This window comes from Trachinotus anak, unplaced genomic scaffold (assembly GCF_046630095.1).
Source record: "Trachinotus anak isolate AG129_WGS33_773 ecotype Australia unplaced genomic scaffold, CSIRO_AGI_Tana_v1 ptg000011l, whole genome shotgun sequence".
Taxonomy (NCBI): domain Eukaryota; kingdom Metazoa; phylum Chordata; class Actinopteri; order Carangiformes; family Carangidae; genus Trachinotus; species Trachinotus anak.
In genome coordinates, this window is record NW_027273862.1 from 28488607 (window position 1) to 28754924 (window position 266318).

Genomic DNA, 266318 nt, shown 5'->3' on the forward strand with positions numbered 1-266318 from the left:
TCTCTCCCTCTCTCTCTCTCTCCCTCTCTCTCTCTCTCTCCACCTGAGCGCCACATTCCTGCGGTGAACACGCCTCTCTCCTCCAATCACAGCCCGGCACAGACAACACAACGTTTCCTTCACAAATCATTAAGGTCGAGAGTTTCTGCGGGAACTAAACTACAAAAATCAAACACATGAAATCATAACTGTAAAGGAACAAGGCAGCCTTCTGTTCAGGAGTGGAAAGGGACAAAGTAGGTCACTGAAAAGCATGAAAATGATGTGAATCATGTCCTAAGGTCTGTCAGGCGCCAGATATTAACCCATTTCAACTTACTGGAGATTTTGGACAGTTGCCCCCTCTGTCCACAATTTCCCCCCATTCTCTATGAATTGTGAATTTATCCTGTTGCCATCTATTACCCAGAGAGCACAAGGCAGATGATCCACAGATGATCCAGAGACAAGCCACTTCTCTTACGCTTCCTGAGTCCAGGTTTGTCACCTATTTTGTGGTTAACTGATTAAACACAAATATAATTGGAAATATGTCAAATCTAAGTATAATATCAGGTGATAATATGAAGGTTTGAAACTGGATATTGACACTGAGCCCCTCTAAAAGAAAAAGGGTAAATTAGGTAAAACATGTGGAGCTGCCCCCCTAATCAATGTACCAAAAACTCAGGGTCACACGGTGATCAGGGGGCTTTTCCGGGCCCCTGGGGACCTCATTCATGGTTAATCCAGCCTGACACACTCATGCTTTATCCACACAGGTGTTTTCACTCATGTGCTGGATCAGACTTTGGTTCACTACAGTGTAAACGTGCTTCATTAACATGTAAATCACTGTAGTTGCACCTGTTCAGGGGAGATAACTCAGACTATTGGTGTGCTGGGTTCAGTGACTTCACGTATTTCCCAGCATTAGTTTGTCAAACTTTACCCAGAGGTTCACTAAAAGCCCCTGTGTTGATGTACAGAGCCTTTAATATTATACAACTGACACTTACACTTATTTGCAAGTTGTCCATTTGTTTTTTAATGTCCTTTAATATCACTATATAACTGCATCTCAGACATATTCAAATAGAGTTGGATGTGTCCAAGTCTATAGTGACTTTTCATATTTCAAGTATTTTTTTTTCCCTCAAGCTCCCAAAGATTCATGAACCTTCGTGCTTCCACTTCCACTGTAGAGGTTACAGTGACCTTATTTTATCATTTGGTGCATTTTAATCCATATACCAATAATCATATCACTCATATTAATGTGCTTGGTGTCTACGCTGCTGTGCATTCACCGCTTCAGTGAACATGACAGCAGCAATTAGAGAACATGATTAGAGCAAGATTTTGTTTTCTGTGATTTATCATATGTATCTTGATTTCAGTCTTTAAGTTAAATACAAGTAAATAATCTGAAAAATTAAAAACACGAGTATTTACACAGAAATAAAAAAGAGAAATGCCCCCCCCCCCCCCCAGCTTCCTCCTGCTCTGTTTCACCATCTGACTGCTTCAGGGAGACAAACCTCATCTTCATCTACATGTCAAGACACCTTTCTGTGATGATCTCTTCATACCAGCGATCCTCTTCCACAGGGACGTCTAAAGTGTGTAACTGTATCCCTCGGGCATTTCCTTTGTCTCTCGCTGAACTTTATATTTGAAGTACCACATCCCCATTTAGCAGGTTTTGTTTTACAGTCGCAGCCATTTCTGTGACGCATGAGGCAGTAACACGCAGGTCATCTCCAGTTTCCTACAGTGCTTGTCCAGCACTACAAATGGGATGACTTAGTTATGGTGGAGCAACCACATCGACCTCTCTGTGAACTCAGAGCACTGTCTCCACCTCAGTCACTCACAGTCCCTTTAAGCTCAGCCAAGGCCGAGACAATTCATCTGTGCCGTGCTAAGGCTTCGGCACGCGACCTTCAACTATCATCTGGAGCCGAGCAGACATAACAGAGGAAGCAGGACGGCGTTAGTTTCTCCACACGGAGCTGCAGTGACGTTAAAGCTGTCTGATCTGGCTCAGTTTCCACTACTACTTGTTGGCTTGTTCTTGTTTTGCAGGGTCATGTATTCAGTGTAAATATTATTCTGAGTCACACCGCTCACCAGTACACAGGATGTGATGCTGCAGTCATTTGACGCCCATTGCAGATGCCAAAGGGGTGATTTACAAACCTGCAAATGTTGACTTGCAAACAACGCGAGCCCACAGTGTCATAAATTCACAGGAGCATCAGACAGGAAGCAGCAATCAGCAGCTGCTTGTCTAAATATTACAGAGCCAGTGTGCAGGTTTGTCACTTGTCTGTTCTACTCAATAACACGTCATTTCATTTCCTTTCCTTTAACCATTGGGGAAGGGGATTAGAATATAATATGGTTGCTTCATGTATTAAACCAAGTTTTTAACAGGTAAGGCTGGAAATGCTCCATATTGTTGTTATTTCAAAAAATACAATAAAAAGAAAAATATATTAAACTATTTCCTTTTTTTTTTTTATCCAGCCTGTCTGTTGCACTCAGCACCGAGTCAGCTGGTTCACACTGAAGACATACACTAAAAGCTTTTTTAAAAGCTTCAGTCATTTTCTACAACAGCTGCTCACTGTAGTTTTGACCACATTGTGCATTTGTTGGGGACTAAAAGGAAAGGGAAAAAAGGGGATTTCTGCACTAAAAAGTCAACTGTACGTGTACTGAGGTATTTTGTTTCGTTCAGTAGATTCATATTGTGGGTCTGGGGCCTTTAGACTTTAGGTCTTGTTATATTCTTCTGCTTTCAATATCTTTTTTATCATCATCAAGGTGAAAGGAAATGTAGGGACAGACAAATCTGAGTGTAGATTTTTATGACACTGAAGTCCATGTAGTGAAACAAGGTGTTACAGATTTCTACAGGCGGTGGCTCCTCTGTACCTGTGTGTATAATGATTAGATAAGTGCTCTGAGGTCTCTGTGCTTGTTCCAGCATGTAGACAGATTTTCCTACACCCTCCCTATAGTTCCTCCATCATTACTGAACACACTTCACTGTTAAGTGCTCTGTGTGTGTGTGTTTACTGAGAGACAGACAGTCATGTATTTGCAGTAATCATCACATTCATACATGTGCGCTCTCTCTTTCTGTGTGTGTCAGTGTGCATTTCGCAGCCTACAGCCTGCTGCTCTGTAATAAGAGGCTTCCGAACCGAGGAGGCACTTTACCGCTCCTCAAAGACATTTGGGGGGGGCGGGGTGGGGGGGTAAAGTTGGAGCACTGCATCCCCTATCCACCCCCCCCCCACCCCCCTCCCCCTTTCAGGTTTTTACTGAGCTTGGCAGCCTGCCAGCACGAATGGAGAAACTTGATGGCTGGACTGGGTTTCACGCAGCAGCTCTGATGAAAGGCTGCCGGCGCTGGTGTGAGGAGTCCTATACATTACATGTGGCCTCAGCTGCAGCCAGGAAGTTACCTGAGCTTCAGCTTGTAAGACGCGTTGTGTGTGAACATAAACAGAACTAAGCGTGGCAGCACCCAGAGTGGTTTCTAAACTGTTCACGTTGAAATCACAGACGTTTAGTTGTTTGTTGTTGACCTCACATCACACCTTCATGTACTGAGCTGTGTGTTCATCTGCTTTACTGCATCTCACAGACACACAGTCAACACTCTGGAAGAAACCCTTTAAACATGGGGGTTAAAAACAAACATGACAAAAGCTTAGAGATTTAAAGGTTACACACTGACTACATCCACCACAGTCTTTCATTGTTCCTCAGGATGATGTGTAGTCACAAGGTGAAACATCTGGATATTTGACATTTGTGTTGATTTTCTTAAGGAATTTCTCAGGTGTTTGGCTCACATTTAGGCAGCAGCACCAAATGATTTTAGGGACATTTTTTCCAGTATTATAATATATCATATTATTTCAATGCCAATATTGAAATTCTGATTTAAGATGCTATTATTATTATTATTATTATTATTATTATTATTATAAACTAAACTCCAGGCAGGTGTGTACGGCCTGCATGGATTGAGGTTTGTTCTGAACATACTGTACATCACTAACTTACCTGCTTTATGAAGAAACATGATAACATGATGCAGTTGTTTGTTGCTGAGGTCAACACAGGGTTCCTCAGCTTCTAAAAGAGACGGAAATATGAGCTCATGTTCAGTAGCTTACGTTAGCAGCCATTTTTAAATGAGCATGACATTAAAAAAGTTTGTTATTGGTACAAAGTGACATTAATTTATTTATACACAACAACAATGAATCAAACATTTCCTCACCGGGACAGAATGTGCAGTTTTTGTAGAGTTTCACGTGATAATAATGATACACTGTGTTGAAAGTTTAACTGGAAGATTTGGACCAGCGACTCTTCAACAGCTGTCAGTCAACACTAACGAGCTGGTTAGTAGTGGACTGATCAGCTGGAAGGTTTCTGCTGGTCACTGTTGGTCTTAAAGACACAGTTCATTCATTATATTTCCTAACACAGTGATGGCACAGAGGCGTTTCTCTTCTAGACTGAACCATCTTTAAAGGATCAAACACTGGGATCCAAAGGCCGTGTTATCCAGCAGCTGCACCTCACTACACCTGACAGAATCATTCACGAACACTGATAATAACGTGTTTTATCGCCCTAACATAAAATGGTAGCACTTGCAATTAAAATTTTTTATTTTTTTTTAAAGATGTTCAATAGTTGAGCCCCACATCACAGGTTACCTGGGAGTCTGCGCACCTCAGCCCGAGCCACCAGCTTAACATGTGTCATTTGAGTCAAGTTGTTTAATTTATCTTCAGCTATAAAGTCTTCTCAGACACAGTGGAAAAATAAATGTTTTGGTGTCACAGAGCTGTGGAAAATCCACATAAACAGAACAGAACGAGTGAGTGGTTCTGATCAGAGGCTCTCAGCAGACCGTTCATAACAGTACAGTGTTTGACACGGCAGAGTCTCACATTATATTATTAACCCTCTCCTCTTGTTTGACATAAAGTTGTATATACTAGTACAGATTAAAATTGTATAAACTTCAGCGTGTAAGTGGGTTTTTACTGTCCACACCCATCACACGGTGGAGGCAGGTCAGTTTACACTTGGTGCAGAAACGACGGAGCCCAACAGCACATGAAGCTTTAATCTCTGTGTACAATGAATTTATGTCTGTTTTGCACATGTAAACTGTGTAAATACTTCATTGTTTAAATTCTACAGTTTTGTGTTTTTCCTTCACACATCACTGTGTTTGCACATTCAGATCCTAATGTGGACGATAATCAAGAATTTTGCTTGTGCAACCTTAGCAGAGTTATGCCATTTGGCTTTCTGCATGTTTACTCAGCAGGCTGCAGCCGTGTCTGAAACAAGACAACATGCAGGTCTGGGCAAAACAGACAGGTAATTAAAATTTGGATGAGTGTCATCAAGCAGTGGGGGGAAAAATACTTATCAGGAGTTGAATTAAATTAACACGAGAGGATGTGGATGCTTCTACAACAAATGAAGAAGCTGACAAATTAATTCTGACAGACTGAAGTCATTTCATTTTATTCATGTGGTTCATCTTAAAAAAGATGAGGGACAAAAGAAGATAAAGGTACAAATTATGAAAATTCTGATGGTCTGCAAATGCAACATATTGGCACCATCCCAACATGCATCATGGGTGGTAAGTGAGGTGAAGTGGAGGTGGAGTATATGTGCCTGCTGGATGACGTGACAGGCCTTTCATTTTTGAGAGCCTTAAAGTCTTCGGGAGACCCTGCAGGCACTTCCTGCTTTCATCTCGGGCTGTCGTCCGTCACCGGGGCAACACATCGCCCTACACATGGCTGTGATGTTATGACATGTTCTGGATGTGGCGCTGGCTTAATGGCTGTAGCAGGATTATGTAGTGAGCAGGCACTCTCCGAGGCCGTGATGTATGGGGTTCATAAAGTTCATAAAATAAAGGAGGTGGAACAAAGACAACAACAACTTTGATTTACTGCTGGCAGGAAGGTGGGAGAGAATTACACCTTCAGGTCAACAGCTCTCAAAAACAATGCTCCTTCACAGACCCTGAGCGTGAAGTCAGGTTTCTTCCTCAGAACTTGAGTAAGTCGTGAAGCCACGTGTTGTCCAAGCTCATCATAAGCTATTCATTGCATGCAACCACCGTGGTAATTTTACCAACTGCTTTCCCACAGGAGAAAATAACACACACAAAAAGCCACTTGAATCCTCTAGTAAATACCATGCACTACATTTACTGGACTGTTTGAATACCGTAAAACAGGATGAACATCTGCAAAACAAGTTTATGTACAGAAAGCAAACAGTCGCATGTTGCTCTCAAGTGGCCGGAAGAATAAACCAGCAACACTGTGCAAAAAGATTTCAGCGTCAATGTGTGCAGAGGTGGCAGATGTGAAGAACGTTTGGGAGCCGCTGCAATCTCAGAAATTAAAAAAAAAAATCCAATTTCTACAGTCTAAAAAAAAAAGTGTATTGTTGCTTTTTTCCTAGAGGTACTTTCAATATTTCACAGAGCAGATTTGGTATCGTGAAAACCTCAAAACAGTGGTTCCTGCTGTGTTAGCACGTTCACTATGAGGATATTCACCACAAAGAGATTCCCTGTGAAGAACACTTAGGATGAGGTCAACCACTGGGAAAACAACCAGGATGAGGACAATACGGGGAAAGTCAAAGTGAGGACATCCCACATGAACCAGAGTTTTAAGCTGGGCCTCGTATTGAGTGAGATAACAGCACCTTGACAGTTTCAAGGGAAATTGTTGTCTTGCAAATCACGGTGACATCATGCTGCACCATGTTCAACAACATACAGTAAAAAAAAACTCCTGTGACATTTTGTGTTTGTAGGTTGCACATTCATTGTCAGAATCAGTCAACATTGTCTTTAATCAGACTTTGCTCAAACTGAACCGTCAACATCTCTGGTATATTTGAGGATACTTACACACTGAGGCATCTGGGTGGGAAACATCTGCTGCCTCTGTCCACATGTGTCCAGTGACGCTCATGCTTCAGTGCAGAAGGCCTCCTGTCCTGCACACACACACACACACACACACACACACACACACACACACACACACACACACACACACACACACACACACACACACACAGATAAACACAATTCAGTTTGGGCTGAGGTTGCATAGATGCAGTGAAGAAGTTGTGTTTATGTCAGTGCTACAGTAGTCCACGAAACATCTCAGTACAAACACCAACAGGCCACTAAACACAGCTGCAGGAGTCAAGGACATTGCCACTGTGTGTGTTGGTGTGTGTGTGTGTTGGTGTGTGTGTGTGTTAAATAACTTCTAATTTACCAAACAATCCATAAATGAATGAATCACAAACACATAGTAAACAAAGTCACCCTGACTCACTCATTGCTCAGATGCTCCCACTGAGCAGAAATGTGGTTGGAGCTTGTTAGCTGAGAAAAACACAGGCATGTAAACAAAAAGCCAAAAGCAGCACCGATCACATGCAAGCCTCCATTCACAGGGCAGAAAGCAGAGCTGCTGCTGCTGCTGCTGCTGCTGCTGCTGCTGCTGGGAACAGGGCTTATTTGAGCCGGTTCAGGTCTGGTCCTGCTCCTGTTGACACTATTTCAGTCACTCACAACACACAACAGCCATCTGAGTCCCCACCTGCTAAAAATACAAATCCCAAGAATCCACACGGTTTGGTACCTGAGGAGCTTTTTAGATTTTACAGTGATTGGACGAGACCCATCTCTTGGATTTTTCTCTACTGACTGTCACTTCAGTTAGTAGCCAGATGAAAATGACTGTTACCAACAGTCTTTATCAGCTGTAGCTAGCAGGCAAACTAATGTTAGCTCCATGAGTTTGAGTGAAAATTTGTGTCTTGCTGCCTTTTCAATGTCCAGATGATTCATTTTAAAATGTGGAGCCTGGAACAGGGGTATGGAACATGCACATGATGACTACATACAGCACTGTGCCAAACGTTTTAGGCACTTTAGATGTTTTGATTCTTATCCATCACACAATCCCATCAGGGAGACATCCGACTGGTCCCAGATTCTTCTGACTTTGAGCCCAAACTTACAGCCATAATCATAAAGAACCATCTTCAGAGACAAGACGAACGAGGAGTCCTGCAGCAGATGGTCTGGCCCCCACAGAGCTGAGATCTCAGCATCATAGAGTCAGACTGGGATCACATGAAGAGACAGAAGACACTGAGACAGACTCAATCCACAGAACAACTGTGGCAGCTTCTCTACAATGTTTTCTCACTTTACTTCACTTTTAATGCTTGAAATTCTTTGCACTGTACTTTAAATGACACCAAGACTGAAGCTAAAGCTTTGACGACGAACAGCATCCTCACCACTTCATCCACACAGAAGACATTAGGATTAAGGACAGGTCTTGTATTCTTGTATATATTATACTATATATAGTATAATTAGTTCTAGTCCTATGAATGCGTTTAGATCAGGATCAGGATATATATTGTCGTCCTTTCAGTAAAGTTTGTCTTGGGCTCACATTTGCTGCTGCACAAAACCTTACCTGACAAACATACATAGCACCATCCATACTACAAATACATTACTCTTCATACATCTCATACATCAAAGTGCTTCGGTGCCTCGGTGCAGAAGTAAAAAAGACCATATGACCAACAAATCAAATACAAGCAGTTGTAGATAAAAGAATGTAAACAGTCACACAGAATAATGAAACCAGCAAAACAGTCACCACCAGGAGTGATTTTCAAAAACATGGCAAATTAAACTGTTTTCATATTTGCATCTCTTCTCACTCACACACAAATATGCCTGATGCCTGACGAGCATTAAATCACCTCGATTTTAGCGTCTCAAACTGTGAAAAAAAAGCAGCTTTGTTGTGAGTCTCTTATTCTGCTCTGAATAAGCATTTGGTGCATCAGAGAGCGCGGGCCGCTCCCTCACTTTCATGCCATGCCAGCACTTTCTGAAATCTGCCCAGTCCTTAAACGAAAACGGGACAAAGTGTTCAAAACACATCGCACTCTCCTCTTTTATCACTATTACAACCACCTGATGAAATCCAATCTGGAGACATTCTCTGTCAAAGCTGATGGTTTTTCTCTGTGGGGTCTGGGTGGAATTAGCTGCCAAACGGCACAGAGAGAGCAGGACTTGCTGAGCCACATACACATCAGCAGAACATGGTCAAAACAGTCAGAGCAGTGAAAGTCAGGGATGCTTTTTCTTTTTTATATACATGACTGACCAGGAGCTGACTGTAGGCTTTGGTCTCCTTAACTGGGAATTGTGTATCTTCCTCCAACACAACAGACATCAATGCAGAAGATCAGAAGAGTAAGAAAAAGGAAATTAAACCGTAGCTTTAAATTAACAATGGTTTACTGGTTATTCATTGACCCTGAATTATTATGTTTTCCTTATGGTAACTTTGCTATAATAACAGTCCACAGAGACACAGCGTCTCTGCACAGCCGAGGCAGCGACAGGACCCCCCCCCCTCAAGACCGAGGCTGCTCATCCCTTCATGGAACATCTGGAGTTTCACTGCATGTACAAAAACATGAATAAATAAAACTACAAATATAAACTTCATACTTATCTAAAAATTACAAGATTTCAACAAGTGGACAAAAAACAACACTTTAGCATTAGCTAGCATTATACTGGGAGGCAGCTGGCTTGACCCCAGGGGGCCCTGCACCCAGCCATCAAGATGGACGACTGACTCACTCCTCCACTTTCAAGAGGCTGTCGTTGCTGCTGTGATAAATATGGAAGTGAAGCTAATAAGAGTTAAGAGTTGAACCATATATTTTATGATGTTTAAACGTATTTATTTTCTTTTACCAAACTTCTCTCATGTGCAATAAGCATACAATTTCTATCCTGTCCATTTAGCTCAACAATATGTGCCATTTTTATATTAAATATTTGAACTGCATTGCAACACAAATTTAAGTTTTAAGACAAGATAAGACAAAATTTATCCTACGTGGGGAAATCTGTATTGTTGCAGCTGCAGCAGGATATAAACAAGGGCAGGTAACAAGTAGAGTTAAATTACATCCAGAAAGAAAACTTACATCAGAAACTATATCTACATTATAAATGTGTTTACATGAGGTCTAATATTACACATTGTTTACAAGAATAGTATTGCATATCGTTTTCATGAAGTGTGGTAATGCACATACAGTATGTCGAGCATCTTCTTCCTGGAGCAGCTCGTTCTGCACCGTCTGCAGCTCCTCTTCCTTCCCTCAGAAATCCTCTTCTCATTCTGCAGAGTTTTTAGATCTGGAGTGACCCCGGCCTTTTTGTCAGGAAACAACCGTGTTGTGTTGTTGGGTGAGTTGTTCTCTACACAGTGTGTGAGACAGTTAATGCCAGTGCCTCATTAGACCCATCAGACAGCAGTGTTACCAGAGTCCCTGATGTAAGAAAATCCCTTCACAGAGTTTATTCATGACTGTAGAATAAATCACTGGCAAAACTGTGAGATGCAGTTTAAAGCCCCAGTTTTCACCTGTTTTAAAATCAGTTTACAGTGATTTTATCCTCACACCCCAAATATAGTTTGGACAGGTCCGACAGGTCCAAGGTGGGGTTTGTTCTTTACAGACTTCAATAAGTTAAATAGAATAGGAGCAGTTTTCTGCTACACAGTTAGCTGCCAGCAGCTTAACGGACTTCATTAATTACTTTCAGTCAGCAGCTCAGGTCAGTGCTTCTCCAGGTTCCCACCAGCTGGACGGTACACACACACAAACATCATCCTGGGAGGAATTTCAGGCTGGCATCCTGACCTGCCCAGGCTCACTTAGTGGACCGACTCCAGCTCTGACTCACTGTGATTATCTGTTCAGCCCCCTCACTCTGTGCGGCTGTGTGTGTTCTTGTTTTGGGAACTTATTCCCAGATTGCATTCTACATATGAGCTCTGGCTGTTTTCCAGGAGCCCACGCTGTCCATCTGCCAGACTATACTGCCCTCACACTGATGTATGTACCATTTGGGTGTATGTGTGAATGACTGCAAAAGACTGCGCTTCCAACCTGCTGAGCACCAAATGTCAGATTTATAAATTCAGTGTTTAACAAACGAGAAGCAGTTTTGGTTGAAACAACGATTTCATAGTAAAATTTTACCACATATAGTTAAAGGTCTTCAGGTCTCCCTTAAAACATTCCTCACATACCTGCATGATCAGGGGAACAGTTTTTGTTTGCTGTAATTGTCCTTCCTGTCCATGTGACACGGGACAAAATCTTTGTTCCACTTCACCTGAAGCTAAAATGAGGCGTCCACAGTCTGAGCTAATCAAAACAAGTGGGTTTCTATCAAAGACAGTTTTAGTCTTTTTCTTATTGTCCCCCCACTGCTGTTCACAAGGAATCACTGTTTGGGGAAATGAAGTGGATTGAGAACGGTGGGTGGGACGAAAACCACCTTCAATTGTGACCATCTGACTCTGATTTGGGTCTTGGCAAATAAACAGAGTGTTGCTGCCATCAATTTCACCTGAGAGGACGTACTGCTGGCTTTTGACTGAGCTGGAAACAGCTGGGTAACACGTAGTAGCATGTTTATAAAGTCTTCTTTAAAGGATTGGGATCAGTGATCTTGGAACAGTGGTTCCCAGTCTGGCCCACTGTAAGAAGGCCAACAAATCATTTGCAAAACAGTATAATTTTGGTGAAAAGATCTAATTATGTATATAAAATAAATTAATAAAAATGTTTCTAAGTCTTTAAAAACCTTTCTGATCACATCCATGGTCAAAACTGGAGCATCAAAACAGATGCATGTTAGCAACAGGAAGAATTAAAGGGAGTCAGGAGACAGATGGTGAATCTTCAAGTGATCTCCCCCCGTCAAACAACTCCTCCCGCCTTCAGTTCAATCCTGAATGTTCAATTTTTATCACTAAAATAAAACTGCTTCCGTATTGTTACTGGTTCGGGGATGAGCCTCCAACATTTCTGAGATATTTCAAGTGGGCCATGAGTTAGAAAAGGTTGGGAACCAGTGACATAGAAGAAAGAAAGTCAACATATTTCTACAAGATGTTGCTTTATAAAAACTGTCGCCAAGCGCTTGTTCTTTGTGGGAACTGTTGGGTTTTTCTCTGTAACAAAGTAAGGTCTTGACCTGACCCTGTGCCTTGAGATAATGTATATTATGATTTGGCGCTATACAAATAAAACTGAATTGAATCTGATACATGACTTATACCATAGAGCCACACTTAACAGTGAGAATCTACATTTTCCACTGATGAATGTGGACAGAGAGTAAATAAACTAATTACAGATGACATGAGGGAGAAGATTACTTCATGTGTTGAACATCATTAGATTCAGCATCACCTCTGGCTCGTGGTCGGCCTCTTCCTAAACTGATGGTCTATTAACTTGTATAAAGAATGAAACAGATGGAAAGGTTTACAGAGCTAAACACAAAATAAATCATGGAAAAAGCTGCATATGTTTTTTTCCACAATATTTTGTGGGTTGTGTGAATCTGAACTACACCACACTGCTGCCATCTACTGGCAGAAATATTTACCACCTCCTCTGACATTTGAAGACAACATAAGCTTCAGACTTCTTCATACACAGTATAGTTTTATTGTTTATATTAAATCAGAAAGATAAGCACTATAACATACGTTACAAACTAAGAAAATTTTATATCTTGGGGGAAAAAAAACACCTGACATTACAAAACAAACAAAAAAAAAAAGTAGTAACACTAGTGGACAAAAACATTCTTTAAATAACAGAACTGTACATTTTAATATGCAACTAAAAAAAGTAAGACACCAAAAAACAAAACAAAAAAAAAACAAAACAAAACAAATGAAACAGTGAGACTACTTGACAGAAAACAATCATGGGCAGTTAGTACCAAACAGAGCTAAAGCTAAAGGGAAGTGACTACAAGCTGATACAAGTTACTGCTGGAATATGAAAAGTCAAAATACAACAAAGTAAGGCAGCAGAAGGCAGGCAGGCGTTTAGACAGCAGGAAACAGGCCGGGACAGAGGAGGGAATAAACAAACCAAAAACCAAAAAATAATTAAAATACAGAGTGGCTCCATCACTCACCCACTGTCTGACAGAGTTAACAGAGCAGATACAAATGTCTAACAGCTGAAACTGCATAAAAACTCTTATAAAACCACCTCATGATAACCCCACACCCCTCTTCATTTTGTATTTGACAGATAATCACACTGAATCTCTGAAAGAACCCTCAGTCCACGCAGTGCAGGTACGACACCTTCCAACTGATGAGTAAAAAAAGACAACAAAAAAGAAAACACAAACAGTGCCATGCAGCTTTTGCCTGCAATCCACAACGTTCCTTTAAATCATTCACTGCAAACGCTCTTGTTCTGACTGTAGATCAGTTCCACACACACTGTGGACAGTGGACACATGTAATATTGTGATTTATAGCAAATTTGATCCCGCACATTGTGTACACTGCATAATGTACAAGTTGCACCTGTTCAACAGGTTTCACTTAGTAATTGAAAAAAAAAAGTTGCATAGCTAAAGGAGCAACGTCAGAAGATTGCTCTTAATCTTTGTTTCTAAGCAATATTAAAAATAGCTCTTTGACTTTATTCAAACAGACACTAGGGGGCACTCAATGCCCTAAATGGCCCAGTTATTACATAATTAAGTGTAAAGACAAGCTCATGGTCGAACCCCGAAAATAAACGTCATCAGTTTTCTCACATCACCTCAAAGCAAACACCTGGTGCTGGTGTTTTGAAATGTGTGTGCGATGGCTACACATATTTAGTTTTTCTTATTAATGGCTTCATTCAACTTCTTTGGGTTATCAGGTAAAAAAAAAAAAAACAAAAAAACACTCTTACCTGGTATAAAACTACTAGTCTACACAATGTGAACCAATTAGTGCAAAAAAAAGGTTAAGTGCAATGTTACATGATGTCCGATGTCCACAGATCACAGTCTGCTCTCTGAGTGAGTCAATCTGACTGCTCAGCCACAGAGGGGGGGTCGGGGTGGGGGGGTGGAGGGTTTACTGTGCTGCTGTAACACAGGGACAGGAAGCCGGATGCAAACAGATATTTGGGACATAATCGATCCACAGTAGCACAGCGCATGCCCTTATTCACAAGATTTAAAGTACAGTACAAGCGCCATTACAAGTCGGTACAAAATGTAAAATTAAACATACAATGTACATAGAAATATTTTTAAAAACAAAAAAAAAAAACATGTCAAAAATGCGAAGTTCCTTTCTTAAAGTAGATTTTTGACACTGTCCCAGTGCTGTCAAAGTTCTGCCAGAGGAAATCACAGCTGACTCTTCTGTGACAGAGGAGGAGGGTGGGGGGGGCCTCCATCCAGATCGCACGGAAAAATATAGCATTTATTTAATACATCTCAGAATTGTATTTCTTAATTAGAAATTCTGAAAAAAATCTATACTCTTTAGTAATATTTACTTATTAAAATCTCATCTTTGTAAACAGTTTGCCCTTTTTGTTTCTAGTTTGAAAACACACTCTAATCAGACTGAAATTGAGGCTTGCATATGTACGTGTACATATATATATATATATATATATATATATATATATATATTTATAAATCAGTGGCAAACATTTTAAAAATAATCTGATACCATAGAAATACATTTTAAAACAAAACTCAAATTCCTTTAGTCTTCATTTCTACCATGATTGCTTGAGAGCCTGAAGCAGCTGCAACAGCTGGATGTTACTTCACCTGAAGAAAAGAGGGCTGCCAGATGTTTCACCTACGACACGTCCCTGCTCAGCTGTGAGCAGGACCCGCAGCTCTGGGCTCCCATTCACTTATATATTGGAGCTGTAAAGAAACATAAATCGTGTGTTGGCATTTGTGCTGCTGTTCAGCACTGCAATGGGGTTGCTACGGTGTGTAACCATGGTGATGAGGTTGCTATGGCTTCAGGGGGGCTGCGAGCTGGTGATGAGAGAAAAGGAAGCGGAAGGACTCGGGCTCCTCGCTGTATCGTCTCACATGTTTGTCCAAGTCTTTTTGGTTGGGGGGCAGACGCAGACTCTCGGAGCTGGACCTGCGGATCTGCTCCCAGTGCTGATTTTAAACCCTAGACCACATCGCTCCACCTCATTTAAAATAACGACTGAGAAAAACAAGCTGCGTGAGGGTAACTTTGCATGAAGCGGGTGTAAACAGTGTTTGTTCACAAGTCTCCTCTTTAAAAAGTGTGCATGACTGTGTGCGCCGCGTTCACGTCTTTCACATTTAATGAATCTTAGTGGCAGTGGGTGCATGCACAGTGGCCCGACAGAGATTGGTAGCATGCATATTCAGATCTGTACACTCTATACACTGCAAATCTGTGTGTGTGTGTGTGTGTGTGTGTGTGTTCTTCCTTGAAACCTGTGACAACCTTTACATTCAGAGTCTGTCACTGCGAAAAGTATCCTCCACAGAGGGGTCCGGTAGCACCATGTCGGGATCACTGAGCATGCTCAGACCATCCAGGCTAAGGGGCTCGATGCGCAGCTCGTCCTCCAATGGGAAGCCTCCCTCTGAGTCGAAACACTCCGGCACCGTGGAGAGCGCGCTGCTGATGTCCTTTGACAGACTGGGGTTGGAGTCATCTGGGAGAGAGAAACAGATGATGGTGGGTGAATGTTTCCTCCCGTCTGGAAAAACACTTTCTCTTGCTACAGTTAACAGTCTCACTGCCCTCACCACTGAACACATCCGGCACACTCCTCCGTTTATGACTGCTGCGTTCAAGCTTCAGCCATAATTAGAGCTAAATATCAGAACTTGCAGCTGGAGCCTGAGGTCAAGTCAACATCTTTCATGAGGGTTCGTTCATTTTCCTCCTGTGGGAAATCTTAACTTTGATTCCCTAGAAACCAGCTGCTCTGCAGACACTTTGATTTTAGCCTCAGGAACAAATCACTAACCTGGGAGTGTTTGTGAGTGTGAACACTCAATATTCAAGAAATTCAAGGAAGTTTGGTTTTGATGCAACACTTGCAGTACAAGAACTTTCGTGGACTGACGTGTAGGGGAGGGCATTCTGGCTAAAAGATCCTCTGACAATCTTTTTGGGTAGAATCAAAATCCATGATCTGATTCACAATCTGCATCCTGTTTCCTGTTCTCTGGTTTTATTGTGAAAGTCCTGACTGGAAGTTGTGATTCGTATCATATAAGATCGTCCACGATATCATCAGATCCACCACCCCTTCCGACGCGCCCCGGCTTGTAGCCTTCATCAGGGTCATCATTCATTGCTCTAACCAACCTCTCCAGCAGCCACCTAACTCTTACAAACAATATTTCAGGACTGTGTGTCTTTTGGGATTTTTCTGCCCCAGGTGACTAAAAATCAATCAATAATTGTGGTGTGAGTGTCTGTGTGTGTTGTGTTGTTTATACTACAACTTGAGTTGTTTTCTCACCAGGCCCTCCATAGATCAGCTGTTTTCCCATAGAGACACCACAGCAGCCCATCAGCCTGTCAGACTCACCGGTGAGTATGATGTTGGGCAGTCCTCCGCTGCAGTTGGAGTACAGCATGTTGGACCTCATGTGCATTGGGTCCTGCAGGTTGCTGTGGCTGCCGCCCAATCCTGAGAGAGCAGCCTGAGAGTAGTAGAGCGAGGAAGAGGAGGAGGAAGGGTCGAAGCAAGAACCCCCTGCTGTGGAGCTCATTGTGTTTTCCAACAGACCGAACTGGTCCAACTAGACGGCAGATGGTGGAGAGAAGAGACACACGAGAATCAGTCGTCGTATTCGTCCTGGCAGCCACTTGATGAGATGTGTTTGAGTGGTTCACAGTGTTTTCTCATTACACCGACAGTACAGTGAAAACCATAGTGACACTACAACAGACTACAACGACATGAAAATCCATTGATAAGATTTGGATGTATCCTGCCGATGAACTGACCTTGCATTGCACAAACACAACCTTCTCGTGGGGTAATGAACTGATACCACAGAGACATGTGTCCTGAAGAGCTGCACAAAATCCTCATAATTTCTTGAATAAAGAAATTATATTGTTTTAAGTTATTTGTGTAAATAATTTATGTCTGTGCAACAAGCAGACTCAGCTCTAAGTCAGGGTCCTCAGCCAATGTGTCAGAGATTGTTTTGCAGCTGTGATTGTCGCCGTTACAAATGTTTATACTGAAGTATTATTAAAATTACTTTGCATGTTCACGTCCATATTGTCTGCGTTTGTTGACCTTCACATCTGTACTGATAAGAAAAAACAGGCCAACAAGTCTTTATCCTTGTTGCAACAGTCTGACCTTGCTGACATGGTTCTGTGGAGATGAACTCTAACTAAAGATACACACTATGTGCTTAAACATACACTGTCTGTCTGTGTGTGTGTGTGTGTGTGTGTGTGTGTGTGTCAACCAGTACCTGATAGGGGAGGGTCTTGCTCTGGCGATTGGAGAACTGAGGCTCCATGAAGGGGTCGTTAAAGAGTGTTGCCATGTTGTTGTGCTGTCAGGAAGACAAAGAGTCCCAAAACATCAGACGTCATCATCAGACAACAAACAGTCTGTGAGTTTAATTATGACGTGTGATGTAAATGAATTACTTTCTAATGGTGGTTCAGTGAGGTGCAGTAGACCTGGATTTATTCAGAGTTGGGCAATGATTGAACTATTACGACGACCTGAACTATGATAAAAATCACATTATAATTATTAAGGGTTTCTAGGACTGAAATGATTAGTTGATTAGTCAATAGACAGAAAATTCTTCTGCAGAAATCAGGATAATCCATCACTTCTTTAAATAATGTGTTTATGTTTTTCAAAAGTGAGGATTTGCTGCTTTTCTCAGTTTAATAATAGTGAGCTGAATATTTTCATGTAAAGGACTGTTGGCCAGACGGAAGAGGCGTCACCTTGAACTCTGGGAAATTCTGATGGACATTTTTCATTATTCAAAAAAAATCAATAACAAAATTAATTGATTCATGAAAATTGTTTGTATCAGAGGTATTACTAACCTTTATGTTTATAGTTACACAAACAACATTTGCAGAATATTTCTATCTGCTGTTTAGGTCTATTTACCATAAAAAACAAACTACAGAGGAACTGTAACTGCTCAACTCAGTGTGTGTTGGTTGAATCTAATCTCCTGCACTAAATCCTGCAGGAAGACAAAAATAACATTACAAACAATGCACATGCACAGAGCACCACAATCACTGCTGAGCAAAAAATCAGAGTCTTTGTGTGTCCATGCGCACACACACATACACACACACACACACACACACAAGGACAAAGGCGGCCTTCATAGCACTCACTTGGCTCGCGTTGAAGTCCAGCGGGATGCTCTGAAGAGGGGAGACAGGCTGTTGTTGCTGTTGCTGCTGCTGCTGCTGCTGTTGTTGTTGTTGTTGTTGTTGTTGTTGTTGTGACTGCTGCTGGTGTTGCTGTTGGCGTTGTCGGCCCTGGTCCACTGCATGCTGGGATTGTTGGTAGAGTGGGTAGGGTGGGGGCGGCTCCCTTGGCATGTGGCTGGTATCCAAAGCAACTCCCTACGCAGGACAGAGGAAGCCAGCAGGAGTCACTACAGAGTGACTACAAGTTTAATTCAGACTTGAGGTTTATTTATTCTGATTGTCGTGTCATTACTCAGCTACACATTCCCCATCAAAAACAGGGGTAAAAACAACTGCACCAGTATTTTGCAATGGCAGGAATTTTTACTGGTGGGTTGGATTCTACTTCATATAATTGCACCTTTTCTCTTGTTGCAAAAGCGTCTCGGTGCTACATTAAGTATTTCTGACGGCCAAGTGTTAGTTTACAAAATGCAATGACACTGAAGAGCCCAACAAATCAGTTCAACACAACACACCCACAACTGTATTAGCTTTGTTAACCTCCACAAGAAACTGAACTACAGACTGAACAGTCCCTCCTGTCGTCAGGGGACCACGACTCCTTCAGTGTGAGGTGTGTGTACCTGTGTGATGGGGGACAGCGAAGGGGACATGGTGGGAGACAACTGCTTGGCCAGACCCCTGCGCTGCTCAGCGCCTGGAGACAGGGTGAGGGGGCTGATGGGAGCGGGCCGTCGCCGGGGGGAGTTGCTGGACATAAGCAGGGAGGAGTTGATGGAGGGATTGCTGAAAGAGGAGGAGAGTCCTGCAGGGACGGTGAAGACACGGGCAGACTGATCAGTTTCAAACAGCATAAGGGCGTAAATGTTCATTTACAATGAAATTAATAAGGCAGCGATGAATCCAAAGCAGATATGGGCCCATAGAGACCAAGGAGAACATGTGGAAGTTATGATGTAGTATGCACTTGATTTTCCAGCATGCTCTCCAGTCTTAAACCCAAAACACTAGACTTTTGTGTGATTGGAGGGAGAGAGAGATGGAGAGCAGAGGAAAGGAAAATGAGAGGACAGAGAGAAAGCAGAGGAAAAGAAAAGAGCTGATTGTAGCGAGCCAAGACAGGGTCAAAGTTCCTCTGTCACTTTGGTGCTCGGCCAAGCTGAACTGTGTTCGACATGGAAGCCCAACCACACATCCTACTCACAAAGTACAGAGAGGAAAGACTGAGACAGAGCAGCGGCGGGTGTGATCCGATCAGGCAGCAGAGTTCAGAGTGAGGAAGTTGGAGACAGAGAGATCATTCAGAGAGCTGCCCATAATGCATGATCGCTCGGCTGCCAGAGAAAGAAACCTGGAAGCTGCTCAGAAACACTGGAGCAGCGGTTCCCAACTTTAAGCTGGAACAAACCTTCAGGTTATTAAACCTATAAAAACCAGAATCCCAAAGATGAAGATTCACTTCCACTGACAGATTTTTTTTTTAGTCTTGACAGTGAATAAATCCTAAATCCTAAAATCCTACATCCAGCAAGAAGAAATAACAGGACCATTCATCAAAATGTGTCTGACTAGTGTCCAGCATGAGACAATCTTTGAAAAGAGTGAAGTCACCAAACCTGGATAAAATGGTGGACTGATGAAGTGGATAGTTCAATAATTTTAACTCAAAACATAAAGCATTAAATGAAACAGTTCGCTCTCAAATTTGATCCAGTTTCTCTTTTTTGGGATCATTTTTAATTTAATAACAACTTAAATATATTTTGTGAAGGAAAAGCAGTAAACAAACATCAACAAAGCTTTGGAACTATAGATGTCTTTTCTCTTGTGTCTTTACTGGCCCTCTCTGTGTGTAGAAAGAGGGATCACAAGTCAAAAAACCATACACAAACAAACACAAGCACAAAGCTGTACTCCACCCACCCTGCGAGTTGCCGATGCCTAAGTGCATCATGGCGGCCGGCAGGTTTCCGGTGCTGCTGCCTCCACTGAGGTTGGGATACCCTCCGTTGTCCTCAGGGTCCAGCGGGGTGGAGAGCGGGGAGGGGAAGTGCAGGTTGCTGAGGTCGGGCAGGGAGCCTCCGGTGTTTAATGAGCCCTGGTAGTGGGACAGACCGGGGTTCTGCTCCGGAGACGGGAATATACTGCAGAGGAGGTGGACAGAAAACACTCACAATCTACTTGAATTCATTTGAATATTGTGCATAATTAAAGGCAGGGCCACTCAATGTGCTGCCACTGCCATTTCAAATTGACAAGATGCTTCTTTGACTCCCATCCACTTGTTCTAGACGCTTCTTTTTTCCACCCACTCTTCATTTCCTCTATTATTTCTCCAATTTCCATTTCTGCTCATATGCCGCATTAACAGCATATGAGCAGCAACTGTGACTCATTGTTGTCTGTCCCCACACGCACACACTGGCACAACAAATGCTTGCCTCCACAAACATACAAACAGTGTTTTTCTATCAGTCGGGAAAAGAGAAAGCGTGAAACAAAGCAGCGCATTTATCACTGTTCAATCACTGATTTTCCTGAGGGGTTTTCTCTGAGTCTTAAATCTCTTGCAGCTCCTCAGGAGACTGTAAGACTTTCTGATTAATGAAAATATGAACTGTAAATCACGTCTATCCTGTATCAACTACTGGAAACATGATAAAGGAAAACTGAACTGCCAGTAAAAACGGAGACGTCCGCTTGCCTCTACATCATGACGCAACAGCGGAGGTGGTTTGCAGTGGGAAAACAATAGTCTCAGTAAACTGTCGTTGAACAATGCCAATGGAATCATACCTCTGTTCCTCTCAGTTAAAAGGTTAGAGGTGTAAAGAGGAACCCAGACATCCTGTTTGACGTGATGGGAATGTGTGGCATTTCATTTCTAGGATTTCATTGTTTGTGTTGACCGACTGCAGCAGTTACTGCCTGTGGAAAACAGCCGTGTCCTATTCTAAATCACAGAATCTGATATGGGCTTCAAAATGTGTTGTGTGACGTTATGTTAATGTTACAACGATATGGGTACAATGGAAGAGGAAGGAAAGGTTTATTTACGAATAATGGACTTACTTGATTCCAGGCACTTCACAGGATTTAGGCCTCGACGCCAGAGACTGGACCTGAAACAGAAACACAAAATTACAACTGTGCTAGAAATTGATGCATATCCCAAACAAAAAAAAACAAAAAACAAAAAAAAAAAAAAACTTGAACATTTATTTTAGCTCTGTCCCTCAACCAGATAATAATTGTAATCAGACCAGAGCCACTGCTCTGTTTCCACCAAAATTAAAATTAAAAACATTTCTGGAAGGTAACATGAACAAACAGTGTAAAACACACATGTCCAAGGGGACTTTCATAAGTACTGGATCAAAAAACCAAAAAAATCAAACTGGGCCAAGAGTCAGAAAAACAGATCCTTACACTGTGCTAATGGCTCCCAGCAATTTAAATAAAGCAATGTTTTGATCTACAGGGATTTTTATCACACACTGATGGAATCTAGACACTGCCTGACTCTTGCCTCTGGAAGGAAACATGAGGCAAGAGATTTCTGTGACACTAAAAACTCCATCTGCTGTAACTGAACGGTGGTGAAAACAACAATTTCTTATTTCGACATTGACAAAGAAACTGTAATTAATCTGGTCCTGTGTATCAGATCAATGTATTTTTATCTGTAATAAGCCTGAAATCACCTGATGCCCACTACAAAGTGGAAAGCTCCACATTAACAGAGATACTGTGCTGCTGCATGATTGGCTCATTCTGATTGGGTGCTTCACCTGGGAACTGAAGTAAAATCTGGATCCAAAAGACACTGATTGTGAAGAATGAAAATGAGCGCTGAGTGTGACAGTTCATCATTTAACCTCATGTACTGTGAAACTGATCCTGTGTCCAGAACAACTAATGAGGAATCGACAGGAGACTTTTTCCTTTGTGCCTTTTCTCTTCTAGTTTGACAACATCTATGATTTCCTCCATCCTGATTTGGATGCCATGTTTGTTGTTGACATTCCTGATCTTATAAATCTGCCTCTGGCTCATCCTGTCCAGTCACCTTTCTACCACCACACAGGAGAGACCGGTTCATGACGCGTCACGACTCAGGCACGACAGGAATCTAAGGTGTCACGATTACCTAATCTGTAACTTGGAGGTTTTCACTGTAAGCAGAGGTCTCACCTTCTTGGCCTCCCACAGCTGCTTGGGGAGGGGCTTACTGACACCTATTAGACTCTCCTCGTTAGCCAGGCTGGGGAAGGAGAAGACTGCAGAGAGGAAGGCACACTTTAATCAAATATGTGTTCTACGGATGATGTAATGGACACCATCTCTTGATTACTGAGGAAAAAGGCAACTCACCATCTCCAGAGCCATCCACCTCTGCCTCATTCACACTAGCTGCATGCCAGCCTCCACAGAAACAAACACAAAAATAGAGAAGGGGGGGTGGGGGTGATAGATGAAGAAATAAAGAAAGACATAAAAACAAAAACAGAGGAACATTAGAGGATGTTCAGTATTAACCAGCTGTTTGAATTATTCCGACATGTCTGGAACAATAATCAGTCCCTGTGACAGGAACAGGCTCGATGGAATACACTCCGCAATTACTGTGCAGTTTCATAAACACAACAGCTGGGCATCTGGCATCATGTTATTAGTCACAGAGATGAGGGAAAGGGGGGGAGAGAAGTTGGGTGGGGGGGAGTCACAGACTGATGAGGACTAAAGAGAAGGCCATTGTTTTTCTCGTGCCACAAAGAGCCTCTTTCTCTTCCTCTTCACTGCAGATCGATGCCAGATACACGAGCCTTTGTCTTCTCCTCCTTTTAACTTTTCTCTATTCTGTGTCTAACACACGTGTTAAGCAACAACACTTCCTGTGCACTCTGTTGCTTATTAGGAAAAAAATGTGTTGTTTCTCCGCCATGTCCCTGTCAAGTCTCCCCATCGTTCACTTGAGCTCAGCGTCTCTTACATTAGCCTTTGATCAGCTGCCCACCCATTCCTTCCTCCTTCCATGCTATCATTTCTCTCTGAGGCCCATTCATTTTGAGAGGCAGTTGTTCAGCTGCTAGAACAGATGGACAATGAGGCGATACAACAGCCGAGCATCATTTCCTTTCCCCTTCAAAGGTGTCTCCTTGCTGTTGCTCAAGGAGGCAAAACTAGGACAGGAACAGGACAACTAGGATGAAAAAGACTGGCTTGTGTCCCTGGCTGGATCACTTACACTGTGCAATGCACTCAGTTTGTGTGTTGTGAATGTTCAGGATTAAGAAAACACTATCACTGTCTAGAGCATACCAGCAGTCAGAGGCCTGTCAGCTGCAGAGGAACTGTTAGATCTCCTCTGACTGGTGCTGCTCCTTAACACTGACAACAACTGGCAGAAAAAAAGGACACCAAAAAAGACTGTAGCTGAACTCCTCTGCTCCCAAGAGCTTCCTCCCCGGCACTGTGACTCATAGCTGTAATTCCTTGTTAGATGCTTCTTTAATCAGCGAGGGCTTAACACCACTCAAAACCAGCTGAAACCTTGAGGTGTCAATGAGGCCCTGGGGCTTCACAGCTCCCTGCGCTGCTGAGGCAGCAGCAGTGAGGTGATGAAGAACCACGGCTCGTTCCCCAACACGAACCTGTTTGGTGTCATAGCCTCTTTTAGAGGAAAGGATATACAACCTGTGCAGCTATGTGCACTATGCGCTGGTGGACTATATACAGCAGGTTATGCAAGAAGACAGTAGTGTATGTGACAATCCACAGGAGGCCGAGCTCATCTCTGGGCAAATGTAATCACCTCCTCACATGTACAGTTCACTATAACGGCCTGATTCTAGGCCTGGAAGCTTTGCACTGAAGGAGATGCTGCACCACGGTAGAGCTGACACATCAATTAAAAGCTGATTAATGGAGAGAAATTTAATCAGCAAATATTTTGAGAACTGATTAATCATTGAGGTAAGAACCCTCCAGCTTTGTCTTCTTCAGTGGTAGTACGATGAATATCTTTAGGTTTATCTGTTGTTCTGACAGAACAGGACATCTGATAACACCAGCATGGGAACCTGATGATAAGTCTTCTGTAGATCAACACAATTAATTGGGAAAATGAGTCTGTGGAGCAGTCCATCAGACGATTATTACATTTGATGCTATTCATGAGAAAACAGATTTCAGACCGTTCTCGTAAACTGGCTTATCCCTCTTTATTGTTTAAAAATGGATGGTTGACTTTTATTGATAAGAATTATCATGGTAACTAATATCTTCTCATGCACGTAGCCTACTTTTAGTATATCATATGATGTGCAGGAGAGATCTGTCAATATAAGGACTCACTCCACTCTGGTTCACTCCTCCCTGAGGAAAACCCTGTGGTGCTCTGTGTTTTTTGTTCTGTTACATATTTTACTCTGATATGCCACAATGACATAATAAAGGTATTTTAACTTTATCCTTGGCTCAATGTGAGTGTGCCTGAAGTAAACCCAGAGGTTTGTCTAATTGACAAAATCATTGGTAGATTAATCCTACAAAAGACTGATAGGAGACCAGTATAACAAAGAGGAAGCAGTCATGAACATGGAATACCTGATGACAGACACAGACACAGACACAGACACAGACACAGACACACACACAGACACACACACACACACACACACACACACACACACACACACACACACACACACACACACACACACACACACACACACACACGTGTTTCCAGCTGGCTCTGAGATGAGCTGTTTAAAGCACAACAGAGTGACAGCGTGCTATAATTCATGTGTCTATACTGGGCTGAATCTGTTTGTACGTGAAATTCATGCTTGGCCCAGATCTTAAAGCAATATCCTGTTTAAGCTTGTTGGCTAAACACAGTTGAGTAGTAATCCAGCGGAGGAGCACTCCTCTCATCCAGTCCACACTTCATCAGCGCCGAGATCAGACAGAAGTGACAAACACTGTCAGAAACACAATGGATGCTCAGATGGAAACAGCTCAGCAGAGAAGCAAGTGGAGGGATGGAGAGTGTGAAAAGAGAACGAGGAGGATGAATTCTTTTCTCTTTGGACTGAAGGTATAATCACAACATTTCTTTTGGCCTGATAGTGGTTTGTGTAACTGAGCTCGGAGCAGCTTGCTGGATGGACTGTGTTCTCTGTTAATAAATGACCAGAGGAACAGAAACACAAACACCATAAACTAGCATGATTACTACGACATGGGCCCAGCACAGGAGCAGCCTGCAAACTGCATGTGACTGAGAGGGCGTCTAGTTTTAAAACAGGTCGGCTCTGCTCTGCGGTGACCTGGACTTCTGCTCTCACCAGGCTGCACCTCTGCTGCAAAGTGTAATGCACTGGATGAGAGGAAGAGATAATGTCTCTGTACACAAGTGGATCTGAATGAGTCTTCCTGCCCTTGTTGGTGGTGCGCATGTTATACTGTGAATATTCCACCTCCTTCTAATCTGTTAATAGATTCTGTCAGCTCTGCTCCTCACGCTCATTCACACTCACTCCATGAAATGAGAAAACACAACACAAGTGTGTCTCACAACAGGTCAGCAGCACATGCCAGACTGAGTTAGTTCTGGTTTAGCTACACTGCACCCAAATCAGGCCCAGGCAGAAATTTAAATACATTTGTTTATACAGGACTCTTTGAAAAAAGACTGCAAAGCTACCACCCACACACACACGCACACACACAGAGTGAACTTATGACGGTCATTACACACTGGCAGTCCAAACTGCTTGTACAAGTTAGAAAAGTTGCAGATGACAGTTTGCAGTAGTCGCCAACAACCGTTACTCATTTTGTTCCCATATGTTGTTGTGTATGAAAAGACCCAGAATGAACACAATAAGTGGACTTCTTGATTACTTTAAGTGAATCATTGAAACAACATTTGTACAGGGATGATTGTGTCCCGAGCTTTTTGATCCACAGCAGTGGTTAATCAGAGTAATTGTGATCACTGTCAGGAGATTCATCTGAAAAGTTTTGCTTGTAGGAAAAACATAAGCAGCTGCTCGTAGGACAGTACGTGGTTTAAAACAAGCTTAAAAAAGCTATATATCTGTATTGTAGAGGAATTAGTATGTGAAATGATTTTCCATAAGTTAGTTAGTTTAGAGATTTAAGATGAGCACAGAGAAACTCAATGTGAGTTTCTAGTTTCAAACTCTTTCTGCACAGTGAAGCTCAAACATCCAGGTAAAGTAACAATAAGCGAAACACATTTTTGAGTGGAGGGGGGCTTTGAATTTTCTACCCAGTCTTTGTATTAGTCTTCCACCGGGCCTTGATGATCTTGTCGTATGATGTAACATTAGAGAATGGCCAATAAGAGTGACAGGGGACGATGAGATCATGTCGAATAGAGAAGATTTCTTATCTGTTTGCTTTTTTTTGCTTGTTTTTTAGAAAATACTCCAACGTTCTAGTAGATGATTGGTTTAGAGGTCTATGTGACATGAGGTTTTTATATTGTGCAGCTATAACAGACAGAAAAACAACAGGAAATGCAGATTAAGACTAAAAAGACATTATGGATTGAATTATGTCCAAACGAAGGAGCTGGTGCGTGGGCCTCCATAAGCTGCTGTACAGTTAAGGACACATTGACCAAAACAGCCAAAAAACAGCTGCTCTCTTGGAATTTCAGTGTTTTGTGCTCTGTGTGTTACTCTCACCATTACGTTGGGGGGGACCTCGACCCATCTGCTGGTTCATGCCGAAGGGGTCCTGAGGGTTTGGGTTCATTGCGCTCGTATGGAGAGCAGAGTCTGAATTGGTTCTGTGTGGGAGGAAGAGGAGGAAGAAGAGGAAAATTATGCAAAGTGTTACAGCACCTTGGACAGAGGCAGAAGATTTCTCAGGACCATAAGGTCAGTGAGTCATTCAGCTTCCTGCTCTGCCTCCACACAGGCTGCATTCATCTGCAGGCTCACACTGACCTTACACATAAACACCCTCACAGCACAGGACTAATTCTTCATTAGTCTGTGATGAAAACACATTTTGGCTCAGAGATGAAATAATGATTACCTTAAAGCCCTCGGTATAAACATGCTGGTGTTTGTTATCTCTAATAATATTGATACGTATAAATAGAGGGAAACTGACAGCTCTGCATTATTCCTAAAACGTCTCAACATGACATGAGGATCAACTTTTACACAGTTAAAGGTTAAGAAAATATAATTTTCTGAACTGATCTGACAGGGATGCAGCCTCTTTGTTTCCATTGTGGCACTCAGCAGAGCGCATACTTCTGCCAAGGTCAACCAATCCTACATGTGTCTGTCCGATCCAGATTATTATCTGGATCTGCACCAAACTGTACTAGTCCTTGCGCTCAACTCCATAATCATGTCTGATTTTTTACATTAAGATCCAAAAATTTGTTTCCTGAGGAACTAATGAAAGTACCCTCTCTCGCAATGTAAGGAAAGTAATAAAATAAGTCCTGGATCCGCCCCTTTAACCGGATCAGCACCAACATTTAATGGGTTCTTCCCTGGCTCATGCCCCATCCCTCCACCAAGTTTGGTACAGATCGGTTCAGTACTTTTTGCGTAACCCTGCTGACAAAGAAACAAATGAAAAAACAAACCACAAACACACATGGGTGAAAACATAACCTCCTTGGTGGAGACAATAATCTGCTTAATAGTCAATTTAAAATGAGACCTACAAAAAAATTACTTGATTTAAAATCAGTATCTTCTTGCTTGTCTGTCTAGAGTCCAATATGAGCTGTAAATTCACAGATTTACACATCTTCACTTGCATTGGCCAACCCACACAAACCCCTGAGTCCTATATCACTCCAGCTGAGAGCTCACTCTAGTGCTCTTCATGAAGCCTCAATGGCTTCTTTCATGCGTCACTCCTACTTTCCCTCTATTACAATGTCGCCAATTATTATAATCACAGCTAATTGTGATCAATTCAAACCTCGCAGCTTTAAAAGCTGCTTTTATCCCCTCAATTATGCCAGAATTGTCATAAAAAACATCAGTCCAATAATCCCTTAAGATTTTAAAGGTTTTTTAAAAAATTCACATAAATACAGAAAGATCACCAGCCAGACTGCCTGTTTTTTTTAGTTGTATTATAAATTCAAAACATTTAAGCAAAACAACATTTAAGGAAAATCTAACAGTCCAATGTTGGAACACTCATCTTATATAAAGGAATTCATTTGCAATGTTTTACATTAAACAGCAATGTCACAACAAGGTCAACATTTCATTTCACTGTGACAACCATTATGACTTTTACCATGTTTTTACAGCCTGAACTAGTTATCTGTTGTAATACTGACATTTTGAGAAATTAGGTTTATTTACCATCTTAAAGAGACGTAGGAAAGATGATCAATGTCAATGTAATCTGTGGTTTTTCACCAAGCTGAACACTAGTCAGAGCTAAGTATCGATCCTAATAATCTGTCAAGCACCAAATGTTGGTATGTTATTTTATTATTAAATGCCATGTCAGATGTGTCTTTTTAACTTTTTAATCTTACATTTTCTTATTTCAAATCAATTCTATTCAAATAAAGAGTTTTTTCTATAGCTAGAGCAACAAGTAACAATTATTTTCATTATTGATTAATCTGCAGATTATTTTGAAGAATAACTGAATAAGTGTTTGGTCTCTGAAATGTCAGAAAGCAGTGAGAAACATCTTGTTCAAAACCCAACCATTATCAGCTGATTATCAGCTGATAATGGTTGGGTTTGGAAGTCATAAAAAAGCAGCGAACGTTCACATTTAAGAAGCTGTGAATCATTTACTGGTTATGAAAACAGTTGATAGTTTCTGTTGCTCTGCTCATCTCGTTTCAGCTGGATACACAGCTGCTTGTGTTTAAGGAATCTTTTCTTAGATGACAAAAAAGGTTTTGTGGAAAAATGTTCAGAAAAAAAAGCTGAATTAGTTTTGGCAACTGTACTGAAACTGGTCATATCAGCACTGGAATGAAAAATATTTTAATGAAACACAATCACTTTGTGTGTGTGTATTTTTTAGCATTCTAGCCGTTTCGTTGTAGCTGCAGCATCTCAGACGTCTTCGTGTTCCCAGCTTCACACGCACATCTGGAACTCTGAACAAAACCCAGCCGACGCTCAGTGCACTAATGATGAGCCGCTTTCAGTCTTAATGCAATGCTGAAGTTGGCATTGATCGTCTCGTCCGACCCTCATTTAGACGGCAAATAAGCAAACATCCCCAAATTTTGATGTTAAATTAGATGTTTGCTATTCCAAGGTAGTTTTTTTTTTAATATGTGAATTTTAAAAAGTTGATCATGGAATTAGAATTAATTTTTGACAATTTTCCAATTGTCAACACAAACTGGACTTGCACTGCCTTCAGAAACTATTTCAAATACAACACTTGAAAAGCAGAATGTAAAAAAAAAAAGGCTGAAAGTTAGAAAATGTGAATAAGTAGCTTTGATTAGGTTTGGTTAGACTGCGAAGGAGCCGTGAGTCCTAAAGCTAGGTTAGTAAGAAAGGAGCTATTGATTAATGTTTCAGAAATACCAAACTGGAAAGATGAGTGGAAAACTAGGAAGAGGAAAAAAAAGATTAACAAATCAACCATAACAGTCTTTAGCTGAGACTTTGTGGCCTTCTATCTCAGTGCTTCAAAGGAAGAAAGGAGAGGATTATTGAGATGTTACAAATCAGGCGGAGATTTACAAAGGATAGAAACCAGGACGTTACATTTGGCCAAGAGAGATTGAAAAAGAGACGGGACAGAATTGTTGGCCTCTGTGTGAGCGAGGGATAAAGCAGTAAAGCTAGACTGAGGGAAAGAGAGAGACAGACAGGGAGAGGGGGGTCAAGGGTCACCTGTTGAGTTGTGATATTAATCTAAACCCAGGCCGTTTTTCCTCAGTCCATGGCTGCTGTTCCCTTCAAAGACAGACAGGAAAAGCATGACAGACAAATTTACTGGGTGAAAGCAGAGACCCCTAGCTCCTGACCTGAAGTTTAAGAGGAGAAAATATCTTTGTAATAAATATTATGCATCTGTGTTGGTGCATGTCTGGGAAAAAAGAGAAAAGACCCAGGAAAACAATCAGATACACCACAATACCATTTTATATTTGAGGAGAACGGAAAGACAGAATAAATTAACAGCAGAGTGAAGACAGATGAGAGGGGAAAAAAAACGAAGACAAACAAAGACAGAAGCGTTAACGGGAAGAATAACTGTAAGCCAGGTTTATAAACCTGCAGCCGGGGGCAGTTCCAAGCTGTTCAACCATATCTAATGGGAAAAGAAAACTGGTGCAACACAACCAGCTCTCTGGAGAATTGGCAGGCCGGAGAGAGAAACAGCATAAACAACTTGATGTGAAGAGTCATTGTCAAAGCCTGAAACGATGAAGTGGGAACAGTGACTAAGTGGATTTTTCTGAAGCGTTCAGCAAAAAAAGGGGCGTTGACTCTTCCATAGGCTGGAAGTACAGAGCACAAATCACTTTGTTTTTCTCTGACTGCTGGAACTAGTTTTCCAGAAATACAAACTGAAGAACTCATAACAGACTTTCTATTAATGACTTGACCGTCTTCTTTAAAGTCCTGCTGGTGGACATGTTCCTGGCATGTGTGTTTACCAGAATGACGTCTCTGGAGTTGAGACAGACTCAGCAAAAAGCAGAAGCAGATCCTCTGAACCACTTAATGTGGAGGTAAAATCTGAAACTGATTTTTCTTATCTTGACTCATGCACTCCCACTTCTCAGTAAATAACTTGATTAACCCTGGCAGTTTTGCATGTATATGCATCCTGCTGCCTTTAGTTACCCGTCAGGTGTACAGCACACACAAACTGACTTCACAAGCCAGCTTTATTATTCATTTTACTTTATTAGACCCAGTGCTCCTATACTGGGGTATTATCTGTTCTCAGGTCTGCTGTGTCAGTTAGTTAGTGGTATATTAGTGGCACAAATAAATCTGGAAGTATGTGCAATGTCAATATAACATCAACTGAAATGACAAGGGAATAAAAAAGCAAAACATCAGGAGCTGCCTTTAAGTCAGTTCATGTTGTGCTTTCAGTAGTGCTGCAAACTCTTTCTCATACAGTGACACTGGGGCCATCTGGGCCCCTGGTGGTGCCCATGTTGCCAGGTTAGTAATTTAACCCTAAAGGCCAAATTTAAGATGAAACTGGAACTATCCTTTAAGTAAACTTGTCAAAATACTTCTGGATAACCTGAAACATGCAGCACGGTCACACTATAAACACGATTGGTGTTACAGTCATCCTACAGCGAGCCATCTGACATGGTAGCCCCCTTTTAATGCAATGTGACATTTGATAAGCAGTGTAAAAATGAAGAAGATAAACTTGAAGCTTTGTACATGCGATGCTGACAAACGCCAATAATTACATTTTCAAGTCAGTCTGGAGTTCCTGTTTTGCCAGGGCGGCAAGGTTATGATGTGTTTTTACGGTTTTCATATAAAAAGTAGCAGTCAGACCACCTACATGATGGTAAAAGCCCCTGAGGATCATCACATCTCCCAAAGAGGCAGCGGAAGAAAATTTAAAATGTCTCCCCTGGAAGGCTTTTCGGCAGAGCAGCCTCCAGGGAGCCTGGTCTGAGATTTCATCCCGAGAGAGGCTGGTACAGGAATAGCAGGCCAAAGATGGGTGAATGGAAGCAGAGGAGGGCGTGGGACTGGACTGAAGCTCTGACCCTGAAACAGATGGTCTCCAAAGGGACGCATCCAGGGCTGTACTCAGGTCTGATGCCTCATGCACTGTCCAGGATCCAGACCCCTTCAAGAGCATCTCTTCCCAGACACCAGCATACAGTAATATTCTTTAACACGCCTTGTTTCCAAGAAAGCACTGTACTTTGAGTAGACTGTGGAGGACAGATGGTGGAGATCAAAAATCATGGCCCAACTCACTACAGATGGACGAAGTTGGGAAATCACTACTTTTTTCCCCATAAGACTAAAAAAAACAGCCTCACCAAATCCAGAGAGAGGATAAGATCTGCTGGCCAGGCTGCTGGTCATGGAGCGGTTAAAGGCTGTGTGAACCACTCTGTTCCCCTGCATTTCTGTCATACTTCACAATCCCTTAGTCCTGGCCCACTGCCTTTTAAGTTTTGATGTAACAGACGCTGGGAAGCTTGACACAAGTCATCTTAATACAAACAAAAATATGTATACATTGTGAGTATTTAAAGCCGAAATGCTTACATAAATGGTGCCTTTCAAAATAAGAGCAAACTTAAAAATGTTGGATTTATGCCCATCATTAGTGCTGGAGGAGGCCGGAGTGCAGCAGATAGCCGATCACTGTCATGGTAATTAAAGCACTGAAACAGTTAAAAAGCTCTGTGGCTCTTCTCCAGAGCTGACTGGCGGTAATGCAGTGCAGATGTAGTTGGCGTTGTAAACACTTACCGCCCCACTCTCCCCTGAGACGGACAAGCAGAGAATCAGCTTCTCACTGCAACAACACAACAGCCTAAGACCATTTCAGTGGGTGGATATTAACTGAAGCCACTTATCGCTTCTTTGAACATGAGGAGAGTGGTCTTTATATACCATACATTCACTATATTAACAATTATAGGATTTTCTTCAATGGGATTTCCCAAGAGGTTACTGGAAGAAAAGCATCTCTAATCTGGCATGAGTTCAGCCAAGACTCATTTCCCCTCCAACAGTGTGTTATGTCTTTACTAAAGCTACAAGCTCAGTCAGCAGTCTGAGAGTAAAAACACAACACCGATTGTGCAAAAGCAAGCTTACGTACAGCTCATTCATTCTGCCCACATATACAGCCTGCAGGACAAGGACACTCTTTCGAAATATTGCTGTTGTAATGACATTAATCATGATATAATTTGTGAAATTACCAGGTTTCAATGGGAACATCCGCTTAAAATTGCTGAGGTGGACCACATCACGCAGAATCCCATGGTATGACTGGGGCTGTCTGTCCTGACAAACAGAGCATGTCTGCTTCTGGTTCCAAAACAACTGTTAAATGATGTTAAACTAAAAAAATGTTATTTTCATTGTGGAGCTCTGCTTGAACCCAGTGGTCTAAAGACAACATCCAGGGATTATGTAACTATCAAACATCAATGTGTTTAAGTTCCTCTCCAGACATGTTTTAAACCATGTAAAAATCCTCTGCTATGGCTAATGTTTTGTTTAACACGGTTTCCCCACATAAAAAGTGAAAAAAAGGAAAACTGTGGCTGCATCTTTATTTGTTTATGTTGTTTGTTAGCTTTTAACTGGCAGTGGCTGACACAGTGTTAGTTGTGCTAATGCAAACTCTCCCTCTCTGTACTGACAAGGGTTTATTTTTTCCCACCCCCCATCCACGCAAGTTGACAGGATTGGTTTTTTAGGTTATATGACCTATGAAGCCCTGGCTGCCTGAATCCATTTTTATGAGACTGTCATTGGTTCACTGCTTTTCAAGGTGGCAATAGGCAGCCATGGTGTTGACAGATTATTTGGCTCATGTTATGTGTTGTATCATATAAAAAACATCATATGTTAACAAGGTAAAAAACTTGATTTTCATCAAAGGATAATACAAACATATGGTATTGTGTGTACATAAACTGCAGTAGAATATGCATTTGACAGCCTGTTTTTGGATGTAGAATGATGCTGCTGCTACAGTAGAATATGACGATGTATTGTTTAATTCTATAAAGGAAATCCTGGACTTTATTTTTATGAGTTTCAACACAACTGTGGCTACATTGTTAGTGGTTATTGCTACTATGTGACATCATGTTTACCGTCTTTATCTAGTCATTTCTCTTACATGCTCTTTAAAAAACACATTCTGTAAATAAGCCATAAATCATGAAAGTCTAATTCACTCACAACATCCTGTCAGATCTTGACAGGCAAAATTTCAGGAAGGTTTATTAGGCAGTTTTTTTTGTTTTTTTTTTTACATGGGTACAGTAAGCTTCGAGGAATGAGAAGGAGTAGCGAGGAGCACATGCTACTTTATTTTATTCTCTTTCTTCAATTTAGCAAAACGTAATGGTAAATGGATCAGTAGATAATAGGCAGATAGATCTGGGTGTTCTCCAAGCTTCAGGAGTCTTGTCTCTTTGGACATAGTCAGTTTAAGCCAGCACTGAGGAACTAATATCTATATCTCTGCCTGTGACAGTGCAGCAGGCCAAAATTCACTGCTGAGGGGCAAATTTATCCCTGTTGCACACTGTGACAACAATCTGCTGCAGGTTGGAGCAGGAGGCTAGGCTTGGCCTGCAGAGACTTGACGGAGCTGATGCCAATCACATAGAGAAGGCTATGGTGGGGAATGGTGGAAGAGAAGGAACAATGAAAGGGAGAGATGAGCATGACTAGAACAGAGCAGAGATAAACCTTGTTGCATTTTACAAGGTTATATGAAAAGGTCTTTTCATTGTGACAAAGCAGCTATCACCAAAAACAGACTGTGTGTGGGGACTTTATGTCCACAGAGAGACACCATGTGCAGTCACTTCACAGCATATATCAAACAGACTGTCATGAAGCATGAGGCCTCATAAGAGAAATTATTAAATGAAAGTGGTAGTCGTGTTTTTTCATGCTCTAACTTAAGTTTATACGACATGATGCTCAATGTTTGGTTGAGAAACACAGTACCAAACAAAGTATGGCCGCTTAAATTAAATGTGAGAGTCTGCAGTCAGTGCTTAGTGCCACATGGCTCTCCCCGAAACACACCCACTCTGAGAACACTGACGCCTGCTTGCTCCGCGAGGACGTTTGTCAGCCAACCTGTTTTGTGCTGTCAACAATGACGAGAGGGCGTGGGCCTTATTCACTTCTACAGTACAAGCTGTTACAGTACGCTCAACACGGAGCTTGGCGAATGTCTGTGTCGGCGCTGTGGAAGAAGATGAGGCAGGGTGATTGGCAGCCGGCCAGAAGCCAGCATACTAAACACAAGTGAGGAGACAGAGCAAGAGAGGAAGAGTGAGTGGGGAGGAGCTTGGCTGAGCTTTTTATCACAGGGCCATAATTCACTCCCTTGTAAACACTGAGGAAAAGCTGTCCACCAATACACTGACTGCTCTGTGTAGGCACAACCAGAGCTGGAAAACAGACCTTGCAGCTCACATCAAGGCCAGCTAGCCTAGCATTGTTTTCCAGCATGTACTGCTACTGAATTTCTGCTAAGCTGGTGCTCGTGCACCACAGGGCAGTAGTGCTGTGACAACATAAAATCCCTAAACAGTAGGACTACTGCTGTTGGGCATGACCTTTACAGCAAAAGGCTATCTGTCAAACACCTTTAGTTAGATGCAGCCTTCCCAGGGCTAACATAGTGTCCTGATACGTGAAGCATTTCTGCAGAAACAATGAAGGCCAAACAGCTCCACCCGTCAGCCCGCCTCAGTGCTGCTCTGGACATACATTTCTGTGTTTGATCGACACGGCTGGTGCCTGGATCTAGAAAGAAAGTGCTAGTAGGCAGAGAGAGGCTTGATACAGGAAACAGGCTGGCAAGAGGAAACAGTTCCTGTTGTAAAACAATCTCATTAGAGGAAGGAGAGAGGACAATAACCACTCTGTCAACAGCTCAAAAGAGGCACGACTCACCTTCTCCAGTTATTGTCGGGCGGTGGGGACAGGTACACTGCGCCATATGGAGAGCTCTCCATGTGGGTTTTTGTTAAGGAAATTATTGGAACAAATACAGAAACACCACATATTTCCCATGTTATCTGATATAACCATAAACAAAGAGGAAAAACAAGAGTACAGCACATTTCCAATCTGACTTGAAACCCCTTCACCTTCACTTTTACTTAAAAATAAAGCAAGGTTGTGTTCTGACTGTAGCTCTCAGCACAAACACACATGACATACAAACTCAGAGGAAGAGAGTTAAACGTGTCCCAAGAGGAAAGGAAAACATTTACATTGCATGTATGTTCTCATCAAAGCCCTTTTGTGGCGAAAGACAAGCATCAACAACAAAGCTACCTTTTTCAAATACTTACTGAAACAATGACAGCACTATTTGATTTACAACTGAATGCGGACGCAGAGTTCCTGGCATTGTCTGTGAGAGGGCAGGACTTCAGGAGGGTGGTGTTTTGTCTTGCCAACTTTTACTGCTCACAAGTTGCAAGCTCCACTGCTCTGGAAACAAAACAGGCTCCTCTCTGGGTAGTAGTTTGGGGAGGGGTGTTGGAAATGTCGACCGATCAACAAAAAGAAATGAAAGCAGAGATTGGTTGCGACACAAGGCCAACTGCTGTTCCACACAGCGTCTGTTTAGGCCTTGGACAAATGATTATCAGTAGTGAGCCAGATTTGCAGAGACTGGAGCCCTGATATCACTCAACACCTCTCACACACAACAAGGGATAAGCCCCTTCTCAAACATACACAAATACAGACTAAGTGGTGAGTGCTCTATTGTGGTTTCTCCAGATGCAGAGGAAGAGCGGGAACAATCCTGTCAAACTGGTCTGCTGGCGGGTTCATGTGATCTCACTTAACACCTATCAGTGACCATAACGGTGGGATCAGACGAGCTAATTGGCATGCTCAAGTTGTGTGTCAGTATATAGGAAAGAATGAATGAGCAGCCATTCCTCTATACTGCACAAGCAGTGAGTGTACTGGGCTATGACTCAGAGATCGCCAAGTATTTCTTTAGCTAATCAGAGCCGCAAACCACATTTCCATTTTCACAATATGGCACTGTGATTGGATAAGCCAGAGCCAGAAACCACATTATACATTTTCATTTTCAAGATACTGCCCTGCTCCCTGTCATCATTTAAATCACTTTCCACAGTAGATTATGGTCTAGTACAAAGGTTGTCAGGCTCAGTTGATTCTCAGTGGATGCAGGGCTGGTGAGAAACAGGTCCTGTCCTTCTCTGGAGACCCTCTGCCTAACAAACCTTTTCTGTTTTGTGACCAATTTTCAAAGTATGTAGTAGTCTTAAATACTGTCACCCAACAATAAATCAAAGCATCTTTTATATTTATCTAAACATAAATAAGCTTATTTTATCTACTCTACATTTGACCAAGTGATGATTTTGGAAAACACTGGGGCCAGTTGTACATTAATACAAATTCTACACACCAACAAATCCGTCATAGTGTCATTTTTTTCTGTATGGAAGAGAAAAACCAACGGACTCACCACTATCCTACATGACCTAGAGACTAAAACTCTTCAGGTCTTGTTTGGGCCTTGTTTTTCTGTGTCATATTTTGCACTGGTTGTTTCACTACTATGACCTCTGACCTCTTCTGTAACACACAAGCCTCCTCAAACAAATGCAGTGTTTTCTCTACAGAATACAAAGACACAAGCAGAATGAAGGTCTTGTAACTTCCTTCTGGCTGACAACTGAAATGCTCTTGTGAGGGAGATGCTGACATACCTGTGGTGACCAAAACCTGACTGGACAGTCTTGTCTATTTTGGTACCAACAGCTCCGACAGTCTCTCTCAACAGTGACCTTTCCACCATTTGGTCACACCATCTATATACAAGGACATGTGAATGTACGCTCTACATATATGGGGAACCAACACCACCAACCAAATACAGATGAGCCAACTGCTTCTGTTTTGACACTAACAAGAGCAGACGTCTATAGGCGTTCCTCCGCACAGGCGGTATACATTACACTGTGTTCTACATTACAACACATATCCACCCTAAACAGGAAGATTTAAGGCAAACCACAGAGTTTGGTTATGTTGCTCAAATCAATTTAAAACACAATCAGGAAGTCTTTGAAATCATCAAGAACATTCAGAGTTATGCTGTCCTGGTAGGACTGAGCGATTAAACATTCCTGATGCTTATCATGAAAAAATTCCCACATTAACGATGATAAACTCGCGACTAATTCACGATAAATCCATCTGGTCAGCGTTTGGATCTATTAGGCTAATGGGCTTTCAAAGATGACTCGCGCAGGGCTAAAACAAGGGAAGAAAAACACACAATCTTGGAAAAGTAAACATGTGAGTGACCGTGAGGAGAGTCAGACGTCTGCTGTGGCGATTTGGAAATGGTTTAGATTTCTGACCCTGGACGCAGGGTCTGCATCTGTGCTGACAAAGACAAAGGAAACAACAAACGTTCTCCACTGTTTGAAAGCATTCCACCAAGTACACAGAAAGTCTGAGATCCTGCCAGCTCCACCGCCAGCACCAAGCTGGCAAACAAGCCTCTGCTCTCCTCAACATGCTACATGTATCCAATGACCATTACGTTATTCATCTTTTCTGATTGTTCTCCACAGAAATATACGCTGGTTTGACATCACACACTGGGACACAGGTCAGACTCCTCTCTCACTATCACACACCATAGTGACAGGTTACTGAGTCATCTCTGCCCCGAGGCAGGGAATAAACAGATACCTTTATTAAAACGCTACGAGGTGGAGGGCGTACTGATGGATCAGTGGACTACGTGGTGTTTTGTGTAAAAACAACAAATCCAGATCACAAAATTTAATCCATGGCCTCTTTGCTACAAACTAGAAAAAATAAATATTTTTTCATTATAGAGCTTTTTAAACAAGAACCTTTAGAGAATACAAAGACTGAGGCAGGAGATGAGGGACTGCTTTGTAGTGGGCAAGACATTCCTGTTGTGCTTACGTCATAAAGGTAGTGCATTTAGTGTTTCCATTATCTCAATAGTTCTCGAGATCATTCACAAGAAGGACTTTTGTGTGATCATGTTTAGTTATAACACTGATTGTACTTTCTGGTCTTATTCAAAACGATTACAGACACCTGAGTAGTTGGGAATACATCAGTGACCTTCCTTCTGTCACTTCCAAAGGTGCTTAAATCAACTTATTCTTATGTGTAGCTCAAACTTCAAGACAAAGTTGGAAGCAGACGTGAATTCTGTGTCATTTTCAGGGCAGTATTTCAAAGTTACACAAGATGATCCATTATTTGGTCAATTTAAAAGAGCTGCTCATCATTCTGGGTCTGTATTCAACAACTTGTTTGTTTGTCTCTGTTCTCTACTTCATGAGATTTCTATTCTCTGTGATGAATTATGAAACACACACACACACAGGTAACTGCTGACTGAGTGAACACTGATGGTGCTTAGCTCTATAGTGTAAATGGGAGCAGTTTATGTAACACAATCTGAGTTATGAAATCTTACAAAGCCAGAATTATATGACAAGAAACCATGGAAATTGTAACCAAAATGTAGCAGAAAAAGACTTTTTCTGCTCTTACTTGTTTCTACTCTGAGGCCATCAGGTACAAGTAAAATGCACTGTCTCTGCGTCACACTTGAAATTATCATAATGACTAATTCTTTTCCTGAGGCTACAAACGGCTGCCTACATCGATAAGTGTTGTCACATTTAAAAGGTGCTCTGTGTAAGCATTTTTGTTTAAAACATTCAAGGATTAACTAAAATTATCAACGCAATATGAGGAAATAACAGTTTTGTTGTGTCACATGTGTACCAGCTAGCCTCAGCCTGCCCCAAACTTGTAATCCCACTTTGTACATCAAGAGGCGATAGTGAGTCACTGTAGCGTCTAATCCGGCCTCGGCGCAACATAAGAGGAGAAGGAAGCAACGCTGCCCTGAAGGCGAGCAACCACATTTGTTGGCAAAGAAAAGATGTGATATAAATAGAAGCAAAGCAAGAGTTAACATTAGCTTTGCTTTCCACCGCTGGAAGCAGCTCTTGGCGGGTAAAGGAATGAGGTTTGATGCTGAACTCACAATGTTTCTTCTACACTCGTGAGTAAACAGCTGTTAATGCTAATGTTGGCTATGTGATAGCAAAAATTCACATATAGCACCTTCAAAACTACACCATAAACACAAACCTCCATTTAAAAAAAACAACAATTAAGATAAACCACCTGGAAGCCACAACACTCGCTCCCACATCATTGATTAACGTTTCATGATAACGACATCTGCATCACATGGAAATGTGTTTGTGAGATCTCCTACTGTCAGCATTTAGGTTTGGAAGGATATCTGCCGTCCATGCTTGTCGATGGGTCGGCGATGGGGAGAGTTGATGCGGTTGCGGTCCCTATGGACCCTCTCGACCAGCCCATGGTGGCGGGTCCCTCTGACCGAGTCCAATCCTGAGGGGAAGCCACCCTGAGAAAGACACAGGAAGAGTCTTTTCACACGTTCGGACACGTAACCCTGCAGTTTCCTCCATGTTGGCAGGAAGAGAAGAGGAAGAGCATCTGACAATCACTTTGCCAAATGTCAATCAAAGCTGAGCTGTATCTGAATGTGGTATTGTGCTCCAATTTTGTTAATTTACCATCAACTGCGAGAGACCACACGGTTCACATTTTAATTGCTGCTGATACAGTCAACAACATCTGAAACTGAATATAGGATCCTCATTTGAATGCTGACCATGAGGTCCCTGCACACAAACTGATTGGGGCTTTAAATAAAACAGATTCTATCAGTTTTAGTGAAGTCAGAGTCGGCTACGTTAAGTACTCTGCATTCATTTAATTGCATCAAGGCTAACAAATGATTATCATCAAGTGGAATCTAGAAGCCATTTAGTTTGTTGAGGTTTGTTCCCGGAAGGGAAGGTGAATGGACTCAATAAGTGAGCGGGGCTTTCTTCCCCCCACAGGGGGATTGATTTCTGGACCTGGCCACAGTGCTGCAATTACTTACTCTCAATGTAACAAGGACACTTTCACCTGGACCCTCTGTATCCGAGCATAACGCACTCCTTGGAGAGCTGACACAGATACAGGCTCAGTGATATAGAGCAACACTGTTAAAGTACTGCACTGCTCGAAGGAGCGCTGAGAACTACAGCACTGATCTTTTATTCCATCTCCCTGTCCAGTCTTCAGAAACTTATCTGAATTATTTAAGGCTCTCTGGAGATGCTTGTTTGCACTTCTGAAGGTTCTGTGCAGCACTTTGCTGTTTTTGCAGTTAGACTAGTGGTCAAATATAATTAGCCTTGAAAAACCCCTGAATAAGAACCTAAGGCCTTGAATTTGATAGATGGTAATCCCAAGGTAAGCAGGGTTTTAAAAAAATATTCATGTTTAGTTTTACATCAAACATCATTTTTGCTTAAAGGAAAAGCATTTGAGTACATTCATACAAAATAAACTCCACTAATTACAGCACCAGCACAGCAGGTCATCATAGCCGGAAGTACACATTCCTGGTGAATTACTTTACTTTTCAACAGTGCATCTCTACTATTTACCTCATGATGATCAAGACGGGGGAAAAATTGATTGTGATAGCTTTCTAAAGCTGTACAATCCTATAACATAATATTATATAATATTATATAAAGGCAAGACAACAGACAAGGAGAGAAAGGTGAGAAAACAGACAAGGAGAATAAAATATATAAAATATGATGCACAGCGTACAATCATACAGTCACTGCAGTAACCCTCAAAAAAGTACTATTGTTTTTCCAGACAGATATTATGCTCAGTCACTGGACTAAAACAAAATCCTACGTAAGTGAATTTGGAATTTAGTATCTATTGAAATTTAAAAAAAAACTGCCTGAGACTAGGCTTCATAAACATAAAAGCAGTCTGTAATATCTAAGTTTTCTGACTGTCTGGAGTTGTTACTGCATTTTGAATTTGTTGTTTGCGGTGACGCTGTATATTTTGACTTTGGCGAGAACCCACCTGAAATTCAACGTTGGTGTTGCCGATCTGATTGACGTTGGGCAGGGAGCCTCCGTAGTACGGCACCCGTGGCTGAGACAAACGAAGCTGCTGGATTTTCTGAAACTGCACCTTTCAAAAATAAAGACACAACAGACAACAGAAAGGTTGTGAATTCAGGACATGCAGTCTTGGTGCATAAAGAACACACAGCTCCTGGATGAAAATTTACAACTGGTGCCAGTTAGGGCTTTTCTTTTCCATGATTGTTGTTATATCTTAAATTAGAGAAATAAAACCAGACATCAAGGACCACGAATATAATTTTCATCTTTCTATGTATCCCTTTTCAAATGATTCACAGATAACCGTGGATGCACAAACACTACAACTACTATTAATGTGCATTTAGGTCTGTATAAACCAATGAATCAAACGCTCTTATTAGTTCATCTTTCTACACAGATGGAATTTTGGAAATAAATGAAGCACAGAAGTAATTGCACAAATGCATCCAATAATTAGTTGGATTAAAATAAAGCAATGTTTTTTAATTTAAGTAACACAAGTTAAGGGTACACATTCTTGGAAATGAGCCGCTTGCTTCCAAACCAGCAGCCTAACCAAGAGATGCCACAACGATTACCTCGCAGAAAACAGAAGGCGGTTTGTTCTGCCAAGGGAAGGTAAACAGAGCCAATCATTGGCTATGATCAAGAATAGGCAAATCTCAGGGGCATTTCTTCCTTAGACTGCCGAAAGGGCAAAATTTGAATCTCAAAGGCCAAACTTATTTGATTTTATCGATAGATTTACAGAGAGCAGACAGAGATCTTTACAAGAGATCGTGAATAGGACAGGATATTCGGGATGGGCAAGGAAAATGTGAATAGAGTGTTTTTCCTTTGGTAAAATTTTTTGCCAGTTTATGCGTAGTACATATGGTGAAGGGTTAACTGCAACTGCATTCTGTTCATTTAGACACTGGTGAGTGTGTTTATCTTGTTTGCCAGCAACTTTTCCTTAACTAGTTTCTGTCTTTTCATCATTTCAATTCATCAACATCTATGGCCAAATCGTTGCAACAGTTCCAACAACAAAACTTGAAACCTTTCCCTGAGAGAAGTGTTTTAATTCCCAGTAAACTGTGGCCAATGGATGCTGATTGCGACTGTCACTGCTAACCAAAACACAGGGGCCGACAGAGAGACATATTTCAGACATTCTCATGAACAACTTGGATGTCCCCATCAGTAACATTCAATGTTCAATCTGGGACAAATGAAAAAATATGAAAATAAATAAATCCCCATTTAAACCTCTTACTCCAGTGTTGGTGTTAGCCTTACATAACATCCAACACGCAGTCTTTACACATTTATGATTTACAAGGATGCCAAGTCCCTGCTGCACAGCAGATGAAAGAAAGCTGGAGTCTGTTTGTGCATTCAGGTACAATGTACAGTTCTTCAGAGGCCCTTTTAGGGTTTAGGTTCAACAGCTATTAGAAATACCAGCTACTTCTAAATCCAGCTGTTTGCTGGCAGTGTGTCCTGTGCCCTGACCAGCCTCAGTTGCACTGACTGAGCTTTTCTGTCTCACAGGGGTCACTGACAGTTCATACCTTGTGGCAAACTTCGTTCAGTGTCGCCTCAAAACCACATCCTCTTTGACTGACCATTCAGGACTCTCCCTCTCATAGAAAGAACACATTGTGAACCAATGGTATGAGAATAATGTGAAAAGGGCCTTTATATCCTCCCATACTATTTTTATTACTTGGAATATGTACTGTTGTTGTGTACTGGAATGTGTACACACTACTGGAAAAGTGTACACTTTAAAAAAAGATCAAAGAAATAACAACGCCTTTAAAAAAGCATGTTGACTCATTCTGGACCTATGTGAAATTCACAAATATTTGTCTGTGAACATTCAATCCTTCTATTTTAGCACTGCACCTTTTTTGACTATACATCACAAGTTACCAGGGCCCAAGGTGTCGACTTCAAATGTCTTGTTTTGTCTGACCAACAGTTGTGAACCCGAAAGAGATTCAATGTACAACTAGGACGGCTCAGTACTACAACTCAGTAGAGCACAGACCTCAGAGCTCAACAACATTCATATGTTTGATTTTTTTAACATCAAGATCTAAACACTGTTTCCTGAGAAACTGACAAAAATGTTGAAAATTGCCCTCTCTTGCAATGTTAAGGAAGGCGATTTTAAAAAGATGGATCTGGATCCACCCCTCTCACACCTTGGCTCCAAAATATAATGGGTTCTTCCCTGACCCATGCCCCATCCCTCCACAAACTGGGTGCAAATCAGTTCTTTTTGCGTAACCCATCTGACAAACAAACACAGGTGAAAACATAACCTCTTAGTCAAAGGTCATACTCATATTTGAGAAGCTGGAAAAAAAGAACTGTTTTGCTTGAAAAAGAAAAAATAACTGCCATTATTTTTTCTGTTAAAAAAATCAATTAAGCTCTACTTCATTTTATGCTTAGGTTTTGTGGAGTTATTTTTTTCATTTCTACTGTATACTAGACTTGAAATGATTAGATGATAAATTAATCAGTATATAGGCAAAAAAATTAAAAAAAATAAAAATTGCCAACTACCATTTCATTTATTTATCAAGATCCCCAGGTTCCAACCTCTTTAATGAGAAAATGTGACACTTTTATCTGTTCTCTACCGTTGTATGAGTAGTGTCTTTAGCTTTGAACAACTGGTTGGACAAAACATGGCAACTGAAGAAGTCACCTTGGACACTGGGAACTTGTGAAGAACATAAAACATCATGTCTAAATGATGCATTCATTAATCCAAAAATAAATAAATAAATAAATCACCAAATAAATTGATAATGAGAACAGTTGCTAGTTGCAGCCCTATCTGTGAGCACAGCCTTTTCTTTACTTTATGCTACATGCTGCTGAGAAACCACTCCAAATGGCAAAGTAAAGCTCCAATGCTTCATTCTGAAGTCGGAAATACACTTTCATGATGATAAATTTTAGCCTTCACTGGAAATGCAATTGTAAGACTAACACATGTTTATTTTAGCTGAGCTTAAGATACCAAAACATGACAACACAAAGCACCTGACTGTGACTGTTGTGACTCATCATACCTCAACACTTGGACATGTTTCTCAAAATATCATTAGTTGCTAAGTCTACAAGGGGTCACCTGAACACATGCACTGTAAATGGATAAGAGCATGCCAAATACAAACGAAGTGTGTGTGACTAAAATGCCTAAATTATGAACTGTCCTCCTTGAATTGGTCCCACTCCCCCTCCCCTCTCCTGCCCAGTGTCCACAGGCTGCAGGGGGCACATCAGAGGTTAACCCTTGGGAATTAATTAAATATAATAAAGACGTGCATATCTTAGCATGCAGCACTGCTTCCTTTGGGTGTTTTTGAAAGTATAACCACGGGAACTTTGGGCGGGTGGTGCTGATATAAACACGACACTTTCGCATTTCCTGTTTCATCGATGGTTGCAGTTCTTTTGACTCATCTCAATTGTTGGACTCCACGTTTTTCTTTGTTTTGATAGCCACTGACATGGTTGTGATAGCACAGCTGTGTGTCGTTTCTCTTTTATTACACTGAGCAATGTTACTTTTGCAGCAGGTGGGGTTTGTCACTGATGAATGAAATCGTGAAGAGAAACGAGAAGCAGTGGTTGAGCACCAGAAATCTCAGTCAGCAGATTGAGTCTCTCAGACGAGCTTACTCCTGCCGAACTGTCCGTAGTTACATCAACCGCATTCGAGCAAAACAAAAACAATGATACATGACAATTACTTGGAAATGAAGTGTATTTACCCTTGAGACTGTGAGATCTGTCATCAGCTGTTCAAAGGCCCGCGTTTCCTCTGCTTGCTTCTGGTTGTGCAGCGCTATCTTTTCGCTGAACTTCCTGGGGTTTGAGCCACCTGTGCCCGGGGAGCCGGACATTGTGTGGGCCGTAGTTTTACAACTTCAGCTACTTGAGGGGTTCAAAAGTGTTAAACAGCGCTGGGAGTCTATTTTTCAAAGTCTCGCAGTGAGCCCATCAGAGTTTTACAAGCATAGAACATATTACTGGTCAGCCAAAGTTGATTCACAGTCAACTCGGCTGCAATTTCAGATCTGAGTCTGTTACTCGGAGCCCGGATAGTAGCTAACGTAGCTAGGCTAACGTTAAAGCCCCCGTTAATAAAAGTTGACTTCTTACGCTTGGACGGCAGGGTATATACAGTCTTTGTAAATTACCTGTGCTTGCAAGTTAACTTAAATAACTTTGTAGAGGAATGGCGTGCTGATTAAATGGAGTTAGCGGCACAGTATAACTTCATATTGACATACTTCCAGCGAACCACTTGTTTGAATCTGCCGTTGACATAACGTTAGCTGTCATTGCTAACTTAACGCTGGAGGTGAACGGAGAGCTGAGGAACAGCTGCAGCTAGCAAAGTTAGCTAAGCTGCTGTCAGTGCCATCTCAACAGGTTTGACAAACGCACTTTACCGACTTGTGGACACTCGGCCACGGTCAACAGCTAACAGACTGTACGGTATTAAAGCAGTTTGTGCCGAAGGATTCACCGCCGGTGACAGAGAAAGTTGTTAGCCTCGTTAGCTAAATGTCGCTACTGACATTAGCAGAGCAGTTGGGCAAAGGTTTTCTCGGTAAATTCAATTTCAACAAGTGTCCGCTGGTGTCGTCCGGACTTTACTGAATTTCGAGTTAATGTTACCCACAAACTGGGAAACAAGCAATCTCCAAAAAAAAAAAAAAAAAAAAACAAAAACAAAAAAAAAACACGCAGATATTCACATGTGATGCAGGCGCGTAATCCACAATTTCACTCTTGAGCAGATATCACAGCGCTTCGGATAATCCACGGACAGCACAGGCACAAACTCCTCCATGAACACAGACAAACAGCGCCGACAGAAAATGGTTTCTCCGTCGCGGCTAACCCAGGACTCTTCCGAGAGGCTGCTGCGGGTGTTTCGGGTGACTGGCCGTCGGCTGGCGGCTGCTGGTCGGTTATCCTCACTCTGCTGCGGGGAAAACATTACCCCGTCACACAGCGTCAGTGGCCGTCATGTCCACCGGTCGGCGACAAAGGCGCAGCATGATCATGGCCCTCTCTGGGATTAGTAATGACTGCAATCTGTTTTATTACTACCTCTCTTCCGCAGTGTTCAGCAAATTACATTTAAGGCTTTCTGATACCACAGAAAATATAATTCAATCCCCCTTCCACTGTCATTCTGGGCAAAACCCGATGGAAGATAAACAATAAGGCCTACAACTATTTATTAGGTACATTCATCTGTTTTCTGTCAGTGCTTCCCAATAACCTGGACCCATGTGTGTGTTACTGGACTGACCTAGATCTTCTGTATGAAGTGAAGTAATACTGTTTGTTTGGAGAGAGCTCAGTTAAAAGACTACAACAACAGGCACAACTATCCCAGACAGGCGCAGTAAGTAAACATCATTTCAGAAGTTTGGCCTGGGTTCAGATTAAAGGGCCACTGTGTAGGATTTAGTGGCACCTAGCAGTGAGCTTGCATATTGCAACCATCTGAATACACCTTGCTTTCAGAGTGTGTAGGAGAAACCAACAGTGGCCTTCAGGTTAGGTCAAATGTGAAAGGACCTGGTTTGTCTGTTCTAGGCTACTGAGAAACATGGTGGTGCAACATGGCTGGCACCAAAGAAAAGGGCCTGTTCCCTATATAGCAGGAAGGTTCATTTGAACCCTTCACTAGTGTTAAGATCAAATTTGACCCATTTTCAAATTTAGATGCATGACACACCTTCTACTTTACTCGTATCAAAACAAGACTTCATTACAACCTCAGCAACGACCTACTTAATACAATAAAATACAATAAAATACATTTTGATTATATTTCCTATCCAAAAAAAACCCCAAAAAACATGTTACATCTATGATGTTATGGGTCAAATTTGTATAAACAACCCAATTTAATTATGGGAATAAAAAAAAATTACAACAAAACAATAGTGATTGTTATAAAATCCAATAATAATAGTAGAATAATATTGTGTAATAATATTTGAATTATGTTTAATTCCAAGAAAATATATTGACTTGAATTCAACTGTAGAGTGGCATGCAGCAAATATGATCCCACAAATACCCCACTCTCTCTTTCACTCACACCTCACACACACACACACACACACACACACACACACCTCCTGTCCTCTACCTGTATAGCAATATATAGGGTGGAACTTTCTCACTCTTTACTTCTCACACCTGGACACATGTGCATTTTTCTTTACCTTTATGTTGCTATTATTACAGGAACCATTTCTTTCTCACAGATGAGAAAAATTTACTTAAGAAACCAAAAGTAAAAGCATCATTTATACAGAAGTATGATCCCTGCAGATGTTTTATTTCATTATTACCAATGCATTGATGTGTAGTATTTTCATACTGTCGTGGAGTTTTTTAACTTCTGATTTTAACTGCTTTATATACTGTTGGGTGGTTTAATCTGCATCAGTGCAGTAATGCCATGTTTTTAATGTAAAATCTTCAAGTGCTCAAATAAATGTAGTGGAGTAAAAGTGCAATTAAAAAGTGCAATTTGAAGTAACATAAAACAGAAGTTCTGAAGTTAGGTATTGTACTGAAGTATACGAATTGGGTCAGTTTCCACAGATTAGGGAGAACACACTGCATCTGTAGCGCTTTATTCTGGAAGAGGTAAAATACACTTGATGGACCATGAATGAGAGAAAATAATGTACAGAGCTCGATCTCCTCCATTTCAGAGACTAGTATCAACCAGGTCAACTTTACACAAGACAGAAAATCAACATCTAGTTCAATACGTCTGCGTGGAATCTCAATTTAAGGCTTCTTGAAATAACTCTGATACAATCAACACTTGACTAAAAATGAGATGTGTACAGTGATATCAGCTGGACCCACAAGTCTAGTCACAGTAATACTGCACATCCTCAAGCTCACTATCTCACTCACATGATCTGTCTTAGGTTTTGCCACAGTATAATGTAGACTCATGACATATAAAATATAAATAAGGGCAACTTTTTTGAATTATTTTCAACAAGACAACGTGCATTTTACACTTCTAAAGCCCATCTCGTGTTTTCCTGCTTAACAGTGATGAAGTTATGTTCACTAAATCGATTTTATGATGTAACAATCTGTGTTTCCGTTATGCAAGATGAACATAAGAGATATGAAAAAATTAATTTCCAGTAAGTCATCTGAGACAACAGTGACTGAACACATCTGCACAGCCTGGTGTGCAGGAGAGCAGGAGAGCCATGTTTCTTCTGCTGATGAATGTGGGAGCCAGAAGCACAAATCTACTGTAGGTCAGTTCTGAGCATCAGGGCTGTAGTCACGGCTGCTCGGTCCAGTTTGAGACAAACCGAAAAAAAACATCCTGACTTGTCAAGACAGAAAGAAAACTGCAGAGTCTGTTCGCGCCAGTGTTGAGAAGGTTACAGATTCCTAATTACTCTGTTTAAAATATTATCAGTGATGTAAATGTTTCTATTACTTCATCAAAGTGATGTAACTTGCTTTTTGGTTTATTTTCAGTACCATTAATTTAGTCTGTCGATGCCCTGTAGAAATTTTACAACCTAATGATCTCTACAAGCTCATATCTAATGAAAACACAATGCTGAGTGAAGTTAGTGAGAGTTATTAGTCTCACATCTGTCACCTGTCTGACCCAGGTTGTCCACAGATATGCCATCAGAGGACGTTCCTGCCCGGCCAGAAGACGCGACGCAACACAATGATTATTATATTCTACATATCAGCTTTTTACCAAACAAAATTAGGATGTAACTCTTTTGTAAGCACAAACATTTTGATAAGTAAGTATAGTTTAATTAAATTTTTTTTCTTAGTAACAGTAACAAATTACAATCACATTTATTTTGTAATTTAATGACATGATTCTTTTACATGTAAGTAGCTACTCCCCAACACTGGTGCCAGTACAGACTAGATGTGAGTGGTGTAATGTAAATTTGTCATGCTATTGCAAAAAAATTTAATTCTAAAGTTAATTATACTGAAAAACATCAAGTTTAGAGGTCAACGGCTCAATATGAGCATGACAACTGTTTCACAATTGTTTTTCTGTTTCCATAGATTCCAGAATATTTGTCTGTGCATTTTGGGTTGAGGTGGGTTGGATCCAAATCAAGAGAGACAGGGAAGAGTTGAACCATACTGAATTCCAAATATGTGAAAAATACTTTAACTATTATGTTTTCAAAATAAAATACAATGAAGGAGGAGGAGGAGTCCATCTTGTTTCTCTTTCCCTCTACCTTTTTCAGTTTTTCTTTCCAATTTGTCTCAAGCAACCACACAGAAATCAAACACAACGATGTCCAAGAGGAGACAGAGTCATTGAGTCCAATACCAGGTCAGAACTTGCACAATACTGCCTCACGTAGCTGCTATAGCCCTGCTGAGAAGTACGCTAGCTCTTTGGCAGCAGTGGAGATAAACTAACAGCTAAGAAAGACATAAAACATGATCTCTTTACATAAAACATACATTTTTATAATTAATCAAAGCCCATGCACAAGATATTCATAATATTTAAAGCAAAACAATACAAATCTTGAACCTCTGACCTAGCTGCAGTTACAGACAGTAAGAAAACTCCAGCAAGCGTCTGTGGTTTACTCACTTGAGTTGCACAATGGAGTGTTCCATCAAGAATAAAGCACAAATTGTGATCAACATAATAAAAAATAATGCACATAAATTTGCATAGGCACATAAGAGAAGTGCAGTAGGGAATGTGTAGGAAAGCCAGGATGGTTCAGGTCTGGGCTTTCAGTGACCCCTTTAAGTGGGTTCTGTGGTTTCAATCAGTCTGTTGCCCTTTTCTCCTGTTTCTCTACTTTCCATAAAATTTCTTGTTGAGCAGGAAAATGAGCAGGTTGACGTTGATGGTGGCCCTGTCGAAGAGCTTCATCACCGCCACCCCTTCATACTGCAGCTGGAGGAGATCCTGAGGAACAAATACAGAAGAGATCAGCCACAATCACAACCAACCCTCTCTGTGACAGACTATAAGGAAAACTGGGACTTAGTTATTGTGTGAAACAGAAATGATACCTGATATTCTAACTGTAATGTCTCCAAGTGCACGCCCATGAGCTTAGCCTTCACATCAAATACTCCGACTGCCTCTGATGGCGAAATCTCAAAAATGACATTCTTGAACCTACGAAAAGAGGAGCAAACAGAAGATTAGTCAATGAGGAGAATGGAATCAAGAAACAGAAGCTCACTGGTTCTTAAACTGTCGCAAATTCAACTAAAATGCCTGAGATGAATAGAAGTATAAGATAAAGTTAGATATGTTTTGCTCTGATATTTAATGTTGCATCAACTAAGAAGGTTGAGCAGCAGAACAGCCAATCAACAGCTTAATTTCAACATCTTATTCAATTAGGCAAAATGTTTTAAATTGTACGAGTTAAATAATTTATGAAACTGTTCAGACAGAAATGTGTTAATTATGGGACCTATAAAATTTACAATGTTAGTGCCTTACGCTTGGTTTTGCATTTAAAGAAGCAGAACTCACTGGTTGGGCTGCAGATCCTCTATGGCGATCAGCACGCCCTTCTCGTGGAGGCGAGAGGCCGTGTATTTCTGTGAAACCTGTTTACTCTTCTTGGCCTTCTGGTCACCTGGTTTCTTTGACAACCTGAGAGAAGTGAGAGAGACAAGTGTACAGTGCATCATAAAACCATCTCTTAGCACAAAGCATTAATGGTTCTTCACGTCTCATTGTTTTCAAACCTGAGCTGCACCATTCACCGTCTCATATATTGTATCTGACACTAAGGAAACTAACCACATATTCTGGCATTTATCTTTGCTTTCTATTGGGCTTGTGATATTTGACAATATTGAAGACCATGATATTTCCTGCCATATGAAATATTTGTCATACTCCTGATTTTTTTTTTCCTTGCAGTTTTGCACAGTCTGCCCTGCTTTCACTGCTTTGCCTACTGTACATTGTACCTTGGCAAAGTGACAAATAAAACTGAATTGCTTTTGAATTGTTTAGACTCCTGCCCCCAGGTAACCACAGTACTGGTTGTCTATCCAACCAGGCAGCAGCTGTATTTAATTGCATCCTGCACTCCATGATTAAACAACCCCTGATTAGACGTCCAAAATCAAAACCAGCAGGTGTCTGACGGTAAACATTGTGTGTCACTTCCTGCTACAAATGACCCAGTTCTGATTTGTGGCACAGTTCGTTACTTTAAAGGACAAAGAATGTGGCATTTTTTTCCCTTTCTCTCACTGCCCTGTCCAACCCTCTAGCCCCACACATGGGACCAAAACTCTTACCCCAACCCCTGCTAACCCCCCAGGGTGAAATATGTTTGTTCACTAGTCAGTTGGAGGTTTCATTCTAAACAGGTTAGGCTTCTGTCTGCAGGTTAATCATGTATGCGTGTGAATTGTTTGGCGGATTATATAGCTCACCTTTAAAAGTGGATTTAAACAGGCAACAATGAATAAAATCCAACTTAGGTTTAGGCTTTTGAGCAGCACTTTAAGGAGTATGCACCACAGTGCCTGTGTCCATGTGATTGAGTGAACTACAAATAAGAAATGTGACATGTTTAAAGATTAAAAAGCCACTCACTTGCCCTTGCTGGCCAGGTTGTCCATGCATGTCTTGATATACTGATTGTATGAATCAATCTGGACATTGTAAAATTTGGTTTTTGAATTCAGGGCGGCGTTTGTCTGCTGAAGTTTCACCAGCTCGGCTTTCCTGCGCTGACGATACCGTCTCTGATTTCTGATGTCCTGTAATACACACACACAAAAACACAAAAACAACACATTTATATAAAACTCAACAAATACTGTTGTTTTATTTATGTCCATGGACAATCTCTAACTTTTTACCTTGGCTATGTCGTTGATGAGGTCCTGATAGCGGTTCTCGGGGTGAACCTTCCCCAGCTCTGCCAGCCTCTGCAGGTTGCTCTTGATCTTGTCTTTCTTCCCCTGCAGCGTCAGGCTGTCGTCCACTACCGGTTTGACCTGCTTCATCTTCTCTGGGGTCTTGGCGTCTCGGATGGCCCTCCTCTGCATGGCACGCTGGTACTCTGCTTCCTGTCACCCAGGGAAATGAGATGGATCAGAATTTCAGATAAGCGACACTTCTGCAGCTCTAATGTAATCAGAGAAAATGTCTTTAAAGCTTAAATGTCCCATATTGTAAAAAGGCAGATTTCCAACTACGTTGAGATGGTTTTTGGTTCTTAAAACTTTTATGTTGAGGTTTACTTTCCCTATTGTTACGGTCTATTATGTTAATTAGGTGTATTTACTGAAAATAAACTGTAAATAAAAAAAATTATAGAAGTAACACTGTCTGGTATGGTTATAGTGTTACCTAAAAATTTCCCATGAGGATGTTGTAAGTGAAATTCCATGAGCACTTCAACAAAATAAAGTCAGCCTTTGCTTTTAGGCCTGTTTGAAGAGGAAGTTCCTGTTTTGATTTATTGGTCAATCCAGTAGTTTTCCACTCAGATGAAATATGCAGTGTGGACATAGCTAAAGGCTGACTAGACTGTTTAAGTAATCACAGATTCAAGCTACTGACGTATAAAACCTTAAGATTTTTTTAATCGTGGCACCACAACATCAGCAGTGTACTGCATCTTATTTCTGACCTGCTCTGGGCTGGCAGTCAAGTCCAGGATCTCAGTTAGCGTCTCCCCAGGCTGGAACCGGATCACGTCCACAATCAGCCTCTTGGTGCTGGAAAGGAACAAAAGAAACACAGAGATGTAAGAAACATCTGAAAACAACCACATTCATCCATTCTGTTAGTCTTGAACCAGTGGACTCACTTGAGCAGGAGAGTCTTGGCGTCCATCTCAGCGTTGGCCTCACCGGGGACGTCAAATTTGTTAGTGAGTGTGAGTGAAACCTCAGTCTTCCCCATCAGCTCTTTGTTGGGGTCGTCAGCAGGAAGAGGATTCTCACCTGAGTGTTACAGAGAACGGATAACAGTCGGCTCAGAGGATCACATTGGTTTCTCTATTTTTATATTTCCAACAATAACTGATTTATTTAATCGTTTGAGTCATTAAAGCTTCATGTGATCACAATATTAATACACAGCATTTTTGAGTGATTTAAAACAGCAGCTTCAAGTAAAACACTGTGTCAACATACATAAAAAACTGCACTTTCTCGTCTTTTTGACCTCTAATCGCTTTCCAAAGAAGCCATATTCACCTATTCACAGACGGCGCTTTTTTCCTACACCTGCAGCACTTTTTTTAAACATACACACACAAACTCACACATAGTGATTATACATAAGGGAAATTTCTAAGGGCGGCACTTAGAAATGCGGACAGGAGGAGGCAGAAATTGAACCACCAACCTTCCAATTAGTGGACGGATTAGCCAAAGTTGGGAAAACAACACAGGCTCTATCAGTGAACAATGCTAGATATAGTCCATGAGGCTCATGTTATTGACACTGCTGGTTAGACTGGAGAGCCTTTCCTGCCACACTCCACTCACCGATGAGAGACTCTACAGTGGGAACCTCGCCCAGGTCCTCCAGCAGCTCATGGATGGGGTCATTGTGCTCTGGAGCGATGGCGTCCTGATGGTCCAGCAGCAGCTAACAGTACAGGAAAAGCAAGTTTGTCATTGATGACAAAACATCTCAAAACATCTAAACATTTGAAGTACTGACTAATATTTGGGTACGTGCACTTTAACATACACTGGGAATGATCTGAGACAGAAAGCGTTAAAGTGAGGTGAGCGAGGCAGAGGTCAAACTCACTGTGTGAGTGTTGATAATCTCTCCGATGGAGATGTAGATGACAGGTTTGGTGACGGTGACTAAGTCAGAGTACTGATCCACGTTGAACTTATCTTCCAGTGAGTGGACGTCACATGCTGCCAGGAAGAAACGCCTGCGGTGGAAGATGGAAGAGACCTTCAGACAAAGAGGTCAACACGCGAGGAAAAAGGAAAGAAACTGAATCGCTGAATGCTTTACATTTCTGTGACAATTAACATCAGACCTGAATTTCTGATATGAGGCGCTGAGATATTCATTGATGGGGTTGAGGTGGGCGTTGTCCCCCAGAAACATCTTATTGGAGGCAGCGTGCTGCAGCATCTTGGCCACGGAGCCCAGGTTCCGCCGCTGCTCGGTGGTCAGCTGGCCACCCGCTGACACCTCAATGATGTCGAAGGCATCTGGCGCCACGATGGCCGGGTTCATGTAGCGGTAATACAAGAGGTTCCCCACAATCTGAGAGGCCAGAATGAAATGATTCAGTCAGTTAAAAATGATTAGGAACAGATGGCTTGTTTTTCATGTTTTATGAGCCCTTTGTTTAGTATTAAAGAAATATTACCATCAATAGCATTAATATATAAAAGCTTTTAAAACTGGAAAGCATTAAAGGTCCCACATTATATAAAGGTAGATGTCCATGTGTTTGTGATTATAAAGCAGGTCTAGGTTCTATATTAATACTGTGAAAGTATCAAAGCCTCAGTCCACAGAGAAATGCACACAGCCTGTATTCAGAAACTGAGCCTTAAAACCAGCCGTCAGGACTTCTGGAACTTTGTGATGTCACAACAACACAGTCACCGCTCTCAGGTATGTCCCAAGCCCTGCCCACCTGGACCCACCATCCAACCTTACAGGATTTGGTTTCTCTGAGTGTTTACTTGAAATCTACTATATTTTTATTGGATCACTCAGAAAACAGTCAGCCAATCAGAAGAGAGGCTCAGAGCATCTCTTCTGATTGGTTCACCAACTTGTTGTTACTGGAGCTCCAGAGAGAAGCCTGAGAGAGGAGATGTAAAACTACACTGAGATGATTTTTGGTTCTTAAAACCACAAATAGATCAACACTTCAGATAAAACACAGGAAAAGTGTAAAATATGGGACCTTTAATTAGGCGAAATGTTTTAAATTGTATGATGAACAATTTACAAAACTGTTCAGACAAATATCAAGTGATATTCAAAAGTGCTGTGCGATACAACCATCAGCATAAGTATATGTACTAGTATTTGCAGCAAACTGTAAAATACATGTGGGTTTGCATCTTTCTATTTCAGGACCATGATGATTGATCAGGAGTGAAATGAGTTAAGATTCAAGATTCAGAAGATGCTACTGCAAAATGAGGGAGTTACTGAACACGAGGACAAGGACATAGCTTGTGCAGCAAGAGGAGGAGAGCCAGAAGAGTGGCATGGCTCACCTTAATGTCAGCAGACAGAGAGAGGGAGGACACCCCTAACCCGGACAGAGAGGCTGGAGCTGGTCGGCAAGAAGGAAAGAACAGAGCAACAGCAAGAAAATGAAAAAAAGGAAAGAAACGTGTAAGAAACAGGGAAGGGAGAGGCAGGTAGAAGGTGAGAGGAAAGGTAATAAAACAGTTCAATGAGGAGGCAGGAGAAAGGGAGCTGTGCTTGTTCAAGGGTCAGTTTAGAGTCAAGCTAACCTGGATCCAAATGTAATATCTGAAGTGTCATAAATCTAATGTCATTCTGCTGAGCACATTTACACATCAAACAGAAATAATCTGCATGGAAATGATCTATGCCAGTGGTTCTCAGAGTGGGGTCTGGGGACCTCCAGGAGTCCTTTGGGGGGTTCGTGGGGGTCCCCAGCAAAAAGTGGAATCATTTCTTTTAACTATAATTTCATTGATAAGTAACACAGTGACACAATATATGACTATTTTGATCTTTCAAAAAAACTCTTCAAAAACTATTTCTGTAATAAAACATCTAAAAGCAAAAATCTTATTAAATACGGGTCTGGGGTCTAATTTGTGTCAGTTTAGGGGTCCTTGATGTGAAAAAGCTTGAGAACCACTGATCTATAGTCTTTGTGATTTGGGAGAATCGACCCTTTAAAGACTGAGGTGCTCAGAGTGACTGAGTCTGCAAAACATGAACGCAAACCTTGAGCAGTTCGTCCTCTGTAGCATCTGGGAACTTCTCATGGAGGGTGTCCTTGAGCACTTTGGAGATGAACCGCATCCCGTATCTGACAGATAAAAGCCACACAGACAGTGTGAGACGTGCGAGCTTAGACAAACGTCTGACTCCAGTCTGTAAAAATGTGACCCACACAGAAAGTGATGCTGCGAGTGAGGAACTTACGGAATCTTATCCACAGAGACGATGATAGCAGACAGGAATTTGTCAGTGATCGTCTTCATGTTCTTGATCGAGGCTTCCAGTCTGGTCCTCACCTCCTCGTGGGACATCGCCTGCTCCGGAGTCACGTCATATGGCAGCTTACTGTTGACGACATGACAGAGAAAGAGAGAGAAGAGGAGCAGAAACAGATGGAGGAAAGGAGGAACCATCAATGTTGATCGTGACATCTGCAACCTTGCTGCTTCAAATGTGTGAGTGGTGGTTAGCAGTGCTGTCGCCATGCTGTCATGTGTGCAAAAAACCCTTCTGCTGGCAGGAGAAAATTCTGTATTTTGGAGAAATTTGCTGGTATCAAACAAAAAAAATCTGCCAGTGGGGTAAAAAATACATTATGGACTACTAGACATACACTACAAAGAACTATCTGATCAACTATGTGATGAGTCTGAATATGGTTTTAAATCTGAATTTCAGTCTTAGTGTACGATTAGACACTTGTGGTCTTAGTGATGATTTTGCCTTTAGCCAATTCAACGAACTAAAAAAGAAAATAAAACCTTTTTTCTTGCCTTGTTTTCAGATTGGTCTGATTCTTGAAATTAGTTCCACAACTAGTTTTCTTTTATAATAGTTTGTGTGATAACTATTCAATCTACCTTTCTGTGATGTTCTACTTTACATAAGTAAAGCACAATTTAATCAGGATCTATAGGTAAACAGTGTGATATTGGTTTGCAGGTTAAGTTCACATACCTGTGTTAATGTGGTATATTCCAGTTTATTCTGACACAGCCTACACACAACTTATTTTCTTCTTTTCAGGGGACAGCAACCTTTAATCATTTAGTCGACTAATAGCACACACCCCTATTCTGACCCATGAGTACTCAGTTGTCATCACTACATTGGCAGAAGCAGCAGCCTGCCTTCAGAGGGAGCTGACATCACACAGGTACAACCCGATCTCCACCTCACCTGGCCTCTCCGGTCTGCGTCTCCATCTGGTTGACCCAGCTCTTATAGATGTCCACCGGGTCGGTTTTGATGTTTAGCGTTTTGTCATCCATGATCTCTTTGACGACCGGTGCCAGGATCTGCCTCAGAGCGTTCTGTCCCCGCGCACCTCGGTGGAAACTCACCACCATCTTGATGACCGTAGGGTTTCCTGTCACAATCTCCTTCATCTGATCCACCTTTGACCTGCAGACAGTTGATAAAGGAAACTTTTAGACCTCATCTGACTGAAAACACAACATACATTGTTTTATGTAGGTTTCATTGATTCTCACTTGATCTCCTCCTGCAGGGCAGTTTTGAAGAGCTTGAGCAGCAGGTACTCCTCTCTCTGGTTAGAGGCGTAGTTATACAGGGTGAAGATCACAGAGTCCATGAACTTTGTGGATTTATTCTGTGGCATCTGGAAGATCAGCTTGGCGAGGTAAGTGGGGTTGGTCTAAAAAGAAGTAGAGATTTGGACGTGGAAGTGTTATTAAGGAGATATCAACTGGGAAGACAGATACAGCCACAAGATCCCTGATGTTTGAGAGATCCAGATTAAAAACACAGAGATATACTTTATTGTTACCTGTAACAGGTAAAACAGGTACTGGTAGGCTTCCAGTTTGACCCTCTTCTCCTTGCTGAGGGCCTTCAGGCCTCCCCTCTGCTTGTTCATCATCATCATGTCTGACAGCTGACTTTTGTTCTTCTTGGTCAGCTTCTTGCTGTGGGACACCACCTCCTGCAGCGTGATCTTGTTCTTCACCAGCAGGCCGATTTTGATGTCCATCAGGTTCAGGTCGTTCTCCAGCTGCTGGTTTGAGCGAATGTTGGTGACCACCTCCTCACGGAGCCGCATCAGCTCCAGCTCCTCCTGGAAGTCCTGATCGCTGTGGTCCAGCAAGTGGACGAACTTCCTCACCACCGCCATCGGAGGATCATCAGCGCTGACTGTGCGTGGAAACAGAGGAGAGTTTGGAAAGTCAAGCTGCTGCTGAAGTCAGACACTAAACCATAGCAAAGTTTGCATGAAGACAGTCAACTCACTCAGCGTCTTGTAGTCGTCCCTGGCCTTGTTGGCTCTAATGAAAGCCTGAATCTTCACCACCTCATTGATCTGCAGTATAAAACACCAACCACTTGGCTGATCAATAGTCCTCATTACAGACAGTACCACAGGAATCCACAGTGAGTGAGTCAGAGTGGAAATGACTTCACACATATCAGAGTGCTAAATGAGCCATCTGCCTCCCTGAAGCCCCGCAGGACCCGGGGGAAATGTCAGCGGATGTGTCAGGGGAAATTTATGTCGAGGCAACATGATTGAAAGCTTTCATTAAACAACAAGCAATTTGTTCTGCTGAAGCACAAATTTTAGTGACAGTAAATTTGCAACGTCTTCTCTTGTTTGTTTATATTTGTCCAAAGCTCAGTTTGCAGCTAATTCAACATAACGTGGTTTAAGGCTGCTGGTACTCACGTGATCCTGGAAGTACTTTAGACGATCCTTGTATTTCTTACGAGCTTGATGCATCCGAACCATGGACTGGATCTGAGGAGGACCAAAACAAATCCTTTAGTCTAAACTGTGTTTATAATCCTGATTCTACACCGTTTTTTGATGTTTTTCATAATTTTACCTTGACAGCCTCATTGGTGTGGTCTTTCAGATACTGCTTACGGTCTTTGAACTTCTTCCTCTGTTTGTAGCCTTTCCAGTGGGCCTTAGAAAAAAAAAACAGATGGACAATAGTGAGCAACAACAGTAAAATAATTTCTTACAGCAGACAGTTGTTTCTGTGTGTAACCTCTGGATGATCTCTCTATCTTACCTGTATGCATGTAACAGCTGGGTCTTGGGATTTAAGGAAATTCATCCGCTCCTTTAGGCCATTCCTCACCAGGTAGCCACGACAACGAGCTTGCAGCTTGGTAATTAGGGTCTCATTGGCCAGCCACAGCTGCTCTCGATTGTAGGCTGTGGTTACCCCGGAAACTACAGACTGAGAGGGGGGAGAATTAAGCAAAAGGTTTAATGTGGTGTTAAAAAGTTACAACCCTTGCAGTGCTCAGCTGGGACAGTTGAGAGCCTACCTGGATGTCCTCCCTGTTGAGCTGGGTGTTGTTTTGCAGGAAGCCCTCTGGCTCCACCCACGTGCCCTCGTTGGTCTTCAGGTTGTAGTAATAGTTGTGTCCTCCCTTCACCCAGTGCTTCACCCATTCACTGCCATTATCGCCTGGACAGACAGCATGGCAAGAACAAGATGAAGTCACAACATGAGCTAAAAGTTAGAAACAATCATCATCCCTGCATTTTAAATGTATTTCAGTAATGGAGTGCAGTTTTAGTATTGTCATTTTTAACTGTAATATTGTGTGATGTTACAGTTTTTTTTTTTCTCAAAATAATGTGAAAAAGTGGTTCAATGCATTTTGTAAGCAGAGCTGCATGTGTGTAGCATGTTTAATGTGTATCAGACTCACAGTGCAGGGAGCTACCACCATTCAAAGTGTGAAATATATTAAAATCTCCTCATTCAGTGTAACTTTAAAAAAAAAACATCTGATAACCGCTGACAATATACACCGGTCCTCCAAGTTTTCTCAAAATCCTGTATTATCAACTCTCACTCTTCTGAGGACATTAACTGCAACTCATGACAAATACATTTGCTCCTCCCCTCATCCATCTCCTCACCATCTTTCTTCTTCTCATCTTTGATCTTGGCCAGGTCGTCCTGGTAGGTCTGGGAACACTCTGAGGTGACACCGTACAGTCCTGCCCCAGGGTTACGCAGAGCAGCCAGGGTCTGAGCCGCATCACCACTGTCCACCGCCTCGTTGATGGCCTGGATGGACTGTGAGACTGTGGAGACAAATATCAGCCTTCAGTCCTCTTTACACTCTCCTGACATATTGATAATGTGTGTATTCTAAGTGTGTTCTTACACTGTATGGCTTCCTGTGTGTCCTTGTTTGCCCTCAGAATAGCATCCTGAATCTCATCCAGCCACAGCACAGCAGAGGGGTCCTGGGTCTCCTGGAGGAACACAAGAAAATATGTTCAGTAACAAACACAGTAGACACATGTATACACACACAAACACTCACACACACCATCTCTCCTCTGATTGATCACGGCTGAAACTGAAATGGAAAGTTTGTGGCTCTGCCAGCGTGTGCGTTTTGTCTTCCCGCCTCTGTTGCACAGTTTTTTTAAAAACTTGAAATATTTTATCTTAAAAATCTGCAAATGATTTTCAGAAAAAGAAACTGAAGCCAGGAACCAGTACAGCAGGAAAACAACTTGAACACAACTTTCCTTCTTACATATTGGGTAGTGAATTACAAAATAGATTATATATTCCTGCTGCCCTGAACCCTGTCTGGTTCATTACTAGTAATTTTTGTACTTGTAAATATACTTGTACTTGTAAAATGAAAGAACAAATACACTCATATTGCTGGAATTCATCTGTCAATTTATATGTTATAGAAAAAAATCAACAGCAGATAGTTTGGAAAATTCCTGAGAAACTCCTCCTGCCACTTTTTAAAGTGGCTTATACTCCTATATAATAACTACAATAACTACAATATCTATTCTGCCTACAATACAGAACACATCAGTTTTAGAACTGTTCATTCCTGGACTTCATCAGTTCAGTCTGTGTTAATTCAGCTGTGGGTTAAATGTGTCTGCTGTGACCACAGCCAGTGTTAAAATTACAACTTCTCTAACAGTTGCATTGTACTGGAGTCTATTTTTCTGCTACTGTGAGTGCTGATATGTCAGATCTCTTGCTCTTTCATTGCAAGAGATAAAACGCACACACTGCTGATGCATTAGTAATCCTCTGCTCTGTAGCTGCTTCTTATCTGCAGGAACAGAAAAGTACACTCCACCACAATCAGATCTGACAATGCAGGAAACATCATCAAGATTTTCCCTTTGATTTCATTTGTTTAGAGCACAAACTAAACTAAGACCGCATTATAGAGTCCAACATTATATTATTTTGACTGTATTATTTCTGTAGTAATGCAGAGCTGCGTCCAGATGGCGCACTCTGTCTCTGTATAAAGTGTGCAGCCACCGGTTGCAGCTACTTGCTGCTGCTGCTTTCTAGAGCCCGGTAAAACAGGCAGCTCATTTGGTTTCGGCCCTCCCCTTTGCATGTCCCGCCCCCTTCTGAATGTGCCTCAGGGAAGATGAGAGGAGGTGTGTGTGTCTGTGTCTGCGTGAAAGAAGTGGGCGGGTAAGACTGATACCCGATCTTGTAGATTTCTTATGCAAGTGGAGGGCGGGGTTGGCAGCTAACATCTGCAGCAGCATGCACCCACAGTCAAAGGGCTCTGTCTTTATAGTAAACAAAGTTGTACCTGGGCGCACAATGATTAGTGTCTGTGTGTTTGCATTTGGTGTTTTAATTGGTATTTGTGGGGAATAAGTCACTGCAGACAGGGTGTGGTGCCAGAATGAGGAGGGGACTGGAGGAGGACTTGGGCGTAGCTTGGTGTAGTTCATCACAGGTTGCAAACACATCATGGAAATAGAGGAAGCGAAAGCTGGGTAGTTTATAAATCATTGTCTATTTTTTTTCTTCTGTATAGCACCTCTTTTTTTTTTTTTACATCCTTAGAAATCACGAAGCATGAGCTCACTGAAACTTGAAAACACACGTATAGAACGAAACACACGACCAGACTGAAACCTATACTGCGCAGCCCTAGTTGTGATTGTTAGCAGCTACAAAGTCAAGCGATAATCATCTAAAGAGGCATAGCAGCCTATATTCAGCTTGTTAGTCAGCAGAGTCTGGGCAGGACTTCCTGCTGTTTATCTAGGCACAGCCCTCAGCCCACAGTCAAAGCCAAACTTCTGCCTGACTGTCTTTCTGACTAACTGTTCTAATGCTGCAGAGTTAATGAGGCAGCACCAGAGAGACTGTCACAAATTGAACCACAGGCGAAAAAAACAAGCTTTGCCTTCAAACCCTGCTGACCTCAGATCACCTGGAGTGGGGATAACCTCTAACAGCCTGACTTTATCTTAACCATGTGGGTTATTCTCCTGAGTCATTCTCGGCTCCTGTGAAGCTGCCGGCGTCTCATCCCTCCGTCTCAGCTGGGGAATACCTCACTGCCATCGCGCCTTCCTGCAGGAAGCTCACACTCCTCCAACCACTTCCTCTTCTCTATCTCATCACCTCCAACAGCCGCATTCGGCAACACACAACCAGAGGCTGGTGTGTGTCCATGGGTCTAGCCCATTTAACATAATGGTCAGCTTTCTGCCCTTTTATGGAAGCAAATCACTGAGGCCCAGCTTGTTATTTCCGATGCTTGTGAAATCAGCAAGAAAATAGTTAGCTTTTTTTCCTATCCATTTTTTTCCCTGTTTTGAAAGTGTGACGAGTTCCTACATGATGTATTCCAGGGTTCAGATGTAACTGATGATGTTGACATTTAAAACAGTGGGCCAAGTATCTCTAAGTCTAACGAAGATAAGAGACTTTCTTTATCTGTATTTACACAGGATAAAAACAGACTCAGTGCTAAAACGGATACACTGAGAATTGTTCTATTTGCAGAAGAAAATCATGAGGGACTGTAGTTTTAAAGGTCCCACCCAGTCTAAAGGTAGATGTCCATGTGTTTGTGATTATAAAGCAGGTCTAGGTTCTATATTAATACTGTGAAAGTATCAAAGCCTCAGTCCACAGAGAGATGCACACAGCCTGTATTCAGAAACTGAGCCTTATAACAAGCAAAACTTCTGCAACTTTTTGTCACCACCCTCAGCGACGCCCAAGGCCCCACCTACCTGGACCCACCAACCATGCTGGATTTAGCTTCTCGTGAGTGAAATCTAATGAAAGCTGCAATATTTTTATTTGAAATAATCAGAAATCAGTCATTGGGATGGTTTTTGTTTTTAAAAGCACAAATAGATCTTCTTCACAGGTAAAGTGTAAAATATGGGACCTTGAAGTAAAAAGAACTAGAACTAAGATACACCTCTGCACACAGCTCGTGCAGTCTGATCTCACCTGCCCCCCACCTCTGTCCACCTTCCCTTCTACGACAGGAAAACAACCCAAATATGGTGCCCTGGCAGTGACATCATATGAAAATATGCTGCACAGACACACACACGTTCAAGAGCCGCATTCATCAGCTTGGTCACTCAAGTAATGATAACACAGGCAAATGAGTCAGAGAGAGCAGGGAGCTGATGATTCGCTTTCATGAAAGCTTCTGTGCCAACAGCGTCTGGATTCAAGAGATTCAAATATCAAACCAAGAGCTGCTTAAAAGTGGGTCAGACCTCAGAGAACTTAAGAGAGGGAATGAAAGGAGGCACAGACACACATACATGATCCATACAGACACAGGACAGGAAGTGAGTGGGAGAAGAGATGATCGCACCATGACATCAGCAGTGTGGTCGAGTCACATGGGGCTCAGAGGCCTGAGTCACATGAAGCCATCTGCGACCACGACGGGCCTGAGGTCTCTTTTGAGCCATGACTACAAACCCACAATAATACGCCCATCTAACAGTTGATACATAAAGTTCTGCATCCTGTTTTTAAAACTTTGGGGCTTCCAGGTGATGTAATAAACCCTCAGTGGCCAGACCTGAATGCACAGCTTGTTGCTTCTCAAAAATTACCAAAGTATGACTTTGGTCTGTGCTGTTTTTGACAGAGAACTGGTTAGTTCTCCTTCTAGCATGTGACTTTGTGCTTAGATAAGGGCTGTCAGTACCCAGCAGTAAGAATTGTATTCTTTCAAAATCAATAAATAATCAAAATTAGCAAATGCTTAAATTTTAATGTAAAAGGTGCCAATAGTGTAGCTTTTCAGGGCAAATCCTTGGAAGCACAAGCACAGATCTAAGCTCTTAGTGCCTGAACTAAACCAAACACTGCACCTCCAACAGCTGCACATTTTTGGCCACGTTACACTTAATCCAAAAACACCGACATTCATTACAACGCTCATATGCATCATTAGCCCAGTCATAGAGAAAAGCCATGACAACTTTCAACTGTGTGAGCTGCAGTAAAAAGCCTCATGTCAGGAGACTGGAGGTAACTGTAGCCAGGCTCTGTTTGCATGAAGTGTTTGCATAATGCTCACCTGAATACTAGATACACACGAAAAAGCAAATCACAAAAGGAGAGACTGGGACACCTAACACAGTAACCAGAGGAGGCTAATCCTCATCCAAACCTCACACTCGTCTCACTCATAACTGTGAATTTCCCCACTGTGGGACTAATAAAGGCGATCTTATCTTATAACCAGAACATCTGTTTCTTACATCCTCCTTCCTACAGCAGCTGTGTAAATGTAAGGCTACTCCCAGACGCATGTGTACGTTGTGAGGGTGTCTTACATGAGCCTTCTCCCTGCGGGCCTCCAGCAGAATATCGTGGTAGTGCTGAGCCACAGACGGGTCCACGTCTGTGAGCTTGGCCGAGGGGTTCTGCAGCATGGCCAGGGTCTTCATAGGATCCCCTTCGTCCAGGGCCTCGTTGATCAGGCCAATGGCAGCGATACCTGCAAAATTACAAGCAGATGTAGAGACAGACTGATTAAAAGTCTGAATATATGCATTTATGATATACTTCTGAACCTGTGGCCAACAAATGAACTTACAAAAGTTAAGAGACTGTGTTATTTTGGGGGTCATGGTCATATCATATAAATCATGACTATATTCTACATTTATTATGTATGTTACTGATAGAGGTTCCATAGTATACTATTAAATTGTTTTATTGTTTTGACATATATGAACAGCACACAAACTATTTGCCTATTAGCCTATTGAAGTTGTGAACACAAAATTTGCATATCATCGGCTTTTAAGATGGTGTGTTGAACCTCTCAGCAAACAGCTGCTTATTTACACATCAAGCAGTTACAGGGAAACATTACAGACACTTGGAAAACTCACTATAATGCTCTGTAGAGCTGGTTAGCATGCTAACCTCAGTAGACTGACCAGGGCTAGCTGGTTAGTGTGCTAACTTCCCTAGTTAACAGTCAGTTTCAAATTTGTGTTGCTTTCCACTGCTGGAGACAGCTCTTCTCTTGTAAAGGAATGAAGTTTGATGCTGAACTCACAACTTCTCTTCTAGACCAGTATGTAATGGTAAGTGTAGCTAATGGTGGCTATGTAGCAATTCCAAAACTTACAAATATCTCCTTTAACTTAATTGGGATGAATCGTTGTGTTGTGGAGTCAGCGTGTAGGTTATAGTTTGGCATATTGGGAGTTTGTGTAAATGTGGGTGTACTCGTCTCTTACGTTCATGCTCCTCCTGCACAGCCAGGTTGACCTGGTCGATACAGGCCTGAATGTCGTTCCAGGTCAGGTAGTCACCGCCCTGCTCCCTGGCTGCTGCCTTAAGACGCATCAGCTCATCCATATACCTGAGGAACACACAGGTATTCCCGTCAGAAAACACACACAACACCTCAGACATCACTGAGACCATGTGTCACTGACTCCTGCGGTGTGCGTGCACGTGCACTCACCTCTGTGCATATTCATCCTCCACATTACTGAGTCCAGTGACAGCGCTGGACAGCTGTTTCCAGAGGGCGGCTCGGTCGCCGACATCCAACGCCTCGTTCATCAGCACCACTGATGACAGCATCTCCACGGCAACGAGCAGCTCAGGGTGGGACAGCGAGCCCTGCGGGACAGAGACCACAAATTTACCTCATATGTCAAACTGCCGATGAAGAGTACCAGAGGCAAAGACGGACAGTCAGAGGGAAACAGTATGTTGATGTAATTCTACAAACTAATCAGGATGTTGGGATCAGACATCATGTGTGACTGTCGAAGTGGAAGGCTGGTAGAAAATTAGTATTGAACTAAAACAAATATGTAAAGCAGAATCTGAATTATTAGCCTTTGTTTTGTTTTGGTTTCTTGTTCATTTATTTATCCACTTTTTAATTTATTTTACCCTTTAATATCTTGTTACCAATTAAGGTTGGCAAGCCTGATTGATTTTGTAATGTTATGCGTTTGTGTTTATTATTTTGTTTGTTTAGTGTGACCTACTGTGTTAAGATAGATTTGTGTTTATTGTTTTGTCTTCTGGTTATTTACGTCAATTTTTTTGTACCATAAAAAAATGCCATCACATTCTCCCAGAACCCAGGGCGATGTCATCAATCTGCTTGTTTTATCTGACCAACACTGCAAAACCCAATATTCAGTTTACATCAATATGAACAAAAAATAGTAGCAAATCTTTATTTTTAGAAGCTGAATATAAGCAAATGTTTTGCTTGATAAAGAAATTGATTGATAAGCAGAATTTTGCATCTTCTGTTTATTCCCTAATCAATGAATTGACTCACGGTTTCAGCTCTACAACACTGTGATGTAGGAGAGAAATGCCAGAGAAAAAAAAAAAATTCTGTGCATTAAATATGTACGTTATCAACTGGAAACTTGCAAGCAACCAGGTGATAAAAAAGTTTCTATTTCAATGTGTTTTATCAGTGATACATGAAATAAACTCAACATAAAGTAGTTTTACTTTCAGGTCAACCGGGTTGTGTAATTCAGCCTCAAAAGCCACACGATCACATTTTACATTGATGCTATAGGTGCAGGTGTGGGCTCTACGTATTTGTACGTGTACTGTATGTGTATTTTATTTTGGGCATGTCTGTTGTCATGGACACCTCTGCGCTCTGCTGCTGGAGGCTGGCGAGTTCTCTCTGGTACAGGTCTGCAGCACTGGGGTAGACCTCAGGCAGCTGAGCGTCAGGGTTCATCAGCTCTTCCACTGTCCTCTCTGGCACGGCAGCTCTGACGGCATCGTTGATGCGCTCCACTGCCTTCAACACTACACACACACACACACACACACACACAGGGAATAAACAAAAGTGATTAAATTATATGAACACAGAGATGCAGGTAGGGGGATGTAGGAGGAAGAAGGTCAATCATTGGATGCATACTCTTTAGGTAGCCTTCTGCAATCTCATTGGCCACGTCCACGCCGCTCTGCAGCTCGTCTTTAGTCAGAGCCTCTCCTGGAGACGCCTAATTAGGAAGAGGTCTGGGTGAGATACATAAACGAAGACACAGAGAAGCTGACATTTCACCATTTCATTGCACAACGACCTCCTACCTGCTCTTTATTCTCCCGGTCTGCCAGCAGCTGTTTGAGGTACCAGCCTTTGTTCTGGGGCTGCAGGTTCTTGACGCCCATGGCTTTGAGGGCCTCGTACAACATGTCCTCGTTGCCGCTCAGCAAAGCCTGCTCGGCCGCGCTCAGGGCATTGCTCACTGTTGAAGAAAGGTTGACATTTTACGCCTGCGCCACAAAAACCAAATGACCAAAATCAGTAAATAAAAGTGTGTATCTGTGTTCCTGAGACTCACCGTTGACCTTGTTGACGTTGCCTTGGATTTCAGCCTGGGTGAGGAGCTCATCGTAGACGTCTCTCTCTGCTTCAGTGTTCTCCATTTGCTGTTTGAGCAGAAAGATGGAAATGTGGCCGACAGCAAGCAAAACCAAACAGCATTAGCACTACTGAACCACAGTTATATACTTCTCTTTCCAGAGGGTACTTTTGTGCCCTTGTTCTTATTTTTGGGGTAAATTTGGTCATTTATTTGCTTTGCCTATTGGCAAAACAGCCTTTTTATGTTATGTTTTATTCCTCACTGCAAGAAATTGCTTGGAGACCTGTCAACACAGGATGGAGTGATTTTATTCCCTTCTCAGTCCCTAGTCAGACCATTTGTTGTTTTCATTTTTGTTGTCCTGCTGGTTTGTGTGGCCTCAGCATTTTAATCTGTCTGAAACCAAAACCCTTTCACTGCTTCAGGCGGCATGTTCAATTATTTTCTAATCAAAAACTGCATGCTGACTCCCATTAACCCCATCGTTTTTAATTATATGATCCTTTTATGGCATCTCAAAGATAACGTGCCCCAGGCCACCGTTCATTTCTGGCCATCTGAAACCCTCACACAGCATCACTGCACACCATCCCCCGGCCTTGGCGCTGAAGTTTAAAGCCTCACTGTTTACGTACCCGTTTGCGTGAGTTGGCCACCTTCTCTCCCTTGGCCTGGTACAGAGTGTCATGGTACTGGCGGGCACAGTTGGGATCCAGGTTGACCAGCATGGCGTTGGGGTTGTGCATGGCAGCCAGCGTGCCCTCTGGTACGCCGTGGTCGATGGCATCGTTGATGGCAATCACAGCGGCATGTACTACAGACGGAGAAGACGGGTGAGGAGCGGGCTTTGTATGAATGTTGGTTTCACTTTATGGATACTTAATGTCACCAATATTTTATCATTTTTGGGAAATATTCCTATTTGCTTTTGTCCCAAGAGCCTGAGGAGAGGATCAATACCACTGTCATGTCTGTGCTTCAAATATTAAACTAATGCAGGGGCAGCTGACTAGGTATCAACATTAAATTATATCTGTTTTGTTTAACCTTTATAAACACTGAAGCATAAAAAGGATAAGTAGTGGTTTACATGAGGTTTATGTGCCTGACTATTTCCTGGCTGGGAGCAGTGACCTGCATGAATGTTTTGAACAGATTAAATGAATGAGGTGTAATTTGTTAATTACAGAGGGGTTGGGAGGTGGATTTTTCCCATAAAGTCTCACTTTTCCTTTGAAAACTTCTGATATGAGATCAGATATCTTGTGTTAGCAGTTAAGCTTCTGAAATCAGTTATTTCCTGGAGTTTTTATGGATAAAAAAATTAACACAGAGAAAAGTGAAAAACAAATTTCTCAGTCAATGCAACTTAAATGTCTGTGGAAAAAAAGGAAGAGAAGTCACTGTAAAATTAGATCATTTTAGCTATAAAAGTTTCATGTCTTGTTAAAAAATAATAAATCTGTTTTATTATTTGCTTCCTGTTTACACAGGCTTGTGCATGCCCAGTGTATGTGAATGGTCATGTGAGCTGTGTTTTCAGGCGCAGATTGTTTCTAATACGGAGCTAAAACACTCGTGGACATAACCTCAGTCAGTCAGTCAGTCAGTCAGTCAGTCAGTCAGTCGCAGACGTTCGTGGTTATGGGGCTGGCCCGGCTGCTGCGGTCCAGCTTAAAACAGAAGTACACTGACTCATCAGAATTGCAACTGAGTTAAAAAAAAAAAACACAGTTGAAGATGAGCTGAAAAATTGGAGCAGTAAAATGTGACAGAAATGGGACTCCAGAGGGTTGAGAAGATTTCTATTGGTTTCATCATAAAAGGCATGAAACTATATGATCTGCAGTTATCAGGTCCCCCCCCCATGATATCTGAGCCCCTCTCACATGCAGCTTCATCCACAGAGAGCTCATTGGCCAGGATCCCACCAATCTTGCTGAAGGCAGGCATCTGGATCCCATACTTCTCCAGCTCGCTCTTCATGTTGTTGATCTCCTCCTCTGTGAGAGAGAAGACAGAGCAGAAGGAACACATCCATTAATTGCGGTGAAAAAAAAAGTAAAAACAAGAGGAGTAGGAGCGGGTGGGGGGGTGGGTTAGGGAAGTGAGAGGCTGTGGAGACAGACTGTTCCTGGCTCATGTGTGATAATCAGATTTCTGACTCTGGGCTCTGGGACAGGGAGCTGAGCAGGAACTCCACTGACAGGAAAAGCTCTCACAATTACTAATGACTTTCACATTTCCAGAAGCTCCTTCATCGCTCTCGACTCTCAGCGCTTACAGCGGTGCTTTCAGGGGGCAGTACTCATTCAGCTTATTTCAAACTTCATGTTAACTTTGCCAACACAATGATATTTGCAATGCTCTGGATGTAAGATGACATAATTGGGTTAACAGGGACAGAATGAGGAAAACAGATGCATGTTTGAGCTCCACATTCTTACCAGTGAAATCCACTTTTCCATAGAGATCCTGGATCTGAGGGGCCAGGCCCAGCTTGAAGAGGTACAGGCTGTGGGCCGAGAAACACATGAATGAACATCACAGAGGAGAAGAAGCACCACACAAGAATGGGAACAAATACACGAAAACACAATGTAGTACAATGGACAATTGGACAAAATGATATGTGAGTGCTACAATTTCAGTACAACCTGATTACAACAGGGAGACAATAAACCAGGGGGAGTAACGGGGGTTCAAAGGTTGGCGGGTCAGACCAAACAAATACCAGAATGCAACCAGGTCATTTAAAGGCAAAGAAACAGATGTTTCTCCACCACGCTGCTGCTGCAACAGTCACTTAGTTGTCGAGGCAGATGGAGGTCAAGGAATTATTTGTTGTAATAATGGTGCATGGTGAGGTAAACCAGTAAAAGAAGTCTAACATGATATCATTCATATCTAATAACATCACAGGTAGTGAAGTTGATCTCAATGTGAAGAGCAAAGAGAAGAGGAGGAAGAGGAGGACCAGCAGAAAACAGAGGAGGAGTAAAGTTTGCTCTTGATAGAAGCAAAAGCAAACAGAGCCCCATGCCTTGACCTGAAACCCATAAATTATGTAAAAAATGTTCTGCTTTGATAAACCGTCATATTAAATAGTCTGTGGTGATGCAGCTGCTTGGCCGTCCATGGATCCACTTTTTAGAGATGAGCAGCACTGTGGCATCTGGGTGTTGCTGGTTTTTGTGTGGACCAGTCATACGGCCAAACACAAACACACAAACACTGACACCATGCCTCCACTCTGCTCTGCTGGTTCGCTTCCTGACTCCGGCCCCTGCATCCATTTTACCTGAGGTGGAATGCTCTATTAAAACACACTGCTTCATACTTCATAGCACCGAATGCCTTCCTGCTGAAAAACTGCACCGTTCACCTCATAAAAATGTCACAGGCTTGAAACATGCTCAGACCACGAATGTATACGGACCACAGAGAATATACAGGGCCGCCCAGAGGCCTGAGGCCTGATTGTACAATCAGATACAGACACAAACAGAGAGAGAGTACCTGAGTGCGTGTATACAGTAGATGCAGCGCGGCATGTTCTTTCTGTCATATATGTCTGTGGTTTCAGGGTAGAAGATCTGAGGGGACAAAAATGAGAGCAGCACGTTTAGCAGGTCCACAGCCGCAGGCCAGCATGTTGCAGCATGTGTGCAGGAGTGATTCAGGGTATTAGCTCAAATGGGGGATTACACAATGTAAATGTGCATTCACACGCTCTGGCATTGTCTTTGTGGCACAACTCAAATGGAACATTTGAAGGCAGCTCCTGATGTTTTCTGTCCAAGCTGCCAGTTGGTGAAATGCTGGGCTGATACTCTTTTTCATGCCAACACTGTGACATATACTCAAAGTTTCCCAGAGTGGAGCGGGTGGAAAATTCTCAGAAAAGCCCTCTGACTATAATAGACCACTGTTTACTTCTTTACTTCTCTGTGTAGTCTTTTAAAGGACCATTATAGCATATTAAACACAAAACATGCAGTTTCCAAATCATGTTCCATTTTAACTGGACTTTATTAACTTCAGGCCATTTCGTGAGAACTTGTTTGTGGCGTGATATCCATCACTACAACAGTCATTGTTTTCTCAAACAACAATTAAACAACAATCTTTCCATCTAAGTGACATACTAATAAATTCATACCATAATTTTTTACAGTGTCCGTGTCTAGTGTTTATGCATTTTACAGGTTTGTTTGTTTCTGCAGCTCAGCTCATAAAAGGCAGTGATGCAATTTAAGCTGCTTCCTTACATTTCAAATATTGGAGTTTTCTTGATTGCACTTCCTGTGTGTCAAAGGACAGATTTTAAAACCCTACTCCTTGTCTATAAAGCACTTTATGGTCTTCAGCCCAAATACATCTCAGATCTACTTGTACAATATGAAGCATCAAGACCACTCAGGTCATCAGGAACAGGTTTGTTCCCAGAATCAGAACCAAGTGAGGTTTAGTTTCTCTGCTCCTCACCTGTGGAGCAAGCTTCCTGAACATCTGCTTAAACTGTCAGCTCCTTTAAATCAGGGCTGAAAACATCACTATTCCCTGCAGCTTACCAATAAATTACATCAAAAAATCTTTTTTATCTTATACAGTGTTTGCATTTGTTTGTTTTTAATGTCTTTTATCACTGCAGTCATCTGTTATGTGTTGTCATCTTTATGTTGTGTTTTTAATGTATTTCCATGCCTCTGTAAAGCACTCTGAATTGCCGTGTGTGTGTGTGTGTGTGTGTGTGTGTGTGTGTGTGTGTGTGTGTGTGTGTGTGTGAGAAATGTAAGCCACGCTCACCTTCGGCAGTCCCTTCTCTGCCATGGCGTTGAGCCACTGGATGACATTGTCTGTGTGTCTGAAATGGAGACCTGTCGCCTGTATGATGGAAACCAAACATCAGCACACAACAAACAAGTTGTTCGCTCCCGCCTTAACAAGTCTCAGTCACACTGACACCGGCAGCTGTAAATTGAGGCCCCATTCAGCCAAAGGCTTCAGCCAGTTTATAACACAAAGCAGGGAAATACACACAAACTGTGACACAGTGGACTTTACAGAATAATGTAGCAGTAAAGACTCTGTGTTTTGTGACCAAACAATAAGAGTCCGGTTCCAGAGCTCAGTCACATTTTGGCCAGAAAACACTGTAGAGGCCACTGTTTTATTTGTACACTTCAGAGCATTTGACTGACACTTCCTGCTTTTGTGAAAGCTATAAAAATGATGGCTCCAGCAGGAAGACGGCTGAAATTTCAGAACAAGGGAGCATGTTCCAATTTAAGGTGAACTACCCCTTTAAATGACATGCTTTGCTTTTTTTTACAAATCATTCCATTTGAAAATGATTCTTTCTATATTTGTTGTCATTAAGGTTTAATTGTGATTTTGTCTTGTTTTCCATTTCAGAAATCCTGCAGTTGCAGCTTTTTCCCTGTTAGCAGAGACATTGGAGGACTGGTGTACTTTGGTGCACAGCAAAATATCCCAACATGCACTGGTTTGGTCCTTCATGGTTCCCAAAGCATCATGGTCCATGACTCCAGAACTAAACGCTGCACTGCTGTGGAGGATTAGTCTTACTTTGTTTACTTCACGGAGTCAGACCCCCAGCAGGTGACGTTATTTAGGCTCCTTAGCCTCAAACCATATTACTTGAAGAAGCAATGCATGCAGTTGTAAAGAGGTTAGCACTCTGACCGGCACTCTCATCTTTCTACGCTGACAACACAAATGTTTTCACCTTGTAACGCGTCTGCTCGCGGTCATAGATCTTCTTGAGGGAGACGGTGTGCGGGGCGAAGAAGTTGCCCAGTTTGGCCAGATAGACGCCGTTCCTCAGCCCCTCCTCCAGCTCTGTGGTGGGAGGCAACTCCTCGTCCAGACAGGCCTCAATCCACCTGCAAGGAGAGCAGAGCAGACAGGCGTTATATTACCCAGTAAACACAAGGAAGAAATATACATTCATGCTTAAATACACTGCTCAGTTTTCCCAGAGGGATAATTACTGTTGTTGAAAATTGTTTTATAAAGCCACAAAACAGTCAAGACAGCATTTCACAAGGACTTTATTTCAGGAGGGGTGTCCTGGCTCTTAGAAATAGAAAGCAGTGCTCAATATAATGTTTATTTATAGCTGACAGTTACTGATGATAAAAACAAACATGCACACTTTTAGATAGTTAGATAAAATGAAAACATTACCACACAAAGACTCGCACACAGATGTAGCACAAATAAGTTGTTACAGCACCGAGGCCTCGGCTGCATGAAACTGAAACTGAAAGTCCTGTTTTAACTGGTATAATTTCAGTTACATGTGGAGGAAAGGGTAAGGATGTTAAGGTGAACTTAGGTCAAAAGTGATTCGCCATCAGGGAAACAGCAACCTGTTTAAGAAGCTGTCCGAATAACTTTTCTTGGTCAAGTCAACTGATTATTGATCACTTTAGAGTCATGATGTCATGAGACGTCATCAGACCACAGCGATTTAACAGAGACAAAAGTGGAAACTATCATAATCATAAAATCTTACTACACAGACTTCAGGTCTACAGGTCTAGACAAAGCCACGCTGAGCCGGTTTCACTCTTAGGTTACAGAGAGAACTCAGACTGTTGCTGTATTCAGTCAAAGCATCAGGACTGGGATGCCACAGGGGTCCATCCTTGGCCCACTGCTCTTTACATTAAACATAAGCAACATAATTGTTCCGAGCAAATACTTCAACGTTCACTTCTTTGCTGACGATCAAATGTTATACCCCTCAGGCATTTGATGACTTCAAATGATCACTTCTTAATCATAGACTTGTTTTAAATACAGAAAAGACCAAATACATGGTTTTCTCCCCCTCCAGTCGCTGTAATATCCCCACCCCCAAAGTAAAACTAAAAATAGGATTCATATTACACTGCTGACTCATACAAAGACAGGAAAAATTAAAAGTCAAACTAAGCTTCTTGTATAGAATTACAGGATGTCTGTCCTCTTCCAGCTGTAAAACTATTGTTCAGTCATCTTCGTGTCCTTGACTGTGGAGATATTACTGTTCCATCAACTCTCCTGCAGTTAAACCCTGTGTATCACAGTGAACTACGCTTTATCACAAGTGACAGATACCGTTCTCTGTATCACACGGTGGGTTAGAAATGGTCACTTCATGTTATTCATTTATAAAGCTCGACTGTTAAAGCCTCCAAACTACATCTCATCTCCTCTACTTTAAATCTGCAGTCCAGTAACTACTAAAGCTTTGATATTCCTCGTGTACTAATGTTGGTAGAAATGGTTTCAGGTGCCACTCGGCAACCTGCCCTCAAGCAGAGTCCTACATTTCCTCTGGATATTTTAAAGCTTTATCATGTCTGATGCTTTTTATGATTCTTGTAACTTGTTTTTCTTAATTTCTTGTTACTTACTTCCTTGTATTGTTTCTTTGTTTTTGTTTTGTTGGCTGGATTCTTGTGATTGTTTCTTGTTTTCGTGTCTCTCTCAGAAAAGGTTGAGATAATTGATCTCAACAACAATGTCTGATTAAACAAAGATTAAATTAAAAATAATAATAATTCAAATTAATTCTTCTAGTCCAAGACTTCAGTCCGTGGCAGGATATCTCTAAAATAACTGCCTCAGATATGCAAGATTGACAAGATTGCCAAGTCTCACAATGTAGAGTCTGAGATGTTTGTGAACATGGCCACAGTTCAGAAGAGAAAGCTTTTTTTTTTTTTATTTAGGTAAAATCATGGAATTTCCTGTGGTACCATCCTTTCATCAATTCAAAAAATGTTAGCGAGTTAATGTAAAAGTTCAACAGCTGGGACGGCCTTGGAGTTGGCCTTACTAAGAAGTGATTAACTACTCCTTATTAAAATGTCAAACATAATGTATATCACAAATAACCAGAGAGATCATGGCAGTCAAACTTTAAGGGACTCAAAATGATTCTAAATGGAGCAAACAACACTTCACTTTTATTAAACTGTGAGCAGCGAAGAACAATCATCAGTATTAGGACCATTGAATCCCCATTGATGATTCATCAGTCACAGTAAATAAACCATGACCAGGTTTAAAGCCCACAGTAAAAAGGACAAACCTGGGGTCTATGATCTCTGCAGCTTCAAGCCAACAAGCACCTGACCTGGCCTTCGGTAACCTCTCCTCCTGAGCACTGAGTTCCCAGCATTCCTCATGTGTGACATTTCATGTCTTCTCGGTCAGTCACATTCCTGCTGTGTGCCCATGTCAGCCCTGGGACACGCAGGAGGCCTGCTGAGCTCTCATACTGGGACGGGCCCGGTGGACTGGATTCCACCACCCCAGACCACCCCTGCACAGTAACTATGCACAAAACCAGTCCCTAAAAATAAAGACTGGAGCTCATTTCAGAGGAGAGGTTGTAGCTTTGTTTTTTCAGTGAACCTCCTTTAATTCAAACTGACTCACCTCCTTCCACATCACTTGCTGATTTCCTACAAAGGTTTTAAAAGAAACAGCTCACAGATTTCTCTCTGCATGTTCACTAAGGAGCATCAGGCTGTTTTTGCTGCAAAGTCAGTGTTGTGCTGGGTTTTCTGTTTCCATTAATGGAATAATCAGTGTGAAATTAGATAAAAACTGATTTGGACAGCTGGGTCAGGGGTCACTGCCAAAGATTTTTCTTCCACAAGAAACTTGAGCCTTTTCTGATTAGATTTTATTAGTGAGTAAAGATCAGAGATGTCTTTTAATCTAATGTGAACCTGAAGCTCTGAGCCTGAATGAACTATTAAACATGCGACTGTACTTTTACCTCACCCCCTGTAACAGACAGCGATTTCTGCCCCTCTTTATTATCAAATATCACCCCTGATTATGAAAACCTTGAGTTTATCATTGGCTGTGAGGAATTTCTCAGAGTGAGGGCAGACAGTGAGGTCAAACACGGCCTTTAGAAAAAAGCAAACAGTCTCTCTTTTCATCTGCTAAGAAAACACTCCCATTCTTCTGAAACGAAGGTCTTTGTCGAGCAACAACAAGGTTAACTACATCCTGAGAAAGATTAAAAGATTCCTTTCCTCCTACAGACAGACCCCCCCCCCCCCCCCCCCCCCCCCCCCCCCTTATGCACACACACACACACACACACACACACACACACACACACACACACACATTTGCATTACTTGAGATGTGGGGACCTTTGCTGACTCTGTTCAGTCAAGTACAAACTAATCTTAACACTGAGCTGAGTCCTAATCCTGAAATTGTCCCTTATTTTCATGGATTTTCATAACTTTAATTCTTGTTCAGACATTTGATTCTCATACAAATACATGAAAATACACTAACACCCACACTCTGCAGAGCACAGGCCAGTGCAGCTCCAGCTGAAACAACTTCCCTCCCAGGAAGTCGTGACATGGGGTCTCCAGACAGGCCTGCTATTGTGGGCAAGGTGACCGATCCCTGCAGCAGGGCCTGGGCCTGCCAGCCAGGAACAAGCTCCTGCTTTCACTCGACACTGCAGCAGTGAAAGGCTCCATAAAGGCTTCTGGCTAATGGCTCCTTTATCAGGCCTACACACCCTTTCCAGGCGAGCACAAACACCGACACACCCTCCACTTAACCAGGGAGGACAGCAGCTATGAATGGGATTTTAGACCGTCGACAACTGGATTCCAACATCAGACAGCAGCCACAAGAAATGTCAAGTTGTGATTATAACACTAATAGGCACGTTCAATCAAAGAAACACGAGAGAATCGTCTGGAAACTCCAGAATTAGGTCGGATAAGAGATGTGAAGCTTGTCTATCCTCTTAGACAAGCTGTGTGAAGGCTAAAGCTACGTCCATTTCATACCAGGCTTGGGCAAGATCCAAAATTAAATTATTCAATATACAGTCCAGACCAAATATTGTGATACGTGATATTACCATGGGGGGTTTTATATATAATTATGCTGTATTTTTTATGTTTCAGTTGCTTTTTTTAATAACACATAATTGTCTTTTTGTACATTATTGTTTCAGGAATTTTTATAGTATATAATTATATTATTGTATTTTATGTTTCAGGTATAAAAAATATCGGGAAATATCATGATATTCGATATTCAGCCCAAACCTATGTCGTACCATACAAACCTAACGAGCAGCCAATGGGAATAATGTTCACATCACCCTCATAGTGGAGATATCACAAATTTCTGACAATATAACAAACTATTACTACATTAGCACTGCAGCTTGCAAACCTACAGCTGTATACTGTGGACATTTATACAGATCTGGATCGTTGTCCTTCAACAAGCAGACACAAGACAAATATCTTCTCCTAACTGGATCTATAAGTTGGGTATATCTGGAATTTCTGACAACTGACCCAATAAACAGAAATTACACACAAACTGCCGCCAAAATGGCTGCACAGCCACGTCACCAGCTATTATCGTATCTAAAATAAATTAATAATTGTAACAGAATCAATGAAGCCTCCGTTCATCTTCCATTTATCTGGTGTGACTACAGAACTAAAGGGGATCTCAGCCTTTGGAAACTGTGACGTTTCCCCCATTTAACCCATTGTGCTGATCTGATGCAGCACAAGGACGTTTTGATTCTTTACCTGGTCAGATATCAATAAAAATATTATTCCTGTGACTTCAGTGCTATGATTATTTGTAAAACAGTGGGGTGTTTTAAAGAAAGATATCTCATAGGTAAATAAAGCTACGTGGACATAAACTATGTTTGTGATTAGGAAACAATAGCTTAGCTTGTGTTAGCGCTCTGCAGAACATTTTTATTTAATTACAGAAATCAAACAGCTCTACAGTTCACACGCACACGGAAATACAATAGTCATGATCTCATCCCTCCTCAGGTGCTGCGTGCCGGCAGGAAGCTGAAGTCAGTGCTGAGTTCAGAGGTCTATCTCATAGGAAGAGTCTCAGTGTCTCCTCAGGAAGACACACTGACTCCTGCTTCCTCTGTCCTCCTGCCACATGCGACACCTCGGCTGCTGCGGCTCCTCCTGCATCGTGGCTGACATTTTTTGGCTGCAGGGGGCCTGTTAATAAAGTTTAGTCCATGGAGTTGAAGAATCTCTGGATTTCAGTTACAAACTTCCCCTTTCCCAGGTTTCCCTCTCAGCCACAGCCACATTGCTTCCTCCACAGTTAATATTTAATAGCAGCCAGATAATATAAGGCTTATACTAACAGACCACAAGCCTCATTACTGTAACCGTGAGAGGTACTGTTCTCCTGTCCCGCCCAGGGAGCGGCCAAATAGCTTTCATTGACTCATTGTTTAGAAAAGTTAAGTCAGAGGCAATGGCAGTGTGTGTTGTGTCTATTGTACCGTTAGTGTAACTGATCATCCAGCAGCTAAACCTGACCACATGTGGTGGAGATGATTATCATCCAGCATGTAAGTGAGTAAATTTCAAGGTGTAGCCAAGTCCCAAGTAGCTACGTACACAGTCACTGAGATGACACCGGTTGAAACATGCTGACTGGAAAGCAGCGCTTTGAATATGGAAATTGTAAAGTCAGCATATTAGTCAGATTAAGTGCATAACTGGCCTCAGCTTTCACGCATGGACTTTTTCTTAGTCATGCTTAGCTCTCATTTGGGCATCGACAAACAGTTTGAGTTTATCCTGAGTTCTGAATTTACCTGTCAACAGACGCAAAACGCTGATTCACAGACAGGGACATGATGGTGACATTTTAAAACCTTGCAGAACCATGTTCCTCCATTTTCCAGCTCTAATTTTGTGGCATTAAAATAAAAACTGTGCAGGTTACCACCCAGTCTGCTGGACTGTAAAAAAAGTTTAGATGTTGCATGTCAGTGTGTTGTTAAGGCAAACTGAACACTTCCCACTAAGCAGCAAAGAGAACCATCTATGTGGTTTACTGTGGTGAAGCTGTTGTGTTAAAGTCACTGGAAGTAAATAATATGTCGTCAGTTAACTAGTTGATGTCTCTGTAGTTTGACTGTCGATTGAACATCTTCTGGTTCTGGGTGTCATGAGATTTAAAGACGTCACCTCTGACCTCATTTAAATATATTTCATATTCCTTTCTGCTGGAAATCAGTTTTTCAAGTGGAGCATTAAACCAGAGTGGGAAAAGCATGAGCCACACCCACCACTTGAGCCTGGGTTTATGTTGAACCAGGGAAAACCCTGGTGTATATGAAAACGTTCTCAATCCTGCACGTCTGACCATAAATACACAAGACAGACATGACGAGGCCAAACATGAGGCTAATTTTAGACAACAGAGGGACTGAAGTGTGATGGAGAGCGGGTGTCAGTACTTATCAACCATGTCCTGTTCTCCATTGTCCCTGACATTATAAATGCAGCTGTGCATCAGTGTGAGTCTGAAAAGGAAAGAGAGGGAAGCTGTGTGTGCTGGAGAGCCACATGATGTGTGGTGAGAGGGGTGGCAGCTCTTTAAGGCCTTCAGACCACAACGCCACAGCGCCTGGTGCCTCCGACCCAAGACTCACAACCAGGCACCACTCACAGTTACACTCTCCCCACCACAGACTCTGCACAGCACTGCACACGGATTAACACACTGATCACACTTTATTGTATCTATTATTCCTTTTTTTTTTTTTTAACTTATCTCTGATGTGCCAGCATCCATGGAAACTACTTTGATGTAACTAAAACTACAATCTGCTTTTCTTCTCATTTTAAATCTATTGATTTAAGTGATTCTATGTTTGCTGCCTTTGTCAAGCACTTTGTAGCAGAGCTATTGAAAAGTGCTGTATTAATAAAGATAATAATAATAATAAATTCTTGTGCTGCTGTCCCCTCTGGGGTCTGAATTAAGTTTACATCTGATCTGGTCTGATCTGATCTTTTGTGGCAGCAGCACAGTGTCAAGCTGCACGTCCCCACCTCTCCTGTTGTGATGCTGGACTTGTGTCTAATTAAAGGCTGAGTTTGAAGATAAGTTGGTTCATCAGGGAAAAGAGACTCTGAAATCAACATTCAGCACTTACAAACCACAGTGTAGTCTTACAAGGACAACGCTCAAAGGCAGGAGTGGAAGAAAACACGGAGGGAAAATGACAAGAGGGAACACAAAAAAGACGAGTGAGAGCCAAGTTGCCCATTACATGCTTTGCTGCAACAGTGGAATCTGTGCACCAACTGACCTCGTCCTCTCACCGCTCGCACTCACACAGGCTGACAGCAGCTGGACCGACACTGTACCCGTCACGTCTCTGTGGGAAATGCATGCTCAGTGTGTTGAATAAACCAACCATGTTTCATTTCTCTACACGGTCTGGGGTGTGCACTGCTGAGGCAGTCGCAGGTCATCGCTCCGAGCTCTCGGTCTTCATGTATGTTCAGTAAGAACTCGTGAGAAAAACGACATTAACAACTCACAAATGCTCCATTTATCTGCCTAATTCAACAAATCAACAACAATTTAGAATTAATATTTGAAGTTTGTGATAATAGATAAAACTTCTTTTTCTATGCTGACGTTTAGAAAACAGGAAAAAAATGTTTTAATTATTATCAAGTTTAGAAAACAGGAAAAAAATGTTTTAATTATTATCAAAAATGTGAGAAATTCTCACCCTTGCTCTAGTTTCCAGTAGGTTTAGTCGGAGACACTTATGCCCGCTCTTTAATACAAGCACAGCACTGTTAATGGCTGTGACCTTTGACCCACTGTGGTGCTAGAGGCCTCCTTCTGAGGACAATTAACCCATCAGGTCACATCTGACCGGCAGCGTCACAGTCATCACCGTCCCTGCTGTTCAGCTGAGGTCACGAGTGCAAACACCAGCTGAGCGCAGACTCACAAAGCTGTAACAACAGAGACCCGAGAGTCAGAGAGGCAGGTAGGCCTGCTGATCAGGTGGGTGGGGGGTGGTTGGGGGGTGGTGGCCGTGGACAGAGCCAGCCAGATGAAACTGCTGCCTCAGCTCTGCTCTTCTGTGCGAGTCAAAGATTTTCCTGGACTGTGACTGAGATCCAAACCGGAACAGTAACTTGCCGTCTCAGGTTTCGCAGGTGAAAGGCGGTGGGGGAGGGGAGGGGTGGGACCGGGACAACTCCTGCAGGGCCTTTCTGGAGCACTGATCCCTCTCCCTTTCATTCCCCTTTTCATTCCCTCCTGCTCAGCCGTTGCCCGTCAGACTGTGTGACTCATGCCTGATCCTCCTGGAGGCCGCGGAGCCTCCCAGACAACAACCAGCAGGTAACATTTACAGGGCGACCAGAGCACAGCGCTCGGGTTCAAAGGTACATTCACAGCAAAATAATCTTGATCTCAAGTGTTTTTAGATTCTATACTTCCGTCTCCCCCTCCCTGAATGACTTTAATTGCTGCACAGGCTTGAATTTCCCTGTATGGTGTCAATAAAGTTCAACTCATTTCTCAGAAGCAGTCCGAGCCTCAGTGGGCGGCGCCCTTCTCTTTTAATTACCACCTGCTCTAACGGCTCAACTTTCTTCTGCTCATTTAGAAAATAAAACCAGGATTGCAACTAAGGATAATTTTGGTTATCAATCAACCTGCTGATTATTTTTCTAACAATTATTCCATTCATTGGTCTGTTTCTAAAATGACAGAGAATATTAAAGAGAGAGAGCTCTCAAACGTATTCAGTTTATTATCATAATGGACAAAGAAAAGCAGCAGATATTCACATCTAGAACCAGAACAGAAGCTGGGACTGGGGAATTTAATCAGCTACTAACCGTTTCATCTCTAAATCAAACCGACTACAATAAGAAAACCTAATAAACATGACGGGTTTCCTAGTTTGGATGAAACCAACAGAAAGCTGTTTACAAGGATCCTGCAGGTCAGATCAGTCACCTGAGGACAGATCGTTATCGCTCTGCCAAGTGTTGAACACATCACTCTTGTGCCATTGTTCTCCTGGTGGCAACACAATGTCAGGGACCTGGCATTACGTAATACTCATTGCAGCAGCAGCAGCTATACACAACAGTGTGTGTGGAAACTGTTCAAAAACAGGAAATTACAGGCAAAAGGCCAGAGCTGGAGGGGGAACTGGGCTGGTCCTGCAGTGGAGGGTGAGGAGATGAAGTTTTATACTGATGTGGCATCGATGTGACCGTTTCACACCATGAAAAACTGATGTGACCCAACCTTAGAAGTCTTTTATTTTGAAATGATTCAGAGTTACAAGCTTCTACTCCTGTCCACTCTCCCCACTCATCTCACGAAGCATAAAGGGAGTAATCCTACACACTCCTGCTGCTCAGCTGAAACCAAAGCACAAAAAAAGACACGGATGTGACGGGGAAGTTTGTTTTATATCTGCGGGTTTCAGACAGACAGGAAGTGAGGAAGGAAGAGTAATCTAATGCAGCAGCGACATAACAACACTCGACCGAGTGTGATGGATTAGAGATAAAACAGAGATTATCTTTGTGTTTGCTGTGATGGATTATCTCCCTCTGTCACTGTCGTCTTTTTACACCATCAGCTTCTTTTTCAGGGAAGATTCAAATATGAAGACGTTGCAGCAGCAGCCACAGCAGCAGCCTCCATGTTTGAAAAAAAAAAAAAAAAAAGTAGTGACGCAAGTGAGAAATGGCAAAACTGTGGTTCTCATGGCACAGTTTAATAAAGGATGGTAAGAACATCTGTGTCTGTCTGAGGCTCAGTGAAGACAGGAAACTCAACACTGATATTCTGATGTTTCTCATTATGGCAAAAATAATCATTGTCTCCCCCTGGGGTGAATTTACAGCTTGAAACTGGAGCTCTTCTTCGTTTCACCAAATACAGATGAAATGAAACTGCATCATCTGAACGAGCCAATCAGATATCGGCGTCAGCATGACACAAAACTGATTAAGCAGGACACTAATGCAAATATCACATGATACAGCACAACCTGGAGAACTATTACTACAATGTTTCATCACTGACCTTTATGATTTAACGTTAAAACTAAACAAGCAAAGTAGATAGTCTTATTCATTATATGCAGATATTTTAATATAAACTTCAATAAAAACAGTAAAAATACCCCAGTTGAAAAAAATCTTTCTCCGAAAACAATTTATTTACCTAATCTTGAAAGACAGGAAGGTGTAAATAACTGTAACAGAAGATTGACTGAAAAGATATTGATTTTGAATGAATTCACACATTGCAAAGATCAGCTCTTGGATGTTAATGACATTATGGTTTCACTATGTTAATTATACAACAGCAGCTCAATGAAATGCAAAAGAGCTGCTGACGAGGGCTGAAAAATGTATTGTGATTTTGAAATGATAACTACATGGAAAAATATCTGTAATCATCAAGTGCTTTTACTTATAATTTTATTATGTAATTCTTTCAAGTTTGTTGTATTAGGTGGCAATATTTTTAATAAAATATAATTTCAAAAGATGCTTAATTAACCATATCCTGTAATCAGTTTTGAGACGTCCATGTGTTCATACACAGATGTTTTAAAGATGTTTTTAATGTTTCATGCAAAAAAAAAAAAAAAAAAAAAAAAACATAGGGGAAATGTCAGAGACGTTTCGTTGTCAGGGCTAATTTCTGCAGCAGTGCTCTACCTTCTAAATGTCACTTAGCACTGAGGGATAGAAGCCAGAATGTGCAATGAAACCATCTGGTTTTACACTTCACTTGCATCATAACTGTTCTTAAAAAAGCTTTTTGCCACACAGCTGCAATTTCAGCATGAAGACTGGCAGAAACGACTGCAGCTGATCCATGTTTATTACTGTAATAACAGCATGTCAGCGGCACTGCAGTGTTCAGCTCCGACAGCACAGCAGTGTGAGTGAGGTTAGGAGGAGCTGTTTCTGTTTAAAGACGTACGACAATCACAAACACACAAAAACACACGGTGTGTTAAAATCTCAGGCTGCTGCAGGTGAAGGAGCAGAGCCGGAGCGGATCCCGGAGAACACACACCTGAGAAGTGAAACAGAAATAAAAACACTAACATGTTACCTCACTGTCACCTGTCAGTGATGTAACCTGATTAACACAGCACTTCGCTATTTGTGTCATTTGTTCCAACGACAACAACAATCTCTTCTCAGGGTAAATTCCCATCATTCCTCAGTGTCACTCACTTTGAGACAAAATGTTCAAACCTCTTTAGAAAGTGATTTTTTTGTCATTCGGACATTTGTCGGCTTTCACTCAAAACAAGTGTGTATTTGTCACACAAACGAACACACAAACACGCAGTGTTACCATGACCTCACCAGAACGGATTGTCTGTTACTTCAGAGCAAAGCACAGAGTCAATAAATCACCGGCGTGCTGTCAGTCAGTCAGAGGAGGCGGGGAGGAAACCTGGCCAATCACAGGTAAACTCTGCCATCACCACAGCAACACTCGCTGTGTTTACCTGCGCTGTACTGTTCTGATAAAAACCGCCACGTAAACAGTGACGTTCTTTTGACTGCAACTCAAATAAGGTCAGAGTCACATAAATCAAATTTAGAGCATGACAGTACTTACTAAAAAAGTCACTACTGTTGCAGTGATGCTGAATCTTAAGATGGATTATACTCATGAGTCTCTGCTGATCCCATATTTTATAAAATTTAACTCAATCAATGTGTTTGTGATTATAAAGCAGCTCTAGGCTCTATCTTAATACCGTGAAAGTATCAAAGCCTCAGTCCACAGAGAAATGCACACAGCCTGGATTCAGAAACTGAGCCTTGAAACCAGCTGTCAGGACTTCTGCAACTTTGTGATGTCACAACAAAGCAGTCATCACCAATCAGAAGAGAGGCTCAGATCCTCTCCTCTGATTGGCTGACTGACCTGTTGTTACTAGAGCTCCAGAGAGAAGCCTGAGAGAGGAGATGTAAAACTACATTGAGATGATTTTTGGTGTTTAAAACCCAGATATATCTTCTGATGGAGATCAACACAGGAAAGGTGTAAAATGTGGGACCTTTAAAACAACGTAAACTGTCACAGTTTTGTGAGGATTCACCTGGATTCCTCCCTAATGATGCAAGAAACCAGCCTCCTGGATCATACACTTCTTTCTCAAGATGTTAATCAAACTACAGCTCTGGCGTTTGTATCTCTGCTGTATTTTTCAACACATAAAAAACCCATGTGTTAGCTTTTCACTCACAGCCTTTATCTGTCTTCATGCACAGGTGTAGAAATACCAAGTCGGCTCTGAAGACTTGCACAGAGTTGCCCACAAAGGCACCACGGTCACAACATGACAGACTGACTGGGTTTGAGGTTGGAAGGAAGCCGACTCTATAAAAGGAGGGTTTCCAGGTATTGATCATGGTCTGCTGGATCCGACTACAGTTATATTTAGTATAAAAGGTCACCACATGAAAAAAACCTGTGTGGGAAGTAATGGAAAGTTCATCATAAGGGGGCAAGTAAAAAGTAATGACTATGTTTAGTAACAAAATGTCTTGTTTTCAATGAGCTTAGACGTAATAGACACAGTAAATACCCCCGAGCAATTATGAGGGCTCCACATGACACATGGGGAGTGGTTGTCATGGGAAATAAGCTGCTGCAGCAGTGAGTTTATTTATTTCATATTTTCTAAGAGCCGACAGAGCGTCACAAAGTACTTCACAATTTGAAAAGCTTAAGCAACACATCCAGCATTTTAGGAAATCCACTTATTTGCCTTCGTGCTGAGAGTTAAATGAGAAAATTGACGCCTCTCTCACGTCTTTATGGTAAATGTGAAGCTCAGGATAAGGACTGAAAACAGGACGTTTAATAAATTCACATAAAAACCAAATGTAAGGCAACAAGTCACAGTTACTGCGCCAAACAAGAAATAGTCCCAACCTGATCTTTTCAGATGATAAAACATTGTAAAGTCGTTTATATTAAAAACCACACAGCGTTTTCTGAGGGAGGCACAGGACCAGTCATTTTCAAAAGTGCATCATTTTTCTCAAATCCATAAACTTTCATGAACCTTCAGGGTTGGAGGGAACCCTGTCATTTGAGCCATTTACACAAAACACTAATTAGACACCATTCGAACTCCAACAGAGCTGTACGAGCTGTAAACAGGACTGAATGTGAACCAGCCTGTCACCACAGGGAGGGGTGGGGTGGGGGGTCCATCAGTGATGATGGATTTGAGGAGTTAAGGTAATAGGAAAGGGAGGGAGGTCAATAACGTAGCTCTGAGACACACTCTACTTATTGTCCATCACATTTACAGTGGAGGCTGCTGGCCGACACGCTGCAGCCGGTCCTGGGCTCTGCCTCCGAAGCAGCGAATACACTGCTTCACATTGTTTAACGCTGTCTAAACAACAACTCACACAATTACAGCTGCAGCACAGAGGAGGACAAACACAAACACAAGTTCCAAAGAATTTGCTTCAAAAGGCCAAAATATCAAGGCTGAAGTCCAACATGTGTAAAAGAATGATCAATATGATTATATATGAATATGAATGATCATAAAAAAGGAAAAAAAAAACTCAGAGAAGGAGCAACAGGAAGCAAGAGTCCTGATGCAGGTTCAACACCTTCTCTAGAGCTTTGTAGAGTTGTGGCTAAAAGTCATGATGTCTTATGATATATGTGAATTCTGTTAAATGAATTCGTTACCACATAGTAAAAGTATCTTAGCCATAAAATATCAACATCTTCTTATTTCGGTCTATGGAGACGTGGTAAGAGAGAAATACGGAGGCGAGAGAGGCAGCCAGAGGAAGAGCATCTTGTCAAAGCGCAGCTAAGATGGTTTCACTAACTTCACTGGTCTGGCAGCTCTAATAAAAAAATTGTTGTCAATTCATGATCCTGTCTCATCTCTTAGTTTTAAAACCCTCCCAGGTTGACAGTGTCGTATACAACATCGAAGGATGACTAAATATTTCGAGGATGTTTTCTTTGCCCAGTGGGGTTGTGCAGATTCCACAGTGATCAGATCTCTTCTAATCCAGCCTCATTTCACAGAATCAAATAGTGAATCATTTCTGTGGTTGTTCATCAATGTATCTGTGCTGAAAACAGTTAATGTTTAGCCTGGTTGTTAGCTGTCTACTGGCAATCCCATGGTGCCTTGGGTTGAGTCTGTAGACCAATCACAGGCTATGTTCCTTGTGCAGCAGCTCCTGACAGGTTGAAACTTAATACACATGTTGTTAACAAATGAATCTTGCTACACAATAAATAAAAAGCTTCAAATAGATGAAAGACCTCATTTTGACCGTATAGCACTTGGAACTGACAGTGAATGCACCTGAAACCTGCACAGCACAAATGGTTCAATAGAGAAGTTGAACCGAGATGTGACTCTGCAAAATCTAAAGGACATTTACAAGAAACAAACAGATGAAGCTCAACTTCTTTTATTCTGGTGAAACAAATCTGGTAAAACTGTTTGTGAGCTGTCTGATTATTCAATCTGGAAAAAAAAGCACAGAGGCAGAATTGAATTAACAAAAACAGAGCAAGGAAAAAATGCAGAGCAGAGTTTCTGTCTCTGACTGACAGTTGAACATCAACCTCACCTCCCATAAACACACACACTATACAATTACAATTACTGCCTCTACTCCCCCAAAGACGAGTCAAGTCACTGGCTGAAAACATCTGCTGAGCAAGCGGCTTACAAGCACCTTTACTTCACCGCACTGAGCGCACAGTGACAGGAAGTGAGGAGGAGACGAATGTGGACGAAGTGTGAGCGAGATGCAGCGAAGCAGTCCTGACATCCTGACTTCAAACATCACTACTACCCGACACGTTCTGCTGTACTGACGTGATGCAGAGGGAATGTGCAGTTTGCTCCGTGCACAGATCAATAAACAGACATATCGTGCAGAAAACATGTCCAGCTGCATTCCCAGGGAGGCTGGAGGAGGGAACCGGAGAGTGAAAGCAGGAAGGAGAGAAAGCTTCACACACAGAGGGGACGTTTGTTTTTTTTATGTCACTGTGAACTGAAGATCTTTGGGTTTTTAACTATTGGTTGGACAGAAAAAAAGATTTTTTTTGGTGGCCATTTTTCATAGAATCGATGAGTTTTCAATTATTGTGAAAAAAAACAGCTAATAGATTAATGGATAATGAAAATGACCTTCCACCAAAACTAAGCTTAGCAACCAGCATCAGGGTTGAATGTCTGTCTTTTTGAAAAGCCACCGGAGACTGACGGGTCACTGACATTCAAATATGGCCTCAGAACATGGAAATAAGAGCGATAACCTAGTTTGCATCTCTGTGCTGAAAAAGCACTAGCTGAATGTTAATCGAACTCTGTAATGAGCTGAGAGACCTCTGAGGGCAGCAGTGTTAGAGCAGCATTCCTGCAGCCGTCCTCACAAGGTGCACAGGTACGTCTCACACCCTGCTGTGCACTTGTCAGAGACATTCCCATCATACCTCTCTGCATCAACATTCCTCCCCCCACAGGGCTCCCCTGCAGGCTCAGGTGTAACCCACATGGAGCTCAGTCTACCTGAAACTGCCTCAAACAACAGCCAATCAGGAGGCTCGCCGTGCAGAGCTGCAGCAGGAACACAAGGCTTTAAAGCTTTACTGTTCGAGCGTTAATAATGAATATTTTTGTTTTGGTAGATTTTGCAAAACCTGTTTCCAGAACAGATCCTCGAGTTTCCCTAAGAAATAAATCCTGGTTCAGTTTCAGGCATCAGCAACACTAATCTGTGTGTTTATAAACCACAAACATGGTTTAACTTTTAACTTTAAGTTTCATTATGAGGATAATCGAGCAGTAGCGTTATAAGATATGAGATGTGGTGGCTCCTCCTCTCAGTCGCCATTAGCCAGGAGATAAAGAGCTGCCAACTTTGCTCTTATGGGACATGTGGGAGAGGCTAGCTCTGTTATCCACAACAGAAAACTGCTTCACAGCTGGAAAAAGCATCATTTTTTATAATAATGATGCAATAACAGCTAAAATCCTCATCTTCATCTTTACACGTGTGGTGTAGTGGTCCACCGGTCCTACAGATGTGAGCTTCTGAACCACTGTGAAAGTCTGCAGATGTTTGAAATGATTGATATTTAATGATACGACTTTTCATCGGGAGGTTTAAACAAAGAACAATGTGACTGTGAATCAACCTTGAGTCAGGAAACCAGGAGCCCTGAACTACAGAGCGCACAGAGGTCAAGGTCAGGATTTAACTTTCACTCTGAATTTATGTGAGCAAACATGAACTGGGCAAACTGAGGAAGACCATGTGGTAGGAGCAAAAGCTCCAGAACAGGAGCTCATGGTCAAGACACAAGGTTCAGTCTGACAAGTCACTGATCAGCTTCACTGGTCCAGAACTGTCAGAACCTGATCCCACAACACAGCTCCTGTCTGTCGGCACAGACCGAGACGAACCGCTCGCTGCGTCCCACCTCACTGAGCCGAAGAAAAGACTGTAAACAGAAACTCTTCCCCTCAACACCTCCACCCCTGGGAACAGATCCTGTCACAGCACCGCCCGACACTGATGATGTGCTGGGTGTAGACAAGACAAGAACATGGAGGATAAATTTGAAAAAAAAAAAAAACACTCCTAAAATGTTACGAGTGTTTCCCTGTGTTTCTGTATTTTGATTATTCCTGTAAAGTGTAAATTATAACATATTTCTACACCAGCAGCAGCAAAAAATGGACCAGAATGCATTGCAGTTACAAGACATGTAGAGTGGGTGGTGCAGGTTTTGCTTTGTGTTGACTGGGACTGGAAAAACAAATTTTGTGATTTTATTTTGGGGATAACTCCTGATTTACTCTCTCACACACACGCACGTGCACGCACACACACACTCAGAGTAGAACGAAAAAGTTCAGGGAATAAAAGGGAGCACAGACGGAGGTGGAGGTGTCAGGTGGAGGACAAGTGAGCTCAGACAAAACAGAAGTACTCCAGGAACTTCCCTGAACATCACAGATGGACGACGATAACGGAGCAGGTGAGGGATGAGGGACAGGTGCTCTCTCACACACACACACACACACGCGCGCACACACACACACACACACACCGCAGCCACACAACCACTCAGCTTCTTCATCGAGCGTAAACCCTCGCTGCAGCACAGCACGGACTCCGGCACTCACACCGGAACCTGTTGCTATGACAACTGTGGGTTTCTGTGGCAACAGTGGGAGATACCAAAATCAACAGGGACTGAGTCACTTCCTGTCTAGCACAATCCTTCCTCTTTTGAACCAGCGAGCCCGCGGCGAGGTCGACTCCTGAGGCGCAGAGAGCAAACATACACGGCTGTTCATCAGCTCGAGCAACCACCTCTGACACACACACGCAGATTTATGTGTGTGTGTGTGTGTGTGTGTGTGTGTGTGTGTGTGTGTGTGTGAGTGTGAGTGTGAGTGTGTGTGTGTGTGTGTGTGTGTGTGTGTGTGTGTGTGTGAGTGTGAGTGTGTGTGAGAACAAGTAACAGACCTCATCTACTTCCTCATAAACTCCAAGTAACAAAGTGGTGCTGAATGCTAAATATGAAGTGTTGTTCTAAAATCATCCTGTGAACTTCCATGTTTTCTCTTCCCTGAGCAGCTGACCTCCGCAGCCAATCACAGCCTGCTGCTCATTTCATCTGCACAACCGTCGGCTCACGTCGCTACAGCACAAATGTCTCCAGAGATCACCTCCACATGTAGGAAAAAGTTTTTCATTTCACATAAGTGTATGTCTAAACACAGGCCGAATAAATGACTCTAAAACTGGTAAAATCATGAGATTAAACTTAAACTTAAGTTAAAATAAATAAATAAACCTCACTACAAATCTGAGCAGACGTCTACGTCACAGACACATTATTGTCAGTGTTGTATAAAGTTTTAGGTTTGATACTCAGTGTTATCCAAGAGCTAAAGTCTGAGTTTAAACAATCAAACCAACGTAAAGACGAGTCTGAACACATTTTGAACGATGAGAAAGTTCAGTTACTATGAAGGTATGTCAGTATGCTTCCTTTGTCCAAACTTCAGCAATTAAAAAATCCTGCACACTGTGTCTACAATCTGCCTGATGAAGGTCCGGCACTGAAACGCTGCAGTGTGCAGGATTTTTTAATTGCTACCTCAGATCCATTCATCCTGCTGCTACACACCTGCCACAATAAATACATGAAAAGTGTTCTTCTGTTTTTCTCAGTGTGTGAAGTTCATTGAAATCTTTTTTTTTTTTTTCTTCATTCATTAGATCTTATTCTTTCAGGGCCACGGGGGGCTGGAGCTGGTCCCAGCCAACAATGGTCGAGGGCAAATAATTTTTTGTAAATTGTGATGAGGCCATTATTTACTGTGGGACTAAGAACTGAGTTGGTGGCCTGTTGTGACTAAATGACTGTAACACTTAGAGGAAACAATGAGTTTTAAAATGACTGACAGAGAAACCGTATTAATCGTGGAGAGGTCCTGTCATCAGCTACAATGGGCAAAATCAGGATTGAAATCAGGATTTTCAGATCTGTATTTTAGTTTCAATAGGCGACGTTCAACATGGAGCCCAGTCCAAGACATCAACAGGAACTAAAACCTGTTTGCAGGTGAACCTTCTTCCAGCCTCTTACCTCTTTGCCTCCTCCAGGTGACACAGGTACTCGTAGGCCATGTTCTGCTGCCGCCGCTCGTCCATCTCCTCCGCCGTGAGCCGCTCCACGCCATCCAGGACAGCTGGAGACCAAGAACACACACAGAGGAAGCAGCAATGAACAAACAGTCAAAGACGTCCAGAAAAATCTGGATCATGCCAAAACAGAGCAGAGAAAAATCAAGTTATTTTCCTAACGGCTGCGTGTACGTTCTTCTTATGCAACTGGGAAAAAGTTTCCACCAGCTCCCCGGGCCTCCCTCCACACACTGAGGTGTTTGACAAAAGGAAACCGGCCTCATTTATTAGTCATCTGTGCAGCCAGTTAACACACGAGCTCAGTGCGGCTCAGGGAAGTGCGGCTGTATGATGTGGTGTGTGACTGTATGATGCCTTTGTCTGTAAATGGCACAGTTATTCATACACTGCAAACAAAACAACAATGCAGGGGAGGCTTGTGGGGCGATTCCCACGAGATTACACAGATTGGAGCCATGATTCCAGCTGCAGAGCAACGTGCCCCAAAGAAGTCTGTTTTTTTCTTTTTACCCAAATTATGGAGAGAGAGAGAGAGAGAGAGAGGGAGAGAGAGAGAGGGGGATGGGGACAGGATGAGGGCGCGCAATACAAAGAGGCCCCTATTTAGCCTCCTGTCACATCTCAGGTGGGAGAGTTCAGCCTCACAGGGAACAGCATGAGCAGCTAAATCCTGGTCTTCACAAAGAACTGAGACTGAGAGCAGTGAGGCTTCAGCAGGTTCATTCACCACTGATATATATTCAAAACTGAGCTGCTGGGATGTGTCTGCAGAGAGCACCACTCCTTGTTCTCTACATCTGATGGATAAAGTTTTATTTTGAAATCCTGATGAAAGACAGATTCACAACTTTGCCTCAAAATATTCTAGATTTTTCTTTAAACCCAAGGCGGTGGTTGTTGGGTGATTTCATCTCTGACACAAAACTTCACTGTATTTATTTCGTCCTGTTTTAATATTAGGCCCGTCAGCACTTGTGTGTGTGCAGTGGAAGCTGGTGTGAACCCCGCAGCAGGCCTCCTCCCTCCCTCCGTCTCCTCTCTGCGATGCGTCCGTGTAAAAACGCGGAAGCTCGGCTGAAGCCATGCTGTCAGAAACACTCCTGAGCGCTTTCTCCTAATTAATCTGAGCTCTCTGAAGTCTGGGGCCGTTTGCATGATCCCGGGCTGAGCTGTGGCCCGGGGCCGCTGCCTCTCCCTGTGTGCGGTGGGGGGGGGGCTGCCTGCCTGGCATCTCAAGGTGAGCAGAGAAAAGTCTGAACTTACAGCCATATCTCGGCCGGGGCCCGTCCGCGTCGTCGGAGGTTGACATCCTCGCGTCCGTGTGCGCTCCGCGGTTCGCTTCGCTTCAAACTTGACGCGCAGTCCGGACGCGCCGCTCTCCAAACTCTCCGGAGCGAAAGCAGAAAAAGCAGCTCTCAAAGCGCACAGAAAACCGAGCGGGACCTCTCGGCCCTCCTGTTCCTCCTCTGCACAGTTTGAGTTGAGACTTTTCTTCTTCTTCAAACCTCACTGATGTCACTGGGTGTGTTCTTCCTAATCCTGAAGTATGCATTTCAGGAAACGGAGCTCTGCAGCCTCCAGGCGGCCAAACCTCAGACCTGCTGCCCCCTGCTGTCCGCTGCGCGCAGAGGCCCGGGGAGGCCTTCAAACCGGGGCCCAGGGCCCCTCAGGGCCCTTCAGTGGGACCCTGAGGGGAATAGTTTAAAGAAGCAGAGGTGTCCAGGCTTTATGTCTCTGCCTTTATACTAAGGCTCAGTGCAACAAAAAATATTATGCAGGAACTTTTGAAAACATTTTTAAATGAACAGTAAATGTTTTGTATTCATTTCGTTTTAAAGTCTATAAAATCCGCCAAATTAAACAAGTGGAAAGAATAAACTTATCATCTTGTATTCACACATTTTCTTATTTTTGTTTTTGAATGACTAGTTTGCAGTGATGAGTTTTTCCTTTGTGCACTAATTTTTACTGATTACACTGAAATGATATAAGAGACAAAATAATCTGAACTCAAGGGCCACTCACTCGCTTTTTCTGGAGCTTTCATCCATTTCTCACAGTCTTCACTAACAACTGAGCTCTACTTTAAAGACTACAGACTAAACTCTATCCGCTAAGGAAGACCATGAGATGCATCTGAAAGCTCCAGAAGCAGCTTTTGACTCCAGATCATTGTCAGACCTGTGCAGCCTGATCTAACTGTTGCACTGAAAATAAAGCAAATATCAATTTAGTGCCCATGGTTGAAATGCAGGTGTCACAGTGCTGGAACCTGATTGGCTGACAACAATGACTGTAATAAAGCGGTGCTGATGAAAGTGAAGGATTCTGACTCTGTTGCTCTGCAGGTTTCCATCAACTCACACACCCTGAGCTTTTGAGAGGGGCTGCACGAGCAGAGGTGAGAGCAGAACAGAGCGGGATCGTTTCCTTTTCTCCGAGTTTCTATCACAAAGGTCAACTGACGGCTCACTTCTTCCACTGCAAAATTTAAAGGGGGAATTCAGTGATTTAGTGATGACACTTCTATAAAGTTAGAGACGTTTACTTCCCCCTGGGTCGAGCTTCTAAAACCTCAGACCCCACTACAGCCGCCAGCCTCCTCGAGTAGACCCTCAGCCTGGGGAACGTCCGTAAAGAAATCCTGTGTTTACAACATCCTTGAGTTCAGACATTTAATTTAATTTCCCTCTGCAAACTATTCTCACATCCCTTTCACACCGGTGACTGACGGCAGACATGTGTCTCGTGATTGCAGATTATGGATATTTTCACAGACAAGATATGAGGGAAGTAGCAAAATGTGTAAAAGGAGTCGGATCTTAATTCACTGTGATAAACAGAGTCCAACACGTGAAGACACTGAGCTGATGAATTCATTGATAAAAAGTCACTCTGATCGAGAACAGGGAAGAAGGCGGCAGCAGGACAGTCAGGACTCCTCCTGACTTTAAAGAAGCACAGACTCTAACTTCACTTTTAGTTTCTCAACACGTTATTCAGCAGAAAGACAAACACCAGGATATTTATATCAGCTCACAACTTGTCACATTATCAGCAGTGTCTCAAGGTGTTTTTATTGCGTTAGAAAACAACCTGAGTCTCTGTTCGAAAGTGTCTCGGAGGTCGTGAGAACCCTGATGACTGGAAAAAGCTGTTTCAGCTGGAAAACATCACATAACTGTTTCCAGAGGCTGAAGAGTAGAAGAAGAGGACGAGCTGTTCTCCAGCACATTTCAAACAGCCTCGATTATGAAAAGTTATTATTCATGTGACATAATAAGAGTTTTCCTCTGCAGATGTTTGTGTTGTCCTGGCAGAGCGGACACACATGTAACCAGTAACATTAATGACGGCCTCACAGCTGGAACACCTGGACGGGCTGCAGCCGTTACTGACGATATTAATTACACCTGAATGTGAAGAGCTTCTGCTTTGGTCGGGACTCAGATAAAGTTTAATGTATCATCATGTTCAGAAACATTAAAATCCTCGTCCTCACCTCCCCCTCACACACACACACAGTGTTAATAGTTGACTTGTTGTTACAGCTCCACCAGGACTGTGACCGAGCAGAAATCAGAGCTCTCATTTTTGCTGCTGAGACATAATTGGCACCTTCATCCATAGATACCTGTAGATACACTTTTGTCATTGTATTTGTAGATTTTTACAGAGGACTCTTCCAAATAAAATATACAAAACATCCTATAATGATGCCTTAATATCCCAGTAAATCATAGACTTATCATAGAGGCTAATGTGATTGGTGGTTGGTGATGCAACCTCCAGCATCCTGGAGGGCCCCAGGGGCCACTATTGACCCCCACTATCATTATTTCCCCAGGGGCCCATAAACCTGACAGAAAATTAACAACATGTTTAATAACTGATGATTGAAGTAAAAAGAAAAATCACTTTTTGCAGCTTCATCATTGTGAATATTTGCTATTGTCATTTATTTCCTCTGACAGTAAACTGAACAAGACATTAGATTAATAACTTTATTCACTGAACAACTGATCGATTATTGAAGAAACTCATTGTCAGATAATTGTGATTGATCACTGGCTGCAGCCTCACAGTTCTCTTGTGATTTAAAGACCCCGATGATGATGATGACGCTGAACCACATCAGAGAGATCTCACCACCTGGATCTATTTTCTTCACCTTTGATAAAGGCCTGTCTCAGCCTGGGGCCACAGGTGACCACACACACAGGAAGTGGATGTTTTTAAATTGTGGTTTTACAATTCATTCTTACCTGGCAGGAAATCACATGACCAGGTGATCAGCTCACTTAAATAATCTGTAAATCGATTATAAGCAGATATTTAATGGATAAATTAATGAACCCAGGCTTGAATGTTTGTCCTCGGTTTCCCTGGATGTTTAAGTTTTAATTTCATATCTTGAATCTCAATGTCTAATTTTTTTAACCCTGAAAAACACACAGGCTACACCGGGGATGCACGTCATGAAATTACACAACATGCTCATTAATTATTCAGAGTGATTAAATTACAGAATTAGATATTCAGATGCTTCTAAAATTACAATATTTGATCATGATTTGCTTTCATAAAAGATAAAATAAAACTAAAAGCACGTTCAGTTTACCTGAGAGGAGCCTCACCTGTCTGCAGCCGCTGAGCTGGTTCAGTGATGCTGCTCCTCATCCGGGCTTTACTGCAGGATTCATTCAGCTGCGAGCTGGGGGGGTTGTCGAGCCGCCCTCCGTCCCTTCCTGCCCCCCTGCATGTGAATCCTGCGGTGCGGGCGGGGCTCCGTGAGTCGGTATAAGAGAGGAGGAAGGCCGGTGGGTGGAGGGAGACTCTTCCGTGGACCTGCCGCGACCCTCTGCTCCTAAGTTGCTGCCTCCTGTCAGGACCTCCAGAGCCCTCTTCCTGCTCTTCCTGCTCTTCCTCCTCTTCCTCCTCTCCCCCCCCCCCCGGGACCAGCACTATGGCCAGCTCCGGGATGCTCCGCGGGCTGCTGCTCGTCGGCCTGCTGTGCGCCCTGTGCCGCGGCCAGGCGTCCCAGGAAGTCTCCGCGGAGGAGTTTGGAGTGGAGAAGCCCGAACCAGCCGCAGACAGAGACCTGGTCAGTATCTGAAGCCCCACAGATGTTAGTCTGTGGGGGGACATCGTGGGTCAAAGTGCTCGAGATGCTACAGGCTCATGTGTAAGATTTACAGGCCTGTGTGTGTTTGGACTTTAAACTAGTTTCTTAAATTTTTTCTCTATTCTCAAATGTTTTTTGTATTAGTTTTGCATCTAAGTTAATCAAACACATTTTTACTTGATTGGTCTTTTTTAGATTCATACATTTGAACCTTTTCTGAATCAGTCTTAGTTTCTCTTGATCAGTTTGTCATGATTGATAAAAGGAGCTCAGAGTTTATTCACCTTATTTTTAACATGAAGTCCACATTCAAGTCCTACTCAAAGACTTTGATTCACTTTTAGTGGAGATGCAATGCGATGATTATACGAGAATGGTTGTAGCTGAGGTTTGACGCTTTCTCTTCAGGCTTGGTGTCTTTGTTTTTGTGAATGAACTTCTCTGTGAGCAGGTGGAGGCTCTGGAGGCTCTGCTGGGCAGGATGCATAATCGGATTTCCTCCACCGAGAAAAGAGGGAGCATCCCACTGGTAACTCCACTTCATTCACTACCATGAAAACACTGGACGCAGCTTTACTTTATCCCTGGTGATTCAGTCATTTCTGAGACAGCACTCAGTCACTGCTGCTAATTAAACCAGTTAGCCAAAGATACCTGCCAGTAGTTAAAAGATAACTAGAAAATGCCAACGACAGTCTTTCATTCTGCAATTACAGACTAATCAAGATTGTTTTCCGGCTCCAATTAGCTGAGAGAGAGAAGCTAAAAAGCTGCAGAAGCCTTTCAATCCTCCTGACCCCTCTGTGGAAATAAGACAGAACCAGTCTCTTGCCCACAGGCTCAATTTGAGATAATGAACAGGATTTAATTATTTCACCGTAAAACGCTGGAGTGATTAACTTCTCTCCCTCATTCTCTTGTGTCAAATCAGTCTGAATAATCGACAGGAAATGAAAACAGTTAATCAAATTAAATAATGTAAAGGCCTGTGCAATTATTTGCTCCATGCATTTCTGTATTCTTTGGGGGAAAATTTAACTTCCAGATAAACCTTATTGACAAGAATCAATAACACCACTCCTCCTCCTCTCCTCAGTGTGGGATGGGGGACCGGTGTGCCATGAAGTTCGGGCCCCGCATCGGGAAGCTCTGTGACTGCGGGAGAGGAGCCAACTGCAACTCCTACCTGCTCAAGTGCATCTGAACCGTGGAGGCTTTAATTTCCTTTTTCGACGCAGCATCACTTCTGCAGGAGCAAACGTCCTCCAGCTGGCTGCACACAAACCCGACTCTCTGCTCATTGTCATTGTTTATATGTGTCACACGTTGCTGTTGTTTTGGCAGTTGCTGCCTGAGGATAAGCATGAATTTTTTATCACTGACTGTCCTGATGTTCTAATGTAGCATGTGAATGATTCATGTTCAATAAACAGATTTGTCAACACATCTTTTTTGGTATTGTATTAACTCAATGTTTACTCATAGTTACATAAGAGTTCTTGGTCCATGTTGTTGTGGGATGATACAAATTTTAAAGGTCCCACTTTGTATAAAGGCAGATGTCCATGTGTTTGTGATTATAAAGCAGGTCTAGGTTCTATATTAATACTGTGAAAGTATCAAAGCCTCAGTCCACAGAGAAATGCACACAGCCTGTATTCAGAAACTGAGCCTTGAAACCAGCCGTCAGAACTTTGTGATGTCACAACAAAGCAGTCATCACTCTCAGCCATGCCCCAAGCCCCGCCAACCTGGACCCACCATCCAACTTTGCTGAATTTGGTTTCTCAGAGGGTTTACCTGAAATCTGTTATATTTAATTCCATCACTCAGAAAACAGTCAGCCAATCAGAAGAGACATTCAGATCCTCTCCTCTGATTGGCTGACTGACCTGTTGTTACTAGAGCTCCAGAGAGAAGCCTGAGAGAGGAGATGTAAAACTATACTGAGATGGTTTTTGGTTCTTAAAACCACAGATATATCTTCTGATGGTTCAACACTTCAAATAAAACACCAGATAAGTGTAAAACATGGGACCTTTAACTTTATCACCTGTGTGTAAATAAATCCATGTATCAACACTTGTTAACTGGAATTTTACTGTACCTTTTGCATGGGGGTTGTGGGTGGTGGGACCCTCTCTAAATAACAAGGGGATCAAATATTGGCTTTCTCTAACTTGGCTGAATGAGCGTTCTTAGGAGGCAGAAATACACATCAAATATCAAAATGATCTTAGAACAGGAGCTGACTTCAAATCAGTTTGTCCTTGAGTTTTTAAAAACACAGTTTTCACTTTAGAAATTAGACATTTAAGCTTTGACTTCAGGAATCTTCACATTAGCTGTTATGGAAAGGTTGTTTGGCAGCGCTATGCTAATCGGAGCTTTTCAGATCGTCCTCCTGCACACGTCTGTCAAGCCGCAATAATGGTTTTTGTTCTTCAAACAAAGTCAGCTGTGTGGTTTCAGATGAGTGTGAGGCCGCTGAAGAGCAGCAACAGCTGTCATGTACACAATAACTTCATTTCCTGTGAACCGCTTCTGTTTTGTTCTTTTGTGTTTTATGAGGACACAAACAATCCATCAGGATTTAGAGTCAGAGTTTCTACAGTGGGATTAAAACCAGCCGGGAAAGTATTACCACATCCTGCATTTTCACTGATATGGAAGAAGTCCAGCCCTGACATACATGGTTTACCTCACATCAGTGTACGGAGCATTTAAGGTCACATGAATGTTTTCATGGTCTCGTTTCATAAATGCAGAGGATTATTATTCTAAGAACAAAATCCCACATTTCACTCATCTCATTTTAACGCTTTTTACTTTGCAATAACATTTATTCTAAGATCTTTGAAAAATAATCACCAAAGTGTGGCTCAGGACTTAGAGCAGGTCAATGCATCCGTTTACCATTTGGAGTTGTGTTTTTGTCCACCTGATGAATCTATTCCCTCTCTTTTATCTCTGTTTTTGTTCTCCACCAGCTCCTGAGGGAAACATCAGAGTCTTTAGCTGCTAAAAGCTCCGCTGTGGTGACCAGCTGCTCTCTGACGGTGCCTGTTTCTGTTTGGTGCTGGGCAGGAAACAGCTTCCCATAGCAGCTGGACACAAGTTTGCTGAGAGAGGTAAGAACCAAAACAATGAGCTGAAAGAGGCTAAAATGTTGCACAGAGCTGCAGAGACGGTCACAGTTCTCTGTGGCTTCACATCACACATTTGATCATCAACAATATGAAAAATATTGATTTTATTTCAGAATTGTTTGGTGTCATAGTCCAATAAGTTTTTAAATATAAGAAGTCAGAAATTAAAGCAACTGGCAGTAACTTTTATTTGATTTCTTTTCAAATCCACATGATGAAGTCAGTCCTGAGACCAGAAACCGGCCGTGGCACCAAACTGATGCCATAGCAGGTGTTTTAATTTTGACTGTGTCCTCACTGCGTTGGGGCGGAGCCGAGCGAAACATGCTTAGTATGAATTAACCTTTCAAAAGGCGAAACACACAACCGAACAAAGCACCGACACCAGCGTGAAAGCTCAACATTTCTGGAGGTGCATTCAAAGCCACAGTGCTGCACGACTTCAGCAAACTGAGCTTGAATTGTGTTTGTAACTCTTTTAGAAACTGACCTTTCTTAAAGTTTTCCTCCTGCTTCTTTCAGAGTCCGTGCTCCCCACTGCTGCACACATTCATCCACAGCTTGTAATAAATGTGGTTCATTCACAGTGCAAACTGTGACAGATTAAAGCAAAGCATTCAGCTGAGATAAAAGCCACACTTATACCAAATAATAATAATAATAAAATAATTTTTAAAAATGCTGAAACACGGAGCAGATCCGGCTCGCAGACACATGTGGCCTGCAGCCAGCAGATATGTGCTTTTCATTTGTCCCGGGAGTCTTAATCCGCAGAACCATAAAAGACTGAAGAGCTCATTTAAAGGTCCTTCGGCTACTTTAGTCTCTGGGGGAGAGATAGGAGACAAACAGCAGTGTGATGTTTCCCTCGCTCAATGCCTGAAGCAATTTAGGCTCTAATAAAAACTCAGTCAATAGACTGAATGAAAAGTGTCTTCATTGTTGAATTCTGCTTTTTGTTGCAGAAGAGACGGCAGTGTGCTGAAGTGATCAAATTTCATGCACTGATGAACGTATCCTGTATATATGACACTTTCCTGGTAATACCTAGAATACATTAAGGCAATGAATATGAAATACATTGTGATGTTTGTACTTTAATATTTACTTTAATTTGCAGGTTCAAGAACTTGTTGCATTTTAATATATGGAGAAAATTCTATAATTTAACTGGTATACAATATATTTTTAAAACTTATATAACAGACAATGTATATACAATCAATCACTCAATCAATCAAACCTTATTTATATAGCATGTTCAAAGTGCTTCACAGATAACTGATGAGCTAAAAAGAAAAAGGACAAATGAAACAGGAAAACTGACAATGAGATACAATCAAATAGATTTAAAAAGCTAAATTAACATTAGCAAACAGAAAACATAAAATTCATAATTAAATATATAAAATACAATAAAATACAATGTACAACATAGATACAATAAAATAAATGAATAAAATAAAGTGACTAATAACTAAAAACTATATAATATATAAACACTATTTCATGATTTAATGAAATATATTATGCCCACTTAATCAATGACCTTCAGCGTTTGTAAATTTTATTACAATTTTCATTTTTATTTAAGTGAATGTAAAAGTGACAATTACACAATTATAATAGTAATAAATGCTAAAACATTGTGTATCAGTAACACAAGTAGAGAACAGTCGGGAAACTGACTCAGTAACACAACTGTTACACAACGTCTGTGTGAAGTTTGCTGACATTAGTCACCAGCTGCAGGTTATACCAGACTGTATCAGCACAAGTTTATTGAAATGATAAATGTTGCATTTGATAGCTTTTCGTTTGTAAGAGGAAGAATGTGTTTTTTCTTCCCTCCACTTTCACTGTAATGTAGGAAGTGAGAATCGATTTTAAACTTTCATTTTGGAACAAATTTTTTACACATCAGTGTCCATGCACTTACAGTATATTATCCTTTTTTTCTTCATCTCTGCTTCTGCAATTTTCCAACACAATTGGGAGCTCAGCTGCATTGATTTTGCTGCTGTTGTCCTTTAGAAACCCAGTGAAAACTCCATCTATTCTAATGTAGTTCTGCCCAAAGCCCTTCCAGTGGACTCTCTCCTGTTAATTTTCTTTTGACTTGACGTGGACACCGCGGCTCACCTGAGCTCGCTCTGTATCGGTGCCGGGCGGCTGGAAGTCACAATGAGCTCCTGTGTTTGTACCAACAGCTGTGACACAGAGTAGACCAGGCTCTGTTCAGGCAGCTGAGACAGGAGGCTGTTGTTTCCAGTCTTCACCAGCTAATGTGATCTGGCTGCAGGGATAGTGTGCGTAATGTGCTTCAAATTATTCCTGCCATGTGTAATTAGGTGATATTAAACTACAATGAGTATGAATCATTATTGTATGTTCTGTTAGAATCCATAGTATGTGTTTATCACTTTTGAATTTAAAGGGCTGTTTCTCTTTAATGATTGCAGTCATTATTTCGGTCCTGCTCCAGCTGCTTTCTGATATTTTACCCTCCAACGTCAGAACAGGATTAAAATCTGAATTTGAGTCAATCAGAAGAATTTTTTTCCGATCACTTTTGAGGTTGGTATTGATTTCCTTTGTCACTCTCTCCAAACAGACAGCTCATTCTGTTGTTTCCCGTGGGATGAAGAGATGTATGGAGCAATTACTGGGTTCCTGCGTTTATAACCTGTTTAATGTGAGGATCAACGGAGACAGACAGAGAGAGAGAGAGTCATTCAGTGGCCGCCCAGAGGTGATGTTTGGATGGTCAGCTGTTAACCTTTAACCCTTTGATGAAACGGAGCTGTATGACTGATGCTCCCTGCTGTTGCCCTCAGGTCTGACTTCACCACCCAGAAACTCTCTGGTACAATAAGTTTAGCAGGGTTTGCTTTTGGCTCATGTGTCTCAGTGTGTTGATGTTTGACATACAGCAATGTCTCATGATCCAACACCGAAGCGAACTAACTGGCTGACAAACTAACTCAATTTTCACCTGTGACTGAAACATCTGCCTGAAGCTGAAATGTAAAACGTGATTATGGTGTTTTACAGCAGAGACGTTCCTTGTAGGATCCTATATAATGTCCAGTGTGTGGAATCATTTAATTACACTGAGACTAAATTACCATTCAGTGTGATAAGCTTCTCCTTTTGTTAATGTTGTGATGGGATTAGCACTGCACCAGTGGTTAAACACACCAAACTAATTATTTAGCTCAACACATTTCTATCACAACACTGATGGAGACATTAAACCATTAGATTTGCCCCCAGTGAGAGCGGCTGGTCAATACTATGGACTTTGTTTCAAGGGGTAAATGGTAGAGTTAATGTATGAGGCAGGTGGTAATGAATGTTTACATGTGATGCATAGACAACACTAATGACATTATCCTCTTTTATGGCTTTTACTGACACACACTGGATCATGAAGGACACCTCATACCAGAATCAAGCTGCATCAGAGTGTTTGTCTCGATAAATCTGACTGATACTGACCTTTCAGTGAAGATTCAGTGAAGATTTAAGGTTTTAAGGTTTGATAATGCACCAAATAATTCAATAAACTTAGCTTAAGTGCAGAATGTCATGTTGATATGAGGGTGTATGTATGACGTCATGTGATGTTTCCAGTGTGTAGTTTGTAATAATAGCAGTCCAGCAATAGAGCTATAAATACTATACAAAAATCATTGTATCATTAAAAGCACATTTAGTTTCATTGACTGAGACCTTATACTTCAATGTTTGACTGCGGTTGGATTATAGCATCTTTTTGAAGCATATTCTGACATATAATGTCACCTATAAAATAAATTAAATATATGCTTAATTTATAGGTGCAGAGTAAGTTTAAAAAAGATGTGTAAGAACAGACTTTATTTTTTAAAACACTTAAGAACAAAGATGTTAGAAAATTGAAACTTAACACTATTATTAATTACTATAAATCAAATATCAAATTAAATAGAGAATTTATTTATAGATGACAAAAGGAATTACCTGGAACAAAGCAATAAAGAGACAATTCTAGTAAAATTAAGCTTAAAAATAAGTTGTAAGTTGTTCCTCTGAACTTTAACATTTTTAAACATTTTCTGTCGTCTGATTTTCATTGAGAGAAAACTGATATAGCATAAAATATCAGTCACTTCACTGTGTCAGTTAAATCTAAGAATGAGGTGAACTCTCATGTCACAGGTCTATGAAACACTGAACCGTAAAAACGTAAAATTTCTACAACTATAATTCATATTAATGCTCCAGACATTCTGTAAAACTGACAGCAATTCCATTCAGATTCTGTGAAAAGCTTATGAAAAGGATCAATCATGTGTGTCTCTGGGCAAAACATGTAATTGGCTTCTGTATTTTCAATATGACTGGTTGGAGTATTGAGCTAACACAGTGGCGTAAATGGAAATCCATTAGACTCAGATGTAATTCAAATATAACTCAGGGCATCTAACTTTCATTTTCATATGTAGATGTTACCGTATTGTTTGTGTGTGTTTATGGATGGACGCACACAACAACAGAGCCGTGAAGAAGAAGAATAAAGAATCAATTACTCCCAAGTGCACTGCTCAGACTGCAAATATATTTCATCAGGATGCTGAAAACCTGCAGGAGGGAAAACACACCAGCGTCACGGTATGAGCCTGATTCTACAGTAACTGAAGGGCTGTCTGGACCATCTGCAGAGGGATCAGGAGGTTGACACTCAATCTTTGAATCTTTGAAAGACCGTACTTCCACTCAATCACAGGCAGCATCCGGTCGTGCTGATATTTTTGGCTGCATCATGCTGAAGATTTGAGATCGCCTCCAAATCCACCACGACAACACTCATTATTACTATTGTTACCACTGTTATTTCTTATTATTGTTGATAACACTATTACCTTCAGTATATATGGCTGTTCTTGGTCTCTCTCTCTCTCTTTTCCCTCTTTCTCCTCTTAAACCCAACCGGTCCAGACAGACCCCTCCCCCACCCTGAGCCCGGTTCTGTTGGAGGTTTCTTCCTGTTAAAGGCAGTTTTTCCTCCCTCCTGTCGCCAAGTGCTGCTCTTTGTGGGAACTGTTGGGTTTTTCTCTATAAAATGCCTTGAGATGATCTATATTATGATTTGGTGCTATAAAAATAAAATTGAATTGAATTGAAAATTTAATCTCATTTGAACTATTTTCTAAAGGAAATCACACAAACAATTGAAAATTAGATTTTCCAAATATAATTTGTCAACAAATTCCATTCACCTCCACTTTATTGGAAACTTTATTTTATTAAATGTTTTATTCTCCTAAATCAAATGTCAGTATAGCAGCTTTTGAAACTTGACTGTCACAGATTATTCTTCATCTTGCCACTTATGGAAATTGACATTACAGGGTGCATTGAACCCAATGGTAAAATGAGAACCAGGCTTATGGTTCAAAAGTTCGATGCCTGAGTGCACCTCCAACTTCGACCTGGTGGTGGCGCTAGAGCGCTTGAGGCACAGACATGAAAATTGGTAAAAAGCATCATTATCAGCCAAATTTCAAAACTTTTTCCCACACAGTTCTAGGGGCTGCCATAGACTCCCATGGCTGAAGAAGAAGAAGAAGAAGAAGAAGAAGAAGAAAAGGTAGAAACTGGGTAATATATAAATCAGTCAGATCCACACTGCAGGAGGGGGGTCAGATCTGCCTCACTGACAGTATCAGAAAAAGAATCTGTGTCCTGCACACACTCACTCAGGTGTTTTCACTTATTATGTCTTATTAGCTCCGGTTGAAGTTCAGCAGAGTCTGGAAATAAACCAAACTCCATGTTTATGTCCAATCGATGTCTAATGAGATTCACATGCTCATGGCTGGTGTAGAAAACAAACCAGAACAACTGAGATTATATGAGGAACATGAAGAGTTTTTGTGCTAAATCTGCAAAAGTAATGGGTGAAGCCTTCTTGTTGAGTCAGAGTGCACAGTGAACGGAGATAATACCAACCAGGAATCTGGTCAGAGAACTGGATTTTAATGGGAAATGCTTTTATGCTTTAGAGAGTTGAGTACAAACCCTCGTGTCTACAGACGGCCAGCAGCTGATGAGAAGAGATTAGATTAGTTCAGCATAAAGACGGGAAACACAGGGAAACAGCTAACCCGGCTCTGTGCGAAGGCAAAAAAAAAAAGTGCCTATTAATGTTAAATGTTATTATGTGAGAGCAGCTTCTGTGCTTTTGACCCCTGCTGCCTGCTGACGGTTTGGATTTCTCACTTCCTGTAGAGCTAACTTTGTGTTGTCTGGGTAAATTAAAGCCAAAAGATCAAAGAAAGAACGAGTGTGACATACAAATGTACCTCTACACAGAACATTTTACAGGTTTCCAGAGGGTTTCTTTATTTCTATGTACTGAAAATAGTCATATAAGCTGACACTGTGGCAGTAACTTGTCTACACACCCTCCTGCAGGCGCGTCCTCTATTGTTTGTGAATGGGAAACCTGTCTGTGAGGCGACAGGGCTGAAGGAGCACGTTTTCTAAAGCTAACTGGTGCAACAGTAGTAGGGAGTGAGGGAGGTGCCAATCAAACACTATATGTGCACACACGGTCTAATCAGGCACAACAAGGGAAAACACCTGTGTGGGAGCATTGAGACTGTTGAGTCTTTAGAGAATATCCTCTTACAACCTGGAAAAACCCGACCCTTTTCAAGGCAACTGTCCATGCCCCTGGAACAGTCAGCGCGTGGCATGAAATGCTTTTTATTTCACTCATGCACTTAATTTTTTCTGTGTATTTTGAAACCAAAGATCTGAGGGTTGTAAGCAGGTCTGCTGACAGGAAAACTCCAGGGCACACTTACTGAAGCACGACTCTGTCAGGAGCTTCCTGTATACATTCATCCTTAACAGACTTTCTTTCTCTGTGAAACCCCTTGGTTGCAAAATAGTTTTACTTTGGAGAAAATGTAACATATCAGATTGATAAATTGCCTTTATTCCTCTTAACATATGTTCCTATCTTCATTCCTCTCTGGTTAATTATTCCTCCACGAAGACCTGACTCCTCCTTGGTGTATTTATCAGCCTCAAATCAATGGTTAATCTGGAACAGCTGTGATGAACATTTGATGCAGACACCATTACTGTTATCGCTCTGTTTTATTAGAAATAAGGTTTTCCTGTTCCACTCCTGTTGAGGCCAGATGAGCTCAGCTGCCTACATTCACCAAATTAAATGGAAATAGAATATAACTGTGTTGATTGTGCTATATGTGCTGCAGATATTGGATTTTTTTGTGGACTGACTCCATGCTGTGCCTCTGTGGTTTCTACCAGAAGATGGAGCCGTTTCTTTACAAACACTCACTGATCCCTGTGCTGGCCCCGGGCCGTGTGGCGGCTCCGTCCTGCTGGTTTTCCCCCTGTAATCATGTAATCAGTGGTTGACTGTCACTGTGTCCCACTGGAGCACTAGATGAGGGTAAAACAGGACAGAAAAACCAGCAGGATTCTGGGCAACAAGTGTCAGGAACCATCATGTACCAGAGGGTTTAGCACTTGAGTCAAACACTTCAGCAGGCGATTTCACTAATTAGTTCCTCCTCTCTGTGAAATCAGATGATGCAGTGTTGAAATAAAACCTGCAGCTTCTCAGCAGTTAGTGCCACACAGGTTTTCTTCCACATCACTCTTTGAAGTCTGATTGTGGTAATTTGCCTCTTGTGAAGCCATAAGAGTGCATGGAGACCTGTCTGTCAGTCCTAGATATATAACATCAGCTTCTCACATAATGTGTGTGTTTAAAATTGAATGAGAAAATCAGTGTAGAGTAAATAACTTCACCATATTATAAGGTGATGCTGCCTGTTTTACCATTTCTGCTGATATCACCTACTTTAGGAAGAAGACAACAACTTTAGCAGCTTTTCTGGAGGTTTTGATCGTGCATGTAGTTGGTCCAGTTTCATGGAGCTGTGGAGCTGCAGATGTCTGAGCACTTCAAGGATGTTTCTTTTCTGTTAAAAGATCAGAAAGAAATAGAAGTTTGAACATTTTTGTCTGTGAGGAAGCTTCTGTATCATATTAATACAAATACCAGTAAATTAAAACAATTGACACACAGTTCCAGCTCATCTGTGGCTGACAGTGTAAACCAACTATTATATTACATTTCAGAAAAAAGAGGATTGCGTCTTTTTCTTTTACCTCACTCAGATGAACATTATAGATCCTTGTGTTTGCTTTTCCAGTCAGCATCTACTTTCTAATTAACTTATTTTTTCTTTTAGAAACAAAATGAGTACACACTGCACTGGATTCTGTGACACACCAATTGCAGACTGTAATATTCTGTACCCTTTAATATCTGGATTTTAACAATTACTGAGAATGTGAAGAAAGATGTTTGATTTTTCTGAGATTGAACATTTCTGCATGTTTGCACTGATTAAATATAACTAAATACTGATTTACTGTTTCTGATGATATTAACCAGTTGAGGAAGAAGCAAACAGTTTGGAATTGAGAAGATAATCTTATCATATGGAACTGCAGATGTTCAGATTTTACTTTAAGAACTTTTAATCCATTTAAAAAAAAACAAAACAAAAAAAACAGGAAATGAGCAATAAATTGATAATATGTCGGTTTATGATGCGGCTGTTTACTTAGTCTACTTAGTGAACTTGTAGAAAAACAAGTTCTCACAACGTGCTGTGTAATTTGGATTGTCAAAAGAAATGCCAAAGTGAAGCCTGTCTCTAAGGTCATAGGAAGCACTGGTAAATGTGACAAAAGCTGTCGTATAAAAAGTGAAGCAAAGCGACAAATCTATTTCCAAACCCGGGAAAATGGCAGAACTTTTATCTTTTTAAAATAGTCACAACCTTGACATTTTATAAAAGCATTTCTCACATGAAGAGCGGTGTTGATCAGGACTTCCTGTTGTCTGAATAACTAAATGTCCTTTTCAGTAGGAGCTCATGTCGGAGAATTGAAATGTTAACTGTTATGTTTTGCAGTACAGTGTGTTATGTAGCTGCTTCTCTTCTCGTGAAGCTCTCCTGTTGCTCCAGGAGAAACAGTCTGGTATGAATGATGCTTTATCAGTGAACAACAGGAGATTAAAGCTGGTCACTACTGACCTTTGGGCCTGAAGCAATTTCCCTAACTGAGACATCACTCAAAGTGTGGCTGTCAAACAGAGAGACGTTACGTTGATTCACCAGCAAAGAGAGAAAACCTCAGTGACTAATGTGAGTCATTAAAACAACTCTAATAACAGCTGCTCTCCAGGATTAATTATTTAGAAAGTCTCATTTGGAAGCTTGTTGAACGGAAGCTTTTTTTTTGTTCTTTTTGCAAGAGCTGTCAGTGTAAAAGACAAGAGAAAAACAAATGTCACAACTAATGTTGAATGACTTATGTAAAGAATGTGAGAGCGTGAAGCCTCTTACTGTACTATCAGACGTGTAGAGGTTGGTAAGTCAGACGGTCACGGTTTTTATCGTGAATTATTTGACACTGAATCATTAGATTTAGTAAAATATACATCTGCAGAGACTTACAGCTGCACAGCTTTAAGCCAGCTAATATTCATACATCCGACAAAAGTATGTTGACACCCAAAAAAGTGAAAATGACTGATACAATCAAACATTTGTTTACATTCAAGTGTCAAAACCCTCTGGTGGTGGATGAACAGGTCAACCAATCCCCTGACAGTCAACAGTGGTTTCCCTCAGCTGTGATCACAACAGATCCCCAACTTTACCCAAATGATCAGAGTCAATGTAGCGTCCAGTCTGCACTGCAGAAGTAGAGCTGTTAAACTGGTCAGTGAACAGTAAACAGCTGTTAATGCTAATGTTGGCTATGTAGCAATAAGTTGCAAAAAAAATTGCAAATAGCTCCTTTTAAGTGATTTAAAGATTAAAGATTAAGTAATATAATACACTTTATACTGAAAGGAGCCATTCTGCATCATAAGTACTTTTGGTACTTTGGTGCTTTTGTAGGTTAAATGATTCAATCTTGGCACCTAGAACTGGATCAGTGTATCTGGGATAACTGTGGTGCATCCATCCCTACATCTGAAGACTTTTATCCTCCTGACCTCCAAACCTGCTGCCCCACCTCGCCCCTCCCTGAGGTAACATGATGGTGAATCCATGTGAGCAGTTTTCCGTCAGCGATGAAAACCTCTCAGGATCATCAAAAGCGGAAACACCTGTCAGAGAGCCATTCGGGAGGAAGAACAAGCTAAAAGCTTGAGTAGAAAAGTGAACTTCTTGGTAAGTCTGTATAAGAGTTTCCATTATCAGGATTCGGAAGTGAGCGTCAGCACATTTTTACATGTTTCTTCAGCTGATATTACAGTTTGAAACGGGGCATTTTTGTCAGATGAAAAAAAGTGTTTCACCTCAGTTGAAATATAACTTATGCTCAGGGGAGTCTTTGCCATTTCTCCTCAGTTAACAACTACAGAAAAAAAAGCTGACTGCAAGATTCTGTAAAGGTACATTTAACATTTTGGTAATTATCCTCGACATGGAAACATCAGCTGCTCATCATTCTGGACTCAAAGGATAAGGTAAACATGTGGTTTGTCTTCTAAAAAATCCCTGTTTCCAACCACCGGGAAGTTTCTGTAGGAGATGCTGTTTCTGTTTTTTAGTTAAGATGTCTCTTTATTGATCCCACAGAGGAAATTCAGAGTGAGACAGCAGCACAAATAAAGTAAGATCTGACACAGAATCTGAGATAAATATGATAAAATAGAAATACTATGTACAACACCAATATACAGTGCAATGTAGGCCGTTCTTCACATGTGCAATATAGCAATAAATTGCCCCAATTCTATTGTAGTAAATATACAATATGTGCATGGCAGTGCATGGCAGTTATGAGTTATGAGTATCCTCCACCAAATGTCGCAAGGTGGAGAAAAAGATATAAGATTCACACTCAGGACGTCTTAAACAGACAGAACCAGTGGAGCACCAGGCCGCTCTCTCTTTTTCTGTCGGAGGAATAAACTGGATTCACCTTCAATACCATATCAGTGCTTGCTATGCCAGGATGGGTGTGATCTGCTGCACCCGTGACCACACCCAGCAGTGATGTTGAAGCGTCCTCACACACCCTCCAGTCCACTTCTACGTCACTGCAGCAAGGTGAGACATGAAACCAGCGGAAGTCAGCAAACAAAAGAACAAACCGAACAATGAAAGTGAATGACACATGAAAGCATCTCCTGATCTGACGCCCCATCAGCAGGACAACATCTGTGCCTTCTGAACCTGTCGCAAACAATAAGACTGTTTTCTGATGGTTGAGGTCTGGGTAGGTTTGGACTTATGCACAAAAACTAGTTGTTCAAGGTTAGAGAACGACTCAGTTATCAAAGTGTCTGTTGATACAGCTGTTTCCTGTTTTTTTGTCCCATCAATCCACCTGATGACAAAAGCTCTTTGCCAATTGGACACGTCTGGACAATCTTAGAGTTTCATCGGCTGTTAGTTTGCTCTTCAAAAGAGTCGTGTCAGACTGCTGTTCACATAAACACATAAACACAACATGTTTGGTTTGAATCTCAGATTCCTGCTGTACCTGGTCCTTTTCATATCTGTTTATTTGAGACGGTCTAATTAAGTCAAAACAATGTCAAGGCTGTCTCCGTCCTGTCTGACCTGATCAAACAGTCATAAAAAACTGTGAAATGAGCTCTGTGAATCTGAAATTCAAATTACGAGTTGCGATGCTATGAAAAGATTATATGGCACAAATAGGATGCCACATTTTCATCCGTTTCATGTGTAAATGTTAACATTAACATTCAGGAAGGTGGAAGTGGAAAAATGTTAGAGTACCAGCTCTGCCTCTCCTCCCTTGTGTTTCCTGTTCCAGATCATCACCTACATGGTACAACACTTCGGCCAAGTCCCAGCAGCTTTACCTGAGTCATTTCATGTTGTCTTCTGAACCCAGTAAGCGGCTGTTTGCCTGAGCCTCAGGTTCACCTCTGTCTGCTGTCTTGTTTTCCTGCCTCACCCAGCTCAAGACCCTGGACACAGTCCGCCCAGTCCACCCTGCTCCGCTGCCCGTCCTGCTCTCCAGCAGCCCACTACCCAAACCTTCTTCACCATAAAACCTGTAATAAAGCTCTGTGTCCGAGTTCTACTTTTGAGTCTGAAAATTTTATTGATTCAAAACAAAAATGTTGGTTAAAAAATGAAAATGAATGTGTTACATGCACCGAAAATAGTTTTTGGTAAAGGAAAGACAAAGACGGGATTTTATAAATAAATATGATAAATAAACTTATAATTTGGGAACATTTGTTTTCCTTTAAAATCTTCTGATAAATTTCAAACCAGAAAACAAAATAACTAATTTCGGTGTCAGTCAGTTTCTAATGTTGCTGCCTTTCTCCGGATAAAAAACAAAATGTGTTAAAACCGTGTGAAGGGACGGAGCTGCCTCATTACGCCTCCACTGATTGCCTCCATTGATTCAGCTCTGATGTTAGGCTGCATATTAGTCTTTTTGTCTTTTATCATTTAAGCATTTTTCTACCACAGCGACTTCTCTTCAACACAACGCCACCAGAGGAAATTTCAGGGTGAGTCACACAACAGGTACACCAGGTGTAACAAACTACTTCCTGTTTGTGGCTGACGAAGCGTCTTTCATGCATCTTCAGACGTCAACTCGCTCTCCAACATTTTGTGAGACCAGATGCAGAGAGGTGTCTGTGCTGGATCCTCACAAACTGTTGGTTTGATGCTTCTTTGTTCTGACGACTCATCCCTCAGAAGAACTCATGTGTCTTCAGGTGTCAACAACTTTGCACCTTCGTCCCCAGTGTAATCGACTTTTCAGACCCCCTCACTGACTTTTCAATCGAGCAACTTTTTTTGAACAAACCTGAGCGACTTTCCGTAGAAGAGTCGTCAGTATCGACCTGTAAGATCAGGCTTTCCCTCCTCAGACTCACCTCCCTGTACTGACCTCAGAGCAGCTGATGTGAATGGACTTCTAACTTCCTCTTTGAGACGTCGTTTTACAGGTAGGTTTAGCAGAAATCACAGCACAGTCTTTGTCTTTAACTGATGTCTTGGTGATTCTGTCAGACGACGCTGTGGTTATAAAATCAGGATTTTAGCAGCAGCTTGGAAGTGACTGCTGGTTAACATGTTGTCTGAATTGGCCTCGTTTCAGTCACTGTTTCCAACCTGTTCTGTTGTCTGACACAGAAACAGAAAAATCATGTAAATTAGCTTTATTATGAATTTGGCTGTATTAATATATATGTGAGCACAGAGAGGAGGAGAAGCAAACAGATAAAGGTCTGAAACCGATGTGGTGCAGCCATATATTAGGTTTTGACCTTGTCTTAAAAAGAAATAAAAAGAATAAACTTATTCTTGCAGTCAGAGGTGTCGTCCTCCAAACCAGACCCCACACCCTTTGTACATGATGTCCCCAAAAAAATAAAATACAGTCTGTTTCCTATTATTGCTCTCTGTCAAAACCTTTTTATTCCTGTGTCTCAGGGACACTTGGTGTAATTTCTCAGTACGTGGTCCAGTCCTGCAAATCATGGGGTCTGGGAGTATTTTCTTCAGTATTTCTCATATAACGTAGCAATATTTGGATCAAAACATGTAAAGTGAAACTACTAATTACTACCTCATTACTACTGTTTTTCAGTCAGTCAACTTCCCCTAAATTTCAGATCCTTTCTAGAAACATTCACTGCTTTTTACTTTATGACTTGTTAAAGGTGCATTAATTGATCCTTAATTGTAGTTTTTGAGCTAAAAACACTACATTTGATCTATTATCACCTTGTGAAGTATTTGCCAGCTGACACATCCAGCAGACTTAGAGCATGGAGGTTGAAAATGACAAAACACTGAACTCTTCTGTTGCAATATTAAAAATGTGTTCACACTCGTGTTAATCTTTACACTTCTGTGTTAAACATCATAAAAATGAAGCCCGGTGAAGATTTTCAGTCTGGACCACATTTTGCAGCCTGTTTGGATCTTTTCTTCCATGTGACCTCCCTCGTCACTTCGAGTTGCCACGTTATGGCGGTGAAAAGCCTGGAATAGTTCAGACATTATTGATTTTTTTTTCTCCCCCATCCTGAGGGGCAAGCAATGACTCTCTATCTGCCTCTGACAATGACAGAAACTTCAGATTGGAATTGATTTAAGGCCCAGTGGAGCCCAGGTGCATTTAAGACATTTCAAAGATTTAATGATTCATCTGTTTGTTACATAACATGCAAATAATTGGGAATATTGTTTTACAATCAGGTGGACACTGATCCTGAGTCATCTTCAGCACTTGATGTTTGCAAACACTTTGACACCATGTGGTAGATTTTCCACTAAAAAATGTTATATTAATATGAACCTGCACTAGATTGATGATTATTTTCATTATCAATTAATGATAAATTTGTGGGTTATTTTTCTGTTTGATAGTTTAGTATATAAAATGATCCAAGGTGATTTAAAACAGATAAAAACAGTAAAATCTCACAGTGAGTTGAATAATGCAACAACACCAACCATACTGATGTCTTAGTGGTTCCAACCTTAATCTTATGGCCCACCTGAAAATCTAAAAAATGTTGGCAGTCCACATCCGACCCACTTGTTGAGTCAGCGTCTGTCTCTCGACTCTCTTTAATTCCTCCTGTTTTTCCTCCAAATTTTTTTGCAGATAGCAAACAAGTGCACGATGTGGTCCAGCCGACGACAACATAAAAGTTCTTTCATCATCATTTTTTTCTCACAGTCATAGACCTTAATACAAGAAAAATAAAACTTACTTAAATACTTTTTGCATGTCATTATTCTACTCTCTGTCTTGTTTCCTGTCACTCTTCTCTGTCCTATAAATAAAGGCAACATGCCCCCCCCCCCCCAAAAAAAAAAAAAAATATTATTTATATTTTTGTAAATACATCTTTTTACCAAAATTGTTCTGTTTTGCCAATAATTTGTTGGCCCACTTGCAAATCCTTCGCGGCCCACCAGTGGGCCCTGGTCCACAGGTTGAGAACCACTGATCTAATATACACACAGAAACCTTCTAATGCCAGTGGGCTCTGTTAAAGAAACGTGTGTGTGTTTTTTCCTGTACACATGCAGGAGCACACACTGGATGTGCGTGTTCCTGCACGTGTCTTTGCCTATGTGAAACACACACACACACACACACACACACACACACACACACACACACACACACACACACACACGCACACAAACGCACACACACAGCAGAGATGAGGTAAATTCTTATCATTGCTGCAAAAACTGTCACTGGACTGTTTCGCTACACTGCAATTACAGAACAGAGAACAGTGTGCATTATTTAAGGACAAATGTGAGCCGTGTAGGCAGACAGAAGCAGAAAGGTCCCAAACTCACAACCCTTAATTACCTCACAGTGACGCACAAGAGCGCCTCTGAAGGATGCTGGGCTGACAGAGTGAACTTGTCCAAGTATATGTTATTTACCGATCCAGTGAACTCGGAGCTGCGCCTTTGTCCTCAGGGTTCAAAAGGAAAGGGCGGAGCAAGGTACTTTTCCTCATGAATAGTTTATTATTCAGCACAATGTCATTATTTCTCCTCTTTGATATTTTTTCTATTAAATATTCTTTTCTTTCAGCTCATGGAAGTTGAAATATTAATCCCGGTGGCGGAGGATCAAAGCTCATCCTCTGACATGCTTGAAGTATTCTGCAACATGACAGACAGTTTAAAACGGACTTCAAACATCCTGTGTCTTCAGTGCACCGGGCAGCCTTTAAGGGGCTTAGCATTACACTTTAATGGTGGGAACTGACAGGTTTTTGCATTAATCATCCCCACCACCCACACAGATTTGAAACAGATGCTTTTCCCCCCACGTGTTAATGATGCAGATTGTGTAAAGAGGGTGTATGAAAGGAAAATATATGTACATCTGACAGATCAAGTGAGGGGATTCATTGTGACAGGAGGCAATCAGCAGCATGCCTGAGTGCATAAATTGTCCTGGGGGATTTTCTGCAAAGCTGGTTAAGAGCAAATAAAGAAAGAGCAGGGGAAAAAAAAAGAAGTGAGAAAATTAGTTGGAGCATGTTTTGGTGCCTAAAATTGAGATTTCATGTCAGGATGACTTGTACTTCTTGCACTAGTGTGTTAGAAGTCTGATGTGTCCTTTTAGTCGGGGCTAATTGGGCGGGTGTTGTTACTGCTCAAGGTCAGTCATACAGAAAATTGAGAAGCTGATCTTTGCAGGCTGCCTGTCAGTCAGTAAATCAGTCACATAATTATGACCGTGGTGTGAACAGAGGATCTACCTCCTGCTGGGTTAAACACACCTTGTCACACCTGGATGCACTGCTGATTGACCCACAGAGGCTTCTGTAGGACGCTCTGATTCATCTGCAATCACCATCATCCTCAGAGGCCACACAGTGTCTCTCAGACCAACACAGGATGTAATCAATACAGAAACCCTGTCATATCTGATTGCAGGGCATGTTGCTTTATACCGAATACATTGGTAGACTTTGTTTGTTAAAGCCTGGTTCAAGCTGTTTGTGTCTTGACGAACCATCCATCATTTTCTGCTGCTTATCTGGAGCTGAGTAACTGTGGCAGCAGATGAAGCAGAGGGGTCCATACGCCCCTCTCCCCAACAATGTTTTCCAGCTTCTCCTGGGGGACCCTGAGGTGTTACCAGGCCAAATGATATATACAGTTTCTCCAGTGGGCTTTGGGTCCCCCACCAGTTAGACTCTCCTTGAAAACCTCCAGTGGAAGATCCTGAGGAAGCATCTTCTTCATATGCCCGAACCACCTCAGCTGACTCCTTTCAAAGCAAAGAAGCACCACCCTACTCCGAGCTCCCTCTGGATGTTGGAGCTCCTAACCCTGTGTCTAAGGTTTAGCCCAGCCGGCTTATGGAACAAACTTATTTCAACTGCTTGTATTTACGAATGAATTCTTTTGCTCACTACCCACAGCTCATGACCATAGGTGGGGGTCCCAATCAAGATCGACCGGTGAATCAAAAGTTTTGTCTTCCAGCTCAGCTTCCTCTTCACCAGTACAATGCTCGTGTTATTGCTGATGCTGCACCGATCTGCCCGTCAATCTCACCCATGACTGATGAACCTTAATGAACCCAGGGTCAGTATTTCACTCTCTTTCTGCTGCAGTCAAAAACAACTTTAGGAGAACAGTGAGATTGAACCGAACAGTAAAGTTGTGGGTTGAAAAACCATTGTTGGTCTGTTGGTTTGTGAAGATTGGCCCACAAGTTTGGTCCACACTGACACATCTACTGGAGGGGCTGCAGTGAGTTTTGTACAGACATTCATGGTCCCCAGAGAATGAACTCCAGTGACACTGGTGATCCCCTGACTTCTCCTCCACTGCCATCAGCAGGTTGTGGTTTTGAGTGGAATTGCCATGAAATTTGATACAATCACAATCAGCTGTAATAACTTTACTGATCCCTTAACTTCTCATCTCATCCCATCATTTAATATGTCCAACACTTTGGTTTATGACTATAATGAACATAGTAAACGTTACACTTGCTTCATATCAGTATGTCAGTGTGGGCACTGCTGTAGACCATTAATCTTATTTTAATTAGACAAGTTTAGATAAACTGGAATCACTTTCTATGTTTTTTTAAGCGTGTAAGTAATGGCTTTATTCACGCTTAATAAATCATTTACTAAGGTTTTATATCAGCTAAAAGTAGGGCTGGTAAATATAACTTCAAATCAATATCACAATTGATTTGATTTGTTTTGATTGACCTGGATTATGATTATTGAACTTTGATGCTTATCGATCTCTCTTTTTGAGTTCGTCAGACAAACTGGTGGTGTTACCTTTGGGCACTGAACATTTTTTTCTGCATTGTTTGCAGTTGAATTCTCTTTGTTCAACGTTGCTTCACTGAAACTGAAATGTGCTTAATGATGGACACTGCGTTCTTTTTAGGTGTAAGCTGCTCAGGTTGAGGCTCAGTGTTTGTGCTCGTCTGATCTTCATCACCAGCTTCGCTTTGAGTGAACATGAATCCGATTGGACAGGGCGGAGTTACGTGACTGTACACAGGGTAATATATTTTTAAGGTGACAGTTCATGAACACACACATTGGGGAAAGTATTAAACAAATTAACATGAGCAAGATTAAATCAGTGAGAGGTTTGAAATGTCAGTTTATTACCCAGCCCTTCCTATAAGTCATTAATAAGAACAACTTTTGGAAAATCCCTTTGACTAATTTGACGATATAACCACTTACCACATATGAAAACGGCTGCAGAACCTCTGGACCAAAATCCAAGCATTTATCAATGGATTCCCAACACGCATAACTGAATTGCAGTAGAAAGAATAAACACTGGCCAAATGTTTTCTTACTAGTAGCTAATATAAAACATCAGTAACTGATTTTCTCACCATTAATAAAACCACTAATCACAACTTATAACTTGACCTATGACAACTTTAAGATAATGTTATCAGGAATGTGATTTATTTTGCTTTGTGTATTAGCAACATAACAAAGACAAATAAAGTATTTTAGAAGTTATTAGAAAGCGGATCAATAAACTCTTCTGCAGCCAAAAGTGCAACAACGAAGTGATTTCACTGACCAGCAGACACATGCAGCATTTGCAGTGTGTCCTTGATGCACTGATATGCAGCCTGAACTGAACTGCAGCGGTTCCTTCACAGTTAAAGTCCTGGACATGATGAAGTGTTTGTGTTATTATGTCTGCTCTATGTCTTCTAGATGTATGTGGGATACAGTATATCCATGCACTTGAAATATCCAGCTGCTGTGAGGTCATCCTGAGGAAAAATTCACTTTACTAATTTAATGTGACCAAAACCACAGGTCGTTCAGGTTGAGAAGGACGAGGATCCCATGACGGCGCCCACACAGGAGACAGTTACATCAATGACTCACTCAGTCATGAAATTAGATGTGACAGCCACCGGTGGAGTCAAGACTCACAGACCCAGTTCGTGTTTTAAAAACATTACTGTATATCACATTTGGCTGACAGCAGTACAGTAATGATGCCATTAATCATGGTCTTATTTCATACTGATGGCTTGTGAGACTCGAGATGCAGCAATTAGTGATGAGTCACAGCTGGAATTAACACTCAACCCTGATAGTTCTACGGCAACCGGCTGGTACGCTGTGTGAAGACCAATCAAAAACCAGCCCTGGAAAGACATACTGATGTATGTGCGAGGGAGAAAGAGAGAGTGAGAGAGAGATGTACTGAATAGTGCTGACGTGATCTCCTTAGGTCACCTCATCTTCCTCTCCTTCCTTCCCTCCTCCTCAAACCTCCATTTGAGGTGTTTTCCGGAAAGAAGATGGTCTTCTGCTAACAAGACAGCTCAGCAGCAGTGGTATCAGTGTGTGTAATTAAGGCTGGGCTCTGCAGATAGATGCCTCACTGAATGGAGGTTCCCCCCTCTCTCTCCTCTCTGTCTGTCCTCTCTTTTCTTTTTGCTCCTCCACTTTCTGCTCTTGACATAAATCTCAAACTTTGCTTTTAGAGAACAAAAACAGAGGTAGACCGGGGAGTAATTATGCTCCTGGGATGAGCTGCTGCAGCATAACAGAGGGAGAGGTATTATATAATAAGACTTTCAAGCAGGAAAATAATTAGTCAAGCTGGACTGGAGTAATTGAAAAGCCCTTCCAGTCAGTCCATCACCTCTACCTGAACAAATTACTGCTGCCATGAAAAAATCTCATTACATCACCTATTTATACATTTTCCTTTCTTCTGAAACATGGCATGCCTGCACACGGGTCAGAAAATACCAACGTTCTTCTTTAGGATGTGAACAGAAAAGCACAGCGGTCAAGCTGAAAGCAAACAAGGTTATTTTTAGCTACTGAAAAGTTGGCATTTTGGAGATATGAGGCTGTAATAATGGGCTTTTATCTGATACTGGAGACATGGGTGGGATGCCATAGGGGACCAGGCAGGAAAAAAAACGAGGAAGTAATGAGAGCGCAGCGCTTTATATTCGACGTGGGGAAAGCGCGTACACACACCTCCATTAGATGCTTCTTGAACTAATAGCTGTTGGAGATATTGGAAACACAGAACTCATTAAAAATGGTGCCAATTAATTTACAAGGTGTAATAAATTTACATGGGCAGGGGCACTCACAGGGCAGCGTTAAAACTGAGTGATCTGATAAGGGCACCACGAAGACTAATTTTCCAAAATTAAAAAGGAGAAAAACTGAATGAGTGGAGAAACATAACAAATACAGATGCTTCCATACGGGACACAAAGGGTCACTGGATGGTTTGCTGAGTATGAAAATGATGTGACTCATATGCTGTGGTCTTCACAGTCACCTGATCTCAACCCAACCCAGAGCAGCGTGTTAGACGGCGCTCTCCACCACTATCATCAAAACACCAAATGAACAAACGTCTTGTGTTCATCCCTCCAGTAGAGAGTTGGAGAATCTACACCAAGGAGAACTGAGGCTGTTCTGGAGGAGCCGACATGACTTAATGGACAACTTTCTCATTGTGATGGATTTTAATACCATGTTTTGTTCACCCCTCCTCCAACAAAGCTGCAAAACTGCATGTTAATCCACGTCTGTAAACACACAAAGACCAACAGGCGATCCAGGGAAACGTGGCTGATTTTTAGGATCACCCAAGTCAGTAGGATTCATCCTCTGGGGACCACAAGTGTCTGTTAGGGCTGCTCAATTATGGCAAAAATCATAATCACGATTATTTTGATCAATATTGAGATCACATTATTTAACACCATTACTCATTGAATTTACTGAAAAACTGTCTTTTAAAACAGTGGACCTTCTTGAACTTTAAATAAAATTCAATGAAAAAATAACATAATAATAATATCTATATATATATATATATAATCAAATAAATAATATAGAGATTAATAAAAAAAAAAGAAGAGCAACAGAGGAGAGATCCCTCTGCCGTGACAGACATGTAATAGATATTGTTTGTCCAGAGTAGACAGAAATAACTACAGTAAAATTACACTGTGAACAAACAGAATGACAATATTAGATGGATAGATGGCAAACATACATACAAACACCTCTTATTGCTGTCTCTGTTCCTGCTGTTTTCTGTAAACAGTTAATTCTCCCCATCACCAGAGCAACAGGTGGAGATAACTGATCCTGGTTCCTCACAGAGACACAGTGAATATTCAGGTGGACAAACCCAACAAATCTGTTGAAGCGTGATAGTAGCAGAAATAAACTAAAGATTTGAGTATTTAAATCAAAATGCAAAACAGTTATTGACACCAAGAGGCACTAAAGGTTGTGTAGCTTCACCAGACTCACAGCAGCAGGAACCAGACTACCAAGCCCTGAGTCTGCAGGTGAGTCCAGAGACTCCCGTTCAGTCTGCTCATCATTCTTCACTGTACGGGTTAGTGAAGTGTAGTTTGAACGATTTATTCAAAAGAACAAATCTTTTGGGTGAATGAACTGAACCAAATCATTCTTCGTTCATTTCTCAGTTCATTTGAGCAGAATACACACAGGCCAGTGAACATATGAATGAGCAAAACTGCAAAAACTGGAAAAACCTCAGCGAAAATATCAAGAAATATAAAAAGTTATAAAAATTCTAAACAATTCTTTTTAAACAAACTGATTCCAGTGATTGGGGACACTGGAAAGAACTGCTTTGCACGTCACTAGCAGCAGCTGAGTCGAGTTGAGTACAGGTTTGTTGCACTGAACGGTCTCAGCTACGGCAAGCCCCGAGGAAAAACATGTCGGTCAGTCCATGCACTGCTCACAGCTGTGTGTCAGCATGTGGTTGGTATGTACTGGAGGCAAACTCACAGAAATACCAGCAGATAAAATCAGTTTGTTCATTTTCAACCAGCACTACCATGGAAGGACTTATTAGAGTGTCTTTGACTCATTAAGGCTTCAATTAATCTTAATTATTCATGTTTTCGATAGGAGACTGATATTGATTTTATTGTTACCTGTCTTTCCATCATCTGTCATTATCATCATCATCATCATTATCTGTGTGAATATTGTTTTAATCTTGTTTTTCTTTCAGTTGTAAACGAGGGCTTTGAATGCTAATAAAATTTTAATTTAATTTTCTTCAGGATATCAAGACGGTCCAGTGTGGAGACTGGTGTCCATTTATCTGTCATGAAGATCTGAGCATCTGGAGATTTTTCTGAGAACTATTCTGAATGATTTCAAACTGGGATGGATCAACGGATCATTAAACCCTCGTACAGTGAACTGTTGGAGGGACAAAGCTGCAGACTCTCCACCCTGTATGGAACATGTTTGGACCCCGCTGCCTTGGGAACAACCACAGTTTCCAAACTGCTTTTCTAAAAATAGAGGAAAAAAACATCTTGGTAAACAAATGGAAAATAAAGAACTGTCCTACAAGCTCCAAACCTATTACAAGCTGCACCAATAAATAATTTCATATTAAGTGAAGGACACATTATTAGTGATAAACCCACTGAAAATTATCACCAGAACGTCACTGGAGAAGCAGATCTAAGTGACTGTAAGTGATATCTTACTGACAAAGAATCAAACGACAATGTGAAAAACAATGTGAGAGGGAACACGTGTAGTGATGAGCCTACAGAGAATTATCAACTGAATCTGCAGCTTTATGCAGCTTTATAGTGAGTTTCAGCTCTTTTGTTGTCCCCTCCATAAATTTACTGCTCTGGTTCACAGGCAAAAGCTGTAAAATCCCTCTGCCCTCCTACCTGCTCAGCAGCAAACAGCAGACATAGTTAGAGCCCAGCTGGTGGGCAAAGTGGAGCATTTAGCAGCTAAAGAGGCAGATATTCCCTCAGGAGCTGGTGGAGACCAAACACAGAGCTAAAAGAGAGGAAGCACTGGACTTATGTTTGCTAGGTGTCCAGACATGACTGACTGAAAGTGTTACTTTGTGTCTGCTGGATGTGTAAACAGGGAACTCCTTCCTATAAATGTTCCCATAACTTTATGTTTATGTCAATATGTTAACTGCTTCTTGTGTTGCTGTCAAGTGAATGCAGGTTTAAAACAAACTGGAGTAATATTTAAAGCCTGTTTTTCAACTTGCTCTAATTGTTTTTCTCATATTGTTTGTTATCCTGAGACTTCCATGTTTTTTGCAAGAAGCCATTTATATTCAAAATTACATCTGTTGCTATATAGTGTTATAGTGCTGTGTCAGCCAACTCTAAATATAATCTGCTCTGCTAAATTGTTGTTATTCATGCTTGAGAGAACACAGTCTGAAGGAAGATTGAGCCAAATCACCTCATGGCCTCAACGTTACACCAAAACCATCAGAGAAGCCAATCAGAGCGGGGAAGTGGCTCCGGCAGAGCTGGAAGCCTTTGGCACGCTACTGTCGGGTATAAGGTACAAAAACTAATGAAGTCGCAGTTGTGAATGAAATAGTCTGGTTGTTGTGAATGAAATGTTAAATTGGCATCTCAGTCATTAAAAGTGTGGAAGAGAGAGACATGAGTCATGCAGCCTCCAGCACAATCAAAGCCCCCTGCTCCTCCATCTCCGCTCACGGACCCGAGACAGCCGGCTCTGAAACAAGCGATCAATGCAATGAACCGGGATAACTCAAGCACAGGATTAAGAACACAATATGAGACGCCATTTGTCTGTCCGAATTGTGTGTAAACATCCATCCTCTGCACTGTTACAGTTGGCTCAGTGGTTATATAATAGGTAAAATGATATCATGCTGTGGCTGCGGGGTGCAGAGCATGTTGAGTCGAACACACAGTCAAAGTGCATTTTGTGCAGCTGATCACATTTTTATTTAAAAATAAATTACGTTTACTTTGCTGTAGTAAATTTAAACTTTTCCTGCTTCTATTTACTGACATCATTTACCCTGACAATAAGTGAAAGGACTTAACCCTTTAATTTACAGGTTAATTTTGATGATGGTGAATATGAGTTTTATTGTGCAGACACAAACAATTAAATACATTTTTTATCATTCAGCATGGTGCTTTGTACTATGTTGTACTAGTGTATACAAAATCAAAGTAAACTAACACTGTATAATAAGTAATTTTCTACCCATAGGGATGCATAGAAATGTGACCCTGGTTACTTGTTTGTCGCTGCTGAGATGACCCACTGGAGAAATGACCTCAAATCACCACTTCTCTGTCAGTACTGGCTTGACTGCAGCTGCTAATCAAAAATCTGTCAGTCCTTCCTCACTGCCCTCAGTCCCTGCACAGATTAAGATTAAAGCTAAATTCATTAAGTCAAACCAACTTTCAAATAAAAAAAAAAAAAAACAACTGACTGACTTTCATTCAAGGACCCTTGCTGCTTTGATTCTACAAAAGAGAGAATAACAAGGGCGTTTAACATGAGCGCCGTTTGGTTTTATTGAACATTTACTGCAGACTGAGTCTGACTGAGTCACCAAGTGCAAATGCAGGAGAGGCTGCAGATGCTGTTCTGGGGTAATAATGGAAAAGTGATGAATTGTAAGTTACTGGTGATCTACCTGGAATACTAAATAAAGCAGTGTTCTCAGACCTGCTGGCTGAGAGAAGAACATCCTTGATCTTTTCAAAGTTAAATTGACTCCTTGATGACAGTGACGCTTGAGAAAGACTGAAATGAATCTAATGAGAAATTACAGAAGCAGACAATGTAATGAGCTGATAATATAAATGCTTATCAAACTCAACAGAAATGACCTCATCACTTAGACTGCCAAGTAACGAGTAATCCATTACTTTGCCAGTAACGACGCTGCTGTTGTTGTTGACTTTTTGAGGCATATTTTGCCCAGCAACTTTTACGGGATGACTCACCCAAGGCAGCTGTTACGCATGACAAAAAGAAAAAATCAAAGGATAAGGTGGAGCGAGCAGATGGCAGGAGTCAGATAAAAAGGTGTTTGGCGCGGGCTGAGCCACTATTTGAGACGGGAACGGGCCACATGCTGCCGCGCATCAGGACCATGCAGAGCTCCAGGCTGCTCAGCGGGGCGCTGCTCTGCGCACTGCTGCTGCTCTCCGGCGCCGCTGGAACCGAAGTGCTGGACACCGAGTCCGAGGAGGAGCTGAGCCCCAGAGCCCTGCGGGACTTTTACCCCAAAGGTCCGAACCTGACCAGCGAGAAGCAGCTGGTAAGATTTACACCCATCCATCTTCATTCTGAAACTTTCTCTCTTTTCCCCATTATTTTATCGTGTCAATTTGTAATTTATTTATTTTATTTCTTTGTGCGTTACTCATTTTGAATCTCAGTGACACTGTTAAAAACATTGTGACCACCTTCAACTCTGCAGAAATGCATGTATTTAAGATTTTCCAATGTCATGAAACTTATCGCTGGTGAAATTAATCATATTTCTCACTTTATGTCAGAGATTTTGTGCCATGTTAAACACAAATATCAGTTTTTAGTTTAAATATATTTTCCAAATGGAAATGTTTACCTCTATCTCCATATTACCGACAGACTACAGGTTTCTAATCGTTTTGCACTTCTCTTAATTTATCGTTTGACACATTAATAGATATTTTCTATTTGCCCATTGCTTAAAAAAAAAAAAAAAAAAAAAAAAAAAGGCACCTTAATTAAGGACGTTTGCTGTTTATGCGTCCTGGCAGCTTGGAGCTCTCCAAGAAGTTCTGGAAAAGCTGCAGGCTAAACGGCTGCCTCTGTGGGAGAAGAAATTCGGCCAAGTCCCGACGGTATTGTAGACATTTTAAAAATATCCTGTTTATTGATATTGTATTGGTATTGGTGTCGCGGCAGGCAGAAATGATGCTGTCCCTCTCCCCTCCCTCTCTCTCCGGCAGTGTGATGTCGGGGAGCAGTGCGCCGTGAGGAAAGGCGCTCGGATCGGGAAGATGTGCGACTGTCCCCGGGGAGCTTTCTGTAACTTTTTCCTGCTGAAGTGCTTATGATCTGATCTGGAGGATCTGAATGTAACAGTGAGATGAGGGGGTGGAAAACTGTCTCTCGATTCCTTTGTAATTACTGTCATATTTTTTTATGATGCATCCGAGGAGCAGGTGGGATGACCGCCCTACCCTTAACTAAAACTACAGTAGTTCCATGATAAGAATATATTTTAAGAGTATATTATCACAGAAGAACTGTAAAGATATTGTGGTGATGGACAGGAGAGAGAGGAGCATAAAGAATAATGAAGTTACTGTAAATATTCAGAACCACTTTATGTCTGTAGGAGAACCACAGGGTCATTGTTGTGATGTAATAAAGAAATAACCCATAATGCACAGTGAGCTCACCTGAGGACCACACACACACTGTCACGTCTTAACAGCAATATTATGGGATTATCATAGTGACTCATCGTCTGGGCAAATCCAAGCTGTCTTTTGAACTGGAGCTGTTTTGTTTGAGATGAATGTTTTGTGTATGACAATAACAATAAAGAGTAGCTCATGTTGTTTTGTAAAGCAGTGGAGTGGCCGCTTCTTCTTTTAAAGCGTAATAACGCCGCTGGCGTGGAATCAGTTATATAACGCAGTTACAACAGTTTTATAACATGTCTTGGTTTTTTTTTATGATGTTCATTCAATATTTGAACAATGACGTGACTGTGACCGCGATCTGTGACGTCACACCCCCCGGGGGGGCCGCCAGGCTGCTCCATTGACATTAACGGGAGGCGGGGGCTGCATGCAGAGATGAGACAGTCACTCTCTGTCACCGCGTCCCACTCAGATTCACAGTGATCTAAAATAAAATAATTATTATATATTCTGCCAGTTTAAAGCCCCCTCCAGACAAATCTGTGGTTTGCTTATTGCTCCTTCACTTGGATGTTTGAGCTTCACTGTGTTTTCTGTGCTCACCTTAAATCTGAATTTAATTATTATATTGTGTAAAATAAAATAATGTAAATAAGAGGCTATATAGTTTACTATTGTCTCATACTGTAAATAACAGTTGTCATAGCAGCCAATCACGCTATTAACATTTTATACTATTTCTTATATTTTTGTTGTAAGATATTTTACATCACATTGACAGAACATCATACAAATTATATAAATTATAATTATATAATTTTCATCATTATGATATGGTTGTGTTATTACATTATCCTATTTCTACAATTATATTCATGTTACACCATTTATTCATATTCATACTATTAATAATTTAAAATCACTATACTTTTGTCGCCTCTCTCTCTCTCTCTATCTCACACACACACACACACACACACAAAATCAGAATTCATGGTGGGTATGTACCTGCCTGACTTAGTGACATCATAACTAGTTTGGAACCAATAACAGTCCAGTATTAAAACATGAATGATGTGGAAAATTTAAAGTCATCTTGTGTCCAGTTGTTAAACTTTTGAAATAAATAATATTTGCATATTTATAGATTTTGCACATTACAATATGGGAAAAGGATTTTTTGGCCAAAATTTAAAACCACATCAGAGACAAATTATTATTATTCAAATAATAATTTCATATGTCTGTAGGGGATCTTTAAATCTGCCTCTCATTCACTTTTTCACACACACACACACACACACAGACACACACACGTTGTGCCTGCAAATAAGTGACGCAACCTGCTCTGCCTGCAGAGCCACAGCTGCCCCGCTGCCTTCACAGTGAAGCCTATGATCTTAAGTTCATCACTTGTGGCACGATTTCAAAAATTCACAAAGCTGTCACCAACTGTTTTGCCTTTAACCCTCCAGAAAACTTTTCTTATGAGGTGAAAAAACTGATACCCACACTGTGTGCTGTTCAGCCCCTTCTCATAATGGATCAATGATGAAATTACGAAGTTAAATTATAAAGTTATTGCCTGTTGCGGACTCCAGTGCATTTATCATACAGCTACAGCTACTTTGCAGATTAAGATTTTACATACAAAAATTACCATCAGTTTAAACTACCCAGCAGTCAGTAGTCTCAATGACCAGCAACAACATTAAAATGCTGCTTACCTGCAACAATGATACAAATCCAATAATATCTCATAGTGGCAAAAAGGAGTAATTGAACCTTCTTTATCTACAAATCTTAAAAGATGGTGAGATTTTCATCTGAGTTCCAATAATGACACAGTCTATTTTAACTAATAGTGCACAAAACATTGTGTTCTTGTCCAATATGACACATTCACAGTGTAGACTGAAAAAGTATGTGAGAGAACAGGAAAGAACATGCAGCACTATGATATAAAAAGCACTGCACAAAAACATGAAAACATCCTCTCAAAGGTCAAGTAGCCCAGGGAGCATCATGATTTGGGGCTTTGCTGCCTCTGGGCCTGGACAGCTCAAAAGCATCGAGGGGAAAATGAATTCCCAGGTTCATCAAGGTCTCGTCCAGGATAATGTCAGAGTGGCTCCACCTGCTGAAGCTCAGGGGAAGCTGGTGATGCAGCAGGACAATGACCCTAAACATCAATGTAAACCCACCACACAAGGACTTCAAACTAAGAAAATCCACCTTCTGGAGCAACCAGACCAGACACCGTGGAATGACCTCAGAGAAACGTTCACACCAGACATCCTAAGAATATGTCTGAGCTGAAGCAGCTCTATGGGGAGGAAAGGTCCTGAATTCCTCCTGAACATTGTTCAGGTCTGGTCAGCAGCTAATGGTTTGAGGTCACTGCTGCCAGTGGAGGTTCAGCCAGTTATTAAATCTACGGATTCACTGACTTTTTCCACCAGCACTGTGAATGTTAAACAGCTGTGTTCCTTAAAGACACAAAAGATTATAATTACTTGTGTGTTATTAGCTTGGGCACATTGTGTTTGTCTGCATTTGTGACTTAGATGAAGATCAGATCACATTTTATGACCAGTTAATGCAGAAACCAAGTCATTCTGAACAGTTCCCAGACTTCTTCTTGTCACTGTAATAATAATAATAAAACAGTCTGAAAGGGGCGTAATGACTGGGAGAGTTTTACTTCTGATTAATGTATGTTTTGCTGCTACTATTTTAGTGTTTACTTTTGAACCCAGGGCTTTGACTCATAATGGAATATTTTTAAATTGTAGTATTGCTACTTTTCTCTGAATACGTCTTTCCCCTGTGGTGTATATCCACTCTATGTCCTCACATTACACTGGACTGTTTACATCATGACTTTGTATAATCATTTGTGGCACATGAACAACTGACAAGTCAGAACAAAATGAGGCTGGAATGAAGTTAATCAATTACAAGATTCAACTAATCAACACCTGCCATCATGACTTGATTGATTGAAATTAATGTCTTCAGTTCTCTTCGGTGATGTTTCACCTGACTCCTCACTGATGCTTCAGTTGACTCGAAATTTCGAGTCCTCTGTTTTTTTGCAGCTGGGGCAGCATCATGATATTCCACATCACTGTGCTTATCTCTTATCCAGCCTCCCTCTGTCGGCAGTCATCAATAATACAGACGAGACAAGTACAAAATGTTGACTTAGTCCGTTTTCGCTTGGCTCTGTGTGTGTGTGTGTGTGTGTTGTCATTAGGGAAGTCAACATGGAGCTAAAGGCAGACTGCAGTTTGTGCTGTCGATCACACTAACCAAACACCTTTTCCTGTTTGTCTTGTTATTTCCTGGGAAAAGAGTTTTCATCATTATATTTTCACATTCCCCTGACAGGAGGTGCGACTCTCTCTCTCTGACACGATGGACACAGAGGTTTCTCTCTATGATCACTCGTCGGATATTAATTCTTACAGAGCATGACATTTTCTCAAGTGGTCCAATGTAAAATTAAGCAGCCTCTTAAAGCTCAGAGCGGACAGATAATTGGATGTCTGCCATGTAAGAAATACCCTCCAATGATTACAGTATCAGCTGGTGAATTCATTCACCAGTCCAACATACTGGTCCAGAGAGAAATATCTCACCAAATGCAGGACACTCCTGACCTCTACAAAATGAGTCCTGATTGTTTTGTTGCCCTCAACAGGGTGACATGAATTTTCCTGGACACGTTCCAGCTCCACAGAAGAGGAAGCCCTTACACTCTTGTCAGCCTCTTAGCTGCACAAGCTCTCGAAGCCAGATTGCCATGAAACTTGTTGACGGTACTCATGCTCCACAAATGCATAAATCACACTAATCATACTAATCATACTAATCTTGTGCATGTTAAAAAATGTTAAAAAATTTACAGAGAACTTTCATGCTGGTTAAAGGATCTCTGTTCATTCTCTGACCATGTGATCAGCTTTGTACACTCTGGGTCATATTGTCATCACATTTGCTGTCAACATTTTTGGCTCCTATAGGATGAATTGTGTTGATTTTGGTGATCTTGTGACCTTTCTTCTGGTAAAACCATCACACCACAGGCTTCATCCACACAGAAGACATACCTTAAATGTGTAAGATTTAGTGGGCTTTAATGGCAGAAGTAATATTAAAACATAATTATATTTTCATTTGTGTTTAATCACCTGAAACAAAGAACTGTAGTGTTTACATTGTCTTAGAATATATAATATATATATAAAATATCTACATAGTGAGCAAATCCTCTTCCCTGGATCCCACCATGTTGCACTGCCATGTTTGTACAGCAGCCCAGAGGAGACAAACTAAACACTGTCTGATGAGCAGGCTTTTTCAATTTTTCCATTACCTGAAGGCCACTGTAGTTCTACAGGGCTACACACTTGGAAGGGAGGGGTGATGAGAGGGGAAATCTACAACCTCCCCACTATTTGTCACTAAAGCCTACACAGTGGTCCTTTAATGCAACAGGATGTTTGCAATGATGAGGTTTGTACATTTTTGAGCTGATCTAAGTTTTTTTTTAGCCAAACCAAAGCTGTGGCTCAATGGATGGCAATGTCAGTCTGTGTAGGACGCTAGTTCCACCACTTTGGTCCAGACTGAAATATCTAACAAGGATTGGAAGGATTGTCATGAAATTTTGTACAAACATTCATGGTCCCCAGAGGATGGTTCTTACTGAATTTGGTCATCACCCGATTTTCTGTTTTGGGCCACCAGCAGATCAAATCTTCACTTACCCAGTGAAATGTCTCCACATCTGCAACAAGGATTAGCACAAAATCTTGAACACACTTTTGTGTTTCCTCCATGAGGTTGACAGTTGTGGTTCTAAGAGTTAATGTCTCAACATCTATTTGATGGATTGCCATGAAAATCACAAAGTCAGACAGTCAGATCTCCATGACCAAACCTAATTACTCTGACTTTTCCTCTATCATCAAGTCAAAATCTCTAACACATTGATTTATGTTTGTGTGTTTTTATTTTGTTGTTTTATGTGTTATTTTGCATGCATAGTTATTTTAATAAGATATTTAATTAAGTTATTTATCCTATTTGAAAAACACTCATATGTTGAGTGCATAAATTTAAGATAATTTAGTAAAAATTAACATACTTCTCTTTCATTGAGCTCGCCTGCATAAGATGCACACAGCCTCCTCAAAATGGGAGAAAGGTAACAGAGTTTTATTACCTTAAGTGACCTGAGAGTTACTGGTGACTATAATAAGTATAATAAGTGCTAGGTAGTGGTCGAAAATGAAACCTGGTCTCACATTTAAAAACACGCTCCCACTCGATACACTGTCCACACCAGAGATTAGTTTGTGCAGATATCGTAAAGTCTTATTTTGGCAATAAATAAATAAATGAATATAAATAAATAAATAAATAAATAAATAAAGGAAAGGAAAATGAAAAGAACAAACCCATCCAGTAGCACTACTACCAGCATTGCTTTAGATTTTCTTGCAGTTGAAAACTTCAATCGGCTTCAAGCTTTTTGCGCGTTTCATATTCAGCTATGGCAGTGAATGCACATCCACAAACTGAGAAAATCTCACCGTCTTCCCTTTATCAAGAGACATTCATGGCAGTTAGACTGACAACAAGACTGTTTATCTTATTCCTGAACAATATTACTTTCTCCAGACAGCGAGGATTTGTTATTGATTCCTCGGGGGAATTACCTCCAATGCCGATAGAGATTGCAAGTGTGGATAAGGGCTTTTTTCCACACATCGAGACAGTTTATACCTGCAGCAATGGCTGATTGACAAAAGTGATTGTTTGTGTGTGATAATTTGACAGAGAAGTACAGAATGAAAAAGAGAGATAGTGACAGAAACACTGAGAAACTGAAAGAGAGGAAGAGGCATGGGATGATTGAGCGTGTGATGGATGGAGGCACAAGAGCAGGTGACAAATGATACAGTCTGAAATAGAGATTGCTCTCTTAGAATCACATTGTTGGGTGTAAACCACCCAATACATCAACGCCAGACAATGCTTGAGGTGTTGAAATTGATTTATAACCTGTGACCACTAATGACATGCTCACAGACCTCTTGTGGTGTGTGAGCATATACAGTACAAACCTCATGTAATGTGATGGCCGGGACTGTTATTATCACTGATCACAGAGATACAAATAAATAAATCAATATTGTTGAATGTCACCTGTCTCCACCTGTAGGTAACACTTCTCTTCTTGTTACTCTCCAACGAATGGAAAATAATATTAAATGAAAGAGAGGAGAGTCCAGTCTCTAGTGTTGATCCTCCTGTCCAGTGGAAAACAGTTAACACCACGGTACCATAAATAACAACTATACCACAAAGCCATCCAAAAAGCACAATCATGCACGACAAAACATATGAGCATGAACTACAAAGTACCACAGTTAACCACCAAATCACAATAAACTACCAGGAAAAAAGACAGACATACACCACAAACTACCGCAAAACTAAAGTACCAAAATACTACAAAGCTCCATTTTGCTGACCAAAACACATCACAGGCCTCTGCAAAGTACCATAATGTACCAAAAAACATCACAAAGCACAACAAATCCTTCCAAAAAGTACCAGCCAGTCAGTAAATACTATAAACCACAATTAACCAGAAGCTACCACATATAGATCACCATAGTACCATAACAAACTACAAAGTGCCCCAAATCATATCAAACTACCACAGTAAAACACAAGGTGTTTTCTCAATTTTAAGATACCATTAAGTTCCATAAAGTTTACCAGTCAGCAAGTAATAGAAAAGACAAAAAACAATAAATTAAACACAAAGCACTATAAACTACTACATTACACTAGAAAGTGCACAAACTATCTCAAGAAAACACAGGATGTTGTACTACAAAGTACTACAGAGAACTATAATGTACCACAAAGTGTACTCATAAGAGTGCTTGTGTCCAAAGTACCAAAATAATAATAATAATAATGATAATAATGTATGAAATGTGACCAACAAACTATACCACGACCACACAGAATCACAAAGTCTGTATGATATTTAGTTTGTGGTATGGAAATGTATGGCACAGTACTTCCAGTAGGTTGTGGTACTTTAAGGAGTTCTTCAGGGTGGATTGAGGTAGTTTGTTGTTTTGTTATGTTACACTGCACTTTATAGTTTTAGTGTGTGATACTTTGTAGCAGCATGTTTGGGTTGTTAGGTACTTTTATGCTTCTTTGTGGTACACTGTGGTACTTTAGTGGAAATATGAAGTCTCACAAATTACTGTGAACAAAGAATAATCCGGACAGTGTTACACAGTACTGTGCAGAAGGTTCGGGCACTTTAGATGTTCAGATTGGTATCGATCACACTGTACCATCAGGGAGGCGTCTGATTGGTCCCAAACTCATCCTGCAGCAGAACAACAAGCCCAAACAAATAGCCAGACTCATTAAGAACCATCTTCACAGACAGGTCCTGCAGCAGGTGGTCTGATCCCCACAGAGCCCTGATCTCAGACTGGGATCGCATGAAGAGACAGCAGACAGGTGGTCCCTCTTTAAAATTAAGAGTCACGTGTAAGCACTGCTGCCCCCTCGTGGTGGGACCCAAGACCCACTATATAAAACAGTAGGGTATATTTTCAAAATGTGACCCCCATGACATGATACTGTTGTCTGCTTAGATGTGAAAATACACAAATTCCACAAGAGTGAAACACAGACTGTCAACCCATGATCATGTTTATCAAACTGCTAAAGCCAAAATTTTGGACTTAAGTGAAAGACAAATGCAGAAATCCTTCACTTTTCCTCACACTTAAGAATAAAAATTTACTGTATAAGCCTGTCTATAAATAAAGGAAAAATAATACACAGAGATCATTATTGGCACCTTTTGAATTAAACATTATTGCCCATTTGGAAGCCACAAGATCCAATTACCACAATCTGGTCTAACCCTGATAAAACTGTGATAAAGTGTTTTTCTAGCCAGCAAACAAGCTACCAGTCCTCTTTAACACACTCACAAACTAACACATTGATGGTTTCTACATCCTGTCCTTGAAAATAGAGCAGGTGTTTATGTCAGTCCATATCTCTGATTGACCTTCTTCTTTGATCATACATGTGATCAATCACATGATCACTTGAGAGTTGTTCCTCAATGTGACTTTTACACTTGACCAAATGCCCCATTGTTTACACTCAAGCTGATAGTTTCGAGGCTTCTGATGTGTTCTTCTTACCAGTTTGATAAATACAGACTCTGGTTTGTTCAATCCCAATATAACATCAGGTTTTTACAGGGAGACATTCATGTAAGCTCCTCTTGAACACACAAACGTGATGTATCCACCAGCCTAAGAAACAGCTTATTTTAAGCATCAGCCATGTTCCAGCTCATAACAGTGCTGCTAAAGCATCACGGTGCAGCCATGTGAATGAACAGTCCTGTCCACTGTGTTGATGAGGCCGAAGGCGTCCTGTTGATACAAACAATATCTTAGTTTCTACTGTGGGGAGAGGTCAAGCGTAAATGTCACTCAAATCACTGAGAGTTTATGAGTATTTGATCCGACACTGCTGGCATCTCTTTAACCATCTCTAATGAGGAACTGAGTCATCCTGTTCACTGGTGTCTGAATTTGCCAATTAGCACTAATGAGGAGCAGCATGACACAATTCAACACAGCGACTCCAAGAATTATTTTTTTGCACTTGTCAGAAATTCTCCAAGTGAAATGAGATAATTAAGTTGAAGCTTCCGTCTCTGCCACTAGATGTCGCACTACACCACCAGCATCAGGACAAACGGTCGGCCACACTTCCGGCTCCGTTAACGTTATTAGCATAGACTGTGGTTATTAGCCAGCGAGGTGTTTCCCCCCTCACAGTCCAGTGAAAGCGGCCACTAAACACACAATAAGCAGTACAGCAGAATAAAGTTACCCCCTGTACACAAAAAAAAAACAATCCAGCCGCAACCATTAGGCTAGCATTCCCGCGATATGCTCCACAGTATTGCTAACCGTTAGCCTGCTAGCGATAGCAACATTCACATAGGTAACGGCAGGTTAGCTAACGTTGCGATGCCAACTGTAGCCAGCCACTAATGAAAACAGGCGAGTAACATTAGCATCAGGTTACTTACACATGGAGGAGAAGAAGCTGGAGCCTCTAGCAGCTCGTAGGGTTCTCCAGCTCGGTACCAGACCAGTATTGACTCCAAGGTTGGACTGGGCAAGAAATTGAGCCTGATGGAGCCGGTAAAAACCACGGCCTGTCCACCTGGTCTTCTCTCCGCCTTTGTTGGAGGCCTTTTCAGACAAATGATGTGATTTCATAACTGGAGGACGTTCTGGTAGGTTGCTTTTACCTGAACTATGGCGCTGCACTGTGCCATCTTACCTGTGTGTTTATAAATGTGGAGAGGGCCAACTTTCAACAAGGGGGGGGGGGGGGGCTCACATGCACTAACATGCACACACTTGGCATGTGTGAAGTGGGCATAAGTTTAAATGCTGCAGGCTGCAGACAGATCCTTCTGAGACCGGATACCAAAAACAAAGAATGGAGAAACTCAGAGTACAACAGAGGGTGTGTGACTTCCTTCTCTGCTCAGGACACCATTACTCCACGATAGGAGATAATTGTTTGCTGCTGTATTATTCTTTAAAATCTTGCTTGGCTCATTTTTGTTGAAGGTTCTGTACATAACTGTGCAGTCATGAAAATGCTCGGTGCCATTTTCTGCAGGAGGAAACCAAATAAACTTTACTTGTTTAAATTATGTTTATTTTAAAAATATATAGAAACAGGACCACTTGTGTAAACGTACAGTGACATGGAACAGTGAAGATATTCACACTTCAATGCAACCCTGCTCAACTTCAACTGGACTGGCAAGAAAAAAAGAAATCACACATCACAGCAGCACTTTACCCCCAAACACATCATTACTGTACACACTGGATTTCACTATGTTCAAATGATTCTTAATTATGACACCCCAATATTTTCAACATAGCATGGGTCTCAGTGTTTTTTTTAATCAGTGAACTAATAATTATTCTAAATTAAATAATAAAAGCAGTAGCCGTTAGTACTTCTGTGTACAGTATGATGGGTACTGTAGTTGGCCAACTATTTGCGAAGAACACGAAAGCTGAAAACTCTGCACATATACAGTGAACTGAAACTCAAACCTTCAATACTTGCATTACTCTGACTGCAGAAACTGTGTGTGTGGTTATTTGTGAAGTGAGTGTTCAGAAGAATGGACTGACTGGAGCTCGTATTAAAACAACTTGGGAAACAACGATTTTTTAGCTAAAGAAAAAGACAAGCGAGGTCCAGTCCTGCGCTGACACAATTGAAGTTCAGGTCATAGGGAGTGCAGCTCTCACCTGTCTCAACAGACAACCCTAAAATTGAATGGGTTAATGGGTACAAATAGAAAAAACATGTTGACATCTGACATCCAACAGTCACTTTTAGTTAGAGAAACTAAAATATCAAAATCATGTTTGGTTTGATACTTAATATTCAGGTATGTTTGTATTCTCAACTGGTATGATCACTAACGACCATCATGTTGAGAGAAAGTTACAGCGTGTTAGTTTTGACTGCGCCCTGCTGCTCAAATCTGTACCATGGCAGAACGGCAGGTGATCAAACTGTAAAATTTGAGCTATTAGTTTGTTCATGTGACTTTTGTTTCCCTTTTAAGTGAATAGTGGTAAAACTAACCAAAATGACACCAGGAGAGGTTAACTATTATATTTTGAGTATAAAAATAAAAAAATTGGGACAAATAATCACATCAGTATAACACAATACATTTATGATATTAAGGTGGCATTTTAAGCTGCCTTTATTTTAACTCAAACTGTTTCACCCTCTGGCAGTTGAGCTTTGTGCCAGTTTATGGCTGTTTGACTTTTAAATGATGGCACAAACTGTTGTCTATAAAACTTTGTAAAACTGAAGGAGGTTGAAAATGTCGTCAATACAGTATACGTTTCTTGTTTTTTGCTTATTTATGGACCATGTTTTCCTGTTTTCGTGATGTATCACATCCTTGTCAAACAACGCATCACTTGTTTTATGACACCAAAGTAATGTGGGAAATGCGTCATGATAGTTAATGCTCTAAGTAATTAATAATTGTCAAGTCTAGTCAATGTTCAGCTGCATAACAGTTTGGTCCCGACACAGTCATGAATTCCTTCAGTAGCTCCATTCAGTAAATGCCACTTGTCAATGCTCCGACTGGGATCACAGCAGGGCAAATGTCACAGTCTGTCTTCTCTATGAAGAACCATCCTCCAGCTGCTCGTCCTGAAAAGGGTAGCTGAGTGCAGGAGGAAAGCCCTGACTCCGAGGCTGTTCGTCTAACAACATCAAATCCTCCACATCTTTCCCTTTGTATCTCCGTCTACAGATCTTAACTGTCACTTTTCGCCCCTGAAAGACTTTTAGGGCTTCTTTGGAAGCCATAGCTCTGGCAGCAGCCTCATCCCGCCCGTATCCTGTGCCCATGTAGACAGTCTGACAGCGAATTTCACACACATGGCCATCCTTCTGTGTGCGACCTGCAGGGAGGCCTGTGATGTCTTTCAGTGGCACAAACACACAGGTCACGGTCTGTTTACATGACTCTACGCAGCTACGAAGTATTTCAAAATGGTCCAGGTTGGGACCGAAGCCCCCTGCCGACACCAACTTCCATGCCACTGCCTTGTAGAGGCGGTTGAAGAAGGGCTGGTGCTCTGCTGGAGCCTGTGGAGGAGGTCCTGCTTTCTGACTCACTGGCCATGTGGCTGTCCTGCCAGCAGGTCGACTGTCAGGCTCATTAGGCCCACATTTGGCTCTTTTCACACAGCTGTCAGCATCGCCCTCTGCAAATGATGACACAATAGGCAGAACAGTGTTGACTGCACAAAGAAACAGTATCTAATGAGGAAACACAGTCCAGCTTCACGTGTGGGTGTGTTTAAAAAAAAAAAAAAAAATGCATGTAGGTAATTACACTGACATCCTGCTGTAATAGAAAAGAGCACGGAAACATGTTGGTGGTCCATAACAAGCTACAGAAAGTTTGTGGGAATGCACAGAGTCTTTCCCACCATCTAATTTATTCATAGCTTATGAGCAGTCATATATATATTGTAAAGGTTATTCAAGGTAACCTGAGAAACAACACAGATGTGTTTTTGCTTTGGGACAGCTCCTTATTGGATGCATTACATTTCCTCTAGCTGAATGGCAAAAATATCATGTGTATGGTAAATCATAAATTGTCACATGCATGTTCAGTAAGTGACATAACAAGCAAATTGCAGTTATCAAGCTATCGATAACAGTAATATTATTATTATCTGCTGTAGAATGTTGTGGTGAAGATAGATAATTTCTATGCATCTTGTTTAATATTATAAAACCATCAAAGATGGGATACACAATAAAATCAAACATCACAATTCAAAGTAAAACATTAAAATAATGATGATGCAAACAATGTGTGTCAACAAAAACGTCCAGTTGTTATAGTTAGCTCAAAAAAAATTTCAGCCACATCATTCACTGTACAATTCAACAGTGTGCTTTATTGAAAACGTGCTCTGCATTACCAGTTGTGGCGCTCCGCTTTCCTTTGGTCAGTGATTCATCTTTTGTCGTTTTGTGAACTGGAGCGTCTTGGACCACTATCCCCTCACCCATATCCTTGATCTTGTCCATTACATCCTGTGGATAGCTGAGGGATGAAGATAACAAAGACAAGTCACTCCTGAGCTCAGGGCCTCTATTTGCTTTTCCTGAAGTTCTGCTGTGTCCGTGTGTCCTACCTGCAGCCAAGGAAAACGTGATTGGCCCAGACCATGGACAGAGAGAGCAGCCTGTCCAGACTGCTGCTGGAGACTCCTGGCTCCACTGTGGGGAAAGTCTCCATGTTTCTCAAGATGAACTCCCTCCGAGCGGACCACTGTTTGTTGCTCTCACAGTAGCCCCTGAGAGTTTCAACCCACTCGGCCAGGTGCGGGTTCTGGCCCAGGTACTCTGAAACTATGTCCTCTCCGCTCCTCTCCCCCGCCATCCCTGCAAAAACAAACACTGGATATAAGAAGCATTGAAACCACACACTTACTAATTTATTTGTGTGGCATCTAAGTGAGTACAGCTGAAATGAATCGGACTAATTCAGCCTAACACGTCTGCAGAAGACGTGATGTCGATTTGAACCTACTACTTAGCGCGTTAGACCGCATATAGCTGTGTTTTGTTTCCTGGTTGTAGCCGAGTTAAGCTAACAAGTAAGTGTTTTCCATAGAGAAACTGACTTTAGCAACTAACTAACAAACGGCTAGCTGAGGAACGTTAGCTCAACCAGAGACCACGCTGCTAATTACAACTTGCTATCAAACTTGATACTAATAACAATGATGATAATGTGAGTAACAGTCTGCGTTAAGTCAAAATTTTATCTAATAACATACCAAGCTTTCTCTGTTGCGAGGTGTTCCTAGCTAACTACATGACCGAATGATGACGCAGGAATGACTTTTTGCGCAAGGAACTACATTTCCCAGAAGTGCCGAGCTAGCTACCGATTACCATGCTAACTTTCGCTTACTTTACAAAGCTCGTTTATGCCTTAAATCAACAACGGGTGCGTTGCTATCGTCACGAAGCCGAAATAAAAATAATAAAAGCCGCTTTTAGTTTTGTGACACTTTAAATTCAAGACAAACTGTAGATGAAGAAAGCAAGGACCGTGGGTAACTGCTAGCCACCAGCACTCAAATGTATCCCGTGATGCTTCGTGTCATGACGACACTAGCCTGCGACAGCTCAGGCGGCGGTTTGTTTTGGTGTCTGAATGAGAAATTGTATTTTCCATTTTTTTTATGAATTTAAGCTGATTTAAAATGATTCACGAGCTGTTGCTGGCGTTAAGCGGATACCCGGGGACTATTTTCACCTGGAACAAACGGACAGGTTTACAGGTAAACCGGAAACAGCTTCATTTCTGAATTAAAAGTAGCATGCTAACGTTAATATGTCTTATTACTTGAATTTTCTAAACACGCATATTATTTATCTTTTTAACAGACCTATGATAAGTGTTATTGTCTTTTTAGTATAGTTAAGGTTAAAAAGGGAATGAGAAGGTTCAAATTCAGCAACCAGAAGTTATAAATGTGTAGTACAAAATACAAGCAGTTCCAGGTTTACTAACTTAAAATACTATATTCATCAAGTTGGCAGTTTTTTGGGTACATCTAGCTAGAACTAATGCAGTCTAATATCATTTTGGTTTTCTGTTATAAGGACAGGTGTTTCTATTAGTCTGTGCATCACAATAATGTTTGTGTATTTGAGGCACAAAGTGTTTCTTTTCGAACATGAACTATGTTGTTTCACCCACAGGTGTCCCAGGACCTGCCCTTCCTTCACCCCAGTGAGACCAGTGTCCTCAACCGGATCTGTAAACTGGGCTCTGATTACATACGCTTTACAGAGTTCATAGAACAACACACTGGCCATGTGCATCAGCAAGTAAGTCCCAGTGATGACATTTGTACACATTTAAGATGTAAACTCTTAAGCTTAATTCACCGTCAGCATCTTAAAAAAATCAGTTAGTTAGTTCAGTTGTATTTTTATTGACAGTTTGGCTGCATCTGAAATGCAGTAACCTACCTGATCTAAGACAGGCTGTTTCTTTTAATAGAATCAGAATCAGAATCAGAATCAGTTTTATTGCCAAGTATGTTTTCACATACAAGGAATTTTTTCTGGTGATTGGTGCAATTGATCAGCAACAGTGGGGCTCTCTAGCCTTGTTGATGAGGCTAATAGCAGATGGGAAGAAGCTATTTTTGTGGCGAGAGGTTTTGGTCCTGAAGGACCGCAGCCTCCTGCCAGAGGGGAGTGTCTCAAAGAGTTTGTGTCCAGGGTGGGAGGAGTCAGCTACAATCTTCCCTGCACGCCTCAGAGTCCTTGAGGCGTACAGGTCCTGGAGGGACGGAAGATTGCAGCCAATCACCTTCTCAGCAGAGTGGATGATACGCTGCAGTCTGTTATTGTCCCTCTCCGTGGCAGCAGCGTACCAGATGGTGATGGAGGAGGTGAGGATGGACTCAATGATGGAGGTGTAGAAGTTCACCATCATAGTCCTTGGCAGGTTGAACTTCTTCAATTGCCTCAGGAAATACATCCTCTGCTGAGCTTTTTTGATGAGGGAGCTGATGTTTAGCTCCCATTTGAGATCCTGTGTGATGGTGGTTCCCAAGAAGCGAAAATGCTCCACGGTAGCCACGGGGGAGTCACACAGGGAGATGGGGGTGGGTGGGGCTGGGCTCTTCCTGAAGTCCACTATCATTTCCACTGTCTTCAGAGCGTTTAGCTCTAGGTTGTTCTGCCTGCACCAGGTCACCAGACGCTCAGTCTCCCACCTGTACGCAGACTCATCGCCATCAGAGATGAGTCCAATGAGAGTGGTGTCATCTGCAAACTTCAGGAGCTTGACAGACTGATGGCTGGAGGTGCAGGTGTTGGTGTACAGGGAGAAGAGCAGAGGAGAAAGAACACGTCTTGCTCACTGGATTCCTCCCCACAAAGCACATTTTTAAGAAAAACTGAACAGATCATAGACTTTACTATGACTTCTCTGAAGATATCTTTCAAGTTTCACATTGCTTAGATCAATGTGTTCAATGAGACGTTCAATTAATGTGTGTAATTTGTTGTGTAGGAACATCACACAAACCAGCCCAGTCAGACTGGACTTCATGGGATTTACCTGCGAGCTTTCTGCACAGGGCTGGACTCCATGCTGCAGCCGTATAGACAGAACCTGCTGGACCTTGAACAAGAGGTAAAATGATGATAGAACCATTGATAATAGGTAGTGAAGCATGTGAGAGGATGCTCATTCAACTTGTGTATATGTTTCAGTTCCTTGGAGATCCACATCTGACAATATCACATGTGAATTATAAGCTTGATCAGGTAAAGCATTATTTAAAATGTAGAGATAATATTCATAGTCTCAGTTGAAAGTCATTTCTGTTTGTCTTAACACACATTTTTTTTCTTTCTTAAGTTCCAGTTGTTGTTTCCCTCAGTGATGGTGGTGGTAGAAACTATAAAATCACAGAAGGTAAGGAATATAAATTAAGGGCACTAAACCAGAAAGCACCAAAAACAAATAATAAATAGAGTAAAACATATCAGGATGATGTGTGGGTAACCCTCCCAGCCCCAGCCCATGGAGGATCCATATGGATCAAGAGACCAAAGTAATTCATTAAAAATTAAGAGAGAACATAAATTCTTTCTTAGGTTGGAGGCAGCAGTGAAATGTGTCTGTTCCTGAACAGTTTTCAAACATAACGATAGTTTTGGGTGTAGCTCATTCATCCCTCAGTGCATTTTACAATAAACTAAATGAACAGAGACTGACTGAAACGTAACTTAAAAGCTGAGGTGGAAACTAGAAAACTACTAATCTAGAGTAACAGCTTGCTAACAGACCTTGTGTGTGCTGCTTTAGATCCATGGCTGTCAGATCTTGGAGACGGTGTACAAGCACAGCTGTGGGGGTCTTCCTCCTGTACGCGTGGCCTTAGAGAAGTAAGTCGGCTCCATTTGAAGTTTAAGAGTTGTGTTATCTTGTGATGTGTTACTGATGCAGGGACATCAAATAACCCTTTTCTGTTAGATGTTTGGGTGGAGGATTTTAAGTAATAGTTGAATGTTTATTATTTTGCTTTTGTTTTCCCTTTAACATGTGTTGTCATAGGTGTGTCCTTCATTTCCTGCTGATGCTTTAACTTTGAAAAACTACTTCATCATTTTCTTGCTATGTTTGAGCTGCAAAGTGCATTGACTTGGAGTACAGGGGATGTCAGAAAATTCTCTGTATTGCCATATCATCTTACCATGGCTGACTGTGTCACCCTAAGTTAACAAAACATTTTTGTGTTGCTATTTCAAACATCCTGCAGGATTCTTGCAGTGTGCCACGGTGTGATGTACAAGCAGCTGGCAGCTTGGATGTTGCACGGACTGCTGCTGGACCAAAGCGAGGAGTTTTTCGTGAAGCAGGGGCCCAGTGCCGGAGGAGCTGCTGCCAACCAGGAGGAGGAGGAGGAGGACCTGGGACTGGGAGGCCTGAGCGGGAAACAGCTCAGAGAACTACAGGACCTGGTGAGAACTACAGCCTGACACACAGGCCCACATCCAACACTGGAGAAGAGAGTTATTTTTAATCGGAGCCATGATTGTTTCCTTCTGTGTTGTTGTGCAGAGGCTGATTGAGGAGGAAAACATGCTGGCTCCGTCTCTGCAGCAGTTCTCCCTGCGAACAGAGATGCTGCCTTCTTACATTCCCATCCGAGTGGCTGAGAAGATCCTGTTTGTGGGGGAATCTGTCCAGATGTTCGAAAACCACAACCACAGCCCATCTCGAGCTGGTATTGTACTATAAATCGAAGCAAAATCTTGATGTAGCATAATTTCTTTGTGTCAGTAAAACAATACTACACATTATTGTTATTTCAGGCTCCATACTGAAGCACCAGGAGGACATGTTTGCTGCTGAGCTGCACAAACTCAAACAGCAGCCTCTTTTCAGCCTGGTGGATTTTGAAAACCTCATCGATCGCATCAGGAGCACAGTGGCAGAGGTGAGCTCCTGCTGTGTTTTCTTCTTTCAACTAAATGCCATATAAGCCTCAATGTGACAAAATCCTCACAGTCTGAATGACTTGCAGCATCTCTGGACTTTGATGGTGGAGGAGTCAGATCTGCTTGAACAGCTCAAGGTTTGTGCTCATCACACTTAGTTCTGCATCGTGAGTCAGCAAAATGAACAGTGTTGATGATGTTTGCGTTTTCCTCCAGATCATTAAAGATTTCTACTTGCTGGGTCGTGGGGAGCTCTACCAGGTTTTTATTGACCTTGCGCAGCACATGCTGAAGACGCCTCCAACAGCCGTCACTGAGCACGGTACATGTTAACATGTCTGACTTTATCTGTGTCAGTCAGTCAGTTTCCCTCCATGTTTTATCTTCAGTAGTTACTTTGTATGTGTAGTTGCTGCTACAATATTGTAGTGCATTGATGCAGTGCTAATACCATGCTACATATTGGGAATCATGAAAATAATATAGTTCATGTTTGTTCTCATGTTGACAAAAAGGAGGCAATGAATCCAAACTACTTAGAAGTAATGGTGTCATGTTTTCATCTCAAAAGTAAAAAATATGAGAAACAAATGTGTTAAAAGGAAAAAAGCAAATGTCTGTTCTCGTCCTGTTGACTCAGTCTTTGTGGCACCACTGTTGCAGTTTAGTGAGTTGAGTGCATCATTTCTGTGCATCAATTCACTAACTCTTCAACATGGAGTGTAACTGTGTATTAGAAATGAACAGGTAAACTGTGCAGCACACTCTGCCTTCTCCGCCATCAGCAAGAACCATCACAGTGTAGACTGATGGTGTTGAATTTACCTACTACCAATTGATATGTAGTGTTTCCTGTAAATAAATCAGTCAGCATGTGCCAGAAAATAAATATGTTCTGTTTTTGACGTAGCAGATATGACACAAAACAAACACATCTCACAAAGTGTACTGAGTGAATGTCCTGTGATTTCTGCTCCACAGATGTGAATGTGGCCTTTCAGCAGGCAGCTCATAAGGTGCTGCTGGACGACGACAACCTCCTGCCTTTGCTGCACCTCACTGTGGACTACCAGGGAAAAGACAGCAAAGGTGTGCAGCTCAACATAGCTTGTGTGTGTGTGTGTGTGTGTGTGTGTGTGTGTGTGTGTGTGTGTGTGTGTGTGTGTGTGTGTGTGTGTGTGTGTGTGTGTGTGTGTGTGTGTGTGTGAGTGTGTGTGAGAGAGTGTGTGAGAGAGTGTGTGATATGATGCTTATTTAGGACAACGAAGGAGGAAGCTGCCAGGTAGTAATGGAAACAAATATAAAGCAGGAAACTTGTTTTCTTTAAGGTGATGTGATCTTTTGTTTGGTGTTTGGCGCCATCCAGTGGTTTCATCATCAAATTGAGACCAGCAGATTTTTACTAACCTGACTGTTTTTATTTTATTTGTGACTGAACGACGTCACACACACCCTCAATCTTCCAACTGGTGCTAAAGCACAATTAATCCCCAGCTGTTTTAATAATCATTTCAACTGTTTATCAAGCAGAACATTTTCCAATTCAGACTTTTCTCTCTTCTGTAATTGTTGAGTCGAATATCTTTGTGTTTTCAGACTGCTGGTCAGACAAAACACACAATGTAAAGACATCGCCTTTAGACAATGTGATGCACAATTTTCTTTTCTGACATTTTATGGATCAACAGATTGATCATTCAGTTGGAAAAATGATCACTGGTTTAATTGAAAATGGAAATAATCATTATATGCTTTGCAGCGTCTGTGCACGAGAGGTCTCAAATGCGTCAGATCATTCACACCAGTTGTTACAGAGAAACCAGAACCTTTACACTCTAAGATTAGTATCTGACTCATCTGATGCTGCTCAGTGAGGCAGTTTAAATTCTGAGAGCATCATCATCTCAGTAAATAATGACTGATTCAATTAACATCCGGAGTTCATGGTCATTCTGCCTGTTTTTTCAGAGGGGTCAGGCCCCAGAGACGGAGCCACTCCCCCACAGGACACCTCCCCTCGTGAGATCCCTCCCACAGGCTGGGCGGCTCTCGGCCTCACCTACAAGGTCCAGTGGCCGCTGCACATCCTCTTCACCCCTGCTGTCCTGGAGAAGTGCGTACCCGTTTGTAGCTTTTATTCATTTGTGAGTTTTATTCTGGGAACAGCTGGTGAGCGTCCTCTCCTCTGTGCTCAGGTACAACGTGGTGTTCAGGTACCTGCTGAGTGTGCGGCGGGTGCAGTCGCAGCTGCAGCACTGCTGGGCCCTACAGATGCAGAGGAAACACCTCAAGTCCAGCCAGACAGACGCCGTTAAGTGGAGACTACGCAACCACATGGCGTTCTTGATCGACAACCTGCAGTACTACTTACAGGTAACAATGAAGGGAGGGGCCAGATGTCTGCAAATATGCATTTACCTTAATACAAACCAGGCTTATAACAGCTCACCCGGGGGGGGCTCAGTGGAGCGTTACATTAGTTGAGTTGTTCTCAGTCGGTTGTTTTGCTGCTGCTTGTGTTCAGGTTGACGTCCTGGAGTCTCAGTTCTCTCAGCTGCTTCAGCAGATCAACTCCACCAGAGACTTTGAGAGCATCAGACTGGCCCACGACCATTTCCTCAGTAACCTGCTCGCCCAGTCCTTCATCCTCCTGAAGCCGGTATAAATCCCTAAGCCACGTCATGCTGGATTTCACCTTGCTGCTAAAATTCACCTTTATGTCAGACTGAGACTGTGCTAAATGCTCCTGCCCGCAGGTGTTCCACTGTCTGAACGAGATCCTGGAGCTGTGCCATAATTTCTGCTCTCTGGTCAGTCAGACTGTGGCTGCGCTGGATGAGAGGGGAACGGCTCAGCTGGACATCCTGGTCAAGGTAGAGTCACTTCTCTCCTTATTTGTCTAATGTTGGGAAATGTAACAATATCTGTTCTAACACTCCCACGGCTGAATTTCAGGGCTTCAGGCGGCAGTCGTCCTTACTCTTCAAAATCCTCTCAAGTGTGAGGAACCATCAGATAAACTCTGATCTGGCTCAGCTGCTACTGCGGCTGGACTACAACAAGTACTACACACAGGCTGGAGGCACCCTGGGCAGGTAGGATGCCATGTCTCAACTGTCTCAGTGCAGAAACTTCAGCATACCTGATACTTAAAGTAATGCAATGTTCATTAGCAAGCAGAGTAATTAACTGTAATTTCTTAACTGAAAATAAAAGTGAAAATTTTTCTCTTTTCAGTGTTTAAGAGCAAAAAGGATCAACGTTTGGAGACGAGTCATCTGTGTCAATCTCACGCTGGACAGAGGAAAATATTGTACATAACTCACATCAGTCTTGTCCTTGTTAATGTGGCATGTCTGGTAAAGTTTATCTTCATCCAAACTTTAAAATCACATTTTCTCACTCCCTTCTGGTGGCATCTGGCTGTGCAGATAGTTTTGGTTTTATCTGTAAAGATGATCAAATATCTGCCTCTGAAACTTCTGCTATCACCTCAGTGCAACAGGAGGATGAGAAAAGCCAGAATTAGATTTAAAGAAAAAAAAAAAATTCAGAACAAACGATAACTTCTCACTGTGAACAGATGTCAGGGGGATTTTTTTCAGCCTGTGAAGGACGCAGCCCCCTGAACGGGGACACAGCTGATGTCTGCAAGGTGAAATCCCACTAAGATGAAGGGGAAAATGGTTTTGTAGTTTGGATGATCTGATCTTTTCATTATCACCATGCTGCTTGTATAAACTGTAAATACTAAAACCTCGTTGCATGTATCATTTCCTGCAGAGAAAATAAATGCAAATGCATTAAAATGAAACCAGGGTCACAATTTATTATCCCATAAAAACAGACAGGATAAAGTTATATACAGCGGAGGCATGCAACAGAACTAATGCTGAACACTGAACATGGTCGAAGGCATTTTGCACATGTGGAGTCAGATTAAGAGGAGTAGTCGTGGTGATACTGAGGCTTGCTGTGGAAACCCAGCTGCTCCCCACAGATGACGCTCTGGATGAGCCACTCAGGGGACACCAGCGGGACTTCCTGTGACATCACATTTTTCTCTACCAATGGCGGACAGGCATGGTCTGTCACCACAACGTCGTACTTGCCAGCAGGAATGTCTGCAGGCGGAGGGAGACACGAACGCTCATTTACAACAGTCACAGGAGAAATACTTTGACGCTTTATCTGGACGTCATGTTGTGGATTCTGTACCTGAGCTGTCCTTGTCTCCCTGGAAGTGTCGAACAGAGGAACCACCTCCCATGGTGATCAGCTGAGCCCAAAGCTCCTCCGGCTTCTCGAACACCAGAAGGACCCGCAGGGCTTTGAACGGACTGCTGCGGGGATGCCTGATGGGAGAGAAAAGATTCATCAATGAAAAGAAAAACTAATCATCAATTGTTTTGATCATTGATCAAGAAAAGAAAGTGAAAAGTTCTACACATTTAAGTTTCTACTTCTCTGTCGGACACTGGCACCAGGTCCGACAGGAGAATGATTTCCTGTTTGAGACCACCTCGTCTATTTCTCTTTATAAACTGTTTCTCTTTAAGAGAAGAGGGAGCCAGTGGTTTGTGTAGGAGCCACATTTGTATCTTCTGTTGGCTCCATCTTTTCTTATAAGCTTCAGGTTGTATACTTGCTTGTTTTCTGATTTAAACATAAACACAAACCGCCTACGGCAGCCAGCAGGGGACAGTCTGATTCAGCAGAGTGAAATACAGGGACAGTGTTTCAATGATCAGTTTTACTTTTCACAGGTCGTCTGTGTTTGTCAGGTTGTCAGTTTATTTACAGCCCTGCTGCACTCGAGCTGAACCGATTCGCTGATTCATCAATTATCAAGAAATCATCATAACTGCTTGATTTGTTCGTTTTTCAAGCAAAATGCCAAATACTCTGATTTAAGTGACTGTCTTTGTGTCTTGGATTGTTGGTCAAACAAACCAAGTCACTTTCCATCTTTTGACACTTTTTCTATCATGAAAATAATCATTAGTTGCAGCCTTGTGACACAACACGTGTCCACTCATCACCTGATGTAACCTGACAGTAGCTGTAAGCTTGCTTGATTTGTAGGATAAAGTTTATTATCATGTACAATCTCTATAATAATGTTTTTATACAGAATAATGATTATATTTTTGTTGTTATGTTAACCCGGCTACAGTCTGTACATGAACTTGTGCTGTGTAGCTGGCAGGAATATTTCTTGATCCAGATGATTAAAGTCTAAAAATAGCCTCCACACAGCAGGATTTTATCCGTCACTGTGATGAGAACACATCTGAGGTAAAAACTGGGGCCAAATCCATCCAGACAAAAGCAGAACAACGTGAAGCTTCTTCGTACCATTCTACTACGGCGTCATCCGGCCCCACGCCAGCAGGCAGCAGGTAATTCCTGTAGTTGAGCAGCTTGTTCTCTTTGCAGCAGTCTCGCACCCAAATGTGCGACACACACGGCACACCGCTGGCCAAACACAGCAGGTACTTCCTGGTGCGGCAGTGCTGATCTGCAATGAGCAGGCTCTGGTACGCTGCCTTACACTGAGGAGGGAACCAAACACAGAAGAAGAAAATGATGAGCACCAACATGCATCATTCACATACTGTAGTTTGTGACTTTGTATAATTGTCAATGTGCAATAAAGACAATATGTTTAACAATGTGCATTTAGAAACAAAACTCAGTTCCTAATAAAGGATGAAATAACAAATATGATAAAACTAGATCATACACAGCATTAATTAAATTAATAGAAAATATAATGAAAACTACTCAAACATGATAAAATGTGACACACTGTGTCATAAACGTGTGTGTTTAGGTTTTGAAATGATCCATGTGAATCACTTGGTTTATTTATGAGCAAAACAACAGATCTGACAATTTGGTACCTAAAGATTAAGTCCCAAGATTTTTTAAATTTTTTCTTCATCAGAGCCTCAAAAAAAAAACTGAGGCTGTAAATCTGTAAAAACATCAAATATACAGCTTCAGTTTTTGAAAAGCTTAAATAATGTATGTGCACTTTTATTTTGGCAAACGTTCCTCAAACAAAGGAGACAACACAAAACCTAAACAGTATAATGTCACCAGACAAAACTGAAGTTGCCACTTTTCCACTTTATCCTGCAGAAATTGAAATGAAGGAGCAGGTAGAAGAATAAATTTGACCTCAGCTCCACACTGTCTGGATCATTCACAGATATAAATACTGGAGCAAAAATAACTGTAACTCAAAGTTGGATTTGCTGCAGTTCACGGTGTTTTGGAGAGAACTCACCTGTTCTTCATTGAAGTCCGGCAGGATGAAGCCTCCACCTGCCAGCAGCTGGGACTCTGTGTACGCTTTGTTGTATGGACCTGTCTCTATGTAATCTGTTGAGGGGAAAACATACAAGATTTATCTTTGAATGATTAAAGGAAGCAGGAACAGGAAGCTTGAGCTGGGGCACGTCCTGTCTGCCTCACCTTCACTGTCGTCACAGGTCAGCTTGTTGGTCAGCCGGTCGACCTCCGATGAGGCCGTCAGCATGAAGGCAAAGCCCATGAAGAGAGACGTGTTCTGGGGCAGTGGACCGTGAGTCTCTGCCACGTCACAGGACTGACCGGGGAGATCTGTGCCGCTGCCGGAGGTGTTACACACACCGACCCGCTGACCTGGCGACACAAACACACACAGGTCACAGTAGAAAAGAGAAGGGAGCAGTGAGAGTCAGATTAAAGACATCAGTTCACACAAATTACAAATAAAACCTATTTTCCCACTTAAAGGTCCCATTGTTCACAACTCTTCTGTGGTTTATCTGAAGTGTTGATCTCCATCAGAAGATATATTTGTGGTTTTCAGAACCAAAAACCATCTCAGTGTAGTTTTACATCTCCTCTCTCAGGCTTCTCTCTGGAGCTCTAGCAACAACAGGCCAGTCAGCCAATCAGAGGAGAGGATCTGAGTCTGACTGGCTGACTGTTTTCTGAGTGAACCAATAAAAATATAGCAGATTTTTAATGTAAATCCTGCAAGGTTGGATGGTGGGTCCAGGTGGGCGGGGCTTGGAGCATGGCTGAGGGCGGTGACTGCTTTGTTGTGACATCACAAAGTTGCAGAAGTCCTGATGGCTGGTTTTAAGGCTCAGTTTCTGAATACAGGCTGTGTGCATTTCTCTGTGGACTGAGGCTTTGATACTTTCACAGTATTAATATAGAACCTAGACCTGCTTTATAATCACAAACACATGGACATCTACCTTTAGACTGGATGGGACCTTTAAAGGTTTATTTAGCTATGCAGATGGTTGAGATATCATAAATATCATCTCTGAGATTTCTGAAACAGTTCACATGTTAAACTGTTTCTGCTCAGTGTGATGCACAAACCTCTGGACAAATAAACCAAAAATAACAGCTGGACACAAGAAGAGAGAAAATGTTTTTTTGTGATTTGGATGAACTGAACATTTGAGCATCAAACACATTAAAATAAATCAAATACACCCATGAAAAACACCTCACATCTTCCCTCCACCTGTGGACCGACACCATAGTGATACTGTTGGTTTGTTATTAATTACCAAATCAGTCTCAGTAGCAGTCGGCAAACAGCAGCGGAGGACGGAGACAGGTCATACGGAGGTCAACATGTCTCAGTTACACTCAGCACAAAAATCACACATCATCATCACTACATCAAACACTAATTATCTCATAATTTAATTAAGACAGAAAACACAATTTTAAAAAGTATCATATAAAGTTAAAAGAAATGTTAAAAATAATTTTTGGTAAAATAACTTTTCTAAAAACCATTTGAAATCATCATTTCATCCACAAAGTACATGAGGAATTAAAATTAAATGTTTTATACCAGAGTCCATTCACAGCAGAATCTACTTTCTGTTTAAAATCTATGAGTGACTCAGCTGATGGCTGTTATTACTTTTACTGCAAAATCCTGAACTCATGGTATGAAAAACAACCCCGCCCCTCTCCATCCCTATTCAGACGTGCTCATGGTTGTGGTCATGGCGTCTCTGTACCGGCTCTGGCGCCCGGACCCCTGCGCCCTCTTTTGGCCGGCGTCCTGTTGTTCTCAGAGGTCATCAGCTTCCTCTTGCCGGAGGGGCCGGGGGTGCGGGGGCTGCTGGAGGAGCTGCGGTTGGGAGTGTTCTGACCTCCGGGGGCCACTCTGCGCCTCCTCTTCCCCTCCACCAGGTTGTCTGAGGAAAACAAAACGACCTCAAGTTACTGAGGATCTGAAAGTTTAACAGAACTGAAGACAAAGGTGAGAAGACGATTCAGAAAGTTAGGACGGGGGTTAATGAGGGAATCTTTTTATAAGATCAGTAGATACAACAGTCAAAGATTTGTGTCCAAATTACTGTAAGTGTGAAAAATATCTTTAATATGGACAATATTTTTATTGTTTTTCTTTAAAATCACATGCACGGTGTCCAGAAAAAGAATTAGGTGAAGACGTTTTCACTTATTCAGTTGACGTCTAGTTTTGTTGTGAGCAGACTTTCACGGCTCCCTGAGGTTAAAAGCTACCGACCCTGTGATCCTCTGCCTGTTCCTCTAACACCACCGTGAGGTTAACATTTGTGTCTGAGAAATATCTCAACAACTATTGGAGGGTTTCCCATGAAATTTGGTAAAAAAATAAAAATAAATAAGAAAAGGCTACTAAAGGTAGTTGAAGGACAGTGAAGACGTTTTGAGGCTTTGAGAAACTGTATCAGACATTTTTCACTCTGTTCTGATATTTTAGAGACGAAACTATTGACAAAAAATAATCTGTACAAATAATCATCAATAATCAACATGAAACCTGTTACACCTGTTACCATATTAGCATGAGCAGCATGTTTCAGAGGAGCATTCAAAGACAACCTCACAGAGCCGGAGGCTGGAGACTCTCTGTCTCTTGTTAATATTAACAGTGAAGTTTTTCTAAGCTTTGAAAAGTAAAGTTTGTTTGTAAAATGTAAAATTAGTTTCTTTAAACATTATATTTTTAATCTGGGATTAAATTGACCCTTAAAGCCGATGCTGCTGTGGTGTCCTGTTGGTCCAAGGGTTTAAGGGACCAGCTGCTGTTGCATGTCATCCCCCATCTCTCTCTCTCCATCAGGATACGACCTGATCAGAGGAACCCCCCCTCACTGGTCATCTCTTTGAAAATAAAGGTATTCCTAAATGATGTGTAAAGATCTGCATCTGTGTGTGTCCAGCTGTGTCGTCTCACCCAGACTGATGTCGGAGGCCTTGGCCAGGGGGGTGGAGGGCTCGTAGGGCCCGAGGCTGTGCTGCTCCCTCAGCTTGTTCCCCTGCTCCAGAGAGAGGATGACCGAGGTCCTGTTGTACCACTGCCTCTGGCCGTCCTTCTCCACACTGTAGAACAGCTCCTGGCCCTCTGTTTTATGGCCCCTCACAACACCTGCACACACGAGACACAGGATTCTTCAGATTTCAGTTTAGAGTCTAGTTATCAGACTATCAGTCTGTATAATTTACCCCTGAATGGTCCTGATAAACACTCTGAATATGTCAGTGCAGGAGAAACAATCTGTTCTCACTGCGCTCAGAGGTTGTTCTGTACCCCCCCCCCCCCCCCCCCACCTATGCTGAAGTACTCGTCCTCTAGCAGAGCGGTGACCTCCGTCTCCAGGGGGATGGGATCACACAGCAGGATGTCCTTCCCCACCACCTCGCACTCGTAGCCATCGTCGAATCTCAGGCGGAACCTGCCCTCCCCGGCGTCTTTGATGATGCGGCCTGAGTAGAAGTAGCCGTTGGACGACCACTTCGCCACCACCCGCAGGCCGACGAAGCTGCTGCCGGCCAGGCTGGCCTCCTCCGGCGACGACCTGAGGGAGTCGGAGTGGCTGGGGAGCTCGGCGTCTGTGGAGCCGATGGGGAAGCGCGGGGGGAGCATGCGGGTGTAGGGCTCGTCCTCGGAGGAGGAATGAGGCAGGCCATGAGCACCGAGTCTCTGTAAAGGGCCAGCGCCACCTCCCCTTGAAGAGAAACACGGGGTCTGATCAGATACTGACCGAGAACTCACTTTGTTCTCAACATCTGATCAAAGATGGAAGAAAATAGAAGCATTTGTTTTAAGTGGTTAAATTGCAGGTAATGTTTAATAATAATTGTGGACTGTTATTAATATTAATATTAATAAGTGAACTGTTCCTCTATTGTCTTCACTCACATGTAACTCTGTTAGAATCTGTGTTAGAGAGTTCTGTTTGTCAACTGGATTTCAATACATTCAATAAATATTCTTAATGAATACGCAAAAAAAAAAAAAAAAAATTAATGATTCAAGATTTCAGTTGGAATGATCACTGACTTTGATTTCCACTGCAAAAAATAAAAAATATATAAAAGTGATGGTGATGTAATTTTTCTTCGGTTTTCTACCAAACTAGCTGTTGTTCCTTTACATCTGGAGAATATGATCTATAGGCCGGAGCATCACAACGCTTCATTTATGGTCTGTTATGACACATTTTACCTTTATCAAAAAAAAAAAAAAAGTCTTAAGTGGAACAAAATGTATGAACAAAACATCATAGTTGTGCTGCTAGAGAACATTTGTTTCGTTGGATATTTTGAAGGTGATGCAAAATCTGAATGTGGGTGCTGCTGGTAAAGATCCTGCAGACAAGAAGATTCTGTTTTCTGCACAATTAAATTTAAGTATTTACAGTGGGAACTCTTTCATCCACTTAAATGTAGACCTAACGTATTAAAAAACAACGTTCATTGAGCAGCAGCTCAGCGCTCCAGACCAACTGGTCCAAACATCTGGATTTAGCAGCTTCACAGTAGAAGAGTTTGCAGCTGTGCATCTTTGTTTCAGGCTCTTTTCTCCAGCAACTGGAAGCTTTAACTGTTTAGTGATGTTCTAGATAAAAAGCAAAATATGTGAACATTTGCAAAGTGTTTGTGTGGTTTATGTTTTTTTTTGTTTCTTTTAGAGCAATACTGTGCTGCTGTAGATGAAATAGTGTGGAAGTAATAGAAGATGAAATAGTTGGTTTATCATTTTAATACCAAAATGTGAAGTGAAGTCAGAAGTTGCCGACTCTCAGTCATGAGTTTCTCTTATGGTGTTGATTATTATTAGAAATGAGGTCAAGAGCTGCACATGGTTTGAGTTTTTATGTGACTTCAGGACATGTCTGTAAGCTGCAGTAATGTGTGAGGATCTAAAGGCTGTTTGCTGTTGGTTATAATAAAAGCTGATGTGCATCTTGACCAATCTGTGTTCATTTCTCTGTCTCTGTTGTTGTTCCATAAAGAGATTATTCTGACTCTGTATTGTTGGGACATGGAATGATTACACTGGCTAACAGTTTCGGCTGAAAATCCACCACTAGAGTTACTGATTCAGAACTCATTTGGACAAATTTGGAAACATTATTTTGAAATTTGAATATTTGACTTTACTTTTTTAGACATTACTAAGGAAACGACTGATAACTGATTAGAAAATCATTTATCAAGAAAAAGTGCCAAACACTTACTGGCTCCAGCTTCTCGAATGTGAAAATGTTCGGCTCTTCTCTGTTTTATAATCACTGTGAACTGATTCTCTTTGGGTTGTGGACACACACCTCAAACAATCTCACTATTTTAATACATTTCATAGACAATAGACAAAAAGATTAATCAATCATTCTAAATAAATCACTGACAGATTCATAGATGATTAAAATATTTATTAGTTGCAGCTGAGCGAGGAGATTAGTGAAAAGAGGAAAGTGGAGTGTTACTGGAGAAACTGCAGTAGTGTGTGTCTATCAGGTGGTTTGTTAACGTGCAGGGCGAGCCTCAGGGAGGACTCACCTGGACAGGGAGGAGCGGGACGGAGGTCGGCCCCTTCTAGCCCTTCCTCTGGGAGTCAGTGGGACGAAGGCCCGGGACCCCAGGGTGCCGTAGCCTCTGCCCTTTGTGATCACTGACCCTGCCCTCTGACCCCTGTGACCCCTCTGTTGATGCCCACCTCCCCTCCTGGGACTGCAGACACACAGAGGGGACGAACGGAGCCCGTCAGGTTGCACAGGCACTGATCTGGGGATGCTCTTTGAATCAAAAGCCACCCCGCTGAGGGGTGGGGGGTGCGGGGGGGCTACTGACCCCAGATTCATGCCTGGAAGCAACTTGTACCTGAAGCAGGCAGGCGTCAGTGAATCACTGAGAAATGATGGTGTTAGAGTTAAAGTCACAGAGGAGGAGTCAGCATGCGACACAGACAGGTGAAGCAGAGAGACATGGACAGGACTGAAGAGACAGTGAGGAGCGGACTGACGGGGGGAGGCGGTACCTGATGGACCGGGCCCCTCGGCTGGGCGGCATGATGAAGTCCGGCCTGCTGAAGCCCGTGCTGCTACTGGTTCCTCCTGAACTGTGCTGCAGGCTGGAGGCTTTGGACGACAGGGAGCTGATGTCCCCCAGGTCACCAGAGGTCACGGAGCTGCTGCCCGTGCGGCACGGGGAGATGTCGCTGTCCAACACGTGGCAGTCCACCACTGGCTCCTCGCTCTCCTGGTAACATCAGAGAAGATGAGTGAGGCTCATGTTGCTGGAGCCACAGAGACGCTGAACATCTTCACCTTCGACCTGTGATGCTGTTCTGAGCGCAGAGGCCTGTCGGTCAGACACAGAATCTGCTGGTTACCTCGGTGACTTTGCGCTCCACCTCTTTGCCGTCCTCATAATACACATCTGTGATGATGCGCGTGATGGTGGTCCGCACTTCCTGGATGGTACGCACGTGTCTGCAGTGGGAGGGGCCTGCGGTTCTTCTGAAGGACGGAGACTCTGGTTCACCCTGCGAGACAAAGCGGACGAGCATGAGTCAGACGATACTCACAGACATGAGCTGTAACTCATGTTATACGCCTGCCTCTCCTCACCCTGCCGGCTGGGGAGCGCAGCCCCGGGGCGTCAAAGCTGGTCTGCTGGGAGACTGTCCGCTGCCGGAGCTGAGACACACAGGACAGAGTGATCAACACCACTGGGACATGTCCTCAGATTAAAGCTCGACACCTCAGACTGAGTCTCATTTCTTATCTGAACCACACACTTTGGGTTTGTTTGTTTGTTTCCAGTAGAGCGCTGCAGGGACGGCGTATTTTTGTCAGCCAACCTGGATGTTAGCGTCACCCTGGTTTCCTCAACAAAAATCAGATCTGTGTTTATAACACTGACACATTTTGTTAATCTTCACTAATAAATGATTTTTGAAGCCTAAATACAATCAGCAGCAGTAAAAAGCTAATGTTAACTGTAAACCAACTACACCACGGTCACATGACTTCACCGCCACCGCCGTCATCAACCTGTAGTTTGATTCAGCTCTGAGCTCTTCTATAAAAGCCTTTCCTCTGACAAAGTTAGTAACAGTTTGTAAAAAACACAGCGAGGCTGTAAAGATGGACCGGTGAGTAGATCGGTTTTCATGTTGGACTGATGACGTTTAACGTCCTCGACAACCTGTCGTCTCATTTAGCCACTTGTTAGCAACCGGTCTTTTTTTAAAAGACGTAAAAGCTTAAAAGAAGCTTACTGAGATATTTACTGACATATTTCATGATGGAGAATAAAATGTGAAACTATTTTGTGCTTGTTCTAACCACAGACCTTATTCAAGTCATCTAACCAAAAACCCAGAGACTTCACGACAAGGGAACAGGAAGTGCTAACATGCTAACTAATCTCCAGGTTCTAGGCCTCAGGAGCTTTATTACAGATGAAAACTAACTCTCATTTCTACTGAATTTAAATGAACCTAAAGCTGCTGACACATACCTGTGATGTCAAATGTGATGTGATATCTTCAAGTTAATGTTACGCCCTCTAACTTTATCAGAAACTCTGGTGATGTCAGTACACACCTGAGAACATGTTCAAAAGTCAAAATCAAAAAAAATCTTTAATTTTAATTAAATAATGAAACATGTGAGTCTGTTTCATGACCTGCAGTCACTTCTACATGAGATTTGTTAAAGCAGATTCTATCATGTAAATTTGATTTGTTAGACATTTATTCGTTCAAAAAGTCAATTTGCTAAGATCAATTTATTTCCTGTGATGAAACTGTGGAGACAAAGTGATCGCTGTGTCACATGACTTTAGTGTCAGTCCACTGTCTGTCTGCCTGTTCACAGTCAGACTAGTGTGTTGAATAGGCTTTTACAATGATCCACACACAGCCTCTGCCCTGGCACTGCTCTAACCCTCTGTGCTGTGGTGAGCACAGGGTGTGGACAGTGAGACAAACCTTGCTGGACGGACTGGAGGTGACGGTGTTGTCAGAGTTCTGCTGTGAGACCACCCTGTGCCTGGCGTCTGTCCTGCTTGGGGTGTGAGGCTCTGAAACGCCGGGCGGTGCTCGCCTCTCCTCAGACGGCCCAGCGGGGGTGGGAGTATTTACGGGCTTCTGCTGCTGCGGCGCTGCCAATATTTCCTGCTGTGAAGGCTCTGATTGGCTGTTAGGGAGGCTGTTGCATCCACCTGAGGACGCCTGGGAGCTTCTCTGTGGCGAGCCGAACAGCTCCCCCCTGCAGGGACGTTAACATGTACAGATGTTGTGACAAAAATACAGAGTCAATAACAGAATCTACTCAAAGCGTAAATTCAGCTGCAGGAGCCCTGATTGGCCGCCTCAACCAAAATTATCATCATGCCACAGAATGAACCGAGTTATCCACAACTCATTATAATTATATTCATCTTTATCAGAAGTATTTTCAAACAGCATCTGTTCTTTTACAAGAGCAGTGGTTGATCCATCCATCACAGTGTCTCACAAAATGAATTCAACTGTCCCGAACGGATCAAAGCAGAGGAGAATTAGAGCTGAGGGACCAGTGTGATTCACAGGAGTGTTTGTCTGACAGCGTCGTTAGGAGAGTGGGAGGTGGTGGAGCTGCAACCAACAGTTTCTGCAACTTCCTGAAATTAATAATCGGTCTCTGACATCCATTTGATGCAGTGACTGAGGGGGTGCAGATGTAAGAGAGGAAGCAGGGTTAGGATTCTCTCTCAAACTCTCTTTTTCTGCTCTTTGCACAGTTATTTCTATCGGTTTTCGTTCTGAATGTCTTTCAGGAGAGTCTGTCTGAAATATCTGCTGTTATATCTGGAATGAAAACGATTATCGTGTCTCGCTTCGCTCTGTGATGATGATCAGTCATTCAGAGCAGCTATAACCTCCAGACGTGGTAACTCTGCCTTTACACTGATGAAAGTCAAATCTGCTGAAGATCAGCTGATGCTGAGCCTTTAAAACACCACTGTACAGAGGACAAACCATCCACCTAGGCACCAACATGGCTGACACCACCCTCTGGACCAACCTTACATTTTTGCCACACTCATGAGAACGTAAAGCTAAATAAACTTATTAGCATCATCACTTTTGTTTACACTGTTCTCTCGGCCACTTACTGCAAGAAACAAGAGAATTCAGCCACTGCAGACTTTATGTAAGACGACCTCACTTTGCAAAAGCGTGAGGACAAAACTACACCTTCCCGCTCAGCACGTCCCGAGAGAATAAGCACATGGTGCAAAAAATAACAGTCCCACCTCCAGCATCCAAAAGTAGGTCTCACACATACAGAGTGTGGCAGCCAAAGCAAGACCTATTTCTGTCTACTGAAATACATTACAACAGGGAAATCTATTCATACTCCCCAGGTCGAAGGGACAAGTGAGGCTCCAGCACATCAGCAGGGAGAAACTCAACATGAGCATAAAGTGTAAACTACAAACCACACAGATACAATTTCCCTCTTTAATTTTACACAACTGTGGCACGTTTTAAATTAGTGAGGGTGAAGTCACAGTTTTTCAAATCCTACACATCAGGGCTGAACAATTCATCACAATGTGGCCAAGTGCAACATCCAAATCACAGGAGCTGCAGTTTTTTCCACAAAGGTAAAATGTGTCACGGCGAGTCAGCATGAGCGAAGCACTGTGCCCTGCTCCAAAACCCTGAGGGAACATCCAACATTCACGTCATTATTTTTATGCATATATATATATTTCTATATTTTTCAGCGAAACAAAATGCAAAAATAACTCAAATATAACTGACATATCAATCACAATATCTGTCACATGGGGGTTAGAAAGCCAACAAAAGCGGGGCGACTCTGCTGTGAGCACATGACAGACTGTTCCCTCCGCTACCTTTGTGTCTGTTGTGTATTACATACAGTGTCGTAGGGTCAGACACACACACACACACACACAAAATGGGAACATTAGGTTAAAACGTGGGTGGAATCAGGTGTGAAGTTTCTGCCCCAGTCTGATGGTTCAGGGGCAGAAAACAGAAACAGAAAACAGGGGCAGGATTCAGATGAGAAACTGCAGAGGAGCTGGAAGAAAAGTCGTCGGTGCAGCTGTGACAGAGAAGGTTTCATCCATCACAACCACAACTTAACCAGTTTTCTGGAGGTGTCACAAAGTGAGAGAAACACACCAGGCTTCATGAGATTACATCACATTTGACATCGCTATGGTAGCTGCACTCAGGAACGTGCTCACCTGACAGGTGTAGAGTTGTCTGCAGGCTGGCTGTCCTCCTCTGCCTCCTGCTGTCTGTGCACCTGTCTGACTCGACTGAACACCGACGGGCTGCTGAGACATCAAACATGAGCTCTGTTAGACTTTTATTTCTGTTGCCAGCTTCTGCAAAGTGACTGAATAACTCACTGACACAGAAAACTGCAAGAACGAGGGGTCTGACAGTAGATGGTAGATGATGACGTCCACAGACGTGCATCAACAACTATCATAATGAACTCTGTGCGTCTGTGCATATTTTAGAAAATAAAATGACTGTCTATGGGCTGAGAATGTAGAAAAGCTCAGTTAGGACAGTTAAAACTGAACAACTGAACAAAATTCAAAGTGAGAGTTGAGAAAATTATACTAATAAAGTAATAGATCAGCTGCAGCTTAAGCTGTGAGCGATTTACAGTGGGTGGGGGGTGGGTTTTTTTAATTTTTATTTTAATCACAGAACTGTGAAACACCACTCAGGTAACTTTTTTAAACGCAATCACTGGTGTCTGGGATAAAAACTCACTGAAGATGTCATCACTTCATTATCATCTTCACAAGCCCTTAGATCCTCGACAGCAGGGCTTCTAAATATTGCAAATGTCAACCAAAATAAATAAAACTGGGGATCCAACTGTGAAACAACCTCGCAGGAAATATTAGAGGGGCGAACTGAGAGGACATTTTCGACCTTTCAATTTAGCTTTTAATTAGCTCTATTTTATTTTATTCTATTATTATAATTATTATTATTGTTATTATTTTGTTCTTTTTCTTTTCTTAAATGATTTCCCTGTTTTAACTCCCTGTCTATTTTGTATTTGCCAGCACTCTGAGTTGCATTCTGTGTATGAAAAGTGCTAAAATAAATTAAAATAAATGAAGTTTATCCCTATAATTATCATCATTATTATTATTATTATTATTATTATTATATTATCATATTATCATCATCATTCCTGATTCTGAGACGGTCGTTTGTCAACAGCTGCTGCATCAGTGCAGAGGACAGTTAATGCTGAAGCCGTTCAGCTACTTTTCATTCACTCAATGGAAAAGCTGTAACACACTTAGGAGTGCAGTTAATAAAGAGAGAGCAGAAAGTTACCTGGTTACAGCCTTGGAAACGGTGGTAACCTTGACGACAGATTCATCCTCCTCTGATAGCGCTGGCTCTGGTGGAAAGAAATAGATTACTGAGAGGGTGATGAGAGCAGCAGCGTCTCCATGGATACCGCCTTGTCACTCCACACGCTCTGTGTTTAGCCTGAAGCTCTTACTCTGAAGGCTGAAGCGCTCCGAGTTGCCCTCTTCAACGGGGGTCACCAGCTTCATCCTCAAACTCAGCTTCCCGTCCCCCTTCTCCGTGGTGTCCTCTCCGCTTTCCCCGGACACGATGTCGCTGGCAGCCATCGCCACGTCTGCGGAGACGTCACCCACCATGTCGGACTTTTCAGAGAAGGAAGTGATCTCTGGAGAAAAAGGAAAAACAACGATGGAGTTAGAGTCTGATCACGTGACGCTGCTTGAGATTAAGTAGAGAAGTTTGCTGTGCAACTCAAGTTTGAACCCACCAATGGGAGTGCTGTGTCTCAGCGTCTGCTTCAGCTGGTTGATCAGAGGGGGTGTGGCCCCGACAGCAGGACCAATCAGCTCCCCTTCCTTGGGAAGAGTGAAGTGGAAGGAAATTTCTGTGGTAGAAAAGCATCACTGGAATCAGATTTGATTCATTTCAGTACATTCAGTAAATCCTCAGGAACTAACAGAGATTTATACACAACATTATGAATTTATGCCACAACTGAATGACAATATTCATTTTACAACCTATTTTGGAAGCACAACAATGGTGCTACAGCAAAGTATGATGGGATATCGAGCAGTTCTTTAAAAGAAGATTCTGCTTTATGACAACTTGGGTCTTATTTTTGTAGTTTGTTTATCGTTTCATTGGTAGTGACGAGGCTGAATTCACCAACTGCTGAGTCAGGAGACAAGAAACACGAGGCATCAGGAGATCAGAGAGATTTTATAAAAACCCACAGGTGAGTATTTGGAGGTGAAGATGAGGACGAACAGTAACATTATCTCTGACCTGTTGTATTTAACACAGCTGTTCACAGTTCTCCTGTGTAATGAGGGATTATTATTACTTACAGATTAGTAAAAGCTTTTAATACCACATCTGAGCTTTCAGCCACTGAGTTCACTCAACAGTGGCTGTGACATTTTTCTTGAGACCCCTTAATATGAAGCAATATTTCCTCGTGTCCCTGTCACAGGTTGGGTCTCCACACTTTGAACTGTTCAGTTCAAGGGTAATTCTCTCTTAACGGTTTCATTAAAATCAGTTTAGAGACCTGAAGGGACACAACTAAAGACGGAGGAATGAAGCACAGGTAAGACAGGGTTCCCGCTCTTTTTTTAGAGATCATGTTCCAGGACCTTTCCCGTGATGATCCAGCTCATACGACAGGAAGGAATCAAGCCACCGATGTGTTCCTGTGAGTGGACGTCTGGTTTAGAATAAGTGCAGTGCAGTTTATACTTACCTATGAAATAATCTCTTACGTGTGTAATTATGATTAACATTATCAACCCCGCTGTCCATTTATTATTATCCAACTCTCAGCAATGAGCCAACACACATTTGAAACCTTTGCTCCACCAGAAGTGAATCACAAACCTTCAACTTCAGCCACTGAACCAAACGTGCTCACACATTCTCCCACAGTTTAAAACAAGGAGGGAAGAAAACTAATTAAAAACTATATAAATAAACCTCATAAAAACAACCACAGTCAGCAGCCGACAGTGATTTATGACTGAAAGGATAATGTAGTTCACATTCCTCAGACTTTAAATCATCCAACCTGCAGCGTGTGATGTGACTTCAGGGTGCGTTCACGGCATTGCCGAACAAAAATAGCAGCCTTTTCAAAATACTGTGGTCCATAAACTAACCTACCACATCAACATCATCCTGAACATAACTTAATAATAATAATAATTTTCCAGGACATTTTACTTTTTCTCTCATTTTCCATTTTTTTAAATTAAACTAGAAAACGGATTTTCAACAAGAGACAAGAGAATTTCAACAAAAATAAGTTTTTGTTTCGTTTTTTCCTTCCTGGACAATTATCTCATGAGGCCCTGAATGGGTCCTGATCCCCTGGTTGGGAACCACTACCTTTAACCAAGTTTACCCAGCTTACCTCCAGAGCTATCACTGAGGCTCTTGTCTTTGAGCCCCTCCGGTTCAGGCCCCGCCCTCTCAGTCTGGGAGAGCCTATCAGGAGCCACGTTCGCCTCCTTCACCTGAGCCTGGGACTCGTGGCCGTTGGTGGAGGCAGAGACGGTGTCTCTGATTGGCTGGGAGCTGTTGGTCTTTGACTGTGGCGTCACGTCTTTCTTCGGGATCTGGGAGTCTCTCTCGCTGTCCGTCACCACGATGACGCTGTCCGCTCCACCGTCCTGACTGTCCTCCTCCATGGGCTCAGGAGACAACAGCTGGCTCTGGGAGAGAGCCAGAGCCATTCCTGAAGCCCCGCCTCCCCCATCACCCTCCTGCTCCTCCTCCTCCATCACCACCTCTTCCTCCTCTACTTCTCCATGCTCACGCTCATCCATCATGTCTTTATCAGTCTGGCTGTTGCCAACCGTTCCACACTGCTGCGACCCCGGTTCTACGGACTGACTCTTCTCAGTTCCTCCTCCTCCTCTTACATCCACAGCAGAAGTCTGAGAGATCGTGGACTGCAAGGGCAGGCTGCGGGGCGCCGTGTCTGAGGGAGTCTCCTGCACACAGCTGTTAACAGTCAGATCAGAGGAATCGAGCTTTGGTTGAGAGCAGGACACCACGTCAGCGGCGCTCGCCTCTTTGCAGTCACTCTTACTGTCTTTTACATTCACATTTTCTACATTCAGACAAGTCGCTGTCTTTTTGTGCACTTCGGACTTTTGCGACAGATTGGCCTGATCAGGCTTGGCACATTCGCTGTGCTGCTTTGGTGATTCAGCAGAGATGGAAGCTTTTGAACTCGTGGCGGTTTGTGATTCTGAGGGGGCGCCGTTGCTCTCACTCCTCTGATCACAGCGTGAAATCACTGAGTCGCTGGTGTCTACGCCGAGCGGCTCTTCCAACTCCTCAATCTGTGTGGCCTGACTGTCCTCTTCAATCTGTTCTGAGGTCTGCCGAGCTGGACTACTGCTCTCCGTGTTCACAGAGAGCTGCAAAGGCAAACTGAAAGGAGCCGACTCCAGATGTTGAGACGGCGTCTCACGGGGCAACGATGCAGACTTCTTATCCGACTGCTGTGGCGCCTCCTGGCTCTGCGTTGGGACAAACACGTCCTGAGAAAACAGAGACAGCGACACATTTGATATATTCCAGACCTGGGCTGCAGCTAAAGATCTTTTTGGGTAGAATTGCAACCCACAATCAGAGCTGCGAGTATCCCCACAGATTTAGTTGAATTCATGTGCTCACATGATTAATTGTGGATACGGTTGCCTGGACACAAGGCCTGTGCTAAACTTAGAAATGTCTGCATCCTGTTTCCGCTCAGATTTTATTGTGAAAGTCCTGAGCAGAAGTTGTGATTTGTATCTTGCCTTCTCTATCAATCACACTTTTTGCTTAGTTCATATGGAGTGTTCGTTTGGACAGCGCTGTTATTGAATTATGAATTTATATATGCAAGTGTACATTTTTTAGTTCGCTCTGGTTTGTCCTGCTTCATGTTTCCACTGAGGCTGCAGAGCAGAACGACGACCGCTGTCTCCAGCTGCAGTTAGCGAGCTAGCTGGTTAACAGTTAACAGTGGGTCTGTACGATTCATCTGAAAAGTAGATCATATGCCAAAGTAACCTCGTCCACCTGCAGCTGCAACTAAATATAATTTTCATCATAGCTATACCTGCTGATTATTTATCAGAATTGATTAATTACAGATATTGTGCTTTGAAAAATAACTGATATTTTGAGGAGCTTTATCCGGTGAACATGTGGCAATTTGATAAATGACTCAAAATATTTATCATTTATCAAAAGCGTTGACAATCAATTTACAGTCAGTCAAAACAAATAAGGGCAGAAGCAAAAACCAGGCAGTCAGCAGAATGACAGACTATTAATCAACAACACTTTATCATTTATGAAACGTTTCCAAACACTTTCTGTTTCCAGCTTCACAAACATGAGGATTGAATATCTGTGATTTCAAACTGTTGAACTCTGGGAAATTGTGATGGCCATGATATTTTAAACTATCTAAAAAAATATTATCAACAAAATTAATCATGAGAAAAATGTGTTGCATCTCTAAACCTAATCAATAAATGACTGATTAAAGTAAAGAAGAATGAAGCACATACATGAGAGAACTCTGGCTGGGAGGGTAAAGAGATATTACGCTCCAACACAAAACCAGGGGAATTCTGGGATATCGGCGTAGAGGCAGATGGGTGTGGCTTAGAGGCGGCCTCCGTTTCCATTGGCTGTTCCTCCCTCTCTGCTGCTGGATCTTCTGGGGGCAATGACGTGTCCATTGGTTCATCAGCACCTGATGGAGCAAACCAGTTTTAGCTCTTCTCACCAGGCGACTTGCTCTCAAAGTGAAATTCTGATGTTCGTGTGGGTTTGGTCGTTTACCGTGTTCGTTCTCCGGTCCGGTCGGCGAGCTCGGGACAATTAAAGGGGCGGTGGTATCGCTGTCTTGTGTTGGCGCGACGTAGTCCACCGAACTCCTGGAAAAAAGGGGACAAGAGATGAAAATCATGTAATTGACTGGGCTGTTCGGTGTGTGGATGGATGGATGTGTGAAGTAAACAAGGACTCTGGGGACTTACTGGGACAGACTTTCCTGCACCAGCGTTCCCTGTCCAGAGAGATGCAGCAGGCGCAGGGTGTGGGCGGGCGTCGGGGTGGGGTGGCCCTGCTGCTCTGGCTCAGACACTGTGCTGTCTACTGCAGCACCTGAGGGCAGCACAGAGGTAACACCTTACTACAGTCCAGGTTTAGATGACTATAAGCCACTGGCTGGTTGTAAAAGACAGATTATGAAAAACTGAACTGACAACAACACACTCCTGTCAGCAGTGACCCTCAGAACAAACACAGGTTTCAGCCACTTTTAAATCACATCAACGCCTACCACACACTGTAAGTAAGACCTGGGGGTAACTTTTACATCTAGTATGGAGCAGGTGTAAGTTGGTTAGTAAGTCAGACTAGTATCTGTGGTAATAATAACAGGAAAATATTGACACAACTAAGATGGTAGCTCGTCTAGTTCACAGAAGAAATAACAAAAGTCATTAAGATGAGAAAGGGTCGGACAAGCCCACTGGTCTGGCTCAGAGTGAGCTGATAGAGACGTTTGACTGCGGGTTAATGGAGGAGCCGTCCGCCGTCCTACAGGAGATTCTGTTCAAACTGAGCCTTTTAAAATACTGTGGCTGATATGATCAGTGTCCATCGGACAGCTGCACCTCGGGCTCTGACAGGAGTGTCCTCGACCTTACACATTACACCCAGTGTGTACAACTCTATACATTTTCTCACTTCGTTAAAATTCATTTTCCTTTTCCAACACGTGAGAAGGTAGAAGTAAGAGTGAAGCGTGTTGCTTAGCAACAATGACCGTTTCACAGGTATTCACGTGAACACGCATCATAAGACCAGGTGCAGCTACGACCTCGGTCAGTCAGGTCAGGTGGAGCTAAGACCTGGAGGAGAGAGTGAAGACTGTTTACGCCCAGCTGCACCACCCTGCTCCAGATGTTGAAGCTTCCCCTCAGAATCTAAACCCTGGAAATCTTTTCAAATCTCATTATTCACACAAATAAAAGCATGTCAGTGATTTCTTATCTCAAGTAAATCTCATTAATTTTATCATAATGAAAAGAGTTAATATCCAGTAAATGTGTAGAACGTAGGTGAACAGCAGCATGATCCTGTAAGTTCTCGTGTGTGTGTGTGTGTGTGTGTGTGTACTTGTACTTGCTACATAGTAAGGACCAAAGAAAGTATTTTACTAACAGAGTGAGGACATTTTGGGAAAGTGAGGACATTTTGGCCGGTCCTCACTTTTTGAGACACCTTCAAATCACATTTTGAGGCTTAAGACTTGGTTTTAGAGTTATGGTTGGAATTAGGTTTAGGTCAGGGTCAGGGTCAGGGTCAGGCTCTCAGTTGTGATGGTTAGGGTTAGGGTAAGGGGCTAGGGAATGTATTATGTCAATGAGTGTCCTCACAAAGATGGAAGTACAAGTATGTGTGTGTGTGTGTGTGTGTGTGTGTGTGTGTGTGTGTGCCACATGTGTATGAGCGCACCTGTCTTGTCAGCATCGAACAGGTCCTCCTGTGAGGACAGGATCTCACAGTCCTGCTGGTCCTGCTCACCAGAGGCGTGGAAGCCCTGCGAGTGCAGCAGAGCCTGGACGCTCAGCTGCCTGCCCGACTGACCCGGAGAGTCCAGTGAGCTGCTGGAGCTCACCTCAGATCTGGAGACGGAGGAAAACAAACCATTAAAACCAGATTAGCACGCGCATCTCCAGCGAATACAGAATGTAGAACAGACCTGTACCTCACAGACTTGTTGTCCTGACTTGCTGAAGTCCTGGAGCTGACGTTCTGCTCTGCTGCTGAAGAAAAGCAGGTAGAGATTAGACCGACTCTTTAAAAGATCAGCAGCTGCAGAGCTACATGTCGGTATGAATACTGTGATCAGGTACCGGATAATGAACTGTGGCACCCAGTGGGATTACAATTTATCTGCTCTAACCCCCACACACACACACACACCGTACATGTGCACATTTTACCAGCAGCACCACAGTCACAAGTGAAGCCCTGAGTGGTTCACTTGGAGCAGCCAGGAATTTGTTGCTGTGCCAGAGGATATTTTAATTCTGTTTATCCTTCATTTATGCATCATGAGCTGATGAAAGTTATCAGAAGGTTGCAAAGCCGAGTGTAAGTGACACCATGATGCACTGGAGAGGTGAGAAAGTGAAAGAAAAAACACACTTAATGCCTCAGTAACCACCTTTAGTGATCCTCATTATAGAGAATCTATGTCTGCTGAGCTCAACTGGTGGGATGGAAGATATTCTACCATTTGGTGCTTTTAGTGATAATGATGATGATGATGATGATGGTGGTGGAGAGCACTCTCTAAAATGTCGCTCCAAAATCTCACATTAATTGAACTCAGCTGAGATCTGGGCCCTTAAGTTAAGATTTTCCTCAAAGCCTGAGTTAAGGTTTCCTTAGAATAAAAACAGTTACACAAAACACAAGATTTCTCCATGTTTCCTTAAAATTTTCACTTAAGTATTTAAGGTTTTCCCCTTATCTCCTTAGTCTTACACTTAAGGAATTACTTAAAGTCAGTTAAATCGTTGAACAAAAGAACTCTTCCCTTCTGTTCCCTTCAGAGCAACAGGAGGATGAGAGAGCGTCACGCTCCTTTAATGCTACCAGCTTCCCAAAAGTGATAACCAGTATCACAAGTGCTAATGCCAGCAAACAAAGGGTCTCCGTGGAAACAGTACAATTTTACCGCTGTAAAACCTCTTACACTGCTACAAATTACTTAACTTTTTTTCTTAACTAAGAAAACCCTTAAAGGATTCTTTGTAACACCCTTAAGTAACTCCCTCAGCTAAGGAGAAATTAAACCTTAAGTGTTTTACTTAAAAGTAGGAAACTTAAGGTGTTTTGCCACTGGTGACTGTGGCGGCCACAGCGCAGGATTCACAGCATCTTCATCAAACCACTGAGTAACCACTTGTGTCCAATATGAAAGTGTCTCCATGTTTTTGTTTCTCTTCTCGTCTGCCAGAGATTCTCCTTTGATCTGTCACTCGTCAACAGACTCTAACTGAATTTCTCAAATGAGCCCAGCACCAGGCCCAGTGACTGCAGCAGCCCTATAAATGTGGAAATCATCCGAGATGTGCAGATCACGTTCTCTATATCAGTTCAAATGAGATTAGAGGAAAACAAAGACACAAGAAATGACCATGAAATACAAAAGGGAATTTAAAAAAAAAAGACGCAACATCTACAAATAAGTCTTCATACCTGATTTGCTGCATCTCTCACTGTCTGACTGAGGGACCATGTCGTCCTCCTGACTGTTCACCTGTTCACCTCGCAGATCCTGAGTCTGAGAAAGCTCCAGGAAACCAAACTGAGAGGTTCCCTCTGAAACACACACACACAGATGTTGTTACACTTAGAAACACATGTGGTGATATTTCATGCTCTAACTGTTCTAATGATCTAAATCCTACCTTCAGACTGAATGCAGTGTGTGGTAGAATCAGCTCCAGAGTCCATATCGGTGTCCTCTGGTGCACACCTGAAACAACAGGAACCAGAGGGACGTCACTTTATCGCTCTCTGCACCTGAGCAGCATCGATCTGCAGAAATGACACATACTTCCTCTTGTTTGCAGAAGGGCAGATGTCTAGAAGTTGACTCTCCTCCTGGAACGCTGAACTCGAGTTGGCTGCTGTGAGAATCCCTAAAAAAAGAAAACAGCAATGTTTTTTTTCTTTTTCTTTTGTTTTTTTTAATAGATCTGTATAAGATCTGTTAGAAAAGCACTGACCAGGTTCAGCCAGGCTGTTGCTCTGGGAGCTCTCTGATTGGCTGTCAGTCTGAGAGCATCTGCTTCCTAGTGGTGAGGATATCAGCTCCTGGGAAAGAAAGAAAATACTTCAGTTGTTTCACAGAGCAACAAACTGTCCTACAAAAGACATGTCTGGTTGTGTTTATGTTCTTGTGACCAAAAGAAGGGAAGAAAGTTTAGAAAGATACACAGACACACTCTCACAGACACAGATCTAATAACAAATGAGAGAAGCTTTGGTTTCCTCACCGACACGAGGAAAAAGACCTAAATTTCAAAGCTGATGAGCAAAAAGTCCCAAAGATTCAGAAATGGCTGCAAGATCTGGCCATCTGGGGTGAGCACTGCCACCTCACAGCACAGCAAGATGGTCTGAACCGCCAGCCAGCTCAGGCCTCCCCGTTTGGAGTTTGCATGTTCCCACCCCCCCCTACTCAAAAGACAAGTGGGTTAGGTGAACTGGGACCTCAAAAGTGCCCATAGGTCTAAACCTGAGTGTGAATACTCGCCTATCTAGATATGTTAGCGCTGTAATGGACTGGCAGCCTGTAAACATGTAAAACATCAAGAAGAAAGGCAACCTGTCCGAAGTGAAGCCTGCCTCTCGTCCAGTCTCTGCAAGTGGCCCTGAACGGTGAGTGGGATGGAGGGAGCGGGGGGGGGGGTTGGACGGACGGAGGGAGAAGGAAGGAAGGAAGGAAGGGGCAAAGAGCACTTTTGCTTTTGATAGGTGAAGTTCATGTTGCCGATCCTGGTGTTCTTTATACTTGGGTCGTGTTTTGGCTGCAGGACTTCACCTGCTCTGGTGTATTTCTGTCGTGTCGATAATCAATACATTTGTTTGTCTCATTGTGCGTCCAACATACTGTAAATCAAATCGTGCTTCACCTGGCTCATAATCCTAAAAGCAGGAAGTGTAAACAAAGAAAAGCATCGGAAGTTAGTCACTCGGTAGGAGAAGTCTGCAGCTTACCAGAACCGGGCTGCGGGCGGTGGGCTGCAGGCTGGACAGGCGACGGGCCAACAGAGCTCGGTAGCTGCTCTCGGGATCGTCCTCCAGAGCGACGCTGTCCGGCTGAGAGTCCTCCACGATCAGACACGGGTTCTCGGGCTGAGGCAGGCTGGAATCCAGTTCGCTTCCACCGGGATCCATGAGGTCAGGCTGAGGACAGGAGCCGGGCTGTTGTTAGCTATCCGAGCAGCGCGGCGGGTCATTGTTATCGCACACTACCCGGCGGTAGCATGTTAGCGGTAGCATGTTAGCAGTAGCATGTTAGCTGGAGCAGCTAGCGGACGGTGCTCCGCCCATCAACAACAGAAGTCGCTGCCCACCTCAGAGCCGCGTGCTCGAAGGACACGTCCCCACACACACGGAGACGTGCGGGTTTAAAGGCCGGTGATTACAAAAGTCTCAATTCACGCATGAATTCTTCCAGATTCTTTGTGTTTTCTGTAGAAAACTTAAACACCGGATCCGGCGCGGCTCCGCTTCTCGCGGCAAAACTTCCCAGACGCGATCTGATTGGTCCATATCGGACGATGACGTCTCGCCTGATCGCTGGTTAGTTTTATGGTTGCAGGACCTTTTTAATTTGTTGTTTATTTGATATTTGGTGTATTTCCTCACAGTTAAATATTGGTTTTATATTTTAGTGTTACTTATTTATATATTTCATATAACTTAGAATGACGAAAACACCTTGTATCTAACTATTACTTGTATAGTATTTTCTTAATTTCATTAAATATCAGTATTTTGTCATTTCAAATACTATGTAGATGCTTTGGCCAACAAGAAATAAAATAAATATTTGTTTTGTTTGATACATTTTCATATATATGTCTTACATTTGGTCTGCAATCCTTTTGAAAGTTATTCAAATGAATTAATAGCCTTTTAACTATCATGGGCTTATGACCTATTGGTAAATTAGATGCAACAAGTTCCATGTTTTCATTTATCGCATGTGCAGTAGATGCTCTCTGTTGTAATAAAATCTTAAACTGCCTCTTGGCTCCCCACTTTATTTTTCTTATCTTTATTCTCCATGTTGCTGTTCCTCTTTCTTTTATCACACCTGTTTATTCTATTCTGGATTACGTGCATAGTACCAGAGCTTTTAATGACTTCAGTTTTGTTGTTTTGTTTTTTTTATATAAGACGCCCCAAAGTTTTACATGTTATAGTGAGCAGTTTCACACGCTGTAATGATAAATCATATGAAAGAGAGAAATCTAGGCCACCGCATCCCACAGTGGGATCTCAGAGACCTTCATGGGTCCTTGAGGCGCTTCCAGGGACTCCAGCTAAATGATATGTAGGTTAACTTTTTCACTATCATTTCCCTCAGCTTGAAGAGTCACTGAGTGTGTGTGCACGTTTTTCTTTCCCCCTGCTGTTACACCCTGCACACCTCCTGCATATGCCCAGCTATCTGATTCTATGTTTTAATCACCAGTGAGGCTAATTTCAAACAGAAAGGGGAGTCTTGCAACAAAGTCACTGCATAAACATGAGGTGTACTGTATGTGCACCTGGGCCACTCTTTATATGAACTACAACACTGACTGACAGATTTATATAGGGTCTACACGCTCTACTTGTCTGTCACAGTTTCAGAAGTGTAGAATACCCTCCTCTTCTCTACCTGCGTGGAGGTCATACCAGATATGAATCTCTCAGCACCTGTGAGTGTGACTGATTCTGAGAGATTAAAACATCCAACAAGCACAGGTTAGATTGGATGCATTTCCCAATGAGCTTTTAATGGTGTATTATGGGCTCACAGTTTTGAAGATTAACAGGCGGCCTTTCACACACGAACATTACTTTATCTTCATCGTTTGACAGGCACAGTTTCCATGGAGACACCACATTTCCTGTAACACAGCAGTCTATGCAAATACAGATCACAGAGGTAGCCTGTTATTAGCAGACAACGTATAAATCACTTGACTGATTGAAGCTTGCTGGTGAAGTGAGTTGCTGCTCAGCAAGTCTTCAACATCTGATCTGAAAATCTCAGTAACGCTGTGCAGGATTTAAAGAAAAAAAAATCAGACCATGCTGGTTGGTTGTCTCCTCACCTCAGAGATGAGCCATGTTCTTAGAGTCAAGAACACCTTGAGGCTGTCATCACAGGTACAGATGCTTAGCAGCGAAGTCTAGCTACCTGCTGTATGAATATATTTTAAAGGGGCTTTAGAAGGATGCTGAAATGATATCCTGTGAGAAATATCATGGCCACAGTGATGACAGCACAAGAGATTAAATACCATGATGCAGAAGGACAGTTTCTCTGCAGCTGTGTGCAGAACCCAGATCTGAATGATTTCAGCACACTGAGGCTCCTCTCTGTGCAACCTGTTTGTGTGTTTGATGCCTCTGGGTCTATTTCTATTCTGCTCCAAGTCAGCTGAAGGTGCATCCTGCCAGACAGCGACCATGGGCCTGACCACAGATCCGGCTTACAGGAAAGCAGCAGCAGCAGCAGGGACATCACTGACCGGCATTTCAGTGTGGAAACACCAAGGTGGAGACATCCTTACCGGCAACAATGCAATAATGAACACCTGCTTCTGCTAAATAGCCAGATATAGAGGCTGCATTCATGAACACTAACACGGGGAGCATCATTTGGATGGATGCTGTGGACCCGGAGCCGACCTCACACCGACTGGCACCGCAAAGTTCAGCGTTACGTCGTCGTGTCTGCAGGTCGGGCTGACACCCACATTAAGAAATGCGCAGCCACTGCCCAAAATGTCTAATCTGAGCCACCTCTGCTGGAGCGGCCGCGCACTCAGACACACACCGGAGCATCTGCTGCTGAGTGCGCGCTCCCGACCACCCGCTCTGTATCTCTATTTCACCGCAATGAAAAAAGAAACATGAAGAGTTTTACCTTAGAAATCAATATGTCTGCTCTTGGCTGTTCCCAATTTGTTTCACTGTCCCGTTGCTTGCAATAATAACGCGTCCAACATCGCTCAGTCCTCCCTTGCCTCTGTTTTGCTGAGAGTCAGGGTGTGGAATACACACGCATGGCACGTAAAGATGCTCAGGCATCTTTTAATGTAGATACCATGCTCATCTCCTCCAGGACCCAGACTCAGCGTGCTCACAAAGACCAGCATCAGGATGAGATTCATCTGGAAGAACAAACATCTCACTCCGGTATTTTTCCAGATACCAAACCGTACTTCAAGATAACTTTTAAACCAAGCCGATAAAATGTCATCTGATGTACTTTTAATGTGTCATATGTGATTGGATCAAATTAAATGGAAACATAGGAAATTATTGCGCTTGCAATCGGTCATTCAGCTATTTCCAAAGAACAGCTCGTCTCTATTAAAGCCAAATTTATTCCCCGGTTACATTTAACCCGACTTAACCTTTGCAGATGCAATAGTTCAGTAATAATTTATACCAACACTTTCTATTGTGCTGGAACATGTAAATGTAAATGTGGGAGATGAATCAAGCCAGAAAGGATAAAAAAAAATCATTTGTGTTTATAAACCAACAAACTGAATAAATATGAATAATAATCTATGACCACTTTAATAAAAGAAACAGTTTTTTGAAGACTTTTGTAAACAATTAACTTAAGTAACAGTTAAAACTGTCTGTTCAGTGGATTTTCTTTTATTAAGCCATAGCTGTAAAACATGATTATATGTTAATACAACACACATAAAGATTTGTAATGAATGTACATTGGTGCTTCATTAACCTATAAGATAATGCATTTGTCAGTCTAATCATTAAATTTTCATAGGGTCACATTCCATGATAATCATTTTTATTGTTACCCTCATTTTCTTTGTTAATTTCTCATTTCATATTCTTTAACAATTACATTCAAAACTCAAAAACACAAAAATTCTACTCTATAATAATGTTTCCTCAGCATTTTTAAAGGAAGTTGATTTCATCTGCTGTCAGATTGTTTGAAATTATTGAAATTATTTATCTGTAATTGTGTTCCTGTAGCTGTCCCTGCTTCCAGCAGAGGTCAGCAGACGCTCTGGAGCGTCTGTGGCTGGAGTGCTGACTCACTCCTGGTCACACACATCATCCTGAGGAGGGAGATTTTCACAGAGAAGAAGCCAAATTAAAGCCCACAGTCATCCATCACCACAGCAGGAGATGTCAGTGCACATCGGCCACAGCCTCTGCAACGTGCAGTACACGTGAAGAGGAACCAGCTCTGAAATGGACAGAATGACCCATTAAATAAAAGACACAAATGATTGAGAGTACAACATACAGCATGTTTTCCCATTAGAGTGACATTTTAGGAGGATTTTCTCTTTTAAAATAAGACATTTTAATCACATTTATCTTATAAGAATAAAAAGAAGCTGATAATTCTGTATGGTGTTGAATTCTCGTTCTGCAGGAGATAAAGCAGATTATCAAGTAGCAACAGGTTCATGCAGAAATGCTCCAAACACACTGTATTAGCAGGAAGAAAGATGAAAACAGAAGAGTTAACTACAATAAATAATATAACCACCTTCAATCTCATTCTACATCAGAGTCCACAGAGAGATCAGTCTCACTGACAATGGTAACATGCTGATGTTTAACAACCATATTAACCACTTTAAGATTTGTAAAATAGGAGTAAACACATGCAGCTGAGACTGATGGGAACAATATTAGTTTTGCAGGTATTTCATCACAAAATCAGTCAGTTTTCATCCTCTGTTGACCTTCAATGTTTGTACCAAATTTCATGTCATCCAATAATTACTAAGTGGTGGACTGAGCAAATCTTTTCATTCTCTTCAAATGAATATGTGTTTTACCTTATTTCACAAATAAGTATTCAAATCACCTCCTATGAGAAATGTAATGTTGACCAACTTTCCCTCAGACCCTTTAGACAGTCACCTTCTCATTTCATCATTAAAATCTATCAGTGAATATTTAACATTTTTGAATATTCAGTATATAACACATTCCAAGTTTATCGTAAAAGCTTGTTTTTACCACAGATGTTTTAAGATAAAAACATCTGTTGTTGGTCCTGTGGTCCTACTGCATGTACACATGTCCTGAGACCTTTATAGCCCAGTTTGTTTTGAACATAATTACAACTTGCAGCTTTTGTGTTGCAGAATGAGCTTATTCAAATGTCTCAAAGCCTAAAATAACAGTTTTCCTCTGCTGACTGTGAGCCTTTGTTGTCACTGTTACTCTGCACAGATGAGGCATTGTTTTTCCTCATGATGGGAACAAAGAGCTGTCAGTTTAGTAACCAAGGCACATTGCCTGGTACTTGCAGTGACACTGATATAAATAGAACCTTTGTGCACCACAAACATCTTATTTTCAGCCTCTTTTGTCTGACAGTAGAGTTCAATATCAGGGCGATACGATGGAAACTGTAAGTGACACCGGTTACACTCAGTCACCTCCAAAAATGATCTTTAAAAAGAATAAGCTGTAGGTGCTCACTGAGAAGTGTATGAATGTTTTCACACCTTCAGAAACTAGAAAATAATTTATCAGTGACATCGTTTGTATATTAACATCTTCACTGTTTTCTTCATCACCATCCCTCTCACCATCGTCCCTACCAGTGATAGTGTGTTTCAGCAGTGTCATATAGGAAATATGATCAACATAAATTCTCATATCCCTCTCTTCCTTTTGTCCAATAATACACCGTGACATCAAATAGCCACATAACCTGCGGACCAATCACGTATGTACCGTGCTTGGAGTCACGCCCACCACTCCTCCCCTCCTCATCCTGCATTGTCATGGTGCATGCTCCGGATGCAGTTGTCATGGAGATGGAAAAGGGCTCAGTGTCCACTGGTGGCACTGTTACCATGGAGATCCCCATCGCAGCAGCTGCCTCAGTGGAGCGAGCGGAGCCGGAGGAGTCTGTTCAGCACCATGGACAGCACCACGCCGGAGCTGCATTCCAGCACAGAAACTATCGAATGCTGATCGTGATCGGAGAGATTTCCACCAGCCATCACCTCGACGCTGCCAGGACACAGATCACACAAGGTAGGTCAGCGGAGGAGCGGTCAGACGCCCAGAGGCTGCAGGGAGCAACTTCTACATCTGAGCAGAGAAAAAGACAATGTGTTAAATTAAACTGTCAGAAAAAGTTCTTTTAGGTGAATTTAGGTATCTGTAAGTTTGAATTTTGTCACATAAAAACCTGAAGTCACTCTTTCAATATTTGTAAAACGCGGAGGTTTCAATCCCTGACACTTAAGCTGTTTCTGTGAGATAGAGGAATACGTATTACTACACTGATCCTTCACTGAATCAAATCTACAACCATCATCAGGTAAAAACACTCGGTCCAGCTACAAGTCCTGATTTCAACATGTTACTGCAGTAGAAGTACAGAAGTATTATCAGCAGTATTATTATCATTATACAGAATGGGTCCTTTAAATTTGATATTTTCTATATTGCTTAATAAATTGTTACTGATTAATACATGTAAGCTGCATTTTTTTGTTGTAGTTTGTGTATGTGTAGCCAGTTCTAGGTACTTTACACACATTAGGCAGTTTAATTATATACTATTTATCATATTTGATAAAATCATCATGTTTTGCATGAAAAAATGTATATAATAATAATAATAGTCTGAAAATAAACTATACTGACACTCAGTACAGCAAATACTTTTACCAAGGCTAAACAACCCCAATAAGTTCTACAGATTCATAGACCTCAACATGTCTGATATTTTTACCTCAAGAGCCAAACATTATTTCTCAAGATGCCTGATCTTGCAACGTCAAACAACATGATTAAAAATTAATAGATAAAAAATCCTGGATCTGCCGCATCTGCACCAAAATTTACTGGGTTCCTCTCTGGTCCATGTGACCATGAGTGTCAAATAAATGCAGTGAGGTAAAAAGTAGAATATTTCTCTCTGATATGTAGTGAAGTTAAAGTATCATGTTGACTTAAAATGTGTATTTAAGTGCAGCACTGGAGTAGATGTACTTGGTTACAAGTCCCCCGACATTCCCCAACATGTTTTTGGATATCTGTAAATATGTATTCCTAAAAAATAAAAACATAAAGAATTCTCCATGTGTAAAATGCTGTGTGTTGCTGAACACTGCATGTTCCCTCCATCAGACACTTCCACTGAGTTATTTCACCAGTTTAATGTGAATTTCAGGCCCTGTGGAGATAGATGAGTGTTGGTTTAGACACGAGGTCAGACTGCTGTTGTTGCTTTAATTTACTTACTATTAACTGAGGATAATGTGGTATTCAAGATAAAAGGAAAACAAGTCACAACTCCCATTTACCTACTGTACAAATGCACAATATTTAATCAGTTTTTTTAATGTTACATACAATGACAGAGGAACTCAGATACTGACTAAATTAAAATGATTTCACTTTTAGGCCATAGGTGTCTGTCAGCTGATTCTGTTGTGTATGTCCCACTTTTCACAAAGGCAACAGCTCATGTTCTTCTTGTTTTCACAGGTTTGCGCTCCTGGAGTGTCGATCTCACTGTTTGTGACCTGAACAAAGAGCTGCAGCTGTTTGAGGCCAGACACACCGCTCAGTTTTCAGCAGAGGTCAAAGGTCAGTCTGAGTTCATCAAATTTTGTAGACTACGCTGAAACTTGCAGCAGTTGTTTTCCAGTGAGTACAGGTGTTTGTGCAACACATGTCTACGACCATTGATCTATTTTTGTTGCGTGGAGGCAATAATTACCAGCTCTCAGCAGTGATGGTATCAGAGTCTGTACCTGGAGGGATTTAATATGTTGCTCCCTGACGTCTTATCGTCCAAGCCTGTCCCCCTGCAGCCAGTCTGACACACAGGAGATCAGATTGTATTCAGAGTGTGACAACATCCCCTTTCTCCTCTGCATCTTGATTGTCCCCCTTTTCTCCACACATGCACTGAATGATGTCTGGGGAGCTGGAGACGGTACAGCCTCTATTGATCGGACTCTCATATGCAGGCTGCATGTCAGGGTGGAATCAATGAGGACCGAATGTGAGAGTCAACACTATCTGTCGGGGGAATATAAGATCAGGCTCCGCAGTGAAGAGTGAATGGAGCCGGTATTCATGTCAGTGTGTCTGCTCTCTGGATCAGTATTTACAAAGAAAACACTTGTGCCATCTGCATTTATAATAACTGCGGCATATTCAGCGTTTACTGTAGCTCAGCGGGGTCAGATAAGCAGCTCAGAAGAAAGAGAGGACGTACTGAGCTGAATAAAGGGAACTGAGTGTTCACTGAGCTGTGAGCAAGGACTTGTAAAAAGCAGTTAGATCTTGGTGCACGTCTTTCCTCCCACACAGGTCTTTGGCTGCTGGTGTAAAGAGGAGGAATACGTGCATCTGTTTGTTGACATCAGTGCTGCGTGTATGTGTGTAATATACACACATCACAAACTGCAAAGAGTGTCTAAACATTTTATAATCAATCAGTTGTTGATAGAAATCCATCTTAAAGGTGTACTCCAGTGATTTAGTGTTACACCTCCTTATAGATGAGACTTCAGAGACACATAAAACATCCTGATGTATAGTCTGTAGAATGGTTCAAGCTCTGAAAACACTGACTCCGTCATTCCTCATAAAGCAACCCCCTCCCTGCTGGGTAAAATGTCCCAATCCAGACACATAGAGCCTGATGTGTGAAAACATCTGTTGAGCACCCCTTTTAAGAAATGAAGGACAGCTGGAGACAAGGGTGTAGTGAAAGTAATGGTGTGAACATTACTGTTGATAATATAAAAAATAATTCAAAGGAATAGTTTGACATCATGGGAACACCACCTTTCTGAAACAGTGAACACACGATTGACGTAACATCACCTTTAAAGGTTATGTTGTGAACTGAGCTTTTTTTTCACACATCAAGCAGTTACAGAGCAACATTATGATCCATATGGAGAAGTGCTTGTATAAATCTGATGAATCAAAATCCCTCCCTTTTAGCTCAGTGTTTGGGCTGCTCTCTGCCTGTGTCTGCTGCTGAGCAGGAAGTGGAAACACTGAAAACAGCTGCACGATGTGGACGAAAATGATGCTAAACAACGAACAGAAACTCATTATAAAGCTTTGTAAAGATGAGGGGAGCTGCAGATTCAGGTGTTCATTCATTCATTCTGAATTTTGGATTTTTAAGCCCTTTTACAATGAATTTTAAATGTGAACAGTGACACTTTACTGATATATGACCTTCAGTGTTAGGTCAAAGGTTGATTTTGTACCATTTGTAGTTTGCAAAACATTTGATGCTTTTCACATCGACCCAGCTCTGCATAATTTCCCATGATGTCATTTTCTCACCATCATAATCTGCTCAGGATGCATGAATTCACAGCCTCCTCTGGATCTCACCCTTCCTCTAACACCACACACCAACATGTTTTCCCTGTGGATCCATGTGACCTGCTTTAGCTGAAATATTTAACAGTTTTATCACCTTTCTAACATCCTTCAAGTGAAGCAATCATTAGAGTGATTTCACTCGGACTGTCCTGCTCTATTCTAGCTTTCATGAATAATTTAACATTCTCTATTAATGACCCTTTTCCTAATAAATACCCCACATTTCCATATTTTTCTCTGTCACCTCTGTCACAGATTCATCCTGTTTCTGTGCTGTGAACCCTCCACTCTCTCTCTCTCTCTCTCTCCTGATGAGGTGATTTCACCGGAGCACAGACAGACTCTGTGAGTGTGGCTCAGTGAGACTCTCATCTGTGCTCCAGGCTGAGCAGGCAGACTGAGGGCAGAGTGCTGCACTGTTTCTCCTGTTGGTGTGGGGAGTTGACCCTGCCACTGGGGGGCCCAGTCGTCTCTCTGCCTGTACTGTCATGTATATGGGTGAACTTATACTTTGTGTTTCCTCTTTTTTAGCCACACTATTCTCTAGTCTCTATGGATGACAATGTTTCTTCAGCCTGAAGTATCTCAGCTACTACTGGCTCGACTGCCATGAAATGTTTTTCATGGTCACCACAGGATGAATCCCAGTGACTCCGCTGATCAGTTGTCATGTGTTGCCACCATTAGGTCAAAGTTTTCAGTTATCTAGTTAAAAAATTTTTAACAGCTACTGGATGAAAATCTTTCATGATTCTCAGAGGACAAACTTGACTTTGATCCCCTGACTTTTCCTCTGGTGTCCCCATGAAGTTGTTGTGAAATATCTTGGAAACGATTGAACGTGTTGCCATTAAATGTGGTTCAGACATTCTCGTGCCCACGTGATGAACTGTGATATTAGTTTGGTAATTCCTTCACGTTTCCTTTAGCACCATCGTCAACATTTTTATTTGTTTAATATTTTGGTTTATAACCATCTATCAAAAAATATCTGTAAAACTAATGAAACTCCCATCAGCCTCAGTTGTGCTCTGTGTTTACTACTAATTAGCAAATGTTATTATGCTAATACACTTAATATTATTATGATTAATAGGATAGTAAACATTATATCTGATATACAGCATGTTAGCACTGTAGCTAATTATGTGCATGTTAGCATGCTAGCATTAGCATTTAGCTAAGGCCACCATTTACATTTCTATCTTCTATTACACTGTATTACACCATACACATGACTTTATAACTTAATCCAATATGAGTTAAATCTGTTAAATCTGTTCTTATGCAGCTGATACCGTCCTTTTGCATTTCCTATTTTAAAAATATCTTAGTTCACTCAGGTAATGTGGTTACTGTCTGCTTCCTGCACTAATCTTATTTCTAAACATCATGTTGACAAGAAGCCTGATATCTGTAACTGGAGTGAGAGATTACTGTACGAGAGGAGAGAGTTCTTGTCATGTGCAGGACTTACAGGGTTTCTAATGGAGTTTTTTACGTGCGTGCATTTACATTACAAAGGTATTGGGGAGGTAAAGAGTTGCTGTGACAGCAGTGTTTCTGCAGTGTTGAATGATCTTTACTCACGGGACACCTTTTTGTTCAAGTAATCCAATGCAAGCTCAAAGAGAAGCTGACAATGAGTTAAACAGGTCAGTTTACAGCTAAATTGAAGGCTGTTGGTAAAGAGCAGTCAGAAGAACTTGCTACAGAAGCTAAAAACAAAACCTAAAAAACAGCAGCACTGTCATCTGTCGGAGATACACTTCTAACATACGGCTGTGAATCTAAACTGTGCACATCCAATTCAAGTTGCTACAGGGGGATTATGTTCTGTACACATCTCAAGTATACGTAAAATAAACAGGATGCATGTGACCACACTTTGGAGCCAACGCAAAGGGTCTGAATACTTTTGTAGACTGGAGATTTCAGTTTTTCATTTTTAATAAATTTGCAAAACTTTGTTGACTTTGACCCATTATGGACTGTTGAGTGCAGATTTATGGGCAAAAATGTCAATTTTATCTCTTCAGTATCAAATCGACGACGCAGAATAAGTGTGAAAAAAGTGAAGGGGTCTGAATACTTTCTGAAACCACTGTATATCAAAAATAAGGGAAGGGTGAAGCAAAGATTCTGGTTACTACTGACCTGCTGCATGTATGCCTCACAGGAACCAGGTTATTGTGGTGCATGTAAACCTTTTCTCTGATTTCTTGCTTTAATCTGATTTATTGGTTGGTTGTGCATGTAAACTCAGTGAGGGGGGAGCTTTTGAGGCTTAAATCCATTTCTAGCGCAGAAAGTCGGTATTGATGCTATTGATTCCTCTTTCTCTTCATGTCTTTGATTTCTGGTTCCAAACTGTTCATGGTGCCTCTGACTGAATCTCATCAGCTGCCGTGTTCAGACTCTTTGCAGCAGCCTCTGTGGGTAAACACAGAGCTGGAAGCAGCACATGAATATAGAGATGTGTGCAGCAGCCTAAAGCAAACACAGCGTGTCCCTCAGGATCACCAGCAGACTGCTGCAGTAACACACACACACACACACACACACACACACACACACACACCAGCTATATTGTATTTCAGTAATGTGCAGGATTTGCCTAGACAGTGTGTGGATCATATCAGCCTGTCCAGATTTTGCCATCTGAGTAATTTAATATGATGTTAGAGATTACCAATGCATCGCTGGGTTCCAGAAAACAGCATTACTGTACACTATAGAGTCCATTCTATCTGATTCATCTAAATATTATATCACAATTTATCATGCCATGATAACAGTCGTCCTCTGCCAATTCCTGCCTGTGTGGTGTTCATGTGCTTTATTTTCTTCCCAGCAGAAAAGAAGGCTTTTAAACGAAACAGTGCAAGTTGTTATGTTTTAAGTCACGATGGAGAGATCAGAACAATCTGCATCTCTGTGGATGCAAGAACTTTTTATATTTGCAACAACAGCAATACTGTGAAGCTTTGAGCTAAATCCTAACATCCTAGCATTTACCAGGTGCAATGTTTACCTTGTGCATCTCTTTAGTTTATTGTAGCTAACGTTCACACAAAGTAGTAGGTGGTCAACACACGGTGCAGCTGGGGCTGATGGGAATGTCTTCAGTTTCGGGTATTTGGTCATAAACCGAACAAACTGGACACACTGACCTGATGAAAAGCTACAGGCTCATCAGCCATTTTCAGACACGCAAATAATTATTGAGACATTTCACTGAAAACCACAACTGTCAACCTCATGGTGGCAGCAGAGGCAAAGTCAGAGCATCACTAAAGTCAGAAGGTTTCACCCTCTAGAAGACTTTAAATGTCTGATTAAAATTTCATAGCAATTCATCTGATGAAATATTTCTGTCTGCATCAGAGTGGTGGACTGGGCTACACTCATTCTGAGAGCCCTGCTGCTAACATGGTTCAAAACATGTTTATAAACTGATTTTTGACTTGGTCTCAGCCCCAGTTGGATCTAATTTAGTCTCAATCTGGATCAAGGCAAGTTGATTTATGTAGCACCATTCAGAGACAAGCTTTACAGAGGGATGGGAATACATTAAAAATAGAACATTAAAATGACATTGAAATAGCATAAAAAACAATAAAAACAAATCTGAATAAATGAAAATATTCAAACAAGTCATATAAAGATTTAAAAAGAAGTGCTGCAGTGATAAAAAGACATTAAAGACAAGTAAATGCAAACATGGGACAAGATTAAAAAGATGTTATGTGAGTAATTTATTGGTGAGCTGCAGGAAATAGTGACGTTTTAAGCCCGGATTTAAATGAGCTGATCTCAGGTGTTCAGGAAGCTTGTGGGGATCACACCTGGGTTTTCACTTGACTAATCTTTTCTACAGCCAAAATAAATGATGGCATAAATGACATGAATAACCTGCACAGCTGTACAGTGGTTAAATAAAGGTTTACGGAAAACTGAATGTGCCTTCAGGGATGCTGGGTCAAATCTGGTTCAGACCAGAGGGAGATGAGCAGGTACAGTAACACTCAGTTTGACGGGGCCGATCTCAGCAGTGAAGTTTTTTTTTTTAAGTCTTATTTTGTTTCCAAAAAAAGGAGCAAGACTTTGATTCCAGGGAATGATTTGGCAGGATGAGGCTGGTGTTAATATATATATATATATTTTCTTAATGTCAAAAAATCCCATGAAAAGACCAAAACTTTTACCTTTACCTTACTCTGATAAATTTGTTGGGGACTATTTTCAGTGGCGGACTTTCTGCAGTAAATCTCTGGCAGCAGCATGGTGTATGTAGTCACAATGAACTACAGTGTGTGTGTGTTCATGCCAATGAAGGAACATGTCACCCAGTGCAGGAGGGTGACGGCCTTTTCTTTTTAAAGTAAGAGGAAAGTAGAGGATATTAGAGAATATTACATTCTGGGAGACATCAGCTGTTTCATGATTTGTTGTGCTGCTTTCCTCAGGCTGTGTTTGCAAAATTGCAGAATTACACTTGCCGGGCTCTTATTGACATCAGTGGTTTAAGTAAAAATGAGTGAACCGAGACACTAATCAATGTTTGTGTCAGGGGGCGGGGGAGAGGGTGCACTGAATGTGGAGAGAGTAATAGCTCAGTAATTGTGGAGCTAAAGGCGCCGAGGCACGCTCTTCTGAGGAGAGCAGCCAATAAAAAATATGCTTGTCATCCCTATTAAAAGGTTTCACCCAGTTCTTCCAGGAAATAATGTGTTTTTATGCTGCACTGGTCTCTGTGTTGTACATAAGCCTGATTGGAGCTCTGTTGAGCCGGAAACGCATTAGCTCTCAGTTCTGATGTTAGAGGATGAAGGAAGACAAGACAACTTGCTGGAAATGCAAAGGTCACATTGGAAAATTGATCAGATCCAGGCAGTAAAATGGGTCCCCCCACCCTCGAATTGAAGGTCAGTCCTTTTGAGGCGTCCTCCAGTGGCTCTCCTCGTGATAGTGATGCTCAGAGGGGTTTAGAAATTCACCCCCGACTTGTGTTTACCTTTCAGAAAAACCTCTCACAGCATCCACGAGATCTTTGCAGGATTGTCTTGCCTGCCTGTAGTAGTAAAGCTCCTCCTTGTCTGTGCCCCGAATGCTAATATGCAGCTGGTGGAGGAGTGCACAGTCATCATGGCCGACAGCCTCACACACAGAGAACACAAAGGAGGATCTATACGGCCTATAGAAGTCAGGGTGACAGGCTCCTGTGATCAAACGGGATCAAGTGGCTTCCACTTACAGTACAGAATGTAATCAGGTGAAAGATCAGTCGTTCATCAGCATTAGCTGTATAAATGATCTGAGATTTATGGTGTTTGACTTCTCCTTCAACTCTAAGATCATCGATTAAAATTTGTACAAAGATCTTAAAATAGACTTTAGAGAAGCTGTCGAGCTCGTCAGCGCGGAGACAGATTTGGATCCAGGGCAGAAAAAGATCATAACGGACAGAAAAGCTTCCTTGCCTGAGCCACGCCACTGCTTTCAAGTGGGATCAGTTCTTAAGCTGGAGTGACAGCGTCTCATTAGAGTAAAAGTGTGTGTTGTAGGAACATAACACGATTCAGTGCCAGCGTTTCCCTCCACGCTTGAGCCCTCAGATGCCCGTGTGAAAAGCAGCCATGACCTCCCTGATGGGTGGCATATGTGCTGAAGGACAGCCAGTGCCCTCGGGGTCTCCCAGCCATCCTGAGGGCCTCGCTCCACCTCTCTGCAACCAGTGTGTGCAAACACACCCTAACGCGGCCCAACACAGCCACAAGACAGATAACAAGAAACACAATGTAGGGTCAGGAGGGTTTAAGAGCTGAGACGGGGGGGTGGGCTGAGGGTGAGCGTGATGGGATTCAACAGTGAGGCGGTTAAAGATAAAGAGGTGGAGTCTGGTGACATGAAGGTGTTTTAACAATTTATAACATCTCTAGGATTTGATGTTACTCATTCTGGTTTATTTGGCTTGTTTCTAAAGACATCACTCTGAACCACTCTGTAAGTGTCACTGCACTTCACATCCTGTCTGTGGGCACTGTTGAAGGGTATTCTGGGAAATGTAGGACTGTATCAGAAATAGATTACACTGGCATGGCCGGATTAACCTCCTGAAGGGTCCCCTGCTGACCCCCTCTGTACACAAACACCCAGACACCAACCAGGTCTGTGAAGCTGCAACGATTGGTTGATTAACTGATTCAATCATTTACAGAAAATGAACGGGCAGCCGCAATGAACTCTTTGGGTTTTTGACTGTTGCTGAATTTGTTAATATTTTTTTCCACTATTTTCTCACATGTTCTACACTGAACAGTCAATTAATTAAGAATAATTTTCAGATGTATTAATGAAAATATTAATATTAGATGTATTACTGTGCAGATCAGCTGTTTGAGTCCGAGCTAAGTGTAGGTGTAGTAGTAGTAGTCGTAGTTCAACAGTTGAAACAATGATTTCCAAATGAAGGGATGTTTGACGGCAAAATAAAGCAGTGAAAACATTCAAAATAAAGTGTTGACTTCAATATATAATATTATATAATATTGCTTTTTTTCTGTGGGCATTTTTTAAACATGTTTTAATGGATGTCCCATCCACACACTTGTGGCCCCACTCTACAAGACTGGGGCCACAGGATGGAGGATGCAGGGCCGGACATAGATGGTATTTTACTTTAGTTGTGCAAAATTCTGACAAATTTACAGATAATCAAATTATCCAAATGATACGTAGTGAGCTTTGGGGTTTTGTGTTTCCTGGAGGTCTGGGGCTTCTGGGCAGATGCTGATTTTTTTGGCTACAAGTTGTGTATCACATCATGACTCTAATGACCAAAAGGCGAAACACTCGTCGTCTTCCTCAGCAGCTCCTAAACGTCCCGACCTCTTTTCTCTTTCGTTTCCTGTCAAGTTAAACCCTTCGCGGCCTCTTTCCAGCTCCCCGAGGAGTCGTGCTGTATTGACGCACTGTTGCGTCTGTTATGTCACGTTGAAACCGATACAGTATGACACACAGACAATCAGCGCATCCATCACTTCATGTTCATTAGTGTCTTGGCCCTCGGCATCGCCTCTGCTCACATCCTGATTGACTGATGAGGCACAGGGACAGTCTGGCAACATGAAAGATCATGTTTTATCCCAGGAGAGGAGGAGGAGGAAGAGTGGGAGGAGGATGAGGATTAGGGCGGCAGTAATGGTTTCCATGAATGCAGCTGTCGCCCACACGGTGCAATTAATACAGGCTCGGTGGACCCACACTGCAGACTGATAGCTAATAAAGAAAACCTGGCTGCGTCACAAGCCCCTCAGGGGAGATGCAGTCAATAGTGGGCAGTAAAGCTCAGTGGATCCTATCGCACAGGTTCCAACGCACAAACATCAACACAATCTGAGCATTTCTGAGCTTTGAATTCACCAGCATGTCAACACATCGAGCCTCTGGTCACTGTTATTGATCGGGCTGAGCAATAATTACTGCCTATTGTCCCTCTGGAATTGTGATGACTGAACAAAATACTTTTACCCAAATACTGTAAATAATTCCAGGCAGGTAAGTTGTGTGATGACCATCAAACACTGTTACCACCTTGGACACCAGCTTTATTATTTTCTGATACACTGATTACTTTGTGATAGTAATACTGGAAAAACATGACTTCTATTAATCATGTTCATATAATATTAACTGTTTCCAGTTACACTGTGGTGGCCACAAAATCACCAGCTGGTTTATGTTCAGAGGCAAGATTTTTTTTTCTTTCTAATTTTGGTTAAATGTAAGTAAACTCACTGAAGAGATGCCGTATGTGTATCAATGTATTTGCAAATTGTTATGTTAACAGAAAACATAATTCTGTCACAATTCAGTTTCCTTCAAAACATATTTACTGTTGCAGTTCAGTTGTATAGATGTGAGTTGGAGTCAGGGCAGGTTAGTAACCAGTAACCAGTCAATTTCTTTTTTTTTTTTTTGAGACTGTCCTGTAAAAACGAGCCCACAGGTCATCTGTCAGCAGGTTACTATGGTTACTAGGTTTTGTTGCTAGGCGACATCTAGTGGTCGTAGTAATGATGACAGGAGCAAAGGGAAAAGTGCGGTGACGTAGTTTATGGCGCAATAAAGTCCATGTCAGGAGGAGGTTGGGGTGGATGGATGAAGATGACCCAGGAGAGCGGTGTTCGATTCCCATGTGACAGGAGCAGCTTATGTTGTTTCTGTTATCCATGACCGTTCGTTGTTATTATTGTTACCATGACAACAAAGATCGTCTAATGTTGAGGAGCCAGCATGCCCATTATTGTAGTTACCATGGTGATGAAGGCAGGTATGCAGCTCTCAATACAGTGCAGATGTTTATTATTGTAACCATGACAACAACAAGGTCCGGTGCATCTGCCTCTGTAGGTGCTCTATTTCAGGAGACAATCCTATGGGTTGTAACAGAGGGTTGAGAAAAAACGACCAGCGTGGTTATTCAGGTCGGCAAACTGGTGTATTAATACTAAACGAGTGAAACAAAGTACAGCTGAGGATAAACCCTAACCCTAACCCAGATTGGAAATCTGCCGGTGCTGCTATATGAACAGTCAAGAGATCACGAGCCAATAGGATTCATCCTCCAGGGACCATGAACATCCACAAAACTGCACAACAATGCGTCTGATAGTTGGTGAGATATGTTGCACATCTCCAATCAAATCCACATTTTACATTAAACTCTGATCTACACATGAAATTTAGAGAAGGATTCATGTCCCCGGTACAGCAGAGTGTTCACAACATGTGTGACACACTACAAACCCACACCCTGAGGCTGAGTGGGTGTTCACACAGTGTGACGGACACAACAGCAGGCTGAACCTGACAGGCACAGGCAGAGATGAGTGATGGCTGCTCCACAGAAGAGGCTGTCAGGAGAGCTGAGCAGCATTATTAAAGACCCTTCTCTCTCTCTCTCTCTCACACACACACACACACACACACACATGCAGTGGACACAGGTGTAATAATATCTGCTGCTTCATTCCCCTCACGTACACACAACAGATATGCTGCCAGGGAGACAGAAGCAAAACAGGGCAGAGCAAATGATATTCACGGAGTAATGGAGGTGGATGGATCCTGAGTGGGCAGTAATGTAACACTGCTGTGTCAGCGCATGTACTTCCTGTGTGTGACAGTTACATTACAACATTATTCACTGCACTTACACGTCATGTAATGTCATTTTTTTGTCCTCTCCTCTATGTTCTTTACAGTGTTTCCCCTCCCTGGGGGATTTTGGTTACAATGCTGACCCCACAGAAGTGCCTGTTGTGAGTTTCTGTCCTGCACTGCACGTGCACGGCTGACACTGATCTGCTTCCTTATTGATCTCTGTCCGAGAGGGGCTCAAATATACAGTGAATCACAGCGGCCTGCTCTGAAAAACAATACCTACAGGTCACACCAGTGAGCAGGAAATTAATTAACATGAAAGTCCAGAACATAATCTACGGGGATGATGTGCAGTCTGTGTCGTTAAAAATGTAATCGCACACCCTAAAAATGTCCAGGCGTGGTGAACGGCGTTTGTCCGGGGTATGGTTTAGGAGGACGTGTGCTGATTAATAATTCAGCAGCCGTTATTGATCGGTCCCTCAGCATCTCTGTAGGCAGGGCTGTACATCAAGAGGGAGGGTCCCTGCCTCTGCGTCTTTCATCTGGACCTGACAACACATACACACACACCCACAGACGTATGTGTGGGTATGTGTGTGTGTGTGTGTGAGAGATAACACACGAATGCAATAAAAGACAGTCAAATTACTGTAACGTGAACTGCACTGTGAAGGAAGAGTCTGTAGGGATGTTTGTTATGACCTTGGGGCGGAGGACGAATACACTGAATTACCACTCCATTAGGTACATCTATATAGTCCCTGGCCATAAAATCAGTCTTTTAGAAACTCACTTATATTGAAGAAATGTGGTCAGGGAGGATTTTTTGAAGTTGTGATTAGAGGTGGATGAAAAATGTATCGCACTGAAGCATTTCTTTCTATTTTGTCCACCTCCATTTACAGTGTGTACAGATGATGATGGGGACAGGATAAGTAATCATTAGTGCAAATATATATTTGTCATCTTATTTGGGGTAAAACCAACTTTAATTTCTAGAGGCTCTGATCCTCTCTTCTGATTGACTGACTGTTTTCTGAGAGATCCAATAAAAATATAGCAGATTTCAGGAAAACACTCAGAGAAGCTAATTCCTGCAAATCTGGATAGTGGGCGGGGCTTGGGGCATAGCTGCAGGTGATGACTGCTTTGTTGTGACATCACAAAGTTCCAGAAGTCCTGACGGCTGGTTTTAAGGCTCAGTTTCTGAATACAGGCTGTGTGCATTTCTCTGTGGACTGAGGCTTTGATACTTTCACAGTATTAATATAGAACCTAGACCTGCTTTATGATCACAAACACATGGACATCTACCTTTATATAATATGGGACCTTTAACAAAAATGGTGAGAGTAGCTGCACTTTTACCATTCTCCTTCAACATGTCATCTGGCGACTAAGCAAATCAGATCTGATGTGATTAAATTTGCAGGAAACACTTTTAAGGTGATGGACAGTTGGTGGCAGTGACATGCAAAGAAATGTAGCAAAGCACCAATAAAGTAAGAAAAAGACTGCAATCTAGGAAAAAGATGTAGATAAACAATGCATAGCTTAAAATATTCAAAATAATCCAGGAAGGAAATGAATTCACTGTAAGGCCTGGAGGAGACACATTCTGAATGTAAACATAACTTAGCAGTAAACTCCACAGGATGCCTTCTAAGGTCAAACAAAGCTTAGAGTCCACAGCAACACTCTCTGTGAGGCAGCACTGTGAGCTACTGTACATGTAAACACTCCTGCTGATACATTAATGCTCAAAATGGCAACGCTAACATGCTGGTCTTTAGAAGGAATAATGTTCTTCATCTCGGTTTTGCATGTTAGCATTAACATTTGAAGCTGATGGGAATATTTGGCTGTTAGTTCTGCAGGGATTGTATTATAAACCAATGTATTGGAGAAATGTAACATTCTTATAATACCACACATGGTCAGAGAGTATTTACAGCTCAGGCTCAGTAAGAATACAGCTACTGATGCTGCACAGGGCACAGAGAATAGAGTCTCAGCCAGTCATGGTGGTAATTCTTAACAACCCTCTCAGAAACAAATTAGTCTGTGTGTGTCTGTGTGTGTGTGTCTGTGTGTGAGCGTGTGTGTGTTTCCTTCCATGAGTGAGAGAATTGAGAGTGATGTAAGGCGGTGGGGGGGGGGTTCTGGGGAGACATTCAGGGGAGAGAAAAGCAGCGCGTCTGGAGAGAAGGGCGCGGCAGGCCGAGCACCGAGCTGCGCAGCTAACAGCTGTCTGACATTTAGAGGTGACTGCCGGTCATCTGAGATGATGCTGCATTAGTGCTGCTACAACAGAGAGGATATGATGCACTTTGGTTTCACTAACAGGCTTTTTGCATTTACAATAACAAAACAACCATGACCAGAAGAGCAACCAGGATGTTTTAAAGTAAGAAAAATACTCTGCTATGATTAATATTTGGTTCAACCTGGTTATCCCACATAAAAAGTGACAAAAAAGGAAAATGAGAAATTTTCAGGCCCCGCCCACCACCTGCTCGCTGCAGGTCTCCAGGTGAAAGAGCGGAGAGCATCAACATCAGAGAGACTCAGTCAGACCCAGACTCAGAGGAGGAGTCTGTTGAGACCAGAATCAGAGGCTAGCAGACGGATCAGAACCGTTAGCAAAGTTAGCATCTTTTATTTGTTTATGTTGTTTGTTAGCTTGTAACTGGCAGTGGCTGACACAGTGTTAGTGGTTGTGCTAATGCTAACTCTGGCTCTCTGTACTTACAAAGTTTCATGTTTTTATAGCCCCGCCCCCCGTCCCCACAAGTTGACAGGATTGGTTCCTCAGGTTCTATGACGTCTGAATCTGTTTTTCATTCACTGGTTCACTGCAGTTCACGGTGGAAACACTCAGTCATGGTGTTGACTGATTATTTCACTCATGAAATGTTGTATTATATAAAAATCATCATATGGACATTAACAAGGTGAGAATCTTGATCTTCATTGGAGGGGATGTTTAATTAAAGAGTAAACCTACACAAACATATGAAGATCTTGCTCTTACTTTTCACACTTCCTAAAATGAAAAGGTGTTATCTAAGTAGTGTTATACTATATCTATATATATTTGGCTGCTTAAAGCTGAAAGACTTTTAATTATAAGTATTTTCTCTGATGAAAACTGTCCCACTTTGTCTTTTGTGTAATCTGAAGGGGACCCGGAGGTTGAAGCTTTCTTTCGCTCACTGCAGTCTTAAAGTTGATAAATGACAGTCTCGTCATCTTGAGCTGTCACAAGTTTTTCTTCCCACCTTTGTGAGATATTTCTGTATCAAAGAAAATCATTTTCTGTGTGACCCAAAAAGCTGAAATTGTGTTTAAGGGACAAAGAGATAGACATTGTCTGCCTAGACATTTTAAGGGTAAATGAAACAGTGACATCCATCTCTATGAGTTGGCATCTCTCTCTCTCTCTCTCTCTCTCTATTAGTCAAATGTTATGATTCATGGTTTATAGTGGGTCAAGCTAACAGAGCTTAGCGTCTATTTTAGTTTGTCTCTGTCCCACCCAGCAGCTGCTGTTTGAGTCACAGCTGTTTGAGAAGTCCCTCCCCAGAGCAGATAATCCATTTGCTTCCTTCCAAGCAATAATATCCAACGTTATGAGTCTAGATAAACTAAACTACTTACATACATCATCCATCTACCCAGTAAACTTGGTATTTGGGATTGAGCTACAGACTGTAAAGAGGTTAACATTGTAGAGCATTTCATGTTTCTGAAAGAGAAAATCTGACAGAAGAAAGAAACAAATGTTTTAAAGCTAAAGTGTTTTACATGTTTTATCACATTTACTGCAAATGATTTTACTGTATTGAGCATTCTCCAAACAGCAGACAGTGACGGTTTGTTTTTCCATTTTATTATCTGAAAAATCTTCAGCTTTAAACTTTCTTCAGTTTGGAGATCACTCACTGTGAACATCTGGCCTCTCTGTTTTTACTGCTGTCAAACTTCATGTTTTCTCACATAATGTCACCGCGCACATTTTTCACATCAGCATCGAACTTCTTCACCAACTTCATGTAACTCTACGGACTCTTTTTAGCCTCTTTTACTCAAAGTTTTGGCTTTACAGCCCATTTACATTTAGATTCAGACAAATCCTGCTTCTAGCAGCAGCAGGCGGCTGTTTTAAGAAAAACTCTAATACGCCCCTGATCTTATGAAGAAATGGAGCATCCAGCTGCTAAAAGGCCAGATATTTTTCTCAGGAGTTGGTGGAGACCAAACCAGAGGTTAAAGAATATTATAACGACTCTCCAGTGGGATGATATTGTTGCTTCATCTCTGCTGTCTCGTTACCACAAGAGCTTTATGTTTGATCCTTTATAAACCAAAATATAACTTTTATCCAACTATCTCAGTTTTTGAAGATAAAAATAATAATTAAAAAAAAAATATATATATATATATATATATATATATATAAAGTAAAAAAAATGTGTATCAATTTTTGGAAAACAAAATAGTAAATAGGCTAAATAAGGCATCAACCTGTGAGTTTATTTCTGGCAGCCTGCAGGAGACTTCAGGAGACTGAGAAATAAAGCCTGAACACTTCACAAACAGCCTAAAATATCAAAAACAAATTTGGGGATATTTTACGTTTCTGGGGTTCTGAGTGGTGCGTTGAGGGACTCATGACCTAAAGTCCTGGCCACAGCCCTGGATTAAAGATCATTGTTATGTATTGCGTTTTCCCGATTTACGTGAATGCTGCCGAATCACTTTGCAACACGAGTGTACGACGAGTTCCTGAACGCAGCATGAGCCACCAGATAGCTCAGTGTAGGTGTTGAGCTGTACCAGGCCGATCCTGCCATCATCCTCATCCTCATCCTCATCCGCAGCCCAGCGGCAGCAGCAGCATCCCCGCCCCTCCCTCCGCTCCATCCTCACCGCTGCAGGACGGTAAGACACTCCGCTGTTTGTTCTCGGTCGCATCCTGTAGAGCAGGCGGCAGAGAGCCCCGTCGGCTCCGGAGGGTTTGTGTCACAGACGCGTAAAATCGGGGCTGGTGGTCTGACCGGGCTCCATAACACTGCATCGTTTCTCTGGAGCGCCACGGAGGAATCTGACCGCAGGAAGACAGGAATCTATTCCGACAGTAACTGACAGAGAGGATCCGCGTTTCAGGCTCGGTGTTTTCAGAGGCTTTGGACCACAGATAATGTGAGTAACGTTATGTCTCATGATGATCCATTATCAAGCTGTCCGAGGAGCCCATTCTATATAATCCACTGTTCAAACAGCAGCATTTATGCATGGATATGGTGCATTTCAGCCCCATGATGGATTTTCTGATGTAACAGCGACTGCCAGGATTTTACAAACACAGAGGTCATGAGTCCTAATTCCTGACAGCACAGCCTCAAATGACTGTGTCCACTGAAAAGACTCTAAAATGTACTTTTTTTTTTCATAAAAATGTTAAAACTTATATTTCCTCCCTGGTCATTGAGGCATAAGGAGACATAAAAATCTACAAATGTATTTTATTGTTTTTTCTTTTTTTGTTTGGCCTTAAAACTGTCAAATAGAGACTTTAAAACATATCAGAATCAGCCTTAAAAATATGATGTGTGTAATTTATGTGCATTTGTAGGAGATAAACTCCTCATCAGGTTGTTAAAACGCCTTAAATTCCCCAAAACAAGACTAACATATGACCTCAGTGTTCTCAGTGTAGCCGCAGCCCTTTTCTTAATTCATTATCCTACAGGATGATGATGATGCTGTTTACAGTGAGAGCAGCGTAGGCCTTCATCCTCTCTCTTCCCCTCTTTAACCCACAGTTTATGTTCATTTGTCTGAGCATTAGATGCTCTCAATTCAGCTGAGTAAATTTGGGTGACCTGATTTTAAAGGTGGGGAAAAAATAAAAAATACAGCACATCTTCTGACCTGAAGGCAACAGCTGAGACTCACCGACTGTGAGGCTGAGCCTCTGGGCCGCTCAGGCTGCAGCAGCTCATTTGTTCATGTGAAAGCTGTGCAGCGACGTGGATTAGACCTCACTTTCCGAATAACCCCAAACTTATGCAACCGACCACACCGAGATGTCTAAAAATAGCCACAGACAAACTGACAGCTGTTTTAATCCAGACACATGTGGGCGAGGGACAGTATTCTGTGAGTTAGGTTTTATGTACACACTGGAGATGTAATGTAACAGCAACAGTGATGTTTAGTGCCGCAACAGTTTGTCAATTAATCAACTAGTTAATTAACAGAAAATTAATCTGCAACTCTTCTGTTAATCCAGTGGTTCCCAACCTTTTCCAACTCATCCCCCACTTCAAAATCTCAAAAGTGTTGGCGGATCACATCCAAGCCCATAACAATATGGAGGCCAGATGATGCCTTCTCAGAGCCTTTTCTATTTTATTGAAAATGATGAACAGTCAGGACTGAACTGAAAGCCGGCGAAGCTCAATTTTTCTTTTTTGTTTGACAGGGGAGAGATCACAGGAGAGATCTTCCTGTTGCTAACCAGCCGGTTTGATTCTTCAGTTTTTGCCATGGATGTGATCTTTTAATCAGACTGAGACAGCAAACTAGTATTTGATGTGATCCCACAGTAACATAAAAGTTCATTGGCTTGTCACAGTGAAAAAACCTGGCCCACAGGTTGGGAACTATTATCATATATGATTATAAGACAAAAAAAGTATAAGTTTAGTATTTCAAATTTTATTCTTAACTATGCTTATCCTTGTTTTATATGATTGAAACGTTAAACCTTTGGGTTTGGGGTGTAGGGCTGTCGATTCATTATTTTCCAGATTGATCATCTGGTCCATAAACTGTCAGAAAACAGTGACAAATGTCCGTCACAATATTCCAGAAGCCCAAGGTGACACCTTCAGTAGAGGTGAAACAATTCATCAATTAATCAACTAGTCAATTAACAAGATTGTTTAAAATGACAAACGACTTGTACAATAAATCGGCTACAAAAACATGTAATTTTCTGTCATTTGAGTTAACGATTCATCAATGGACAAAACAAGCTTTTTGAAGATGTCTCGAGTGTGACGCACGTTGTCTGATTAACTAAATGATTAATCAGCCGCTGGGAATAATGAAAATAATTGTTAGTTGCAGGTTTACTTGCATTAGAATGAGATCATCCAGTGAAGTGACTGGTGGTTTATTTTTACTGTCCGAGGCGGAAGCTGCCTTTGAAACGTCCTTGAGCAGGTTTCATCTTTCACGCAGGCTGAAGAATTTCAACGTGCAGGAGGACGGAGCAGAGCAGCTCAGGGCTTCCGTCCTCCCTCCTGTGGTCATGTTTTCTCTGTGTGTGAGGGGCCGTTCATAACATCTATAACTGACTGACTGAGATCATTTTATTCTTTGTTATTAGATTCTCCTGTAGACAAACCCGTCCATGAAGTCTTTTCCCACTAATTAGCACCCTCCCCCATCCCAAACACACACACACACACACTCACACACACACACACACACCACCTTGAAGTGTGATCTGTGAACTCCCATAATGCCTCAGGGTGGATGAGGCAGAGTGCTGAGCTCAGCAGGATCAGGCAGAGTGGAGTGTGCATCGAGTGGATGCCCAGCAACAGAGGTGTGGCCCCAGACCGACTGGAGTCACATTCTCATACTTGAAATCAGACCTGATCATTCTTAAAGGACGAGACTCAACTCAGCACCGTTTAAAAACAAATCAATAAGCAAATGCATTTTTCTACAGCTGTAATTTTGCCTCAACAACCAACAATCGTACACAGAGAAATCCATGAAAACAGGCTCACAGTGTCTAATTTCTACATCCAAGACTCAAAGATGGCGCCCACTCACTGGAATCAAAGTCTTTCACCTGGCACACATGGATTTGCTTCCATATTTTGCAGCCCACTGCTCATGTGCATTAGTGTTTTGCTCGTGCAACTTTTCCAGGCTTTGTGAAAATCTTACTAATATAAAATCTTCATAAGTTAAAAATCCATAATAGAAGGAGAAATACCTGACCTTGTTTGCAGTCACACACAGTGTCCTGTCAACAGTTTCACAGCCGTCCCTTTTATATCGGAGCTCCATGGAGAGACGTTTTCGTTGCAATACCACGAATAACCACTGAGACATATTAGCACCAGGGCTGAGTGGCGTCTTCGTTGTATCCAGCTCTCTTAACACATCCACAAAACCAACAGCACAAGTCCTCTAGGGGTTGAAGAAAGGCATTCTGGGAAGTAAAAGAAATCATGAACTAGTAGATAATGGAAGTTGAGGAAAAGTGGAGACAACAGAGTAATTCTGAAACAATTAATCATCAGGGGACGGCAAACATTTTGATTGTTTAAGAAAAAAATGCAGGATAATTGAAAACAATCTGAAGTTGATCAATCAAATTGATTTATCATAAATGAAGATAATCTGCAGTTGCTACCAATTTACAGCTGAGAGCACAGAACTCCTTTTTTGACAAGTCAGCATCTATTTAGATTCACTCTGCGAGCTTAAAGGAAAAGGCTGGTGATGTTCTATATTGTGTTTATTGTAAACAAATCTCCAACAAAAACACCGACAATGAATTGATCTGATTTATTCAAACCCCTCTGGACCACAGAGCTGCACTGTTTCCAAAAATGATTAAAAATGCATCAGTGAGCCACACGTCCCTTAATCACCATGAAAACACACTGTAGTTTATTTTGACTCAGTTCCACGTGCACTGTCCTGCTGCCTCAAATACTCACTGGAACACCAAACGTGTATTAATCCACTGCTGAAAATAGTCCCCAACAAATGCACAATGTCCTTCTGTGTGAGTAATGTTTGCTAAAAACTAGTGTCCAGCTGTCTTACCCTTTTTTAAGAATGAAACTATATCCAGTATGTACGACACATGGCGCGCTCTACTGAGCTGTTGATGTAACATGGAGGAATATTTTAAACTGGATTCTGCTGCTCAACACCACAGAGTGTTTACTGTATCTGCAATGAGAAGATTATCTGTTGGTGCAAATTGGTTTCTGTTGCTGCTAACGAGCTTTGTTTGTTGGTTACCTGAGGTGGGATTTTTTTCCCACCGTTGGACAAGTAGAAGAAGTGAAATATACTCATAACATAAAGGTGTGACATGAGGATGAGATACGAACGACATTTGGTGGACGTTGGTCTGGATGTTTGCTGTTATAAGATCATTATGTGCAGTGAAAGTGTCTCTAACAGAGAGCAGCTCGGTTTGTGCTCGCTCATGCTGTGAGCTGTAATTACACTCTGATCTGTATCTGAGCTTTTCATGTTACCAGCTCACAGTGACTTATCATCTTCAGACAAACTAAGGCATTTGCCCATTTCATTAAGTGTGTTTGTGTTCAGGTTGATCTACACTAATGGTCATGAAATCCAGAGTGAGAACAACTCAGATGTGATGTCATGCAAAAAAGAGGCATCAAATAAAAGTTAATTGGGTAAAGCAGTGGGAAAGATCGATATGGAACATTACTTCTAATGACAACGCTAGCAAGTTGTTGTCCAGTTAATTTAGCTATAGAGGTTTTATTAAGACCATCACTCATCAATTATGTTCAGCCTTCCAATTATGATAAATTATTTTAAATCTTTTCTGTCAGTTTCTCTGACGGCACAAAACAACCCTGAACATTATTGGCCACATTTGAAACATCTCGTCATTGTACTCAGTAAAAGCAAAGCACCACAACCACCACAACACAGATTCTTAATTGATCCAAAATCGATCCAGAATCCAAAAGTAAATTAATTAATTCAAATTGCAGAACTGATCCAATAAGTTGTACATTGCTCACAATAAAACATTAAGCTCAGTGATGGGATGTTTCTTACCACTGCCCCCCCATTTGTGGGCAAGTTTTATTCATACAAATATTACAAAACTAATGATACTTTTCCTACCATAAAGTTCTGCTGTTGAAAATCTGCATAAAAACATGGCAAATGTAGTCGTCATTGGTCGTATTAGAGCTGTGTCATCGGGGCAGAGATGCACTGCACTGCAACAGAAATAAAGACAGAATCATTTAACATGAAGTTAGATACTGAAAACATCTTTCTAAAGCAAAGAGGTGCATGATGGGATAGGTCAGATAAATCAGAATATTTCACAGAAGGTGATGTCACAGTCAGGTGACAGTGCAAATGCAGACCATAACAGACTAAAAACAGGATGTGATTTCATACAAATCTTACCATAACTGTGACGAAGTGTTCTCACATGCATAAACTTAACCAGATTTCAACTCGACTGGACACAGAAAACTAAACTCACGTGGGTGACTATTATTTTTCTGTATGAAATTCCCTTAGCTGCTGTGAACACAATCACTTATTTGTTTTCTTATTAACTTACATTTTTTCAAAGCAGTTTGATGGTTTGTGCTGATGATTCAGCCAGTTTCATGTTTCATTCCTGCTCATTCCTGGAAATGCTCCAACAGACAGTCGATTAATGTTGTCTGTATAAAAGTTCTGGCTGCTTGTTAAAATCTGCCCACTTCTCTAAAAATGATCAGTACTGGATAAGATGAGACACATCTTACCACTTTGTGGTTTTCCAGTACAAATGCCACATGAACTTAAATCTGTAAATGGTTTCGGGAAAGCCAATCAGGACCACGTTCAGTTATGATGATGATTTTCTGTGATGAGTACAACAGTTTGGGATTAATTCAAATTCATATTAATACAGAAATACAGTTGGGTCCAAAAGTCTGAGACTATGAATATAAGTGTTTGTGATTATAAAGCAGGTCTAGGTTCTATATTAATACTGTGAAAGTATCAAAGCCTCAGGACTTCTGGAACTTTGTGATGTCACAACAAAGCAGGCACTGCGCTCAGCCATGACCCAAGCCCCGCCCACCTGGACCCATCATCCAGCCTTGCAGGATTTGGTTTCTCTGAGTGTTTACGTGAAATCTGCTATATTCTTATTGAATCACTCAGAAAACAGTCAGCCAATCAGAAGAGAGGCTCAGATCCTCTCTTCTGATTGGCTGACTGACCTGTTGTTACTAGAACTCCAGAGAGAAGCCTGAGAGAGGAGATGTAAAACTACACTGAGATGGTTTTTGGTTCTTAAAACCACAGATATATCTTCTGATGGAGATCAACACTTAAAATAAAACACAGGAGACGTGTAAGATACGGGACCTTTAACTTTTTATTAAACTTATAAAGTTACAACAACACAAATTCTACTGTAAATTAACAGAAGTTTGTAGCTCTATAAAATGGGAGCTTCATGCGATCCAGCAGCCACACAGTCAGGAAGCTTTTAATACCATGAACACTTACTGCTGCACCACAGGCTCTAATTCAGCCCTTTGATTATTTCCCTCGAGGCTGACCTGAAAGCTGCATCAGTGTTTCAGTGAAAGCAGCAGGTACAAATCACCTGTGTGCCATAGTTACATCCCTCCAAGGAAACGTACACTGGAGTGCTTTTTTACAACTCTCTGCTTGGAGTCGAGATTCACTTTAAAGTTGAATTTTCCTGCGGTTGCAGTATTACCTCTGTGCGCTGCGCTCAGTTATGTGTTGTGTTTGTTCTGATGGATGAGGAGAGAATCAATTAATCAGGACAGACGAGTGATTTACTGATGTACCTGTTGTTAAAGTATCTGAGGATAATATGTGAGTGTTCATCATTACCACACTTCATGTGCTAATAATTACTTCATGCTCAAACAGCTCCTCTCATTATGTTCACATTCAGCTGTCCCCTGCTGTGACTAATAACCCTGTCAATAACTCTGACCAGTCATAACAAGAACGACTAACAGCTCTAGTCATAAAGGAACTGTGTCATTCATCAGGCTGCCAGTCAAAATGAATCAGGTTACAGGTCATAAACAAGAGAATCTGCCGGCGGGAAACTGAACGAGGAGCGAAACTGCTGGACAAAATTAACAGCAGCTAATTACTTGGTTCTAGTGGCCATAAATGTCTTTGATAGTTCGGTTCAATTTCCTGCTGCTAACTTTTTGGCTTTTGAAATCAGTCTGCTAGTTACCCAGAAAAATGTCAGCTGGAGACAGCAAGATGTGTCATTCATCTGACTATTTTACAGCATCTGTCCGTTATTATAACTGCGCAGTGTGTAACTTCTCCAGCTGGAGCTCTCTCAATCAAAACAAGAACAAAAGATGTCATGAAAAAACGTTAGCATCATCTGAGTTGTTGTCTTCATAACCATTGCTGTAAGTCTGTCCTGGTTTGAATTCCTTCAGTGTCAGTCAATCAGGAGGTTTTCACCAGGAGCTGAATTACCACAGAGGTCTCCTCTCCAAAACAAACAGACCAGGGGATTAAAACTGGTAGAAACACTGAATAAAGCAGTTTCACATTAAAAAGCAGTGATTTGGGGCGGTGTTTAGCTCAGTGGGTAGAGCACCCGCCCCATGTGTTGAGGCTATAGTCCTCACTGCAGGCGGCCCAGTTTGAATCCCGCGCTGGGTGGCTCTATCCTGTGTGTCTCTCTGCCTCCCCATTTCCTGTCTCTCTCAACTGCCCTATCCAGTAAAGGCATGAAAAGGCCAAAAAAAAAAAAAAAAAAAAAAAATCAGTGATTTACTGACACTCTTCAGCGGACACAGGACGTCTCAGAGCAACTGGAAGCTGAGCTCTCTCACATTTACTCAGCTTTTTTCTCTGATAATTTAAGATCCAGACGTCTGATGACTAAAATCCTTCACCTTGTTAAAAAATATAGTAGAAAACACCAAGTGTACAAAGTGGCTTAAAACTGGACAAAAGTCCATTTTGAGCTTCTGTCAGACAAACAACAGCAGGATCTGACGTCACTGACGGACGACCGAATGAAACGATTTGTTCGTTATGATTAAAATCACAGATTTCTCTGGTTTGAGAATTGATGGAAACATTTGGTTTAATTTAAGAACACAACTCAACAAAATATATAACATAGGTTGAGTTGTTTTTAGATTTTAATGTGGAAAAGTTACATATTATAACTTAAAGTGTTATTGTTTTTCATATGTGGCTGTTTTTGTCCTGTGCTGCTTCTTCCTGTTCACTTCTGTGCATTTTTAATCATGGTGGAAATACTGAACCACCACAGGCAACATCGTCCTTTAGTTTTATTTTTAACCACTGTGGTTAGGCAGTGGGAGGATCATGCCATGTGGAGTCACACAGAGTGACACATATGGGACATGGTCTACTTTCACAAATGAACCCAAACACACAGCTGACATCTCTCTTGGCCTCCGCTGGCGTTTCAGCACGTGAAGCTGCGGCCTCTGCTCGGCAGTGAGTGGGCGGCTCGGACAGCGGCGGCTGCTGCGAACCGTTTCCCATCATACACCAGGAACACGAGTGTGTAGGCTCGCTCTGCTTTCGATTTATTCCTTAATGCTGTGAACACCCACTCACTCTCAGGCATCTCACTGAGATTTTTTCAAGGGCAGATGGAGGCTTCTTCTTCTGCACCATCATATTTTGTAAAGCTCAGTGAAACAGAACAAAATACACTGAATTATTTGTGTGTGTGTGTGTGTGTGTGTGTGTGTGTGTGTGTGTGTGTGTGTGTGTGTGTGTTTAATAATATATGATACTTACAACTCATTCTTGACCTTGCAAATAGGAGCTGTTCTGGAGCTTTTGATCACATCACATGATCTTCCTCAGTAGATGGAGGACTTCTTGTCCATAGTTGAGATTAAAGGCTCCGTCTTTTGATTCTATGACCAATTTTTCTCATGAAGAAAAATAGAAATTTCATGAAAACTGGACAAATGCCATTTGCTGAAATTGTGTTATGTGATTGAAAGTTCCAGCTTCAGCACTACTGGTGAGATTTTTATGTTAGACATTTTTGTAGTTCATAAAATATTGTATATCTTAGAATGAACTGGGAGAAAGATGTTCAACCTGAGGAGTCACATTGAAAACAGACAAAGGGAAAAAGTATCAACAAATAAAAAAAGAGCACAAGAAACCAAACATGAAAATAATCAATGAAGAAAACTAACTTTAATGTTTGCAGTACTTAAAATTTTGCTCCAACAGTTATGAAAAGGAAAAAATATTTTTTAATCATATAAAGTCCCAATGCGCTCTGGTTTAATGAAACATTTCCTGTCTGAATCATCTCATCTTCTCATTGTGAACATTTTAATTACAGCTAATGTAGAATTTACAAGGTCTGGACAGTTGGGATGTGAGTGTGTGGGATGGAGTAGAAGTACAGATTATGTTTTTAATGTTAACTCCTTAATGCTGCACTTTCATTGCCGTCTAATAATCTAGTGGCACACAAAATGATTAGTAAATCATTTTAGAGAGAGGTAGTCACCTGATATCAGCCGATGACGACCAATAAGTAACAGACAGTACAGAAATGCCAAATTTGTGTTTTGTCACACAGCCGAAGAAAATGCTTCTCTTTTTATTTACACACAAACATTTCTTCACCTATGACCACCTGAACTCAAATGCTGTCAAAAACTAGCAAAGTATATTGTCAGTGGTATCAACTAGTGATGTAAAAAATCCAAACATCACGCAGTTCCAGCTTCTCATTTGTGAGGTTTTACTGTGTTACATCATTGTAACATAAATAAATTTGGGTTTTGATGGTTCGACTCAACAGGCAATCTGAAGACTTGACAGTGTTGGGCAATTTTCTGACCTTGTGTATCTATATTATTAATCATTTAGTTGAGAAAATAATTTTTTTTTTTTAGCAATAAAAAGACTAATAGTCAGTTGCAGCTTTAATCAAAAAGTCTGCTGCAGGTGTAGTTTGTACTGTAGGTGGTGTATTACAGTTCTTTTGTGTTAATAAATCGTCAAACAGACCGACACGTTTAGCATATTCTAAAAATAGGTTTTAAAGAGAAAACACATACAGTAAACTAAGGTACTGCTGTCTAAAACTTTCAGACTTTTCATCTTGTCCTTACTCTGTGCAGGTAACCAAGCCTGGTTGTTTGCACAGCTCGTTTCAGGTAACAGCACGTGTTGTGTTGTGTTGTGTTGTGTGCAGTTTTTTATCAAAACCAGAGAGAACTGTCATAAAAGTACAGGGTCTACGCTTGGGAAGTGCAGCACAAAGCCACAGGTGAGCAGTGAGTTTAATGGTGAGGAGGAATCGTTCATACCTGTATGAACCGTATCAATCTTTCCAGCATTGTACGCCTCGTGTTTCAGATATTCCTCTGGTGTCAGGGCTTAAGATCATAAAACAGTAGATGATGTCTGTGTGGTCAGTCAGCTCTCCCTGAAATTAAGATGTCAGAGAGAGACAATGTTGGAAAAAAAGCTGGTGCCTTCAGTTCAACACCAAACATTACTTTTACCAATAGTTTTCCCGACCAAAAGAACAGAAAACTGACATTTACCCAGAAGAGTAAAAAATGTGAATAATTCTCTTTAACAGACTTTAACAGCCCTTGTACTGCTCACAATTCTACAAAATCAAAAAAATCAAATGTAACATATAAAACCTCATAATGACTGAAACATTCCTTAAATTGGTCCCAACATTTTTGGATTTCAAGTCTTTAAAATGAAGAAATCTCCATCTGTGACCTCTTGTTTTGTGCTAGAGGTGGGAGATGGATAAAATGCTCTCTGCTGGTAAATTTAATCGTATATTGGGCATCAGTATATCTGATATCATGATATAGCACATTTTCTGGAAACTTGATGCAGTTGATGGATAGAATAACCAGAACAGAATGTCTGCTTTTGGATAATGCACATCATTGAATTTAAGGTCACAGTCAGCTGCCAAATACAACCACAGATAAGTTTTCATTTTAGTTAATATGGTGTCATATCTCTAAACTTGTTCAGGTGCGTATACCTGAGAGCTGTAGCAGTTTTATGAAGGAATACCTTTCCTTCTAACTTCACAGTATCTGACTGAGGACATTGTTAGAGGCCTGAGAGGGTAGAGCTACCCAGAATTTCACAGGAAAAAAAGATTAGAAATGAATTAGTCAAACATTAGAAAAACCCACTGAAGGGTCCTGATCGACTGGTTGTAAACCATTGCTTTAAATTGTAAGAATTACATACATATTTAGCTGTCAACAAAACCTAAGGTAAAAATGGTTAACATAGTGTGTATTGATCAATTAAGCCAAGCACATCTTGCAATTAAAACCTATTTACCTTCAGAGCAGTCTGGCAGTCCAACAGTGTACAAAACCCTTGAAAAACTTGTGTTCAAACTGATCACAAAGTTTTAAAAATCAAAAATAGTTCATTTAGACGGACCACCACCGAACGTCTTTGGGTTTAAATTGTTGACAGATATTTAATTACTGTAATTTTTGCTCTACTCACTGTTGCTGCCAGTTATAGTTGTAAAAGACAGCGACAGTTTGGACATTTTCTGCTACATTCTCAGCTGACGGTCAGCAAACACACCTGCCTGTGGTTTGCAGGACTGACAGCCAATCAGCCGCCAGCTGGTGATTGGTGTAAAGACATAAAGTTCACCAGTTATGTGTTGTTGACAGAAATGAACCCTCTACTGGTTATTTTCCCCCACATACAGTAGAATTCATATATCAATTCATTAATGGGCCCCTAATGTTCTTTAACAGACTGAAAAGGACGGAGAACCTGAATACCAACACAGGCCTTGTTTTTCTCTCAGCACTAGATAATTCAATCAAAATGCAGTGTTGATGCAGCATACAGTAAACACCTCTGCTCTGATACTGTTATTTTTACATTCAGATAATCTCCTGGGTTCAAGAGAAGCACAACCCTCAGTTCCACTCTACTTGTTTGATGAGCAGCTGAACAAATTCAGACCTTATCCTTTTTTCAGCGAAGAATGACAGTGAAACAGCAGCATGAACAAACTGGGCCACTGTGTGTTTACTCATTAAACATCCTGCTGATTTAATGTTGACTGTTAGTTTGCACAGACTGGCTCATGCTTCTGACTCGTCCGCTGATACGTTCCCTCAGATGCAGACAAAACTGTTATATTGTGAAGTGAGACCATTGCCGGTATCTTGTGTATCTGTGACCTGTTTATGAATGTGAGGTTCTCTGATCTAACATGTAACCCCTGGATATTAAGGCATGTCATCTTCTCTCCAAGCACTTAATTTAGTCTTCACCCCTCATTGCCCTTGCCTCTTTGTTCTCCCAGGGAAAGGAAAGGCAGCTCCATCACATTTCTGAGGGGGAGGAAGAGCCAAGAACATCTTTTAAGCTAAATATAGACTCCCCTGATGAAGCGGCTGCATGCTGATAATGCTGCTGCTGCTGCTGCTGTGGCACTCGCCTTTACCTCTTGTTCTGTGTGATGCTGCGTGCATACTGTCATGCAGCATGAGCCCCCCCCCCCCCCCTCCCTCTTGCAGAAATGCTGCAATGCGTCTCCCTCGGCCAAGACTGGGTCAGTGTAACTCGGCTAGCAGCAAATACAGCTAGAGAACTGTTTCCATAGCAACAGCCAATGAAACTTGAGGCTGAGGGATTTTTTTTTTTCTCCACTATTGTTGTGATTATTTGAAAAGAGCATATTTACAGGATTAAACTTGTCGGGGGACTTTAGTCAGTGTCGGTGGAAACATAAGATGGCAAGTGAGAAGCTGGGCGGGGTTGAGGATGCTTATGTACAGCCATATGTGCATGGTGATGAATTTTCAGTGGCTGACCCTGGTCATACAGTATTTTCATACTAAGAAACATTGTTCTTTCTATTTAACTTATCAATTAGCCACAGCCTCTATATTCTGTTTGATTAGATTACAGACAGTTTATCAGGGAGGATGTATCAAAAGGTAAGAGTGATCTTGTGCTGCCTGTTACTATCCATTTGTTTAACTTCTTCTCATCCAGTTCTCCCCTTTTTAGCCATTCGAATGGCAAAGGATGGTAGATTAACGTTGGTCAACTGGTGTGTCCACCATGCTCATTCAGATGAATATATATGGATTGTCTTAACAGGATGACTAGATACCTGCAGAAGGAATCACATTCCCATCAGCCTCAGCTGCACTTTGTGTTTATTGCTTAGCAATTAGCAATTAGCATGCTAACAGGTTGAACTAAGATAGTTAACATCGTAAAAATTGCCAGCTCAAAATCGACATAGTATCATCATTGTGAGCATGTTAGCATGCCCACATTAGCATTTAGCTCATCTGTTTCTCTCATCTATTCCTCCGTGTCTGAAACCTGATGCATTTTTTTTCAGTCTGTCAGTGGGAACATTAAAGATGCAGTGTGGGCTGAAAAGTGGAAGGTTGCCCTATCTTTTGCTTTGCATCCCTTGCTTGTCATAATGTGGCCTTGGTGTAGTTGTAAGGTTTTGTTTTGTTTTTTTTGTGTCCATTTCCTGAAGGCCAACGAATTCTCCAGTATCAGAGTGATGTCCTCGAGACAGTGGTGTTGGTGAACCCATCAGAGGAGACTGCTGCTTCAGAGGTGAGTTGCACTCAGACAGTACAACCACAGGGTGATGATGACCAGATGCTCTGACTCCTGCAGGACACTTGCAAATGTTCTGCATATTTTATTAAAATCCCACTAAGGAGTTTAAGGCCAAAGCATTCAGTCTGGTTTACCTTATGAAGAATAAAGCAGAGCCTGTTGTTTAGCTTTACCACTGTTTAGCCCTAGTGGGCTGCAGTCCATGTCTCTCCTAGTAGTGATTAACTGGAGAACACTCTTGTCTAGTTCAGTATTGCTGGAAAGGCAGTTAATGGTTAAACCTAGATTACTGAAACAATTTATCAGTTATACTGAACGTGAAACCTGTTCTGTTTGTTCAGACATACTGTTCTGTGCATTTGTTCTGCATTTAACCTTTATTCTTAATGCTGCAGCAACTTCAGCTACTTCAGCTATTTATTACTGAACTGGGATTGTACATGTGTGTCTAAAATCAACTTTTTTATCGTTCCCTTTTCTGATGGAAAGCAGTGGACATTTAGCCTTTTTGTCTATTTTGTGTATAGAGTTGTCCTGATTGCATTAGGACAGAAACTGACAGACACTGTTCAACTCCAAGGGGAAATTTTATACTGTTTTGTATTTTTGTTATTTGGTGTATGAGCAACTCTTCAAAATGAATGTTTTACCTTTTAACTTGTACTCATTGTGTTGTAGTATCTACTGATGACTTGAATCCTTTAAAAATGTCTTCAGTCATTCATTAGTCACAGATGTTATTATCACTTGATGGCTTAGTGTTGCCCAGATTACATTAATTATGGGACAAATTGAGCAGCTCTCAAACTTAATAACTTAATAAGAAATATTGCAATGCAGTGCATGCATGATAAATGAGAGATGATGTAGGCACTATGTGAGCTTTGTGTTTTGCAGAAGCATACTATGAACCAACTTTATTGCTTGTGTTTGAGCAATCAAAAAACATTTTTCATCTTTCCTGTACTTTAGCATTTCACGTTTGGGTTTTGTTGTTGATAAGTTATGGAAGATTTATTATTATAAGTACTTCATGTTGGCAATTGTTATTCTCTACTCTACCTAGATCCGCTCTCTGATCACTGACCTTGCTGGGAATAAGTTGCTCATACTGAGTGGCCAGAGCTCTGAGCAGGGAGGTGACATCCTACTACAAGGTGGAGCTCTCACCTGGCAACATTTCTCTGACATCATCTCCAACCCTCAAGTGAGCCAAATGCACTGTGTCTCCAAATACTTTGTTACAGTGCATGTGTATGGATTGAAGCACAGTTATTTTAAGTTGCCACTTCATTTTTTCCCCTTTTACTGCATTCCCAGGTAATTGAAGTTCTGTCCAAGGCCTCTTCAGAGCAGCCACCTAGGCTTACTGTTTCCTGTCAGGGAGACGGGGGCTGGAGCTCCCTAGGCCAAAGCGAGGAGCAGGACCTGCTCCAAAATCTTCTGGAATACCGCTTGAACCCTGAACCCCATCTCCCAGACATGGACGGAGTCACGGAGTTCACCGAGTATGTCTCAGAGACAGTGGATGTGCCATCACCCTTTGACCTTCTAGAGCCCCCAACCTCTGGAGGTTTTCTGAAGCTGTCCAAACCTTGCTGCTACATCTTCCCTGGAGGCAGGGGAGACTCTGCTTTGTTTGCTGTCAATGGCTTCAACGTCCTGGTGGATGGAGGGTCTGAGCGGAAGTCCTGCTTTTGGAAGCTGGTGCGCCACCTGGACAGGATTGACTCTGTTCTGCTCACCCATATTGGGGCAGACAACCTTCCTGGCATCAATGGGTTGTTCCAGAGAAAGATTGCTGAGCAGGAGGAGGAGCGTAACCAAGGATCAGGCTCCAGCAGCAATGGTGACTGGATGAAGAACTTGATCTCTCCTGAGCTTGGAATCGTGTTCTTCAATGTACCAGAAAAGCTACGGATGCCGGAGTCCACACTGAAAGTGAAGCGAAGCATTGAAGAAGCATCTCTTACACTGCAGTACCTCAACAAACTTGGTATCACACCAGAGCCTCTTCACAGGGTAGTCAGCAACACCATTGAACCTATCACACTGTTTCACAAACTCGGTGTGGGAAAGTTAGACATGTATGTCTTAAACCCTGTGAAAGAAAGCAAAGAGATGCAGTTTCTAATGCAGAAATGGGCTGGAAACAGCAAAGCCAAGACAGGGATTATGATGCCCAACGGAAAAGAAGGAGAAATATCTGTTCCCTATTTGACATCAGTTACTGCTCTCATTGTTTGGATTCCTCACCGTCCGACAGAAAAGATTGTCAGGGTGCTGTTCCCAGGAAATGCACCCCAGAACAAAATCTTTGAGGGCCTCGAGAAACTGAAACACCTGGACTACCTGCGATACCCAGTGGCTACCCAAAAAGACATATCCTCTGGTGCACCACCTCCCATCATCAAACAGACCAAAATAAGATCAAGAACTGACAGCAAAGAGAGTCTCAAATCTTCACCCAAACCACACTCTAAAACAACTAAGAAAGAAGCCGGTGGGCAGGAGGAAGAGTCCAAAAGTGACATTACTAAAGAAAATAAGGTTGAAAAGAAAGAAGAGAAAAAACTCAAAAGTGAAAGTCTAAAAGCCACTAAACAACAGAAAAACAGTGAAGTGGCCCCTGTGGCAGACAAGACAGAGAAAAAGAAAATATCCAAGGAAAAAACTTCCAAGCAAGAGAAAGCATCCAAGATGGATGAAAAGAAAGACAAGGAGAAGAAAGAAATTAAGAAAGAGAAAATAAAGAAAGATGAAAATATAAGAAAAGAAGAGAAAAAAGAACGTAAAGCTAAAGAGGATAAAAAGAAAGACTCAAGTAAACCCGAGCTGAGAAAAATCACCAAACCTGACCTGAAGCCACTTACCCCAGAAGTGAGAAAGACACTTCACAAGGCCAAGACTCAGGCTAAGCCCAAGACAGACAAAAATAAAGCAGTCAAAGAGGAAGCTAATGAGAAAATGCCACTTCCAAAGAACATCTCTGAAGAGGTTGCAGCAGCAGCTCTAGCTGACAGGTCCATCGTATCCTCCCCTGAAGACCTCACTGAGGACTTTGAGGCTCTAAAACAAGAGGAGCTGTCCAAACTTATGACTGAGCCTATCCAGAACGATGTGATATCTGGGCATTCAGTGTATACAGATACTAAACTTTCTTCCTTGGTTTCCCCCGATGAAAAAGTTACATTCTCAGCCACTGAGATAAAACCTGCTTCGCCGCAATCCCCTGTCAAACAGCAAGAAGACAACAAAGACAAGGGCATTTTAGAACAGGCTGCAACCACTAAAAGTGATGGCTTTGACAAGAAGTATGAAGAAGAGAAAATGGAGAAATATGACAAATACCCTGTAAAGGATGACATAAAAGACAGATCAAAGAAGAGTGACAGCTCAGAGGAGGAGGGTGATGTCATTGAAAAAGCTGAACTTGAAGGAACAGAAGATGACGAGGTACTGAAATATAAAACAGAGGAGATGAAAAAGGAAAAAAATGGAAAGGAGTGGGACACCAAGCCAACTGAGCAAAAACTTTTATTGACCGCGGCCCTATCTGGGCAAGTTGGAGCAGCCTCTGCCTCAGAGCAGTTCTCTTTCATCCAAGATGAGACAATTCCAGGTTACTCCGAAACTGAACAGACCATTTCTGATGAGGAAATCCATGAGGAAACAGAGGATAGGATCCCACAACTGCGCTATGATGTGGGAACCTATGAGATCTCTGTTCCTGACGTCCCTGGCACCTTTGACTCCATGCATGGTATCAAAGAGATGAAAAGCTCCACTGTGTCTGATGTTGCAGATGTCAAACCCAAAGCATTTGTGGGAGGTCACGAGCCTGAGCTTGCACCTTACCCTGCCATCATTGCTGCTCCTCTTGCAGAGGAAGAGCACATCTCCTCAGCAACGTCCATCACAGAATATGACAAACTGTCCTCCTTTGCCACATCTGTAGCTGAGGACCATTCAATAACCTCAGTTACAGCGCCTCAGACTGAGGAAGTTGGGAGGAACTCTCTGCTGCTTGACACCATCAACAGTATCCCCTCGCGTGCAGAGGCTGTACATGGAAAGGACTATCTCCACTCAGCAGGAACCATCTCACCCACCTCCTCTCTAGAGGATGACAAGTGCTTTAAGTCTCCTTCTTCTGATGAGTACCAACCCCACATTCCCGAGATGGAGAGTGATACAAGGACCAAATCAGTCCACGAAGAAGACGAGGATGAGGAAGACGAGGATGAGGATCAGACCCCGAATGTTGACATCCCCCTAGGTAAACTCCAAGAAGGCTATGAACATGCAGCCTCCAAAATGCTCCAGGAAAAGGAGAAATCTCCCTCTGCCACTTTTTCTCCTCCTCCCTTTTCTGTCACACAGCACTCTCCCACACCCACTCCCACACAGGTTATCAAAGAAAGCCAGGCTCTCTTTAGCCCAGAGGGAGTTAAGTCCAGTGCTGATATAAAACCTGTTTCACCCCCTCCATCTTTTTCCCCTGGTTTAGAGTCCCACTCCAGGCAAGAGAGTGAGGAACGATGTGTAAGTCCGGATGACAGCACTATGAAACTGGCCTCACCCACACAGTCTGTGCCAACAAGCAGTGGCTACTCTCCAACAGAAGAGAAACCATTTAAGACAGAAGACAAAGATGAGGAAGTGACTAATGTTAGAGCTGACATCCAGAAAACAGAAAAATCAGTTACTATTTCAGACAATACCTCCTTTGTTGGTCTGCCAGGTGACAAGACAGCAGTTGAAACATCTGAAGCATCTGAAGAATCTGATGAAGACAATGAAGAAGAAGAAGAGGAAGAAGAAGAAGAAGACTATTATGCCAAAAAGGATTTACAGCCTACTGTTAAGGCTAAACTTATGGAGGCAAAAGAGGGTTGCTTCTTGGATGATGATTACACCTTTGAAGCAAAATCTGCAACAATAGAAACTGAAATCAAGGGATTGGAGAAGACACAGGTGTCTTTTAGCACAGAGGTGAAACCAAAACCTCAGGTGATGTACTCAGATGAAGATGATGATGAAGATGAAGATGAAAAAGATGAGGATTTCACAAGTGGAGCAGGAACTATGCCCTTATCAACAGATCAAAGCAAAGTAGACTTTGAAAATGACAGTGCGGAGAAAACTGATATCTCTTCTAAAGAACCAGAGAAAAGTGTTCATTTCAGTCTTTATAATTTCCCAGAGAAGGAGAGCAAAGAAAAGGCCTTGTATATAAGACAAGACACACCCTATGTGCATGGCAAAACATTCTCTTATGGTGACATTTATGACAGCAAAGCAAGCTCAGAGGACTCTGATTCATATCGTCAGGAGTCCTTAGATAGGACTGAGAAGGACATTGCAAAGAGTGGAGTGGATTTGCAAAAACATGAGACCCCCTCCCTGGAAACAGCCACAGAAAAGATGTCAGAGAAAGAGGGAATTACAGGCTCTTATGGAAAAGAGTCTTCCACCTTGTCATGGCTTGACTCCAAGAGCACTTCTGCCACACTCCCATTTGAAAAAGAGGTCAAAGAAAAGGAGACACTTGAATACAGCGCAGGTAGCCAATTCCCTTCAGTGGCTCATAGACCTGAGGCGCTGTCCACTTCTTTATCAGAAAAAGATTCTTTTAAAGGCCCAACTGACAGTACAAAGCCCCAGACATACTCCTCAATGGCTGCTTTTGATTTGACTACAGACAAACCTGCTGCCACAATCTTCAGCGAGAAAGGAACGTGTTTGGAGGTTGATATGCGAAAACTAACAGCTAGGGATGAGGAGGACTATGATGACGATGTAGTTGATGAAGATGAGGAGGAAGATGAAGAAGAGGAGGAGGAGGAGGACGAAGGTGCTATTGATTCTGATATGGAGAAAGGTGCCAAAGAAAAGTCTGAGAAGGAAGTAAAAAGTCCATTAAGTGAAATGTTCGGTTCAAATAGACCAGAATTTATGGTTTCTATGGCTGGATATGGCTACAACAGTCAAGGGAAGCCAAGTATGAAAGAAAGCAGCTCCAGCTCACTCACAAAGGCTGAAGATCAAGCAAAGGTTGACTCCTCACCCTTCAGTGGAAAGCCAATGGATTTAGGGGCTACAGGTTTCTCTGGCTACTCCTCAGGGTTTGAATACTCATATGGAAGTGGTGAGAAAGACTCATTTTTATCAAGTCAGACCTCTGACAAAGGAAAAGAGGATTTCACTATAAAATCAACAGCAGACAGTTATTACCAGAATGACAGAGCTGATCCTGATTTTGAGAAACAAAAGACACCAGACCTTCTGAGTAAGAAGTCACTTGACACAAGTTTTCAGTACACGACCACAGCTGCCCCTGGGTACTCCTCCTCTTCGGCCTATAGCTACTCCTCCTCCACTTCAGGCTCACTCTCCACTAGTCGTCAGTTTGGAGAGGAGTTGGAGACACCTGCCTCTGCCGAGCCTCTCTTTGAGTACTCCTCCTTTAAAGAAGAACACTCGCTGGTCATGGATTCTACCTTCTCCAGCTCTGCTGGTGCCAAAGACGACTATCTGGAAGTGTCTGATAAACAAATCACTGCAACAACCACAGCTGAGTCCACCTTCAGTTTAGCACGCTTTTCACCCCTTAGCCCGTTTGAAGAGGTCAAATCTTTCCCCTCCCTCTCATCCACTGGCTTTGCTGAGGACAAGAAGGAGCATATGACCTCATTAAGTGGAGTCACAGACAAAGTTCCTCAATCTGACTGTTTCTATAAGCCTGAATGGTCTGAAGGGTCCAAACTGGACACAGCTGTTGGGTTTGGGGCCTTAGCAGGACCATTCTCTCAAACAGAGCTCTCCAAGGACAAAGAGTCAGCCAGCGCTGCTCTGTTTGGTATCACTTCCTCGCCACGCCCAGACATAGAAGGAAAGCATTACTTTGAGGAAACTGACAGCAGTGAAGAAGAGGATGAGGAGGCTTACATGCGCGAGATGACTCGCAGATCTCCTTCTAGTGGCCAGACAGGTAGTCTCTCATTTTCTGACAAGCCTGTTGCTCCAACTACCACTGACAAGACAGGTGGTGTACTCCCCGATGTTCTTGGCTCCTATATGCCCTCAACTCTCCAGGCAAGCAAGCCAGATACAGCCAATGGACCCACGGAGGTCAGCACAAGCTCCACCCTCCCTGCTGGAGCAGCAGCCAGTGGTGCAGCTTCAGGCCCAGCCAAGGTAGAGTCCAGGGAGGGAGCAGCAGCTTACAGGGGCTCCTACGAGTGGGAGATCCCAAAGCCCCAGATGGGGATGGTGCCTGGAGACTCCCCTCCCCATTATCGTCATGATGATGAATTTGAAGAGGAATGTGAGATGGAGCCAGAGCATCCTGCCCGCCCACTTTCACTCTCCTCAACTGACCAACCCTTCCGTTCACCGTTCTATGCTGAAGAGTGCAGCCGAGGAGGACAGGATGATGATGATGATGACAGCGACCAGGATTTTTGTGGTGATGCACCCCTGGGAGCTACTTCCTCTTATACCAGTCGCACCTCTCCAGGATATTCTTCTTCCGAGTACAGACAGCGCAAAGAAGATCTCTCACCTTCCTTCATCAACCCCTCTATGCGACACTTATCCAGCGATGAGGATGATGAGGAGCAAGGGCGCAGAAGTGACCAATCGCAGGAGGGTGATGACCATGAGCTGTCAGTCAAGAGAAGAGCTCACAAACAGCCTCATCATCACCACTCTCACAGCAGGGATAGCAGCTCTCTGCACCAAGCAGGTGGCTTGTCAGCAGGCCTGGGTCTGGCCACAGAGGACACACCACCCACCTCCGTCAGTGAGTCTCTTGGTTCTCAGTCAGACTCTGATGTGCCTCCAGGGACTGAGGAATACCCCTCAGTCACTGGTGAAGGCAACATGGACTCAGACGAGGATGCAGACTACATGCCTGTTGATAAATTATCTGCCACGGTAGGAGGCAGCCATCACTCCTCCAGGAGGAGCCATGACCCTCCTCCTGCTCCCATCATGGACCCCTTCCCTCACCCCCCACGCCCAGATGTTTGCATGGTGGATCCTGACTCCTTGGATAATGGCTCAGTTAAGAAAGAACCAAAAGCAAAGGGCTTGAAGAAGGCCTCTGGGAAAACCAAATCAGCATCCCCAGCTAGGCGCAAGAAGTCTCCCATGCCTGTGAAACAGACGCAGTCTCCTCGCAGTGTCTCACTGAAGAAGAAGGAGGCAGACAAGAGCTCTCGTATGTCTCGTCTCTCAGATGGACAAGGTTCCAAAGATGATGACCTCTCCCGGTCGAGCTACAACCCTGGCAAAGGTCTGACTAATGGTGTTAAGAGCAGTACAGGTGAGAATTCACTAAATAAGTTTTTTTAGATACCAGTGACATTTAGATATACAAAGGAGATTTTGTAAGATAAATGTTTTTGCATATAGCGACAGTTTGTTTTCGTTCCCCCTCTCAGGTTCCCAGAAGTCCAGCTCTGCGGCTGCTCCTGGCCTACCTATTTATGTGGACTTGGCCTACATTCCCAATCACTGCAGTGCAAAGAATGTGGACCAAGAGTTTTTCAAACGCATTCGCTCTGCGTACTACGTGGTAAGCGGGAACGACACAGCAAGTGGTGAACCAAGCCGTGGAGTCCTTGACGCACTGTTGGATGGCAAAGCTCAGTGGGGATCAAACCTACAGGTAACACTTCTAGACCTACTTAAATCTTAACACTGATGTTAATTTCTATTGTAAAATAATCTTATTTGTGTAGCGTCTCACAATTTTAAATTGCCTTCCATGTTGTGGCAATAGCTGTCAAAATTTGTCTGTGCTGTGTAAATCAGGCTGAAGTTTTTGTGTTTACTGTGCTGTCTTTATCTCATCTCAATTTCTGCCAGTTGCTGCTCTGAAACCCCATCAAACAAAAGGCTTTTCTCACACATACTGCCCTAAAGATTTGCCTGGCTACCTCATCACTTTTCCTACAAATCATGCTCTTCATGCACTGTATAGTGAAGAGTTGCCTAAATCATTGTTACAGACATAAACAGACTACAATACAAACATAAACAGTCAAGGGCAACAGTCACATGCTGCAAAAGAACTTGAAAATATCCACATAAAGTGCAGAAACTTATGAGTTTCCAAAACTGAACTGTCTGATATAAAGAAAGTCTAAATAAATTGGAGGTAAACGCATTCACCAATTGTCCATAACTGTTAAAACATACAGTTAAAGCTGGAAGCAGAACTGACACTAAACATTCATAACTCATAGGCACATTCGACATAGGTCACAGCGAACAGCCCAGCCCAAAAGACTTTATTAGCAGTTTTGCTACAGAACAAGGGCATAAAGACATGTAGACCTGGACAAGGCCTTGGGCTGTTCTGGATTTCTGTCAGAGGGACATCCCTTAACAGCAAAGCAAAAACTAAGGGGGGCAAAGCCTTATACTTGTAATTTCCCTGAGGTACTGTAGCTGTGAGACAGTACTCTTGCCTTCCGATAAAGATTCAAAGTTAAAAATTCTCCAGATTAGCTCTGATTTACTTACATCTCTAAATGAAAAATGTGCATATTATCTTAATTATCAATCAGCAACGTTTTATTCCTGTCTACCACCTTCACGACAAGCAAAACAAAATGTTAATTTCCAAGACCTTTTAAAACAATAGTCAAGAGCCCATATGAATACTGAAACAGGTTTTCTCCCTGTAATGATTCCTCCCGTGTATGCTGGCCATCTCTTTCTAAAGCCCATTCACTGGAAGTGATAGGGGACAAAAACTACACTCCAAAGTGTATCTGGAGTTAACGTGAGGCTCAGCTGAGTGAGGTGGACAGATTAAGTGCATATCAGTTTTTGTTTGTTTGTTGTACTTAAACATTTTGGAAGACACCCTCTAGGTTTGATGAACTCATACTGCTGAAGCTTTATATTAGACTTGAACCTATCGTTTAACAGCTTCACAAATGTCCACCCTGTGTGGAAACCAGGTTTTATATTCCCCGATGTCATGGCCTTCCCTGCACTCTTCCTCTCAGCTGTGTCAGTCAGTTGTGACACTTCCTGATCTCTCGTCTCCCTATCAGGTGACGCTGATCCCCACCCACGACACGGAGGTCACCCGTGACTGGTACCAGCAGACGCACGAGAGGCAGCAGGAGCTCAACATCATGGTCCTGGCCTCCAGCAGCACCGTTGTTATGCAGGACGAGTCTTTCCCTGCCTGCAAGATCGAGTTTTAAGATCCTTGTTTCCTCTCCCCTGGCTTCCCCAGTGTAGATCTGTTTTTAATTGCTCTTCTCTTTAGCCTGATATACAAATCTGTCCCTGCTTTGTGTGATCGTGTGGCCCAAAGCAGAAACAGATCTGGATAACTGTCTATTTTTTTCTAGATTTTTATTCATTTATAAGCTTGTCGTGGCTATCACCATTTGTATTACAAAGGTAGTTTTCTGACAACTGTTTGTCCTCCATCACATTATTATTATTATTATTCAGTCACATGAAGTAAGACTGCAGTTCTTCTGCCTTTTAATTTGTTTTGTTTTTTCCAGCCCATTAAACAATAGATTCTTTGTTTATTAGCTGAAACAACATGCCCGTTGTATTGTAAGAAAAAAAAAAAAAGAGGGGCACAAGCAGTTTCTGTAAATTGTCACGCAAGAAACAGTTTAAAATCTGATGCTTGGTTGCTCATCTTCTAATTGGCTTAAATCAAAGCACAAGCTGGCGCACCTTAAAGCAAAGTACAAACTGATTTTCTTCCACTGATCAAAGACATTAAGCCTTTCACAATACAAAAGATATAAAATTGATAATTGTTCTATTTTACTTTCCTCTAGTTTCCCTTTCTGTCTCTCTTCTTAAATAATGACAGTCCCAGTGTTGAACTTTGTGCCTCCTACTGACATAGTGAGATAGAAAAGTAGATCCCTTTCAATGTCTTTTGAGTATATTTACTGTGGCATAGGGACGACCATATTCAAAAACCTGTATTGTAGTGAAATATGATATTTCTACAGTTCTCTCAAAAGTGAAAATCAATCGTTACAGTACGAATTTCTCAGTGGCTGTTATTTCTTACAGTGAATTTGATGAAAGTTTCTCTCTATAGTTGTTTCTGTAGTCTTTGATGTATTTTTTCAGTGTATTTCCAGTTAACATATCGTGGCAGGGGATCATTAGTAGAGATGTAGGAGACAAAACCATCATCCTGCTCTTTGGATTCAACCTGTTTTTATCTTTACAAACAGAACAGCACTCTGTGTTCAAAGCTCATTAGAAGAAAAAGTAGACAAACCTCATATCAGTTGTTGTGTCTAAAAGGTCTTTATACAAAAGCTGTGTTAAAAAACGAAGAATGTATTGCACTTCAACAATAGGAACATGTGGTTGCGAGGAGAGATTGTGCTTGCCTGGTGTAAGAGGATGTGGGCTGGTTCGATAGGTGGTTAGACTGTCATCCACATGTGCCTTTCTGTCCTGCTGTGCTGGAAGGGAAGAGAAATGTGAATTCATTGTAGAAATTTAAGGTATGCCAGTGTTGCGGTACATTCACGGCTCTGTGGCAGAGGTTCAGTCGAGCTGGTTTCCTCTGTTGTTGTAGTGAATTCTTTTGTCGGTGAGAACGTCAGTGTACAAAAAGGTCTTTGTTGTATATATCGAGCGTAAAATGGCACTTTTAAAGCACCAACTCAGTATTTCTGCTGTTGTGTTTTAGATTTCCTGGAGCTGCCACTCGAAGAAGCACAAAGAGCAACCGGTGTGCAAAACCTGAAGCAGTTTTTGCCGTGTTAAATTTCGCAACATACAATGTTTAATTACAGTATTTGCACTGAAACTTGTGCTATTACTTTTTCAGTTTTTTTTTTTAATTATTAGGAAAAAGTTTGTCTTGAGTTTGCTAAATTATTTTTAGCCACAATCACCTCAACTTGGTGCATCACGTTTTTAAACTGTGTCCTTTAATCAGCAATTTTCTTTACTCAGTGGATGTTTTGAAGTAACACTTTATTAACTTAATATTACACATAGATGTGTTTTAATTTGATATTGATGACTTTATATTTTGGTAAGTTTTCAGTAATTTAATAGATTTTAACCAGGAACAAAACCAATTATCTAACAAACTCTAGGACCAACAAACCTCACTCGGGTTGCTATTTTATGATCCACAATAAAAATCCAGATGTTCCTCTGTAAAATATTTTATTTCTGCAACTTATCTAGAGATGCATGTACAACAGATGCCTGTACATAAAGGCAATGGCTCTTTAAAAAAAAGAGCAGAGGGCTGCAGGGAGCAGAGCCCAAATCTCAGTGGCTCCATCTGATTTGAATGTGAAGATGCAGATTACCTTTACGTTCTCCGTGGAGGACTTTGATCTCCTGGTTGCCTTGGTTACCGTGCATCATGTGGTACATCTGACTCATCTGTCACACTCGCAGCAACAACCTTACTGTGGCCTGCAATACATCCCAACTTTGTGTGCAGATTAAAAGCGCCACAGTTTCTTTCTTCAGATGACAGGACAAACATGAATTCTGTCTGCAGATTACAATGTTGTCAGTGTGATGAACAACTAACAGTTTCTCCCACACTGAGGCGAGAACGAAATAATAACTCCTGCTTAATTAAAAAGATCCATTAACAGCTTCTTTGATGAAACAGGGTTAACCCACTGTGCTGCCCAGTCAGTCAATGACAGTGTGATCTGCATTCCTATTAAATACTGCATCACTGTAAAGGCTCATTATAATAGTAATATCAACACTACTCACAACCCAGACTGCCAGACATGAGGGACTCAGGCCACTCATGTCAGTACTTCCTGTTATTCACACTTTTTTCCAGACAAAGCTTAATATATACACACACACACACACACTCACACATAACTGCTGCATTTTCGTATTGTGCAAAAAAAAAAAGAAAAAAGAGAATATCTGTGTCATTCAGACTCATCTGCCGTGAAACAAATCATCATAAAGACCGTTGGTTTCCAGTGAGCCCTGCTTGTACGTGCATGTGTAGCTTTTGAATTCTCCTGTATTGTAATAGCTGAAGAAAAACTGACTTAACATAGAAATGCTATTTTAAAAGATGTATATTCAAGAAGCTAAGCTGTCTGGTACTGAAGAGGCACATGTAACCTGGCCCGTGCTGTGCTGTAAAGAAAGCATTGTGATCGTTTTTTTTCCTCCTTTCTGCTTCATGGTTCTACTTTCATCTCCTGTTTTAAGTGCAATATTCTCTTTATCTCTCTTTAAATGCTTAAAAAGGTAAAATAGAAAACAGGTTTATTGTGAAAAGGAGAAAAATGTGGTGAAGACCAATAAAAAACATCATTTACTGAAGAAAATGTCTCCCTCTTCTTGTTGTTTAATATCATTACATCACATGTATGTTTTCTTTCTAAAAAAAATGCAGCAAATCCTTAGCTTATTATATAGGCCACTAGTTTCTGAGCTTTGTATCTTATAACCCTTTGCAAGCTAAAAAGCCTTGAAACCAGTGATCATGTTAACATGCTAACATTTGGTACCAGCTTGTATGTGGTCATAAACCAAAGCAGAGAACTAATTTAAATGTTGACCTGTTGATGCTTGGAGTTAGAGAAAAGTCAGTGGATGACCAAAATTATTTAATTCATCCAGAGGAGAACGTGAATGTTTCTAGCAATCTGTCCAGTATTTGATATTTCACTCAAAACCACAAAGGTCAACCTCATGGTGGCGCTCAAGAAAAAGTCGGGATCACCAAAGTTAGTAGGATTCATCATCTGGGAACCATGAATGTCCGTACAAAATTTTATGGCAATCCACCCAAAAGCTGTTGGGATATTTCAGACTGGACTGGACTGAGTGACCGGCCACCATAGCCATAGAGCAGTGCTGTTAGCATGGCTAAAAATAGCAAAAATAAGTCTTTTTTTCAGTAGAAATTATCTTCTTCCCTTTCATTTCAAGACCCAGCACATTTATCTTCCCACCCTTTGGGAGGTCCTGAATCACAGGTTGGGAACAGAACCACTGATTGAGGCCTTGTTGACACCAACCTCTCTCCTTTGCAGCCTCAGAGTAAGGATGATGAAATCCAGTGGGGGCTGAACCCCACAGAGGAGTCCAGACACAGGAACAGTGTGGGCTTTGTTCCGACTGTGCTAAACCCTTTTTCAGCAGTCTGAGAATCCAGAGATTTGCAGGGTGGAAGCGTCGAGGGCCTGTGGGGCGGATGTGAGCTGTTTGTCATGCAAAACAAGCCGAACAGAGGCAGCAGTGATTTGTGGAGCATCAGCTCCAGGTTTTTGTTGTCAGGTTGAGAAGCCCGGACACTGTTTGGCCTTTGTGAAGCTGATACTGTGCTGGAGGAAGGAGCAGGATGGAGGACAATCACCTCTGTGAGAAGCTGCTGAATGGATGCTGCAATGACATCACCCCCAGAGTCACATGATCAGGGTGAAGTACAGCAGGAAAACAGATGGGTCAGTCAAGGCTACTTTATACCTTTAGTCATTCTACTAGTTACTTTGACAGTGGACATTATTAATGCAAAATAATGACATATATGTAATAATAATCAATAAATAAATATTGATAGATTATTATAGATTAGGCTCTCCAGTAATATATAAAGTAGTTAGAATTAGCATCTACAAGTTATAATCCAGTCATACAGAACTTCAGTAAGTCAAATGTTGCTCACATTAAACATTGTTATAGCTGTAACTAAGCAACAGTATATACATCGGGGAAATGCTGCTTACACAGTAATGCATCACAATAATAATCAAATAATACTGATATATGTTACCGATAAAATAATAACATCCTGCTGCTGGAGTGGTTCTGACTTTTGAAACTTTGAAGCTTCTGTACTTTTACTGCAGGAATACACTCGTAGGGTAGTATTATTAATAGTATGATAATTATTAATACCTCTACTTAAGTGTCATCACATATTTACTACAAGTGTAAACATGTTGTACAGAACCTTTTTTTTTAACGAAAAAATTCTGTAAAAATTAAATCAAATAAAATCACTGTCAACATGAGAGCCAACAAAAATAATGGAGCTACAATCGTTAGCCCATGTTAGCATTGCAGTGATATGCTCCACAGCAATGCTAACATTAAGCTAGCATAAGGGTAACCACAAGTTAGCTAATGTTGTCAAGGCTTCTGTAGCTAATCACATGACGAGGTCGCTTTCACTTGACCCTGGGCCATCTCACCTGGGGGCGGAGCTTATAAACACCTGTACATGCTGCTGTCCCCATAACAAAACCACAAATACAGAAATCCAGATTACAACACAGAGGGGTGTGACTTTTCAAATTTAAATAAAGTTTCAAACCAAATAAGTGAACAATATAATTAATCTGCAGGGTCATTTGACACCAAATTACAGTATTTGACAATAATGATAATAATAAACAGCTGCAGTTACTGGTCACAGTGCACACACAGATTTTCTATTCATCATAAAAACAGAAAATCTCACCTTTCCCTGCTCAGCTCAGCCCGACCACTCACCGTGCAGCACTGACCTTCACAGTAACAACACACTGTGATGCTGCTGACTCCAGGTGTCTAGACACATTTACCTCTGACAGATTTACTCAGCAGAGCAACACTGTCTGACTTCAGAGGCAATTTACCTGCTGAGGTCTGAGCATCATCAGGGAGAAATACACCCCTGTTGACTTCCCTTAGAGCAGAGATTTCCTGCCTGTTCTGTCAGATGTACCCCCACCGCCATGTTTTATTCTTCTTTTATCATCAACTTCAAAGAAAAGATCACCCCAGATAGACATTTTGCCACCTAGAACATCAGGGAAAAAAATCCTACATTTGTGGAAATGGTGCAACACACAGTCAACACAGATGTGAAGAAAGTACATTGTGTGTCTAACAAAAGCTCTATTATCTGACAGGCTGAAATATCAGACATGAAATGTGAGAGCGTTACAGTTCACCAAGCTGTCAGGAGAGAGCGGCTGCCAGGTCTTTATTGGATTACTAACCAATCTATTAGACGATACATCCCCAATGATTAAAAGGCGGGTCTCTGAGCAGGTTTCAAAGGGTCAGTCCACCCAAATTACAAGAGAACATTTCATCAGCTTTAGTGGTATGTAGTCATATCATATACAGTAGCTTTGAGATCCATTTCTGAGAGGTCTGCATTCATCCACATACAGTGGAGGTGAATGGAATCTGGTTAATGGTGCTTTGAAGGGAAAGAAAATTAGCAGCAATGTCTCTCCATTATGTTGAATAATCTACAGAACACGATTTTCTTTGGCAATATTTCTAACCTTATGATCCATTCAATCCAGTAAGATTTGGGTCTTCAGTGTGGGGGTCACTATCAGTGAATCATCACGTGCCATTCATGTATCCACGCCCTGAAAATCTCGTCTTTGCTGACCCCTGGTGGTTAAGCATCTCACCTTGTTGCTGTGATGTACAGGTGTGCTCCAGGAAACTGTGACATCACTTAGTGGGTGTGGTTACAGGTGCAACAGAGCACACTTACAGACACACCCAGCAGTGATGCTGATTATGGTCTGAGGTGAAAATTAACTGCAACTTTCATCCAAATATAGCAGAAAAAATTAACTGAGTTTCCAGAAAGTCTGACAAACAAAATGTGAATTATTGCACGTTTTCATCCATTAGTATTGTGTGAATATCAGGAGTCAGGTGCATCAGGATAAACAGTTGGTGGTGCCAATTCTCCAGCTGTGTGCCATTAAATCACTGCAGAAGAAGAAGGTGCAACGAGATGACAATCAGTGTTTTAAGCACCAGAATTACAGAGATTTCAGACGCATCTGGACAAATACAACCAACACGACCTGCATGGCCGGTGCCACACGCCACACCACAGATGACGTGTAATTAGGGTGAACTGACCCTTTAATTATCAGAGCCTGCTGCACAAGAGCAAAACAGAGTGAGCTCAAGAAGATGACACACAATCAAACTGGTGACATTTTTTTATCTGTACACACAGACAGGACAACAGGTCAGAGTTTCACAAACTCACAGCTGTGTTTTACACCTCTACAGTACATTGCAATGTAACATGAAATCCCACTGATTACACACAGAATTGCACATCAGTGTACTCATCTACCTGAATTGCTTCTCAAGCATGTGTGCACCCCCTCCCCACACAGACACAAACACACCTGCTACATAAATGCTTGCCACAATAAAAGCACATTGAATGTAAAATGCCCCTCCCGTTTGTTCAGTGATAAAATGAGATTAGCTTTCAGATTTTCATGAGGTGATTTTACAAAAAATATACATTAGCTATGGTACAATTAAATATCTAATATGTGGCTATTAAAAATACCAGACATTTCTTTTCAAGATGCAATTTCAAAATAAATATTTTCTCTCTATCTTTTCCTATTGATTATATTAAATCTTCAATGAGGCTTAAGGACTTTGGCAGTAAGCAGTGCACACACGGTTTGACCTGGAGATTACTTACATTTTAAACTTTTACATTTTACTGGCAGCAATGAAGATTCAGCTGCAGTCATTCAGCTTTTGTTTTCTTAAATCACCAATGCAGGTACTGAACATGTAGCGCCACAGAAGCACAGCACAGGACAGGCTCCGACGTATGATAGAGAACAGAAGAGGCGCTGATTGCATTTTCTGTCAGTTTCTTTGTCTTGTGCTGCAAGTCATTTTCTGTGTTTCTCATAAAAGCAACGGGTCTATACATCACTGAATCCTGTAACAAACATGGAAAACAGGAAAGCTTTTGCTCATATAGCAATGATAAGGTGTCGCTGCCCCAGTCCCAGGAAACATGCCCTGATACCCGTCATTTAATTGTGATAGATGATATGAAAACTGATAATACAAAGGCTTAGGTAGCACTGCAGCTGTCCAAGAGTAAGGGCAGAAGGTAAGAAAGACGAGGGGCAGACTTTACACTATTTAAACCTCCATTAATCAACATCTTTATGGCTGTAATGAACCAACTGAACATGTGAAAACCCAAACAGCTTTATCACCAGCACAAACACTTTGTAGCTTTTTAGCATCTTTTAGCTCTGCTGGTTTTACAGCATAATCCCTGTATGTTTAAGACTCAGTACTCTCCTGAACAGCTGTTGTATCCACTGTGCACGACCTGCCCAGCACAAAATGCCATCCAGGCAATGTTAGTGATGAGCTGGTGAATATAGTGAAACATCCAGCAGCAGCTAAAACGCAAGATATTTTTCTCAGGAGTTGGTGGAGAACAAACCAGAGGTAAAAGAAGAGTGACTGACATTCACCAGGTGGACACAAACATTGCTCTAATAGGATGATAATGTTGCCTGAGTCTGCTGACAACTTGAAAAGGTGGTAAAATTGTCAGAGCTGAGGGTCTCTCAGTTTGTTTTGGAGTTTTTCTGTCTTCTAGCGGCCAAATATTGATTAATGTAGCTTTAAGGGAAGGGCTTGTGCAACAGCAAATAAGCAACAGTAACAAGAGAGCTGTTTAATTTAAACTTAACAATAAACCTTCACCTTACAACAAGTGGCTTCCTACATCTTTACAGATAGAGGGACTGAACCAGTGGACTGTCAGAGGAGGCTCAGTGGTGTCACTGGTGTGTCACCAGTGTGCTTTTTTAAAAGGCAACAAACTGCACGTATGGCATCGTCATATGATTCTCCAACACAGGGCCTGGTGTGAGGATCAGCTGCCTGTAAATACTTAACACAGTCATCAAGCTGGAGGAGGGGGAGGCCTGGTTGGCTGGAGCTCAGTACGATGCCTCACGGCTCATGATTGACAACAAGGATGATGACTGTAAAGTTACAGGTGTAACCACAGTAGTTTCTGATAAAGCTGTTGTTTTGTCGTTTACCCCCCCTACGGCTCTGCTGTGTGCGTTGCTCCAACCTCCAAAGGGGTCTCTGGATGGGGGAGGCTTTCTGGACTGTCCATCCATAACTCCATGGACTCCTGGGTGTCAAAGAACTCGTCAGGTCCCTCAGGAGACTGGGGTGTCTGGGAGCTGGAGCCTGCCTCGCTGCTGCTCTCTCTAAGCTCCAGCAGCACAGGCAGAGAGCCTGGGAGGCAGTAACCCTCCATCCGACCCAGAGCGAGCTCAGCTAACGCAGAGCAGGGTGGCCTCAGGCCAGGATCTGAAATTGGAAGATCCACAGCAGCAGAAGCCACCTCTGGCCCTTCCTGCACGTGTTCAGGATTATCTGGCTGGAGACCAGTAACATCATCCTCCTCTGGTGAGTTGTTTGGAGTCAGAGGGACTTCAGTGGGGTTTGAAACTGCAGGGCAAGCTGGGTCGAGGATTTGTGACCCGATGGCAGGCGCTGGCTGAGTGGAAATGTTTTGGGAGGAGTGAGTTTCCTCACTGCTCTGAGGGGTGAGGGAGATCTTATCGCTGAAACTGAAGCGTGGGGAAGTGTCAGCTGTGGTGGGAGAAGACGGCCCAGCGCTGGACACTGTGCTGGATGGACCGCTGCTGTCTGCACACATAGAACACAAACCCATAGAATCAGTATGAGAGGAAATAAGAATGTAGAGCAAAATAAGTTTTTTTCCACTTAGCTAAAACATCAACCACTGGGGCAGAAAAAAAACTGTACAAAGAAGTAACAATTAATAAGGTTTGATCTGGAAGAAGAAAACAAAGTGGTTCTCTGGGTTGTGCAGATGACAGACAGCAAGAACAGAAACTAAACTGTGAGCTCATTTAAAAACAGGCTGTAATGGACGACTTGTCTGCCATAAATAATCCGTCTGAAATTGAGACAGCCGAGGGAGGCCAACCTAGAAACGTCAAATCTTGGTGCGACCGAGGAGCTGCTGCGATACTCACACCAAGGAGGTCTGTCAGAACGAGACCTGAGAGAGATGGAAGAAGAGAGGACTCTCTGAGGGATGTACGAGTCCACTGACGGCTGGTTGTGTGTGTCAAACATAGCTGACAGAGCTGCAGGGATAAAAACAAGAGCACAGGTCAAGTGAAGTGGTGATGCTTGTGATGTTTATACATAATCACACGGACTCTGGGTTCGTTTCTGACCTCTGGTAGTCCTGGTGTGTGGGTCCCCTGCACTCTCGCACACTCCGGTGAGGAACTCGTTGACCTGTTTTAGTGACAGGGAGTTATGCAGCGTTTCCAGAGGATAGATGGAGGGCACCATGGAGCAGCCTTCAAAGCCTGTGGCAGAGGAGAGACATGACGCCCGCAGGCACATCAGCCTTCAGCTGGACCAGGCAGTCAAAAGAGGAGCAGGCAGAACCACTTCAGCTGACACCTGACACCACCGCACCAATGCCACCCATAAACTACACCTCAACACGGTGCTCTGAAATCCTGCTCCTGTTTCTGTGTGAGACCTAACCCGCTGTCAACTCCTGCCAGCCTCAACGGTTTGTTTCCACGCAGGCAAGTTGCAAATACCATGCTGAACGCCAAGACAACATGACACCATATCAAACGGTAACGAGTCTACACATCCCGAAACGTCTGGCTCCATTTGCAAAAGCAAGCAGATCTAAAAAAAAGAAAAAAAATAAAAGAAAAAAAACGTGACGTCTGCCTTCCTGGTCAGACCTAACACACACACAGGCTGCAGCTCTGACAGCAGCACACAGCGGTCAAAGCCGTCCAGACTGCAGCTCAGGTCCAACACTTGTTATCAGTTCATCCACTGTTAGTTCACAACCAAGCCGCATTTCACCAGAGCCGTTCACAATCACAAAGCGTCAAACCACAGCTTGCCTCAGTTGTTCTAAAACTTCCACAGAGGATGTTTTTACAGTGTCCTTCTGCACAGGGTGCGAGTACGCCACGTTTACAGCAAACAAGCGGGAATCACATGCTGGTTAAGGTCAGGAAGGAGGGAAACTGGCATTCAAACTGAACTCAAACACAGCAGCTGATTCCAAATGCATTTGAATGTAATGTGGATTAATACCAGAGTCTATGTCTGTATGACACATGAGCGTAGTGATGATATGTTGTCTGCTTATAGCTGGAAAATATCCTTCATCTTTAACTGAGACATCTTGATGCCAAGATGGTGCCACGGCAACATGTTTGTGTCACTAAAGCATGTGAATATTCATGTCACACCCCACTGCAAATATGACACTAAATGTAATTATGTTGATGTTTGAGCAGTGTGTGGAGGAATCTGCAGATTATGTTTATGTTGCTATTTCTCTTCTAACGGATACAGTCTGTAGACATGAATATACCTGAGAGTTTATAGTACTGATGTCAAGATGACACACTTTTCAATTGCTGAGGAATAAAAACATGTTTTCCTACAAAAAAAAAAAAAGTTTTTCAAATGCACAAAACCTCTAAATGTGGTATTAACACAAGCAGCTATACAGGAATTTTGCCCGAGTAAAACAGTCTAAAATTAGAAAACATTCTTGATTTAGGTCAGAGAAAATCTGACTATGAATCATATGCTGATAACTTTTGATACCTGGATGTTTGATACTCATTGCTACAGACACATTTCAGTCTACACTCAAAACAATACTGAGGTTTGAAGCCCAACCCAGACTATGTACTATAAAAGAACAATGAATCTCTAGAGGTTTTTGCTGCTTCGTGCCAGATGTTGGCGACACATCAGTGGAGTCGGTGAGTGTGAATAATCTGTTCTCATTTTCTTTATAGTTTTTTATTATTGGTTGTTTTGTGTAACTGGTTATTGTCTGTGTCTGTTGTGATAATTACATGTCCTGTCATATCTAAAAGGCCTCAATCTTAAACCAACTGGAGCAACAGTGAGAATGGAAATTATGTGTGTTGGCGTTTCACTGTGTACATCATCCCTCTAGTAATGTCAGTTTGTCTTGCGGTGGTATATTAAAGTTCAGTGTTAGACTAAATGCACAAGCTGTTGTTATGAAGCTTGGTAACACTGACTTTCAGTAGTGTATTTTTATTTAGTCCCGTAGTTTACTTTACTTAAAATTTACATAAAATGATGGCCTGTTGTTTAAGAAAGGTTTTAGGCACTGTATTTATAAAATACTACACAAGTAAGGTGACATGTTTCTTTAAAAAAAAAAAAAAAAAAAGTGACTTTATCTTTACTGGTAGATTACATTTTTGGCGCACCAGTCAAAGGTTTTAATCATTACACTTTGGATTAGGGTTGAAACAATAAATCTATTTTGATAATCGATTCATTGTTGAAGCAACTTTTTGAGAATGAGTTAGAAATTTACTGATTCCATCTGCTTATACGTGAATATTCACTGGTTCACTTGGTGCTCAGTTGATATCCGATATCTGTTGATCAGATCAGATTAATAAACATTGACAGATGTCAGCTTTAGCTCTGGTAAACTGTCCCTGTGATTTTTCATTCTCTTCTGACTTTTTACTCACCAAACAATTAGTCCAGAAAATAACTTTCAGAATACTTGATGATTGTATGTAATTAATAGTTATTAGTTGCAGCCCTACTTTGACATGTCACAAGGTCTAAGAATCTTCCTTCAAAATAAAAGAAGTGAATTACAAACTCAGAGTCTACAGATTAAAGGGTGGAAAAGCAACTGACACCACTGCAGAGGGGAAGGACAGAAGTTGCTTATAGCTGCATAAATGTCCCAAAAATCCCAAACAGCTCACACCACTCCAGCTTGCAATCTGCATAACCACAGAGACAGGCAAGCATGCAGAGACATCAAGAGGCAAAGCATGAGAGTCAACCACAGAACAAGCACAGTCCCAACTAAACCGTGAGCAGTGGTTGGACAGGGCGTGAGGCTGGGGGTATGGAGGGCGGGGCCAGGGGCTGACCGTAGAGGTACTCTAGGGGGTCCTGGCCGGAGATGAGCCAGTTTCGGAAGAGGCGGAGGTGGTAGGAGCACTGGTGGAGGTGGTGGGCCAGCGCCCCGTCCAAAGAGAGGTGGCGGCCCAGGCTGAGGTCGGTGGAGAAACGCCTCAACAACTGGGCTACATGGTGCTCCTCCAAGGGCTCTGAGGAAGAAGAGGGAGAGCGAGGAAGGACAGAGCAGTGGAGGAGGAAGAGGAGGAGGACGAGGAGGAGCAGTAAAAAGACATGAAATGATAGGATATAAGCTAGCAAGAAAGGATAGAGAGAAGGACTGAAGTATGATACAGATGAGAAGGGAAATAAGAGCTTTGAGAAAAAGGGAGGGGCACAGCGAAGAGGAGAGAGGAGGGAGGAGAAGTGTAGCGTGTGCGTGCGTGTTTTGTATGAAGGTTGTTTATTGTCGGAAACGTAAGAGGCAGCCAACAGCTTCTCCCGGCCGCCAAACAGCCAAAGATCAAAAAACGCGGCAAATCATCTCAAGCAACTTTGTGTGATAAAAATCATCTCACACTTCAGCAAAGCTCAGAACAAGACGCTGAACACAAAAAACATCATGTTGCTCCTCTGAAGTATCTCAACGTTTCAACTATCAAAAATAGCACAGAGCCAATTCCTAATGATAACTCACAAAGGAGCAAGTGTGATACAGGACATTTACAGGAAGCAGTCTCAAAATTAAAAACAGTCTTGCAGCCACCTCTCCAAACGAAACACCGCAGAAGCAGTAAAATGTGCAGATAACTCTTGTGTCCACATTAACTAACAATCTGGACCACTGATGTCATCGTATTACACTGTTTATACAAAGCTGCAGCTGGACATTTGGTGCAACACAAAACTGCATCAGTGGAGGGGCCGTCGTACCTGTCGCAGTGCACCAGAGAGGTGGAGCCACTGCTATGGTGGATGTGTCGTCTTGTGTTCCTGTGGTAGATGATATATGTAAGACACAAACATACTAATATAGTGTGGAAGTTACACTGAATGAGGTTTCATGGTATCATCTTAACAGGAAGTGTTCATCTTGTGGGGTAATTTGAATTTTCTAAAGGTGCCACACACACACCTCACAGCTCTGGCTCAAAGGTCGACTCTCACAGAAACTTGCCACCAAAACACCTGGTGAATACCGAATCATCTTTTTCCAACAGTCACACTGATTAGAGAAAAAAAAAAAAAAAAAAAAGACAAATCTCTTCATACGACACGAAACAATTCAAATCCAAAGGCAAACTGAGCACTACTCGTCTACTTAATCCATTTACACCAGCCCGGAAACTGAACGCCTGCTGCTACAGTCATGTCTCGATGTCTATTTGTCTCAAAATAGCAAAGTGGGGGCATTCACTCGCAGCTGCAAACAGTCATTATACTTCATCATTAATAATTCAATATTTTCCCCTTTTCATATCTTCAACACACTGAACAACCACAACTGTGCACTGACAACATTTAAAAAACACGTGTGTGCTTATGAGGTAAAAGAAAACTGACCGAAGTTTCTTTCATAACAGACACAGGAGATGGGATGAGCAACGCTTTAACCCTTCCCCAGTTTGTCAGTATGAGCTGATCCTGGTTCAGTCAGCTGTGATTGAACAGTATTCATCCTTAAATCTACATAATACAGGCAGACATTGTAAAAAAAAAAAAAATCCTAATCACAGGTTAACATGACTGAGGGAGAGTCATGAAGCTGAGGTCAGAGGAAACAGGAGAAGGGTTAAACATTCATGTGCTGTTGGTGGCGTTTTAACAATGAGATCAATTCACATCCTCTACAATGATGGCAACAGGTGTGTGCTTTAGATCATTACTTTGAACACACACACACACACACACACAGACACACACGCACGCACGCACGCGCATCTATCCACTGGTAAAAATAAATAAATAAATAAATAAATACTGAATTATTGGGTAATGGTGACCAATTTACAAACTGTATGCAGGATGTTAAACAGGGTTCCCACCCTTGGCTCAGTACACTGTTCCATTCTAAAGCTCTTTACATTGTTCTGCTGTTTTTTGACCATGAAAACACTGAGGGAGGGATGAAGCCTTGAAGATTTAATGATGATGAATCTGAATCTGTTTGCTATCACACGTCCAAAAAGAGACGACCGGGGTTCACTTGTTACTTTGAGTATTGATTTTCATAAATAAACGCCACTCATTTTAAATGATTTTTTTAAACAAGACACTACAGACTTACATTCAAAATGTAGGATGCAGTGTTTTTGCGGTTTGAATCATTTCATCGATTAAACATCAGGATCTCTCAGACTCTGCTGCTTCACTTCTGAACCTCCTTTGTCTCTTCCAAGTCGCCAAACTTTACGGAAGTGCAAAAGTAAATTAAAGCTGCCCTCTAATAAATCAGGGCTTATGTTATAAACATCTTTGACCTTGAGAAAATATTTTTCAACTGGCCCTGTAACTTTAAACCTGTTAAGTCTCCTCATTCAGTGTCTATGTGTATGTAGGCATTTAGATGTTTACTACAATAGTAAACAACAGCAGCTGATATCTGACTTCAAACAGAAAACCACCACCATTAAAGCAGAGGCCAAAAGCCAAAGGATCTTCTTTGGACTGTGAGGATGTCTCATATCATTTCCCTTCTGCACGCACCTTGGAAAAAGTTCTGTCTGTGCCAGAAATCCCTATTCTGCAAGAAATATAACAAGGAGGCATAAAGCCCAGATTCATTACTGACCCAACTCTCCTCTGCAGGACCAAAAATGGGATTTATTCTGTTTTTAGCCAGACAAATGTTGAAAATATTATATTACAATAAACAAATTGAACTGAGCTTTAATCAGTGGCTTTTGATAAAAATAGAGATTGGGTCAAATCTATACCGGGCAAAAAGAAAAAAAAAAATCACCTTTTCCCCTGAAGAAATCTCCACTCCAGCTGCAGAAACAAGGTTTATCATTTGCATGGCCTTCAAGAATCAGCTGACTGTAACCTGAACACTTAAAGTGGCAATCTTGAAGTTTCATTTAAATACATGTCTGTCAAGTCACTATCCATCACTGCAAGAGGTATAACAATGGTGACTGAGCCTGTGTCCCACTGATGAAAGTATTAGTTTTATGAACTGGGTCTGTGGTGACATTCCCAGAAAAAAAAAAAAAAAAAAAAAATTCTGTATGAAGTTGCTGCTAATGAAAACAGATAATTTCCTACTGCTGCAGGTTCACATTAAAAGCATTTATCCGGAAAAACAACTTCACGGTACTTACAGGAGGTGCAATGTGTTTGTCAGTGAGCTTAGTACTTACTATCATTCATCAAAAATGTGTCTACAAAACAAAACAGCGGTGATTTTGAGCATGTTTCTGACAGAGGATCAGTTTGAAATATTGCAGGCAGTAATGGAAGAAGGAGGAGCAGCCACAGTCAGCTGTTCAGTTGAGAGCTGCAGGCGACTGTCTGCACATCTCCACCTTTCAGCCAGGTAACCCACTGCTCTCAATGTGCCCTGCTGTTTGCAGACTGCAGCAGCAAATCAGATCACAGTTGCTCACAGAATGATGGAAAAATTATTGCCCAACTTCTTCATGAAACAACAATAGTTTGTTTTCCCGCCATCAAAATTCTGTAACCTGTTGCATTAAACTGCATTTGGATTTACCACCAGTAACTACAGGCGTCACCAAATCAACCAGGACTGAAATCTTCCAGATTGCCACTTTAAATGCAAGTAAATGTCCTCATTGAACCCAGGCCTGTGTCATCATCCTACTAACTGCAGGAAACTCCAAGGGAAGCAGACCAGTGCTGCGTCTCTGATCTAAACTGGACCCAAGTGGACATTAGGGAACTGCCAGACACTAAATAACACTATTAGACTGTATTACAATGGGAATGGTAAATGTAAGTTTTGCAGTCAATAATTGTGTAATGTTGACTGTTAATCATCAGGAAGTGTAAAAGATTCAAAAAGACTTGAAATTTAAAATAATTCCTTGCTGATAGCTAGTTTTTTTTCCTTTCAGGTATAAGCTGTGTAAAGACGGTTATAGTTTGGGCTTCACTACCGTGAGGCTTTTGTAAAATTTGCTGACATTCCCTGTCTCCAAATTTCTTGGTCTTTCACAAATTTAATGACCAGTGGGAACCCTGGTTAGAAAGAGAATGTCAGGTAGTGTTAGAAAAGTACGAATCCAAAGCGTATGGGTACACAAAAAAAAAAAAAAAAATCATTAGAAAAAAATAAAATAACGGAAACCTGGAATGCTGGAGGGCCATGTGAAAAAAAAAACCCAAGATCAAAAACAAAAGTTTGAAGACATGCAAGACAAAGGGAGGTGAAGTGGAAAAATACTTGAAAGAAGCAGACGTACCATTAGTCGGATGCTTTGCAAACGACACAGAAAATCGTTTTACTGCCGGCATAGACAACAACTCTGAGGAAATAAAAAAAAAAAAATTCACTAGTGTTACTATGAGCCACAGTAACTTGTATATCATGTTTTATAATTTCCCTGTTCTTTTCTAATGTGGAGGCAGTTGTTGAAAGATCAACCAACAGCTTCTATACAAATGACTGGTTTAAGAATTAAAACTGTCTGTCCGGGTTTATGAAGGAGCCCTGACTGAAGTTACTGTTGAAACACTTGATGTTAAAATATTGATGTTTATTGAAGATGTGGGCCTACACGCAGATGGAACATCTTCTGATGACAAAGTGAGATGAAATGGTTTTAACTTAAGAGGTGAAGAGGACACACCAAAACGTAGAAAACAAGCCCAATATTCAGGTCTGATTCTTTCCTTCCTGGCCTTTTCTGTCCTCAGGTCTGACCACGACAAGCTGAACAAAAAGCCCACTGAACGGTTACATGCTGTTCTCACTCAAGTCCTGTTCTGTGACACAAAGACAACAATGAAAAACACCAACTGGTGAACCTGACCAGGATTAAGAAGCTTCAGCATGGAAGAAAATTAATATGAATATGAATATGAAACCAAGACTACACTCAGGAGCATGCACTGATGCATTACAACTAGGACAAACTGACTGCGTCGATACTACAGTTCTTCCTTTGATTCCTGAAAATGAGGCGTAACAAGATGGATGACAAAGACCTACAGCGGGGCAACATGTGAGACAACCAGGAGGATGGAGGCTGAGAGGAGACAGAGTCTGCATGAAACCACACTGACACCTACTGGACAACATGACACACATTAAAGTCAGCTTCATAATCATGGCCCCAAGCATGGTGGCCATGTTTTGATGCGTCATTAAGGGCTGAACTCACCATTTACAATTTATTTTCCTCATGTAATATTATTCAAAAAAAAGGTTTGAATAATATTTGCGCAGTTACAGCGATAGCTTCCAAACTCAAATCGGCAGAGGGATAATGTACTCAAAAAAAAAAAAAGTGCAAAAATTAAGAGTGGATAATGAGAATAGAAATTGCTGTTTGACTTCTGCTGAGAAATTGTGATTTGTTTAAATCAAGTTTCTCTGGGAAAGATTTTGGGTTCACTGAATATGAGAGAATTGGCAACTGAACAGACTATGATAAGAAGTCAGAGCAGCGATGGAGCATGCAACAGAAATAAAAAAAAATAAAAATATGGGCAGTTCATGATTTTAAGAATGAGGGGCAGTCAACAGACAAACTGATGAACAGTTGCTCCATACATGCAGCAGCTCTTAAAAATAATAATAATCACACTGTATGCTGTTCAGAATGACAAAAATATCAAGCTTCCACTTCTACGCTCAAAAAAACTCACTGCTGACTTCTCTCAGAATGACAAGTGTGATCCACACTGCACAGCTGAGCCTGTGCTTTCGCCACATTTCCTGTTGTGGCCTTCACACACATTAAACACACAGTGTATATTCTGTTTGGGAGCTTTAATTGGGCATGAGGCAGCACGTACAAAAAAACTGCTAAAGGAAAAACACCAGTTTTACTCAAAGTGGTGTGGAGGAAAAAATTATGGAAAAATCCAGTGGTTTTGGTGACTAGAATGAACATGGAGTCTAAAAATATAGAAATTATTAAAAAAAACAAAACAAAACATGGCTATAAATTACTATAATAATATACATGTATGAACATACATGATGTTTAGATAGCACATATTCCTCTTGTCTGAATATGTTCGACTGCTGCTGTTTTGGACCTCATCTACCTACTGGAATCAACACCTTCATACTTAACACACCTACAGTGCACGTCTACTTGATATTTTCAGGTGCTCAGTTTGCCCACAGGGTTCTGCTCATCATGTCTAGCTCACTGTAGTATATATTTTCAGGACTGAGGAGATGTGTAGGACACTAATCTGCTGTTGCCCTGTGCAGGTTTGTGAAGGAGCGCCGTCTCAAACACGTACCGTCTTTGTAGGACAGACTGCCGGTGGAGAATTTTTTGCGGTGTGCACGCGCGTAGTCCTGCAGGTTAGGGGCGCTAGAAGACCCACCTAGGACAGTGGTGCTGAAGAGCCCGGCACACTGAGAGCCTGCGAGGGGGGCGGGGGGGTTAGTCACCACTACATGACATGCTGTTACTCAAATAACTGATCAGATAGAAACTGAGAAAGAGAAAAACAGAAAAAGAGACAGATAGACAGAGACAAGGACCCAGAGGAGACCATGCACTTCACACTCTCTCTCTCTCTCAACAGCTGGAGAAGGTTTTATTTTTAAGTTTAACCACTATGTCGGGTTAAGGGGCTAAAAGGAAAAATCCACCCTGAAATCCTCGCACAGTTTTGCTCATCCATGTGACACATTCAGTGTATTAAGTATCCACTTTCCCTCTTCCTCTTCCCCTTCATCTGACTTTTCAGCATTAGTGTCGAAACACAGAGCGCAAAGAAGAAGGATAGAAAGAGACGAGAATCACCAGCTCGCTGTTGTTGTGTCCACCAACCAGGCAAGATGCAGGAAGTACGATCACACTCTCCTCTTCCTGAGTTATAGTGTTGAGTAATATCCAGAAGTGTTTTTTCAGAACTTTATGATGTCACAATGAGGTTGACCTTTGACCATTTGAATATAAAATGTCATTACTTCATTTTATCCTTATAGACATTTGAGTTAAATTGTGTCATAATTAGTGTATGAATTCGTAAATTATGGCCAAAAACGTGTTTTGTGACGTCACCGTGACCTTGACCACCAAATCAGCCTGTGACAAATTTGAAGAAGTTACAGTGAGGCGTTTCTGAGATATCGTCCACGAGAATGGGACAGATGGATGGACAACTTGAAGTCGTAATGCCTCCGGCCCCCGGCTGTCACTGGCAGGGAGGCGCAGAAACAATCGGAGGAAAAAGTAACAAAATGTGATTCGTCTTGGTGATTTTTCTCTGATGACTTTCTTCAAGCATGACTGTTCAACGCAAAATGGCAGCTTCAGATTGAGAATTCTGAGGGACTGACAGTAAACCCTGATGTTCATCTCTGATGTTTTAGACAGCTGACACTTCACCACTGTAATCATCCCACCAGAGCAAACAAAACTGACATAGATGTGCAACTTGGGTGGATTTTTCTTTTAACAGCCACCACATCAAGGCTTAACAGTCAGTCATTCCATCAGGCTTACGGTGAAGGGGGGAAGGATTGAGGCTTACTGTGATGGAAAGAGGAGGCAGTGGAAATGTTAATCTGTGTGGACCTGCATGAAGGTTAACACTTCAACTCTGAACAGACTTTAAAGCCTCAGTAGAGTATCTGAACATCGGCACAAATATTTACTGATTTTCATCTCATTTAGTTCTCATCGATGGAGCTGAAAGAAATCTCACAATTGATTTACTTCTTGAGGCAAAACAACTGTATGTGGAGACCATTTTAAAACATTGTGCTCATCTCCCATTCAGAAATTCTGAATCACATCCACTCAAAACGGGAATATTTTCAAATGTGAAATGTTTTTTGAAAATTGATTTAGGTCAGAAAACAGGCAGTAAAGATAGTCACCATTTTGAACTACTTTTCTTCAAAAGCAAGCAAATGCATTAACAAAGACATTTACATAATGATGTAAATAAAGACCAGCTGCCTGCGAACAGCTCCCAGTGCTGCACTAACAGCCCTCACAGTGTATTATTCCCATTGATGATGTCCTCATGAAATCTGCACCCATCCTTCCCACTCTGAGCCATCTCACACTGTCATCTATACACATAGTTGCCACGGCAACAGGGCATGATGACACCTACCTAATCCACTTTGTTTCATCTCAGGGGACTGACGTGAGCAGAACGAGAAGAGGCGATAACTGCCTACTTTGGAGGATGAGGTCTCTGACAGGACCTGGTGGAGAACACACACACACACACACACGAACACACACACACACGAACACACACACACACGAGAACACACACACACACACACACACACACACAGAGGACTCAGACAGTGTTAACGGGAAACTTGAGTGTATTTGATATCATAAACCAGCCTCCACTGATGGCTGCTAGTTTGCAGAGTGAAATATGACCTTGGACAAAAGGAGAGGCCAAGACCACAGAGGAGACTCTAGGTCTATAAAACACACTGATTATATAAGCAACTGAAAAAATACACTGTCTCTGTACAGGTTAAGGATTAAACAGAAATTAATTAGATTTTTGACAGTATTATAAATGGACACTGCTGTAACTGTGCACAGTGAAAGTAGCTTTGCAACTGATTTTAGAAACAAGATCAGGTGTATTACTCTGATTCTCACCTCCATGGATCCAGTCTTATGATTGCGTATTAGCGGGGACCTCCTCTGAATGGTGATTGGCTCAGACAGTGGCACAGCACGGTCCGTCTCATCTCGTGAGAGGTCCTCCAGGCTGCCGGGGTCGGGCTGTTTCTGCCCGTTCTGAATGAGCCAAGAAAAATAAACGATGTTCATGCTGCCATCTGCAGAGCGATGACGACACTGTGAAAATGTTTGGATGTGGTTATACCTGTCTCGCCACCTCTGCAGAAGCGGGCCTGAAGCCAAAGCCAGTTGGTGCGTTCTCCTCCTCCTCAACGCCTTTGACCCCCGGACTGAAGTGAAGCTCCACATGGAAGCGTTCCTCAGAGGTCAGGTCCTTCAGGAGTAACAACATGTGTTAGAGACATCATTTGAAAAGCTCAAATATCTGTATTCAGAAAGTATTTAGCATCATGGTAAATTCATTTTAACCCTCATCAATCCACAATCAATACCCCATATTGACAAAGAAAAAAAACAGAATACAATAGCAAGTCTATTAAAAGGGAGAAAATGAAATGAATTATATATTTTTCATTATTTCACACTCAGGAATATAGAGTCTCGTCTTTATATTTCATGGAGGACATGGGGCAAGGTGGCTGTCTGTGGGGAAAAAATAAAAACTAACAAACAAAAACACCTTATTGTTGTCCTCGTACAGCATGATGACAATCTGAGTCATGTAGTTGAGTTCAGAGACAGCACTGAGGTAATCCATGGCACGCTTCCACTGCTGGTCCTTCTCCTCCTGTCACATGTCCAAGGACACAGAGAGAGACAGAGAGAGAGAGAGAGACAGAGACAGAGAGACAGAGAGACAGAGAGAGACAGAGACAGAGAGAGAGAGAGAGAGAACCTCAGTTTCAACTATACCCCATCTGAGAAACATTCAAAGCTCTATAGGTGTTGGTTCCTTACATCGAGCAGGCCTCCATAGCGGAAAATGCTGAGCAGTGAGTGGACGTGACTCTCACTGGTGAAATATAAACGTGTCCTGACGTGGCGCCCAGGAGACATCACTCCACGAGAGTACCTGTGAACATGCCACTCGAGTCAAATCAGTTTCAGAAAGTTTCTCCACAAACTGTGCACCACGTCTTTTTATGTAGATAGTAAATTAAATGTACTCCAGGGAGTCTTACTCCCAGACTCACAGAGGATGTAGTTTGTTGACGGACTCGTCCTCATGGGTCCTCTGCAGGTCAAGCTGAATCTTTCTGACCAGTGGGAGGCAGTAGGCATATGCTATGTCCAATTTCTCCACTTTATTTATGCCGTATTCCTGCAAAGACACAGAAAATGATCAGAAATGTTCCATAACTACATCTGACATTAATGTCTTGTTCACAGTTAATTCGTCTCAAACAAGTTTTATTCACAAGGTGAATCTACAACAAATCACCTGATTCTCTCATTTTAACACAATAACAAAATCATACATTTTATTATTAAATATAAAATGAGGTGAAATTAGTAAAGAACTTCATTTTATGGTGTAGAGGAAAAGTTCAAACAGGTCAACACCTGGCTGTAAATACATATTATTTTTATTTTCTTTCATGACTTAACATGATTTTTGCACTTTCATGCATGTCTTTTTTGTCTTTTAAATGTGAAGGACTTAAAACTAGTTTTAAAATAACATTTGATGATATAAAGAATTGAAGTTAGACAATGTTTTCAGTTTGGTGACTGTGGACTCTTCTGGTTCTCTAAACTCTTCTTGGATTGTTACAAAAAAAACCCCCCAAAAAAACAAACAAAAAAAACAACGAAAACATAACCTACACAAAAAGCTCAAGAAAATGTTTTTCTGCAGCACTCAGAAGTCACGCCGCTGTCCTTTCTCTCTCTTACCTGTGGGATGACGATGTCGGCCAAAGCTCGAGACAGTCTGAACAGCTCCAGTGTGTCCTCCAGGCCCAGAGTAGCGTTGTGAATGACATCATACTTGACACAGTCATAAATGTCAGGTATTTTACTGATGTCGTAGCGGCCGTTCTTCATGCGGAAGTCTCTCTCAAGTTTGGACCAGCGCTGCAGCATCAGCTCCAGTGTCTCACTGTGGTACAGCTGCAGGTCTGAGGAGAGAGAAAGAACAGTTCAAGATGAGGACAAATCAAAGGTAATTTGATTTTGTTAGAAATTACTTCCAGTAATTTTACTACTTTGATCTTAATGCAAGAGTCAGCACTGGTATTGTAGAGTACATCTGAGGCTGATGGGAAGGTCTTTAGTTTTGCATATTAAAAAAAAAGCAAAGACTGGCATCAGATGAGAAGTCAGAGGATCACTATTCATCCTGAGGGGGGCATGACTATCTGTATCAGACATCATGACCATGAGAATCAATCCAGTAATTTTGGACAGTTTGTCACTGCACTGAGCTTGCAGTGAGAATGTGGTGTGTCAAAAACAAAAAGCGTAAGACCCTGACATCCTTCTCAGGCTGACACAGGAGTTCACTCACCAGCTGACTTAGGGTCTTCCATCCTTTTGCGGATCTGGGAGGTGAGGCTCTGGATGAGGGCGTAGACCTGGTCACATGTGGCCACTGGGTTCTGGACTATCTTCATTGAATTCACCAAAGAGGCACTACAGGTCGGGGCCAGCTGTCACACAGAGCAAAAAGAAAAATGACAAAGCACAGGCCAGTTAGGTAAAACAAATGAACACTGACTACTTTCACATTTCAGAGACCCAAAAAGCTCCGGGCTGCTAAACCACACAAGTCTGTGTGACTTTGTCATTGGATTTAACACAGCAAACTGAAGACATATCATTAATCTGATATTAATGATATGCTTCCACTATGACAGGTTAGTAATCCTCTGAATGATCAAAGGAGACATGGGCAGAGACCTGGTTGAAGAGTGACCACCTGTCTCTACTTATAATCCTCCAAGTCTAACAAGTACTGTGGGAAACATTTGTCAAAAAAAAATTCTTTAATTTAATGGGTTAAGTGGAGAACAGGGACTAGAATACTATTTACAACCACAGTCAGGGAGGAGTAGCTCTTGTGGTTAGATTCTGAACATGCAAACAAACGTGTGTGCAGCTAAGTATAACCACGAGACGGGACTCAATGCCCTGTGAACAGCTCCACTTATGTAGTTAGGGGGTGAGGACCTCAACAGCACAGTCACTATAGGTAGTGCTACTGCAGCCAGCTGGGGATGTAAACCAAATATAGTAATCAAGAGAAAGTAGTTTTCAATCATCTATCAAGCTCATGGGCTCTGGTTCAATATTGGCTTTCCCAGAAATGAGCAGCTGAAACAGATCTCTTATTTCTCGTAGTGTTCTGGGTTGAATTTTAACTACTTCATAAAAAAAGCAGATCTCTATCCCTCACCGTGAACTACGGACTGATCTCTCAGCTGCAGTCTGTAAATAATTGCACTGATCCAAAAGGTTGCAGTCAGACTCTTGAAAAACCAGCTACAAAACAGATCATGACACATGATGCAAGACTTCATGTGTCATGACCTGTGTGCAGAGAAGGTGCTCACAGGTCTACTTATTTACACCGGAGCCTCTCAGTGTTGTCCTCCTCCTTCCACCAGGCCCTCACACAACAGAAAACTGTTGAGGCTCAGAGGTAAACACATTTAGCTAATCACCCTGTCGTAGTCCTCGTCTGTGAAGTCCCTGTCCTTCTGCAGAATCTCGTGGAGCCTGGCCTTGACCCGGTGCTGGCAGCTGCTCAGAGAGTCGCTGTCGTTGTCCAGCAGCCCGTTCATGTTGGCACTCTTCACCATCTGCACCAGGATTGGTGTCAGCTCGCCCTCCAGGGCCAGCAAACCCTGCGCACATAGACACACAGACAAAATTAGGTAATGGTAATAGTGTGGCCAATACTTTGACAAATGACAACTAACACGAGCTGTTTTTATAGGATGAAGGACACAACATACCACCACTTTGACTTGACGGAAAGCAATAAACTAAAATCTCTTTGACAAAGTCACATTCTGTTATTCTAAGTTTGTATGGAGGCCCTAGCTGCATGCTTTAGTCTTCAGCTTCAAACCCTACTCTCAGGACACCTCATACCTTTGCGAAGGCTGCGGCCGTCATCTGCACCCTGCCTTCGTCAGATGCGTATATCTTCAGGTCATGTCTGTAGGTGCTGTGTAACCGCAGTAACCCACAACCTGGAAATCCAGCGTAGTCTCCTAAAGGAAGACAGAACCAACAACAATATCAGTGCATGTACAGATCTCACCCTGCTGGTTATAAATTCACTGTAAACCTACTGTTTGTGTCGTGGTTGTGTGTGTTTGCGAGTAATAAGTACATAGTTTATGATAAGCTGTCACCACCTTGATATTCACTGAGTCTAACTGGGGATCTGATCTTTTATAAAACTCATGCTGACATCAACTTCACACTAGAACTGGCTGAACTCTTTGTATCCCAGCTGCCATTTCCTTGAAGAGTGTCACTTTCCTGGTCCAACTTTTCTTTGTTTACATCTCATGTTCACTGATAAAGAGTCTCAACAATCTTTCTGTTATGAATTCACCTTTATAACCTTTCAATCCTCATATTCCCTTGGCTTTGTTGCTCTTTTCTTTGCAGCTGGGGTTCAGTTTTGTCACAGTCATATCTTATTTACTTTGTTCAGAGTCATTCTTTGATCTATGATATGTACACACCTATAGTCCTGGAATTAACCCATTGAGTTAAACCAGATTAGCTTGTTTATACAAGTTGATGGGGGAGTTAGCTGATGCAAGTACGTAATAACACCAGCAGAGAAAAAGAGCAGAGAGACAGACAGAGACAGAGACAAAGTGAATTTGTGCAGTTAGTCAATAACAGAAATCAGTTTTATTACTATAGTGACAGTATAACAACAGGTTTTAGGTGTTATGGAGACTGTATGTAATAATAAACCATAAATACAATATTTATTCATGGGGGCTTCCACTGTGTAGAATACTGAAAACACACAAGTATAATGGTCTTTTTGACCCACTTTTCATGTCCCTCTTCTTGCCTCTTACTCTGGCCTTGTATGGATCAGTGGCTGTTCAGTGTGGTGGCAAAATAAGCAACTCAAAGCCTCTTAAATATGAGGCCAGAGCCTCTTAGTAACAGGAGCTGGTGGTTGGTATATGTTGATGTTTCTTTGCTTAAAACCTTTCTGCTCAATGCCTGTTTACATGTTGATGTTCAGACCTATGAGTACTCAGTTATTACCACATTATTACATTAGTACTGAGCAGTCAGGGGTCGGACTAGACCCATCTTTGAAGTCAGTCCTCATTTTGATGTCAAGTACACACCTGTAAAGTTTCATGACTGTATCTTTAAAGCTGTGAAGCTCGTGACAAAATGTGTCCAGACATGTAAACAGCAGCACTCAAAAACTCTGTGGTGGTTCCCTCTACAGTAGGTGTCTCCAGGACCATGTTTTACCATGACACACACACCAATATAATATAATACCAATATGATCCTAAACAGGCAGCTGGCAGCGAACAGCCTGAGGAATGAAATACTACATGGCATTGTTTAGGCAGGAAAATACTCTGTGTCTCACCTTGTCCTCCGGGGTACATACAGCGGAAGGCCCTTCCCAGCTCCTCAGCCTGCACTCTGCCAGCAGGCGTCAACTCCCCCCCCCACTTCAGAACCAGCAGCAGAGATGGGCCCTCCTTACGTGTGTCTGCAAACCAAATCCAGAGGAAGGCCGTCAATAGTCACTTTAGTTTTTTGGCCAGCTTGAGCTTGGCAAAATATTACTGTGAAAACATTGCCTTTATGTCTTCCTACCTTCTTCCTCACTGGAGGTCTTGGGCTGCCCATGGGGCAGGTAAGTTAGTTGCACTTTTCTGTTGATTCCCGAGAAGTGACCATACCTTTATTAGCATTAGAAAATGAAACAAATCTGGAATCATTAAAAAAGCTATTTATGAATTAAATTGCCTGCATTTCTGATTGTGCCTTTGTAAAGTTAAGACAGGCCATTACCTGTCTATGACTACTAACGATATGGTTTTGATTACTGTAGAAACAAGACAAGCATGTGCAGCAAAATACAATGATCTGCCTCATTCAGCTGTGAAGTCTTTTTAAGAACACATGACTGAAGACTCCTCTGACACTCGTGATGATCTAATTTCTGTGTGTGGAGGCTGTTTACAGGACACACACAGCAGCCACAACAAATCAAATGCTCCTGCAGTTTTGTTTAGCAGATGGTGACCTTTTAAAGACTGGTTTTTCATTACCATTGCAGGAAGCCAAATACAAACACTGTCCAAACCACAACAATCAAAAAGAAGGCTGAGCTTTATAGTCATTTACCTGACTTTTTTTTTTTTTTAAATACTTTTTGGAGTTGGTGCTTGGTTTTAAGAGTTGTTAAACCACCAGTATGAAAATTAAAAAACCTGTAATTAATTTTTACCATGATGGTTTGAAACAATTTGCTGAGATGACCCAGAAATGAATAAGCTGGATATTAGATGGGGGACTGATGGTTAATAAAGTGACCCAGTTTCCTAACCACTTACATTTCCAGAACAGTCTTCAGCTGCTCCAGTTTGGACTTCTTCTCCTCTATCTCGCAGTCATTGTGCTGTCCTAGTTCTGCTAACAACTGCCGTGTGATGTCCAGCACCTCCTGTTGAGGTTCAGAGCAACAGGTTGTCAGAAACGTTACAGATGTTCACACACAGACAAGTTAAAACCAACTCAATCATACCTATGTCAGACTTTTTGTTACCTGCAGTTGTTTTGGCTTCTTCAGCTTCAGTTTCCCCGTTTTGTATCCTCCATATTTTTCAAACAGATCAAAGAACCTGAATCGGAGAATAACTCAACGTTAATCAAAAGTCTTTAATCTGCCATAGCAGTGAAAAGGAGGGCAATAACATAGATAACATACATGGGGTTGCGAACTTCCATCTTCATCTTCTGTTTAGGCGTTCTGTCTCCATGTCGGATGACAGCAATGACACAGCGCAGCTCCATCCTGAGGTGCAAGTTTGAGGAGAATCAGTTTCCTTGTTAGAGGTTTAGTTGTTTTGTTTTTTGACAAACACATATCTCATTGATGGACTCTTCCTCCAATAAAATTGAAATAACACAAATTTTAAAACAACAAACACATTTACAAATATTCTTGTGGTCATACAATATTTTTCTACACTGTTTATGACAATGATCAGGGACAATTTAAACCATTTTAATAAATCAGTGCAAGACAAATAAAATGGGTGCATTTTGCAAGAGCAGAACACAGAGAGCTGCCACACTAACCAGACTCTTTGCTTCAGGTTTGGAGTGTCCTTTGCAATAGCTTAATTTAACAGCTACATTTTTGAGAAGGAGGCTGTTTTAGTGTTCAGATGAATTTCATTAAATTCAAAAATTTAAGACTCAACTTCCTGATATGTGCAAATATCAAATTTAAGTAGTTTTAAATTACTTTCCACATCTGATTCAATTCTCTATAATTCAAGGACCCAATATGACATAGTTTGAGACACAGAGACACACCATTGCAAAAATTTTCATCTGTTTTTTTGTCTTTCTCCTGTAGTGACTCACATGGTCCCTGAAGTGGTGGGAACAATGGGGATGTCCTCTGCCTCCGTAGGGATGGACCAAGGAATCTGAAACTGTGGAGCCAGCTCACGCATCACAATGTTCCTGAAGAGCCATGAAGAGACAAAAAATATCAATCAATGATCAATTAACCACAACAAGCTCAGGAGAAAATGGTCCAGTGGACAAGAAATGACAAAAACTGAATATGGTACCCAAGGATCTTGGCACAGTCGTCATAGTACTTCATTGAGTTCTTCACGAAACTGAAACCATTGACATCACACACATAGGAGTGTCCATTGGCTCGGAGAAGGTCGAAGCCACAAACAGTTTGCTGCATTGAAGGGAGAAGAGAGGAGGCATTTCTGTCAGTGATGAGGAGACGATGTGAAACAGTATCAGTCCACAATGGAAGAATAAGTCAAATGAGACAAACCACATTTACCTTGAATGCTAAGCAAACTTTACGGGCTACCAGTTTCTCCATGGCTGAGAGCATGACGGGGTAGCGGACCTCCTTGCCCTCGCTGTCTCTTTCCACCTTCCCATCCAGAGCTGGAGACTTCCGGGCTTCAGCATGAGCATAGTCTGGCCCCACAGTGTAAACCTGAGACCACCAGACATCCACTCAATCACTCTTATTTTTAAAGTTGATTCTGAAGTGTCACTGACTGTATTACAATATCAAATTTTTCTTTAAACCATATCCTTAATGTTATTCAACAATGAAACATAAAACTCTCTCAGATACAGTCGCAACCATATAGGTTTATGCTATGGTCACTAGTTTTAATTATTTGAACTTTGTTTCTAAGAAATCACGTGTTTTTGTTTTGTTTTTTTTTTGCATTGGTGCTGAGTTAATTCAAAAGCTACATTGAATGTCTGATATTAGAACAAAACAAAATTTTAAGCTCAGTGATTGGATGTTTCTTGATGAAATGCATGGGAGTGGGATTCACAGTCACAGTTCCTCCCACTTCGTTTATGTACACGAGCTTGTAACTTCGTCTTTTTAGGAAAGAACCAGACATTCTCTAACACAGTTGTTAATCATTTCAACTGATAATTCAGACAGCTGACTCCAGAGCCACATAAATTCATTATGGTCCTTTCAAGTGCGTCATAATCCATCTCAGATATTAGTCACAGTGATTTCCTTTGAAAATAATTAATACTCTACCTTAACATCAGTGCCATCTGTTGGCATGAACTCTTCATAGATGTAAGAGCCCGTCTTCCTCACACTGCTCTCTGGAGAGTACACGCTGCTCCGACTCCCAATCTACACAAGTCACAGAGCAGAAGCACCATCACAGTCTGATTTAAAGGCTGCAGCTCTGTGTTTGACAACCGTGTGCCTGATTTATTATAATGCTCTTTCTCTGGCACAGCAACAGATTCATATATCATCACAAGAGAAGCTATTAAGTGCTGCAGGTTTGCTTTAGTCAGTTCAGTTGATTAACAGTTGCCATTATTACCAACAGATAAAAGGAAGGTGCACATTCAAAATGTCAAGAACAGCCCTGGGCCTGTAACACTTTCCAAATATAACATGAGTGCTGTTACTTCAGACACACAAGGGCACTTTGAAAGGGAACAGGGTTGCTTGAGTCTTAAAGCAAATTCAGATCTAAGTTAATGAGTCAAAACCATAATTTGGAATGAAAGCATTTACAACTATGCATTACTAAAAAGGTCATTGAAAGTGGTTGTCACAGCAACAGTTAGCTGGCGTTGACAGAACAATTTTAACATTTTGCAGTTAGTTTCCTGTTTCATTCTAACTTGCAGTGGATCTTTCAGCTGGAGAAGTGTTATGCTCAGGACTTATAGACTGAAACAGTCAAAGAAAGGACCTTTCTGAAGAGGCGCTGGCTGCCACCACCAGCAGAGGTGGGGTAGTAGATGTAGACATTGTGGTCCTCAGCACAGACAGGCTTCTCAACAAAAGGCTTCTGGAATATCTCTCCGTTCACCTCCACATGGTCCTCCCCTTCCACCAGGTTACACTCTGAGACACACACATACAGAAAGCCACTTCTCAGTACCACCAATAATTTATAGAGACAATGCTTGACCCCTCAGGGTTTACTATTGAGCCCTGGGAAGCAGCTCTACACTCTGAACCATTTGAAGTTCATTGGTTGTTCAACAGCCATAACCATCAAGGAAGGCAGAGACATAAAACATGTGATCGCTCATCAGTTCAGGGACTGTCTCTATGTCACTGTGTAAAAACAGCATTTAAATACCAGGCCCATCATATCACAGCACTTGGGTATGGGACACTTGCAACTGCTTCACATTTGATACTATATTTATCCACAAGCTGAAATAAAACCAATGCACTCCTAAATTAACGGCCTTGGGATGCTGCATGGACAGGGGCTCTGGCTGTTGCTATAGAGTGAATGCAGTCTGTATTGTATTGTCCTTTCTTCATGTAAATTTACAAAGTATAAAGTTGCATTAATAAGAAGTGACTTATTCACTATCAATAACAGACTGACCATCTGGCTTATCTGGGTCACGGTTCAGCACAGCATAGCGTGGTAGATCAATCCCTTCCTCCTGCAGGATCCGATACACCTCTCTCCTGTTAAAAAATAATATAAAATAACAAGGAAGTAAGAAAAAATAAGTAATATATGATCGTTATATTTTCAAGCCTCACTTTGCTTTGCATGCATAATTGCAACGAATAGTACATTTAAAGTTTAAAGATTACCTGTCCTGTATGTAGTACTGCATGTTCAGGTCATTGATGAGCAGAGGGTTTCTGAGTTTGGCATAGCTCACTGCCTTATCCAGCGGGAAGCCTGGTTTACATGCAGAGAAACATTTTAATAAATGAAGCTCATAGACAATATACTGTTGGGGAATTCAAGTTCAGAGTTATGGCTAATGAGACATTGTTAGAAGAAACATAAACACTTGAGACAGACTCACAGAGGCAGACAGAATAAAACTGCACTGCACATAATGCTGACATTGTGTTACAAGACAGAAGCTCCATTTAGTATGTAAGAGATCGGGTGGCTGATAAGTGGCCCACATGATCACACAGGCTATAAACAGAATGAGTAACATGCATCTGTTCTTTTCTTTTATTTTGGAAGATTTTTTAAAACTGAAGAGATACAGACCTCACATCTGTAGGAAACATATCAAACCTACTTCACACATAACAAATGAAAAAACACAAATAACACAGTGGGTGTATTGGCATTCTGTCTGTGTGCATGTATGTGTTTGTGTGCTGTACCCTTGGAGTGGAAGGAGATGAGGCAGTCACACAGAGGCCATTTGTCCACGGGCTCGTTGAGGATGACGTCCTCTGGGAAGATGACCACAGTGATGTACTCAAACCTGCACAGCCTCTCCAGGATCTGGGTCATTGGCTTGGACTTGGACTTCTTCATCATGCAGCAGATCCCCACCACGATCTGTCGCTCCGGGGGCTGAGGAGGGGAGAGGGAAAGGAAAGCAACAATTTAATGATCTGTCTGCGCGTAAAAGAAATACATAACAAAGGCAGCTTTGTCCCTCATACTGAAGAACTGAACATAAAAATGGCTAAACTGTCTATATCGACACACATCCGGGGGGGTGACATCACTGCATACATTATCAGTCCAATTAAAGTCTAATCTAGGATGTCAGCACAAAGTATATATGCAATTTCCTCTTAACTACAACAAGACTGTTAAACTGGCTCCTAGATAAGGCAGTCGCATTCAGTGTGTAAACATGCCATTCAAGGACCCTTTCCACTAAACCTCATGTATGTCATTTTGGTACAGGATTAGAAAGCTTGATCATGTTTATGCATAATCAGGTCGTTAATTGTGTTTTCACATAAATTCACCTGCAAGACAAAGACTTCAGAGCAAGACTAGAATTGCCATCTTGTGGTTGTACGTCTCTGCCAACCAACCAAGTTACAGGACATATGCTCAGAATCTTTCCTACAGTGTTGAATTATGGCCACAAGTGTTTTTGCAGAACATTATGATGTCACAGTGAAGTTGACAATTGACCATTTGGATATAAAATGTCATCACTTTATCAATTTATCCTGTTAGACATTTGTGTTAAATTGTGTCATAATAAGTTTTGTGACCTTGAACTTTGACCTGGCTGTCATGGCATAAAAACATCACTGTAGGGTAGAGCAGCAGGATGGAGGAGGCGACTACATGTAGTGATCCATCATTCTATTTAAAATAATTTCATCTAAAATCCAACTAAAACTGAAACCAGCACAATAAGGTCAGGTGAAGGTGAGAAATCTGAGCTCTGACCTGCTGCATTTGAACACTGATTTACAATAACTAGGTTACTTCAGTCCATATTGAGGATTCTTTTCAAGTTGTTCATACTCATTTTCACTGTGGCTGCAAGGGTGCCCAGTGTTACCTGAAAGCCTGCTACTGGTGACTATCTGCATGTGATCAATTACTAGTAATCTTGATACAATATTCTACCAAAGTTCCTCCTGCTAGCATGAGATCTACGTGGAGCAACAAATCATAGTAAAGCAGTTATGGAGATCGATAAAAGTCTCCCACCGAGTCTGTGTCTTCATCGTCCTCATACAGCTCCATGTCTGTCCTCATGCTGTCCTCCAGGACCTCGCTCTCATCGTCCTCGCAGCCCACGAAGAATCTGGGAGCGCCACGCCGGCTCTCGCCCGGGCTGTTGGGCTCTGACATCACAGTCCCCCACGGCAGCCCTCAGCGTCCCACCGCGCCATCGTACACCAACACACCGCCGGAGCGGGCCGCCGATGGGGAGGGCACGAGGCCTGGGGAAAGGGACAGGTCCACTCTGCCCGGGCTGGACAGCAGAGCCAGTAGGTGTGTGAGGCAGACAGGTAGGATGGGACAGAATGAGCACGGCTCAAACAAAAGAGGATATGTGAGAAATTATGGAGCTGGTCAGTGCTCTGCAGTGACGTCGCTGCTCAAGTTCCTCATTCTTCATTCACCAAGTTCACATCTCATATAACCAGCTTGGGTTTCTTACGAGCTTTCAGCAACTTGGAGGCTGAAGCTCCAATTATCTGATGACAGTCCTTTCCTCCATTTGTACGCAAGAGTCCTACACACCTACAAGAGGAACAAAACATTTAACATTATTCATGTAATCTTGCTTCATGTTTTGAGTTGTATTCATTTGCAGTTACGCATTAGAAAAAATAACAGTGTCTCAGCACTGCAAAATAGCCATATCATAAAACATGCTGTTCACTCTTCATCCATGTTTGTTTACATGTGGAACTCGTGATATGTGGAAAGGAAATGATATATGCTGCTGTATTTTACCAAACTTATTGACAAGGGCATATTGCAATACCTTTAAAATATATATAGATTACGCAATGAAACAAATGAATTAAAATTCTCTATGAATCCTTGACATCCAATACTTAATCAAAAAGGGAATGAGAAATCAATCATGATCATAATCTAAATCTATAAGGTCACTAATTGAATCTAAAAGGATCCTTTCAATGCCTATCTTTGTTCAAGGGTACAGTCTCGTTATGCTGGCCTATGCAGGTAATATTTGAAGAACAACATGTGCAGCACTGCAGATGTCAGCCAATACACCATCTTTTTAAGCAGAAATGGCCTTGTGCTTGAGCAATGATTACCCCCAGCACTTACTCTGCTGTTACACATTCAACCCTGACGCCACAGTCTGTTGCTGCAGTGGGGGCATCAGCCCTGATCAGCATTTCCATCACCACTAAACACTAGTCAGTCGCGGAGACAGGACAGGCAGCGGACAAGTCATACTGTAGACAAACCACAACTACTCATTACTCTCTGGCACGCTAAGAGACACCCATCTGAACAACAAACGCTTCACCATCAGGCACAGTCACTCAAGGGTCAAGGTTGATTATTTACAGTGGGAAATATTGTTATTAGCATCAGCAGCCTCGATGGGGTCCAAATGAGAAAATAAACAAACTCTTAACTGTCCAAAGCCTTTGGGGATCTCAAGCTGAGTTAACACAAATAAGACCAAGTTCCCTCCACACATCTTGGTTGTTTATTTTAAGTCCCTATGGCCTAAAACTCAGTGCTCAGCTAATCTTCCTGGGATCCACACATAGCTATAACAATGTAGGCAATATTTCAACCTAGATCTGAAATGATTAGTCAATTAATTGATTTGTTAAAAAAACCAAAACTTGATCAGTGACCATTTTGATAATTAATGATTCATTTAAGTCATTTTTAGGCAAAAATGGTAGAATAACTGTTTCCAGCTCCTCAAATGAGAACACTTCCTGGTTTTCTTCAGTGTCTTCTATGATAGAAATTAACAGTCTTTGGGCTTGGTTGAATAAAACAAGCAATCTGAAGATGTCAGCTTGGGCTAGGACATTGTGATGGGAATGTTTCTGTTGTTTTTCCGACACTTTATAAACTCAACAATTCATCAAGACTAAATTCAACATATTAATCAATGTAAAAAATAGTTAGAGCCCTTTCCTTGGTTAAGCCTCAGGCTGCAGTGGCCCTGAGAGCTCAACACACTGCAACTTAGGGAACATCATTAGGGAATATCCTCTTTCACTCTTTTAACATTACTTCCCAAGAACATTTAATCGGTGGAGGACAGTGTAATACGGAGGCCCTGAGAGCTCATACACACACAATACACACAACACCACTAAATACACAGACACACAGCAAATACTCACAGCACAATCAAATACACAAACACACTGCAAACACTGACAACACAAGCAAATACACAAACGTACTGCAAATACTGACAACATGACAGTGGGCTTGTGTATTTGGTTGTGTTGTCAGTGTTTGCAGTGTGTTTGTGTATTTGGTTGTGTTGTGTGTGTTGTGTGTGCATGAGCTCCCAGGGCCTCTGTATTACCCTGTCCTCCACCGGTTAGATGTTCTTGCGAAGCGTTGTTAAACGAGTGAAAGAAGATATACAGTTTAATTATATATTATTTATATTATTTAAGTATGACACCTTGATGTTGGTGAGGTCTGTGCACATGTATTTAAGGCAAAGGAAATAAGAAAACAGGGTTCATTCTGGTCAAGTCTGAGGCTGTTAAGTATTACTATTTAAAAATGTTTACCTGCTCCCTGGTACAGAAACTCATTCTTGCTCCCATGATGGGACTGGGTTGATTCAAAATAAACTCTTTCCATGGCTAAGTGGATTAGTGTTTCAGGGCTTGAGCGTAACCGTTAATCTTTTCTATTACACCTGCTTACTCAGGATACAAACAGGCCCATAGCTCCCACTCTGGACCCTGAGATCATGTCCTCTTTATTTTTTATGGGACTCTGGGGATTTATGCGACAGGGCGTGCAGTTTACATTCTACAGTTTCATGCTACACGAGCCTGTTGTGGGGTGAAAACCCTACATCTCCATGATGCCTACTTTTAAGGAGCCAAGAAAAACATACGTTATTTTAACCTTGGCACAATCTAGGTTGAACAACAACAACATGAAAACCAATTAGGAGAGCAACTAACAGTTCTTTTCATTATCTATTAATCTGATGAGTTTTTCCTGGATTAACTGATTAATTATTTTGTCTATAAAATGCCAATAGTAAAAAACTTCCATCACTGCTGTCTAAAGCACAAGGTGATGTTTTGTAGAAAATCTTTACATTTGCATGGCTGGACCGTGAATGTTTGTCATTTTTTGGATAAAAACTACTTAATGATTCACTGAACATCAGAATAGTTGCAGATCCACTTTCTGTTAATCAATTAATCAACTAATTGTTACAGTTCTAAAGCCAAAAAAGTTGTACTGATGTAAAGTTGTAAAGTAATTACTGCCTGTGATTGTGGCTCTCTCCACCTCTTTCCGCTTTCTCCCAACTTGAACCCACTGACTCAGGACTGCTTGCTGGGGCAGGCTCAGAAGCCTCTCCTTTCTTCCATTCAAAGGCTAATAGTCATTTCTAGACTCTGTCTTCACATTTGACCCCAAAGTGGGTGCAATGAGTAGTGACTCAGGATAACTGAGCACCACAAAATGAATCTGCAGCTATTTTTTATCTTGATCATTTCATGTATTCATTTAGATCAACTAATAGATTTAGATCAAAAATACACTTTAGGCTGAGGAAAATTAAAACAGGCATTTTTTCACTATTTTCTGGCAGCTTATAGACAAAATTATAACATATCATCAATAATAGCTTTCCTTATACAACTTCTGTTTTAAAAACAAAGATGTATACACTACTGAGCAAAACTTTTGACCACTTAAGATGTTTAGATTCTTATCCATCACACAACACCATCAGCGGGTGTCCGATTGGCCATACTACTAAAACTAATCATGTTGTCTAACTACCAGAGACAAGAAGAACTGCAACAGGAAGTGTGGCTCCCACAGAGCATTGATCTCAACATCATGGAGTCAGTCTGGGATCACGTGAAAAGACAGAAGACCCTGAGACAGACTAAATCCACAGAACAACTGTGGCAGCTTCTCTAAGATACTGGAACAATCTACCTGTCAAGTACCTGAAAAACTGTGTGCAGATGTAATGACAAGAACTGGTGCTGTTTTAAATGCAAGAGAGGGATCACAGCAAATACTGATTTCATTTAGTTTTTTTTTTTGTTTGTTTTTGTTTTTTAAATTCCTTTGTATGAAATTAACGGATAAATAAAAGCTATTGATGGCATTATTTTTGAAAGCCTCACTTTACTTATATTGGCTAAGATGTTTGTACACTACTCTGGGTGTGTGTGTGTGTGTGTGTGTGTGTGTGTTATACATATAGTGTCTGTTGTGAATGTTCTGACAACAACACACCCCAGCTGCACTAATAAATTGGAGCCAACTACCTCGAGAAAAGCACCTGATGTTCCCACTGGAAGTGGGCCTGACAGGTCGAACTGGTTTAAGATTAATCCTGCAGCAACCAGGGCTAATCTGAGCTTCAGGCAGGACCGATGTCTGTTATGACCGTTATATTGCTATTTTACTGTTACAGATTCACTAACGTTATGTGCAATTACATAGCGAAGGGATGCCAGAATATGAAAACGCAGATACAATATAAAAGCGTGAACCACAATAAAGAGACAACTGAATGGTAATGTTGGTATGTAAAACCAATCTCCATGGCCCTATGTCGTTATTAAGCGGAGAAACTGTGGTTAGCTCCCGTTAATTTTAGTGGTGTACAACACATTTAGCTGGTGTTAGCCGCTGTTAGCATTCAGCTAACAAGTGTCCCGGTTATGTGGACAGGTCTTCCAGGGCCTGGGTTTGAAACGAATACCAAATATCCGTGCTGTTATTCATGCTAACGTTTAAAACTGGAAGCGTGTCGGCCATATTTCCATCACTACTTAGAGACATTTAATCGTGAACTCACAGTGTAGCTTGAGGGCTTGTGCCGTTGCCATCAGCTCGCTTCCTTTACTCCTGACAGTTTGACTGTGAAACCAATCTTATTTTTTTCTGTTTGACGCACTGACGACGAACGTTTACAATAGCCAATGGAAGAAGAGAACGATTTCAGGAAGGCGGGGCCCAAAGTCATACGAGCCAATAAGGAACGGCCAAAGGCGGTCGGGCCATGAAAGTCGGAGGAGAAGAGCGTGAGCGCCCCTCGGCGTTGGCTGTGAGACGAGCGGGGAGGTACCAGCGAGGCTACAAGCAAAACAACCATTTCTTTAATGAACATTACATTACATTGCTATGAGACTGCAAAATGGCTTTCTGTATCTGCACAACGGAGCCAAACTTTTCATCATAACAAGACCGACTCTGGATTTATTATATTATTATTTATCACATAATCAATCACAGCTGTTATAATTCAGATTGATCTTTTTGATAATCTTTCAGATGTATGTGCTGTTACTGTATAGGCTGTACATGGAGCAGTTGATTCATATATTATAGCTTACATATATTCAGTTAATTCATTCTACAGCTTTTAAGGAATATTCATATGACTTGCACTACAGCACACTCATAGATGGGCTACTGGGGTTCAGGGGTACTCAGCCCCTTCATCATGTGACTGGTATCATTTATTGTTAGAAAGTCAACCAAGCAATCACAAATAGATGCTAAACAGCCACCAAGAAACACAAAATAACTACAAAGAGATGTGAGACGGCTGCAAAGAAATACAAAACGAATACAAATATATTAAGAAAGACATTAAGAAACACAAAGCAACCACAAAGAGGCAGAAAACAAACACTAAGAGATGCAAAATTGGAACAAAGCGACACAAAATGACAACAAGGAAATGCAAAATGGCTGCAAAGAAATTCAAAACTACTACAGAGACATAAAACAATTGCAAAATGAATACAAAAAGATGCAAAACAGCTACAACACGATGTGAACTGTCTACAAAGAGATAAAAAAACAACTAGAAAGAGATTTGAAATGACTACAAAAAGATCACTCAGCAAAAATAAGCACACTGTGACAGAAAAGTGACAGAAAAACCTACAAAGGCATAAAAAGACCATGTAGTCTATTCTATAGTGGAACCAAAACTCTTGTAAACCTTTGGATTCTAGTAGAATTATGTATTTGTTGTTGTTTCTACTGCTCATCTCTGCTACTACGACCACCACTGTTGCTCATAAAGCCGCTAGAACAACTGGTGCCATTGCTGGTACACTTCAGTTTTTGTACTGTATTGCATAAATCCAACAACAGGAAGTTTTGTGATGAGTTCTACTCAAAGTCAGCATTCTTTAAAAGATGACCCTGCCCTCCCCCTGCAAACTGCCGACCTGCTGCTGCCGTTGATGTAAGAGTCAACACTGACGTCAGTCTCTGAGCCTCCTTGTGTAGACCAGACCCTGTTTGACCACCACGCCGTCCTGTCTGTAACATACCTGTGTGCAGGCCAGCTGGGGCTGTTACTGCTGTGAACTTTGCAGGGTCATAGTGGGCTACTATACTGCTTATGAAAAGAACATTTTACAAACTGCAGAGTGACCAGAGAGCAAACAGGGCTCTTCTATAATCATACTGAACATGGAAAAAAGAGAGCAAATGTTGTCGGGATGAAAATAAAAATACCTTCTACCTCTCAGCATTTTTTAAAAATATAAGCAATAATTTAATCTAAACCTAACTGAAAATATGGCGTCTGTGTTGCATCACCTAGACCTTTATGCACTTGGGACTGAACATAGATTGTGGTGTATGAGGTGAAGAGGCAGCGTTTGTCAGATTTTCAGTCAAATTTATCTAAATGATCCTTGTCTTCTCCTTCATTATACCTCCCGCTGTTCTCACAAAGACCCTCTGTGAAGAGGCCCTCTGCTGCCTACCACCCTCATATGGCTTCCATTTGCCAGAGTCAGGGGTGTTACACTCTGACTTACAGCAGTAGGTCAGACCAGGACAAGGTTCCTCATTATGAATTCAGTTCCAGTTTCTGCTGCTGGATGCTTTGGTCTCTGGGCCCCTGCAGGAGCTGGTGGGCTCCAGACTGTAAAACACCATCAATAACTTATCCCACATCTGACTGATACTGCCAGGTTGTTTCTTAAACAACCCAACAAATGAATCTGGAAGGCAGCCATGTGGATGATGCAACTCCTCAGCCCATAGGTTAAGGTGTGGCGTGTGGAAATTTCCACATAGGGTGAAGTAAGTGCTTCAGATCGTTCTCTGTAACATGTGCACACATGTACCAGTCCAGAGGTGGTGGTTTTGATATCGAAGCATAAGTCTTGGCATTTTCTATATCGTTCTAATTTTCATTGAATTCCATTAAAAGACCCAAGCCAATGTGAACTGATCCCACTAGCAGGTATTTTGTGAATATATCTTATTTCTCCGTGCCATAGACCTCCATATTCTGAAAAACACTGCTGCACAGGATGACATGCTTCTTAGTTGTGCCGAGCATGGGCCCAGTACATGAATTATTCCCGCAGTCATCATCCTGCTGCCCCAAATACTCACAAGAGCACCAAATATATATTAATCCGCAGCTGAGAAATGCACTGAGAAATGCACCATTTCATCCTGTTTGAGTAACATTTGCTAAAACCAGCTGTTTTGAGAAATGATCTATTTTTATCTTGTAGATTTTTTTCTTTTTCAATGAAAACATACATTTGGAAGCAGTTCTTACAGATTTATATGTTCAGTAGGAGCAAATTGGCTGAGCGCCACAGAGAGGAAAAGATTGATTGAGAGATGGACAAATATATTGTCGTTTTTTTGTCTTTGTAGGTCTACATAGTTACGTTAACAAAAATGTAGAATATCATGAGTCTTATCCTTAAGCTCAGTGATCTACTGGCTACTGAGCAGCTCCAACGCTTTTCTTTTGTTTGGTGCATACTATGATGACTGAGAGGTCATGAAAGGGCTTGACAAAACTCATCACATCATGGCTGCAATACATCATTTTGACCTGAAAACCAGCATTTTGACAGTTTTCATATATTTATTCACCTGAGACTGGATATGACCTGAGATTTCTAAAGGGCAGCGAAAAGTTGAAACAGCTGATGAACATACTTTTTTGATAAACACTACAAAGATAAATCCATGTCATTTTACCAGATGAATCATTTTCCCATCTGAATCACCTCTTAACAGATATGTGACTGATTATATGTTTTGAAACACAAAATAAGCAACACACAAAGAATGAGGTAGATGCTTTATCCCGTCTCATATTATCTCTACAGTATCTCACACATTTATCTCAAATTTGGATCTCCTTTGTCTGAAATTTCACGTTGTTAACCTGCATCCTCTCTTCCTGTAGCTGCCACTGGTAATCTTGGCCTCTACAAAAGGAAAATTTGTAAGAGTTACTCAAGAAACAGTGGCTTTAAGTTATTTAGAGAGTCTGTTATTGATGACAGGAGCTGCATTATTGAAGCGTCCTGAGGCTCCACCTGCTGCTGTCAGACATGTTTGCTCAGTGTTGAGGTCCCCCATGAGACACTGATCAAGAACAGAGCACAAAAATCAATCATACAAAAACATGGTGAAGAACAATATGACCAGGATAATAACACCCCCTTCCCAAAACCAAACACTGAGAGGGGCGTTAATTGGGTTTTGTAGCCAGTTCAGACATTTTCTCTTTAGCTTCATGAAAACATTCTTATTTGAACCTTTTATTATTAGGCTACACATATAAGGGAGCTTTATTTAAAACATTTTAATATTTGCATGATGTGTCTATATCAAACTGCAAATCAAGAGCTGACTTCAGAGTCTGAGACGTGATCCTGACCAGAGTCTTCACCAGTGACCTGACACAAGGTCACCATGCAGTAGAGGGTCAAACCGTGTGTTCGTGCTAACAACAGTCAAGAGTCCTCTGTGGGAGATAGAGGACTGAGTGACAAATCAAATAAAATAGAATAAAAAATCAGATAAAAAAATCACATCTAATCAGAAATCAAATCGTGGTATGGAAAACATCCAGTAAGAAATAACATTGACACACGAACCTGCAGTGACATTTCTGACCCTGACATTCAGTCCACAGATTCGACTGTCTACTGAAACATGTCCACACTGCATGCGCTGACAGGAATGTTGATGTGTCCTGAAACACAAGGGTGACAGACTCGGGATGCTCTATGATAAATGCAGCAGCTGCATTCATATGTTGGCTGAGCTCAAGTAATATTTAACTGTATATTTCTGTTTTTGGAGGGAAGTTTCCTGCTGAAGTCTTGGCTTGTTAAACCCTACATGACAACCTGTTTGACCGGTGTGGTGTGTATGTGTCAGGAAGCCATATATAAGACTTCTTTCAGAGGGTGAGGGCACATGTCTCAACACCCGTGCAGGTATGCGAGTAACGCAGCCGTTAATGACTCTGGGTGTCGAGTAAATGTGGGCAACATCGTCTTTTATCAGCTGTGTTTTCCAGCTCTGCTTGGTTGGAAGAAAGTCTGTTCTGTACTTGGTTGAAAGGAAACAGCGTTCTGTCAAAAACACCCTGAAGTCCACACATTAAGTATTCATTCGCATCTTGAGAGAAAAAAAGTCGACATGATTGAACCCACACAGACTTGCACTCAAGCATATCCTGTTTGGGAAAACTGTAACTGTACTTTCAGGGACTTTCATGATTTCATGTCTGCGGAAAGACTAGGCCTACATCAGCCAGTGACCACTGGAATAATAGAACAGCTTTCAAACCCACAGAGGCAAAAATGCTTGGTCATCAAGTTTAGAAACATGTTGGTTTTCCACTTTTCTTAATGGATTTAACAAGTAAGAAGTATTCATCAACTGAAAGACTGATCTCAGAAACGTACTTACTTCACAAAAAGATGTGTCCAGTATTCATAAGGAAATCTATATATTTCACTTTTTATTATTTAACATATATATTGAAAGAAATTGCCTCTACTTTTTTTTAATCTTAAATTTAACCTTCAACTACTGTACACCACAATAAAGCTTAATCAAACAGCTTTCACAGCAATTTCATAATTATTTGATTAATATGGAAATTATTTTAGCATTATACAAAACAGCTCAGGTCTATGCTAGAAGCTGTGTAACACTGTAATGCTCAAAGAAAAGAAAAGAAAACTGTAAGTAAGACAAAGACTAGACAAGAGGTCCAAAATGTTTTGATGTTTTTCATCATCATGCTGATGTAAATGTAAAAACTGGCCACAGGGTGAAGTCAGGTCAGAGGTGTTTGGTCACCAGAGTCACATGGGTTTATCAGAGTGTTAAGTAAAAAGTAATGCTACCCAAACATATTAAAGATGGTGTTACTTTACAGCCAAGTCACTCAATATCCACTCTTACAAAACAGTAACTGCTCGTAGAAATAACACACGATAAATGTTTTTATAGTTAAATTTAGGCAATAAAAACACTTTGTTTAAGTTAGAGAAAGATGTGGTACGATCCCAAATATGTTGCTGGTGAACATAAATCCATGATATCATCACACCAAAGTCATCACAATTCATGAGTCATGATTCATGACATGTACCAAATTTTATGGCAATCCATCCTACAGTTTATGTGATACTTCACTATAAACCAAACGTCAACCTGCTGGTGGAGCTTGATCAGTAGTCAGAAGGTCAACAAACTAATTAGGATTTGCCATGAATATCTGAACCAAATGTCATGGCAACCCGTCCGATGTATGTTGAAATATTTCATCCTGACCAAAGTTGTGTATCGATCGACTGCTGAATTGTGAATAAAGATTAAAGCAGCCTCTGTGACATCACCCATTGGTTTATAAAGAGCGGTTTTGAAGCTCAGAGTGGGCTGCTCCTCTGTCACCATCTTGGCAGCGCCTGACTCTGTCTAACTCCTATCTAATCCAAAAATGGGCAAAGAGGTGGAACATGTGTGGAGCAAAGACTTCAGTGCATACAAGTTTAATAGCTGTTGCAAGCATATGCTACTGTTAGCATTGTTAGCACAGCTGGGTGTCTGGGCATCTTGCTCGAAGGCTAACCCAAGGCTAATTCATTTGTTGGCTAATTAGTTAGTTAACAAGCTAAGCTAGCAAGCAAGGTATGGTGAGTGCAGACACCGATACTAATCAGTGCTAACATATAAATAAAATAATAGTAGAATTTCATTCACCTCGTTCAGTTAATCAATTGACTGCACAACAGGTCATATTGTGTCTGATATTTGCATGAAAGATCCTCCACCTGTCACTCAAAGGGGCCACACCCTCAATCATTCATAACTTAGAAATTTAAACGGCCGAGTTATATAAAAATTTACCCACACACAGTTGTCATGAAGGAGGAAATTAACATTAGGGACCAAAACCGATTTTGGTACCAGGCTGTAAACATGTTTATTTTTTGCTGTAAAGTTGGGCATTTTAATATGTGAGTCTATGGGAATTTAGTGTCAACCTTAAGTGGCTGTCGCCCAGAGCTACACCCATTTCATACAAAGCCTGAATACAGAACTGTAAACTAGTTTCTTCTTGTATTTAATGTTAGCGGGCATGTTGCTTTTTCCCCAAGTAGACTGATTGAACATCTCTTGATTGCAGAGTAAAGTTTGTGTTCCTGTGGACTAAAATCAACTGTGCTAAAGTAAATCTGTGCAATATTTGTTTCACCCCTCAACCCTGATCCTGTAAAATCCAAGACGCCTCCAGTCTTACAGATTTCTCCAAAATAAACACTATGCAGAATGTCTGACTTCCAGGAGACATGCTGTAGATAACCTAGGTCTTGTGTGCAGAAGGAATCAGGAACTAATTTCTGACCTCCAGTACAAGGAGAAGCTGCACACTCCCTTGAGCTCTGCAGGTACTGAGAGAGCTGCACACAGCAGCCATTCATATGAACAAGGCGAGAAAAAATAAACACACTCTGCTTTCAACAAAAATTCTCATGAGAGGTTTTTCTAACAAACTCCTTTCAGCAGTGGAAAGCAGACTTCCTGACTGCAGGGAAGCTTCTCTGGTTTGAAAAGTTCAAGTAGAACTTCCTGGAGGTTCGTCAGCCTGGAAAACCCCTGTAGATACACATCGACCAAAACAACGAACACTGACACACAACTGAGTCAATGTTCAGGTGAGCTTGTTTTTCTTTGTTGTAACTGCAGCAGCAGGTCAAATAGTGCGAGTTCAAAAATACAACTGAAGAATTTTCTAGAGAGTTTCAGCTGTTTCTTGTTGGTATTTTATCACGAGGCTCGTTGCTTTCAGCAAAGAAAACCTTTTCACTGAAGAGCTGATGGAGGCTTATTTTCCAAAAACACACAACCTTTAACAGTTACATACAAACTGGAATGGTGTTGATTTTCCTTTTTCATTTTTGGGTTGATCTTTGTTGAATGGACAAACATTAGAATTTCTTGTTTTTTTTTCTTAAACATTTGTTATATCTGTCATCATGCCTGTATGTTAAGTTCAGAGCTGGAGCCAGGTCATTGTTAGTTTAGCTTAGCATTAGGACAGGAAACAAAGT

General features: G+C 41.8%; 9 protein-coding genes and 2 long non-coding RNA genes across 35 annotated transcripts; 5 read left to right on the plus strand and 6 right to left on the minus strand.

The window, feature by feature from the left end:
• Positions 1–12643: 12643 nt before the first annotated feature.
• On the minus strand, positions 12644–47648 carry crtc3 (CREB regulated transcription coactivator 3). 8 transcript variants are annotated; one of them, XM_071489599.1, is made up of 15 exons: positions 46029–47648; positions 42200–42304; positions 40525–40655; positions 36110–36169; positions 30335–30397; positions 27158–27261; positions 22809–22859; positions 22629–22714; positions 21507–21556; positions 20358–20578; positions 19058–19239; positions 18393–18626; positions 17489–17572; positions 16513–16795; positions 12644–15693 (listed from the first exon to the last, which is right to left on the minus strand). In XM_071489599.1, the coding sequence occupies exons 1-15, from the start codon at positions 46158–46160 to the stop codon at positions 15488–15490; spliced, it is 1992 nt and encodes a 663-aa protein (XP_071345700.1). In that variant the 5' UTR covers positions 46161–47648; the 3' UTR covers positions 12644–15487. The 8 variants fall into 8 exon arrangements, with proteins under 8 accessions (XP_071345700.1, XP_071345699.1, XP_071345701.1 ...); XM_071489598.1 differs by having other exon boundaries at positions 42200–42310; positions 46029–47645; XM_071489600.1 differs by having other exon boundaries at positions 22809–22847; positions 42200–42310; positions 46029–47642.
• Positions 47649–48913: 1265 nt separating this feature from the next.
• iqgap1 (IQ motif containing GTPase activating protein 1) lies at positions 48914–95082 on the minus strand. The gene is made up of 37 exons (XM_071489597.1): positions 94820–95082; positions 93498–93600; positions 74671–74827; positions 73728–73805; positions 72438–72514; positions 71366–71433; positions 70808–70921; positions 69554–69732; positions 68895–68982; positions 68641–68798; positions 68468–68552; positions 68186–68349; positions 67016–67176; positions 66786–66910; positions 65868–66031; positions 61409–61499; positions 61158–61325; positions 60554–60696; positions 60292–60462; positions 60100–60183; positions 59940–60011; positions 59507–59576; positions 59046–59410; positions 58750–58913; positions 58436–58660; positions 57461–57601; positions 57260–57344; positions 55344–55576; positions 55100–55232; positions 54829–54931; positions 54144–54279; positions 53964–54051; positions 53188–53397; positions 52919–53085; positions 51836–51958; positions 51361–51469; positions 48914–51253 (listed from the first exon to the last, which is right to left on the minus strand). The coding sequence occupies exons 1-37, from the start codon at positions 94863–94865 to the stop codon at positions 51140–51142; spliced, it is 4962 nt and encodes a 1653-aa protein (XP_071345698.1). The 5' UTR covers positions 94866–95082; the 3' UTR covers positions 48914–51139.
• Positions 95083–98363: 3281 nt separating this feature from the next.
• On the plus strand, positions 98364–100127 carry cartl (cocaine- and amphetamine-regulated transcript-like). Its single transcript, XM_071488913.1, has 3 exons — positions 98364–98660; positions 99133–99210; positions 99778–100127. Exons 1-3 carry the CDS (start codon positions 98523–98525, stop codon positions 99883–99885), a joined length of 324 nt encoding a protein of 107 aa, XP_071345014.1. The 5' UTR covers positions 98364–98522; the 3' UTR covers positions 99886–100127.
• Positions 100128–112876: 12749 nt separating this feature from the next.
• On the minus strand, positions 112877–142019 carry cdkn2aip (CDKN2A interacting protein). Of its 3 annotated transcripts, XM_071489621.1 has the most exons (5): positions 141462–141498; positions 141064–141313; positions 140848–140972; positions 137367–140115; positions 112877–112994 (listed from the first exon to the last, which is right to left on the minus strand). In XM_071489621.1, exons 1-4 carry the CDS (start codon positions 141481–141483, stop codon positions 139526–139528), a joined length of 987 nt encoding a protein of 328 aa, XP_071345722.1. In that variant the 5' UTR covers positions 141484–141498; the 3' UTR covers positions 112877–112994; positions 137367–139525. The 3 variants fall into 3 exon arrangements, with proteins under 3 accessions (XP_071345722.1, XP_071345724.1, XP_071345725.1); XM_071489623.1 differs by lacking the exons at positions 112877–112994; positions 141462–141498 and adding an exon at positions 141712–142019 and having other exon boundaries at positions 137989–140115; XM_071489624.1 differs by lacking the exons at positions 112877–112994; positions 141462–141498 and adding an exon at positions 141989–142011 and having other exon boundaries at positions 137989–140115.
• cart3 (cocaine- and amphetamine-regulated transcript 3) lies at positions 122828–128395 on the plus strand. Its single transcript, XM_071489625.1, has 3 exons — positions 122828–127089; positions 127577–127660; positions 127769–128395. The coding sequence occupies exons 1-3, from the start codon at positions 126901–126903 to the stop codon at positions 127874–127876; spliced, it is 381 nt and encodes a 126-aa protein (XP_071345726.1). The 5' UTR covers positions 122828–126900; the 3' UTR covers positions 127877–128395.
• tubgcp4 (tubulin gamma complex component 4) lies at positions 141390–149723 on the plus strand. Of its 2 annotated transcripts, none has more exons than XM_071489619.1 (19): positions 141390–141528; positions 142134–142221; positions 142646–142774; positions 143973–144095; positions 144176–144229; positions 144324–144380; positions 144774–144853; positions 145228–145429; positions 145530–145695; positions 145784–145908; positions 145996–146046; positions 146126–146231; positions 146891–146998; positions 147878–148022; positions 148105–148282; positions 148434–148568; positions 148666–148782; positions 148865–149004; positions 149147–149723. In XM_071489619.1, exons 2-19 carry the CDS (start codon positions 142144–142146, stop codon positions 149151–149153), a joined length of 2001 nt encoding a protein of 666 aa, XP_071345720.1. In that variant the 5' UTR covers positions 141390–141528; positions 142134–142143; the 3' UTR covers positions 149154–149723. The 2 variants fall into 2 exon arrangements, with proteins under 2 accessions (XP_071345720.1, XP_071345721.1); XM_071489620.1 differs by lacking the exon at positions 141390–141528 and adding an exon at positions 141647–141665.
• tp53bp1 (tumor protein p53 binding protein, 1) lies at positions 149713–176192 on the minus strand. 9 transcript variants are annotated; one of them, XM_071489609.1, is made up of 29 exons: positions 176062–176192; positions 173130–173318; positions 172136–172223; positions 171964–172048; positions 171815–171882; positions 171603–171725; positions 170095–170158; positions 169848–170017; positions 168362–168488; positions 168165–168259; positions 167888–168075; positions 165727–166864; positions 164083–164199; positions 163789–163980; positions 163617–163683; positions 162491–162583; positions 160212–160491; positions 158845–158913; positions 158607–158759; positions 158253–158473; positions 157775–157945; positions 155540–155937; positions 155166–155357; positions 153958–154137; positions 152393–152581; positions 152205–152299; positions 151268–151464; positions 150128–150264; positions 149713–150033 (listed from the first exon to the last, which is right to left on the minus strand). In XM_071489609.1, exons 2-29 carry the CDS (start codon positions 173307–173309, stop codon positions 149849–149851), a joined length of 5262 nt encoding a protein of 1753 aa, XP_071345710.1. In that variant the 5' UTR covers positions 173310–173318; positions 176062–176192; the 3' UTR covers positions 149713–149848. The 9 variants fall into 9 exon arrangements, with proteins under 9 accessions (XP_071345710.1, XP_071345712.1, XP_071345711.1 ...); XM_071489611.1 differs by lacking the exon at positions 176062–176192 and having other exon boundaries at positions 162491–162580; positions 173130–173777; XM_071489610.1 differs by lacking the exon at positions 176062–176192 and having other exon boundaries at positions 170095–170155; positions 173130–173776.
• Positions 176193–176195: 3 nt separating this feature from the next.
• On the plus strand, positions 176196–177538 carry LOC139628188 (uncharacterized). The gene is made up of 2 exons (XR_011692706.1): positions 176196–176333; positions 177156–177538. It is a non-coding gene; the product is annotated as an uncharacterized lncRNA (long non-coding RNA).
• A 1410-nt stretch (positions 177539–178948) lies between these two features.
• map1aa (microtubule-associated protein 1Aa) lies at positions 178949–220787 on the plus strand. 4 transcript variants are annotated; one of them, XM_071489637.1, is made up of 7 exons: positions 178949–179192; positions 180657–180758; positions 210082–210164; positions 211237–211377; positions 211491–218502; positions 218621–218847; positions 220247–220787. In XM_071489637.1, exons 1-7 carry the CDS (start codon positions 178964–178966, stop codon positions 220400–220402), a joined length of 7950 nt encoding a protein of 2649 aa, XP_071345738.1. In that variant the 5' UTR covers positions 178949–178963; the 3' UTR covers positions 220403–220787. The 4 variants fall into 4 exon arrangements, with proteins under 4 accessions (XP_071345738.1, XP_071345740.1, XP_071345739.1 ...); XM_071489639.1 differs by lacking the exons at positions 178949–179192; positions 180657–180758 and adding an exon at positions 196491–196643; XM_071489638.1 differs by lacking the exons at positions 178949–179192; positions 180657–180758 and adding an exon at positions 196515–196904.
• On the minus strand, positions 199804–202226 carry LOC139628195 (uncharacterized). The gene is made up of 3 exons (XR_011692709.1): positions 202090–202226; positions 201636–201733; positions 199804–199941 (listed from the first exon to the last, which is right to left on the minus strand). It is a non-coding gene; the product is annotated as an uncharacterized lncRNA (long non-coding RNA).
• Positions 220788–227146: 6359 nt separating the features above from the next.
• Positions 227147–258875, minus strand: ppip5k1a (diphosphoinositol pentakisphosphate kinase 1a). Of its 4 annotated transcripts, XM_071489641.1 has the most exons (30): positions 253921–254209; positions 252615–252810; positions 252078–252168; positions 251860–251945; positions 251206–251360; positions 250527–250628; positions 249789–249950; positions 249556–249677; positions 249344–249445; positions 248679–248765; positions 248517–248592; positions 248305–248414; positions 247562–247647; positions 247329–247454; positions 245834–245955; positions 245401–245583; positions 244245–244386; positions 243632–243855; positions 242929–243056; positions 242693–242807; positions 242415–242522; positions 241980–242108; positions 241751–241891; positions 241236–241329; positions 239400–239525; positions 233889–233948; positions 232988–233167; positions 230234–230371; positions 230027–230140; positions 227147–229673 (listed from the first exon to the last, which is right to left on the minus strand). In XM_071489641.1, the coding sequence occupies exons 1-30, from the start codon at positions 254062–254064 to the stop codon at positions 229057–229059; spliced, it is 4266 nt and encodes a 1421-aa protein (XP_071345742.1). In that variant the 5' UTR covers positions 254065–254209; the 3' UTR covers positions 227147–229056. The 4 variants fall into 4 exon arrangements, with proteins under 4 accessions (XP_071345742.1, XP_071345744.1, XP_071345743.1 ...); XM_071489643.1 differs by lacking the exons at positions 232988–233167; positions 233889–233948 and adding an exon at positions 258755–258875 and having other exon boundaries at positions 253921–254460; XM_071489642.1 differs by lacking the exons at positions 232988–233167; positions 233889–233948 and adding an exon at positions 237383–237445.
• Positions 258876–266318: the final 7443 nt, after the last annotated feature.

What these genes read in the sequence shown, in the direction of transcription:
- cartl (XM_071488913.1), top strand. Translation starts at nt 98,523, where the DNA reads ATGGCCAGCTCCGGGATGCTCCGCGGGCTGCTGCTCGTCGGCCTGCTG. An exon ending in CAGCCGCAGACAGAGACCTG is followed by an intron (nt 98,661 to 99,132) that starts GTCAGTATCTGA and finishes CTCTGTGAGCAG; the next exon opens with GTGGAGGCTCTGGAGGCTCT. An exon ending in AAAGAGGGAGCATCCCACTG is followed by an intron (nt 99,211 to 99,777) that starts GTAACTCCACTT and finishes TCCTCTCCTCAG; the next exon opens with TGTGGGATGGGGGACCGGTG.
- ppip5k1a (XM_071489641.1), bottom strand. Translation starts at nt 254,064, where the DNA reads ATGTCAGAGCCCAACAGCCCGGGCGAGAGCCGGCGTGGCGCTCCCAGA. An exon ending in GACTGTGCCAAGATCCTTGG is followed by an intron (nt 249,446 to 249,555) that starts GTACCATATTCA and finishes ATGGCTCTTCAG; the next exon opens with GAACATTGTGATGCGTGAGC. An exon ending in CTGCAGAGGTGGCGAGACAG is followed by an intron (nt 241,892 to 241,979) that starts GTATAACCACAT and finishes TGGCTCATTCAG; the next exon opens with AACGGGCAGAAACAGCCCGA.
- tubgcp4 (XM_071489619.1), top strand. Translation starts at nt 142,144, where the DNA reads ATGATTCACGAGCTGTTGCTGGCGTTAAGCGGATACCCGGGGACTATT. An exon ending in TGCTGGACCTTGAACAAGAG is followed by an intron (nt 144,096 to 144,175) that starts GTAAAATGATGA and finishes TATATGTTTCAG; the next exon opens with TTCCTTGGAGATCCACATCT. An exon ending in AACAGCCGTCACTGAGCACG is followed by an intron (nt 146,232 to 146,890) that starts GTACATGTTAAC and finishes TCTGCTCCACAG; the next exon opens with ATGTGAATGTGGCCTTTCAG.
- cart3 (XM_071489625.1), top strand. Translation starts at nt 126,901, where the DNA reads ATGCTGCCGCGCATCAGGACCATGCAGAGCTCCAGGCTGCTCAGCGGG. An exon ending in TGACCAGCGAGAAGCAGCTG is followed by an intron (nt 127,090 to 127,576) that starts GTAAGATTTACA and finishes GCGTCCTGGCAG; the next exon opens with CTTGGAGCTCTCCAAGAAGT. An exon ending in AATTCGGCCAAGTCCCGACG is followed by an intron (nt 127,661 to 127,768) that starts GTATTGTAGACA and finishes TCTCTCCGGCAG; the next exon opens with TGTGATGTCGGGGAGCAGTG.
- map1aa (XM_071489637.1), top strand. Translation starts at nt 178,964, where the DNA reads ATGGAGATGGAAAAGGGCTCAGTGTCCACTGGTGGCACTGTTACCATG. An exon ending in AGGAGACTGCTGCTTCAGAG is followed by an intron (nt 210,165 to 211,236) that starts GTGAGTTGCACT and finishes TACTCTACCTAG; the next exon opens with ATCCGCTCTCTGATCACTGA. An exon ending in TGGTGTTAAGAGCAGTACAG is followed by an intron (nt 218,503 to 218,620) that starts GTGAGAATTCAC and finishes TCCCCCTCTCAG; the next exon opens with GTTCCCAGAAGTCCAGCTCT.
- iqgap1 (XM_071489597.1), bottom strand. Translation starts at nt 94,865, where the DNA reads ATGTCAACCTCCGACGACGCGGACGGGCCCCGGCCGAGATATGGCT. An exon ending in TGGAAAAGTGGATTTCACTG is followed by an intron (nt 70,922 to 71,365) that starts GTAAGAATGTGG and finishes TCTCTCTCACAG; the next exon opens with AGGAGGAGATCAACAACATG. An exon ending in ACACCAATGAGGCTGTCAAG is followed by an intron (nt 60,012 to 60,099) that starts GTAAAATTATGA and finishes GGTCCTCCTCAG; the next exon opens with ATCCAGTCCATGGTTCGGAT.
- crtc3 (XM_071489598.1), bottom strand. Translation starts at nt 46,160, where the DNA reads ATGTCCGGCTCCCCGGGCACAGGTGGCTCAAACCCCAGGAAGTTCAGC. An exon ending in AGCTGTGGGAGGCCAAGAAG is followed by an intron (nt 21,557 to 22,628) that starts GTGAGACCTCTG and finishes TTTCTGTTTCAG; the next exon opens with GTCCAGTCTCTGGCGTCGAG. An exon ending in CGCTGTCCCCCATCACACAG is followed by an intron (nt 18,627 to 19,057) that starts GTACACACACCT and finishes TGTCCTGCGTAG; the next exon opens with GGAGTTGCTTTGGATACCAG.
- cdkn2aip (XM_071489621.1), bottom strand. Translation starts at nt 141,483, where the DNA reads ATGCGGTCTAACGCGCTAAGTA. An exon ending in GCGGTCTAACGCGCTAAGTA is followed by an intron (nt 141,314 to 141,461) that starts GTAGGTTCAAAT and finishes TTGTTTTTGCAG; the next exon opens with GGATGGCGGGGGAGAGGAGC. An exon ending in AAAGCGGAGCGCCACAACTG is followed by an intron (nt 140,116 to 140,847) that starts GTAATGCAGAGC and finishes CATCATTTGCAG; the next exon opens with AGGGCGATGCTGACAGCTGT.
- tp53bp1 (XM_071489609.1), bottom strand. Translation starts at nt 173,309, where the DNA reads ATGGATCCCGGTGGAAGCGAACTGGATTCCAGCCTGCCTCAGCCCGAG. An exon ending in CCTTCTGCAAACAAGAGGAA is followed by an intron (nt 171,883 to 171,963) that starts GTATGTGTCATT and finishes CTGTTGTTTCAG; the next exon opens with GTGTGCACCAGAGGACACCG. An exon ending in CGGACCGGAGAACGAACACG is followed by an intron (nt 168,076 to 168,164) that starts GTAAACGACCAA and finishes TTGCTCCATCAG; the next exon opens with GTGCTGATGAACCAATGGAC.